The sequence below is a fragment of the Chelonia mydas genome, chromosome 26 (assembly GCF_015237465.2).
Source record: "Chelonia mydas isolate rCheMyd1 chromosome 26, rCheMyd1.pri.v2, whole genome shotgun sequence".
Taxonomy (NCBI): Eukaryota; Metazoa; Chordata; order Testudines; family Cheloniidae; genus Chelonia; species Chelonia mydas.
The window spans coordinates 1,813,724-2,093,426 of NC_057859.1; the positions used below are offsets into that span (position 1 = coordinate 1,813,724).

At 48.4% G+C, this 279,703-nt stretch overlaps 10 protein-coding genes and 1 long non-coding RNA gene across 65 annotated transcripts in view; 5 read left to right on the forward strand and 6 right to left on the reverse strand.

Annotated features, from left to right (window-relative positions):
• Positions 1-25,302: 25,302 nt before the first annotated feature.
• On the reverse strand, positions 25,303-39,361 carry LETM2 (leucine zipper and EF-hand containing transmembrane protein 2). 5 transcript variants are annotated; one of them, XM_037886175.2, is made up of 11 exons: positions 39,136-39,361; positions 36,813-36,887; positions 35,404-35,863; positions 34,621-34,764; positions 32,981-33,118; positions 31,649-31,852; positions 30,523-30,642; positions 29,383-29,493; positions 28,011-28,100; positions 27,054-27,128; positions 25,303-26,558 (listed from the first exon to the last, which is right to left on the reverse strand). In XM_037886175.2, exons 2-11 carry the CDS (start codon positions 36,857-36,859, stop codon positions 26,508-26,510), a joined length of 1,440 nt encoding a protein of 479 aa, XP_037742103.1. In that variant the 5' UTR covers positions 36,860-36,887; positions 39,136-39,361; the 3' UTR covers positions 25,303-26,507. The 5 variants fall into 5 exon arrangements, with proteins under 5 accessions (XP_037742103.1, XP_043392418.1, XP_037742104.1 ...); XM_043536483.1 differs by having other exon boundaries at positions 36,813-36,890; positions 39,139-39,208; XM_037886176.2 differs by having other exon boundaries at positions 39,139-39,206.
• NSD3 (nuclear receptor binding SET domain protein 3) lies at positions 39,331-108,510 on the forward strand. 12 transcript variants are annotated; one of them, XM_037886179.2, is made up of 25 exons: positions 39,331-39,464; positions 40,581-40,720; positions 59,300-60,027; positions 63,990-64,058; positions 64,754-64,913; positions 66,197-66,351; positions 68,306-68,821; positions 70,860-70,986; positions 75,126-75,226; positions 77,731-77,776; positions 78,398-78,528; positions 78,966-79,094; positions 79,981-80,107; positions 80,569-80,766; positions 81,437-81,607; positions 86,259-86,408; positions 88,753-88,909; positions 92,005-92,207; positions 92,653-92,765; positions 93,631-93,900; positions 97,836-97,952; positions 98,636-98,777; positions 99,813-99,919; positions 100,743-100,947; positions 102,643-108,510. In XM_037886179.2, exons 3-25 carry the CDS (start codon positions 59,344-59,346, stop codon positions 102,882-102,884), a joined length of 4,320 nt encoding a protein of 1,439 aa, XP_037742107.1. In that variant the 5' UTR covers positions 39,331-39,464; positions 40,581-40,720; positions 59,300-59,343; the 3' UTR covers positions 102,885-108,510. The 12 variants fall into 12 exon arrangements, 7 of the variants coding, with proteins under 7 accessions (XP_037742107.1, XP_043392406.1, XP_037742108.1 ...); XR_006287596.1 differs by lacking the exons at positions 39,331-39,464; positions 40,581-40,720 and adding an exon at positions 45,296-45,676 and having other exon boundaries at positions 102,643-105,431; positions 105,462-108,510; XM_037886177.2 differs by lacking the exons at positions 39,331-39,464; positions 40,581-40,720 and adding an exon at positions 45,296-45,676.
• LOC119564497 lies at positions 75,222-102,648 on the reverse strand. Of its 2 annotated transcripts, none has more exons than XR_005223425.2 (3): positions 101,765-102,648; positions 85,072-85,661; positions 75,222-78,342 (listed from the first exon to the last, which is right to left on the reverse strand). It is a non-coding gene; the product is annotated as an uncharacterized LOC119564497 (long non-coding RNA). The 2 variants fall into 2 exon arrangements; XR_006287602.1 differs by lacking the exon at positions 75,222-78,342 and adding an exon at positions 84,721-84,880.
• An 835-nt stretch (positions 108,511-109,345) lies between the features above and the next one.
• PLPP5 (phospholipid phosphatase 5) lies at positions 109,346-118,751 on the forward strand. Of its 5 annotated transcripts, XM_043536486.1 has the most exons (8): positions 109,960-110,116; positions 112,161-112,269; positions 114,299-114,389; positions 115,233-115,296; positions 116,088-116,212; positions 116,603-116,773; positions 117,316-117,519; positions 117,718-118,751. In XM_043536486.1, the coding sequence occupies exons 1-7, from the start codon at positions 110,055-110,057 to the stop codon at positions 117,483-117,485; spliced, it is 792 nt and encodes a 263-aa protein (XP_043392421.1). In that variant the 5' UTR covers positions 109,960-110,054; the 3' UTR covers positions 117,486-117,519; positions 117,718-118,751. The 5 variants fall into 5 exon arrangements, with proteins under 5 accessions (XP_027680067.3, XP_043392421.1, XP_037742129.1 ...); XM_027824266.3 differs by lacking the exon at positions 109,960-110,116 and adding an exon at positions 109,346-109,416 and having other exon boundaries at positions 117,316-118,751; XM_037886201.2 differs by having other exon boundaries at positions 117,316-118,751.
• Positions 114,307-143,425, reverse strand: DDHD2 (DDHD domain containing 2). Of its 25 annotated transcripts, XR_006287598.1 has the most exons (22): positions 143,287-143,363; positions 141,946-142,125; positions 140,223-140,376; positions 139,987-140,143; positions 139,002-139,214; positions 136,772-136,962; positions 135,491-135,580; positions 132,197-132,317; positions 130,565-130,654; positions 129,297-129,432; positions 128,299-128,507; positions 127,956-128,026; positions 127,568-127,690; positions 126,914-127,009; positions 125,475-125,627; positions 124,497-124,652; positions 124,094-124,196; positions 123,822-123,980; positions 123,066-123,237; positions 122,719-122,825; positions 121,113-121,374; positions 119,398-120,266 (listed from the first exon to the last, which is right to left on the reverse strand). XR_006287598.1 is itself a non-coding variant. In XM_043536472.1 (20 exons), exons 4-19 carry the CDS (start codon positions 139,204-139,206, stop codon positions 122,744-122,746), a joined length of 2,157 nt encoding a protein of 718 aa, XP_043392407.1. In that variant the 5' UTR covers positions 139,207-139,214; positions 139,987-140,143; positions 140,223-140,376; positions 143,287-143,397; the 3' UTR covers positions 119,398-121,374; positions 122,719-122,743. The 25 variants fall into 25 exon arrangements, 16 of the variants coding, with proteins under 16 accessions (XP_037742123.1, XP_043392407.1, XP_043392413.1 ...); XR_006287599.1 differs by lacking the exon at positions 140,223-140,376 and having other exon boundaries at positions 143,287-143,394; XR_006287600.1 differs by lacking the exons at positions 119,398-120,266; positions 140,223-140,376; positions 141,946-142,125 and adding an exon at positions 114,307-118,941 and having other exon boundaries at positions 143,287-143,425.
• An 8,712-nt stretch (positions 143,426-152,137) lies between these two features.
• On the reverse strand, positions 152,138-170,388 carry BAG4 (BAG cochaperone 4). 2 transcript variants are annotated; one of them, XM_037886215.2, is made up of 5 exons: positions 169,841-170,388; positions 165,472-165,579; positions 156,723-156,980; positions 155,918-156,172; positions 152,138-154,369 (listed from the first exon to the last, which is right to left on the reverse strand). In XM_037886215.2, exons 1-5 carry the CDS (start codon positions 170,024-170,026, stop codon positions 153,872-153,874), a joined length of 1,305 nt encoding a protein of 434 aa, XP_037742143.1. In that variant the 5' UTR covers positions 170,027-170,388; the 3' UTR covers positions 152,138-153,871. The 2 variants fall into 2 exon arrangements, with proteins under 2 accessions (XP_037742143.1, XP_043392443.1); XM_043536508.1 differs by lacking the exon at positions 165,472-165,579.
• Positions 156,987-165,454, reverse strand: LOC122463896. Its single transcript, XM_043536509.1, has one exon. It carries the CDS (start codon positions 162,010-162,012, stop codon positions 161,062-161,064), a length of 951 nt encoding a protein of 316 aa, XP_043392444.1. The 5' UTR covers positions 162,013-165,454; the 3' UTR covers positions 156,987-161,061.
• Positions 170,389-170,570: 182 nt separating the features above from the next.
• Positions 170,571-180,267, forward strand: LSM1 (LSM1 homolog, mRNA degradation associated). The gene is made up of 4 exons (XM_037886216.2): positions 170,571-170,725; positions 172,589-172,657; positions 177,618-177,733; positions 179,737-180,267. The coding sequence occupies exons 1-4, from the start codon at positions 170,680-170,682 to the stop codon at positions 179,905-179,907; spliced, it is 402 nt and encodes a 133-aa protein (XP_037742144.1). The 5' UTR covers positions 170,571-170,679; the 3' UTR covers positions 179,908-180,267.
• Positions 180,268-184,082: 3,815 nt separating this feature from the next.
• LOC102948318 (G protein-coupled receptor kinase 5) lies at positions 184,083-248,809 on the forward strand. 4 transcript variants are annotated; one of them, XM_043536513.1, is made up of 16 exons: positions 184,083-184,830; positions 222,881-223,117; positions 228,271-228,383; positions 236,770-236,847; positions 237,253-237,353; positions 237,483-237,575; positions 237,669-237,732; positions 238,506-238,646; positions 239,051-239,241; positions 239,890-239,927; positions 240,798-240,887; positions 241,121-241,329; positions 242,024-242,161; positions 242,666-242,803; positions 243,526-243,657; positions 244,202-248,809. In XM_043536513.1, exons 1-16 carry the CDS (start codon positions 184,779-184,781, stop codon positions 244,319-244,321), a joined length of 1,935 nt encoding a protein of 644 aa, XP_043392448.1. In that variant the 5' UTR covers positions 184,083-184,778; the 3' UTR covers positions 244,322-248,809. The 4 variants fall into 4 exon arrangements, with proteins under 4 accessions (XP_043392448.1, XP_037742268.1, XP_043392449.1 ...); XM_037886340.2 differs by having other exon boundaries at positions 184,085-184,830; positions 222,881-222,976; XM_043536514.1 differs by lacking the exons at positions 222,881-223,117; positions 228,271-228,383 and having other exon boundaries at positions 184,086-184,830.
• A 2,130-nt stretch (positions 248,810-250,939) lies between these two features.
• STAR (steroidogenic acute regulatory protein) lies at positions 250,940-268,152 on the forward strand. 2 transcript variants are annotated; one of them, XM_007053473.4, is made up of 9 exons: positions 250,940-251,076; positions 258,096-258,192; positions 261,649-261,836; positions 263,165-263,278; positions 263,661-263,788; positions 263,882-264,040; positions 264,788-264,972; positions 266,454-266,547; positions 266,894-268,152. In XM_007053473.4, the coding sequence occupies exons 3-9, from the start codon at positions 261,773-261,775 to the stop codon at positions 266,999-267,001; spliced, it is 852 nt and encodes a 283-aa protein (XP_007053535.2). In that variant the 5' UTR covers positions 250,940-251,076; positions 258,096-258,192; positions 261,649-261,772; the 3' UTR covers positions 267,002-268,152. The 2 variants fall into 2 exon arrangements, with proteins under 2 accessions (XP_007053535.2, XP_037742189.1); XM_037886261.2 differs by lacking the exons at positions 250,940-251,076; positions 258,096-258,192 and adding an exon at positions 260,343-260,472.
• A 590-nt stretch (positions 268,153-268,742) lies between these two features.
• Positions 268,743-279,703, reverse strand: part of ASH2L (ASH2 like, histone lysine methyltransferase complex subunit) — a 49,279-nt gene continuing 38,318 nt past the window's right edge. For 4 of the 6 annotated variants that reach the window (XM_043536510.1, XM_043536511.1, XM_043536512.1 and 1 more), the window contains 13 exons: positions 279,618-279,703; positions 279,066-279,160; positions 278,716-278,811; positions 278,394-278,489; positions 277,164-277,239; positions 274,452-274,545; positions 273,733-273,950; positions 273,381-273,548; positions 272,582-272,775; positions 271,866-271,958; positions 271,284-271,382; positions 270,694-270,753; positions 268,743-269,402 (listed from right to left, as the gene is read on the reverse strand). The exon at positions 279,618-279,703 is cut by the window's right edge and continues 3 nt beyond it. In XM_043536510.1, the coding sequence (XP_043392445.1) occupies positions 269,295-269,402; positions 270,694-270,753; positions 271,284-271,382; positions 271,866-271,958; positions 272,582-272,775; positions 273,381-273,548; positions 273,733-273,950; positions 274,452-274,545; positions 277,164-277,239; positions 278,394-278,489; positions 278,716-278,811; positions 279,066-279,160; positions 279,618-279,703 (1,483 nt within the window). In that variant the 3' untranslated portion in view covers positions 268,743-269,294. Of the gene's footprint in view, positions 269,403-270,693; positions 270,754-271,283; positions 271,383-271,865; positions 271,959-272,581; positions 272,776-273,380; positions 273,549-273,732; positions 273,951-274,451; positions 274,546-276,088; positions 276,107-277,163; positions 277,240-278,393; positions 278,490-278,715; positions 278,812-279,065; positions 279,161-279,617 lie in introns of all 6 variants that reach the window. The other 2 variants (XM_037886256.1, XM_037886258.2) reach the window with 1 other exon arrangement.

Sequence of the window (279,703 nt, forward strand, 5' to 3'; positions counted from 1 at the left end):
CAAGCAAAGTCAGGGAGAGCTTCAGTTGCTCAGCTTCTCTGGAAAGGAGGCCTTAACGTGACCTTTGGACTCACTGGGCACTATTTCTCTGGCCCCTCTCCAAGCAGGACTTAGTCAGTGAGCTAGAATATCCAAGAACTGGTTATCTTGCAATGTCCTTACAGAGGGACTTTGCTTTCTCGACTACGGATAAATCTAGTCTTGACCAGTCCTTATGACTTTGTAACAGAAAGAGCTTAGCTAAGACAATATCAGCGTCCCATCTTTCTAACCTATAGGGCGCATGCCGTTGTTTGAAGGATTTCTGTTCCACTAAAATAACCAGAATGCGGTGCGTGTAACTTGCCTGTGACTCGGAGCCAGGGCGCGCGAACAGCTGACCAAACATGCCCCATTCACAGGCTGAGACATGATCACCAAACTTAGGGCAAACTGCCAGTCACCGGGAAATTCAAAGCAGGATAGGCTGATGGAGAGAGAGGCAGGGTGGCCCAGTGGCTAGGACACAAGACTGGCCCTCCGGAGACCTAGATCCTATTCCCAGTGCTGCTGCTTGGTGGCCTGGGTGTCACTTCCCCTCTTTTGGGCACGGAGCTTCAGCACCCAGCACAAGGTGGACCCAGTCTCAGTTGAGGCCCGTTATGTGCTGTCATCATAATGATCACCAGCCTGACTAGGGGTGGGCTGTTAACTCTGATCTGCAGGGAAGTTTCGTAGTTGTTTATTAGATGCTGTAATCGGTGGGCCAAAAATGAGCTGATTATAATCATCTAGTACCTAGGGACCCCAGTCAGGGTCAGTGCCCCATTGTGCTGGGTGCTGTACAAACAAGCATTGAAGAGCGCAGACTCTAGGATTCTGAGGAGATGCAGCAGTTAGATGAAAGAGACGAGGGAGGGAGGTGATGGAAGGAGCAATAAGCATCATCATCTGGGTGCATTCTCTTCCATTTGGAAGCACAGAGAGCCGCCGATGAGTTGTGGGAGAACTCAAAATCCATTGTGGAGAGACTCCTCCTCCAAGTGTCGTTCCTGCCTTGGTTTAGATTCGTTTGGGTTTTTTGGTCTCCTTTCTTTGTAGCTGTTCTTGGAGTCAGCAGTGGGAGCGGGAGGGGCATATATAAGTCATACCCAAGCCCCAAAATCTTCAGTCTAGTCCAAATGGCACAGACTAGCTCCCAGTCTTTCTATGGGATGGGCTTAAACCTGGGGCCAGACTGTGACTTCATTTGTATCCAGGGCTACTCACTGTGTCATTCGGAGGAAGGTAGTGAAGTCAGGTGCGGAAATAAGTAACAAAGGCTCTCAGTTTCCATGGAAGCCTCCCCAGGACACAGTGTTGAGTGGGGAGGATGAAGATTTCGGAGAACTATCTGGCAGAGAGAACTCTCCCCAGTGGGGCCAGCAGCACTTCAAGAAACAAATTGTTATGCAGAGGAAGTTTCCTCAGAACTCGGGATTTCAGCACGGCCGTGGATCATGCTCTTTGGCAGTGCTGCCAGCTGACGGGGTCTGCGCATCCGGCACAGCTCATCTCAGCATGAGGAGAGAGACCACGGCTGTCAATCCAAGGAGGTTTGGATGCCAGGCGGTGACAGGGAGCTGCCCTGGAGCATGGCCGAGGAGCCTGTTAGTCAGGAATTCACGTACCCTGCAGAGCAGGGAACGTGACACCACGGCAAGCGGGGGGGGGAACATTTTGGAATGTACATCTCTGGCATTTTGAAAGACGCTCCAGCCTGTCTGAGCCAAGGGGACAGCCAAATGCCCGCCTGCCCATGATGCTTGTGGCTCATCCTCCGAGGGGAGCCGACGGCCCAGAACACTCCTTCCCTGGCCTTTTCCCAGCTCATTTAACGCTGAGGGACGAGAACCAGCCCTCTCGCTGCCTGGGACATGGTGGCCGAACGGCGCAGAACCTTGGCAAGTGAAGAGCCACCCACCCCACCTGAGAGACTCTGGGGAAAGTTTTCTTTAGTTTCAAGCCCTTCTGTTGCTATTCAGCCTCCCACCCATTGGGTGGCCTTTGGGATCCCAATGGGGAGTTCCCCCGTGTTTGAGAGGTGGTTACAGGTCAGGCCCATCTCTCCTAGGGATATTTGCCTGGAAACAAGATTGGTCCAGAGTTCCATTCCCCGCTCCACCCCACCCACCTCTGAGGGCAGGGTCCTGTTTGTGGTGTTGCAACTGCTGGCTGAGGAATGTATTGTGCTCGCTTCTGCCCGTAGATGGCAGGCTCTTGAGGATAAAGACTTGTTTGGCATAGATCACCCAGTCTGCAGGGCTGAGCCCCACCCGATGACAATCCCTGCGCCTCCAATCCAGCAAGGTACAGAATCAAGGGTTTAACTTCAAGCACATGAAAATCAATCCCATTAAAATCCCATTGAAATCCCTGGGTCTACCACTGCACATGCGTAAGTGCCCTGCTGGGCCGGGGCCCCAGAGAGGAGCAATGCATAGTGACTTACAGAAGGTAGACACGGCTTTTGGCTGGTGCATGGGCTACATTTGGCTCAGTGATGTCTGCTCCTTTCCTTGGCTGGGAAGGGACTGTTCCCCTGAATGTTCCATAGGTTTGCTGTAGAATGCTCAGCAAATTCTCTTGCATTTTTCCCTGTTCCTCATTCTGTATGTCTTTCCCAATTCTTTTTCTCAGAACTTCTTGGCTACAGAGCCCTCATTCTGGTTTATTTTAAGCTGCTGTAAGCCCCAGTCCCTCTTTCATCATGTCATTATGAATTCATAACAGAAACAAAAGCCTGCTAGGAACGTAATGCTTTATTAATACAAAGAGCTATAAATCCCAGCCTTGTGTGGGCCTCGCTAAATCAGTTCCTTTCTGGCAGAATGCTAATCAATTATAAAAATGCTGATCCTGGGGAGCAAGGAACAAGGATGGGTGATGGATGAAACACATTTTCCTAAATTACCAAAGCTCTAGAAAAACCTGCAGAAACTCTGGGGTGGATGCTCACAGCTGTAATACTCTAGGTGATCACTCCCTTGTAACACAGCCATGCACCACCATGAGGGAAGGGTGGAGAGTGCCAAGGAAAGATGGATAGGAAGAGACAGACATCGCTCTTGCATGGGCTGGAGCTCGAGTGCCGAGGCACTCGTGATATAAAATGTGAACGGCTGGAAAGGGGCAGCTGGAGGGACAGTATGGGCAGGGCTGCTTGGTAAGGTGATATCTGTGCAACTCCCCCCATCTGCCAGGATGTTTATCCATCCCCCTGGGGCTTGTAGTGACCCATGTAAAACCTCACCCACCTTTAAAACATGCTAGATCTCTAACATCCCCCAGTACTGGCACTGCAGGCAAAGGGCCCCCGTCCGGCCTCTACCATTGCTCAGACTGGGCGGCACCTTATTCCCAGTGGCCCAACTGGAACGGTTTGTGGAGTGTGGTACGACTCAGTCGGAGGGAGGGTATCAGAATATGGTATCGGAATGTGGGGAACTATTAGGAAAGGGATGGATAATAAGACAGTAAATATCACAATGCCACAATATAAATATCTGGTACACCGATCCCTTGAATACTGCAGGCAGGTCTCGTCACCCCATCTCAACAAAGATGTATTAGAATTGGAAAAGTTACAGAGAAGGATGACAAAAATGATTCGGATTATGGAACAGCTTCCATATGCAGAGAATAAAAAGACTTGCACTGTTCAGTTTGGAAAAGAGACGACTAAGGGGGGAGAAGTTAGAGGTCTATAAAATCATGGATGGTGTGGAGAAAGGGAGTAAGGTGGTGTTATTTACCTCTTCACATAACACAAGAACCAGGGGACACCCAATGAAATTAGCAGGCAGCAGGTTTAAAACAAATGCAAGGAAGTATTTTTTCACACAACGCACTGCCTGTGGAACGCATTGCCAGGGGATGTTGGGAAGGCCAAACATATAAGTGGGATCAAAAAAGAATGAGAGAAGTTCCTGTAGGATAGGTCCATCCATGGCTGTTAGTCACAATGGTGATATTTACGTTGGTGACACCAGCCCCTTGTCCCCTCCCTCTGTTCTGCCTGCTGCTTCCATGGCTGTGAGCAGGCAGGGCCAGCACAGTGTCACGAACCCAGTTCTCCAGGGCTAGATGCAGTGCACTCATGGGCGCGGGCGAGCGGAAGCAGCTCTAGCAGCCTGGTACCACACAAGCGGATGCATGGTGCACGCACCCTGCATGCTCCCCTGGGGCAGATGTGAGCTGAGGCCCTCATGGGCCATATGCTGCATCTCTCAGGTGAGTGCCAAGGAGTCTGCATGAGCTGATCCCAGCTAGAAGCTGCTCTGACACGGCCATCTACATAATAATAACTAATGAACACACTGGGAATTATGATGAAGTCGCTAAGAGACTGAGTTAATCATGTGCAACCTTGTAGCAAGAACATCAATAAAATCAATCCCCTCCCTGTCCCACCCAGCAGCCCAAACACGTGGGGTAGGACCATTAACACAGGCAAATCATGGCTTTATATAGAGCTGCCAAAGCAGGGCTCACACTGCAAAGGAGCAGCCGGCCATAAATATCCCCACTGCCCATCCAGCGGGGGATGGAGGCTTGAGGCAAACCGATGGGGGTGCCTGATTTAGAGCGAACTTCACCGGCTAACAAACATGCAGCAAATCAATTGCAAATAATGGCCAGTGGTGTAGTAGAGTAGCCCTGTTGCTGGGGATGCAGCTGAGCAAAAGCAGGGCTGCTGTAGTGGAGTGGTACAGGGGGGAGAGTCGTCTAGCCTGAAAGATGAAGCCCCCACATGCATGGTAGGCAATTGCATGTGTCTCTGTAGCTCGTGGCAGCAAGCAAACTAACCCCAAAGGGCTCATGGACCTACAGAGCCACCCACCTTCTTGCATTGCTGTTTGAATTCAGAAACGCTGAAGGGCCCGAATGGCTGCCTGGCTGGAGGACAGAACAGATATGGGACAGGTACAAGCGGCTGCTTCCACTGCGAGGGGCGAGAGGGGAGTTCAGGCTCCATGGCTCGACCCGTGCTGCATCCTCGGCAGAGCCTGCCAGCCGCTGCAAAGTGTGAAGGGAGATGTCAAGGAAGAGGAGTGGGACCCACCCAGCTCATTTCAGCCAAGGGGGCCGAACAGCATCGGACGGTAACTACTTCTGGTCAGTGACCTTGGCTGTATTGTAACCCGTGGCCAAGAAGGAGAGATCCATTATCAACTCCCTGGACCAGCCACTTGTTTGAGACCCCTCTCCTCCCGGGGCTGGCATTTCATTACCCCCACCCTCCAACCCCCTGCCTCCCCGCTCAAACCATCTCCTTCCTTACAGACCAAACCAGAGTAGATTCTTCCTGCCTCCTCCCATCCCAGCTTCTCTCTGACAGCTTTTGCTTTCCCCACACAGCTCCCAGCTAGCTGGGAGGGAAGGAGATGGGGGACGGAGGGGAGGCTAATACAGCTGCTGCAAAAATTCTCTGGTAATCACTGTCTCAGCAGGTTATTGCCCAGTGGCAGCTTCTCAGCACCTTTGTGTGTCAGAGAAATGGGGAATCTCATGTTCCCAAGGGAAGGGCTCGGAGGGCTGGACCCAAATGCAAGACCCACAATAGGCTTCTTAAAGTCACAGTCCATGCCTAGACAAGCCTGTTATCACCAGACAACCACTCCTGCTGCAACCAGCTTCCAGGACTGAATGGTTCATGGTGAGAAACAGCAGCATATAGAAAGGGTGGCTTAGAGTTTGACTGACAAAATACATGCGTAGCCTTCAGAGCCAAACGTAAGGTGTGCACGTGTGCGTGCGTGTGTGTGTGTGCGCGCGTGCTTGTGCGTGTGTGTGTCTGCGCATGCGCAGTATAAACTAGGAAACCAGAGACAAAGTGTGTAGAGGCTGCTTTCCAGAGCGTCAGGGGGCTCTCTGCACGTGCATCTGTCATTCCAGCTTTGCCCTGTCTCTGGCCCAGCATTGAAATGAGGCCGTGTTTAAACACGCTGGGGCCAGCTTCTGGTCTTGGTTGCACTGATGTAAAGGCAGGTAGCTCTTCTGGCTGCAATAGAGTCACTCCAGCTGTACACTGAGGCTTTGTCGTGACGGGGACGAAGGTGTCACGGTTAGATCAGGCTTAGCTAACAGTGCTAGCTAAGCCCCGACTAAACATGACGCTTTTCCTTGTGTAGCTCTAGGAGAACGCCCGAGCTTGATGTTAGCTGGGCATGTTCTAGCCTAGGCAGGAGCAGAACTTGACCACACTTCCTAGCCAAGACAAAGCCTGAGATCAGAATCTGGCTCTGGGATTTGGGGATGAAATCCAGAAGAGGCATTTTACCATGTCCTGATCCTGCAGTATTCTTTCTTTCCATTTATTGGCGCAAAACGATAATATGCCCCCCCCTCCGCCCCCCACCAAGAGCTTAGAAAAGTGGGTCAGAAAGCTGAGTAACAATAGAGATTGGACTATAATGGGGTACCTCTGCCCTCCAAAGCAGAGGTCAGTAAATTTGTTTGAGTTCCTTTAGAAGCCAGCCTGACTTCCCTGCCTGCAGCTTGGATTCACTTGCTTGGGCCCCACTTGCTGCCAATTCTGGTTCCTATTCTCCCCTTCCCTCCCCCTGCACTGAAACGCAAAGAGGAACCAAACAAGAACTGATAACATGAGGAATGTCCCTAGAGAAGGATAACCCTGAGAGGAGCAGGATCTCTGAAAATAAGAGCAGGCCAGAAGGTGTTTGGCACCAGAGTCCACAGGCTGGAAAAGTTATCATGGAGCCAAAGCACACACTGGATTGGCTTTCTGAACAGTTTAATTTGCCATTGCTGCAGAACGAAATCTTATAATTTATGGGGCTCCATTTAGTTAGTTTTCTTCTCTCTCTGGTGGGTCATGTACCCAAAATGCGGACATTCTTTTTTCTTGTGTCTGTCCAATAACGGGATCCCATCAGGCTGCATAAACTCAGTTTGGGCATGAGCCGAGGGAGAAGCCAGTACTGGGCCCAGCACTGAACCTCATGGTCACATCGCACACATGCCTGAATACCTTGCACCTCAGATTCCTAACCTCATCCTGGCTGTTCAGCCTAGTTCCTCTCCTCTGAAGGCTTAGTGCAGGGGTGGCCCACAGCTTGTGTTCTACTTTGTGACACGTAAATAAAGCCAGAAAAGGCTTTGCCCCTCTGAAGGAGGAAGGCTGCATGTTTTGTTGCACTAGAGAGCTAGGTCATGTCTAGCCTGGAAAAGTCTGTGGTGCCTAGAGAACTAGTGAGATGGTGACACCACAAGAGTCCAATTATGACAGGATGGATTTCCAGGCAGGAAACATATAAGTCCCTAGACAGTTCCACCATTTAAGACCCTGTTTTGTTTCTGTTAACTCGTGTTTTACTCCAATGCCTGATGAACACTTGGGAGAAGGATCATTAGCAAAGAAATCCTAGCATTTGTCCACCCTGTCAGCTAAGCTGTCAGGGCTTGCAATATACATTCCTGGGACCTCCCAGAAATGGAAACAGTGCTTTGACTCTTAGCTGGCTGAGCAGGTTATGTGGAAGCAAGAATCTGCCACAGCATCCCTGGGCAAGCTGGAAGGTATGAGACCTTCCCGCCAAGCATCCTCCCAGCCCGTTAGCGGGACCAGCCTGAGAGTTATTTTTCCTACCATCTAGCAACCATGTGCAGGGTGACTGAAGAGCCCATGTGGCAAGCTAGGAGCTAAAAGGGCTGGCCAGGGGTCAGTGGCTGGAGGGGAAACAGCCGCCTCTGCTGGACTGAAACAGCAAGAAAACAGAGAAGAGCCAGACAGGCACAAATGGGGATTTTGGAACTGTCTCCGCAGGAGCATGAATACAACTGAAAAGCCATGACTTTCTCTCTTGGCTAGGGAGAAGGGAGACCGTGTGAAGGAATCCCTGGCTTTCCACAGGCAGCAGCCAAGTGAGAGGGAGGATCAAAGCGGTCCTTAGCAGCGATGGGAGGGAAGTGGAGCTGCTCACTCCCGGTTACTGATGTGCTGTGTCGCACCACGTGCCAATGGTACTCAGCAAAAGGAAAGGAAATTTGTTCAAAGCCAGCAATGATGGGAAGCGCTGGGCCCTCTGCGCCCTCTCCCACCTGAAGGTTTTTGGTGTGGTCTTTTCATGAGAGACACTTCAAAGGCTGAGCGCCCCCATTGCAGGGGAACTGAGCGCGTCTGTAAAATGGGCTATTGATAGCGGCCTCCTGTGTACAGTGCTGTGAGAAGCGCTAGGTAAGAGCTCAGGGTTGTTCTTATTTAACAAACAAACTTGTCCGAATCTATGTGTGTTTCCTTAATGGGGTGGGGTCTTCCAGGGTCACTGGCCGACGAAAACTCCGTTAAAAGCAGGGTTCCTTGCCTGTGTTGCTAGTAACTGAATATTAACCCTGACTGGCTGCCTCAAGCCTCGCGTTTCCTTTTTACCCTTCCCACTCCGGGCTTACCCCCTGCCTGCCAGGCTGGGGGGGGCACAGCCTGTCTGCAGCCTCACACCGGCTTCTCTTTCTGAGCACACAGGAGTTGCCAGGGTGCCGGGTGACAAACCCAGCAGGGGAATGTTCTTTCTTTCTTTAGTTTCCACGGCAACGTTTCTCTTGGTGTTGGGCCTCTACAAAATCCTACATGCTGGGCGTACAGTGTCAATATTACTAACTACAGCTGCCCGCTGCTGTGCCATCTTTTACCCAGGACCACACTATGCTCCTGGTTTCAGAGTAACAGCCGTGTTAGTCTGTATTCGCAAAAAGAAAAGGAGTACTTGTGGCACCTTAGAGACTAACCAATTTATTTGAGCATAAGCTTTCGTGAGCTACAGCTCACTTCATCAGATGCATCCGATGAAGTGAGCTGTAGCTCACGAAAGCTTATGCTCAAATAAATTGGTTAGTCTCTAAGGTGCCACAAGTACTCCTTTTCTTTTCACTATGCTCCTGCTTGGCTTCTTGGCTCCTCCCTCCCTGCCTCCGGCTGTTCTTGTCTCCTCTGCTCTCTCTTCCCACACACACCCCTGCCCAAAACATGACTCATCTAAAAGCCCCTGCGTGGGTTCACACCCACCTTTTGTCTTTTTGGTAGGGGTTTATGCTTGCAGTCATGTTAATTGAAGGGGGTGTTCACACCTATCAATCTCAGCTGGGGCTTTAACTCAATCCATAACAAGCTTGGCTCATAACACTACCTCATCCATTAGCTGTTTACCTATATTCAGATGTGGAGCACTCTGATAACAGGCTCAACGGCTGTGAAAACCAGGCCCCTTATGTGCAGTTGTACTCTGAAGAGTGATTCTACCAAAGTGACAGTGTGGGAGTCTAGAGTTAGTGGCCTTCCATATTCAGAACAAATCTGCTCAATGTAAAAGTAAACCTTTTTTTTTTCTCCTGACTTCCAGCTGTGCAAGCTCCCGCAGGGATCTGAGAGTAAAGCTGGGTACTTTTCTCATGTCTCATGCCAGAACTAGAGGCTCCTCAGGCAATGAAGTTGCACAGGTATCAATGCAGGGCAGAGAGAGCCCAACAGTTTGGAAGTTAGCTAGCAATTCTGCTGGTACACAAGCCAGCTCCCTTTCCCGTAGCTGTGTTGGTTCTGCAAGGCTGACAGGAACAAGGTCTTATTTTGGTCTCTATCACTAGCTAGCGCTCAGAGCTGTTGATTAAATAGATTCCATCACTAGTCACTGTATTTTCAGCTTAGATGAAGCACATTTTAGCACAGCAAAAAATAGGAAATTATTTTACAACTGCCTTCAAAGCCTGTACAGTTCTCTCGGGCTGTTTGGACTCTCTGCCTCCAGAGTGCATTGTCCAATCTGTGCCACATAGCCAGGAACAAGGAAGACATTATTCTGACAGGTTGTAATATTTTAAGAATGTTGACGAGCTTGGAGATCAGTTTCAGATTGTTGGGTGCTTTTCTAGTTTCACTCCAAGAAGTAGGCAGAAAATTACTCCGATAATACCCTTAATTTCCTGCAAATGGATAATGTTCCCTTGAAAGCTGTTCTCACTGATAGTCTATAAATGTATCTTAAGAGAATATCTTATACAGTCTAATATAGGATAATGGGAGAAGGCAGGTTCTCCAGACTAGTTTTTGAGATCTGTGTCTGCTCCAGCTTCTGAACTCAATTCTTTCCTAAGTGCACTTAGTCGTTGGCTATGAAAGTTTAAGGTAATTTGACCAGATAATTGCCCTTTCAGCACTCTCTTTGCTGGCTTAGGTTGGCTGATTTAAACAAGAGGCAGATCTGTCCAGAAAGGTCTAGCAGCACAAGGAACATCCCAAGCCCTGTTTCTCTTTGGATAAGGTGCTGCCCAAATAAGAGTCTGGTGGATTTTTATTTAAGTCAGAGAATTAAAGACTTTTACTAACTACAAGTGTCAATGTGGCAAAAGGACTTCCAGTCCATGGGCTAGTCAAACGCGGTGTCAGATACTGATCTTGGTCCCATAGGTCTTACTCCAGAGGCATGGCCTCCGGCAGGCTGGCCCCAGAGTAACTGAGTTCAGTATCTGTCCCAGATGTTGAGGATAATGCTAAGCAGCATCATGAACACGGCCGGAACTCCCCGAGGGGCTGCTGCTGGGTGCAGAGCTCGCGTCACCTCAACCCTCCAGCTGGAATGTTGGGGTGTTAGAAACACGAGGATTGGCCGGCTAGGCAGGGCGGTGGGGTCCATCTATCCTGGTGCTGCATATCTGCCAGTTTGTTTGCCACTCAGGTTTTCTTAAATAAGGGGCCTGAGCAGAACGCATTTCTTCTATCCATATAACGTGTCCGGTCCAGACTGACTGTCCCCCTGCCACTGCGTTACAGGCAGAGGGATAGCCGTGGCTTCTGAACAGTGTCGGCAGCTTTATTCGTCTCAGCGGCTTTATTGGGTATCGTCGCGACAGCCGTACGTTACCTGCCGTCGGTGCGGAGTGATACGTCTGCAGGATGCTTTGCTGTAGCGAAGCTGAATGCTTCGTCCTGCTTATTGAGGGGGATTTCCTGGCTGCATGCGCCCAAAGTTGGGCGCACCTGCATCAGTCCTGGCAGTGGTCTGCTAGCTGGGCATGACATCCTGCCTTACTGGCGAATCGACCTAACCTAGAACCACACACAGTGCCCTGGTACCCCCATCTCCACAGCGGGAGCCCACTGGGGCCCCGTCCTCGGACGGTCCTTCGGCTCTACCATCATAAACATGGGTGCTAACAATGATGATTCACACGGGAAGCGGCTGTTAGTCTGGGGGGAGGGAGGTTAATTGTGTCAGTGTTGTGCAGCCATTGCAGCTCTCATTGGGGAGCTCAGCTGAGTGCAGCTCGACCCACAGGTAACATCCTGGGGCGTATCAGTCCCCTGAGAGAGAGCGAGCCGGTGACACGTCACCTCACCTCCATCCAAGGCTTCTGGCGTCAGCGTCACTCTATACAGTAGAGCAAGGCCCACCCTGCAATCAGAGACAATTCAGAGAGCAGAGCAAGGGAAGGCCAAGCACAGGCCCAAACCCACCCTTTCATTTCCCTACCCATCACCTCTCTACGCTCCCGGTGTCGACTCGCCGCTCATCTCCGCCCATGGGCCCAGCCTTCATCACCCACTTGTTCACGTTTCCAGCAATCATCTTCCTGCTCTCTCCCATGCTGCCCTGCATGCGTGGGAGGAGCAGCTTGCAAACATCTGCAAAGCTACCTCATCAGCCTTCAAATCCCGCCTTGAACTCTCCTCTCCTGCGATGCTTCGAAAAAACATGACAGTGGGATGTACTGTGACCAATGCTTCTCATGCTTACCACTAGCGTCTCTGTGCGTCCTCCCGCTCTGTCTGCCTGCAGCCACCTAATGTCACTTGTCTTATTCTTAGATCGTAAGATCTTTGGGGCAGGGATCTTTGTTTGTTACAGATTTGTGCAGCGCCTAGCACAACGGAGCTCTGGTCCATGACTGTGGTTTTTGGTGTTATCACAACACAAAGAATAATCATTTCATTTCTGGGGACATCTTGGATTCCAAACAGTCCCACTTATGGCACAGCCTTTCCCTCAATTCGCTCCTCCCACATTTATCAACCGCTTGCCTTCCCCTTTCCTGGGACCGTAGGGACCAACGCATAAGAACCCGAGCAGAACAGAGGGGCCCTTTCCAGTTACAGTCTCTGCTCCCTGCATCTCTGGCTCATTCCAGCAAAAACACCACTCCCGAGTCCCTGCCGGGCCCTTTTGCGGAAGTCTGGGCATTAGGCGTTATGAAAACAGCTTCAGATGGCGCATTGGTCGGGGGGAGGAGTTGAACATCAAAGGGAAGCTCTTAGAAAGGCTGCTCCCCACCCATGCAGCACAAGGGAAGAGAAGGGCTGCCCTGGGTTCTCAATCGTAGGAGCTGTGAGTTCACTGGTGCCCTGGGGGAAGAAAGATGAAATATCTTTTCTTTCTGAAGCATATGTGGAAATGTTTACAGTGGCATGGGCTGTTGCTAATGACCACAGCCAGCTCCATGCAAAATAAGCCCAAATCTATTTAAGGTATTTCCAGGGAACTCATCACTGTGGTGTCTCAGAATAACAAACTGCTGGCCCTTTAAAGGCCACTGAGCACAGGAGAAGATGGGAGAGAATGCTCCTGCCCTGGGAATTCATTCGGCATGTAGCTACAGGCCCGTGGGGAGCAGGACTTGGTGAAATGCTGGGGAGATGGTGTCACTGCAGCATCTCCATTCAAGAGCAAGGCGATCCCCGGGGCTGCCCTTGCCCATCGGTGGGGCTGTGCCAAGGAACAGGACCGAACAGAGAGAAGCAGTGAGTGCAAAGGGGGTTCTATCTATGCAGGACTGGAGGTGCTGAGCCTTGCTTAGCTGTGGTCCTGCTTAATCATTAATCTCTCTCCGGTGAGAAGTGGCTGAGCTCCCTTTACCCACCACTGGGGTGGGGCTGCAGCCACAGGTATCAGATGGGTCTTTCTGGGGACACGGCACGTGGGGCATTATTAAGACTGGCCCAGATGGGATGTTCTCTCCCAGCGTGCCTTTCTGGGGACTGTCCCTTTAAATTTGGCACAGACAAGCAGCTGTAGCCCTAAAATGGCCATTTTACAAACTGCTGCTGTTTGTTGTATCTCCTGATCTTCCAAATGGTGAGTGTATCTTTCCGTCTTTACTTATTCCCTGGGAGAGGGCCCGTTCTCTTGGACAGTGCTCCTCTTCTAACCTCCTAAACGCTGGACCTAAAACTTCCAGCATCTCTTTCCCCCTGGGCTCAGAAATGCCTGCTCTGTTCAGCTCTTGTAACCCCTCTGCACGCCTGAGGAGTGTGTGCTGCGGTTTTCCCTGGCTGACCTGTCTGCAGCCATAGAATGGATGGAAATATTCTGGGATGACAGCTAGCCAGTGCTGCTCTCAGCCACTCTTCAGAAGTGTTGCCAGCTCTGAGTCTTGTGCTTATGGAAGGTTTCCTTAAAGCCCCTGCTCCTGGAGTCATGCTATTACATGAGCATTTCAGATTTTTTGTGTGTGTGTGTGTAAAGTATCTTTCTAGCCCCTATATGGGCATGGAGGAAAGCTTGGCCATGTGAACCGTCGAATCGTGGAAGTCAATGAATGGCTACGCAGGTTGTGTCGGAGAGAAGGCTTTGGATTCTTTGACCATGGGATGGTGTTCCAAGAAGGAGGAGTGCTAGGCAGAGACGGGCTCCACCTAACGAAGAGAGGGAAGAGCATCTTTGCAAGCAGGCTGGCTAACCTAGTGAGGAGGGCTTTAAACTAGGTTTACCGGGGGAAGGAGACCAAAGCCCTGAGGTAAGTGGGGAAGTGGGACACCGGGAGGAAGCACGAGCAGGAGCGTGTGAGAGGGGAGGGCTCCTGCCTCATACTGAGAAAGAGGGGCGATCAGCGGGGCGATCAGCGGGTTATCTGAAGTGCCTGTACACAAATGCACGAAGCCTGGGAAACAAGCAGGGAGAACTGAAAGTCCTGGCAAAGTCAAGGAATTATGATGTGATTGGAATAACAGAGACTTGGTGGGATAACTCGCATGACTGGAGTACTGTCATGGATGGGTATAAACTGTTCAGGAAGAACAGGTGGGGCAGAAAAGGTGGGGGAGTTGCACTGTATGTAAGAGAGCAGTATGACTGCTCACAGCTCAAGTATGAAACTGCAGAAAAACCCGAGAGTCTCTGGATTAAGACAAGGGTGATGTCCAAGGGTGGGAGTCTACTATAGACCACCGGACCAGGGGGATGAGGTAGACGAGGCTTTCTTCAGGCAACTCGCAGAAGTTACTAGATCGCACACCCTGGTTCTCATGGGAGACTTCAATCACCCTGATATCTGCTGGGAGAGCAATACAGCGGTGCACAGACAATCCAGGAAGTTTTTGGAAAATGTAGGGGACAATTTCCTGGTGCAAGTGCTGGAGGAACCAACTAGGGGCAGAGCTCTTCTTGACCTGCTGTTCACAAACTGGGAAGAATTAGTAGGGGAAGCAAAAGTGGATGGGAACCTGGGAGGCAGTGACCATGAGATGGTCGAGTTCAGGATCCTGACACAAGGAAGAAAGGAAAGCAGCAGAATACCGACCCTGGACTTCAGAAAAGCAGACTTTGACTCCCTCAGGGAACTGATGGGCAAGATCCCCAGGGAGAATGACAGGAGGGGGAAAGGAGTCCAGGAGAGCTGGCTGTATTTTAAAGAATCCTTATTGAGGTTACAGGGACAAACCATCCTGATGTGTAGAAAGAATAGAAAATATGGCAGGCAACCAGCTTGGCTTAACAGTGAAATCCTTGCTGATCTTAAATACAAAAAAGAAGCTTACAAGAAGTGGGAGATTGGACAAATGACCAGGGATGAGTATAAAAATATTGCTCGGGCATGCAGGAGTGAAATCAGGAAGGCCAAATCACACCTGGAGTTGCAGCTAGCAAGAGATGTTAAGAGTAACAAGAAGGGTTTCTTCAGGTATGTTAGCAACTAGAAGAAAGTGAAGGAAAGTGTGGGCCCCTTACTGAATGAGGGAGGCAACCTAGTGACAGAGGATGTGGAAAAAGCTAATGTACTCAATGCTTTTTTTGCCTCTGTCTTCACGAACAAGGTCAGCTCCCAGACTGCTGCACTGGGCAGCACAGCATGGGGAGGAGGTGACCAGCCCTCTGTGGAGAAAGAAGTGGTTTGGGACTATTTAGAAAAGCTGGACGTGCACAAGTCCATGGGGCCGGATGCGCTGCATCTGAGAGTGCCAAAGGAGTTGGCGGATGTGATTGCAGAGCCATTGGCCATTATCTTTGAAAACTCATGGCGAAAGGGGGAAGTCCCGGACCACTGGAAAAAGGCTAATGTAGTGCCCATCTTTAAAAAAGGGAAGAAGGAGGATCCTGGGAACTACAGGCCAGTCAGCCTCACCTCAGTCCCTGGAAAAATCATGGAGCAGGTCCTCAAGGAATCCATTCTGAAGCACTTAGAGGAGAGGAAAGTGATCAGGAACAGTCAGCATGGATTCACCAAGGGCAAGTCATGCCTGACGAATCTAATTGCCTTCTATGATGAAATAACTGGCTCTGTGGATGAAGGGAAAGCAGTGGACGTTTTGTTCCTTGACTTTAGCAAAGCTTTTGACATGGTCTCCCGCAGTATTCTTGCCAGTTAAAGAAGTATGGGCTGGATGAATGGACTATAAGGCGGATAGAAAGCTGGCTAGATTGTCGGGCTCAACGGGTAGTGATCAATGGCTCCATGTCTAGTTGGCAGCCGGTATCAAGTGGAGTGCCCCAAGGGTCGGTCCTGGGGCCGGTTTTGTTCAGTATCTTCCTTAATGATCTGGAGGATGGTGTGGATTGCACCCTCAGCAAGTTTGCAGATGACACTAAACTGGGAGGAGAGGTAGATACGCTGGAGGGTAGGGATAGGATACAGAGGGACCTAGACAAATTGGAGGATTGGGCCAAAAGAAATCTGATGAGGTTCAACAAGGACAAGTGCAGAGTCCTGCACTTAGGACGGAAGAATCCCATGCACCGCTATAGACTAGGGACCGAATGGCTCGTCAGCAGTTCTGCAGAAAAGGACCTAGGGGTTACAGTGGACGAGAAGCTGGATATGAGTCAACAGTGTGCCCTTGTTGCCAAGAAGGCCAATGGCATTTTGGGATGTATATGTAGGGGCATTGCCAGCAGATCGAGGGACGTGATCGTTCCCCTCTATTCGACACTGGTGAGGCCTCATCTGGAGTACTGTGACCAGTTTTGGGCCCCACACTACAAGAAGGATGTGGAAAAATTGGAAAACATCCAGCGGAGGGCAACAAAAATGATTAGGAGACTAGAACACATGAGTTATGAGGAGAGGCTGAGGGAACTGGGGATGTTTAGTCTGCGGAAGAGAAGAATGAGGGGGGATTTGATAGCTGCTTTCAACTACCTGAAAGGGGGTTCCAAAGAGGATGGATCTAGACTGTTCTCAGTGGTAGCTGATGACAGAACAAGGAGTAATGGTCTCAAGTTGCAGTGGGGGAGGTTTAGGTTGGATATTAGGAAAAACTTTTTCACTAGGAGGGTGGTGAAGCACTGGAATGCGTTACCTAGGGAGGTGGTGGAATCTCCTTCCTTAGAAGTTTTTAAGGTCAGGCTTGACAAGGCCCTGGCGGGGATGATTTAATTGGGGATCGGTCCTGCTTTGAGCAGGGGGTTGGACTAGATGACCTCCTGAGGTCCCTTCCAACCCTGATATTCTATGATTCTAACCCTGTGGCTCCAAGCCCAAACACAAAGACCCCACATTTATTATGTCCGTAAACTCTCACGGTTTTTAAGCCAGTCACATAATTTTTCGGGGCCCTGACTCATGGGTTTTTAACTCTTTGAGGTTGGCAGAGCTGGAAGCTTGATCGTCCGAGCGCTCCCTGCTGTGGTAGGTTTGTAGCGCGAGCTCGTTAGTCGAACATGAAATCTAGTCTCCCTAACAAACTTGTGTTCGTTTCCTTTCATCCCCTGGTGACCTAGGTTCACACTGGGCCCACAAATGCAATAAGCGCAGGCCCTATGGCCCTCGCATTATGTGCTTGCCCTCTCTCTCTCTTATGAAAGATGCCCAGGGTGGATTGAGCCAAGGAACAAGATTACCTTTGCTCCAGAACAAGCTGATCCTCTCAGGCAGGTATTGGGGAAGAGGCTTTGTGCAAATCGCCTACAAACCAACGGAACAGCCCAGACCTGGCCAGCCACTCTCCCTCCGGACACAGAGTCCAGGGGACAGGCCTGTCAGTTGAGTTTGGAACGTGCTGTGTGTTCTCAGGCCAGCTCTGCTTTACCAACCACTGACCACCAGTCAGGCGATGCTCTCTGGGCCCAGCTGTCAGGAGGAGTTCTGCTCTGGGCTTTATTTTCACATCCTGTAATTCTTTCCAGTCTCCCTAGCGCTCAGCTCTGTCTCCCTTGCAACTCTGGGCAATCTCCGGGCTAATAACATTGGCTCAGAGTGACCCAAGCTGCTTCTTCCCCACTCACTGTGGGCTGCAGATGGGGACCAGCTGGCACCCCCACCCCAGTGCTGGCAGCCAGCTCGTCTCCATTAGCGAGTGGAACTTGTGAAATATTTGTAACATTGCGATGCTGAGTGGTGACCTCTGGGCTAGCAGTGCCACCCCCAGGTGCAGCTGGCTTGCCATAGGGCGGGAGGGGGAACGTTTGCACTAAAAGCTGCTACGTGTTTTTTGTATTGGCTTTTGCTTTTTCTGTCCCTGTGCTCTGGGCCAGGAGAACAGACCCAGACTGCAAAGGCTGGGCTCAGAGGTTTACTGCACCAGCTATGCTTCTGCCCATAGCTAAAAAGCAAAGAAACAGGCTGAAAATGAGCTGGGGCAGTGAAATCATGAAGCTCACGTTTGTTCTGTGCAAGGGCGTGCGTGTCCTGAGGGAGCAGATAAGGGGGGGACAGAAGAACGTGGATTGTGTCTATAAAAGCCTCGCTGGGGATTGTGTAACAGAGGGGTCACCACCTGCTAGAGGTGGCTGCTGGGTAGAGGCTCAGTACGAGGTTGACCAGGAGACAGAATATACAAAAGGGTCATTTGCAGTGCAGCCTAAAAGCCTGTACATTGCAAAGCTGCATGGCTAAGAGAAACCAGGTCTGTTCCGGTTTAATCTACAAAGCATCCTCTCAGCGCACAGGGTACCAGGCTGTAACTCTGAACTCAGTTGGCAGGGGTCCATTTCCAAACTGTCATTGGCTGGGGTCTTGAAGCCTGTGCCTTGGCCCTTGCCCCTTCCAGAGCTGGCAGGGGCTGGTGCGGGACCTTTCCTGGCATATAGCAACGGGGCCTTGGGCCCTTTCCCTTTTTCAAAGGGACTGAAGACCTCCAGAGAGGTAGGATGCGTGGGTGGCTTAGCCGGTTGTTAGGCAGTGTTTTTCTGGAAGATGTGCACGGAGCGCTACCCTCACCCGCCCACAGCTCAGCTGGACGGCACTCAGCCGGGATTGCAAAATGCGGGGTTGAAAGGAGCCAGCCTCAAGAGTTCGGAAGTTCAAGTAATTTTGTTGTTCGTTTCTACTTGGCTGGAACAGGTCTGGATGCAGCACTGGGGCCCGGGCTTTGAAGCTTCAGCTGCTGCTGCCGGTATGGAGCAAACCGAACCCTTTGAAGTCTTGCTGGTTTAGACAACTCTTCATTACGGCACACACTAATGATTGGCTGATTTTGTGAATTTGAATTTCTTAGGGCAGCTTTTTAACCAGGACGACTGCCTTCAAAAGGGCCCTGTCAAGAGAATGTTCATTTCTGGGTAACATTCCCTCTCGCTGGCTTTAATTATCCCTGAAAAATGATGTCTCAACCAAATTCTTCCCCTCCCTGGCACACAAACATGGGTTTGTTATTGTAGGGTTGCTTGCAACAACCAGACTGTGTGTGTGTGCTGGGTTGTTATTGTAGGGTTGCTGCCAGCTCTTTAAAATGAGCAAAGTCCAGCAGTGCGTAGTGTGCATGTGGCTTGTGTCCTGGAGGGAGGCACAGCTGGAACCCTACAAATGCTAAGTCGAATAGTATGGACTGTCTGGCTTTTCTCTCCTCCGTCTGTCTGTCTTGCTGCAAATTGCTCTTGGGCAGCGTCTCTGCGTTTCAACTAGCAACTCCAGTCAGGTGGCCAGGGCTGGGGAAAAGTCCTGACAACCCCTCCAGTGCTTTGGCCAACCCCAGCGCAGCCCCCGAGGCACAGCTATGTCACCGGGGAGCCGTACTGGAGATGTCTTACACTGACGGATGGTGAATGTCGGTAATCCACCCCCCCCGAGCAGCAGGAGCTAGGTCGACAGAAGAATTCTTCTAGCTGTGCCTACACCAGGGTTAGGTCGGTTTAACGAAGGTGCTCAGGGTGTGAATTTTTCACATCCCTTGAGCGATGTAACTGGGTCAATCTAAATGTTCAGTGCAGACCAGGCCTCCATAAAGCCCCTAAGCCAGGAGAGTTCTCATTTGTGTCTTTCTGTAGCCACCACCGTGTTCATGCTAATGACTCTCATCCTTTACACAACATGCACACGCCTCCACCAGCCGTCGTCTTGGAACAACCCGGCGAAAGGAGCTTCCCAAAGCAGATGTTAAGGATGATCATTGCGCTGCTTCTCTAGCACCATACATGGGCCTTGTGCAAGGTCCCTGCCCTGAGGAGCTCACGGCCCAACTTCAGCTCCTTGGCTCGTTCCAATTGCAAATGTCCTGCTTGCGTTGAGCAGAAACTCCCTCGAAAGTGACCATTGTTGGGCTCTGAAGGGATACGGCAAACCAGGCTCGGGAGAGAGAAATGGGAAGTAAAGTAATGAGCTAAAGGGCTGCAGTAATGTCCCAGCACAACCAGCCTCCTAGCTGTGCACAGTGAAACACACACAGACCTTGCAATTCTAGTGACCCAGAAAACCCTTCTACACCCATATTCCTACTGCCCAGGGCTCTCCATTAGCTTCAGCCCTGACATGTTTCTTGTCTTCTCTGACTGCAGTACTAGAGGCATTTGCGGCATTTTTAACATGGACTAGAGATCGAACAGAACCAACCCGCCTGCCCCTGGCATGTGGACTGACTCAAACTTCAGGTGGGGGAGGGGGAATCAAAATCAAACCTGGACCTGGATCTGGCTCCCAATTTCTCACATGGGGGGGCCTAGCAGGGGCAATTTATCATGGGCTTTGCTATACCTCATAAATACAATCAACTCCCCCCACACACACACACATTTCTGGGGGAAGAAGGGGGTAAAACTTGTTTCTGAAGCTTGTGGCCTGAGCCCAGGTATAACATTTACACTCCTTTCTCACTCAGCCTAGAACTGGTGTATTGTGTTGCACACACCTGCATGCATACACACACACGGCAAACCCAGGACATGAGTGCATCACTTACACACCTATAATTTAAAGGCTGTCATAAAGTTATTTTGAAATGCACTGGGCCTTCTGCAACAGGCCAGAGTAAACCCTCTTCTCTCTATGCAGTATCATTGGTGGCTAAAACTGGACAATTGTGGTGAAGGAGAGGCGACATCCATTTTTCTTGCCCATCTTTTGGGTTTGTCCCAGCCCCACATCTCTCTGTAAGTGCGTAAACATTCTGTTGTCAGATTTATCTGCGTGAGAGACTCTCCTTGCCAGAGACTGAGTTGTTCCCGCAAACCCAGATACCTCTTAGGCCATGAAACATCTCAAGTCCAGACTGGACTGTAGCCTGGAGTCTGCAGAGACTTCAGGGGTGGCATTTCTGCAACTCAGAGGGAGCTGAGGCTGTGGAGAGGGAACAAGGCTAGAGGAGTTTTAGGCAAGACGAATGGTCCAGTGGTTCGGGCACTGTTGGGACTCCAGAGTGCTGGGTTCAAGTCCCTCTTCTGCTACAGACTCTATGCGAACTTGGGCAAGCTAGTTAGGCTGAGATCCTCAAAGGGTCCCAACATCCACTGAAATCATCTTTGGAGCTGGGTCTTCGTCTGTCTGCCAAATCGGAGAGAATAGCACCTCGCTGGGGTGGTGTGAGGTCATCAGATACTATGGGCCTGGGAGGGGGAGGGCTGCGTAAGTGCCAGAGAGAGATGGGGTGTGTGTCTGAGATGAGCCTTCCAAAAACAATATGTAAGAAACAATGGGGGAGGAGGAAATTGTACAAAAATTGTGTTTCGCTGCTCCCTGATGGAGGAAAGTGGTAATGGCTGTGAAACTCAGCCATCGAAATGTAGGGGTAGGACTTTCATTGGTGCAGCCTACGTAGGATCTGGCTCCACAGAATCCCCATTCTTCCCCTCCTTGAAGATTTAATGGCACAGACAACACTGTGGTAAGTTGGTGAATAACTGCGACCTCATTAGCACCCTTAGAAAACATGATACCTAATATTTGCTAGTGCACTCTGAATTATTGTGAACTCTTCGTGTCCAAACAAACTCACCAAAGACAACTTTGTAAGAGTCCAGAGTCACCCTTGCTTACTTACTCACTGATGTGCAAGGGCCTTCTCCTTAGAGTGGAAAAATCCATGCTGTCGCTCTTTCTCAGTGCCACAGCAATGTTCGCTTTAGACTGCCTGTGCTTCTGAAGGCTATTTCAGCTGAAGTACAGGGAAGGGGAAGTGTTTGAATCTGCTGAATATGGATTTAAGAGGGGTGTTTAAGCAGCCATGTGCGGCTCACACAAATGGGACTGTGGATGTCATCATGAGTCTTGTCTGGTTTTTGTTTGTCACCCCAAGTTGGGAGCTGGCTCCTGCGGCGTCTGAGATAAATTAATCTGTGTGCTGATTTTCCAGGAATAGGAGAGGCTGTGGTTTCAATGCAGGCTCTTTGAACACTCCTGCTCCCACTAATGGCACTTAACTCGTCTGGATAAAGTTTGTGTGTGTGTGTGAGGCGGGGGGGGGGGGGGGTAGAAGCCTTACACCTCTTGGTCCTCTCGCACCACTGCGTAGAAGAGAAGACAGAGTTCCCTCCCTCCCCCCAGCTCAGGTACACATGCACCACACAGACCCTTGCTGGTGGGTGGTTCGGGAGTCCCAGTCCAGGAACCCGATTAGTCTGTAATCTTCCCCTTTCCCCTGCCCCCCTCCCTACAGTAGCAGCAAGGTTTACATCAGCCCCTAGGAAGCTCTGTGGTAGTAATGAGAAGACTTCCCTCCCAGCCTTGTGTAGGGAATCCTGGCTGGCTTTATTCCAAGAATCTAGGTCCCACCCCAGCTCTTCTGGTCACTGGCCAGGCTACCCCTCAACATGGCAGCAGTCAGAGAGGATGCTACATACATGTGTGTAAGACCCCTTAAAGATTTCTAAATAAACTCCTGCTTCAACTGCCCTGCCCTCCCCTTGAAAGCTTGGCAGATCTCCTTCCTGCCTCATGACCGTTTGTCCTCTGCCCAAAGTCTACTTTGCTGCTGGGAAATAAGCCTTGTTCTCACCACACCCTCCTCTTTCTCCTTAGCTGGAATTTTCACCTTTGCTCCCCTCTGGGCAAATGTTTATTTGGACAAATGCAAGCCGCATGTGGATTGCATAGCGCCTTTCTGGCTCTGTCCTGCAAAGAGCCAAGCTGATCAGTACAGGGTTTGGGTGGAGCTGGGGTGCAGCAGTGTGATGCACCAGGCATTAAAAATAAAGTAGAACTTCAGAATTACAAACACCTTGGGACTGGAGGTTGTTCCTAACGGTGAAACATTTGTAACTTGGACCAAAACATTACGGTTCTTCTTTCAAAACTTTACAACTGAACATAGACTTAATACAGCTTTGAAACTTTCCTATGCAGAAGAAAAATGCTGCCTTTAACTATCTTAAATGAAACAAGCACCAAAACAGTTTCCTTATCGTGTCAATTTTTTTAAACTTTCCCTTTTTTTACTAGTTTGTTTAACACAGTACTGTACAGTTTTGGGGGGTTTGTCTCTGCGGCTGCCTGATTGTGTACTTCCGGTTCCAAATGAGGTGTGTGGTTGACCAATCAGTTCGTAACTCTGATGTTCCCCTGTATGCAAACTATCTCTGCTCCTAGCATTAAGGTTGCAGAGACAATGTAGTATTTTTTCCATTTTGCAAACTATTTGTATTCAAATTAAAAAGCCTCAGATAAACCAACTAATGGTACATACAAGTTATAAGCCTGGTTACCGCTTTAACTTTTGGGTACACGGCTGTAAGGATGGATTAACCAGGTCTGGAAACGTAAGCTGAAAAGTCACCAAACCCCAGCTTTCAAGTTTTTACCCAAACAGTAAATTTTCTCTTGAAGAAAAGGGGGGGGGGGGTCAGGGGGAGGGAGGAGAAGATGAATAATTAATAGCCTCCAGGCAGCCCCTAAATTGTTCTATTTTCTACTCTCACAGAAGCCAACCATTTCCCATATATCCTTTTTTTAATATGAAATCTTCACTTATGCCCAAACCATGAGTAGTGATGAAGAACTGTGGGTTCTTTCAGGGGACACTGGTTCCAAAGACTAATAATGACCATTTAAATATCGAATGTTAACTGTTGCTGCTGATTATTTTAGCTATTATGGGATTGTCAGTAGAGCATGATCACTATGCATCCTGAGCTCTGCCTTTATCAATGACCTTAATGCTTTGTACACTGAGCGACTAAGCAGCACGAAACAGGTTTCCAGGTCTGGTTAACAAAGAAGTCCTCCCATTTATATACTTACCCAGCAGACCAAACTCTTGTTTTTGGGTTGAAAAAGGATGGTCTATTAAAGATTTAAAATAAAACAAAGACTTCTAAGAGGAGGCACATTCCCATTTAATTAATTAGGACGTTAAATTAGTATAGTGCTCACTTTGGTTGAATGTCAGGGATAGTTTCCAGCCTTGAGACTTTGCAGAAACATTGATCATGATTGTTTTCTGCGACTCGTGTATGGCCTAATTACTACATGGCCCCTTCAGCATCACGCTGTAAGGCACATGTTCCTCGGTAATCATAATGTAAGCTATTGATTGTGGGCAAGGGGGGGTTTCAGGCAGCATAGCAGAGCTGGAAGAAATTATCAATAGTAATACAGCTGCTGTGTGTATTCACTACCAGCAGATGGAGCTCAGCTCACTGAAATCATATTAGCATTAGCTAAACTACTCCTCTCACTCTGCTGCTACTGTATAATGCCATTTGTGAGCAGATCTAAGATCTGTAACTTAGGTGACATTACCAAAGGTTCACTAGAGTTCAGCCCATCTCCTCTCCCCCATGAGTACACCCTCCAATAACAGGGAGCAATCATGCAAGTTGATTATCCCCATGTTCTCTGATCTGTGAAAAGTAGCTTCTCCAAGAAAATTGCGTTTCACCAAAACAACCATTATATGCTAAGTTCAGGGCCTAGAGTGCATTGCTGTGCACAGGAGACTCAGCGCTAACTTACTAGAGCAGGGTCTCCCCCACGTCTTGGCAGACCAGTCCTTAACAGGATCCGTCAGATGCCATCATTCCAATGCCTGTCCCCACAACAGACAGCACAAACACCCCCTTGCCTTGCTGCTTATTTAGGGAATCAGCCATTGAGGAGCACAGAGTTGTTTACCTTATTAATTCATTGATTTTTACCCCCCCCACCCTGTAACCATGGTTTTGTCAGGCGAGCTGGTGTGTTTGGAACTGAGATAGCTTCTTCCTGTTGTACCACAAACCTGAATTTGAGAAAGTTGGAAAAAGAACATTCGATCCAACTACCACATTCTGCTCCCACGACAGAAATCACCTGCCCTCTTTCCCTGTTATGTACACCGACTTCAGGATGACCAACACCCCAACTATTTAGTGACTTGAGCCCACCTATGCCTGGGGAGGGATGAGGGGAAGAGAGGAGAAACAGCCAATGGTTTAAGTTTTTGTGGAAGGAGCTTTTTTGCAGATGTAGTCTGGGGTGTCTCCAGTTCAGATGATCCTTGCCAGTTCTCATTATCAAAGACAAAAGCAAGTGGCTAAAGGTTCCTCTGCCCTTGTCTAGCAAAGTGCAGTGATGACCATCAGCCAGATACCCTTACTAAAATAACCAAAGGAGAGGTTGATGCTGGAGCAGCGGGGCATTTATTGGAATTACATTGGTCTGCTGTTATCACTAGCAAGACACCACAGCTGTTCATCTTCATATAACACTTGCATTAGCAAAGCAGAGATTTGTATCACCCAGGTAGATGGAGTTTACTAACCAAGAATACAGTACAATTGTAATATGCCCCCCCCCCAGAGCTGGTTCTGCTTTACAAAAAGGAGCCTGGCGTAATAATTGTAACATGCCGCTAATGCCTAACTGAGCTGATTGTTGCTTTAGCCAGGCGATGGTTCCAATGACTCAGGCTGACTCACAAAAGCAGTCACATTCTACTCAGCATCCATGTCCACTTTTAATTTTACAGTAATCAGAAATATCCAGGTTCAATATATCCATAAAATGAGCAAATTTTAAACATGTACAGGTAGGTATAGGAGGCCAAAATTAAATAATAAAAAACCCACACTTTTCAGTCTCTTCCTATACAAATCTACCAGGAAGATAGTTTCCACTGAAATATACAAGGAACTGTTTAAAAAAAGTATTCCAACAGTACTCATTATCGGGTAGTTTTAAGAATCAGATGATTAGATTTAAAAAGACAAGTCTGATCTCAGACTTTATTTTAAAACAACAAAACATTTTAATTTGAAAGCCCAGGTCACTGCCATTCTGCACGTTCCCTAGCAAGATGTTCCCATGTAAAAGGCATGTTTGCAAGTTTGTGCTAGAGTGGTGTTTGGGACCCTGGCAGATGCCATCCTGCTGCTGCCATCCTGCTGGGCAGAAAGCAGGCACAGCATGCAACGGAGGATGCCCTTTTTAAGCAAGGAAAACAGAGCAGCAAAACCTCTCTCAACTGTTATTCTCTCAATCTCTCCACTGAAGATACTGCAGGCCTTTCTTCTTTTGTCTCTTCCACCGCAGTGTTTATTCTCCTCAGTGAAAACCAGACAGCAACTGATGTTAGTTTAATTGTAACTGTTAAATGAGCTATTCTGATCACAAGATATTAGCTAACAAATGGAGGTTACCATGATAATCAAGGGCTTGTGGTCTATACAAATTGCTCTGGCAGTCTAGCCAAGCCCTGACTGCATGGCAAAGCTCCTGCACAGGGTTCCACAGTGTGGATAAGGGATATTTTTACAGAAGCACCAAACCCAGCCCATGTCTGCTCTCCAGCCCTTCATAAAAATAAAATGCTGCCTTACTAAAGAGCACAAACCCTAACTGTAGGACACACAGCCATGGGATAAGTTACAGCTTAGAGCATTTTAAGAGACGTATTTACATATTTACAATATAACTTAATTTATAGAGGGTATTTTAAATGGGATGTGTCCTTTGTATGTTCTCGCTGCTAATAAAACAATCTGGAATTGATTGATAAGGCCCCCTGGGGACAGCTGAAAGCCTTGGTGTGGGAGGGAGCCTGTGAACACACTGCTCACCCAGTTGTTGGGTTAGACGAGGTTCAGAGGAATGGAGTCTTCCCCTGTCGGTGCCCTTGTTCCATGGTCCTTGCTGGCGCAGGGCTAGACTCCATTGGCACTGGCCTTGCTGCTCTGAGATGCCTCCATTTTGGTCTAGGGTAAGAAAATTATAGACTTAAAACCCCCCAGTAGCAGTCCGAATGTGTTTATTAACATTCAATAAAGACTAAGGTTTTCAAAGCAGTTTAGGGTATTGATACATCTTCCATTAAATGAACCATTATCTATTAGTAATTATTGATGTGGGAAAGAGTGGTTTTGGCAGACAGCTTGTGTTTACCTATTAAAATACCATGTGTTAGAAACAAGACCAGCAGATTTCGCCAGTTAGGCTAAAGAACATTTTTCCTTTAATGAAAAAACTCAGACCAAAATTAACAAACGCGGGTGCCTAAAGTTAGGTTCCTAATCCCATATTCAGACAGCTAGATAGAAGTCAAGGGTGCATGGATTTCCCATTGTAGAAAGAATGGGCAAAGAAGAGGGCAAGCTCTCTGCAGTTGTTCAGATCTTTTAAAAGGCTCAGTCTAGAACTTCCTTAGTTAAACAAACCCACAAAACCTGGCCTAGGTCTGCCTCAGAGCTCACCTCTCCTGGAGGAGGCATGACAGATACTCCTGGAACTGGTAACTTCTCTGATGGCTGTGATATAAATTCTTCTCCCTTCAAGAGAAAAATATAAAAGGTGTTTTAACAATCATGGAATCATATCACAACATGGAAGAGGTCTACTTGGGCCCCAAACAGGCCACTTCCCTGCCAGAACACAGTCGTTCCCTGTGATGCACTTCTAATTTTAATGTCAGATGCTGGGGATTCCATTTCTTCACTTGGGAGACTATTCCACAGCCAATATCTATTAGGAAATCTTTCTAGTTTTTAAACTTAAGCTTTCCATTTCTGAACTTAAACTACTGCTGCTATTTGACCCCCTTGTATCACACACTAAGTCACTCATCCCAACTTTGGTGATCAGACATTCCTGAACTGGCTTGCCTGGCTGAATGCAGTTTCACATGCTAATCTGCCCCCAACTCCTCCAATTCTTGTGGCTAACACCCTCAGGAGAATGTCACCTGGGGAGGAGCTTGTAACATGATTCAGAATTTAACCACCCTCTCACAGGTGAAATGTGAGCACAAGCAGCAGCAGGTGACTGTTAGTTTATGGAAAATGAGTTTGAATAACTAAGGATCTCATGAGTGCTCTCCTGCTGGAAGATGGTGGTGATTTTGTTTTGAACAATCAGCAGTGTTTCCAGCACTAGTGCAAGAAGTGATGCCACTGCAGCTTCCTCTGCCTTTTCAACATCCTCTCCTTCCTTGGCAAAGGAAGCACTGCTGTTGCAACAGTGTGACAAACAGAAAAACGTGCCTATCCCAAGAGTTCTATTTCAGCGCACTACTCGGAGTTAGTGGCTAAGGATGCCAGCCTAAAAGGCCACCTACTTCCATACTTTGCTAAGCTATGTTCACACTCCTACTTCCCAAACCTGCAGCATTTCATATACATCTGGTACGCATTTGTAAAGAGTCATTTTCTAACCTTTCTTCCTTGCACAATGGGTGCAGAATCCAGTAAGGTTTCTTTAGGTTCAAAAACTGATGTTTCTGCAGCAGCGTCACTAACCCGAACCTAAGGAAAAAAATAAACTACTCAAAATTGCTGTTCATATTTTATGCAGACTATGAGGAGACTCCAGGCCAGTAAGTACCTGGGCAAAAGTTTAGTTATTTAGCACCATGTGTCTTGCATTGTTCAGGTTCAATCTCAATCAAAGTCTGCTTTTCAAGAACAATTAGAATATTAATAAGAAAAATGCAAGCAAAAAAATAACTCACCTACGCATTTGACATATCTGTCTGGGCAGAAATCTGTCCAATTTGCATAATGGATATATGCTTCACACCATTATTTATACTGCAGGAGCACTTAAAGCACGCCAGGAACTGTACAGATATAGGAAGACTAAGTCCCTGGAGTTACATGTTAAAGGATGGATTTTCAGTGATGCTAAGTAACCCTCAACTCCACCTGAAGTCAACTGAAGCAGTGAGTGCTCAGCACCTTTGCAAATCAGGCCCCCAAGTCAGTTATTTAGACACTTCAAATACACCATGCAGGTATTTTCACCTCAAAGATCAAAACTCAAGTTTGCCAGCTTGCAAATTATATTAAACCCAAAACCAGGTCTATGAATGGAACATGCCATTGGAGGAAGTACTGGACTACTAAAAACGGCTAGACTGCTGCTGTGCTGAGACCACTGGGACTGAGCCGGCTGACCAATATTGTCTCATTGTTTTCTTGTGCCCCGCCCATCAGCCTGTCTGTATTCATCTGTTGTCTCGTCTTATACTTACCTTGTAATCTCTTTGGGGCAGGACTCTTTGTTGTTCTGGGTTCATAGAACACCTAGCACAAAGGGGTCTGGGTCCATGACTGGGGCTCGTAAGTACTATGGTAAAACAAATACTATTCATACACGCATTTTCTAAAGCGACTGTGCAATTACTGCTGTTTCTAATATCTAAGCTGCTCTCCCACGTCTTTCATTTGGGATGGGAGCCCTAAAAAACATTAGCTGTTTTACCACAATCAGAGTTTGTTCATCTGTTAGCTTCCAGCATGGTGACTAGTTTACTAAGACAGCCATAAAAATTCAGATACATTGTCTCTACAAAAGGCAGCTGGGAAACGTCCCATTTGGCTTGAGGACACCAAGATGGCATCAACTAGCCATTATGGTGAACCTGCTGTTTTAGACGGGTGTCTAGTAGACTGTATGGCAGGACATGCGCTATGTGTGACTGAGGTTTGGCGAGTAACTAAATCCTTTATTTGTGATCCTTATGAAAGATCTTGTTTTGTTAAATGGGACCGTGTCCTCAGGCTAACTGCTGTTCAGCCCACTCACCTCATTCGGTGACACCTGAATGGGTTTCGGCTTCACGTCTATCAAGTACAAGGCACGAGAAAGCAGCAGCAGAGAAGGAGGAACATTCTCCTTTAGATGTAGATCTAGCCACTGTAGAACATGGGGGGAGAGGAGGGTTATTTAGAATCGGTTCAAAAATCAACAGTTTAAACACCAATTCACTGAGGAGAATACTCTAGCACTGTAGAGCACCTTTCATCCTGAAGGACTCCAGAGCACGTGACAGATTTGAACCTCTATTAGCTTAGTCGCCTCCCTCTAGAGGTGAAAGACAACAGCTATTTACCAGCTCACAGTAGCAACAAACAGTTTCAAAGGGCAGTGAAGACTACTGCATCCAGCTGAAGCTGGAGAGAAAGTCTAGAAAGGTAGACTAGTTACTTACACAGAAGTTGACTGCAAGACTGGTGGTTAACATCCCTACTTTTGAAAGATCGCCATAGGAAAATTAAGTGTTCAAGCTTCTACTTTACATTTTATCCAAAATACAGCACCTGCAGCACCGGTGGCCCTGACCCCGTGCAGAATAAGGCTCCAATACGGAGTCCCAGGGATGGGAGGAGGGGAGTGCCACGTGGAAATAGCTGCCACCAATACTGGCAATTTTTAAATCAAGATCAGATATTTTTCTAAGTGATCTGCTCTCGGAATTATTTTGGGGACAGTCTCTGGCTTGTGTTTTGTAGGTCAGATCAGATCACAAATGGTCCCTTCTCACCTTGGAATCTGTGAATCCCTATACAGACACATTACAATGTCTCATCTGCCCCGTTCCAGCACTGCCCTCTTTTAAATATGCCAGGCCTTTGCTGCTCTAGTAGTTTAAGTAATCCCCTGGGTTCCTGCGTCCTGTTCCTGACAGGTATGTGCACTTGGCACTCCTCAGCCACCCTCTTCTTCAACAGGGCCTTAGCATAAGTGGTATGTTTTGTGTTTTACAGTTCAGTTATGCAAATGAGGATCAACAACAAAACAGTGGCATGAATCTTCAGGGCAAGGCCAGCCACCTGTCAAAGCTAGTTTATTTGAAGATGAACACCTGACATGGTCCCTTTAAGTAAAATATAAGCTCTGGGTGCAATTTGCCAAGACTTTAGTAGCAGGCAAGGCCCTACTTGCCTGACTGAGTTGTTCTTTCAGCTGTTCCTCTGTGAGACCCAGTGATCTCATTCCTCTGGCCCTGCACGCACTCTGCAGTTCGGACACACTTAGCCCATTAACACCTTCCTTAGCAATCATCTGAAAGGAAAAGGAACATTCACATCCAGGACTCCAGAAGCCCAAACCCTAGTTTATTCCCTAAGTCTGGTACCGAAGAGATGCCTGCTTGTATTGGAGGGGAGTAGAGAATAAACAAAGGAATAGCTACTGATACCAAGAGGTAAGACAACAACACTGGGATTCAGCAGACAACCCGTTTCTGACTGCCTAGCTGCATGCTGTACACAGTTAAAGGTGAGGAATAACCTTGGGCCTGATCCTCCAAACACTTACACGTGGAGTTACTGCACTCTTGTGGGGGGCCCTACTGAACTGTAATGCAACCACTCACAGGGTAAAGTAACTCACGTGCACAAGGATTTTCAGGATTGGGCCTTTATTTGTAAAAATGGACCTATCATCACATACATGTAAGTCAGAGGTGGGCAGAAGCCACTTAATTAGTTATGTCACAGCATCATTTCTAACAAAAAGCCTCCAGATCCTTCATTCCAGTCTCATGGTAGTGCCAGATTTCCTCATTTACCATGCTCCCAAGCTCGGACAGCGACAGGAAGGAGTCTGGCATCAGTGCACTCTGAATTCACATTGCTAGTTACGTAATAGAAATGGCCCAAAGTTTCTATAGAACCAAGTATGATAAAACTGAAGTAGTATAAGAGACGGGGCTCCACAATCATTCATTGCTACAAGCTACTGAGATCCTAGGAGGCCACCTTCTTAATCCTTAACAGCAAGAGAGTCTCATCTGAGATATGCTCCTTGGTAGAGCTGACAGAAGGCACTGGAGAGCTGAACTGCCAACACTCCACTTCCTTAGAGTCCCATGGGGTAATCCTCCTCTTACTAATAGTAAGATCACCCCTCTCCCCGTTAATGTAGGCAGCAGCATACCGATAACACCAGATAGGCAAACTGCAGACCAGAGAGAGGAAGTGACTTGCAGAATCAGAACTAGAACCCAGGTCTCCAGTACTAACCATCAGATCACATTGCGTCTGTTTTATTTGTTTTAGTCTCTTACTTCATCATCTGCTTTTATAGACCTGAGCTGCATCAAAAGCTGGAAGCGGAGTAGGTTATTGGTGCCAATGGGCTGTAGTTCAAGCAGTTTGCAGAGGGCTACCAGCTGTGGCCGTTCTAAGTGTTCAAGGGTCAGCTCATCCTCAAAGAGCTTGGAGAAGCGCACAATCTCCTGGGTGCTGGGCTGGTGGCCAGCATGACGAACCTGCGCAACAAACCCAAGGCATCAGATAGGAATGTACCTCAAAAGCCAGTGGCAGAGCTGGAAACAGAAACTAGGCATCCTGAATCCAGTCCTCACTCTAACACTCCCCCCAAATCATTTCACTTTAGCGCTTTTTGCTGGTGGCCACTCAACTGCTGTTGTTCAGGCCTAGGGTCTGAAAACAGAAGATATTTCTAATATGCTCTCAGAATGGCCACTTGAAGAACTTCATTATGTAAAGAAAAGGAGGACTTGTGGCACCTTAGAGACTAACAAATGTATTTGAGCATAAGCTTTCGTGAGCTACAGCTCAGTTCATCGGATGTATTCAGTGTATTTTCCGATGAAGTGAGCTGTAGCTCACGAAAGCTTATGCTCATACAAATTTGTTAGTCTCCAAGGTGCCACAAGTCCTCCTTTTCTTTTTGTGAATACAGACTAACACGTCTACTACTCTGAAACCTGTCACTATGTAAAGAGTTTTTCTGCTGGTTAAAATTAGAATTAAGAGAAGACAGTAACTTATCTGGACACAGGTTCCCCAGATAGCTGGGGTCACAAGGCTTCCCCAAGGCACTGGCCACAAAAGGGCAATCACTTTACCAAGATCCCTCAGCATTTATACATGCCTGGTAGCAAGGCTCTGCGAGCTTTCAAGTTTCAACAGTAAGCACAACAGCTGCAGCTTTCTTACAGATAGATGGACAGGAACAACTTTCTTCCTCCATTTAGCATTTGTTTGTTTTAAAACAAACAAACAGACCATCGCCACCCACTGAAACTTGCAATCAAGGAATTGCAGCTTCTCTAATCCTGGGCTTGTCAGATAAGTTTGCCAGTGCAGTTACAGTTCACAGAATGGTTTAACAGCAATATTGTGATTGTTTCTGTACAGGTTACAAAACATTTCACACATGCAGGAAGGTGGGCGAGAATATAATCTGTATATCTAGTTTGCAAGCTTGCTTTGCAGATTGGCTACAGATTTGTGTATCATACAAATCCCATACTTCCTTATCTCCCAGCACAAGACCCTTCAAAGTTGTATCTACCCACCTTGCTGCCCTGCTACACAGGACTGCAGACACCTTTTCTAGCCCCTCCAGCTTATTTTACTACTGGCGGTACCTGTTGCACATAGGAAGAGAACTGCTTGGTGGCCTCTCCCGTATCTGCTTTGTTCCTTCTGGCCATCTCTGTAATAGTCTCCTGCAGGAATTTTGCCAGCTCTAATGTGGCGCTTAGTTTCTTTTTCTGTTTTTCTTCCTTAAGTTAGGAAACAAAAAGTAGTTAGAGGCTCATCTTGAACTCCAGAAGAGAGAAGGTTGAGTTAAGTTTCCTTCCTTTTGTTACTGAAGGCCTTTGGTTAATTACCCCTGTGCCTCTCAAAACCTAACTTACTTTTCATCATTGCTGCTGACTACTCTTGGCACTTGGGCTTGGACAACTAAAGTACATGCATCAGTTTCAATCCCGCTTACTAGAGAGATGCTGTAAATACAAGGTTTTTTTACTGAATATTCTTCTGTGTAGCTCTGCATATGTGAATCCACTTTGAGTAAGAGTGTTTGACCCAGTTGCACAGAGAGGCAAGGCTGAACTGATTTACAGTTGTGGGTGCTAATCAGTTGCCCATGTGGTAACAAAGATGTTTTGATTAGTTAGTATCAGACACTACAGCAAGAAATAATAGCTGAAATCTGGGTCACTTAGCTGCAAAAGAAGTGAGCTAGTAGTGGGCAGAGAATACCCCAGTTGTATGATATTGATGAGGGCCGGGAAGTTGATAGGGCTAATGTGCCACACAGAACGAGCCTTTATGGTTTCAAGTGGTTTTGGTTGAAGAGTAAAGGGCAAATTCTGCCCTTCTAAGTATGGGAAATCCCCATGAAAGTCAATGAAAACTGTCCACACGTGACACTAGCATTTTGGCCCAAGTTAGATCCTCGAGAGAGGAGGAGATTATCAACATTTTGGTTGAGTGAAAACCTAACAGTATTTAACTCCTGCCTTCACACTCTCAGCATGTCTTATCTACTGACTCTGCCTTTGAGTGATAAAGGGCACCTGATTAAAATGATCCTATGCAGACCCTTAATTTTCTGTGGCTATCTAACCAAACATAGTTAAGGGTTCTATTTCAGGGCTGATCATGTAGTCTGAAACATTACTCTGAACTGGAAGGGGAAAAAAATAAATACCTCTAAACTATTAAGGATGGAAGAAAGAGAAATTGGGAGAGGAAACAGGAGAGAAAGTCAACCCACTCTGGGCACAATGCTTGTTAAACCCTACAGTTTTCTTGTACTACTCCTGTCTTCAATCAGTTATCAAGTAACCTTGCTGCAGACCCCTTCTATCTATCCACTTCTCTGACCCTAATCACTATAATATCTGAGTGTCTCAAAATCATTCATGGATTTTATCCTTACAGTAATATCCCCTTAAAAAAAAACAAAAAAAACCACAGGGTAGATTAAGAGACTTGGTCAAGGTCATAGAAGAAGTCTGAGCAAAGAATTGAATGCAGGTCTCCTGAGTGCTCTATCCACTGACTAGACCAATCTTCCTACACTTGCTTAACCTCACTATTCCACGATGAATACTGAAGAACAATTAATCATGGCATGATGTTTAGTCAGCTTCTAGCAGTATGGCTCAGGCTAGTTGATTTCCCAATATACTTCTAGAGTTGCCATCCACAATCCTAGTTAATGGAGTTTGAATTATTGAAGCAGTCTGCTTTCTCAACAGCCCAGTACACAAACCTTTTTTGATTCCGTCTCAAAAGTTGAGGGCAACATTTCAGGAAAGAGTTTCAGAAATACAGGTAACAGGAACTCCATGAATGGCACAATGATGAACACCAAGAAGGGAACCAGCCGGAAGAGATCAGCACACGTCCTCAGTAGCTGCAGAAAGGCATAGCAAGAGTTCTTTTTCATTTGACAGACACAAAAGAAAACCTATTTGGGGCACAATTAATGAAGGCTTTCTACAGGTGATCTTGGTGCAAGTATTACCATTCATTCAGATAACCAAGGTGCTTATCAGCATGGTATCTAAATGTAGGACTTATCACATGGCCTCTGTCTCAAAGGAATTAATAGTGCTTTTAAGACTGCATCTGTGTACTTTGAACAACTACTCTGGCAACTTCTAAAGTACCACAGCAATCATCCCCCTTGTCCAAAGTGTTGCAGAAATTGATGGGCCACAGAGATTGAATGTGCCTCTCATTTCAGAGGAATTCTCCCCAGGATAGGGATGAGGGTCCTTGGCAGAACCCAGGGGGCCTGTGTTGCCATGGCTTGCGCTGTACTAGTTATGGAAAATGCACAGAGGATTTCAGGCTCCTGGGCTGTTGAGCTTTTACCCTTTTAGAGGCATTAAATTCACATGAAAGGTTTAAACAGATGTCCACATTTGACCTCAATTCAAATAAAGTTTGGAAATGGAACAAACCAGTTTCTTTGGTTACCTTGAGATTCTCAACACGTCAGCTTAGCAAATTAGTGCCAACATGTCTGTGCAAGGTAGTTCATACTCACCCTTCGCCTCTCTCTTCTAGTGAGAACCTGACCATGTAGCAGCCTCCATACCATCCTGGCAGCGACCTTCGTGTCAATCCAAAGCAAGTGGAATCCATTGTAATAATGTTTCAGTTCGTCCACAATTCTTTGGCGTAAAGACTTTTTCTCCACACCAGTCTCTATGCTTTGGTCTGACAGAGTTTTAGCACGCTCATTGTCCTGGTTTATTGTACTTTGGTGCAGCTGAGATTCATCTTTGAGCTCTTGATGCCAGTAAGCAGAGGTGTGCAGTGTTCGCACCGCTTTAGTTCGTAGGTGAGGTAGTCCAGGGGCCAGGTGTGTGCAGTACAGTAACTGCTGGTTTTCAGAGTCTTTCATGTAAATTCGGTTTAAATGAGAATCCACTAGCTGAACAAATGCAACTGATGAGGAATATGGAGAACAGCTGGAGTGCACAAGAAGATGAGGGCCTCTGAAACTGAAGAGAAGCTAATTACTTTAATCATGTAATTCTCTGCTGTAGTTAAATTACCAAAATTAACCATTTCATTTGTATTTTTGTTCTTAGCTTCAAATTCATCACATAGAATCTTCTTAAAGACTTGCCCAGTTTGTGGGAGCAGATTTTAGCTGGGGGATGAAACACTTAAAGTTTTTGCATTATTCTAGCTGATGAGCTGTCCTCTCAAAGGAGCAACTCAGTATTTCAGCCCATTTCTTATAAGCCACCATCCTCCTAATGGTTATGACAGAAGAATTTTACCCAATCACAGCCCAAAGGAAAAAAAACAAACCCATATCCCCATCACACCGCCATAGCCAGGCTACTTCCTGAAACGGTCCTCATACTCTCTTATTTATCTGTAGCCCCAATGGGACGCCCCTGGTCTCACAAAGAGGCACAGCATGTTAAAAACACCAGGGAAGGAGGTTTTACAGTATGATTTTTAATCTTATCTTGTATAACAGGAATAAGACTTCTCACATTAGTATGTACTATGACAACTACCAAAGCCTGACTAATCAAATCCCTCCATTTCATTCTGACATTTAACCAAGCACAAAATCAATTCAGGACTTGGACTATAAAGAGACTGAACTCTCTCTCAAACTAAAATTAAACATTTGGTTTCACCCCATGTACCCTCATTTACAACAGCAAGCCTGTTTTGAATGAAAAGTTAATTGCTGCATACACTTCGTACCATGCCCCTAAAACAAAGCATCAGTCACCCGAAGAAATTAACCATTACTATTGCAACAGTTTTATCAGGCCCGTATCAGACAAAAGCTTTACGGGGATGTTTTACACACAAGTGGCTACCATTTTAAATATACTTCAGAGAACTACAAATGCAAAAGTACTAGAACAAACCAAGAATCTTAAACAGTAAAATAAAATTTAAAAATAAGCCTTCATTTCTTACCTTGACCTGGCTATTGCAAGGACTATGTTACAGCTGTAGAACGCCATGTTGCCCTGGAATGATCGGTTGTATGTTCTGATACAAAAGAGCAGATGAACAACAATACTTACAGGGAAAGAGTTAGTTTAACTGTAGAGTCACTCAATTAGAGCAGTGCTAAGACCGATGACAACTGCCTTCTAGTCATGGTTGATATGCCCATACCCTCCCGTTACTCCAAAGGTGTGCAAAAAGTAACAGCGCTCTCTATAAATCTTCAGCGGGCCCTGGACAAGACCAAGCGGATCAGACTTTTCACTGAATTAAACAGACAGCTTCCAGTCCATGCGGTCACAGCAGGGCAAGGGGCTGTGTAGAAGAGTAACCTGACAGCACCCGCCCCACACGCCCACTGCTGGGCGGCTCACGCCTCGCTTTCCCCGAAGCGCAGGAGGGGCGCGGGAGAGAGCCGGCTTCCCCCGGCAGAGGCACAGCGGAGCAGGCATGCCGCACGGCAAACTTCACAGCCCTTCAGCTCTACGCCGTGCCTATCCGGGCAGGGTCCCCAAGCACCAGCACGAGTCCCGCCTTCCGTTCCAAGAAGCGACTTGGTCTAAACTGCCTCATGGACAGAACTAGGGCAAAGAACCCAGGAGTCCTGCTTCTGCTTCCCGCCCTCCCACCCCCCCGGCTGGGAGCTGAACCCAGGAGTCCTGCTTCTGCTCCCCCCCCCCCCCCCCCCCCCCCGCGGCTGGGAGCTGAACCCAGGAGTCCTGCTTCTGCTCCCCCCCCCCCCCCCCCGCGGCTGGGAGCTGAACCCAGGAGTCCTGCTTCTGCTCCCCCCCCCGCGGCTGGGAGCTGAACCCAGGAGTCCTGCTTCTGCTCCCCCCCACCCCCCTGCGGCTGGGAGCTGAACCCAGGAGTCCTGCTTCTGCTCCCCCCCCCCCCCCGCGGCTGGGAGCTGAACCCAGGAGTCCTGCTTCTGCTCCCCCCCCCCCCCCCCCCGCGGCTGGGAGCTGAACCCAGGAGTCCTGCTTCTGATCTCCCCCCCCCCGGCTGGGAGCTGAACCCCGGAGTCCTGCTTCTCCCCCCCCCCCCCGGGCTGGGAGCTGAACCCAGGAGTCCTGCTTCTGCTCCCCCCCCCCCACCGCGGCTGGGAGCTGAACCCAGGAGTCCTGCTTCTGCTCCCCCCCCCGCGGCTGGGAGCTGAACCCAGGAGTCCTGCTTCTGCTCCCCCCCACCCCCCTGCGGCTGGGAGCTGAACCCAGGAGTCCTGCTTCTGCTCCCCCCCCCCCCCGCGGCTGGGAGCTGAACCCAGGAGTCCTGCTTCTGCTCCCCCCCCCCCCACCGCGGCTGGGAGCTGAACCCAGGAGTCCTGCTTCTGATCTCCCCCCCCCCGGCTGGGAGCTGAACCCCGGAGTCCTGCTTCTCCCCCCCCCCCCCCCCGGCTGGGAGCTGAACCCAGGAGTCCTGCTTCTGCCCCCCCCCCCCCCCCCGCGGCTGGGAGCTGAACCCAGGAGTCCTGCTTCTGATCTCCCCCCCCCGGCTGGGAGCTGAACCCAGGAGTCCTGCTTCTGATCTCCCCCCCCCGGCTGGGAGCTGAACCCAGGAGTCCTGCTTCTGATCTCCCCCCCCCGGCTGGGAGCTGAACCCAGGAGTCCTGCTTCTGATCTCTCCCCCGCCCCCCCCCCGGCTGGGAGCTGAACCCAGGAGTCCTGCTTCTGCTCCCCCCCCACCCCCCCGGCTGGGAGCTGAACCCAGGAGTCCTGCTTTTGCTCCCCCCCCACCCCCCCGGCTGGGAGCTGAACCCAGGAGTCCTGCTTCTGCTCCCCCGGCTGGGAGCTGAACCCAGGAGTCCTGCTTCTGCTCCCCCCCCCCCCCCCCCCCGGCTGGGAGCTGAACCCAGGAGTCCTGCTTCTGCTCCCCCCCCCCCCCCCCCGGCTGGGAGCTGAACCCAGGAGTCCTGCTTCTGCTCCCCCCCCCCCCCCGGCTGGGAGCTGAACCCAGGAGTCCTGCTTCTCCCCCCACCCCAACGGCTGGGAGCTGAACCCAGGAGTCCTGCTTCTGCTCCCCCCCCCCCCCCCCCCCCGGCTGGGAGCTGAACCCAGGAGTCCGGCCCCTCCTGTTTTTGTAACCCCGTCCCCATGGCCTGGCCTGGCTCGGCTCGGTTCGGCCCGGCCCGGCAGGCGCAGCGAGGGGCCCGTGCCTGCGGGCCCCCACTTCCGGGGGGTGCCCCTGAGCGGGGGAGGAGGCCCAGCCCCGTGACGGGCTCGGAGCTGACCGCAGGGAGCTAGGGCCGGGGGGGGGGTGGCCGAGGCCCCCCCGTGGTACCGGGCCCACTCACCACCTTCTCGGGGCTCCGCTCCGCCCCCACCTCCAGCTGCCTCAGTCCGCCCAGGCCCTTCCCATCGCCCCCCGCGGCCGGAAGCAGAGGGACGCTCTACTCTCTAGCTCGATGGCAGTCGTGAGCCAGCCAATGGGAGCGGACAGCTCGGAGTGGGGGCGGGGCCTGGCCGGATGTGCCCTCCCCTTCCGCCCACCTGGCCCCCTCCTCCCCTCCATTGACCCTGGGCCTGCCGCTGCTCCTATTGGGCTCCGGGCTCTGCCTTCTCCACGGGGACGGGGGGCTGGGTGATGTCAGGATGACGCCATTGCGTGTTGCCGTGGAGACAGGTGTGACGTCACTCGCCGGGCTATGACCGAGGCAGGGCTGTGGTTTCGCCTCCGACCTCTTGCTCTGGCGGGTGCTGGAGCCCAGTGCGGTGTGCCCCGGCCCGGCCCCCCGCCCCGGCCCCCCTGGCCTGCCCAGGGTTCAGTCCCAGGGCTGTGGCCGGCGAGTCTCGCCCGCGGGCCCCGGGGTCGCCCCGCTGGCGGCCGGGAAGGGCTTTTCACCTTCCTCTGCAGCATGGGGCCCGCCTCACGTGGTGGTTTGAACGAGAGTAAATGGTGGCGTCTCTGTAGCTCGAAGTCTTTAAATCAAGATTCAAGGACTTCAGTCAGAAGTTAGGGGTCTAATACAGGAGTGGGTGGGTGATGCTCTGTGGCCTCCAATGTGCAGAGGTCAGACTAGATGATCGCGATGGTCCCTTCTGGCCTCAAAATCTATGAGTCTAGGCCTGTCTTGAACCCTGCTGGACCTACTCACTGCTGCCCTTCTCCTTGTTGTCAGCCCTACAGGGCCCTGTGCTATCCCAGTCTGTTCCCCCTCCCCCCGCCCCCCACACTCTGTTCCACTCCCTGACCCTCCGCATGTCCCTATGCCACGAAATGAGCACAAGAGTCCCCACCTTTCTTATGATCTAGAAACACAAACTACCTCTCTCCATGAAAGATGAATGAGTCAGAAAGACCTTCCTTCTCTTTCTCCCCATAAAAAACCCCCACCCCCAAATCCTACACATTTGCAAAAGCCCTCAAGAAATGTGCCTAGGCACAATCTCACACCTCTCAGTATTAGTATGTGCAAGTTCCCACTTTTATGTGCTCATGAAAACTCTACAGGCTACACGTAATAGTCATGGTTAGAGTAGGCTGGGAAGTTTCCATCAAAACAAAATTTTGTGAAAAACAGGAAAAAAATGTAGAACTTTTGTTTTCTGCTCAACTTTATTATTTATTACTGTTATTATTTTTGACCATTATGTCTTCAAGGTGCCTTACAAACATCAACTCATTCATTCAGGAGCTTCCTCTGAAAAAGTATCTCCCTCTGCTGAACAAGCATCAATACAGAGGAACTCCTGTGTGTGCATCTCTTTACTTATTGCTATTTTGACTTACTTCACATAGTGCCAAGTGTGTGAGAGAAGAGCTTTACAGACATGTATGAAGAAAAGTTCCTGAGAGGAAGTGATTTTTCTGTTCTATGCTGGCTGTTGATGGATCGTACAAAGTCTTGGCTTAAAGTTTTCAAAATCATTGCTTTAAAGGTGAGAAAAAGCATGTCAAGCAAATTAATGCTGACATTTAAAATGTTTAATTCAGCTAAATGTTAAATTCAGTACAAAATGTTTTTCATTTCTATGACTTGGTCCATGTGCAGGATTTTCAGAGTTGAAAAGGTAATGGGGACCAACAATTTATTTTTTAGTGTTTAACAAAACACCAAAAGCATCATACAGTTTTATTTAATTTTATATAGCAATGTGTTCCCTATATTTGAAGGATCTATGTTTAAATTATTGCACTTGATGTCTACATATAGCACATTATAAATTATATGAAGGAAGGTGTGAGAAGAAAAAATATATATTAAAATAGACATTCTTTTTATTTTACCCCCCAAAATAGCTTTGTGTGGTGTCAGGAATCAAAGGGAATCTCAAGACAAATTTTAAGGGCTCCCCAAATTCTATAAATCAAGAAGGCAGTTGGAAAGAATCTCCTCGTTAGCAGATGACAGAACTAGAGAGGTTACTCTGAATCTATTCTATATTTATAAGGATCACGACGTAAATATTAAAACGTAATCTGAAATGCAAACTGCTATTAATCCACGAGGCAGATTTACCAGCTAGTGTCCAAACAAATGGTTTAAAAACTAGCGGTTGGAAGAAAGTACCTTAGTTTAGCCACTAGAGGTCTCTTTATGTCTGTGTTTATTCTCTCAACTGGTAAAGACATGCCTGTGAAGGCCAGTTCTCCAGACATCTTAGATTAAAAAATATCGATCCATGTTTTACGCCTCTCCCCACAAAAATTCTTGAAGCATTATGTTGGTATAGGCCTTTTAATACTAAAGCTTTACATTAAAACCTTCTCTAGTAGAACAAATCTTGATGGAATAAAGAAGGACGTGACTAAGCATTCTTCCTGTCTCACACAGAGGAAGGTGTTTTTGCTGGGAGAGATTCTCTGCTGAATTAATGTACAATAGTTATTGTACAAAGTACAACAACAATACGAAACTGAGACTGATTGAGCAGGCAAACATAAATAATCCTGCAGTCTAACGTGATCAAGTAGACATCCCTTGTTTGCTACACCATCAGAATAGAGGATTTTAATCTGCTGTACTAGCTCTGAAGCGTCAGAGAAGTGAAAATACCCATCATGCCTTTCATTCTGCAAGGTTTTCAATATGGAGTTGTGGGTGTATATGTGCATGAATTCCTTCCTGATTTCACTACTCCTATCTAGGGACAAAAGTCTGTCCTCAGTCGTGCATCTGTAGCTGAAATCAGTGGAAACTGAGCTTAAAAATCTGAGACCCTGAACCAAAGCCCATTTAAATCAATGTGAATTTTCTCTGTGTGCTAAAATGCAGATATTGTTAGTTACAATTATCAGGTCATTTAAAAAATCTAAATACAGCCTTTGATTGCAGGAGCACTTCTGTCTCAACAAACCCAGCAAGATGGCTTTGCTTGCTTGGTCACCCAGCAGCTGGGCTGTAATTTTTAGATCCTTGCAGTTCTTCATGGGATTGACTGGAAAGGAAAGCCCCTTTCAGTCCAGTATATGGAGCCACCACAAGAATAGAAAAGAATCAGCAATGCTAAGTAAGACTCTTACAGTTGGTTTGATTGTGCCCATTTAAGGACTGACTAGCCCACAAATGTTCTGAGTGTCCAGCCTGTTGTTCAGAGTCCCCATAGCACTGAAACATTCACAGCCCTGGCTGTGTCACTCCTTCCTGTAGGAACTAAAAGGTAACAAGAATCCCATTTGGGACATGGACTGTTACTTGCTCTAAATTTGTACAATGACTAACACAGTGGTGTACCAAACTTGATACCTCTGGCAATACTGTACAAATATTAAATAATCCTTACAATCCATTGTACTTCTATGAAGAATAAAGATGCGATGCTGTAGAACCTTCATCAAGGGAGTTCAAGTATGTTACAATATTAAGTCTGACAGTTTCCCTGTGAGTTAGGCCTATGTTATCTGCATTTTATAGAGAGGCAAAGTGACTTGCCCAAGAGTCAATAGAAAGTCACTGGCAGAGAGAGTTACAGAAACTGGGAATCCTATCTGCTAGTCACCTGTCCTAATCACTAGACAATACTGTCTCACAACACAAACTACTCAATGAACAATCTTGCCTAGGGAGAAAAACAGGTAAATTCCTGTAAGTGTTCTTACTGGGTCTGGATTTCAAGCCAAGCCAGTCCCTTCCTCTGTAAGCATTTTCCTGACCAACAAATGGTGTTAAAGGACTTTTCTGGATTAATGCAAGCATGTCAACAACAATAAAAGATGAATGGGGAAAGAAAACACTGTATAGGAGATACACAGAGGAAAACAAGATTTCCTGTAAGTGTGCTGGTTAGTTGCCTAAAAACCACTTAGTGCTAAAAAAAAACAAAAAAACCAAAGTAAATTAAAGTAAATTCTCATCCTTTTCACTGACTAATTCAGCTGAGTCCATCAACCTAGTGCTGCAGAATTTACAGAAGGGAAGGGGAGGAAGGAAGTCTTTTCTAGGTCAACTCCATTTTTGATGGCTGATTGTATTAGGTAGGAGGAGAATCATTTGTAAACGTGCCTTATTACAGTGTATTTTTTTCCAAAAGCCTAGACTTGAGAAATGTCTTATTTTTGTGGGCTGGAGCCTGCAGCCTTTGGGCAATAGGAAATGCAGTCAATTTTGAGACCATTACTCAGCCTTTGTTCAGTGACTCGTAAAACCCACATTGCTTCAGTTTCCTCTTTCATGTTAGATCATGTGTCTCTTTTTCCAGTTCATTCATCTTGCTTCACTGTCTGATTTTTCTGGTAACAGGCACTGCATTACCTTTCCGTCTTGTTTCTTTCTCATTCTCTCAGATGGTTTTCTTGCTTTACACCCCCCCCCCCACCCCCCCCACCCCTTTTTTTTTCCGCCTGTGAAGTGAAACTTAAATTTGTTAGGTGCAGGATAGAGACTTATTATGAGTAGATAGATCAGTTTTGTGTTTTCTTTGAACTGGAATCACTTTGGATTTGTGGAGGAGGGGAATTAATTGCAAATATTTTAATGCATATATTTTCAGCCAAAATGAGACTAGGAACTACTGAGTATGACAGCATTCTCACGCTCTGTTCATTTAACCCAGATGCCAAACCTCAGCAGCTAAAACTAGATTCCGAGGGAGAGACCCTGTAATCTCTCCAGCAGAATTTTCTTTTTCCCAGGCCTTATGCAGTACATCAGCAATTAAATGCATCCAGCCCATCCAGCACATCCCAGCCAATGCTACGCTGGTTGCATAACAAACATGCAAATGAATTGCACAGCTTGGCCAATCTGAGCACCTAACAGTTGACCCCCCCTCCCCCCACTCCAACAGAGTTGCATGTTCAAGATTGGTAACAAATGCATCCGTACCTATCAGTGTTTGCAGGTATGTGTGCCTTGCATTGAAACTATTTGTATTAAAAATGGCATTCTATTCAGTACCTTGCAGTGAGTGCTATCCTAAATATATAACCGGCATACATTTCCACTGCTCATTCAATATAAGACAGAGCTGGACCATTAGTACCCACCATCTCCTCTGCCCATTGTAGCTTGTGTAGTTTCAGGCCTGATACATTGTATTTAAATCTTGTTGTATTAAAATACACCCAACACATCTCATTGGACATCCATCTAATTAGCTCTTTATACTGCACTCAAAACAATAGTATCAGAGCACCTCATGTTCTCAGACCTATGAATTAAATGTGAATTCCTTCAATTTGCAAAACATTTAATTCCAGTTGGAATAAATGTGTTAGGACATATCAGTGTTTGCATGTCATGAGACCATGTGCATTTAATTTAAATCCATCTTTATATCTGAGGCATTTCTATAATGCCCATTACTGTAGCATGGAAATACTTCTGTAGAATCATGCTTTGATGCACAGATTAACCATGCATCCACCAGCTCCTGGCCTTGCAGTGTTTGCATGCTCCAAGATCCTGTGAATTCCACTTAAATCTCTCAAAAAGAAAAGGAGTACTAGTGGCACCTTAGAGACTAACCAATTTATTTGAGCATAAGCTTTCGTGAGCTACATCTCACTTCATCAGATGCATAAATCTCTGTATCTAACATATATGGCATTAGAACCCTATTAATAGGTCTTCAGTGAAAACCATAGACATCCAATATAACTCAAGATTTGTATGTTCCCAAGACACAGAAAGATTTAAATGCAATGCCTAGTTAGGCATTTTTAAGCACCCATCACTAGAGTATGCAAACATCGTAGTACTAAAAATGCTGATTAAACATGTCCAGCATCCTCTGTGCATGTTTCCCGGCCTTAGGCAGTGTCTCTAAAGCCTAGTGCATTAAGATTGCATCCAGGCCCCTCTGAGATCGTGTTGGGTCCTAGGCTTTGTGCAGTGTATCTCCATCCCTGCCTCCGGCATGCCTGGCCTTCCAAGCCCTGGGCACGAAACGTGCCCCAACAGCGGCTCCTTCGAGCCTGGCGGCCGTTCAGGACTACAGTCCCCAGCATGCCTCGCGCCTGGCGCAGAGCCGGCAGCCAATGGGGGCGCGCCTCTTTTGGCGGTGGCTGCCGCGGCCTGTGGAGCCGAGCTTTGTGTGCGTGGGGAGGAGGGGGAGGGAGCGGGAGAGCGAGCGGGGCCGGCCCGAGACCGGGACACAGCGAGACCCAGCGCCCCCCTCCCCCGCCGCTCCCCCCCCCCGGCGCCTCTCTCTGGGCTCCCCGCGGCGCTGCGGCTCCCCCACCGCCCGGGGCACGGGCGGCTCTCGGGGCGGCGCCCGTGGAACTGGGACCCGGTGGCGCGGAAATCGAGGCCGGGGATCCAGCGCGGCCTGCTGCGGGGTCCTGTTTCTCCCCCCGCTCCGAGCCCGGCCCGGCCCCCCCCGGCCCCTGCTCTTTGTGTCTCTGCTGGGCTCGGTCGGACACGGCGGGGGGAGTTAGAATGGAACAGACTGACGGTGAGAGGGGGCGAGACGGGCCCGGGGGGCAGCGGCGGGTGGGGGGCGAGGGGGTGGGGTTTAGGGGACATGGGGGGGGGCGAGGGTCTAGGGGATCAGTGGCACAGCGGGCTGAAAGGTAAGGTGGCCTGGGGGGGGTGTCTTTCTCCAGGGTGACGGCTGGGCTGGGGGGACGTGTGTGAGAAGCGCCGGGGTTGGGGCTGCTGCACGGGGTTTCGGGTGGTCCTTGAGCAGGGGAGATGGGGGCGATGAATGAGTCTTTAGAGACATACGCTGATTTGTGGTGGGGAAGGGGCTGGCGTTTGGGGGAGGTGTGGGGAATGGTGAGAGGGAACCTATTGTTTCTCTAAAGACTGTGTATCAATTCCAGGCACTAGGACTGGAGCCCGGTTATTGCAGTGAGAGATCCTCTCCTTGTTGGAGAGGGAGCCTGGCTTTATTTTGTGTAGGTGGGAAGTAGGGGCAATAAAGAGAGACCTGGGGATAATTTGATGTTTTGGTGGTGGTAGAGATAGAGGAGGTCCGCTTGGATTTAAAGGGGCAGAGGCAGCCATGTTTGCTGCTCGTCTCTGCAGTGTAAATAAATTCCCCTTCCAAAACCTGCTTTCGATCCCCTTCCTGGTGGCTCAGCCCCCCCATTCCAGGCTTTATACTCTCTTCCTTATCTTCTCTTCTTATCTCCCTGAAATCTACCCTCGCCAGCAAAGCGGCATTTTCCTTCCCTCCTCCTCTCGGTTGCAAACAGGACATGCTGGGGGACTGCGGTGCAGAAATTAACCCTTTTCAACTCAAATCTGCAGAGAAATTACACTGACTGACATTTCCTCTAATGTCCTAGAGAAATTAAAAACAGAAATATGTGGAATGTTGCATTTATCTTATAAATCGCAAATGTAACCGAAATATCTTTTGCAATTTCTTGAACTAAACAAGGAAATTGCATTGGCCATTTTATTTGATCTAGGGCTGTGGGTAGAAGGCATTGTGGAATGCTTTTAAAGGTATTTGATACTGTATCCATTGACTACATTTTAAATCTAGAAAATAGGGTGTATTTTTTGCTGAAAATATGAAAAATTTGGATTGCAAGGGTGTGTTCTTAGACAAATAACTAGGTCTCCCCTTTTTATTCACTTAAAATGTAGATACTTGCTTTTATGTATAGCAGACAACTAATTAGGTTATCCAAATTTGAGTCCAGCGATCAAATGTGTGTGAAGCAGGCATGTTTTGTGTTTGTAATCTTATCGAAGCACCAAATATGAGAAAAGAGACTTTGGGTCACTGTGCTGTAATTAGGGGCTCTATCACAGTAATCTCTTTTAAGTAATCTTATTTTTATCCTTTTAAAAAAACGGTAGGTTGAACCACATACTTGCCAATTTAGTTTAGACAGCAAGAGTTCTTTACAAGGAGTTTCCAGATACTGCACATTAGTAAATAGTTAGCCATTTTATGTAGAATTTATGTATATTTTTTAAAGTAACACATTACAGCGTACCTCTTCTCTCATTCTGTAACTGGCTGTGGATTCAGTGTAACATCAATCTCTTTACTGGTGTTTTTATCAACACATTTGACTGGCGCACAGGTTTAGGATCTTAAATTATGTTGATTAGAATTGTATTATTGTTAGATTTTAAGGGTGAATAATTCCAGTGGACTAAAACTCTCGCACCTTGCATGTTGGACCAAACAATGACATAATAAGTGATATCACTTCCCAGTTATTGTTTACATCTTCAAGTGGCTCATAGTACAGATGTGCAGTAAATGTTTCAACAATTAAATGTGGGTGTCCTTTGGACCACTTCAAAAGGTGATATTGACGCCAGAGGAGAACAGACACCAAATAAAAATATGGACTGAGAAGAGGGGTTGTGCATCTAAATGACAAGGTGCTTTTCATTAATATAGTATGGAATAATTTTGCACTCCTTTGTATGTGGCGTTACTTTTGAGCTCTGCTGCAGTGTGTGTTTTTAAAGTTCAAAGCAGTACTTTGTATAGTTTGTATGCATTAATGTTATCCAAGCATTGCCAACTCTTGCAGGCTTATTGTGAGTCGAATGGTATTTGGTGTTTTTATTAACACCCTAGCTCCTGGATTCATGTGATTATGTAAAAATCCCACTTTAAAAAAAATCAAAGCCAAGAATTTTGCTCATGTGGTTTCAGAGAAAATATGACTCAACGGAACTCTCAAGTTTCCAAAACCAAAGAGCAAATAAAGAGCACTCCAGATTTATTTTTTTAAACTAATCTCTTGACTTTTAAATAACTATCTTGATTTGTGGTGCTTCCCTCATAAGTTTTGAATGCTTGGGATTTTCAGTACTGTTATCCTAGAGATTACTTTCTGTAACAGTGGGAAACCTCTTCCTCCTCGACAAAACAAACAACAAACCTCAGCAGCCCTTGGAAAGGTGCACAGAGACAGTAATCAAACTCACTAGGTATGTTAAAAGGATGAAAAAGAATCAAGTCACTAAGGCCCCAGGCTACATCAGCTTCTTGCTATCACAGACCCTTGCATTTGTACATAGTCCCACTGCAGTCTGTGGGAATCCTCACAGGGACAGAGGTCTGCTAGTGTATTGCAGTGCAGGGTTGAAGACCTTCTATCATTTCATGTATCAAGTGCACCTTTGTTCTGTTTTGATTACTTTGTTTACAATGACAGATTTTGCTGTGAGCCAAAATGACTTGTTTTATATTCTTTTAAAAGATGTTTTATTATGGACGCTGGCTTTATGCTTCCTTTCAAAATGTTAAAATTGCATTGAAAATGTGTTGAAGTTAAATAAATTATTTTTTAGATAAAATTCGGGACATACATATGATATTGACACTTCTGTGAAAACTATCAGTGTTTTTCTATAATGAAAATTGTAGACTATAGAGGTATGTCAGGAACCAGTTGAAAAAATTGTCTGATGGAATTTAGTGTTGTCTTATGGAGTTGAGGCTATCTGCAGTTCAGATACAAACACCATAATTAATTTTTGTTACTGGATTCAGTATTCATATTTAAAACACTCGGCTTTATGTTGTCCTGTTCTGGACATCCCAGCAAACTTTATATAAACATTTATTATTTAAAAAAATTATTACACTGGCAAGTTACTGTTAAATTGTTTTACGTTCATACTGGTATGGCACACCTAAGAGTGTCTTCACACCTATAAAAAGTGCCTGCAGTATAAATACAAAATCTGCACTGCAGTTTCTTTGAGGTTCAAGGATTATTGCATTAATTTCCTATTCACAATACCAAAGGAGTTGTACATTTTCAAACAATAGCAACATAGACTGTTGTTTAGATGCTTCAAGGTTTCTCTGTGTTGCAACAAATTGGCAAAATAGCCTGCCACAGCAGTGCAATCTCTTCGTTTATAAAACATGTACAACAACAAACAAGAATTGAAATTGGCAGCTTCATGGGTTAAACTTTTTGATATGACCAGGACTGCATGAATAAAGTGTCATCATATGTAAGGAAAAACCAGATTGCTCCATGTTTTAGAAACAAATATGCACAAAAGATAAAAGTAAGTAATGAAGTCTTTGTGCATAACTTTGACAGCTTTTTCAGGGTTTAGAAAATAAACAGAACCTTGAATCTCTGTGGGTTAGTGCTGCAGTTCCTGCTTGTGTTAATGGGACCTGCCTAGCTAATGTGCCACCATTATTTTGATGCTATATCTCAGAGCTTGGTTTTCCAGGCAATTGCTAGTCCAGGTCAAAGGAAAGTCCAGGTCAGCCTTGCGTTCACTAAACTGATGTTTAACCATAATGTAAAAAATTGATTCCAGTTTGTTGCTCTCTTTGCCTTTACTGATGAGCCAATAGTAAAGTATCAGTTCTTAAAGTAGTTTCTTTACATCTCTGTGGAATGCCCTACATCCAACAATGTGTGAACTTCCACAAACTGTATAACATACAATTTTAGATATTCCTACAGAACGTTGCAACAGTGGACAGGAAAAATTAACAGTCAATCAAATGTATTATGGAAATTAATTTTAAACTTTTTGCTGCTAACACCTTCCACAGGAGTGGTGGTATTATCAACTCAAGCACTGCATGGTGATGAAGTGTCTGGTGCAAATTAATGGGCTTCTGCTTCATTCTCAGTCAGGAGCTCCTCTGGCTGGTCATTATTGCAGTGGAACTCAATGAGCCTGTGGGTCTCAGTCATTCTTGTTAACATTCTGAATTTGTGTTTGAACAAACATGACGTTTATCATTTTTTTTTGTGAATGTTGGGTTGGCTTCTGCAGTTTGCCTGTGGATAGGTAAACCCAATTTACTCATAATACCTGTAGCTGTGGAATGCTGGTTTTAGCGTATCACGTTGATTAGCCCTTTCTGCTCAGATTTTGGGGACTTTACTTTGTACTCCTGTGATATCGTAAGTGTGTGATGGTGAGGGAAAGAGGAGGGGCACTGTTGACATTGGGAGATCTCATCTAGAAAATGAGATCTTGTCTTCCCTAATGCTGCTGGACCTTTCCTGGCTGCGTGATAACTGCAGTTTTCCTAGGTCATACTTGGAGAGCTGTGAATGCTTGTTTGTATTTGTATATTTTTTTAATAAATATTCTGTTGGCATATTTCTCTATTTCATGCACCAGTCTAGAGAAGCCAATCAAGTTGAATGCAGATTGCTGACTTGGTTGTGGTTTCACTATATTCTATTTTTGTTTAGCTTAGTATTGTCAGAAACCCAGATAGCATTTACAACAATATGGTTTACAATTATACACACTCAGATTAAAATATTGTAAACGCATTTTGTTGTTGTTGTCACTCTAATGTACTAAAAGTGACATTTAAAAAAATCTGATTTACGTTGAATTAGTTGTTAACCATATATTTACCTTGCGTATTTCACTTTCTAAACAATTTCAATTTTGGCTGTCTTATCTCAGCAGGATGCTGGAGTTATATGGGTTGCAGAGGAATGTTGCCCCCCCCCCCCCCCAAGCTAGTTTCAATACAAAATGTGAACATTTAAAGCTACATGTTGGCTTATATTGTTAATTTTTAGCCCTTTGACCACTAGGTCACCTCTTCTAATTCAGCCTGTATCAGTAGTGTTCAAAAGTGAAAGCTTGAATATAACAATAAAAGTCTCTACACTTCAGGGAAACTGTAGTTTACGGTCATCTATCAAAGATATCATTAATGATTTTTAGTATAGTGGAAGTAAGAATAGAATGTAACTTTGTGGTGGTGCTCAGATGCAGGGATTGGCATCTTCATACATTTCTGTAATCAATAATGCTGCTCTTTCTCAAGATATTTCAAAGCATGTTAGAATGTAGTAAGGTACCCTTACTAACCTGATCAGTTCCCAGGTGAATGTTCTTTTGAGACTAACTAATATCCATGGTTTTAGTGAAGCTACATGGGATACTAGTAAAATATAGACCAAGACTGACATTCTCAAAGAAGCCAACAAGGCTCTCCTTTTTGCAAAAGTCTTTCAGTAATTATCAAAGACAAAAAATTGGATCAGCAACATCCACTACTGAGTCTAGTGACATTTCTGTGATCTTAGAGATACAATAATTATGTAGCTCATTATATTGCATGTCACTAGGATCTGAGCACCAAACAGGTATGTCGTAGTCTGAGACTTGTGATGTGGGTCCTAAAAATACCTTAGATAAATGTAATAGTGATTCAGTGAGAAAAGCTTTCTTCCCAGAAGATTCCAAAGCACTTTATAAACTTATCTGTGTATGAATCGCTTCATCTATCGCTGAAATTGCAGCCACTTCTTGCAGCCACAGCAATACTATATAAGAGTTTAGGGCACGAAGTTAAGCATATTTGCCATTAAATTAGGATAACATTTCTCATGAGATCTACTAGCCTAATCCACTTTAGATTATACTGTTTTCCTGGTACATAGTTTTCATTTTCCAAAGGGGGAACACTTATTTAATTTGTTTAAATACTGTTCCTATTTGGACGTTATTGTAGTTTAAGCATTTTGTTTCTAGTTTGTGTCACTGACAAGTTCTGTTTACATGATCTTTGTTCAAACTATTTTTTTTAATAGCGCCAAAAAGTCTTTCCTGTTAAGAAGCCTTAAATAATTTAGCTACATTCTTCTTGATCCTTTGGCTGAGGTCCCGTGTAGTATCAGTTTATTGTTTATTACATCCTCTATCTGGATATTGAATTCTGTACTTGCAGGAGGTGGATTCTGAGTTAATACAACAGCAGTAGTTGGAGATGCAAGAGACCTATCTTGCTTAAAAGAAATACTTATACGCTTCACTCAGACTGCTGAACGTCCTCACTTCCAGCTCTTTTCGAGATTGTTCTTTTACTTGGGTGAGTTACCTCCAACCTCCTTTTTAGCCCTTCAGTGCCACTTCTGTGGCAGCCAGAGGGCTGCTGTGGAGAAATACAGTTCTCTTTGCATCAGGGGTGGAAGATAATCTCTCAAGAGTAATCCTGTTTTAGGGTTAAGATTTGAGATGGAGTCCTCCATTATTCTAGCATTTGACTAGCCCCAGGGGTTATTCTTTCAGTGCAATATAATCCAGATGCTACTTTGTATTACTATATTCATTTTGAAAGCACCCACTAAAGTTTTGCAAAGGAGAGGGGATAGGAAAGTGTGTGGGTATTAGCTATAGTGATGATGAATTCAAAGACTCTGGAGGAGGGAGCTACTGATGTGTAAGCTCTGTGGGAGGAGAACAGTTGTTGGGCATAGAAGTCGGTTGCGTGTAATCTTTCTGTTAAGCAAAAGTCCCTGCTGCTGAACTCTGTACTGGGAGGTAATACACCAGATGAACAGGTTGTCCCAAATAGGCAGAGTGCATGATAAAATCAAGGTCTACTTCATGTAGATGTACCCACAAAAAGGAATTATTTGAAAGCTTTTGAAAAACTTAAGATTTCTACCAGTAACTTCTAAATTAGTAGATGTAATTGTAGGTTAATGTATCCAAACAAAAAAACCCAACACTCCACATCCTGTTATGCTGTCTTTAAAAAACACTTTTTCTTGGAAATTTAATCATTGTGAAATCTGCTCTGTTGGCTGCTCTGGGGGCTGAATCCTGTTTAACCATGGAGCTGATGCAGTAAACCAAGTAGCAATGCAAGGTTCCCCCTGCCAAAGTGTATAAGCTTTGAGCTTAAGGGGCCATGTGTGGGGGTTCAGTATCTGTTGTCCATGCTGTTCTTGGATTCTGCTGAGGGTGGTAACAGGAATCTAATTAATGCCAACTACTCACTAAATGATTTCATTTAAATCACTGAACAGCCATCAGTTTGTAATTTTCAAAAGATGCTAATACTTATATAGGCTGGATTAGAATTGGTGAAAAGGTCAAAAAGAATCTGTTGTGCAATCTAAACATACCATTGGTCTAATGAAATGACTTTAATCAGTTGGACACAATCTGATTGGCATAATCTTCCCATAGATTAAATATTAGTTGGTTTCTCTACTTTGTCGTAGAAAGATTATACTACTAACATACTATGCAGAATACAGATGCATTTAAATCCCAATTTCTAAACATCAAATGTCCTCGTAAGAGAGGAGATGAAAAATTGCCTGCCTCATGTTTTTTATTCATACAAATATGTTGCAGTCTGTAGTGTAAACCTCTCTCCAGTGTTTTACATCCCTATTTCTGCTCTGATTTCCTAGCGTTGAAAGTTAGTATAATGCTTTTTAAGGGAGAAAAGACCTTTTATTCACGTTAAAGTAGTTCTTAGTGACTCCTGAACTGAGCAAGTTGGCTGGTTGTGAATTATATATAGTTGATTAATGATATGTCTTATACACGTTTCAAGCTGATGCTATAGCTTAATTTTGCTGAGATCCTTTGGTAGGATTTAAATGTGGCCAGAATGTCAGTGAGGCTCAAAATTCCGTTTGGATGCTCCAGAGCAGGTATTTTCTTGGATCATTGTCTAGAGAATACTATGGGTAGCCAATCATGTAATTTATAAGACGTGTCATCAAAGAGAGATTTCAATCTCTCTTCCTGACCGAACTCTTAATCCAAAAATTCTTGGTCTTTATTACTCTTAGACGTAATTGAAGGAAAAGTCTTTTAAAAAACTTGCTTATGTTCATCCCTTAATTTTCCTCTAGTGAAGCAAAGGGCATCTTCTAAATATAACTCACCTTTAAATGTGGTCATTGCTGATTTAAAGAGTAGAGATACAAAGCGCTGTTCACACTGGCGCTTTTCATCTGTGAAACTTTTGTCGTCTGTGTGTGTGTGTTTTTTTTAACATCCCTGAAGGACAAAAGTTTTGCCAACGAAGTGCCAGTGTAGACATACTCTAAGAGGAGGTGGTTGAGTCAGTGTCAGTTAAGGAAAAATGTTAATGAGTATGTTTTTAGCTGGTAGTTAATCTTTCTAGAACCCTAACTGGAAGTTACCCCAGAAGGAATTTTTGTGAAAGTGTGTGTGAACATAGGCATGAATGTGGTTTTAGATGTGTTAGGAACACAGGAATTACCGCAGGTCCCAGTTAGTCTAGGAAAATAGAAATTCCTTAGTGGATGGTTAAAGACCTGCCCATAAGGGAAGTTTCTTCCTAATCCTCATCAGTTAGTGATTGGCTCAAGCTTTGAACAAAAAGGGTGTATCGTCTCTTAACTGTTGTAACTGCAACCTTTGTCAACTAAGATTATGCATGTGTACAAATTTAACAGGATAAACTAACAACTCTCTCCACTCACCGCTAGAACATCTTCACAAACCCCAGTGTAGGAATATTTGATTTAACTTTCCATAAAAATGTTAACTGAATTTGTATAGTGAACAGTTTCATAGATTCATAGACTATTCATAGACCTGTATAACACAGGCCATAGAAGTTCTCCCGGTAATTCCAGCATCAAACCTATAATTTCTGGTTGAGCTAGAGCAGTATCTCCAAAGTGTGGGTTGTGACCCCCCAGGGGTTGCAAAAGGGCACCAGGGGCTTGTGAGACATGCGTGATGCACAGTGATGGGTGGCTGTGTGCACCACCCCTGTCAGCCACTGCTGCCTTGACATGCTGCGCAGTGAGAGGCATGTGAGTCATCAGCATGCTCATTCTTACTCCTGAGGGAATTCTGCACCAAAAAATTAAATATTCTGCACACAGTATTTTAAAATGCTGCAAATTTTATTTGTCAAAATAACACAATATAATCACACCATTTTCAATTATTTGCTGATAAGTATTTTGAAATAAATTACCAAATGGTAATTGTGGTGTGATTATATTGTGTTTCTGTGTTATTTTGACCATTAAAATATGCAGAACTTTGCAGAATTTTAAATGTTTTAATTTTTCGCTGCAGAATTCCCAGGGTTCTGGGGGGCGCAGTCTGGGTGTGGGGGGTCTGGGTGCAGGACAGGAATCTGGGTGCACAGGGGCTTGGTGCGGGGTTCTGGGTAAAGGGGGAATTGGACTCTGCAAGGGGGGGGTGAGGTGATGGGGTGAAGTGGGGCTTGGTGGTGTGGAGGGTCAGGGTACAGCTGGTTGGGACTCAGTGGTGTGAGGGGCTCCTGATTCGGAGGGAGCTTGGTGGGGGGGTGTTCCAGGTGCACAGGTGGGGGGAGTCACTGTACAGGGAGCTGCACCCCCTGTCCTCCCAACTCCTGTGCATCCGAACCCCCCTGCACCAACACCCCCCTCCCACTGAGCTCAGCCCTGCCCCCCTCGCACCTGGGAACCACCCTGCTGCCCCCCCCCTCCCCCCACAGTGCAGAGTTTCCTGCAGCCAGGGAATGTTTCTGGAGCTTGATCTGACCCAGCCGCAGCTGCTCCATGCAGGGAAGAGGGAGGGGGAACTCCATCTCTGTCCTCCTCCTCCCCTCTCCCCTCCCTTCCGAAGCTGGGACGACATCCCTGGGTGGCCAGGGCATCCCCAGCCCCCTCTCCCTCCCAGTGATTTACCTCTTCCCCTGGCTGCCTGAAGAGGTGCATCTGAGCTGCGGGGAGGGGTGAGTGAGCGCTGGTGCAGCTTCTCTTTGCTTCCCCACAGAAATCATTTTCTGCAAGGAAATAAAGCGATTCTGCGGGGGGTGTTTTTCTGCTGCACCACAGTTGCACACAGTTTCCCCAGGAGTATCATTCTGCAGCATAATGAGGTGGTGGCGGCTGGCAGGAATGGGACTTGCAGTTGACCCCATGGGCAGGAGGTGGGGGAGCTAACCTGATCCTGAGGGGGTTGATTTGTCTTGAGACCTGAGCCGAACAAGACACTTGTAGTTGGATCCCATCAGACTTCGGTTTTGGTTTCAGGGCTCTATCTCAGGCCCCTGGGTGTCTTGTGAACAGAGATGAGCCCAATGTGGGTTGCAGCATGAAAAAGTTTGGGAACCACTGAGCTACAGCATCTCTTTTAGAAAGACTGCCAAATTTAATGTATGAATATATCTTCCTTTTGCTAATCCTGTCCTGGGAAATATTCAGTGTTCAGTCTTGTGGCTGATGTGCAGTTTACTTGTCTCAAGGAATCACAGTTGTAGGGTCTTAATGATCAGAGAATAATGAATCTTGCTGCATAGCATTCTGGCATTAGGTTGCCCTCTAAGTTGTGTAATTACAGTGGTAACTTTACGCATGACTGATCTCACCATGAAGTAAAACTGAGCATGGGAAGAGTCCGTCTAATCTGTGGATGTGGAGTTGACGGGTACGTTTTTGCTATGTAAGTGGCGAAGTTACTTTTTCTCGTAGCTGCTTTGTCGTTACATCTCTCTACTAGTTCCTGAGGAGGAAGGGTTTTTTTTTTTTAAGTCTGTCATGGAAAATATTGAATAAGTTATCTGGATATGTTGCTTTGGGAGGTTGAGAATGAAACTTGGGCAAGAAAATGGGCAGATCCTTATTGTGAAATGTATGTCATGGTATCTTTAATGTAATTACAGACCAGAAAAAAATCTTGTGTGAAAAGGCATTTGGGATCTCCATCCTCCCAACACAGACCGCACATACTGTGGTACTTCGTTTATTTATCTCGAAATGACTAAAATGACCTTACTGGGTAGCAAACCAGTATTTCAAACATGAGGTTTAACCCATTAAGGCATTCTCTCCAACTAAGCATTAAAATGGTTTAAATTTAAATTTCTTTTCTTAAATAGGAAAGAAGGCTAATCTGTGAGCATGTAATATTTCATTCAACTTTTTTCCCTCTGTGTTTGAAGTGGCTGTAAAACTGTCTCAAGTCTTATGAGGTAAAGATAGTGTTATTACTACTATGTGACGGACCTGGGCATGTCGATGTAGGTACTCCAAGGGAAGCCGAGGGTTGGCTTGTTCTTTCTGAACTTGGCTGAGATGGTTGCTGAATTTCCTTCCTGTATCTTCAGGGGGGAACTTATCCTCTCTGGTTTGTGGTTCCAAAGACTTGGAGGGCAGGAGGCATCTGGGAGAGGAATGTGGCCTACTTTGAGTGGCGCCAAGGTGAACATTTTAATGGCAAGATAACTTATTTTCTGTCTTGGTTTATCCACCTCAGCCCTGAAATCAGTTCTTACCACGTGTTGTTTAAAGTCTAGTGGCATGGAAAAATGCTCCTTCCATTGGTTAGAGCTCTTTGGTTTTCTCACCAGCTGGAGTGGAATAATTAGCATCTATTTGCTATAATTGTGCTACTGTGTATTTTAACAGGTTTCAGAGTAACAGCCATGTTAGTCTGTATTCGCAAAAAGAAAAGGAGGACTTGTGGCACCTTAGAGACTAACCAATTTATTTGAGCATGAGCTTTCGTGAGCTACAGCTCACTTCATCGGATGCATACTGTGGAAATTGCAGAAGACATTATATGGTGTCTGTGTATATAATGTTTTCTGCAATTTCCACAGTATGCATCCGATGAAGTGAGCTGTAGCTCACGAAAGCTCATGCTCAAATAAATTGGTTAGTCTCTAAGGTGCCACAAGTCCTCCTTTTCTTTTTGTGTATTTTAAAAAAGCCAACAGCCAGGGCCTGGTAACTTCCAGGGCATGTATCAGTGCTCATCTTTTTCCCAGGCTTTTCTGGGGAGAGGGAAAGTTTGAATAAGATTTTTAAGGAGAAGGAAGAGAAGAAACATACATTGGTGGATTTGGAATGTCTTTCTATGACCCTTCTAGCTTGTTGAATTTATAGTGGTTTTATGGTACCTGGATCCCTGGATACGCACTTCTGCAAAGGTTAATAAGCATCACAGTTTCAGCCTTCTAATGATTTGTGTTAGCTTTTTCTGATCTGATATTTAGAACGATTATTCTAACACTGAATTTGTTTGGGCCCACAGTTTGACCTGTTTAAAACTCCTGCAGCTGACAATTTCTTCTGTTTCAAATATCTTGAGAAACACATGTAACTCTTGGAAAAAATTAGTCATTCCCTCTGCTGGCTGAAGAGAAGCAGTTAAGTTAAAAAGCCTGTGCACAGAAATGTGTGGACAGTGTCACTGAAACTGGTATACAAAGGACTGTTCTTATTTTAGTTTCACTACAAATGTGTGGTGAGAGATAATTTCCATTTTCAAACTTCTAGGTGGATATTACAAATAACGAGATTAAGTTATTTATTTGTTGTTTTACTGAAAATAGGTGTCTGAGGCTTGTATGCAAAGTAGCTTTTCATCTTTGGAACCCTATCTGGCTATTAGACGAAGGTTCCTAACTATCATAGGAGTGAAGTTCTGGAACAGCCTTCCAAGGGAAGCAGTGGGGGGCAAAAGACATATCTGGCTTCAAGACTAAGCTTGATAAGTTTATGGAGGAGATGATATGATGGGATAGCCTAATTTTGGCAATTAATTGATCTTCGATTATTAGCAGTAGATGTGCACAATGGCCTGTGATGGGATGTTGGATGGCGTGGGATCGGAGTTACTACAGAGAATTCTTTCTTGGGTGTCTGGCTGGTGAGTCTTGCCCACATGCTCAGGGTTTAGCTGATCGCCATCTTTGGGGTCAGGAAGGAATTTTCCTCCAGGGCAGATTGGCAGAGGCCATGGGGGTTTTTCGCCTTCCTCTGCAGCATGGGGCACGGGTAACTAGCTGAAGGATTCTATGCACCTTGAAGTCTTTAAACCACGATTTGAGGACTTCAGTAGCTCAGACATAAGTTAGGGGTAAGGTACATGAGTTGATGGGTGAGATTCTGTGGCCTGCGTTGTGCAGGAGGTCAGACTAGATGATCACAGTGGTCCCTTCTGACCTTAAAATCTATGATTCTATGATTATACATTATTGATCACCCTGATTATCTGTGTGCATGAGTTCTGAATTTTATTACATTTTTGAATGTAAATTAAATTGGGCAAACCCATACAAATCGCTAGTAGATTATTGTTAACATTAGAAAACTACCACATAATTTGGCACACTTTAGTCTTGATTTTTCCATGCAGAGAACAGAAGGATCAGGGTTTCACAGCTGGTGAAGAGTCGGATGCATTGGGGGTACACTGTGTGCAGGGTAATGTTGACTGTATAAGAGGGTATCTAGTGAAACTGGAGGTATGAAAGTTGGTTATATTCTTGGTAGCTCTGTTTCTCCTTAACTGTTTTAATTGTTTAATTCTTTTCCTTTGATTTACACTAATTACTTATTTTTTTTCCCTTTCCTTTTAGGCCCTATGAGAGAAAGGGAAAGCTAAGGATGCTGGAGCAGAACAATGGATTTCTCTTTCTCTTTCATGCAAGGGATCATGGGAAACACAATTCAGCAACCACCTCAGCTCATTGACTCAGCCAACATCCGCCAGGAGGATGCCTTTGATGCCAGCAGTGACATCGCTGAAGATGGTGGTCAGACACCATATGAAACTGCCCTGCAACAAGGCTTTCAGTACCCTACTCCAACGACAGAGGATCTTCCACCGATCACTAATGGCTATCCACCTACAATCAATATGTATGAACCTCAAGCCAAATACCAGACATACAGTCAGTATCCCAATGGTTCAGCTAATGGCTTTGGTGCAGTTAGAAACTTTAGTCCCTCAGAGTATTACCAAATGGAAAACTCTAACGTGAGGCCGCATGAAGTTCTGGAAAAACCTTCCCTTCCACAACCCCCACCGCCACCACCTCCTTCAGTACCACAAACGGTGATTCCAAAGAAGACTGGTTCACCAGAAATCAAATTAAAGATAACCAAAACTATCCAGAATGGCAGGGAGTTGTTCGAGTCCTCTCTGTGTGGGGACCTTTTGAATGAAGTACAGGCAAGTGAGTATGCTAAGATGAAACATGAAGGGAGAAAGGAGAAAAGGAAAAAAAGTAGCAAGCATGACTCTTCCCGATCAGAAGAACGCAAGTCACACAAAATTCCAAAACTAGAACCAGAGGAACAAAATGTAAGTGGAATAACAGTTTCATCTTTTTGTGATTTATTAATAGGGAATTCCTTTTTTGCAGCTTTATATTTCTTATTAGTTGTTTATGTACTTAAAAGGCATTGTGAGGCTGTAGTTCACTGTCTGACACAGTATGCAATGATCAGAATTGTTTAGCAATTGTCTACTATGGCTCAGATGCAAAGCTTATGTATCAGAGAGGAATAGTGGAAAGAATTATGAGTAGTAGTATTTAGATTGCAGTAGTGCTCAGAATTGGGTGCTTTCCAAACATAGAGGAGAACACAGTCCCTGCCCATAAAAGTATATTATCAAAAGATTCTTGAATTCTCTTTTTTCAAAATGTGATTTACTGGGGTTTTGTGGCATTTGAAGTATTCATCGTTAGTGCTCATAGAAACTTAGCGAAATTTTACTTATTTCTAAGAGGCACCTAAAAACATGTTATAACTATCTAAGTATACTGCTTTCTATACAACACTTAAACCACATGCTTTAACTGACAGTTGCTATTGAAATCAATTTTAATAACTATGGTGGATTGTATGATACTAAATAACGAAGAGGTGGCTGTATCTTGTGTACATACCAGCAAAAATTAGTGTACTAGTGTTGCATGCAAATTAGAAATGTCAGTTGACTCAGTCAGCCCACACTGATTGAGAGAATTCTGTATCAGTGTCCATAATGATTTTTGCTAGGTGCAGGAGATGCCAAGATTTCATTTTGCAATATGTATGTGTACACTGTGCAGAAATAATAGTATTGTAAGTTAACCCTTAGTACACTGAGGACAAGTGTGCTGGTTTTCAGTACCTGCAGCCTTTCTCTGCCTCCATGCTCAATAAAATGAGCTTCCCCAAAAACACTTGGACTTCTGCCCCCACCTTAAGAGCACACACTGTGCATGACAACATGACCACTTTCCAGCTAATCGCTCCTGCCAGCCATGTGCTGCTGCTGTCCTTTTCTTATTTTTTCCTGGTTTGAGAGGGACTGTCAAAAGAGAGGTGAGACATGTCAGGAATATGGGAATTGTCAAACTGCAGGGTGGTTGGTGGTGTGTTTTGTTTTTTGTTTTTGGTTTTTTTGCACCTTCCTATGAAGCATCTGGTGCTTGCAGCTGTTGAAGACAGGATACTATGCTATATGGTCAATGCTCTGGTCTAGTATGGCAATTTCCATGTCCTTGACATGTCCCCACCTCTTTCCATCATCGTAAGCAGGCTGGTTTGGCCCCATCATATCACGTTCATTTCTGTGTTTTATAATAGTTTTATATAGCTGCAGGTTGCCTAGGATGAGGACTTCTGAAGAACTGGAGTCAGAGGCAGTCAGGGCCCCAATCAAGAGTCTCACCTAACTGTGCCTCTCAGCAGCCAGAAAGCCTTCCTTTTCAATACCATTCCCCACAAGACTCCAGTCCTCAAGTAACTCCTGTATCTAGTCTAAAGGGCATTGTTTTAACGCTTTTGGTTGTGTTTCAGTATTGCATTTGGCAGTGACTATTTCCGTTGTACAGCAGAAAAGATGGCTTCAGACACTTGAATGTGGGCTTTTCCCTAATACAGATCTCCCATGCAGTGGTTCATAGGCTTAACCATCAATCCACAGCCTTGAGTGTTACTTTGTTTGCACTTTTAGCAAATGAGAACTGCAATAGGTCCATTTTGACTTAAATTTAAAGTCTTATGCATGTTAAATTTTTTTTAGCTGCTGATGTAAACTATATTTCATGCTGCTGTGCCTCAGTTTCCCTTCTTAGAGCAAATGCTGCATAACTGTGTTTCCAATGAAATCAAACCTTCTTTAATCTGGTTTGTTAATATAATTCAGCGAAGTATTCACCCTTGTATCTGGGCTTCTTTTCTTGCCCTTTCCCTAGCATTGACAGTCACCTTTGCATCAGGCCTTAGTCAGTGTTGTATCATAGCTTTGCCATGCTTCCATAGCAGGGCCTCTCTTGAATCTTGCTTCTGTCCCAGTTCTCTCTGTGTTGGGAACTTTGTTGATCCAGACCTGCTGCCTGGCAACCATGAAGAGCATCTTCCCAGGTGTCCCCAGACTGAGCCAAAGTCTTTGCCTTATATAATCTCACAGGCAGTCATAGTTCCCAGTCACTTGATCCTCCTTCAGTCATGTGCTCTATCTGGCAGCTAAAATTCCCAAAACTCTTGGAGTCTGGTTTTAAAGGTGCTATATCCCTATAATGGGTATATGGGGTTGCACCTGCACTCAAAGGATTATTGACCTGCAAGAGATGGTAATTAGTGTAGTATAGCACTTTGTCTATGAGGAACTGGAATTATTTTAAATTTGCCCCCTTTCTATCTTATGCTTGCCTTTCAAGGGACACTGTCAAGCTAAAGTTTTTTAAAACTTAATACCCGTGTTTCAAATAATAGCTCTGAATACTGAAAATTTAAATTAATTTTTAAAAGTTTACATTTTGCTTTTTATTCAATATGGGCAGTGAAACAAGAGTGATTTGTAGTCATTTACTTCTTGCTTCTAATGTAGAAATCCAGTGCCACCCAAACTCTTCCGAGGAATGTTTATATTTAAAATAAAATGAATATGGAATTAAAACTTTATCAAAATTAAAACATTGAACTTTATGCTTTGAATTTTTGTTTGTCAAACAACTGGTTAGAATTTGCTTGTAGGAAACTAAGTGAGAGTATGTAATCTTTTGTTTGGACTATCTTTTGTGTGATTAGCTCAATTGTTTTGGCAGAAATAAAGTTTGTCAGCTCATTGTAGTAGAAACATAGGCAGAAGATGTGGGTATGTTTGCCATTAACAGGTTGGTGTAGCACGGAAGAATTTGTAGACTATGGGTATTTATTTGGTTGAGGTTAGACAACCTGTAGAGAACAACCCTTGTGTGCCACTTTAAAACGAAGTACTAACATTTCTATGTATCTAAAGTAACACATGTTGAGAGCTCTAATTGGCATGTACTAGACAGTGTGTTTTAAGTGAACGTTTTTTAGACGTTTCAGTGTGAAGCATGCATTTATGATTATCATGGGTCTAATGTGTAATTTCAAGGGAACAGATCTTCATTTTAAGTGGACTAATTATAATCTAGCTGAATGGTATATTAGAGTTTCTGACTGAATGCTTTGTCACGCACACCCTTCCCACAAACGTCCACTGCTTTTCCCTTTGAGTGTCTCCATTGACTACCGCTTTTCCACCATGTTAAACACAAGCTTCTGGTCTTTACACTTAAGGCCCTTCACAACCTAGCTATATACTTACCAGCTATTATATCATGTGCCTTATCATATCTACTCCTCTGGCAATGCTAGTTCCTATTGAACCTTTATCTCCTTTTCCCACAAGCACATAATACTTTCCTCCATCCGATTCCTTAAGCATGGAATGCCTGCCCTCCTCATATTAACCTGTAAAGCCACTACCCTGTTCTCTTTCAGATCCTTCCTACAAACCTCTCTATGATATAATGTCTAAAGTGAACTGCCAACTAATGTTCTTCATGTTTCTTGCGGTTTTTTTAAACCAATAAATAGCTCTAACACTGCTGTCTATTTATATAACCAATTTACAGTGTGTAACTGTGTGCTGCTCTGTTTCCTTTCCTCCCTTCCCTATTCCCTCGGAGTTGTATCTCAGTTTAGATTGTAGGCTCTGTGGGACAATGACTTCTTTATTGTAAATTGTACAGCACCTAGCACGAGACCCTGATCTGATTGGGTGCTACTATAATGAAAATATATTAAGTAGTGTGGGAGAGATGAGTATTTTAAAACTGACCGTAGATCAGTCATAAGGAGTTGATCATGTTTTCTGATTTTATGGTGGTGGTTTTTTCTCTCTGCTAATTTATTTTTCTCCTGCTCCTATTCTCTTTGATGTGTTCTTCTGTTCTGCCATCCCCTTATCCTGTTTACTTTTATTTTCCTGTTTTCTCCTTATTGTTACCCTTTTCTTAGAGACCAAATGAGAGGCTTAGTGTGCTATCAGAAAGACCAAGAGAAGATATACTGTTGGAGGAAACCCCGGTTAGTACTCATGTAAATTAACACATCTTGGACTCTTAGTATTATAGACATTGTTTTGCTATCTCATTACAGTATGAACATTTTATACCTTAGTATCAGAGAAATCAATCACTGGTGTTGGAAATGCCTATATAATTATTATTCAGAGTAACAGCCGTGTTAGTCTGTATTCGCAAAAAGAAAAGGAGTACTTGTGGCACCTTAGAGACTAACCAATTTATTTGAGCATAAGCTTTCGTGAGCTACAGCTCACTTCATCGGATGAAAGCTTATGCTCAAATAAATTGGTTAGTCTCTAAGGTGCCACAAGTACTCCTTTTCTTTTTGCATAATTATTATTGTGGCCAGTGCTCACTGTAATTGTATATGATGACAGAATAAAGCAACACCAAAATCACATTTGTAATTGGTTTACTGAGTAGAACCTTTCTGTGGCGATATCTCCCCTTTAAAATGTCTTTATTATCAATCATTGCTTGTCCTCAGTGAACCATGCAATTGGAGTCTGTGTCCCCTGTTGTCATGGTTGCATTTGACCATCAGTGCCAGCTGAAAGAAGAGAGGAAAAACTAAATTGATGAAGAAATAAAAATTAAAAAAATCCAAACCAAAACACGTTATGAATCATTGTGCATTAGTGAGTGGTATTAAATTGTTTTCTTCTGCAGCTGATATGACCGTTATCTTCTTTATAGGTCCAGCAGTTCTCACCTTCTCTTCCAACGCAAGTTACAGCTGCCATCAAATTTCAGGTTGGCGATCTAGTCTGGTCCAAGGTGGGAACTTATCCTTGGTGGCCTTGCATGGTTTCAAGTGATCCACAGCTTGAGGTTCATACCAAAATTAATACAAGAGGTAAAGGAGAACCATTGAGTGGACATGTTAGATACTATATCAGTAATTGCTCCTTAATTAAAAATATTGCTATAAAATACAACTGACAACTTATGCCAGTTGGGAGCAGCCTCCCAGAGTGAAGTTAGCAATGATGAGCCAAAAAACTAACTTTATTTAACTCTCAGCGTGACACAAACGGATCTCTTCTGCTGTTGTTCACCTAGTGCAATTCAGAAATGCAGAATTGTCTTGATTTTCGTTTATAAACACATTCAACTGTTCATTTAAAAAAAAATCAGAGGAAAGTGTGCAACTGAGTAAATGATTGATTTTTGATTTATCTTTTTTTCCTAATATTTGTTTTAGAACAAATATACATGTGCTCATATAAAAACAATAACCAGTGAAGTTATTTTGGAGTGAATTTAGAGAAAAACAAGTTGTCCACGAAGTGGCATTTTTGCGGGGTCATTGACATCTGGATATTTTGAAAATGAAATTTTGAATGATTAAAAAAACCCAAGATTGCCATTGCTACTTCATTGATCTGGCTTAGCTTCCCCTGGTCCCAGCTGGAAGATGTGGCCCTTATGGTCTTCCTAATGGGATTAAGCATTCAGCCTGTTAAATAGGAAAACTTCAGTCGCAGAAAACATTGCATGATTCCTGTGTTAGTAACATGAATAAACAAATGCCTGTATGCGCTCAGACCATGTGTTTACTTAGTTTAGAGAGAGATTCTGCCACTTAACTCTTGTTGAGTTAGTGTCCTTACAAGTAGTCCTGCTGCTATCCGCGATACTGCTCGGTGTGAGGACCAGGTACTGCCACCCTGAGACTGTAACCTGAAGGCAGGGACAATGCCTCTTTACTTTCTAAAGTGTTGTGAAAAGTTGTTACAATACATAAATGTGCAACTTCAATTTCTCACAGAAAATTAGCTTTGTTAAATGTTTCTATTTAATAGAGATGAGTTTCAAGCAAATTCAAAAACTAGATGGCTAGGATGTTAGAGTAGCCGTGTCCCGTCCCCCCCGCCCCATTGACTTAGTAGCTCTAGTTTAGCTTTTAGTCTGACTGCATAATCTTATATAGGCACTTTTATAAAAACCATATCAGATGTATAAGAAATGGAGCTGCATGCATTTTACTTTCTAGCTTCTATAGAGCTAAGGAGAACTTCTGTCTGCAAGAATTGAATGAGTGGAGTGGAGTAAGAATGTTAGGCTAATATATCCAAGTAAACACATGAACTGACTTCTGTTGATAGTACTGCTTACTAGAGTGTGTTTTAATTTCAGGTGCACGTGAATACCACGTTCAGTTTTTTAGCAACCAGCCTGAGAGGGCATGGGTGCATGAGAAGCGGGTTCGAGAGTATAAAGGACATAAACAGTATGAACAATTATTGGCAGAGGCTACTAAGCAAGCCAGCAACCACTCTGAGAAACAGAAGGTATGTTCAGCACTAAATTCAGAGTATGTTATCCACAATGTCTATCAAAGTGAAACCTAAACTTACAAAGGGGACCCATCCTGAAACCTATTGTAGACTGATGCATATTCGAATGTTGGAAAAATAAAGTACTGTGTGCATTCCACCTGTGACTAAGTAATCATACTTTGCAAAGATAGTTAAGTGTTTCCACATGCCATTATGTCCTACTTATGGATAAGCTGTTATCAGAGCTTGTTTTATCCCCAGTGCAAAATTGAGATGCAAGTATTTGTGTCCCCCGTCCCCTTTCAGTAACTTTCTTGGCTGTAGTCCTTTTCTGGACACATAGTTTGCGTGTGTGTGTGTGTATGTATGTAACTTCAGAATAAACATTAGATCACTAATTTTCAGTGTTTCCGTTATTAATATATTCCTTAGAAAGCAGTGTACATTTTAAATAGCAATGTTTACGCTCTCATCACCATCCCATACGTTTCTGATGTTATGTAGATTCTGCTTATTAGCAGTCCCTCAGTTGCCAGCAAAAGTTGCTTTTATCCAATAATTGCTAATAAATGGAAGGCAGGTTTGCAAGGCAGCAGCCAGGGAAGGAAGTGCTAGGAGGTGAACCTGCCTGCAGGGAGAATAGCAGAGTGAAGGTGCAGACCTGATGCTGGAGCTTTCCGCAGGGAGTGGGGGTGTTGGGGCCCACAAAGCTGCACAGTACCTCTCCCTGCACTCTTCCATGCATCTGATGAAGTGAGCTGTAGCTCAGGAAAGCTTATGCTCAAATAAATTGGTTAGTCTCTAAGGTGCCACAAGTCCTCCTTTTCTTTTTGCAAATTCAGACTAACACGGCTGCTACTCTGAAATCTTCCCTGGTTGCATCTCAGAACGTCCCAGTGCAGCCCCCTGGCAGGGATCCTGGAGAAGGCAGGGAGAAGTACTGTGCAGCTCTGGCATCTGGGCTGCAGCCCCCTCCCTGCTATTGCCCTGCCCACAGCCTCTCCTCTCTGTCTGCTGCCCCTTCCTGTGTGGTCCCTGTGTGCATTCAGTTTTTGCTGGGCTGCAGCCCCAGAAGGGAACAGTGGGACATGCTGAGCACTGGCTGCAGGCAGATTTGTGAGGCTGCAATCAGAGGAGGCATGTCCCAGCACTTCCTCTCCTGGCTACAGCCTCACAAATGTGCCTGCAGAGGGTGCTCCACATATCCCAGGGTTTCCTTGTATGGGTGTAGCCTTACAAACATGCCTGCAGATGGTTCCTTTCTTCCAAAAAATGTTGCTAATAAGTGAGCAGCATGTTGTTGCTAATATCCGCATCCTATCAACATTGATATTAATGGGATGGATGGTTCCCAGCCATATGTTGCCATTAACCGGAAGTTGCTAATACCAGAATTGCCCTTAAGCGAAATCTACTGTATTTGTTTAATTGAGAAGGGAACTATTGGCCAGACCACCAGACTTATCAGGCCAGACCACCAGACTTATCACTGTATTTTGGTGGGCTTCTCAAGTAGATATTTAAGTTAACTGGAAGTAGTAATGAATGGGGAATGGGAGGTTTAGAAGAAGAAACAGGATTAAAATAAGTGGGTGAATTGGATTATCTTCTGGCTCATATATCTACAGAATTGTGGATTAAACTTTGCCTGCCACTGTCTTTAGAGGGGTTGCTCAGAGCAGAATCTGATTCACAAATTTCACTGGTGATGGCCCAGTAAGAATCCAGTTTGACTGTTCAATTCCAGTCTGAGTTTGCAGGCCTGGTCCCCAGAAATATCTTGTAAACTGAAAAAACATTCACCTGCAATCTGAGATACATCAGGGTCCTTGGAGTGGCTTACATAGGGTCATTTTGTAGAGCAGGGTCACATTTTAAACTAGTTTATTTTAATTGAACGTTTATTTTAATGTAGCCAGGAAGCTAAATAAAATACATGTAATAGAGTTCTCTTTTTGTCTTAAAGATTCGTAAGCCAAGGCCACAAAGAGAGCGTGCTCAGTGGGATATTGGTATTGCCCACGCTGAGAAAGCATTGAAAATGACTCGAGAAGAAAGGATAGAACAGTATACCTTCATTTATGTAGACAAGGAGCCAGAGGAGGCTTTGTCCAAAGCCAAAAAGACTGCTGCCTCTAAATCAGAGGCTAAAAAGAATCGTCGGCCTAAACCAGCATTGAGCGCTCAGCCAGAACAGACCAATGCAGTATCCGCATCCCCCTCATTATCGAATACTGAGGTGCGAAGGCAAAGTCAAAGGAGGCAGTCAAGTGTGGAAGAAGAGGAGCCACCACCTGTGAAAATAGCATGGAAAACAGCTGCAGCCAGAAAATCCTTACCAGCTTCAATAACCATGCATAAAGGGAGTTTGGATCTTCAAAAATGTAACATGTCTCCAGTTGTTAAAATTGAACAAGTTTTTGCCCTACAGAATGCTGCTGGAGATGGAAAATTCATCGATCAGTTTGTTTACTCTACCAAGGTACACACTTATTTGTTACTAACTCCTTTGTCTGTAAATAACACACACCCACAATATTTAGTATGGGGCTCAAACTTAAGTGTCCACCAACTTTCAAAATGTGATGGTCCATGCAGGATGCTTTTATTAGACACTACATTAAATCTGTCAGGTCCCGCTTTTTATCAGCAGCCCCGATAAATAGAAACATCTTAAAACTTTACTAACTACAAGGGCTAGTACAACCAACAGTCTGTGGATTTTTTTGTTTTCTTTCATTTTTTAAGAAATGGAGGGTGGAGGGTTACTCTTTGGTCTTAGTGACAGAAGTTTTTACAAAACCGTTAAGCTATTGCTGAGAATTTTTGAAATCAATAGCTACAACAAGCCACTTGTTTAATTCTAGTTTCCCACTTTAAATCAGAATTGAGCTGCTCAGCCCTTCTGGGTTAAATTGGATCTACTACTTTGGTGCCTGTTTGCAACAGGTGAGATTACAAGATGGTGCGTAAATAGTGAGTTAAAAGCAAAAAAAAGAACAATCCTGTGTGGTAAAGACGTTTTTTAAAATAGCTTTTACCTCTTAGTCTCATGCAGATCATCAACAACCCCTCAGTCAGTGTAAGTAGCAGTAGTGGGGCTAATTGGCTGCCTTACTTTTCTGCCCTGTCTTCCTTGAGGACACATATGTGCAGTAACTCCTCACATAACGTAGTTATGTTCCTGAAAAGTACGACTTGTAAGTGAAAGGATGTTAAGCGAACCCAATTTCCCCATCAGAATCACTGTAAATAGGTGGGGTTAAGTTCCAGGAAAAAAAATTTTTGCTGTACAGTACAGTACTATAGTTGGGAGGTGGTCCCACCTTCTCCCGCATGGGCACAGCCCACTGGCACTGGAGGCAAGGAGGCAGGCAAGGAGGCTGAAGGTGCTGTAGGCTAGGAGAAGGACGTTGCATAGCTGCAGCTTCCCCTACTCTGCAAGCACCAGGGGCCGGGGGCTCAGCCCTTGGCCTGCCCACTCCACCCCTTCCCCCAAGCCCCTACCCTTGACCCGCCTCTTCTCTTCCCCCCCACCCCCTTACTCCACGCATTGCGTCCTTGCTCCTCCCTCCCCTGCTTCCTGCCCGCAGCAATCAGCTGGCTTGCGCATTCAGGAGGGAGGGGGGAGGAACAAGGACATGGCGCACAGGCTCCCTCTCCCTCCCCTGCCCCCTGAACGCTGATTGCCGCAGGAAGGAGGCAGGGGAGGGAGGGGGGAGGTGCGCCACATCCTCGCTCCTCCCTCCTTCCTCCTGCCCATGGCTGGCAATCAGCTGGCTTGTGGCGTTCAGGGGGCAGGAGGGAGGGGGGAGGAGCGAGGACTCTGCACACAGCCTCCCCGCTCCCACCCCTGCCTCCTGCCCCCAGCAATCAGCTGATTTGAAGAGGCAGGGGAAGGAGGGCGAGCCTGCGTGCCTGAGTTCCCTCTCCTCCTCCTCTCCCTCCTGAACACCGCAAGCCATCTGATTGTTGCGGGCAGGAGGTGGGGAAAGAAGGGGGAAGGTGCTGATCTGGGGGGTGTGCCAGCGGGTGGGAGGTGCTGGGGGGGGCGTAGGGGAGCTGATGGGGGGCTGCCAGCTGTGGACAAAGCAGGCAGCCAAATGTTGTCATAGCGAATTTTAAATGGAGCATGTTCTGTAATTGAGCAGAGATGTAAGATGGAAACAACATTAAGCGAGAGGACATTAAGTGGGGAGTTACTGTATTTTTAAATTTATATACTGGACCCCTTATGTGGATAAGTACATTAGGAATACCTACAGCAACAAAAAACCCACTAGTGCTGTTCAGTGAGAGACTGGTGCATGCAGTATATTTATTTGAGGGGGAAAACTTGGAGTCTGTCTTAGGAGGTTTCCCCTCACTGTTTCTAAATTGCTCTCCCTCGTGGTGGTAATCAACGTTGTAGCTTGAATTCCAAGTTGTAAGTGATTTCCTAGTAGACTTTGTGGTTATTGAATTAATTTGCATGGTAGTCTGATCAGGTAATCACTAACTTTATTTGTGTTCTTTAAAAGGGAGTTGGTAACAAAACTGAAATAAGTGTCAAGGGACAAGACAAGCTTATTTCTACATCAAACCAGAAAAATGAGAGAGCCACTGCACAAAATGCATCCTCACTCGAAACAACTTCTGGGTCAACAGGTAGGCAAAGGTTGGGACTCCTTGACTAAATCTTAACAATGAGCATTTAAACAGGACGCAAAAGTCAGGGTTCCCTCAGGAATTAGAAAATCATTATGAACGTATTTCTCTTTACATAATGATTGCAGCAAGTATGGCATATGTAATCCACAATGGGTGCAGTTACTTGGAGGGGTGATCTTTATGGCTCTAAGAATTTTAAGTGATGGGTGAACTGCCTTAGCTAAGCCAGTTAGAATCCTGGACTTGAAGGAAGGATGCTTGGCAGTCTGAAGCAAGTCAACATGTCTATGGGATGGCTATGATGGTGGAGAAAAGACAGGGAACGATGGGTAGTGTAATAGTTCACTAAGTTGGGAGGCAGTAAAATGGTTCTGTTAGCAAACCATTACAGTGGCTTTTGGCATCAAATTTCAAAAGTAGCAATTAGGACCAAGGCAAATGAGGCAAAAATCAGCATAGTCTTGTAGTTGGAGCCAGACTTCATGAATCAGGAGTAAATTCTATTCCCAACTTTACTGTTTTCTTGTGTGACCTTGTACAAGATAATTAATGGCTCAGTGCTTCAATTAATCCTGTTGATAAAATGGGATAATGCATACCTTTCTGAAGCACTTTGAGCACTCTATTAGGCACTGTGTACGTGTCTTTAAGAGAGAAGAGTGTGAAGCAATCAAGAGTATCTAGAGGCTTAGAATAGGAAAGAGAAAGCCTAAGGCAAATTCTCTGAAGAAATTGAACTTAACACACATGCAGGGAGAGAAGAGTGAGAATTTAAATTGAATGAGTAACTTTTACCTTGGAGCACAAAAACGATTATTGATGCTGTGACTTCAGAAATGGCTATGGGTTTGGCTCTTCTTTCAGTGGGGATGGGCTAATCCCAGCAGAAAGTCTCTGGGAGCAAATTGATAAGACATACTGTAGAAAGAGGTAGGGTGGAAGATGATGGGGGAGAGAAACAACTTCAGTCATTCTCAACTGAACTTCCATTTTCAAGTCCTTCCTCCTGTTGTACTGGTTTTAGTATTTCAGCGAAACGGTCTTTATCTTCGATGTGGAAAACACATCAGAGATATTATGTGTTTGGACATATGATTGTAATCATATTATAGATAGTATAGACTGTGGAGAACACCGAGTTTAATAATGAATATGTGAAAAGTAAGTTTGGGGTGGGATCAGAGTGCATTCATTTGATACTCAACAGCAGGATGAACAGTTATCTTCAGTCTGGAACCAGAAAAGGGGGGTATTTGATTCAGCTTAGGTGCCATAAAACTGACTACTCTTTCTAATAGTTTTTTTTATCTTGTAACATTATTCAGTGTCACCCTTGCTTTAGTTATGTAGCTGTGCAAAGGACCTGGTCCTAGTGTAGTTAGCTCTTTTTTCAAAACAAAAAAAAAAAAACTAAAGACACCAAAACAAAAAACCCTCACACCATTCTGCATATATTGGAACACTCTTCCCCAGCCCACACAGTTCAGCTCCTCGGCATATATAATTCTTGTTATGGAGTGTTACTTTAAATCTGCTATCCCCTGGGTTTTCACAGCAGACTGTGCCTGAGGACTTTCAAATGCAAGATGAGCACTCTGGATTTTTTTGACCCTGGTGTGAGCAAGATGGGGTTTCATCTGCTGTTGATGACAATCATTGTGTCTCCAGCTTATAATTGCTATGGTTCTGGCAGCTTTTTCCAAACTATTGCTACTCTGTTAATTGCCCAACAACAGAGGAGGTGCTCTCTGTTTTGTTTCCGTCCCCTGGAAACGAAGGGCATCACCTCCACAATTCGCAGTGGCTCTTAGGGCATAGGGAGGGTGAGAATTCTGAGCCTCTTTTTTTTCGTTTTCTCAGGTTTTTTGGATACGTAAAACATCACCTGATAACACCCCATACAGTGCATGAGCATTACTTCAGTATACACTCCAAACAGTCACTTTCAAAGCCATTTCCAAAGTCCAGACAATTATTGGTCCCCTCTCATGGAACATAACTGGAAGTCCTTTTTTCAAATTTAAGGTCACCGGAACTTCAGAGTACCTTTACGGTAAAGTATTTTACAGAATGACTCTGGGAGCCCTGATGCATAAGCCACAGTGAGATGTACAGAATTCCATAATACTGGGGAAAATCTGTTTCTGTAACCTGGAATCTGATAAGAGAACTACCTTGAGAATTCTGTTTAAAGGGGAGATTGGAGGTATAAATGGAAACAAAACTGACCCAATGACTTGGTAGCTAGTGAGGTGCACTGCTTTAGCCTAGCTCTTGTTCATAAATTGCACGGAAGTGGGATAAGAGTATTGTGGAGGTGATGCGCTGAACCTTTGGGGAATGGGGAACACAGAATGCATATTGCACTACTTGGGCATACCACTGGCATCCAATACAAAGTGGCATTGGTCTCCAACGGCACTATCTTCTCTGATACAGGTCTTCCATCACAACAGAACTCCTTCTGCTGTGTTGAGCATAGAGAAGAAAGAAGAATACTGATTAGTTGAACTTTCCTAGTAAGATTTGTCCAAAATTAGGGAACCCTTTCCATGGATAGTACAAGGCATGCCAGCTGAACATAGAGGTGACACAGGAGGGGCTGCAGATCAGGTGCCTTGGGCCAATCAGAGCAACTTTAATATACAGTAAAATTTGAGGTATACTCTTCCCTTCTAAATCCCAATATGGGAACACTCTCTAGGACCCAAAAGTGAAATTAATCCAAACCTGAGGGACACTAAGATTCTCCACCAAAACATGTAACATTCTAAAATGTGTCCCTTTAAAAATAAAATCTTTAAAACCATTTGTATTTGCCAGTTGTTCCTATCAACTTCCATTGCACCAATTTAAATGCACAATTTTCTAAATAATGAGAAAGCAAGATTAACACTAGATCATCAAGTGCATAAGGGAAGGGTGAAGTTCCATGCTTCTAGAGTCCTCTGGAATAATTTCCAGCCTTTGGTTACAGCCTACCTCCTTTTCTAGATATATAGCATAATATCAATGGAAGCAGCATAGACACTTATGGCCTCCAATAATGAATCCTCTTAACATAAAACAAAAAATTCCAGATCCACATTTTTTATTCTTCTAAATAATAATCATTTTAAAAAATTATAAAAAATATTTAATTTCTATCCTGTTAGGTCGAAAACACCTGATGCTGAAGAACAAGACTGTAACTCACGATAAAACAGAATTTTCAAACTTTGGACTTTTTCTGTCAGTCTTACACCTTTAATTATGTGCTTGGTTTCAAGAATTGCACATTACACAAATGCTGTGTAGATGTTCTTCAACAGGAGCAGTGTTGTAACACAGAATATTCCTTTGCCCTTGCCATTTTTTTTTTTTTTTTAAAAGTAGCCTGTGTTCTGGTGTCTTCAAGTATCCTAATCACCCTTATTAATCTGAGCTTGCTTTCCAGAGCATAATTTTAACAAACCTGTTCTTTAGTTTTTGTCTGCTAGAATAGCCTCCTGTCCATTGACCACCATTTGTTTTCAATTTTTTTCTCAGCATCCTGAAATCTTTAGATAAAGATGTCAGTTTTTTTATTTATTGCAACTATGGTAGCCTAGCTTTTGACTAAACTTGTACTAATATCTAGAGTTCTGAAATTTGATAAATCAGTTTATTCACCTGACCATAAAGTCAAAGGCCCAGAAAACCATGTTTTGAAGAGTGAAAGTTTGGAATCTAAGTTCTGAATCTTTAGAATACCAAGACATTGTAGGTAATGAGGTTTTTATAGTTATGGATACCTTCCAAAAAAAGCAAAAGGCAAACTAGTTAGTTAGAAAACGATCAGACCGGAGGCTCTGAAAGTGACATGCCATAACAAATTGTCACCCTATTCCAAAAATGTGGATTCCAGCCTTTCCCTTCACCCTTTTATTGGTGTCTTTTCTGAACCCAGGCCTCTCTCCATTAGATGTATTTTCTGCAATCAGGGCTCCAGCTGGCAAAAAAACCCCTTTGAACGGACTGTTTTTAAAAAGTCTGTTAAATATCAAAAGAGCAAAAAAAGTTTTGCTTTCATTACTACAGCCATTGACTTGGTACTGAACATATCACACTAAGCTGAAATAGAAGGAATCGCGTAATAGAATCCTTTCCTTCCTCAGGTTCTGTAGAAAAGAAGCAACAGAGAAGATCGATTCGAACCCGCTCAGAGTCTGAGAAATCCACTGAAGTTGTGCCAAAGAAGAAGATCAAAAAGGAGCAGGTTGGCTTCCTCCATGTAGAGAGTTAAAATATATTTTGTATTCATAAATGTTGTGGCTTATATTGGTGCCTTTTTATTTTTCTCCATTTTGCCCATCGAGTTTCCTTTTTGGACTATCCTTCATGAAATCCCCCTGTCTGTACCATTATTGCTGTGACTCTGCTACTGGCATCTTCACAGTATCAGTTCAGGCTTTGGATAATGGGAACTCAATGATGCAAGACTCCTAATGAACCTGACATGTTAACTTTGAGATTTCTGTTGTGAGCAAAATGATTTTATGTTTTAATAATATCTATTTGATGGAATTGCCACCAGGTTCCTTCCTCTTCTTACTCTTGGTTTAGCTGCTGGTTTGTATTGAGGTTTTGTTTTTCAAAGTTTCTGATTTATTTGATCACTTTTGAAAATGGACTCTAAGAATGATCTATTTTAAAGATGAATAATCTGACTTTTATGTTGGCAGACATAAACAAAAAAACAAATCTTAGATTTTTTTTTTCTCCCCCTTAAGTAGAACATGTACAGGGCACTCTTTTAATCCGAATGCCAGACAGACAAATGTTGTTGCTTTATTTAAAAAAAAAAAATTCTGAGTGGAGATGAGTAGGCAAGTTGAGCAGGTGACATACTTAAATATTTAACTCAATACACTTATTTAACAAGTTTGTCAGAGTTGTTGGTTCTTTTCCTTACTATCAATTTTTCCATATTTAAACCATAAGGGCACCCACCCTTGAAACCTGAAACTTTTGTAGAACAAATGTTTCTTAATACAGTTTTTTCCAATGGGCTTTTTTAAAAAGGGACGCAGGTTAAAGTTTTTTTTTTAAACTTCATTAGAGTAAAATAAATATTTAAAAAAAACCCCTAATTTATTCTTTGCCCATTACACTTTATTTTATTTTATTGCACTTCAATCATCTTAAAGGCTGAAAATAGGCCTTGTCTATTTTTTTTTTTTTTTTTTAAGTTTCATATTTTGGTTCTGATGCACTAGTATGACACTTCCATGTTTGGGTTGCCAAAGTGACAGAAGGAAATTTAACTCTAAAAAAAGTTTGTCACTGAAACCATTTTTTTTAAAAGGCAACCTGTTGGATGTAAAATAGCTGACACGTAGGCCCTTTAACTTCTTGATGTGAGAAGTTGCGATTCCCCTATTTTTAAATAAATCCTTTTGCAGTTGCAAATTCTCCTTAATTTAACAAAGGTATAAGAACCAACAATAGGAACATTGTGGTTCCAGGTTAGCTTTGCTTGCTTATACTATGTAGCTAACTAAGGCAACATAGTACATTAAATTGCTTTTCTCAGGCAAAGTATGTGACTAAAACGTAATAAAATAATCAAAGATGCACTGTAATGCACATAACTTTGAATGTATTAAATTATATTCAAAATAAGTCTTACTAACTTCTTACAATTATGCAACAATATTTGTTACCCAAAGTCAAGTTTTCTTGCAACTGATTCCCAAATTCAGTCTGTGACCACTTGGTTTAAATTTATAACTGGAATGAATACAAATGGGAAAAACAAAATGTTAATGCTACTGTTACAGTGAGAAATAGAGAAATACAAGTGATTGTTTAGATTTTATATTTGTATTACGAACTGTATCCTATACAAATCCTTCTATTGTATGTTTTTACCTATTGTACAACAAAATAAAATATTTTTTAAAAAAATTTAGATTAATCCTTAAATATTTACTAAATGTGTTTCTATATGCTTTGTTAACCACATTGCAAAGAAATAAAAGCCTGCAATTCTTAGCCTAAAACCAGGACCTTAGGAAACAACTTTCTTCCTTTAATTATGCTTTTTATCACCAAATTCTCACATGTATTACATGTATATTGGCAGAAAAATTTCTAATTTCATCCTTCTGATGTAGGACCAAGAACGTGACGTGCTTTTGGAAGATCACAAACTTGTCTACTTAAGTTTGTACTGACATGAGTTTCCAGCTGTATAGAGCTCTGCAATGCTCTATATGGAGTCCTCATCCCCACCTTTATGGGCCTTGCAGCCCTCTATACAGAGAGAAGGTCCATATCCCCAGAAGCTCAAGAGTGCATGCTTGATGGAAGTGCCTTAAAACGGCAATACATTAAGTGTCTCACTAACCTGAGTCAGACCTGTATAAGTACAAGTTTACCTTAACAGGTGTTGGGTTTTACAACAGCATCAGGGTTGGCTACAGGAATGAACCCCTCTCCTGCCTGCTGGACATGGATAAAGTTTTCCTGTTGTCTTCAAGCACAAAGGGAGTGATTGGAAAGGACCTTGCTATTGAACATATGGCTGCCTTATCACCTGGTATTCAGCCTAGGCAGCTAGGATTAAATCCCAGCAGGACAGAAGGCTTACACTGAGAAGGCGACTGCCAGACTACATCTGAGTTCAGATATGCTAATCACTTAAACTTGGATGTTTTTTCTTTTTTATACTAGGGGAAAAAATTCCTCTGTTAACTATAGATTTTCCTGTCCAAACAGGTAGAAATGGTTCCACAGACAGCAGTGAAGACTGGATTACAGAAAGGTGAGTTTGTCTGAATAAAAACAAACATTGTTTGTTTATTAGTACCCCATTTACAGGCCATTCATTGTATTTCACTGATGGCTTTCAGTCTGTGTGAACTGCAAGTAATTCCCAGATGTTTGTGAGTGACTCCATTGTATTGATCTACCTTCGTTCCTCTGAGTTGTAGCCCTCTTTTTGTAATAATAGTTGGGAGAATAGTGTATGCTTGGTCTGCTTTAAAGTTTTCATGACATGATTCTTATAAAAAACCAAATGAGGGTGTCTGAACATAGGCATATTTTAAGATGAATGATGCGGTATTACCTGTTGGGGTTTTATCCCTACCTGAATGGTGATAGTTCAGTAGGTTGTGCCAATACATGAGCCATCCAGCAGTTTGACAAAAGGTTTTGTTTTGTTTAATGCCATTTGAATGCTATTGGCTGAATTACTTTTTACCCTGGAGCACTGAAATGTTTAGTGGCAAAGTTCTGAACTTAAAACGCTTGCCGTAAGTGAGATGCTTGTAAAGTCCTGCCTTGTGGCTTCATCTTTCATGTCTCTGTCATTTTTCTCCATGTGATCTAAAAAGAAAATGAAAACAATATTTTAGGATTAATTTCAGTGTGTTGTGTTAAGGTGCCAGCGAGATTTCAGATTCTTGTAAACCTCTAAAGAAAAGGAGTCGTGCCTCAACTGATGTAGAACTGACTAGTTCAGCATACAGAGACACATCTGACTCTGATTCAAGAGGACTTAATGATCTGCAGGTAAATGTGTGGTATTTGCACACAGATATACATTTCAGTATGTTTGACAGAGAAGTGGCATTATTGATGGCTGCAGTTTTGAATAAGCAAGTAACTCAGTCGTCAGATTCAGATAACTGAATTGTTTTGCTCTTTAAAAAGTCTAATACAATGTTATGGGAATGGTGAGAAAAATATTTCAGTGGTAGGTTGTGGGGGACATAGGCATTTTCCTGTGCTGGTCCAGTGCTGAAAAAGGATCTCTATTAAATGGGCAGTAAATTGTTTGTCACTATATATTGAGGTCCACAGTCTTTCAGATAACTTTCATATGGTCTTTTAATGTATATTAACTGCATTTTTTCTTTTAATCAGTGCTGACTTAATATTTTTCCATGCCATTGTTAGCCTTTTAAAGTAGTTTATTTAAAAATGGTTGTGGATTGATTTCTTTATAGGGTAGTTTTGGAAAGCATTCAGACAGCCCATCAGCTACTGCAGATGCTGATGCTTCTGATGTACAATCAGTAGACTCTAGCTTATCAAGAAGAGGCACTGGAACAAATAAGAAGGATACTGTTTGTCAGGTAGGTGGAAAGTGCGTGGTGGTATTGTAAACAAATATATGCTAAAGATGTGCTGTCTGATTCTGATTTTAATCTGGTCTGGTAGGAAACTCGCTTTTCCAATTATGCTATTGTATTTTGACTAAATCTCATAATTTGACATTGAACATCCTGAAAAATGATGGAATGACCGGGCCTTGTAGGTTTAATGCTCCAGAGGTGTTTGTGGTGGTTCCTTCCCCCCCCGCGCGCCCCCCCCCCCCACTACAAAAAAATGGAAATGGCATTCTGCAGGTTAATAAGCCTGAGTCCATAGAAAATACAATACAACCTATACTGGGTAATATCACCAAGCAAGCAAGTTGCTCTGTTCTGCCCTATTTGAAGATTCCATACGGTCTTTCAGAGTAAGACAAAATGAGTATTACAGTATGCTAGTCTACATAAGACATAGGTCTGGCTAACTGGCAAGGTCTGCATCAAAGGGAAAATGTTGTAATTGTCTTGCCAATTGCTTGAGATTACACACCCACACCCCACACACCATGCTTTCCCCTCCTAGCCTTATATATGGCTAGGAGGGGAAAGCATGTTTGGCAGCCGCTGCTGCATGCATGTGCAGGAGAAGAGAAATCTGAAAGCACCACAAAATAATCCTGCTAAGCTGATGCAAAAAGGATGGGAACACATTCAATGACTGCTGGAGGCTTCCAGTGGCCTTACTGTTGCCAGTTCTGTCAGTGGCTTCAGCCAACTCTCCTGCCTTCTTCAGAAACCAGGAAGCTGTAGTGTCATAGTACGTAGAGGTTTCAGCCGGTTAATTTCCCTTGCTTCAGTTCTGTTAGTCACTTAAATTTAAACATCCATCAACAGCTTTGTTCTCTGACTAGTTATTTGCTTGTTTAAGATCTGTGAAAGCTCTGGTGAGTCTCTGGTGTCATGCGAAGCAGAGTGCTGTAGAGTCTTCCATATGGAATGCCTGGGACTGAAATCAGTACCTGATGGGAAGTTCATCTGCGTGGAGTGTAAAAATGGTAAATGCATTACTGTGTTTTGAGTGGTGGGGAAAAACCTCGGTTTCGGAGCCTGATGGATTACAGTGATTGGAAGAAGCTTCAGTAATCATATGCTGGGCTGAACAAACTTAGGCAGAGATGTTCTATAGTAAATAAAGTTCTGTGCTAACTTCCTTCCCTCTCCACTTAGCAAGTACTTTTAAACGGAAAATTAGTAAACTGTTCAGTGATAGGGCTGTGTCTTCCTGTTTGTTTATCCTGCACCCTGCGCAATGGGGCCCTCATCCTGATTGGGGCCTTAATAAATGTGCAGTAGTAATAATCTGTTGTTTTATAGTGAGGGAGGGATATTCTACTTACACTGGTGGAATTGCATTAACTTCAGAGTTTTTCCTCCTCTGCCAAGTTTGCAAACTTGCCTCTCGGAAAATAACTGATAGCGTTCATGCTGAGGTTTGTTTTATTCCCTTTCTTAAAAGGACAGCACACATGCTTTTCCTGCAAGCTTCCTGGTAAAGATGTGAAGCGCTGTTCAGTCAATGCTTGTGGTAAATTTTATCATGAAGCCTGTGTTCGTAAGTTTGCCACTGCTGTCTTTGAGTCACGAGGATTCCGTTGCCCGCAGCATTGCTGTACTGCCTGCTCAATGGATAAGGATATCCACAAAGCAAGTAAAGGTGAGAGCACAACTGGATTTGGATAGTACTAGGAAACTGCAAAATACCTGACAATGAGACAAGTAGCAGAAAATGAAGATGAATATGATACTTTACACTCATAATGTGATACAGTATAGAGGGATGGGACATCAGTTTATTATGAACGGATTCATTATCAGTTTGGTCATTAATACAGTGGGTTCGCTGTGAAACAGGTCAGTCTTGGTGGGGTAATGTGAAACAGCCAGCATCTTGAGAAGTAGTGCTAAGGACACCTGGAATAGCTTCTGTGTCATTTGGACTTATTTGGCTGTTGGACTTCTGGAGTTTGCTGTAAGTTAAAGGTCAGATGTACAAAGCTGAAGTACCCTTAGACAGATAGCAATGGACTGTATAACAGAAGTTCTGTCCCAAAGAGGTCCTTTCCTTTAGAAGTGAACTAAAATGGTCAAGCAAACCAAGCAGTTTTAGGTTAGTTAGAGCCAAATGGGTCTTGTCTTCACTTAAAGAAGTTCTGCATCCAACATTAGAGTTAACAGAGTGAAACAGCATGTTGCTTTTTTGAAGAAGTTAATGTTTAATATCCTGGTTAGACTAAAACCAAACTTGTATCGCAGTCTGTGAGGTCTTCTACGCTATCCCAATTCCACTGTGACATGGTGCATTTTTCTGCATTTATATTAAACAGGACGCATGGTGAGGTGTTTGAGATGTCCGGTTGCCTATCACTCAGGAGATGGCTGTATTGCTGCAGGAAGCTTGTTTGTGTCATCTCACATTCTCATCTGTAGCAACCATTCCAAAAGGAATCTCTCTTCATCCGCTGTAAATGTAGGCTTTTGTTTCGTTTGTGCAAGAGGTGAGCAGTACTTTTTTCCCCCCTTCAGTTTATATGTCTGGTGTGGTCATTACTACAGTTACATGATAAAGCTGGGGTATTTTACACAATTATTTTTTTCTCTTGGGGCTCTCTGTTCGCTTCAAATCTTCCTCTTTGACTGCTGGGATAGTACACATGATATTAATTTATTTTTCATGCAAGAGTTTTCGCGTACAGTTTTGTTCGGTGTGTTCGGTGTTCAGACACAATTTTGAAGCACTGAGAAGGCATACTGTGTGTGCTGCCATTTGAGAAGAAAGTGAACGTTGAGTCCCCCGTTCCAGCAGTTGCAAGTCAAATCAGTAAACATTGATTCTCTGTCGCTTCAGCAAGAGGGGTTGCTTTCACCCTCTATAAATTGAAAATAATGGAGCATCTTTTAAGTGGGTGGATGGGGTTTGCTCATAAGCGAGAAAATGCCTGTTTTGACATCCGGCTCCCATCTGAGAAATATATTTTTTTTTTTTAGAAAAATGTTACAGGAATTACCACCTAAATCAGTTAAAATCTAATTACAGTAAAAATATCGTTTTCCATATGCTGCAGCTATTTTTTTTTCCCCTGGTGTTTTTTTTGAAGACCCCAGAAGTCTGTCAGTCACTTTATTTATTTTAACTTCTGCCAGAAGGTAGGACTAAATATTCCAGTGCTTTAGTTTACTTTGGTCAGAAATCCCAGTGCAAAAATATCTCTACCATGTTCTTTTTGCTGTGAAATTTAGAAACATGGAGTTTTTGTGTGTAATTTTGTGTGTGTGTGTGTATAATATGTAAAAACACGTGATACGTAACATTGCAAAAAGTTCACACTGAATGCAACATGTCTTTCAGCTGTTTGACAGTCAGTAGTAAAGGAGTGTAAATACATGATGAATCCTGAATCTGCTTGTTTGTATTCAGCTGTGCAATTAGAGGCCTCGTTTGTGTGGTAAAGATGGTTTTGTATGAGCAAGAGCAGATTACTAGATACAGGATCTAGAGAAAGGGAAAAAAAGAGGGGTCCCAGAGTTGGATTTTTTCCTGGTTCTAATTACAGTACAGGAAATGGAGCTGTCACAGAGGTTCCAAGGTAAAAAACAGTTCTTTCCTTTTTACATACATCTAATTTTTTCCAGAGAAATGGCGTCCGGAGGTTCAGAGGGAAACAGTAAGTCTTAGAATGCTGAGCCTGGGAGGGGCTCTCGAAGTGTGTGAAACAGTGTTTGCAACATGGTTCAGTGCTTTTCCTTTTAATGAGCCTGTTTCAGTGCTTTGGGGCATTTCTAAACAGGAAATATGCAAAGTGAATCACGCTGGTGTTGCGTAACCATACGCACATGCAGACAAACTTATGGATGTTGCATGTATCTTTATTCTTTTATTGCTGAGTTGTAAATTTCTGTATAGGTGTTTTGCCCTACTTTAAGTTTTATTTTGATTCTGACTTCATTAGCGTGTGTACAAGTGCACAATCTAAAAACAAAAATTCTGTTTTCAGATCTCTGAATTATAACTAGCAAAGCCCATTTGTATATGTGAACTGAACCAGTCGGTTAGGTACTTTGTTTTAAACATTAGTTTGAACACCTGTGTCAAACAAATCTCACTCATCTCATATTAATATTCTAGTTAACAATTATGTCCAGGTGCCCAGGAAAAAAAAAAATGGGGAAAAAATTGCTTGTCTTCTCTATCTTTTCAGCATAGAATTAGTAAAGCTCTTGAATGGAATCTGCCGTAAGCAGAGCAGAGATATGTAAAACAAAACTGTCCAGAGCTTCAAGATTTATGCTAGTTGTGTGGAAACACTCTGACTTTGGTCTCAGATGCAGGAGCTTATATCCTACTCATGAAGAATCAGCTGAGAATTGGTGACTGAATGATTGTTGGTTGATGAGAGATCAGATTAGAAATCCCTCTTTAAAAGGGCCAGCAGTGGCCTCAGCCTGACACTATAAAGACTTACATGAGGGATTCCATACTCTGGGACACTGCCTCTTCACCTGCTATTGTTGTAGTTGCTTTTTCAATGATGGGGCAGGTCATAGGGCTATATCTGTTGCTTGGAACAAGTTTACTTACATGAGTGAGTTTAGATATTGGCAGTCTCAGTTTATTAAAGGCTGTGGTTGTAATGAGATCTGAGTTTAATTCCATGATAGGCTTCCAGAATGCAGGAACTCTAACATTTCTAGAGCAGCTGTAGTTTGTTTGTAATATTACAATATACCAAACGGCATTTTAAAGTTACAAAACCAGGATAATTAGCTATCCAGTAGCATGCGGTATTTGTTTCTGTGAAGGACCACAAAGTATATGGAACACACTCAGCTTTCAGAAGTCAATTTCTGCTCTTGTGTTCTACACCTCCCCTCCCACCTCTTTATAAAACTATAAAACTTCGTCAGAAATGTATTCTTCTCTGTTTATGAAAATGAAGCTCTCCGGGATTATTTTTTAACATGCTGACCATGTACTCGGCACTATACAAATACAAAATAAAGACAGTCACTGGGTCCATTAGGTAAGTTCCCTACAGGGGGGAAGTTTTGTGCATGCATTTGGCATCAAGAGTCAGTGGGAGACATGCGCAACTGAAACCAGAATTTGGTGCTAGGCTTCCAAATCTGAATATTGGTTGCCTAGTAGCATGAAAAGAGGTTTCTTCTTACTCGTATTGTGATTGCACCAGAAAATGGAGTTGCAGATATGGCACTTCTGCTACTTTCTAAAGTAAGTTATGTAAGTTACAGAAAGTGTTTTTTTTCTGTCACCAGTTTGTTTCGACAGTGATTTATATATGTTTCACATCTAATTTATGTATCTGAATTGAACTACTTACAAGTCCTGTAACTGGAACCTGAACTGTACATAAGGGTGCACCTCCTAATAGTAATAGAAGTAATCTTTCAGCACCATGCAGATGGGAATTAAAATACATTGGCATGCCTGTGTACTCCCTATGTCTATTGAAGTTTAAAAAGATACAAAATAACTGGTCACTAAATGAAACCCCTTTGTATTTTGGTAGGGATATAGCAACTCTTGGAGAATATTTGATATAGATTTGTTTTTGTCCAGGATAGCTGACATTGGGAAGCATTGTGCTCTGCCAGTGGAAAGATTGAGGTGCAAGGTGCACCTTCATCAACCCATTCAGCAGTATTGCTGGCTCACGATGGAGTTCCCTCAAATTACCTTTGATCAGGATGGTGGCATGGAGTGAGGAACTGGTGAAATTCTCTGGGTGGTGGCGGGTGCACTGCGAGAATCCCTTGTAAGGAAGAAATCAGGAATTAAATGTCCTCCAAATGTTCTGTTGTTGCACGTGCAAACAGTGCTACCTATCACTTAACATGCTAAATAGTATTAGGAACAGAGAGTTGTGTATTTAGACCCAATGCAGTCTTAGAAAGTGGTAAAATGTAGGTATCAAAACACTAGCAGAATATATCAAAAACTTACCTAGTAGCTACATGTAGCCAGGGCCTGTTGTACTCTTCAACAGTGGGACCAAATGAGACAGCTGTATTAGTCTGTTTTATCACCATGGAAATACCCTTTATTCCCAATCCCCTCTGCCCCACACAAGCACTTCTATGGCTCATAGTGGAAATACTCAGTAAACTTAAAATTTGTTGATTATTTTTGAGAATGAGGGGTGGTTTTTTGTTGTGTTTTTGTTTTTGTTTTTTTTTGCTATCCTGGTGGCTCCATTCCCCTTGCATCAGCTCCTGCAGTGTTGTCTAGGCAGCCCAGTTCAGAATCTCCTTCCCCGGAAGGGAGGAACTTGTAGCTGGCTTCAGCACTTCATCTTCCTAGGGCCTTAACTGCTGTGCTGTTGGAGAGCAGGGGCAAATGCAGGGAGACAGAAAACAAAACGTCAAGTGATTGACAGTGGCAAAATTCCATAGCCGTGGAAATGCAGAGTCCATGGAGCTTTTCTTGAAATAAGTAGGGCAAGTCACACCTCACAGCTATTGTTTTGGGTGCTCTGCAGACTCACTGTTTGTTGGCTCACGTTTGGCACACATCTTTTGGGGTTTTCTCCACAACTGTAAGGGCAAGAAAGACAATGTAAATTTTTAAAAAAAATTTAAAGGTGAGATCCTGGAGCCCAACTCTGTGGCAAGCGGTGAGTTCCATGGCTGTGGAGTCATGGAACATATGGGGACTTGCATATACCATCTGTATTTCTCCAGTTTATAGCCCTTACTGCCAGTACTGTTTCCGATGCAGTGATATAGTCACGCTATTTTGTAATTTGGCTGGCTGTTTTCTTTGTCGGGGCAGGATGGCTCATAGGGAATTGGCAGCAGGTACTTTTCTGGTGCTTTTTTTTTTTTTTTTTCTTTTTTAAAGTGTGCAAGTTAAAACTACTGCACAAATAAAATTTCATTTAGAAATGGTTTTTATTCACTCTTCAGTTTTCTTTACACTCAGATTCAGTCTGTCTGACACATAACCTCTTCCTTTAGTAGATATAGAAACCTTTTCTGTCACACCTTTTCTTTTTCTTCATATTATCTTTTCTTTCAAACTTATAACATATATATGCATAATAGGTGTTGATTTGATTTATTTTATTTTCTCCGTTATGGAATCATGGGTAGTTTCATTGCAACTCATCTCTTTCTGTTTGTTTCATATAGGGCTGGTAGTGCAGGATCATTCAGACCCCCTGTTCAGTTCATATGCCTATAAGTCCCACTACCTACTGAATGAATCAAATCGTGCTGAGTTGATGAAATTACCTATGATTCCTCCTCCTTCGTCAGCTTCCAAAAAGAAATGTGAGAAAGGTAACCAAATAGTTTCTTTCTCTTCAGTTTACTTTCGCTTTTCCTGTTTTTTCTTTTCTCTTTTTTTTAAATCAAACAAAAAATGTTTGCTTATCAAGCACCACCTGTTGCTTTTAGTAAATTTCACTCATTGATTATTGTGAGTGTGTGTTCATGTTGTTGGCAAAATATTTATTATAATAAAAGGGCTTAAAATAATTAATATCACTAAATTCTCCCTCTCCACAAAAGGTAAAGTCATGTATCTGCCACTAGGTAGTCTCCATAAAATTGGAATAATCTAAATATAACACTAAGGGGTGGTGAATAAAGTTTAGTATTGTTGCAGTTTAGTGCCAGCTCAATGACTTTTAAAACTTCTTAAATTGCTTATCTGAGGAAGTCTGTTTTGGAGCCTGCTTAGAGCCTGCAACAGTCAGAATAGAGAATTTATCCGTTTGAATGTTTGTTGGTATATTGGCATTCCAGAAGAAGACTGAAGACTTAGGAAGGCAGATGGCTTTTTCCCTGTGCATTTTTGTTACAATCCAGGGGCCTTGTATTTCATTTCTGTTAGTGCAGGCCGACTGATGCTCCTTTCTCTCCTCATGTGACTGACTGCTCACTTCCTGGAACAATGCTTCTTATTGGAGTGGCAGAAGATGCTGCGTCTCGAGCAAACAGGGATTCTGCCCTGTCAAGAAAGGCAGGCAGGTGGGCAGTTACAATAGTATTAGGACAGAAGCGTTTTCAGGAATAAAAAATGATTGCTTTACGCCGGTAATGCTATTGCTTTAAAAGGAATTTATGGAAACAGATTCAGCTGTGTGTGTCTGTAAGATTCTATCCCCACAAAAATTTGATTTCCCAAAGGGTGTTCAGAAATTGTGCCCAGTCAGTCATTTTAAAATTAGATCATTGCTAGATGTAGATAGCTTTTATTTTGTGTAACTTCTGACCACAAAAATTATTTTGAGCCCTCTGTATGCTTAGCTTGAGCAATATCTTACTAATGCATCCTAAGAGCAAAGTTTTCTTGCTTAGCTCTGAGAGTTTTGTTTTTGATTTTTGTTTGGTTTTCGCATCTCTTTGGCATTTTACCATGTTGGATATTGTTTCAGTAATTTATGCTGGGTCTGTATTTCCTCTGAAACAACACTTACAAAAATTTGTTAAAAAATGAACACTTGATCATCGGGGGGGTGCTCAGGAAAGTCCAAATGCTTGGATTTTATTACATTTTTAGCAGAGGAAATATAGTAAGTGATTTTGTCACTGATTGTTTAAGGAATGCTTTTTGCAATATATTACAATCAAATCAATGACAGTTTTGAAAGTCTATAGGTGGACAAGATTTTCTGATGAACATTTGAAAATAAAAATTCAAACTTCAGATATGATAATTGCTTAAAATGCTGTTTTAAATCTCTCCCAGTCTTTTTACCCTGGGACTAAAAAGTTCATTACATTTCTATCTAGATTGTAGCAAATGTGTTTATTGTATGAGCTTCTTTGTGTATTGCCAATGGTTTAGATGTGCTGTGAGTGCCCACAATAATAAACACATCTGCTAGAAAACAAGCCAACCAAAAAAGAACCTTTTTTGTCTAAATTTTTTTTAAAAAAGTAATGTTTACCACATTCTGAGATCAGATTCCCTTTGTGTTCAAAGGGAACTCTGGGGGAGGGGGAAATCTTTCTGTAATATCTCATTCTGCATTATATAAATAAATTTATAGTGCTCACACTGGTAAACCTTCATTTTGAAGGGTATGCACAGATTTATAATTACAATTCTAATGTGTTTTTCTCTTGTAACTTTGAAAGCAGAAAAACATTGATCAACCTATAGGCTGATTTTTATGCACACTAACTGATTGCTAAGGGATTTAGTCATGACAATGTTGGTTTAAAAAGTATTCCAAAAAAGTGCAAAATTTGTCTAATTGTCAAGAAAAGGTGTTGGCCACTGCCAGACTGTCTGGATTAAAAAAAAAATACCATACAGTTTTCAAGATGGTTTCTCTTAGGGGGATCTGATGTAATGCCAACTTGCCCAATTTAACCTAATTTTTAAAAATTCATTGGCTTTCTTGTTCCAATTTATGATGCAGTCAGGAATTATGATTTCACATAAAGAGAGGAGACATATATATATATATATATATACACAATACGAAAAATACTTATTTTTAATCCAGCATTGTAACTTTGACTTGATCCCTTCCTTTTGCCATATGTTTGGTGTGAGGCAAATCCAAGTTTAATGCATTTAATTAAATATTTAAAAACAAACAAACAAAAAAAAACCTCTCACAAGCCCCAAACCCCTATTTCTGTAAAATGAGTGAGTTTTTGTTTAAAGGTGGGAAGTTATTGTGCTGCGAGTCCTGTCCAGCTTCCTTCCACCCTGAATGTCTCAACATGGAGATGCCAGAAGGATGTTGGAATTGCAATGACTGTAAAGCTGGCAAGAAACTACGTTACAAGCAGATCGTTTGGGTCAAGCTTGGAAATTACAGGCAAGTTCACTGAATACAACTGGAAACTATTTTAAGTTTTTGTTTTTTTACTATATCCTGCAGCTACGCAGGTAAACAACCAGAGCAGCCCAGCGTTAATAAACAAGAGCCAAAAGTACACACTGTATCTAACATGGTGTCAGATGTTGTATGGCTTTTTAATTAAATTCTACTCATGTATTTTTAGGCATTAAGGTGAATACTTACTCAAGCTCTATCTGTGGGTTCCCTAAATGTGTCCTGCTGATGGAGAAGATCAGGAAATACCCAGGGCATCAAAACTTCCTAGTTTGCATTTATTTTTAGAGATCATTCATAAAAGGCCTCTGCAGGAATGCAGACAGTTGTTGATCCTCTCTCTTGCAAGTCCCTACCTGTGCCTCTGAATAAATGTGATCAGTAAAATGCTGCAAGTCTAATAGACATTGGTGGAGATGATAAAAAGTCCTCTATTTCCCAAGACCAGGAAGGGCAGGGAGATTGCTAGGGGTTTTCATCTCAGATACACTTTTTGCTGCCTCTGTGGCTTTTGGCCTCTTACGTAGATCTGGCTATAGAACACTGACCAGAGAACAAGTACATTAGACAGCCTTTGGCACTGCAGTTTCAAGTTGTCCATGGAGGAATCTTTTAGAATCCCATTTTTTATTGCAAGGGACAATCTTGCTTTTAATTTCTATTTCCAGACTTTCACAAGTACAACAAAACTGCCAGGGAATTGTTACAAGTCAGTGAAATATGTCCAAGACTAACTACTGTACAGTCAGAGGCCTGTCTCTTGCTACAGTTGCTGAGAGCATAGGGCTATCTTTCCAATAATAGCTGAATTTACGAACCCCCTTCCCTATCTGAGATCTTGTGGACATATTGTCATATGACAGATCTCCAGTTCTGGCTCTCCCTAGAATCAACCCCAAATGGGTCCAAGTTCCTCAGAGGTTGAAAATGTTGGAATATCTGCTTCAGGTTGCTGACGTACACATTAAATACCTGGATATAATCATTTATTTTTAAACAGTGTGGACTCTTATCTTGCCTAGTTACCTTTAAGTTCAACACCTTAGTATTTTAGCCTAGGCTGGCTACATATGTTCAGCAGGATAAACTTAAAACTAGAAATGCGTCCATGTAATTGGTTATTTAAATATGATCTTGTAATTAAACCTTGGCTTCAGTGGACAAATAGAGCATAAGAAAATGAGACTAAAAGTAGTTTTTTGAGGTTTTTTTGTTTTTACAGTGTTTATATTTTCTTCCAGGTTGAATTGCTTTGTGAAAATATTCAGAATTGGTCCCACTATTGGCCCATAGCTTCATATTTGGTTTCTAACTCCATTTACTTGAAATTGTCAAATCACATTACAAATAGTATTAGTTAATTGTAGCCTAGGCAGTTCAGTGAACATAGCCAGAGACAACTATCCTTTTATTTGGTTCATGGTGTATATACAAAATATTTGGGTCTAAAGTAGCTGTTACCGCTCCAGAAAGAGATCTTGGAGTCACCATGGATATTCTCTGAAAACATCTGCTCAATGTGCAGCAGCAGTCAAAAACGCAAACGATGTTAGGAACCATTAGGACAGAGGTAGATAACACAGAAAATATCATAATGCCGCTATATCAGTCCATGGTATGTCTATATGTTGAATACAGTGTGTCGCTTTGGTCATTCCATCTCAGAAAATATTTATTAGAATGGAAAAAAGTACAGAGAAGGACAACAAAAATGATCAGGGGTCTGAAACAGATTCTGTATGAGGAGAGAGTAAAAAGCCTGGGACTGTTCAACTTAGAAAAGAGACGAATAAGGAGGGATAGGATGGAGGTTGATAAAATCATGATTGGTGTGGAGAATGTGAATAAGGAAGTGCTATCTACCCCTTCATGTAACACAAGAGCCAGGGGTCACCCAACAAAACTAATAGGCAGCAAGTTAAAAAACAGTCATAAAGAACTACTTCTTCACCTAATGCACAGTCAACCTGTGGAACTCATTGCCGGGGGATGTTGTGAAGGCCAAAAGTATAACTGAGTTAAAAAAAAGAATTAGATAAGTTCATGAAGGATAGGTCCATCAATGGCTATTATCCAAGGTGGTCAGGGATGCAGCCCCCTGCTCTGGGTGTCCCTAAACCTCTAACTGCCAGAAGCTGGGAGTGGATGACGGGATGGGTCACTCGATAATTGCCCTGTTCTGCACGTTCTTTCTGAAGTATCTGGCACTGGCCATCATCAGAAGACAGGACACTGGGCTAGATAGGACACTGGTCTGACCCAGTATGGCCGTTCTTATGTTATGTTCTGGAGTTTTCATGTTGTTTGTCTAATTTTGAGTCTGTGAAAGGGAATGCCTGATATTTAAACAGAATTTTAAAAATACAAATTACTTTTTCATCACTAGTGCTGTTTACTGCTTTCACTCTGCTCACTTGGGCAGTGAAATAATGCTGGCCAGTTTACTTTCTGGTTCTTATGCATTAGCAGAATGCTGCTGGTTGGATTTCCAGTACTGCAAGAGGATTAACTCTCCCCCCCAGCCCCACCCCTTTAAAAAAAAAAAAAAAAAAAAGTTGCCATGGGGAAAAATGAAATGACAATGTTTGTTCTTGACAGGATTTGTAAAACCTCGTTTAAAAAAAAAAAAACTTTAAAAATCTTTCATTAAACAGTGGATCTAAACAAGTTGAATGTTTGGCAAGCATTGAAATTTTGGTTTGATTGTAACTGTTCAAATTATATTTTTAAAATCGCCTTATCAATGATTTGTTTTTTAGTAAAAATATTGTAAAGTACAGCTGGACAGTTGTGTTAAGGATTCTCTCTTCAGATAGCTAGTCCCAAAATTCATATACTACACAAGGCCCAAAGCCGTACCCTGGATTGGGAGCATGAGAACTTTAAAGATGTACATCTTTTTGCGGCGCTTCCCAAGTAAAATCAAAGGCAGTTTTGCTTATGTAAGGAGAATGGGATAGGACGCACTGCAGTCACATATTTTAGGGACAAATGTAGCTTGGAATTCCCAGACTGAGAAGCCGAGCAATTGGCCTTTGTTTCATAGAGTTTAAGGTTTACCCTTTTCTGATTTTCAGGTGGTGGCCAGCTGAGATCTGCAATCCCAGGTCGGTGCCTCTCAACATACAAGGCCTCAAACATGATATCGGGGACTTCCCAGTATTTTTCTTCGGTTCACATGACTACTATTGGGTACACCAGGGCAGAGTTTTCCCTTATGTTGAAGGAGATAAAAGCTTTGCTGAGGGGCAAACTAGTATTAACAAGACCTTCAAGAAAGGTAAAATTCAACAAAGTTTATCGTGGTTTATAACAAAACTTCCACATGTTTGTTTCTACATCGTCACTTAACTTCCATGGGAATTATGTGGCTAGTGTTCTGTGTCTGTGTTAAGCTGCAAACTCTGTATAGTGTCATTAGATAGAGGCTAAATATTATTAGCGTTTAACTTCTTCCCTCTCTGTGCTGTTGGTAGGCAACCCCAATTCTTCCCCACTTACTTAAAGATGTTATGAGGTGGAACCTGGGCTCTGATGTAGAGGGCCACCCCATAGTGTTTAAATATCTACTGAAAACCACTTGGTTTAAAACTCATTCATGCTGTAGTGTAACATTTCATTATTAGCTTGTTCTTTGTAGATTTCTAATTCCTAGCTTTTCAAAAATGTTTCTCAGCAGCAGCAGCCAATACTAATTCCTCCCCATTTTGGACTCCCTTGCACAGCACTTGAAGAAGCTGCAAAACGCTTCCAGGAACTGAAAGCACAAAGAGAAAGCAAAGAAGCACTAGAGATTGAAAGGAATTCAAGAAAACCCCCACCTTACAAACATATTAAAGTGAGTCCTCTCCTTTGTGTGAATGAACTATAGATTTAAACAGGGAAGCAAATTGTGGCTTAGAAGAAAATTCAGATAATCAGTCTGCCATCCTTCAAAGTTCTCTTCTGGCCTGCCTTGTTTAGTACCATAGACCCTTTCATTGTTATAAGGAAGGTGTAAGCATCAGTAAAAAAGGGACTTTGAGTTTAAGGTCAATTTTACTGAAGACAAAGGACTTCGATAATTGCAAGTGGTCCCACCCATCTCAAATGAATCTTGGGGCTTACTTACCATTAAGAAATTATATTAGCATTGAAAAATAACAAACTATTAGTGTGAGAACTTAATTTCGAAATCTGGATACTAAAAAGACGGTCTAGATTTTTTTTTGCCAGCAACCTTGGGGGCACAGTACCCCAGGTTGTGCACTTATCTATTTCATTGTACTTTATAATAGTTTACATTTTTGTATGCCTTAAAAGAGTTGTCATACTAATACACGTACCATAAAGCCTGAAACAGTCCTGTCCCACGTTCTGTGCTACACACCTCATTGCTGGTTTCTCTGAACACCTGATATGCTTGATTGTTAGTGGTGGAGCAGTGCCAGATGCAACCTCTGAAAGTCCTAGATTGCAGAGAAGTATTTTTGCCTTGTTACCTTTTCTGAGTTGACACACTTCCTTTTAGAGAGGAATAGAAAAAATACAACTGTCTCTGATGTTAGTAGCTGTGTGTAATAGCTGTTATTTTTGCCTACATTTTGAAATACCTTGACAGTAGTGGGCCTTGATTTAAGTGGTTCTGATCTAAATTCTGTGTGTATGGCCATAAATCAAAATTTATCCCTTGTGTTTTGTTTTTGTTTTGTTTTGTTCCACAGTCCAACAAGGTAATAGGGAAAGTTCAGATTCAAGTTGCTGATTTGTCAGAAATCCCTCGCTGTAATTGCAAGCCATCTGATGAGAACCCCTGTGGCCTAGAGTCAGAGTGTCTGAACAGGATGCTACAGTATGAGTGTCATCCCCAAGTGTGCCCAGCAGGAGAGCGCTGTCAGAACCAGTGCTTCACCAAAAGACTCTATCCAGATGCTGAAATCATAAAAACCGATCGACGTGGCTGGGGTCTCAGGACAAAAAGGAACATTAAAAAGGTAGAATTTAGGACAAATACTGAGCTAGCCATTAAAGAGTGTGTTTGAGGAGAGTGCTGCTACTCTTTTATTGTTTGTACCTTGAAAGAAAATGTATCTAAAAGTTAATACTTTCAAGTGAATTCATCCTACACACAATTGTTCCTTTAAATTTACAAGGCATGAAACTTCCTCAAGTGGAGGAAATGATAATAAATCCAACTTCATGGAATATGAGACATCTGGCAGAGGTGTTTTTTTTCACAGTTACAATGCTTTCTTATAGAGTAAGGGTCAGATTCAACTTATAATAAATTTCATTGGTGATGGGCAGGAGATGAGGACTATCAGTACTTCTTCTAGAAGGTAGTGATGTACATAAGTTCTCATATTGACTTTCGAGCATGGAGGGAGAGGGGAAAAAATAGTTTTTTAGATGGTTTCAGATGCTCTTTTGACCAAGCCTGGCTATTGAAGTTGCTAAAGTCTTAGAGGGATGGGAATAAAAAATAAAACACACCTCCATTATTTTCTCTTTCCCTCAACCCCAGAGTTAACACAGCAAATGAAATTAATCACACTTCATGATATGAAATAACTCAAAGGATGGGACATGGGGCAACCTAAGGTGGTGAGCCTCTTTCCGAGGGGTTACGTCAAGGTAGCTTTCTGTACTTTCTTTTGCCTTTTCTTTTAAACTCTTACATGATAACATGATCACTCTGCAGTTCCCAGTAGCAGATTGTCTGTATTGGGAGTGGGCGGGGATGCAACATTGCTTTTACAAACGTCTGGTCACCGGGGAGCTGACATAGCCTCCTTGACACTCAACTCTACAGACTGGATTTATTTCAGAAGAACTCGGAGGGGAATAATAAAAGGCTTGTGGTGATCAGGCAACATTGGACAACACGCTTAAGTTCTTGTTTAAAGTTCAAGAAGGCAGAGAAGAATAATGAAGATACAGAGATTTCTGTTGATGGACATGGTGCAGTTGTTATAACTGAAAGCACCAAGAACTGATTAGCTTCAGGAAATACTGAGGACTTAACATAAATGTTAGAATGATTGGAGTCCTTAGAGGAGTGGTAGCAAGTGGGGTAGCACTGATGGGTGGGGTGGGGGATGAAAGTACCTTTCCTGACTATGTGATAAAGATACTGGAAATGGATCATTTTGGTTTTCCTTTACACTGTATCGCTGCACACTGTATTCCTGGGGACACCAGTCTGGGATTATCCACTGGGATTCAGGTGGGATGTGCAACAGTTGATATGGAAAAACAAAATCTTACACTGGATTGCAGTCTTGCTCTACTTCGAGGCAAGCATGAGGATGATGGGCCTGGATTTCACGGCTGCTTTAACTTGCCAGGCAGAGGATTGGATTTGGTGGACAGATGTATGTTTTGCTCTTACTCATGCAGGCTTCGTTGTTTCTGAACAAGGAGGAGGCTGAGCACACCTGAAGAGTGGAAGATCCAGCTCTGGCTGCAGATGGAATGGACAATTAAGACTTCAGGACAAGTTGTTGTTTTTATCATTTGACCTGCATCTTCAGAATTCACTCCAGAGCATTATTTTGCTTTCAGTTGGCTTCATATTTTCTTCACTTTAAATTTGCACACATCTTGCTAAAGAAGGTATCCTAGAACTTCTCATGGCGAAGGCACATTCCATAGTTCTGGTGGACTTAAACTCGATGTAAGGTCTTCACTGCGATTCTCTGTTAAATGAAGCTATCTCCTGTCCAGACTGGGGATTCTGATGTGACGTTTTGGATTGTAGCTGGACGTGATTTGTGCGCTGTTGGATGATGATGTGTTTAGCTCCAAAATGTAATCTCAACAGTTAGACAAAAGCAAAAAGATTCTGAATTGTCCTTAAGTTATATGCTGTTTAAATATTACACGTAGATAGTAGAGGATTATCTACTAGTCTGAAGTGACCCTGCAGTACCCAGGGAAATGGACTTGGGCAAAGGCATAGTAGCAACTTTTAACTGTGAATTCTTTGCTTTTGTCAGTTCTGATTAGAGTATCTACCTTGTTTTTGTTTAGTAACTTAGTTTACTGTACATAGAAATTTGGCATAGAGAAATGTTGTTGTGTGGGGCCTAAATGGATGTGTCATGTATTCACTTGCCTGTGGCAATATCAGAGGTGTTTGAACAAACCAGTTTCAAATGTGAGTTGGTAACCACTGCTTCAGCTGAAACTGTAAATCTTTGATTGAACTTGGGACAGTTCTACTCATGGGAACTTAAATAACTTACTAACAAGTAACTAGAGGAAACCATAGTAAATTGACAGAGAATACATTTTAACTCTCTTCAGTTCCTTTCTGCACCAAGTACATGGTAAATGTTCATAGCATTTTTATGGTGGATTTTCTATGAATTTTCGTCACATACTAAGTATGAAACAATGTATTTGTGTCCTGTAGGAGCTCTACTAAAAATTCTGTCAGTGGCTCCATTAGAAAACCCCTTTTGGGGACTTGATTAAACCATCTGTTCCAAAACACACAGGCTAAACTTAAAGGAATTTGGTGGGGAAAAGAGAGAGAGGCACTTTTGAAAATTTCATCTCAGAGATGACAGATTTCTCCAAGTAATTTAGGAGTCTGTGTCCAGTGGAGTCTAAATCCCATTTTCAGGAATGACTTAAGTGCTTTTGAAAATGTTATCCTGATGATCTCCTCCTGCAGTACAGCCTCTTCCCCTTCAAAGCTCCAAAATGTGACGGACATAATTCTGTTCTCTCTGGAGCCATTCTCACAACCAGCTACAAGAGCTCTTAGCTTTCATAGTCTTTTGTCAGACTGGTGACACCACATAGTCTGTAACATGTTGGTACTATTTTATTTAAAAAACAAAACAAAAAAAACCTTGAAACTGCTCAGATGCTTGTTTGACACTTAAATTTGAGCATCTCAAAGAGCTACTTTTGGAAATGTTTAAGCGTTAGAACTGTTGAGACTGTTACAATAAAATGACCCTCAGTGTGCTAAGTGTTAACTCCCTTGTATCAAGGTATCATCATTTCCTGGCCATTTCAAAGTCCATCATGTGAAAGCTGGGAACACAGTCAGCCTGAAGGCTCACTTTTAACTTGTTTTTAGTGGTTTAATTATTTAAGCCAGTTTTGTAATATCTGTTCTACATTAAAACTTTATCACAAACTTTTCTTGTTTGTTATTGACTGTTAAAAGTCCCATTAAAATGAATTGTTGAAATGCTATGCAGTGAAAATGTTTAGCAGTACAGTAGGTTGTGTTGTCCTGTCAGGTTGATATTCTGTGGGCATCTGTATGTTAGCCTGAAATTTTTTTTAAAAAAGGAAAGCATGTGACTTAAAATACTGCCAGTGAACCTCGTAGGTGTGCTGCTATAACTAGGACCAGGGCATGGAGAAGCAGTCTTAATTCTGGCTTTGCTTTTGCCTTATACTTAATAGTACACAGTGCCTAAGGGATGTTTTCTCATGGGTGTTTGAATATATTGTTATAAATGTGTGCTCATTTTCTATAGCCTGACCATACAGATCCTTTTTTAAAAAGGACAGAAGTACAAGCAGAGCCGTGGACACGCTATATGCAATCGACCAAGAAAGATACAACTCATTAATCAAATGTGTCCTTCAAAACGGGATAACTATTTAATTGCTGGTTTATTAAAAATTCTAGGTGTGATGCTTCCATTTTGAAGGACAGTTCTGTAACTAATCTAAACTTGAGTGCATGTGTATTTTTTCTGCCCTGGTCACTGTTGTGTAGAACTTTATTTTAACCAGTTCTCAATACTTGGATTATCCTAAGGAGCCACCCTACTTAGGCCTTGCAATGGACAAAATTGATCCCTCAGGGCTTCCCATCCCATTTTTCTATGCTTCCTCCCTCTATTTAACTATACAGATCGCAGGCAATAAGCATGGGTTTCTTTGGTTGACTTTGCAGGGTGAATTTGTAAACGAATATGTTGGTGAATTAATTGATGAAGAAGAATGCCGATTGCGGATCAAACGTGCCCATGAGAACAGCATAACCAATTTTTATATGTTAACTGTTACAAAGGTAAAGCACCATATCGCCACGGTGTAAAATATACTGCTGCTTACGGGACTAGGCCTTAAGATCTGGGATCGGAGGATCAGGGTCCATGTTTAAAACACAAGAGTTACTTTTTCTTTCACTTCTAGCTCAAATGTAAGGCATTTCGTGCATGTGGAAGGTCCCAGAGAGTGAAGTCCTCGTTTCATACAGCGGGTACTTCATGGACCATTGTGCCTCAGCCTTGACTTAGTGGGGCTTCTGTGGGGTGTGGGAAAATTAATTCCTATGGTCTGTTCAGTCCATAGTTTGTCTGCTGATACTGTCAACAAGACTGTCAGTCGGAGTGGAATGTGGGCACCTGTCTGATAGAATTGCATTGCAATTCCAGCGTATTTCTGATCGGTCACCAAACAGTTGTATTTGGAGGGTAACTCATTTAGGTCTCTATTGACCAGGATTGGGGTTGAACCAGACATGGAAGGATCCAGAGCTCATTAGCAATACCGTAAGCCATTCATTTCTCCCTGCATAAGCGCTGAGGAGCTTTAGGTAAAAGTTACTTCCAGGAAAAGCCAATATCCATTATAACTCATTTATCAAGTATCTGTGTAAATATATTATCTGCAGTCATAGCTACTTGACTTGTCAAAGGAAGACTTTTGTTTGTCTGATCCTAAATCTGTGTTTTTGTCTCTTTATTGAAGGACCGGATAATAGATGCTGGTCCGAAAGGGAATTATTCTCGTTTTATGAACCACAGTTGTAATCCGAACTGTGAAACACAGAAATGGACAGTGAACGGGGATGTTAGAGTTGGCCTCTTCGCTCTCTGTGATATTCCTGCAGGTATAAAGAAGCCTCCATCCTGCATGTGCCCTCCTCTCCTAAAATGGAAATCAGTTGCCAGCTCACCCACTTTTTACCTTCTGAAGTTATTGGTCTCATTGACATTTACAATTACTTTAAGTTACCCATTGGGACAAAGAAAATGCACAATCAAGAAGTTCTAGCTCTTCATATGCATAGTATCATTAGGAGCAACTTAAGATGAAATGCAGAATATTAAAGATGAAACTTGCTTTATTACAAACAAACTAAAAATATCAAGGGCTTCACCTAACGCTTGAAAACACAGAGAAATTCAATGTTAACTCTTTTTGCCATGTCTGCATAGACCCCCAATTTCAGATCCTTTCCCTAACATCAGATCTGGAACAGCCTCCAGATGCTGAACATTTTGTAACCAATCTACCACTTTAAACAGATTAAAATGATAGAGTAGCCAGTGTTTCTCTATGATCTGTAGAAAAACAGTGTGTAGTGCTCCTGTCTGGTCCAAAGCTATGCTGGCCCTGTATAAACAAAGCAGAGGAAGGACGCTTTGTCCCTTTTCAGAAAAACTAAAGAACAGTAATTAGTGTTTATCCAAATGGGAAAATGGACACAATCAGTATAGGAAAAAAATATTTGGGGCTTCTATGTGAGTGTATTCTACCTAGAAAAGAGTGTTTAAAAAGAAATTATTTCAATGCTATGTTTGTAACCAGGCTCATAAGACTTAAAGTTCTACAACCACAAAATTATTGGTTGTTGAATCATCATTTGGTTTTTAGAACAGAACAAAACTGAGTTGTTGTCCTCAGAACATGGATTCTGGATCGTTTGTTTTGCCTTGCTATTTACAACTTCTCTAGCTGTTGCTTCATGAGTATGTTTCATCTCAATATTTTGGATGAAGTTATAAATATTGTGATCTTGTAACTATGCCCTTTTAAAAATAGTGGTGGTAATATGAAGGGAGAAAATGCTAAAGCTGAATTGCCACTTGTGTGTTTCTCCCCCATGCCTTATGTGTGTGAATAGTTTTTCTTTAAATTTCAGGGATGGAGTTGACATTTAATTATAATTTGGACTGTCTGGGCAATGGTAGGACTGAATGCCATTGTGGAGCAGAAAACTGCAGTGGCTTCCTAGGAGTACGGCCGAAGGTTAGTTGTACAGAAATAAAAATTAAGCTCAGCGCACTTGTATTGAAATTTCTGTTTGTGGGAGGAGAGTGAACAGAGATCTGTTTCATGTCAAATAATATCTGTTTAGTACCCTGAAGTTTCCCCCAAAGGCTTTACAAGTTTGTACTACAGTAAATGTACCCATCTCTAGGATGGAAGAGAGCAGCCAACCAGATGTGGCATGGAACAGGCCCATCATGTTCAGGGTGCCTGACTTCTTTTTTTTTTTTTTTTTTTTTTTCCTTTTTAATAAATCTTGTCACATGTTCTACTTCTGTTTTTGCCGTTCCTATATGGAAAGCATTGTGAAATTCCCCTGCACATTTGAGGATCTGGAAACTTGTTTTGCTGTTGTGCTTCGTTCTGGTCCCAGCCCAGAGTGCTGACCTTAGTCAGCTTCTTATGAAGTATTATCTCTGTAGGGGCAGAGAAGTGACTGAAGTCTCTGCTCACAAAGCTATTATGCATAAGCTCTCTGAGGAAGGGACTGTCTCTCTGTGTGAATACGAATCCTACTGCAATAGGGACCAATCATCCGTGTGCCTTTGGATATTACCATCATATTACAGTATGTAATCTGATCACTAATAGTAATCTGGCAACATTCTAACTTGTTTCAAACCTGTGTGCGGCAGGGGAGATGGAGATGGGAGTCACTGGGTACACTAAACTTCGTTGAGCATGCTTTGCAGAAATAATAACCCACAGTTGACTTTTGGGGGCCATATGGCTTTTTAAAGTGACTCTTACTTATTGACTAAAATTGTTAATGCAGTGACTTTTTTTTGCTTTTGATTGCCAGACGGCGTTTGCAACAGCAAATGAAGAGAAGGCAAAGAATGCCAAGCTAAAGCAGAAGAAACGAAAAATAAAAACAGAGCAGAAGCAGATGCATGAGGACAACTGTTTCCAGTGTGGAGATGGAGGAGAACTAGTCATGTGTGACAAAAAGGACTGCCCCAAAGCATACCACCTCCTATGCCTTAACCTGACTCAACCACCGTTTGGTAAGTGCTTTCCCATGGCCACCAGATGCTTTGCTTGCTTCAAGGATATCATGCTGCATATAAAGTTGTAGCTTAATCCGAACTGAGATGTCCACCTACTGTAAATGACAGGTTTGCTTTTGCAGTGCTCTTCTGTATTGAGAAATCTCCTTAGGTAGCAATATTTCTAAAGAAAGATCTGTGTGGAGACATAGATCACAGCAAACAGTTATAAAGCTGTGACTTCATTGCAGAGCCTTTCTCCTGTTTGGATCACATTTACTTATTTTATTTTGATTGGACTAATTAGTCAGTCTTGGCCTCATATGGCTCCCAAGTTCATATCACGTAGTAATGCTTATGACACAAGCTATGCACAGCACATGCTAGTGCTTAAATTTGTAACAGTCTCTCTAAATCTCTTATCTTCTAATCACGTGGGTTTTCTTTGGGTGTCTCTTTTTATTTTTTGTCTTTTTCCTTATTAATTAAAAAAGGTAGCTCTTTGTAGCCTAGGCTCAAATTATCCAGCGATAACTAGCAACAGCAAATTGTGATTAAAAACAAAACAAAGACACTTTATCCTGGTTTTAAACTATCTGTTTCTAGAGGCCTCGATCAAATTAACTGGAGGCTCACATTAATCCATGACTGAATTAAGTGGAAGATTTTGTGCTATGAATGGAGTTCAGTCTGAGATGTGCCTTTTCAGGACAGCAATATATGGAAGTACAGAAAGCTTCCTTCCAAATTTTCTTTACTACAGACATAAATTATTACATTTGATCAGCAAGAAAACACTGGTGAACGACTTCAAGAAGTAAATTTTGTTTTTTACCTGGCCTGGTGGAAGCAGACACAACCATGCTAGAGATCTGGAGTTCTGGCTTGGTGCTGTTCTTACTCTCTGGACTAAGAGTCTGGGCATGCTGTGGATGCAGCGCGTTATGTCCCGAAGAAGGAGAGTGCTTCCTGTTTTCTCTACAGCAACCCAGTTTAAAGGAATATAGCATGATTTCAGTGTGAGGGAAAGGAGAAGCTGTTAACTTTCCTTTTTGACATGCTCAGTCTAATTTTGCAACCTGACAGTTTGGCATGTGGTTATGCTAATGCATGCCTGCAAGTTTTTGTGGTGGTCTCTGTTGTGCTTAAATATGGCATTGCCCTATCCCATTCTTGCCTGAGCCACCTTCTCATTTATGACTCATAACTCCTCATTTATGACTCATAACTCAGCCATTCTTTGTTTTTCACAATATAGTGCAGTGTGATTCTGTTATAAAGATTGATTTAGGATACCCATTTCAGTGTATCCAAATAATTACTATGTTCAGACCCAGAAAACAGTGAATTTCACAAGTCAGACGTGCATAGATGCCAACTCTCTATCTTGCAACTACACGATGTGTTCTGGTGCCAAGGGAGGTGAATCTGGTTACATTTGGCTCTACAGTGCAGTAATGTTTGCTTACAGTCAACCTGAAGCTCAAAAATATAAATTTGTCAATAACAACTGCTTCCAGTCCAATCCTTGTGAAAGACAGATGCAGGAACTTCAATAAAAGCTGGCTTTTGGGAAGTATCTTTTATGCATAGAGTTGAATGACTCTGTACTACATGGAATGATAAAAATCAATTCCAGTATCTACCCCAGATAAAGACTAACTTCAGCTTCCTGTCTCTTTCCTTTCTCTCCCTCTCTTCTTCCATCTTCAGGAAAGTGGGAATGTCCATGGCACCAGTGTGACATCTGTAGCAATCCTGCAATTTCATTCTGCGAGTTTTGCCCTCGTTCGTTCTGTAAAGATCATGAGAAGGGAGCCTTAGTGGCATCAGCATTGGATGGCCGTCTCTGCTGCTCTGAACATAACCCCAAATCTCCTGTGGCACCAGAGTATTGGAGCAAGATAAAATGCAAATTGCAACCACAGAACCCTGGAGAAGAAGCAAAGGAATAAAGTTGTTCAAAAAAACAAACAAACAACAAATGGCAAATAGATGATGAACTTGAAGAGACTGCTATGACACATTCAGTCTTCATCATCAGTGCTGCCTTGTTGGAACTGGGAAAGGGACCATCTAATCTTGGCAAGCAGAAGCAGTCAGTGGTGTCCGTTTTTTTGCGGGGGGTGGGGTGGAGGGGTGTTTCTGTTCTTGTCCTTTTCTTACCTTACCCTTGAATGTGCTTCAGCAGCTCTTACTGTTGGAAAACAGAAATGTCTTGGCTTTCTTAAGGGGAGAAAAAAAAAATCAAAAAAAGCAAACCTTTTGACGTTGAAAAGAATATTGTGTTAAAATATGTTCTTTGAGTGTAGAAAGAAAAACATAACATATTTATTTATTTAATTTTAAAGGATGTTGAGGATTCTGGTCCTGATCAGTCAGCGTGTCTAAAAAAAATAATTGAGTAGCAAAACCAATCAGTGTATGTCTAGTTATTAAAAAAGGGAGAGTACCAACCCTCTGCAATCTACAAACAGCTTTCACGTAACACCAGGAGGAGTGATGTGGGTTTCAGAGCAGTGGACAGTGAAATGCCTTCATTCCAGCTGCATTCATCTTTAAAGGTCTTTTGAGAAGATGGATTTCATCTCATCATGCTTAACTTATTATGAATAATGTTGTAAAAATTTTCACATAGGAAATTAGGAGTATTATCCACATTTCTTTTTTTTTTTTCTTGAAGTGCTTTTTATTTCACTAGATACTTTTAACAAAAAAGGGGAGGGGAAGGAATTATGGTCCCTCATTGTTAAAATGAGCGGTGTTAGCTGACAAAGGAAGCATAGAAAGAGCTTAACTGTGCAATGGTCACTTTTCTGCCTCGCTTCGTTTGGAGGGCAGTTTTGGGTGGAGAGGATTCATGGACAGCTTATGGACATTGCACTACATTCATCATAGCGAAAGCCCTGATCCTGCTTTTTTTGGAGTCATTGCGAGCTTTGTCATTGACTTCAGTGGGTGCAGGATTGAGCCGTTTTCTATGTATTTATCAGATGTCTAGTCTGTGCTTGTTTCATGGTGATTCTCTTAGAGCCTGATCCTTTGGTACCTTCCTCCCAAACTCCCATTGGTTTCAAAGGGAGTTCTTGAGTGTTAAAGGAATAGGGGATTGACCCCATGTGTGTATTATGTGTTTTTAAAAGAGTTTTGGGGAGCAGGGGTGTTTAGATTTGCAGGGGTGGGGATATATCTCCCAATTGAATTTATCTTCATTGGTTTTTATCCAATAGTGAAAAATCAGTTCTTAAAAGCACTTCCTGAATTAACAGGGTATATATTGGGCCTACACTAAGGCACTCAGTCTTACAAAGTACTGTGTATATCCCAGTATAGTTAGCATAGTCAACTGTAATCCTTTAATTTGTAGGCAATGGCTGGTGTACTGATATTACCAGCTAACTTTACACTAACTTTCCAGAACACCCCCACATGGAAGGAATTAATACAAGGCATGGCTGGCACATGGCAGAGAGAGAATTTTTTTTATTAATTCTGAAGAACATTCAACATTGTCTCTGGGAAAATGTCTGCATAGACCTGCAGGTACATGGTGGCATCTCAGGTCCAGAAAGTGATTAATAAAGGGGTGGAAAATAAAACTATAGGGCTTTGGAATATGGCTCACCTTTGTACCAGGTTTCCTTTTGCATTCTCAAATTATTTCTAATCCAGTGAGGGTGGGGGTCAAATTTGTACTTTTTTTTCTTTTTTGTGCAATTGCAAAATGAACAAAATACACTACAGCCTTTGAAGCACCTGAAATGCCACTTCACTGACCTGGAAACTATTCCTCTTGGAACAATTTACAGATCCCTTTCTAGTAAACTCAGTTTGTGTGGGGTTTTTTGTTTTGTTACCTAGTATAGATCTCTTATGTGATCTTTGAGTTAGTTTATGGTTTAGAGTGCTGATGGAAAATGCAGATCACTTGCCCTGTTGTGGCCAATACTGAAGTGAATGTCTAAAACACTAATCTTGCTTGTAAGCAGTGCTATATTTTGGTATTTTTTACAAAAAAAAAAAAAAAAGAAAAAATTTAAACAAAATAGGATTTTATTTTTCTTAGCTTTTTTGTTTGTGATAAAAAAAAAAAAAAAAAAGCTCTTAATGGAGAGGGTTTTCACCCTTTTCTAAAATTCCAAACACAGCTCTTTCCTTGGTAGTGTCCCTAAGACCTGGTCTGTTTACATTGTACAATAGAATGTTAGGTTTTCTGTTGTTCAGATGATTTTTGGATATAGTAAGCCAGAAAGTGCTGAACTTTGCAAATACTGTATGATGAAGTGTTCCCATGTGCTTTCTTTTATAGTATGTCAGCACTGTCTTGTCATTGATTGGGGAGGAACGGCAATGTCAAAATGCCTTAAGCATTTGAGATGTCAATGAGCTGACAGCTGTTTCAAAATATTAATTGCCATGTGAAATGATCAAAATATATTCTGACATATCAGCATATTGGGCATAACTAAGTATGTCAAGGTACTCTGAAAGTTTAGCAAATCGTATAATGCTGTGAGGGTCATGGAGTTTAGCAAATCATATAATGCTGTGAGGGTCATGGAGTCAGTTGTCACTCCATGTCACTTTATATCTTTAGTTTCAAAGTTTGTGCTGGTTGTCCTCTCTTGTTTAATGCTTTACATAAGAAAACTGTAACTGAAAGCAGCCAACAGCTGGGCTGAGACATGAGTGGTGTGAGGACAAGGATAGCTTTTAAATGTGTATAATTATGAGTATAAAACTTGAATTGGTTTTCTACCTGCTGGACAGAGGGAGAATTTCCAAAGCATCAGGAAGCTTTTTAGTGAAATAAGAGAACATCGGGTTGAAATAAATTGGTGATAACTGGGGATTCTCTTTATTTAGGTGATGATTTTGTATGCAGAACACAGAATATGCTGAAAACAAATTTTAACCATGTTTTTGTAACATTATTTAAAGTGAATGGAAGAATAACTTAACTTTTGTAGTAAAGCAGAAATTTGTTGCTATAAATTTGTTACCGTAAATATTGACATTTTGATTTATCAGTATTTCTGTGTATTTTGGGCTGTTGAATTAAACTTTCAGTGTCTCTAAATTGAACTCTAGGAAAAATGCTAGCGAGGGGTGGTTTTGTTTGTTTGGAAGTTTTAGTCCAGAGTCCTACAATTTGCTGCAAAGAAGAGAATGCTGTGGTGGTTTGTCACTTCCTGGCTGGAAAATAAAGTGCTTTAATTAACAGTATATAATAATCTGGCAGCCCTTTCTTAAGTGAAGGAGGTGCCAATCACATTGTTTTTTCCCCTCTCATTTGGATTTTTTTTGTCTGCTAAATGTTAAAATAGGGTCAGACTTTCAGCAGACTCCTGACTATAGATGATGATGATCTGCTGGCTACACAGTAATGCAATACTTGAGCTGCCCTGCACAGATGTTTCTGGTTTACTTTACTGGAGCCCTTTTATTATAGAGTATGCATCTTAGTTCAGATCAGAGGTTCTGTGGACCATGCCCTAATGGTGTAAGGATTAATTACTGCAGTTTTCCGATAGTCTGTAAAATTGGCTTGTCATCTCATCAGTAGGACGTAAGAGTGGAAGGCATTTGCAGATCAGGACAGCTAATTGTAAGGGCAAGTTTTTCTGGATGAATTATCTTCGCTATGTTTACCACCAGAGGCTTAGAGAGTCTAACATGGAGTGAAAGGGATAGAATGTTTCGTTTGGCCTTTCCACTAAAAACTTGTTATATCTTAGTTTCCAGGTGGAATTGGAAAGACACATTTACTAGACATAATAGAAAGTGAACTTCTAGACGTAAAATATGTATATACTGAAATTAACAAAAAAAAATTATCTGGGTTGGGTTAGGGAGGTGGGGTAGGGGAATGAGAATGTCTGCCGCTGGTACGAAGTAGTCACTTTAACATTGAAACCTCTGCCTCATTGAATTCAGGGTTTAATGTACTTGAAGCTCTGCAGTTCATTATTTTTACAGCTATTTTATTTATACATAGATAACATTTTTTATATACGACATTAAAAGTCTCTTTACCTCCCCTCTTAACTTGAGTTAAAAATGATTTTCCACTCCCAGTGTATTCAAGGCAAAATGGAGAGTTTTTCAAAGCAGATGTCTCAGACTTATGTATGCTCTTAATGAGAAGTGTATTAGTGCATGAGACACCAGCAGCTTTTTGACTTTTTGATGTCCTTTGCTTTATAATATTGTATCCACTCCCTCAACCCCTGCCACTTATTTTTGTATAGCAAAAGACATTTGCACTTACGATACACTCCTGAAATTCTGGATGTATTCAAGATGTCATTCAGAAAAAGAAGCAAAATGCTTGTTTCCTATTATATTCTACTCCTGAGTGGCAAACTCAGGTACTTTTACCCTAGTGAGGGTGGGAGGATTATAAAACTGAAACTGTCTGTACTTCGTATAGGACAATATAAAAACAAAAAGGGAAAATAGATATGAATTTGCCAAAGCCATGCATTCACTGTTTGTCATGTGGTACTGATTGTATTTGTGCACAAGAGTGAGACAGCTGCCATTTTTAATGGTGTCTCTTCTAGCTTGAAAAGCAACTGTGGCTATATGTTTGATCCTCTCCCAAACATTTGTCCCATAGTGTAGCACTGGACGTTTTAAGGAATTCTTGTTCACTTTTGATTTACAAACAGACTGGATGAAATACACTTGCTTCCTGTTCATTAATATTGATCCATATCTCATTTCTAGTGTCATATTTTTTTAATTTATAAGCAAACTAATCATGTTGCCACTGAAAACCAAGACGATAAATAACTATTACAACTGGCTAGTAATAAGATTGTCTTTTTTGTATAAGGGTATGTGCATATTTGGGGTTGCTATTAAAATTTAACTCATTTGTATCTACACAAGTGATATTGCACAACAAACACAGATACCTACAGATTCTGTTTTCATTTCCATGTAATCTTTATCTGTAACAATGACCTTTGTAGAGTCGTTATTTCTGTAGACTTTGTTTATCTGTAACAAACTTTGTAGATTCTGTGAAATGTTATTTTAACTAAATCACTTGAGTCTTTAATAGCAAAGCATCAATATTCACTAAAGTCAATATCTTAGGAGTTTCTAGAACTTGGCTAGAAGCTCTTGACACTAACAAAGTAGTGTTAATTTTCCCTGGGGATGTTCCACTGGGGCATTACTGTATTATGACTTGATGTTGCCGCATAGACTTTGAGATATACAATATTGGGATGGGGGGTTGTTGTTTGGCCTATGTTCTCTTGCATAGTGTGAAACCTGTAAAGCTTGGTTAACCTGTATATAGATAGCTTATTGTCAGCTAGTTATAGTGTATTTAGAATTGCCTGTAATATTTTAGCTTCTTACTGAATGTTGTGATGGTAGGATCATATAATTTTTGTACATTATATTTACTGAGATGTTGCCTTTTTTATTTTACAAATACTTTGGAATTCAGATGTGTTTTTGCTTCTGTGAGGATTAATTTGGAAAGGTTTTTAATGACATTCCACTGATTTAAAATTTTGCTTGAGGTTGACTTCAATAAATTGTTCTGAATGTTCCAATTAAGAATGTGAATTTTTTCATATTGTAACTTTCAGTCTATGGACAGAGAACATAAACAGTCTATGGACAGCAACAAAAACACACCGCAAACAAAGTGACCAATAAACAGATAAAATGTAAAATATTTATTGACACCAGTGTGTGAATTCAACTGAGAATAAAAAAGTTACAAATGTGGTCTTTTAGAAAAGCTCTCTAGAAAGAGCCCCTATGTATTTATAATAAAGCCTCTTTAACATGGATGATCACAGAGCGAAGGCCTGGAAGCTGTGGAAAGCATTCTGCAGTTCTGTTTTACAAAGCACCCCAAAAGGAACTTTGTACAACCAGAAGGAACAGCTCGTATATTTATATTTCAAAGCCTCTAGAGTCAAGAGTCAGTTGCTTTGAAAAATAAGTCAAGGCCTGATTCTTTCATACTGGTTCTCTGGTGCTGTCATCCTAGCTGAACTGGAGCATTAATCTAGCTTCTGTGTCTTAGATCTTTAGTGTATATTTAATGTTTGTGCTTTTCTAAATGTATGTGCAACTGCTTTGTGATCTTACATATTGATTGTCCTTTTATAAAATATTGTCAGTTGACATTTATACTAGTAACTGTGCTTCATATGGGATTGTGAAGTAGAGGTAGACCCAAGACATTAATGCAGTACCACCCTGAATGTTAGTGGTGTTCATTATTTGTAGCTGGTGCTTTTCTGTATGTCTAAAGGAGGGACTGGTTCAGTAGGAAAGGGGTGTTTTTTGGTAATCTTGACAAGTGCAAATTTTTAACTGATATATGGATACTCTGCCAAGTGGCTTAAATGTTTCCTGTTGGTCTTATTTATATAGCACCCAAAGTGTACTGGACATTTTACAGACACCTAAGAGGAGGCAGCTTAATCTCAGAGGTTTCCGCACAAAAAGGTAACATACAGCCCAGAGGCTGAAGTTCAGAATTTGCTTCCTTATTAAATCTTTTATTTTTAAGCCCTTGGTTTACTGCTTGCTCTGTGATCCTTGCCAATTCCCCTTGGGTGTATCTTTAAATCTTGCTTCATTTGTAAAAGGGATTATTTGGTGAATTCCCTCTTCTCCCACCTTTTTAAAAAGTAAAACATGAATTCTCCCCCCCGTGATTTTATTTTTAAAGACATTCTGAAGATCTAGCGCACCAGCAGGAGTAAAAGCTCCTGGGCTAGAAGGGCCACGCTGCGTTCACAGTTCGGGTCTAGCCTCTTTGCTCCCAGGGGCAAGGCACGGGAATTACCTGCATTGCGCCAGGGCGTGTTGTGCTGTGGGTGCGGCTCCCGGAGGGGCTGGCTTTGTGCGGGGTAGGGGGGTGTCTGGAGGGGTTGTGCTGCTCTGTGAGGGGGTTTGTGTAACGTGTGGCCGGGGCGGGTTTTCCCTTAGCGGGGCCGGGCGGGGCCGCAGCAGCAGCAGCCGCCGGCGGCGCTCGGCAGAGGGGGCGGGCGCGGGCTGCAGCCACGTCGGCGGGCCCGGCCGGGGAGGAGCCGCCGGGCCCGGCTGCAGGGAGCGGCCGCGCCGCGCCGCCCGCCCGGAGCATGGAGGGGCCGCGGCTGGGGGCCGAAGTGGGCGCGCGGGGCCTGCTCTTCGGGGCCTTCCTGTGAGTGGGGCCCGGCCGGGAGACACGTGGCGCGGGCGGGGGGGTCCCCCCGGGAACCCCCCCGTTCGGGATACGCCCGGGGAACCCCCCATATAGCGCAGATGGGGATCCCCTCGGAAACCCCCCCCGTTAGGGGCAGGGCTAGGTTTGGGGAACCCCCCACCTTCGCGCACAGGGGGATCTCCGGGGCAGGCCCCCCCCCATAGCACAGTTGGGGATCCCCCTGGGAAACACCCCACCGATCAGGGACAGGGCGGGGGAACCCCCCACCTTAGCGCACACGGGGATCCCCGGGGCAGGCCCCCCCCCAATAGCACAGATGGGGATCCCCCTGGGAAACACCCCACCGATCAGGGACAGGGCGGGGGAACCCCCCACCTTAGCGCACACGGGGATCCCCCCCAGGACAGCTCCCACCCTCTTGGGTGCTGTTGATGTGATCCTTCTGTGCCAGCTGGACACTGGACTGAGCGCCAACCCGCTCATGGCACTTGGGCCACCCACTGCCAAACAGTAACTGTTCCCGGTAGCCTGGGCTGCACTGTGACTTAATGATGGGAGGCTCCGGAGTCAGACCCCCTTGGTATCTGTGACACCCCAGAACCAGGGGACAGGCTGGATGGCAGCTACAGAGAACCTGCTTTTAATTTTTGGAGATTAGGTTAAACCTGTCCTGGTGTGGAATGCCTCATTTTCTCCCCAGTGTAGCCAGCCTGCAGGGATTCAGGACGGGGTATGTGGCTGACTTGGCTTGATGTTTCCTCTTTCGGGTCACTTTCAAAACAGAGGAGGTTCCCTCCATTGAGAGAGAGGCCTTGACTATATAGGAAAGCTGCCTGTTTAACTTAAACTGGTTCTTAAATTGATATAGTTAAACTGGTACATGACACTTCAGTTTAAACCTGTTGAGTAAAGTAGAGATTGGAAGGTAACAGATGTTGTGGCTATATTTAAGAATGGCTCTGGATCCCGGCAATTACAGACCAGTATGCCTTACATCTATACCTGCTAAATGGACTGAAATGATAATTGAGCTGTGGGACTCATTGCCACAGGATGTCACTGAGACTAAAACTTCGCAAGAGTCAAAAAGGGACTGGATATTTATATGGATAAAAAGAATATCCAGAGTAGTAACTAATGTTAAACAGGGATATTAAACCTTGTGCTTCAGGGTTTAAGCCAATCTCTAACTATGAGAGATCAGAAGGAGCCCTAATGCTGACCATGGATTATCCCACATTTACCTACTGCAGAGTTCTTGGACCTTCCTCTGAGGCATCTGGTGCTGGCCACTGTCACAGATACGGTACAGGACTAGAGGGACCTCGCCCTTGGGTCTGATCCAGTCTGGCAATTCCTGTGAGATAAGCCACTCTGAAATCAGAATCTGTGTCCTCATAGCTTTTTGCAGTGGTTTAACTATATTGGTTTAAATTTACACCTTAAACCAGTGTAGTTTTCTCATGTAGACAAGCCCAAGATGCAACCTGCCTACTCATTAGGCAGTTAGGAAGATAGGATTGGACATATCTGAGAATACCAATGACCCATCTATTTCAGTACCTAGCCTCTGACTGTATCCTGTAATTGATGCTTCATGGTCAATCATCCAATAACCTGCTAATTGGGAAAGTTTTCTCCTAGCCCCAAGCAGTCAGTGGTTGGTGTGTGCCCTGAAGCATATGGTTTTATCTCATATATTTTTATCATAGCTAGTATATATGAGAATGGAATTCATATTAGTCATGTAAATACCTAGTGCCTTTTTAAATTCAACTGACCTCTTGGATCCTCTGGTAATGAAACAGAATCACTGTGCTGGCTGGGTGATTTGAGTGTTTCTAACAATGCCTTGTGGCAATAGGTGCTTGCGAAGTGTTTCATCAGTTTCAACCATTGTTGCCTTTTAATTTCATACGTGTCTCCTTGTTCTTGTATTGTGTGAGAGAGTAAGTAGAAGTCACTCAGCTGACCACCTCCTTAGAACTACCCAAATCCCGGCACTAGCATGCACCTTTCCAAAGTGTTGTTTTTTCTCTAGGATCATGGAACTTCTGCCTCCATTTGAACGTGTCATACAGCCTGAAGAGATGTGGCTTTATAAAAACCCATACATAGAAGCGGACCATGTACCCACCAAGCTCATGTTTGTAAGTATTCACCCAGTTCACTACACTCTCGTCTTAGGTTTTTTCTTTAAATCATAGTTTTCCTTTAAAATAATAGCTATCAGCTAAAAAATCATGGAAACAAACACTCTTCTTAATTTACATTACTAATGATATTTTAGATTATTAGAAATGAAAGAATGTTTAAAATCTGATGGACCTCTCTTTACTGGTGCTCTGAGATTACTTTTTGCATTTCAGCTTGGACACTGAAAATCCGTTTCATGTTTGTTCACAGTCAGTTTTACTGTCAGGTTCTCAGTGCTGCAGAGCTTCGCATTTCACACACTGCTAGGGAATATTGTTTAAAATCAACTGTGAAATTGTTTCTGTTGGGCGAAGTTTTATAAGCAATTGTTTTTAACAAAACCTTACCTTTTGGGCCAAATTTTTGGTGATTTAAAAGTTTGTATTGGATGTGAGGTAGGAGATATAACTATACAACCAAGCCAAAGAAGAGGGAATGTAGATCCCTAGAGAAAGAGGAGGCAGGGGAAAGATGAGATGGGAAGAGAGGGAGAAGTGATGATCGATTGGATGAGTGGTTACTGGGTGTCAGTGAACTGCTGATCCAACAAAGCACTTTAGCTTGTGATTAGAGTTAAGCACATGCTTAAGTGCTGTGATGACTGAGAACCTGAATGAAGCTCAAGAAGAATGGAAATGTGACAGAGGGTTATAGGGACACCCTCAGAAAAAAACAGGCTTCTCTCTGAAGACTGTTTACCTACTATAGCTGCAGGTAGCACTTAAGACCATTATAACTGGAAGAGAGAATTTTAATTCTGTATCAGGTCCTATAGTGAAGCCGACTGCATGTACTGTGCTGCCCGGACGCAACTTCCCCTGCTGTTTGTGTGGGGTTTCACATAGCAACGGGGGAGAAAAAGCATTTAAAATAGGAAAATGTGATTATAAAACCGCAAAAACTGAACTCCAGTTCAGGGGTAGGATGGGAGATTAAAAAAATGTGTTAACAGTAAACTAACCAGCTTTCAGGTAGACAGTGTTTTGTTGATGGGCTCTGTCCCTTGATTTGGGGAAGTGGCATTCCTGGCGAGATGCTGCAGTTCTTGGATTGGTCAGTGGCTTTGGGGGCAAAGAACTACGGTTCCTTTTCGTTGAAGAGGCAGGTACAGCATGTAGGAAATGCTAAAGGAGAAAACTCTTGCATGGCATTTGGATTTGGTGAGTTGACCTTTAGGTCCCATGTTAAACTCCCAAAGTGACAGCAAAGACGACAAGAGCGTTCCCTGGAGCACTGGGTATTGTGACACAATCCCCAAGAGTCCGTTGTCCCTGAGATATCAGCAATAACAACTGCTGTCTCCTGACAGCTGCTCTTGTTTTTCTCCCTAGCAAACAATTTCGATGCTACAGCTGATGGATTAATTAGTTAATATTTGCAAAGCGCCTAGAAAGTGAAACATGCTCAGGGGCCGTAGTGTTCTCAGGAAGCAACTTCTGAATGAACAGCAGCGGGGGAGCGCCACAGTGGAAGTGATGTAGGAAGACAGGCCGAGGCTGCAGCATGATTATTTATACGGCTCCTACAATGTGCTTGGCATTCTATAGAGGTATATGAACATAACCCCCTTAAGAGCTCCCCTAAACAGAAGCAGCAGCAGCAGGGCAAGGATATCACACGGACTGGAGCTTTTTAACAGGCAGAATTTTTGGCTGCTGTTCTTCTTTATCTTTGCTGTCCTTGTATCTGGAGAGCTCCCTACTGATGGCCTTTGCACCCTGCAGGTTAGGGCATTAGTGAGAGCTGGATGGCAGACAGCAGAGAGGAAGCCGTGCTACTGGTACCTACGCTTATTCAGTATTCGCTACCGATGCTAATAGCTGGGATCAGCTTTCGCTTTGTAAAGAGCGAAGGGGGGGAGCACTGTTTGGTTTAGGGGTGAAGGTTTTTAGCCTCCTTTAATAGCTCATGCATTGATTTTTGGTTGGGAAGCCGCGGAACAAACGTGCACTGTTGTGACTGTGCTGTCTTGTGTGGTTGCAGTTAATTTCGTTTCTGTTTCCCCTGACGTTCATCCTCCTGGCAAAATTCCTCATGAAAGTCGACCGCAGAGATACGCAGGAGGCCTTTTTGGGTGAGCTCCCCCCAGCAATCCTGACAGTCGCACCAACAACATTGCGCTGAACTGAGGGCATCCCTGGGGCAAACAAGCTCTTCCTCCTGGCAGCAGTAACACCCAGTGGGTAAATCAGGGTGGATCAGTCCCCAGCACGTGGGACACAGAGAGCATCATTGTACTCATGCAGTGGTTTAGAGCTGTGGCTAATGTCACAGCCTAGGGTGGGGGCATCTCCTTGTTACGGCTCAGGAACCTCTGTGTGATGGAGAATGGGCCTGAGGGGAGGAGGGGTCTCTTGAATCCATTGCTGGTCTCACACAGCATGTTGGCCAGGGTGCATTAGGGAATTGGGAACTTCCTCCTGCTTGGGGTCTGTTTGCTGGACTGTCTCCCACTATGTGCCTTTCACTTACTGGGCAACACCTGGCTCCACTGAAGTCAGTGGCAAAACAGTGGCTTCTATGGAACCAGGATTTCACCCATTTTTCTTAAAAAAAACAAAAAACAAAAAAACTCTGTGGGCTGGAACATGTGTGCTTAGCCCTTCCCAGACCATCGTCCACTCTTGTCTGACCCAGAGTTCAGCCCTTCCCTAAGGCAAACACCTGCAGGGAATGCTCAGTGTTGCGGGGCAAGGCACGGTCTTCCCCACTGCCCGTGTGCCGCCTCTCAAGTCAACTCAGACTCGCAGACCAATGCAGCACCAGGACCAGCTGAAGCATCCCTCTGATAGAGGCTACTGATTAGGGGAACTCCACCAACTCCACCTGCAAAGTTTCTCCTGCCCCTGCTGCGGGTGTGGGCTGGTTAAATATTAACATGCGTTTGGTGCTGAGCCGGCTCTTCACTCTCTTCCAGCTGCCAGCCTTGCTCTTGCCCTGAACGGGGTCTTCACAAATGCTGTGAAGCTAGTCGTGGGGAGGTAAGAAGGTCCATTAATCGCCAGCGCCCACAGACCCAGGCAGTCAGCAGTGCACTGCCTGACTGGCTGAATTTTCCCAGACCCTTTTGGGGGGAAGTGCGGGGACAGGCTGGGGGCACTCTCTTAACCACAGAGCAGGGGCTGTTTTAAACACCCACCCTCAGTGAATTTAGTGTTGGGACAGGCCCGATGGCCCTGGGGAATGACCCTTTGTGTCTCCCCACAGAGCAGCAGTGGCAAGGTGAGCTTTCCCTGCATGCTCTCACCACTGCACTAGGCTGTTCTTGGAGGGTCTCTACCAGGCTCTGAGGGGCATTGAGTCATTGTAGCACATTCGCTCCTCTGCCAGTTGAGGTGTGGCTACTGGTCAGCCACAGTGCCTGGGACTGGGACCCCCCCACCCCAACCCAGGCTGCTGAGCAGCTTTTGGGGGGCAACGACTCTCTGTTCTAGTCAGGCTCTCTCACTTCCAGAGCTGCCAGCCACTTGGAGGTGAAGGACTCCATACCCCGTTCTCTACCCCATGGCCCTTCCTTCCCCAGGACGCTTTTCAGAACCCTGTGTGGTTCCTGGAATGGACCCGTGGGTTTGGGTACTGTGTGGACAGCGTGGGTGTTCTGAAGGCTCCTCGAGGGCTCTGCTGGGGGGATTCCAGAGCAGGCGGGCAAGGATGTCCTCTGGTGCTTTAGCCGGAGCAGGGGAGCATCCAGTCAAACCATGCCAGCTGCTAAGGGTCTCCTCCTCTGCATGGTGCAGGGTCACATGCTGTGCTTTGCTTCTCTGCCCATTAGGCCACGGCCGGATTTCTTCTACCGCTGCTTTCCGGATGGACGGGCAAACTCCAAGCTGGTGTGCACCGGTGATGTGGACGTGGTGACTGAGGGACGCAAGAGCTTCCCGAGTGGGCATTCCTCTTGTAAGCGTTTGTTTCCTCTTTGTAGTGCAGCATGGGAGAACCAAACAAGGGTGAGCAGGTGCCTGGGAGGCAGGATCAACTTTGCCCCTGCCTTGCCACATGGCCTGGGGCATGTTCATTGACTTCTTGCCAGGCCTCACTTTTCCCTCTGTAAAACGGTGGTGCACAAGGCTCACTGCTGTTTGCAGACTCACTCGCTCTCGAGTGCCAGGTATCAGTACTACCTCCCCAGCCCAGGCTCCATGGCCCTGCTTTTTGCCTAGTGTCCTTTCAGGACAAGCTCAGAGGGGTCCTTTATACTCTTAAATCACTCCTGGTAATGGATGGCCCCTGAGCTGGGCTCTCTGAGCATGGGTTCCTCAGTGATGTGAATTTCCCCCTTTTGTCCAGTTGCCTTTGCTGGTCTTGCCTTCTCTGCCTTGTACCTGGCAGGAAAACTGCACTGCTTTGCCCCTGGCGGGCGTGGAAAATCCTGGCGGCTCTGTGCTTTCTTATCACCACTGCTCTGCGCGCTCCTCATCGCTCTGTCCCGCACCTGTGATTACAAGCACCACTGGCAAGGTGAGCATGCCGGCCCGGGGAGAGGATAGCAGGGGCGGTGTGTTGTCCTGTGGGAACAGTGTTCAGTGACCGTGGTGATGGGCACCCCAGAAGACCCTGGATAGATAGCATGGGGCACTGATGGTCAGGGCTCTAAGTGGGATGAGGGAATGTTGGTGAAGGAAAAAGTCCTTTCCGGGGTCGTGATCTCTCTGGGAAATGTGTGTTCTGCTCAGTGCTAGAGCTGAAGCTTAAGTGGCAGCTCTAACTGGAGCACCGTGAGCAGGGCAGGCATCGTCCTCACTGGGGCTTTCAGTTCCACTGTGTGTCAGGCCTGTAGCTGTGCCATGGGACGGGTACTTATGAACGGGGAAGCGTATTTGGGGATCGCTGCCTGGAAGAGACCTTTGCTGTCCCAGTCACTGCATGGTCCCCCTTGGAGCTCTGAACAGCGGTGGGTTGCCACGGCCCCACGTTGCCTGGTGTCATGGTGTTGGAGCACAGCTCCTGGGGGTTCAGTGAGACGGTGTTGTGTGTGAATCACCCTCGTTTCCCCCCCACAGATGTGCTGGCTGGCTCAGCGATTGGCTTCACATTTGCATACCTGTGCTACAGGCAGCATTACCCTTCCCTGACGGACTCGGAGTGCCACAAACCGTTGCAGTGTAAAGCCCAGCTGTCTCCGGCACAGGAGCAAAAGCTGGCCAGCTCCAGCTTCCGCCTGGAAATATAACGCTGGGATCCACTTTGCTGGCACCGGCCCCTGGGTAATCATGCCTTCCACTCTTCAGCCCACAGGGTGGGGAAGGGGTACAGGCTTTGGGAGCATCACTCACTGCCTACCCCAAAGGAGGACACAGCTGATAGCTGAATAAGAATTGCTCCCCTGCAAATGCGGTAAGTGGTCCTGCTCAGCAGGCCTGTGCTCATGTTGTTCTTGTTTGAGAGACACTCCCCTCTTTCAGGCCCGCCCTGGAGGAAGCTGTGTAAGTGACTGTACTCCAGCTTGCAGGAGGGAGGGGAGCAGTCTGGCTACGACAACATCTAAAGCAAGAACTGGCTGTCTGTGAGAGGAGGCTTGGTGGAAATCCTGAAGTTGCACAGGGCCATGTAGTAATGAATGGAGAAGTCAGCCCTCTCCGCTGGAGGAGGTCATTTTATGAAAGGACAGCATGCACATCAGAAGAGGCCGTCAGTGCTGTGTTGTGGGTACACAGCATTTACTGTGTGCATTTAGAACTAGCACCTGCTTGGCCCCCCCCCCGCAGCCTGGGCACACTAGGTATGGTTTTGTTAAAGAAGCTGTGTCCTACAGCGGGTCCAACCAAGCAGATGCTGGGCTGATTTCCTGGCGTGGCACCCTGGCTGGCTTTGGAATTTCTCCATGCCATATTGTTGGACTCTGCACAGAGCTCTCCAGCCCATTTGTAAATACATTTGCTTCCAGAATCCTGCCCCAAGTCACAGAGGATAGCTGGACCTCATCACGTCCTCCCAAGCAAAGGCCAAGGTCAGCACTGTAGAGCCATCTGATGGGCATGACTGCCTAATACCATAAGGGGCAGTCACTCGTGGTCCCACTGCTAAGAATTACGACTAATCTGGGGGGAAAGAGATGCTGTGGGGTTTTATATTTGATTCCAACCTAGAAGCAGCAGGGCAGTGAGATGGTGTCTCTGTACAGCACTGTCCAGGGGCTCACTGCGTTGTAGGGAGGATGTGTTGCTCCATCCGCAACCCTTAAAGGTGAAAGGATGCAGCATCTTCCCTTGTAGGATGTTTCCCTGTGGACCAACTGTATGATTTGCATTCTTGTGTTAATTTCAAACGTACTGTACACCTGTGGTGAGAAAAACAGTAAGTACTGGAACTGTTGACTGTGCCAAGCTAAGGCCTGTAAAAGTACATCCTGTTAATCAAACCTAAAAGAGTTCAGAGAACTCACGAGCTCAGCCTTACTGGGTTTTTTAATGTCAAATAAAAAGGTGGTTTTAATTCAGTGAAATGAGTTCTGTTCCTTCTTGGCACTAGAGAACATCGTCCGTCTTTGTTTAGCTGGCTCGTTTTATGTGAAGTAGGTCAGTTTTCTGTCCATTGCTTCCTCCTTCCACCGCTTCAGTGTACACTAATCATGAGATGACAGTCAGTAGCAAATGACCTTTGGCTCCACAGCTGTCTGAAATCTAACCCTAAAAGAAAGTAGCAGTAATTTCTTTAAGATATAACCTTCAAAAGCACCTGTTTTGCTGGCTGGAGGCTGTTTCCTACATAACTGAAGGATAGTAACAAGGTGAGCTACGCCACTTTCAGAATTGGCTCTCCTTTGTTTCATGTTCTCTGCTCCCAAGGACAGAAGCAAGATGAGAACAAGAAGCTGAATCATGGGTTTTGCTGAAAAAAACTCTTCTCCTTACAGCAAATGCACTCCTTTTATAAGCCGCTTTCCCTGCCCACGAACAAGGAGGTGCTTGTAGTTGGTGTTACTTCTAAATTCTGTTTTCTCCTGTAATGCCTGTCCACTGCAGTGGCCTTTTGTAAAACGCCAAGGGCTCCTCTTATGACAACAGCTTTACTTTGCCATGAAGTTAAATCCCAAAGTAATAGGTTCTGTTCTCCCTCATACACAAATACAACCACTGCAACCATAGATTTACTTTTGTATTGACTGGAAAAAGACATTAAATAATTTTAAATGCATTTAAATTTTTTACACAAAGTGCATAACTTGAAGAGCTGGTCATGACTGTGTGTCCTGTTATAAACAGTTCCTTACATACCTCCAGGAGCTTAGCTGTGCAAAACATCACTGCCCACAGTCAAGTGTGAGTACAGCTTCTCTTAGTTCTTTTGGAGGGGGCAGGGTTGGGGAATACAAAATGCATTTAAATAGTGCAAATAATACACAGAAGAAAACAAACAAGCTCATTGCACTGGGAAAAAGCTCATTGCACTGTACAGAGCAAAGTCGGGGGGGGAGGACACATGGTAGTAGCCACTTCCAGACCCCAGCCCAGAGACACTATCACACCCTCCAGCGTTTTGCTCAAGGGAATCCACAGGCTAAGGGGTTAGTTTAGTCCACTGTTTACCCTGTACATCTTTGGTTACAAGGGATTTATCATCTCTGCCCCATAAGTTACCTTTACAGTACTTCTAACAGCAATCATTCTGCAGCTCCTGGTTACTACAGCATAAGCCATGGCTGTGTACAAAAGGTTGCTATGGTTTCACCAGCAGGGTGGTAGCCACTTTGAACTCGGCGCTGTGGAATGGGTGTGGTGAAGGAGAGCGTCTGGCTCATGAATCGCCCTGAAAGCCTCTACCACCACTGCTATTCATCCACGCTCAAGTGCGGCTATGCTTTCGCCTAATGAGGTCTTGACTGAATCCGGATTGAATGCTTTGCTAAGGAACTGGACATGCAGTTGGTCTGTCCTCAGCCCCCTACTACAGTTAGAGGGCTTAAGCTCCTCTTCCTTGGACAGATCCCACTCCTATTGCAGAGGGGTTTGGCCTGTGAAAGGAGAATGGAATTAGAGCCAGAATCCAGGGTGGTTCAGGCTTCATCCCTTCATTGATATGCCAGCCTCAAGTAGCCTAGGGCTCTGGGTCTGTTAGAAACATCCGGCAGTGGGCTAGGCAGCCTGAACTCTGCCGTGAAGCCATACTTGGGTTTATTCCTAAGCCTTGGGCTAGTTCTGTTAATAGTAAATAAGCAGCAACCAGACATCTTCATGATCTGGTGCAAACATCTGTCAAGACTTCAGCTGCTGTAAAGCAAGGAGCTTAGGAGACCAGTTCCCACCTGCTGCAGGTGGACACCCAAAAGAAACATGCAAGCCTTATGAAGGAGTCCTATTTGGCCGCCCACTGCAACATAATTCAGCTCGGGTGTCCTAGGGGAGCTGGCCACTTAAAGCAAAGCTGTAGCTTACCATACCTGGGCAGAGGAGGCTGTCACACTATTACTAACAGGCAGAGGAGCAGACTGGAGGAGGTATACTTAACATGCTACCCACCCTGGGCATGCAGAATAGAGACAGACAGTCATGCGAGAAGGTGTGTAAGAAAACCAAACGCTTAACAGCTGTCTGCACTTCCACAAAGGGTTGGACTGCTGTGCCCTCTAGAGCTCACAGCATCTCAGAAGGCCCCGAGCCAGCAGACCTCATTCCCCGCTTTGCTCACTCGGCCAAGCTACTGTAGCATGGCATGTGCCCAGGGCATTAAAGGCATTTTTCACAAGCAACACATTTACTCACTAACCAGGAGTCAATATGAGGCCCTGAAATCTCCAGCACCAGATCCCAACCACCTCTCTTCTGTATTTATACTTGGAACAGCTTGCATTGCAACTTACGAGGCAGTCAGATTAGGCGGATGAATGGTGTTGGAGTGAACGATCCCGTGGGTGTCACAGTGGGCACAGGGGCAAGTCCAGAGTGAGTATTTTAGGAGAAGAGTGTTTTGCCTTGATTTTTTCCCCACAAAATGAGAAATTTCCCAGTGCATCAGGCAGCAGCAGGCTCGTGGGAAGCAGCATGCAGAATACAGTAGCAGCAGAGGATAGGAAGGCAGAGGAAAATCCGGGCTTTCCAGGCGAGTAGTCACTTGGTGTGTATCTAGGGAAGCAACAGGAAAGGGCACACAGCTTACAAGGGAGCAGGGTTTATGCAGCATTAAAGCCTGAACGGATGAGGGGATTTCCCATGTCGGTGAGACCACTCCCACATAAGCCAGTAGCACATCTCAGGCCATTTCCTAATGCACACGAATCACATCACAAAGTTGCCACCACCCCAAATGCCATTAGCTGTGCCAGATTTCGGCACTTTAGTCAAGGTTCTAACACAGGCCTATAAGCAGGGGACTGCTTGTTTCATAGCAACACAGGATTTCTGTCTCCAATAATGTTCATCCAGTACTAAGTTCACTTAATCACCTTCCTGAGTAAATAATGAAGTTCTAGAGGCTGAGAAAAGAGTGAGCGATTGGGCAGAGAGACTCCAGATTCCTTCTCTTAACACCAGGGGGTGTATTCCTCGGGAGATGATTTTCTCTGCATGGCACTGATGAGTCCAGCACTGGATATTCTTTCTAGACGCAGTGTCCATGCTTTAAAAAAGGATGCTGAAAAATGGGGAGTGTTCAGACAAAGCTATTGGAATGATTCAATGACTGGAAACCATCTTGCAATGAGAGCAGTCAATAGAGTTTAATCAAATAAAAGGTTAAGAGGCAGACTGCGATCAAGTCACAAGTACCTTCCCAGGGAGGAGTCAGGGGATACCAGAGGGCTCTTTCAGCCAGCAGACTAAAGCACAAGATCCATTGGCTGGGAGTAAAAGCTAGACACATTCAAAACAGAGGCCCTTGTGTTTAGTTTTTAAACAGTGAGGGTGCATGGACTGGAACAGCTTCCCCAAGGTGATAGAGCCTCCCTCACTTGGACTCTTTCACCCAAGTGTGGATCTTTTTATTGAGACATCCTCTAGCTCAACCACCAGCTCTGGGTCTTGCTGCAGGAATCACTGAATGAAATGCTCTGAGCAGGGGTTTGGAGGTGGTCAGACCATCTGGCTTTAACTTATGAAATTGACACTGACCAGACCCAGTAGGATTGAACATGTGGGAGAGTCCCTGGGGGTCTCCGCTGAACGGCTCCATTACAGGCCAAGTTACTCCGCTTCCTCGCTGCCCAAGCACAGTGAAGAGCATGAAGGCCTCGGAATTAGGTTTTAAAAGTGCCTTCGGTTTTAGTTACAGCCCTTGGGAACATTCCTAACGTGACAGATGGTAGCACTGGCCTTGTCTAAGGCACCGTGCTGTAGAATAGAATGGTCCTAGATGAGACAGCTACATCCTTAACACCCATTCCCAAATAAAGCAAGAAGTTATTTCACAGTAAGCATGTCAACGGCTGTCAGTTTCACCGTGAGGGGTCTCAGAAAGACAAGGTAACTTACATCAAGTGCAGCTGGTCATCTGACCTCATTGTAGAGGCTGATCTAACGTAACGCCCTGCGTTTGGTAGATCTCTTTCAGAATCAAGAGAACGGTATCTTCTGACTCCCTGGAAGAGAGGACTGTTAGAACTACACAGACACCCACATGGTATTTAACATTCTTACAGAGAACACATGGCAACCCCTTCATTGCTGAGACATGGCTACTATAGGCAAGAATCATACATAACCTGTTTGCCTTTTAAGTGACCGGAATCTACTTGCTTTCAAGGTGCACATTACAAGAGTGTGAAGATGCCAGGGACCAGATGGAGAGTTTGAAAAGAGTAGGCTAAGGAGATCCTCACCAGTAGCAGAGATGGCCTTGTAGTGCAAATAAATATTCATTAAAACTCTCTATAGGCTTCTCTTGCAGCACGTAGTCAATCCGGTGCCCTCCATTTAGCATTCCCACATTAATAGGGGCGGCGTCTTCCTTCAGGGTAGCAGCAGGCTCTTCGGGCTTCATATCTGAATGGACTTAACCCAAACAACGTGGTTCAGCACCAGCACTGCTCCGCACCCTTAGCGGCAAGAGCACGCCAAGCCTGTCCCGCACTAGCAGCAGGAAGGGAACTCCCACAGGCCCAGGCCTGCGCTCTGCCTTAAGGATGGGGGAAAGGGGCTTGGGTTTAAGGCAGTTGCTGTGAGAAGCAAACCCCACAGTGGCACGGGCTTGAGTTAGCGGGGACTGCACTTGGTCTCCCTCCCTGCTGTGTATAACCAAAGCAGCAGGTGGCAGAATGACACTACAGGGAGAAGGTGTTTGGCATTAAGATTCACACGCTGGGATTCTGCGCCCCAAGCACCAGGCCTCTCCCACTCAGGCAGTAGAAGGGAGTGCAAGCTCCTGGGGTAGAGGTCGTCTCTCATGAGGCACAGTGTGGGGTTGTTAGGCAGTGAGAATGGGAAGATCACGGCAATAAGGAGACCCCGGGAGTAGGTGTCCAGGTTGCTCTGGGACAATTCATTCGCATCCTCGTTTTCTTCACGCACCAGGAGAACTAGCAGCACTGAGCTGTGGCTTTGTTCTGAAACCAATTCCTCCCTTCTCATTTTTTCACCTGTCTGTTTCTCCAAACTAGTTTCAGCTTCGTTTTCAGTGGCTGCTGCCTCCACGGCCAGCAGTGGGGATCTGGTGAAAGACTGCCAGGCTATCCTCAGTGACCCCAGGAGGTTGTTCTTGAGATCCATACCCATGCGGGTCAGGCCCTCTTTCAGTTCTGAAACACACAGGTGCCTGAGGTGAGGCGTTTGAGCAGAAACATGCATTGCATAAAGCAACAGCGTTACAGACCTGCGCCGAGCCGTGAGGAAGGCCTGCTCTGCGCTTTACCTAAATGCATTCTCTTCCTGCCCTTGTGGTGGGGGAGCAGCATGGGCTCGAACTCCAGGTCTGGAACGATCATGGGCTCAATCCTGTATGCCACCGGGTCAAACTGCACAGAAGGAGAACAGCGGCACTGACTTTGGCTCTACACCCACCTAATCCCTGCCCCGGGTGGGAAACCAGGTGCCCCCAACATGAGACCGAAATGGAAGCTACACAATTAAAGCAGATAGTTCCAATGCAGACTGCAGGAGCGCTCGTTCCCTAGCAGCTAAGTCATTGTTAATTGCTATTCCACAGTACAGGATAGCAGAGAGGCCAGGGGATTGCTGCTCAGAGGGCGAAGGTTTAAGAGCCTGTTAGCTACATCAGATCTCGCATGCAAGCACTAGAGATTGATCATACATACAGGATGGAAGATATTGAAGAAGCCTTTGCAGGTAGGAAGGCTGTAGTTTGGATCAATCCTTTTCACACCTCGGACAGTGAGAAACATCCCAATGGGAGACCCAAAAGCAAAGAAGATTTCGGGTTTGTAGATTAGCTGAGGGTAATTTGCTGAGACCTAACAGAGTTAAGACACAACAGAAGTGTTTAGACTCCATCCTGGCACCGTCAGACAATACCATAGATGGCCATGCGGGAACTTCCCCCAGAGGATATTGCTTGTATCAAAGTAGCACCTAAGGCTTCCACCAGAGATTGGAGCCCCACTGTGCTGGCCACACCCTGAAGAGTCAGGGCACCAGGAGGGGCAGGGACTTGCCCAAGCTCACACAACAGAGCCAGGCTCTTCTGAGGCCTGGTCACTGCATCGAAGGCACATATCCTGGCCAACGTGTTATTCCATCCTGCTGAGCAAAAGGGTTAAAGAGGTCACACGAGACTGGAACGAGCTGGGGAGTCTCGGTTGCATCTTTAGGCAAATACATACAGAGAGGTGTGAATGTGGCAAGACTCTAAACTAGGGCAAGGAGAGATCTGCACCTCAGGAGGAGCCTGCTCCAGGCGCAGGGCCAGCGCGAGGCCTATAAGCCACTTAAACAGGACTTCAGAGGCACCTGGTAATGGCACCCTACGTGGGGTGCATCTCAGCCTGGCTTCAGCATTGAGCTACTTACAAGAGTCTCCAACTGAGATAGTCTACAAGCAGCTGAGGCCAATGCATTACCTGTAAGGCTGGGGAAGAGAAGGGGAGAGTGGGCTGGGGCCTGGCGACCACCATGACAGTAGCTCTGCCCTCAGAACTAGAGACTGTCAGAAGCATGGTGAAGTGACCCTCAATTAGCAGCCATCGCCCCCAGAGCTCTGTTGACATTAAGTCTGAGTTCTGCATATTACACATTCACTGGCTTTACCAGGCCACATCAACAAACGGAGTTGTTACCTGTCCTAGCCCGACATCCAAATATTGACACTTCCCCCCATCGTTCATGCTCCTCCTAGAGTCCAGCTGCGGGGATGACCCTGACTCAGGCTTGGGAGCATCTTCACTCTCGTCGTCATTCCCAGCAGGGACATGGGCCTGCTGCTGAGCATGCTGCACCAACAAAAATGGGAGAGTGCGCAAGGGTTGTCCCCTGTGAGCTTCCACACAGCCGCTACGGGCATTACCCAGAATCATAGAATATCAGGGTTGGAAGGGACCTCAGGAGGTCATCTAGTCCAACCCCCTGCTCAAAGCAGGGCCGATCCCCAACTAAATCATCCCAGCCACGGCTTTGCCAAGCCTGACCTTAAAAACTTCTAGGGAAGGAGATTCCACCACCTCCCTAGGTAACGCATTCCAGCGTTTCACCACCCTCACAGTGAAAAAGTTTTTCCTAATATCCAACCTAAACCTCCCCCACTGCAACTTGAGACCAGTACTCCTTGTTCTGTCATCAGCTACCACTGAGAACAGTCTAGAGCCATCCTCTTTGGAACCCCCTCTCAGGTAGTTGAAAGCAGCTATCAAATCCCCCCTCATTCTTCTCTTCTGCAGACTAAACAATCCCAGTTCCCTCAGCCTCTCCTCATAAGTCAAGCAGCAGTTAGCTCACACGGGCCCATGTGCATGGGTGAGCCAAAGGGACATCACCTGAGGTAGTGCATGGACTGGCTCCCCAGTTCCCAGTGGGGACATGCTGAGGTCACTGACAGTTTATTGGGAATGGCTCCGTTCATACAGCACAAGAGGGTGGGAGGTTCTAGGCTCTAGTGTTCTGGACATGTCCACTCCGCCCAGCTGCAAAGCCTTGAACAGCTGCCAGAGAGAGACCAGCATGGCTCCAGATGTGGAAGAGCTCTGCTCTTGCCTCTGCCCCAGCAGGAGCTACCGCAGACCACTCCATGCCTAAACCCCTCGACATAAGCCAAACCCCAAGTAACAGCCGTCCAGCAGCTCCCCTTTCCCAGAGTTCCCACAGCAGCAATTCTCAGAGCCCAGATCTGGAGATTTGGGCTCTCACAATGGCCAAAACCAGCTGTGTAGACCTTTGGGCCTGGGCTGGAGCGCCGGCTCTGAAGCCGAGGGAGGAGCCTGAGGGTCTACGCAGCTATTTTCTGCACTGTTGTGCAAGCCCCACAAGACTCAGGTTTTAGGCCTGGGCTCTGAGACTCGCAGCGGCCACAATACAACCGACACCGCAGCGGTGTTTAGAAAACGCTAGCCTTCTCTTAGGTATGACCCCAAATGGCCAGAGCAACAATGCGTCTGCCGCGCCTTGGGCCAGTGCAACATACGTAAGAAGCTGCTCTGGCAACCATGGTCAGACAACTGCTTCCCACTGACACCAACAAGCATCCACTTGGGACTGGACCATTCGCCCCTAGAAAAACCCATACCTGTTTCTCCTCTTTGGTTCTGACATAATGAAGGATCTTCATTCTTGGTCCCAAGGGAATTCCCATGTCTTTAAGATCCTTCTCTGTACACAGAGCCTGGACAGTAAGTTACAGCCCATTACTACTACAGTACAGGAAACCGTGCACTCAAAGGGATAGTCCATTCTCAGCATTACAGAGGCCAGGGATCCTAGGAGCTAACTGCTCTGATTTCAGTGTGCCCCTCTGGAAGGGAGGGAGCACGGATAGCATGGGAATCACTCTGCTCTGGAGAGAGAGGCAGCCATCTCTGAACTCAGCCTCAAGTGCAGAAATGCCTCCCACTCACACGCTTCTCATTTTCAGACTCCAGTCCAGCACGCCGCCAGCCTAACCGCCACACACAGAAAACCAGGGCTGCTGCTAGCACGGGCAGAATCAAAAGCCTGCAAAGGTACTAGTCACTTAGCCTTACCATCAAAAACCAGGGTACATTAGGCCAGGTGGGCTTTACTCTAACCAGAGGGCATGACATAGGCAAGAAATACCTGTGTGAACGTGCCCCAATACCAGGGTGATGGGCACAGAGAACAAAAACGTGAACTCTAATAGATCTGCAGGCAAGCGGTGAAACATACAAGAACAGTAGCCACTCTGCTGGGAGTGCTGTTTTACCAGTGCTTGCGTGTCCAGTCTCTCCTTCTCAAAGACACTGCAGTACTCAGACAGCTCAAGCTTCTTCAGGATTTCTTTCACGCCCCCAACATCTCCCTGTTCATAGGCACCCATCTGGGACCCCTGCAAGGACAGCAACGTGGGTCATGTTTACAGAGCTAGTCTCCTTCTTCCTTTACCTTCTGGCTACAATATTGGTAGTAGGAGTGGGATTGTTCTCTTTTGTTTAGATCTACACCTGGCAGGATGGCACTGAGAATTCAAAGCTATTCTGCTACAGAAGCAGGAGAACGCAGCAGTTATGGAAAAGCTGGAGGGTGGCTGTAGCCTACAGATTTCATCCTGAATCAATGAGATGCTTAACATGCACAAGCTGTGGGGAATTTACCTCTTTATTGCCGTCTTCATCCTCAGAGGAATCCTTCTGATTTGTTAGGAGATCAAACAATATCAGCGACCCTAAAAAATAGCCACATACACAGTCTCTGAGCAGACCGTCAGATCTTATGCTGGAATAAACATACTTATGTGCCCATATCCCTCTGTTGGGTAAAAAAAAAAGGGGCGGGGGGGCTTCCCTCCTCCTCTCCCACTCTCAAGTGTCCCATGGTATGGAAATGGTACTTCAGCACTAAACTGCAGTCCAGGGTACTGTGTCATGTGCATACAGACATGCTATAGATTCTAAATTATTACACACAACCCTGGATACCCAGGACTAAACCCTTTACCTAAGCTATGGCCTGCAATGGAAACACCGCCTTTAAAGTCAGGGTTCCTCTGCAGGAAGAGCCGATACAAGCGGTTCATTTCTGAAGCAACAGTGTCTACGATGGTCTGGCAGTAGGTGGGGCTGTTGTAGAAGAAAACATCCAGTATGGTGTCGTTTATGAAGTGACGCAGGCGGTTGATGCTCGGCAAGGTAATTCGCTCCAAATCGCTGAACATGGAACAGAAAGGGATTGTTAGGAGGGACAGGGATTTCACCCACAGCTCCTGTAGCTATTTCCTAGTAAGTGAAATCCTGGATCTCTTGAAGTCCATGGCAGTTATGCCTTTGAGGATTTCACCTGAATTCCTAATTCATGTTAACAGAACATCGTAACAGAAAGGAGCTACAAATCCACCTTTCCTCAGAAACAGAACAGGGTTCTCCAAGGTGTGGATGCAAAGAGCCAACCTTCCCTGCTGCTCCAGGAGCATTTAAAATCTCTCCCCACTTATGCAGCTGACATGCTGTTCCCCTGCGCACCGCGGTGTTTCAGAGGGGTAGCTCAATAAAGGCTCTCGGGAGCCTTAAAAATCTCCTTCAGGAAGGAATTAGGTATCAACTCTCACGGACTCCCAAATCCCCTGCGCTGTGTTCTTACAATAAGTGGAAACACCAGTCTGAACTTCTGGTGTTACATGCCAGTAGACTACTTAGGATGCAATTTCAACTGGACATCATCAGTCTGGCTTCATGAGAAAACTGGGCAGCAGGGCTGGGATCCTCATAGTAGGTGAGGATGAGGTGAGGAACAAACTGTTCCCGGTTCCCTTCTTCATGTTCACCTGTGTGTTTCCTGAGGTAAAGTAGCAGCAGCAGAGACTGTGCCGAATGCTCCTCTGTCATCTTTCACCCACCGCAGCAAAGGCGAGGCACTTTACAAAAGAGCAAGACGCTCCTGGATTTCACTCACTCAGTCACTGCAGTAGATTTACCTCTAAGGTGCTAGAATTTACTTACACGTCCACCCCCGTGGAATGCAAAGGGCTGTGCCAGTTCACAGGCAAGAACTCTACCCGGCCAATTTGTTGCTGCTCCTGGGCTTTCTTGAAGTGTGCTTGCAGCATGCTCAAGGAAACGTTACGGAAGTCGTTTACTGGAAAGAGAATTGAGCTCTGTATCAAGGCCTAGAAAAAAACAGTTTGCTAGGAGAAGCCTAGTGTGTTTACTATGCTGAACAAGCTGAGTTGAAGGAACACAGTCAGCTTAAGACAAAACAGCCCACCTCAGTCTGAAGTTTTTTAACCGACTGTTGGTACAAGTAACACCGCAGATCAATAATTGAGGGATCAGACAAAAACACTCTACTTCTCAGCTGAAGCATAAACTGGATTTCACCATTTGCTCTGTAGCAAGTCCGTTTCCCCTGGTTACTGGAGCTTTCACACAGCAACCGAGGAGAGAAAAACTTTTTAAAGAGCTGTGAAACCTACTGTAAAAGTCTCACACACCAGTAGGGAGACTTAGAGGCAGGGGCTGGATTTTAAACTACTTCTCACTGATTTTAGTTCACTGACTTATTTCAAGTTGACAGTAACCTTCTTAAACGTAGCCCCATTAGGTGCAAACTGTAAGATAGACTGCAGTATCAAAAGGCTTGCCTGCATGAAAACAAGAGAGACACTTTACCAGAATTAAAGACATTTGACCCCACAAATTGTTGAAGTTTGCAACAGCTTTGGTTTTATTATAGAAATTTACCTCATCTTAACTTTCCTGTTTATGGTACACACAGCTTATCAACAGATCTCCTCTCCAAGACTCAGGCAGTTACAATGACAATGTAAGCACTCTCTGAAATTGTCACATTCTAAAGACTCTTGGATGGGACATTAACTTGTGTTAGACTTTACTGGACAAGATTACCACCTAGCAATAGACTGAGTAGAGGACTAGTGTCACAGATTTATTCAGTTACTTGAAGAATCGGTATCTGATTTGGGAAGCTCACTATTTGAAGGATTAGGACACAGTGATCATTCCGATAAAAATGATTGTCAGAATCTGTCCAACTCTATCCAGATAACCAGCTTTCACTGCTCTTGTATTTCAAACAATGCATCTTCATTGCAGTCAGCAAGTTCTGTCTTACAGTTTGCCAAGATTACTGTCAAGTTCTTTAAATGTGTGATGACAGCACTCGTGTGTTTTCCCATCAGACCTGTGTTTATTTGCGCTCTCTGAGGGGTGATGCATGTGAAGCGGCATCCTCTCCTGTGCACACCTACCGCACTGGACGATGGACCGGAACCGGATATCACATGCTGGCCCAATTCCATGAACTACAAAAACCAAGTGATCTATTTGCAGAGGCTCCCCTAAGAGGAGGAAAGAGAGAACCATTTACACAGCAGCTAACCGTTTACCTAACGGACGCAATATTCCTTGGAGATCTCAGCCTCTGAGGCAGATGTGTGAAACCCTAGATGGGTCAGATAAGGGATAATGCAAAGACAGTCCCAGGTGCGAGATTATAATAAAGTTCGGTCCCTGGTTTGTGTGTCAAGAGCAATCGTAGCACTCAGTATAGCACTTCACACTTAAAGTGCTACCTACAAATCGGATAATTTCCACACACACCCCCCCACCAACATACACGCACGCGGCGGCTGGGAAGTGGCCTTATCCCCATTTTACAGCTGAGTGAAAGAGAGGAAGGTGAAGCGATTTGGGCCTGTGACTGGGAGTAGAACTCCCAATGCTGCACTGGTTCCTCCACACCAGGCTGCCCTGTGAAACGTCACTGAGCTGCTATGCAGGTGAGGTGAAGCTTCTGCAGTCAAACCCAAAGCCTAGACATTCTCCCCTCCCAGTTGCCACGACCATTTCAGTGAGGCAGGTTGGGTGTCGAGGATCATGTACTTCTGAGTTATAAAAAAATCACCCTCAGCTTCTTAGAGACGTATTCATGTGGCTGGGCAGAGGTAGAGACTTCAACACGTTATTGTACTTAGGTGTATTGTAGCCCTTGCCAATTAGATTAAGAGACTCTCTCAATATCATCAAGGTAGGAAGACATGTTCCGATCACGCCACGTTGCCCCACTGGGCCACCAATGAGGTATGTCTTTAATTAAAGATTTATGGCTCAGCAGCTTGGAGGAGCAGGCCTTTCCGCAGAGGCCTCTCTGACTAAAGCAGGCATCAGGCTATGTTTGATTTTCATTCTCTTCTCTCCCACCTCTTTTAGTTTACATAAGATCTTTTAGAAGAGCCTGTAGGTGGATAATGAAGGGTTTTGACAGACAGAAGCAAAAGCTAGTCCTGGCAAGTGGCTGGCTTGGTGGCAAAGCTCAATTGCTATTGAAAAGCGTCAAATTTGGCCCACAGTTATAATTTACATTCTGTAAAGTGTACAGGAGAGACAGCATGGATGTCTGTGTGATATATACATAAGCACATACCAGGACGTGAGTCTGGTTATGTTTTTAATAACAAAACTACATCAGCCACGATTTTCAGAAGTGACTAGTGATTTGAAGGGTTCAACTGACTATGCCTGATTGTCAGAGGGCAGGTGCTCAGCACGTCCTCTTCCCTCTTTCCTGTTTGTTCAGGCTATGAGCGCTTTGGGGCAGGGACTCTCTCTCACTAGGTTTGTGCAGCGCCCAGCACAGTGGGGCCCTGGTCTCAGTTGCAGGCTGTAGAAACTACTGTAATATTAGAATTAGCACATAAGGACATTTGTCAACGAGAGGAGATGACCCAGCCATAAGCTGCATATTTAAGTCTCAAGCAAAAAAAGTTTTTTAAATTCTCTGAAGCCATATCACAACAAACAAGGCAGATAGGATCTGAGAAAACGAGCTGAGAAAGGTTTTCCTCAACTTCAGTGGATGTGAATAAAGAACATTAACTTACCACAGGGGATGTCAACTGAGATGTTCTCCACTCCTCTCTTAACGGTTCTTGGTCGACCTTGTTCCGTAGGGGTTGAGCCCCAGTCATCAGAGGTTGTCACTGGATGGTAGTGCACCATCAGCTTCAAAACAGGAAGAGAAGGTGTGTTAGAACTCTGTGGTGCATGCAACACAGTTAAGCATCTCCTATAAAGGGGGATAAGCAACTCATCATACATCTGTGAGGAACTGATGGAGCACACCCATCCCATTGCAAGGAGCAAAGAGCCAACCTGGCTAGACACTACATTAGATTCATAGATACTAAGGTCAAAAGGGACCATTATGATCATCTAGTCCGACCTCCTGCACAACGCAGGCCACAGAATCTCACCCACCCACTCCTGCGATAAACCTCTCACCTATGTGAGCTGTTGAAGTCCTCAAATTGTGGTTTAAAGACTTCAAGGAGCAGAGAATCCTCCAGCAAGTGACCCGTGCCCCATGCTACAGAGGAAGGCGAAAAACCTCCAGGGCCTCTTCCAATCTGCCCTGGAGGAAAATTCCTTCCCGATCCCAAATATGGCGATCAGCTAAACCCTGAGCACATGGGCAAGATTCACCAGGCAGATACCCAGGAAAGAATTCTCTGTAGTAACTCAGATCCCACCCCATCTAACATCCCATCACAGGCCATTGGGCCTATTTACCATGAACATTTAAAGATCAATTAATTACCAAAATCATGTTATCCCATCATACCATCTCCTCCATAAACCGATCGAGTTTAATCTTGAAGCCAGAGGACACAGATGGACACTGACACTGGATAGACGGAGTTCATTGTACTCTTTAAAATGTACTTGTATCTCAGCACTTGAGCTACTTTATACACAGTTCTATGCATAATCCTGCACTGCATTTTCCTTGTTATAACAAATAACACCTAGGAAAGACAGGTGTACATATTCCACACCACGCTGTCCCTGGGTGCCAGTATTCCACTTTGCATCCGTCAGAAAACAGACTGGAATGATGGCTTTAGCCACTAAGCCAATCTAACCATTTGGTTAGCAGCATGATTTTATACCTGAGGAAAGATGGGTCAGTGGTTAGGGAGCTAGCCTGGGAAACGCACCTTAAATTCCCTGCTTCATCACAGACTGGCTTGTATGACCTTGGGCAAGTCACTCAGAAACAATGCTAATGGCAGAACAGAAGTACCTACGTTAGAGTCTGATATAGGTCAAGGGGCACAACCCTCTGGCCTGGATGCAGTGACATCAGTACAAAGGTGCCTTACACCACAATTCCTTATTCCCATAAATGTAGCTCCATAAGGACCTTTATACAGGCAGAACTGCATCCACACGACGAGAGTACAATTTACAAACTACAATCCATCGGTGATCTTCCTGAAAACGCCATCCTGGCCACTATGGATGTAGAAGCCCTCTACACCAACACCCCACACAAAGATGGACTACAAGCCGTCAGGAACAGTATCCCCGATAATGTCACGGCAAACCTGGTGGCTGAATTTTGTGACTTTGTCCTTACCCATAACTATTTTACATTTGGGGACAGTGTATACCTTCAAATCAGCGGCACTGCTATGGGTACCCGCATGGCCCCACAGTATGCCAACATTTTTATGGCTGACTTAGAACAACGCTTCCTCAGCTTCGTCCCCTAATGGCCCTACTCTACTTGCGCTACATTGATGACATCTTCATCATCTGGCCCCATGGAAAAGAAGCCCTTGAGGAATTCCACCATGTTTTCAACAATTTCCATCCCACCATCAACCTCAGCCTGGGCCAGTCCACACAAGAGATCCACTTTCCTGGACGCTACGGTGCTAATAAGCGATGGTCACATAAACACCACCCGATACCGGAAACCTACTGACCGCTATTCTTACCTACATACCTCCAGCTTTCATCCAGACCACATGATCCATTGTCTACAGCCAAGCTCTACGACACAACCCCATTTGCTCCAACCCCTCAGACAGAGATAAACACCTACAAGATCTCTATCAAGCATTCTTACAACTACAATACCCACCTGCTGAAGTGAAGAAACAGATTGACAGAGCTAGAAGTCACCTACTACAGGACAGGCCCAACAAAGAAAAATAACAGAACGCCACTAGTCATCACCTTCAGCCCCCAACTAAAACCTCTCCAATGTATCATCAAGGATCTACAACCTATCCTGAAGGACGACCCATCACTCTCACAGATCTTGGGAGACAGACCAGTCCTTGCCTACAGACAGCCCCCCCAACCTGAAGCAAATACTCACCAGCAACCACACACCACACAACAGAACCACTAACCCAGGAACCTATCCTTGCAACAAAGCCCGTTGCCAATTGTGTCCACATATCTATTCAGGGGACACCATCATACGGCCTAATCACATCAGCCACACTATCAAAGGCTCGTTCACCTGCACATCTACCAATGTGATCTATGCCATCATGTGCCAGCAATGCCCCTCTGCCATGTACATTGGCCAAACTGGACAGTCTCTACATAAAAGAATAAACGGACACAAATCAGACATCAAGAATGATAACATTCAAAAACCAGTCGGAGAACACTTCAATCTCTTTGGTCACTCGATTACAGACCTAAAAGTGGCAATTCTTCAACAAAAAAACTTCAAAAATAGACTCCAGCGAGAGACTGCTGAATTGGAATTAATTTGCAAACTGGATACAATTAACTTAGGCTTGAATAGAGACTGGGAGTGGATGTGTCATTACACAAAGTAAAACTATTTCCCCATGTTTATTCCCTCCCCCCCCTCCCCCACTGTTCCTCAGACCTTCTTGTCAACTGCTGGAAATGGCCCGCCTTGATTATCACTACAAAAGGTTCCCCCTCCTCCCCCCGCTCTCCTGCTGGTAATAGCTCACCTTACCTGATCACTGTCCTTACAGTGTGTATGGTAACACCCATTGTTTCCTGTTCTCTGTGTATATAAAATCTCCCCACTGTATTTTCAACTGCATGCATCCGATGAAGTGAGCTGTAGCTCACCAAAGCTTATGCTCAAATAAATTTGTTAGTCTCTAAAGTGCCACAAGTCTTCCTTTTCTTTTTGCGGATACAGACTAACTCGGCAGCTACTCTGAAACTTGTCACTACGAGAGCGTACCACTAAGTATATTGGTTTCCAAAAGACATGATTGAAGCAATACAAAAACCGAGTGTAGACCAGCACTGAAAGCAGAACTAAAGGGGAAAACACAAGTCTATCGGGCTCTGTCTGTGCTACAAACAGTAAACCATCAGGTTTTTACCTTTGGGTTATGCAGTATAATTATTTCTCTAGTAGGGGACTCAAGTTTCTTTTTCCACTCGTCCAGCGTTATGGCAATCATGTACGTTTCCTGGGGAGAAGAGAAACCTCTGCAAGTCAAACCAACATTTCCACAGGAACTCCACCAGTTGGGGGGTTTGCCCCCTCCCCTTATTGTAGGGTAGCTCTTAAAAATATTGTTGATTAAAAGGAGGTAAATCAGACACGAGTCTGGATCAGTGACAGTCTTATCCCTGGGTTAAATGTTGTCTTACAAAGTGCTTGTTGGGGGCACCCCTTAGGCTACCAGTTTTAACAGAGGCGACAGCTTCCACTTTAGACTCGATTGAAGTAATATCAGATTAAAGTTTTATGGAAAACCATTGTCCATAAGACGAGTTGCTGGCCATTAATATTAAATGTTTATAGGAAATCACAAATATGCCTGGCACCTTTTAGGTCACATAGCAGCTCTTTCTGTAGTCTACCACCTATCACACACACGAGTAATTTTAGTCACATAGGTATTCCATTGGCTTCAGGGGCACTATCTATTTGCACTAGTGAAGTTACTCTCAAGTGAGAGCATTTGTGAGATCAGGGCCTAGATTAGAGAAATATGGACATTACAGCAGACAAGGACAGGGAAAAGTAAGTGTGTCTGCAGCTTGAAAGAACCGACTAGTGCCTATGAAACTAATATCAGGCAGAAGAGCTGCGGGTAGCACTGAAGCAGAGATTGGTTGTGGGAAGCAAGCCACAAGAAGTGGGCTTTAAGGAGGGACTTAAGGACAGAGAGGAAGTATGCTTTATGAAGAGGGAGACAGAGGATGGCCCAGGCATGGAAGCAGCAAACAAAAAGATAGGAGGAGAGAGGGAGTGAGTAGCAAGGCAAGGAGATCTGGCAGAATGTAGGTCACACGCAGTGAAGCAGAGAGCCAGGGCTGGGACTGCAGGCAGTGGGCTGATAATGAGGACAGGCAGTTTAATTGTATAGCAGGAGCCAGGAAGGAGGCAGAGCTGGGATACGAGTATGGGCAGATTGCATTAGCTGCAGCATGTTGGTGAGAGGGACAATGGGTGAGGCTGCAGAGAAGAGAGGTGCAGTATTTCCAGTGGTGCTGATCAAACATGAAGTGTCACCCAAACATTCCCCTCGAGTTCATGTCCTTGGACACAACTCAGTGCCAATACCCCTCATGGAATTCGGGATGTTGCAGAAGCTAGTAGGGCTCAAGAGCAGACTGGACGGGCTGAGCGTTATTCGGCGAGACATCTGTACCTCCAACTCTTCACTGAAGCTCTCCGAGTAGGGAATGTACTTGTTGTCCTTGTCTCCCTTATAAAACCAGGTGCAGCGTCTCACTTCAGACACCTCTTCCTCCCAATACATGGCACAGCACAACCTCTTCTTCAAATGCACGTCATACCTGCCCCCTTCCGTTGGAACTACCAGCTGTTCATCGTCTTTCCCTGTGGAACACAAGGACTGCGATGAAGTGTAAACAGACCAGAAGGGGACATTACCAAGAGGTTTTAGACTATGCAGATCATGGGGGTATCAGCCGCTTCTGCATGGAGCTTACCTAGAAAATCCATACATGCCAAGAGCAAAGCCAATGATCTGTGTAAACAAACACAGTCGCCATTTAAAAAAGCCTCCTAGGATAATCATGCCTGAAAGTCAAAGCTTCCACACTGGGATGGAGTGGAGAAATCTGAAAGGCCCCAGGCTACAGACAATTGTTAGTTTATTATTGTCTGTAGTGTGGTAGCCCCCACTCTGTGAGGCGCTATACAGACACACAACAAAAGAGAGAGTCCCCTGCCCCAAAGAGCTTACGATATCAGTAAGCTAAGTGGTTTACATCTAACCCGCTATGACTGAGAGCAGCAAGATCTTAAATGTTTATATTCATTTGTATTTCCCCAGCCCCTTTAAGACCAGATGATCCCAAAGCTCGTAAAACTGTATACAGACAGTACCACTGAGCTGCAGCTCCCTTTGGGAAAGGAAATGGCAGCCAATCAGCGCACAGCATGCCCCACAACAGCAAAGAGAAAGAGTACTGGACAGGGGCCCCAGGCCACACCTCTGCTCTTCAAAGAGATGCTGTGGGATCTTTAACTTCCAGGCAGAGCAGGCAAGACATCCGATTTTCAGTCTCATTCATGTACTTGCATACTGTAAGCTCCCTGGAACTTGAGCTCCCTACACTGGAATGGTCAAGGCCTGAGTCTGAACTCATGGCACCAGGAAATCTTAGCATTTCCAAGTGGAGGCAAAGGCCTCTAAGCAATCCCCTCCAGCACAGACTGAGAACTTCCAAGAGATTTTGCCGCTTATTCAGAGCAAAAATGTCACCTAAATGCCCTGGCTCTACTGTCTAGAGGGTCTGATCTTATTAGCTGGATTACAGGGACATTGAGTTAGGCAGCACCTGTTACCTGCATGAGCTGCCGAAACATGACACCTTGAATCAGGATCACCCACTTCAGTCTAACCACCAGAACAGAGGTGGGGTTAGATGACAAAAGACTCACAAAGCCTTATTCCTCTCCCCCACCCTTTGCTGCTTCTCTTCTGGGGCTCTGCACCGATGCAGATCTGACTGCAGAAAGAGAGTCTTAGATGGTCTGCTCTTCAGGGCAAGGGGTGTCACTTTATATGTATGGACAGCAACTATCACACTGTGGGCACTATTATAATATAAATAAGTGTCTGTGCCATGCCAGACCTGGGAGCTCCACCCACACTCCGATCTGCACCGCTACCCTTTTCATATTAATAAATCCACGGAACAGTAAGATCCGCAGGAAAGTCTCGCAGTGGTGGAATTTAGCCAGCGTTGCTTCCTAACCAATTCCTACTTGCTGTACATGAATGCTGTCTCATGCAAATAAAAAAAAATATCTAGAGTACTCAGTGTATGTGTCAAATTAATGAGGCCTGAACATTAAAGCCTTTTTGGATGCAATTTTTTTTTTTTAAGCAACATGAATAGGCCCCCTTCTAGGGAAGAGGTATTTCCGCAGAAACGTGGATACATTTAAAATTCCAGAGAGGGAAGACACTTTCAAATCCCATAGAAAAAACTGCACAAGATGTTTAGAACACTTCCCTTAGTCATAGCTTCTAGCCCCAAGACAACATCAGTACAAAGCATCTCAAATTCTTAGCCTACCCAGTGCTCTTGCAGAGTTCCCTGTCTTGCAAAACGCAAGATTCACTCTTGTTAATTCACCTCACCTCAGTAAATTTTAAGGTTAGATATATTACCACATTTAAAATCAAGGGTTATTTAAACTAGAGAATTAGAGATGTTGGAGTTGGAACAGTCCCATGAGGTCATCTAGTCTAGTGCAGGGTAGTTCAAGACCGTGTTTGCTACCACTTCATCCACTCTAATCTAGAGGTGTGGGGATTCTGCCAGCTTCCTTCTGAACCTATCCCGCAACCTAATGTACCTTACCCCTAAGAAGCTTCTGACAAAAAGGTATTTTCAACTTACTTGAGTTGTGGGCCTCTTCTAACTTCTCCGAGTCTTGTCGGCTGAAAGGGAACCACCTCTCTCTAGAATCTACTACCTTGCAGTAAAACCAGTGAGGAACAACTGCCTCATACTTATTTGCAGTATCTGCCTCCACTACCTCAAAGGAATTGGATGAATTGGATGATGGAGAAGGTTCTGCCTGCTGCTGTTCCACAGCTGACATTGCACCACCTAAATGAACAAACAAACAGAGACAGAACAAACACAGAGTTTTTATTTTTAAAATGTCTTCAGTTATGTCATTGCCAGCAGATCGAGGGACGTGATCGTTCCCCTCTATTCGACACTGGTGAGGCCTCATCTGGAGTACTGTGTCCAGTTTTGGGCCCCACACTACAAGAAGGATGTGGAAAAATTGGAAAGTGTCCAGCGGAGGGCAACAAAAATGATTCGGGGACTGGAACACATGAGTTATGAGGAGAGGCTGAGGGAACTGGGATTGTTTAGTCTGCAGAAGAGAAGAATGAGGGGAGATTTGATAGCTGCTTTCAACTACCTGAGAGGTGGTTCCAGAGAGGATGGTTCTAGACTATTCTCAGTGGTAGAAGAGGACAGGACAAGGAGTAATGGTCTCAAGTTGCAGTGGGGGAGGTTTAGGTTAGATATTAGGAAAAACTTTTTCACTAGGAGGGTGGTGAAACACTGGAATGCGTTACCTAGGGAGGTGGTGGAATCTCCTTCCTTAGAAGCTTTTAAGGTCAGGCTTGACAAAGCCCTGGCTGGGATGATTTAATTGGGGATCGGTCCTGCTTTGAGCAGGGGGTTGGACTAGATGACCCCCTGAGGTCCCTTCCAACCCTGATATTCTATGATTTACTAACACTGGAAGAAGAAATACTGGTAAGCGTGGCCCTCCCAAAAACTGCATATTTCTGTGACAATAAGGCAGACTGAATGGCAAACTGCTACAAATGAGAGACTGCCAGCTGCAGAGATAACTTACTTGTTACAAGCTTATTATTGTCTTAATCCAAAATGTATCCGTCAGACAGAGACGACAAGCCCCAGAACAGATAAGTCTGATACAGTTTTGGCTCAACTGACTCCACCACAGAAAGTCTGAAAGATGAGGATTCCACAGTGGCTTTACAATAAAATACCTACAGAAACAATAAGAGAACCTGTTAGAAAATAGCAAATGCAATCAAGAGTCTGATGAAAAACAACCAGGCAGCATACCTAGAACAGCACTCAGGAGTCATGCCCAGAGAATAGGGTGACCAGATGTCCTGACTTTATAGGGACAGTCCCGATTTTCGGGTTTTTTTCTTATATAGGCTCCTATTACCTTTTCCACCCCGTCCCGATTTTTCACACTTGCTGTCTGGTCACCCTACCAGAGAAAGATATTTTACAATGAGCTGGAGTTAATGCTTTAGGATTTGACACTACGGTTCAACTGTGCTTCACACATCCCTGATTTCTGATACTTGTGCTGAGTTTTCTATTTTAGAAAGAGAGTGAGTTTTTCTCCACTAAACATTTTGGGATTTGACAGCATGTGAAATCCAAAGGGGGAAAACTTGCCTGCTGCTATAGCAAAGTCTCACATACCTGAAAATCCAACTATCCTTCCCAATTTTATTCTACTTGCACTTCCAAATACACTGAAACACCTATTTTGACTTCACAAAAAGCATGACTACAAAAGTGGTAATTGAAGTGGAAAGAAATTAGTCAGGAAACTTATGTAACATTGGAGCACAGGATACATAAGGATATTGATAAGTGATAGGAATGGGGCACAGAACAAATGTCTGACTGTACCCCAGAATTAACTGTTCTTATCTGATTGTTCATTTTCTTACTTCCAAAGTGTATTTCCTTTCACTTTCTATAACCTCTTCCACTTGAGAATCTCAAAGGCATTTACAAACAGTTAGCTTGTTCTTACAGCACCCCAGCAGGTAATTAAATGCTAGACACATTTTAAAGATGTGAAAACAGAGAGACAGAGGTTAAATGACGTGTCCAAAACTACACAGCAAGTCAGTGACAGAGTTGGGGTTAGGATCCTGGTCTCCTGATTCCCAGACCTATGCTTCAAAACTCTCTTTCCTTATCACAGAAAAAATCTCTATTCTTATTCTTTTAATTTGAAAAGACACTTTGAGGTTCAATTTGGATCAAAATTCACTCACTTCATTGGATGCATTAAGCCAAACAGATTTTCAAAATCCCCTCTCAAATCCGACCTCCCATTTAAATTTTAACCAAACAAACCCTTCTAAAAAAGGTTCCAGTGGAAACAGCTGTTTTTGAACAGGCACACTCCCCTGCAGTTTGGGAACCCCAAACCTGCTGCAGTGAAACTGACTACATGATAAGGAAACCAACATCATGGATTTCAGTGTCCAGGCTAAGAGAGACCCACAGGTGAACACAGAGCATCAGCAGCGACAGGTGAATTACACTGGCAGAAATTATTTCCCTTATATATTCTAAGAAGCGATTCATGACATCCCTAGGAACAAGTGATTTTAAAGGAGGAGTTGCAACATCACAGCACCCCTTTAAATATAGGATGTTCTCATAGACCTTAAGGCCAAAAGGGACCATTCATATCACCTCCTACACATTGCAGGCCACAGAACCTCACCCACCCACTCCTGCAATAGGCCCATAACCTCTGCCTGAATTACTGAAGTCCTTGAATTGTGATTTAAAGACTTCAGGTTACAGAGAATCCACCATTTACTCTAGTTCAAACCAGAAGTGACCCCTGCCCCACGCTGCAGAGGCAGGCATAGTCCCTTTTCCCCCCTGCCCCAAGTCTCTGCCAATCTGACCCCAGGGCAAAACTCCTCCCTGACCCAAAATATGGCAATCAGTTAGACCCTGCACATGCGGGCAAGACCCACCAGCCAAACTCCCCAGGGCCTAAGGCAACCACCTCACTCACCCCAACCTTGACCATCAGACCGCAAGTCCCATACAAATTAGTTTCCCAAATTTCGACAACTCCAATGGTGCCCAGCAGAAAAGAGGGTCCATGTGAAAGGTCCCCGCTTCCTTCCCACACAGGTGTGCGTATGGGGGGAGGAGGGTGTAGAGGGAAACACCACACTCATACAAAGCAAACCTGTACAAAAACGGAGAGCTGGCACCCAGAGCTGGGCAGGGATGGTGTCCCTAGCCTCTGATTGCCTGCCAGAAGCTGGGAATGGGCGACAGGGGATGGATCACATGATAATTCCCTGCTCTGTTCATTCCCTCGGGGGCACCTGGCACTGGCCACTGTCGGAAGACAGGACACTGGGCTAGATGGACATTGGGTCTGGCCCAGCAGGGCCGTTCTTACGTTCTTCTTAAACTCCTCAGGCACCCGGGGAACTGCTGCCCCCACCCCCCCCGGGCCCATCACCCCCCTCTCCCCCAAGGCCCCCCTCCAGCCCCCACTCCCCCCCCCGGGGCCCATCACCCCCCTCTCCCCCGAGGCCCCCCTCCAGCCCCCACTCCCCCCCCCGGGGCCCATCACCCCCCTCTCCCCTGAGGCCCCCCTCCAGCCCCCACTCCCCCCACCCGAGGCCCTTCACCCCCCTCTCCCCCAAGGCTCCCCTCCAGCCCCCACTCCCCGGGGCCCATCACCCCCCTCTCCCCCAAGGCCCCCCTCCAGCCCCCACTCCCCCCCCCGGGGCCCATCACCCCCCTCTCCCCCAAGGCCCCCCTCCAGCCCCCACTCCCCCCCCCGGGGCCCATCACCCCCCTCTCCCCCAAGGCCCCCCTCCAGCCCCCACTCCCCCCCCCGGGGCCCATCACCCCCCTCTCCCCCAAGGCCCCCCTCCAGCCCCCACTCCCCCCCCCCGGGGCCCATCACCCCCCTCTCCCCCAAGGCCCCCGGGGCCCATCACCCCCCTCTCCCCCAAGGCCCCCCTCCAGCCCCCACTCCCCCCCCGGGGCCCATCACCCCCCTCTCCTCCAAAGCCCCCCTCCAGCCCCCACTCCCCCCACCCGAGGCCCATCACCCCCCTCTCCCCCAAGGCCCCCCTCCAGCCCCCGGGGCCCATCACCCCCCTCTCCCCCGAGGCCCCCCTCCAGCCCCCACTCCCCCCGGGGCCCATCACCCCCCTCTCCCCCGAGGCCCCCCTCCAGCCCCCACTCCCCCCGGGGCCCATCACCCCCCTCTCCCCCCAGCCCCCACTCCCCCCCCCCGGGGCCCATCACCCCCCTCTCCCCCGAGGCCGCCCTCCAGCCCCCTCTCCCCCAAGGCCCCGCTCCTCCCAGGGCCCCTCCCCGCACTGACCCCGCGGCCGCAGCGTCTCGCGCTCCGGCCGGGCGGCTCCGCCTGTCGGTGCGCGGCTGGCCCGGCCCGGGCCCTGGACCCCCGGCGCTGCGGAGGCGGCGTGAGCCCGCCCCCCTGGGCGGGGCCGGCCTGGCTCCTCCTCGGGCGCGGCGCGGCGCGGGGGACGAGGCCCGGGGGGGACAGGCGGGACGGGGGAGACGAGGCCCGGGCGGGGGACGAGGCCGGGCGGGCGGCTGCGGGGGGAGGGACGAGGCCGGGGGGGGCAGGCGGGGGGAGGGACGAGGCCCGGGGGGCTGCGGGGGGAGGGACGAGGCCCGGGCAGGGGGCTGCGGGGCTGGCCTCCAAAGAGAAGAGGGGTTTGGACGGGCCCAAGGCGGGGCGGGGGGCAAAGGGCCGGGGGGCTTCTGGCCCTGCTCCTCCGCGGTGCCCCCCACACCGCCCTGGGGCCTGGCCCTGTCTCGGCCCTTCGGCCGCGCTCGGCTTGGCCCCAAGGGGGGTCGCCCCTCTAGGAGCCCGCCCTGCCCTGCCCTGCCCTGCCCTGCGCGCCCGGGGGGGGACGGGACCGCCCGGGAGAGGGGTGGGGGGCTGGAGGGGTCCGGGATGGGGAGACGGGACCGCCCGGGAGAGGGGTGGGGGGCTGGAGGGGTCCGGGGTGGGGAGACGGGACCGCCCGGGAGAGGGGTGGGGGGCTGGAGGGGTCCGGGGTGGGGAGACGGGACCGCCCGGGAGAGGGGTGGGGGGCTGGAGGGGTCCGGGGTGGGGAGACGGGACCGCCCGGGAGAGGGGTGGGGGGCTGGAGGGGTCCGGGGTGGGGAGACGGGACCGCCCGGGAGAGGGGTGGGGGGCTGGAGGGGTCCGGGGTGGGGAGACGGGACCGCCCGGGAGAGGGGTGGGCGGGTGGGGGCTGGAGGGGTCCGGGGTGGGGAGACGGGACCTCCCGGGAGAGGGGTGGGTGGGCGGGTGGGGGCTGGAGGGGTCCGGGGTGGGGAGACGGGACCGCCCGGGAGAGGGGTGGGGGGCTGGAGGGTCCGGGGTGGGGAGACGGGACCGCCCGGGAGAGGGGTGTGGGCTGGAGGGTCCGGAGTGGGGAGACGGGACCGCCCGGGAGAGGGGTGGGTGGGTGGGGGCTGGAGGGGTCCGGGGTGGGGAGACAGGACCGCCCGGGAGAGGGGTGGGTGGGTGGGGGCTGGAGGGGTCCGGGGTGGGGAGACGGGACCGCCCGGGAGAGGGGTGGGGGGCTGGAGGGGTCAAGGGTGGGGAGACGGGAGAAGCAGCGGGTACAGAGGAGGGACATGCTGAGTCTAGGCTGCTGTCTAATCGACTGCTTTGAGAGCATCAGGGTGCTGTTTCCAAGCGCGCCTGGAGGAGGGTCCGTGGAAAGCTTGAGGATGAGGAGGAAGGGTCCTGGTCCCCAGCGGGATTTCATGTAAGTGTCACTCATGGTGAAACACAGAGACATACAGACAGGAGGGTGTGCATACATGTGTACGTGCGCGCACAGGCAAGTGAGCACACAGCACTGCTGGATCAAACAGAGAAAGTCAATACATCGGATGTCGCGGGGATGGTAGAGGTACTAGGAATACCTTGATTTAACTAGGTAAAATATGTATTTCATTTATTCATATTTATAAACATTTTAAGTGCCTTTCCCATGCTTTGTGCACTCATCCTATAAATTAAAATATACAATACAAGATAAAATATAAAGGACTGCATACATAAATAGATATCTACTCCACCAACTCTTGCCCAGCATCCCTCTCAAAAAAGCTGGGGGAAAAGAGAGTAAAATACACATTGCAGAATTTCTGGCCTGTGTATAGAAGAACATTATAAAAAATTATAACATAGATGTATTTCCCAGCTGTTCCATTTCGTATCCGCTGGCGTGAAACATATCTCAGCTATCCAATAGTTTAAACATAGTTGTGGGGAAAAAAGACTTTCTTGGGGCTGAGGTGGGAGAGCTTGTATATCTTCAATGTTACATACTGTAAAGCTGCCCTAGTTTTATTTGTAAATGCTAATGATTAAACTGCTATGGCTAGTACATAGCAACAAAACACACTGTTACTAAATGAGTACTTGTGGCAGGTTTCAGAGTAGCAGCCGTGTTAGTCTGTATTCGCAAAAAGAAAAGGAGGACTTGTGGCACCTTAGAGACTAACCAATTTATTTGAGCATAAGCTTTCGTGAGCTACAGCTCATGCTCAGATAAATTGGTTAGTCTCTAAGGTGCCACAAGTACTCCTTTTCTTTTGGTGAATACAGACTAACACGGCTGCTACTCTGAAACCTGTTACTAAATGCAAATTCTAAACTAACAGCCAAACAGCACGACATTCAAATACTGTGGTAATTTGTCCCTCTCTTCCACCACACATATCTAGTTAGAGCAGTGGTTCCAAACTGGGGTTCGTGAAATGTTACAGGGGGTTCTCAGGAAAAAAATCCCTAATGGTGGACAGAGCTGTCCCTAGGGACCCCAGGCAGCACAGATCCAGCAGCCCAGAGTCCCTGGACTTCCAAGAGCTAAGCAGATCAAAGCAAGCATATCTACTGAATCACAGTGAGGAGATTTAAACTTCAAGACTCCTTATAAGAAATGGAAAGGGACGGGGATATTTTTTGAATAGGCAGCTGGTATTGTTTTAAAAATTATTATGAAAAACAAGTTTAAGCTTTGTTCTAATGTGCATTGTTTGCCTGGACTGCTCAAGACCTGAATGCTTATGTAGGAGAAACTCTTTGAGTTGGCTTCTTAAATACCTTGATGCTGTTTCACATCTGACACTCCTTGATGAAACATAGGAGCCTTGTCTTATAACAGGCTTAGTCCAAGTGATACAAGCTACGAAAGTGAGATCTTGGAAAAGTGTTGCCGTTTTCATAATGTAATAAAAATACTGTAATGATAAATAATTAATAATAAATAGTGTGTAATAAGCGTGTCATAAAAACAAATTTTATATTTCCAAGATCACTGCTTTTATCATTTATACTCAGGTAAAGGAGAAAATCCCTGGAAATACTCATTTTTAGGAGGGGGTTCGCGAGACTTGGCATTTTAGTGAAAGGGGTTCACAGGTTGTTAAAGTTTGGGAACCACTGAGTTAGAGGGAGAGGGCCAATCTGAGAATACAAAAAGGTTGTTTACACGTTGCCTGGCTGTAAGCGCAACCTAGTGATCACATATTCAAATCAAGACACTCAAGGCCCTGAATAATGGACCCCAATGGGACACAATGCAAAGGAAAACAATTTTGTCTTGGAGGCTGCCAATTTATTATAAAATGAAGCTCTGGCTGCTGCAGTTGAGCCAGAACAGTTAATCATTCTTGCATCAGACAGTACTGTACCTTCAGCTGCTGATTCTGCTGGCTTGCTCAGCTGATTGTATTTCTCATTCCACCAGTCCCTTTTCAGGAGGAAACACTGTGCTCTTTCTGGTTTCGTGCTGGGTCCCCTGTCCCCATCTCCTGCTTCTTTGTCTGTATTCACTCACTAACAATAGGAGAAAAGAGAAGCCATTCACTGCATACAGCTGCTGTGTTGGAGAGTAGCTGTTACACAGAGGGCCACATGAAAGGGTTGTAGTCCTGTGTGCAATATAGATCAGTGGGACGTTAGGCACTCACCAGGACCACGTGTGGCCCAGAGATGTGCTGTGGACAGACTGGCTTTATAGCGTCCTGCTTTTTAAATTTGTGAGGAATCTCTGTGCTCATGAAAGTCAGTGATGAATAGCACTGGTTAGAGTCACGCATAGCGCAGGAAGGTGCAGTGTAAGGTTCTACCACACAGCTTGGCCAGTGCATATTAATCCTGATCCTAAGCACCTCCGTCTGTTCCAGTCTGGGGATCCGCACACGTGCACACCGCGCTAGTGGGTACGTGTACCAGGTGCCATGAATTAATTGAAACGGTGGCTGCCAGCCCAAGCTTTTGAAGCCAAAGCAATTTAGAAGTCATAGCAAATCTTGATTTCAGGGTTTCAGCTAGTCACTTTGCTCATGGCATGGATTCTTTGTGTTCATAAAACAAAAGTGCATGGCACCCTCACAGGGTACCATGCTCTATGTGCCAACTGCCTGCCACCCCCAAAGCAAATGAGCACTTCAGAGAGTGATCTCTAATCAATGCCATAAGACATTTCTTTAACTTTTATTTTTCAAAGTCTCTTGCACACACTGTGTCTTATCGATACAACCTAGTGCCTTAACATGAATAGGATTGTGCATATTTCTAAACGGTGCTTTTTGAAACAAAGTAAATTGGAAGGGTTTTGTCTTTGTAGAAAGACTGAAAGTGCTTTTTACTTGAGCTTCTGTTTCCAGGAGTGGACAGGGTTGTTGTATGGGTGGCAAAGGCCCCATCCCTGTAGAGATTCATGTAGATTGGTAGCCCATTCTGGCCTCGCCGGCTGTGGTTGTAACAGCAGCACTTGACCGAGTGTTCCACTGTTTGAATTCCTTGTGATAACGATTGTACATTTCCGTACTGTCTTTCATGTAGAAGGATCACAAAGTGCCTTACAAACACATACGCAGAGATCACGTAACTTACCTCTCTAGTGCAACATGACAGAGTGCACTCTGATAGTTTTAAGGCAAGAAGTGAAGAATACAGTCCGGTTGAACTGAAGAGGAATTTAAGACGGCAGAATATAATGACCAGAGTAGGACAAGGACACTGGGGATAATTCTTCTGAAAAGTGCTACGGAAGGATCAGTTTTACGTTTTGTCTGAAAGACAGATCGCTACCTCCAATAGCCACTCATTCAATAGCCAGAAGCACCTTCTGTTTACCATCATTGCCAATTTGGTGTGTTCCTTACAGGACTCCCCTCCAAGTGCTGACCCAGTTTGACCCCACTTAGTTTGTGAGAGTTGTGGAGGCTAGAAACTGCAGTAGGGACTTGGGCAAGCAGAATGTCATATCAATTGGAATTTTTTACAGGCCAGAAAACGGAAGGGTGTGCTTTAATCTGCACCAGAGCTACCAGTTGTCCATCTTCCACTATAACAAATGAAAGCTGCCATCTGCCTGATGGATAAAGGCATGCTGCTATTTGGCTAAGAGTATAATCTACCAATAACGCCTCTCCACAGAGCTGTTAAGTAACTAAGCTTGCTGAAAGGATAAACTAACATTTCAGCCCTCTTTTTAAACAGGACATTTTCATTCCCGTTACCTCTGTTTCATTACACTCTCCTCCTCCAAACCTTCCCACAGAATTTTGTAGTCACACACGGTGGGTTACAAATCCTAGAAGAGGGCATCATCTTCTAAAAGGCTAGCCAATATCTATTCAGCCACAGTCACACAGGCAATTACAACCAATAGAGGTTTGTAGGCCACATTATCATTTTTGTTGGAGGTTCAGCTTTTTAATTTAAAAAAGAAAAAGCCCCATCTCCTCCTGACTTTGTCTGACTCCCAAATACCATGGATATTCTTGGACTGTTCCCTCGGAATGTATCGACTGATGTCATTCTTGCCCAGTTGTCAGCCGTAGTAAACCTTTGTCCCAGTCCATAGAGCACTGTGGATTATAAAGCAGTTGAATGTGCATGTTGTTCTTCTGTGCTGGCTCACCACATTGTTATGTTATCTGTTAGCTGGTGAGGTAGTCCAGGATTGCTCTATGATCCTCTGTGTTCTCAGAAATCGTCGGCTAAAGCTGACAGTTGCATAGCAAGTGAGAGAATTCTGGAAATCACTATTAAAGACATTGGACTGTAGGAGGTACAGCAATTTTGTTCTTAATTTGGCTTTTAATAAAAGGAAACCAGAAGCTAAAGAGTAAGTTCAGTGAATCTCAAATTCTTATTGAATCTAATCACTGCTTCGTCTCCTCACTTACCTGTAAATAAGTGACTGCTATAGAGCTTACACTTAGAATACAATATCCTCGGAGAAAAGCAGCACAAAGGCTAAGATGCAGCTACAATTCTAAAACCATTTTAAAAAAACCTCTATGCCTATTCTTGAGAAACAACCCTGTCTTATTTCCATAACTGTGTATGCATTTCAGAGCTATAACTTCATGCACCAACTGCTTTCACTTGGATTCAGATGAATAACGATGGCCCTCTATTTGGCAAAGCAAGTCATCATATGCTGCAGTTCCATTGACTTTAATGAGACTTAAGCAGATGGTTTAAGCATGTGTTTAAGTCAGTCCCTATTCAGTAAAGCAGAAACATCTGTTTAAGTACTTGGGGCTTAATAAAAACTGAGCTTGGAGGATACACAAGACTCGGAAATAGCGAAGCTTCCTCTCCCATCACGAAGTTTAACTACATTTAAAATGATCATAACACATAAGAAATCCTCTGTCCATTTCTTGTTCACTCAGCTCTTTGTTCAAATCATTCTGAAAAAAAGATAAGTGTTCTCCCCTCCTGATATGGCTACCCATTCTGTATCACACCTCTTTCAGGCACTGTTCATAAAGTGAGTCTTTTTGCAGCACAAGTACAAGGGTACAGAGTGGCAGGAGATGAGACTGAAAACAGAGACTTCGCAAGTCTCTTGGATTTGCACTCTGACTTCTTGATGAGCTTAGTGTCCTGTTCCATGTTATCATTATGATGTCATCACTTTGAAAAGCAGTTTCAAGGTGTTCGCTAGCACTAAGTAACTTAATGGGCACTTTTGTTTTCGAGCTAGTCATAAGCCAGAATGTTTTAAAGTCCAGCTTGTCTTCACAGTGCTTCTGCACTTGAGAAACTAGGAGACTAATATCTTTTCCCCAATTAAAAAAACCTAAATAACGCATGAAAAGGGAGTGGTTAGAGCACAGCACTGGGGGGCGGGATTCTTTGGAATCCATTCAAATTGTAGCCCATCTTCCTCTGCAAGCTTAAATAATGATAATATTCACCTTCCTCACATGGGGCACCTGTGACGATTAATTTTGGTAAGACACAAATGCCACACATTGTTAGTCTAAGCTGCATAACTCAATGAAGCAGGTAGCCTTCTGTCCAATAGGGACTTTTATTTTGAAAATCATTTTTAGGGGACACGTCAGCAGGCATGCATAACCCTTTTTGGAAGGTAGTAAGGTGGGTGTTAGCACACAGGACAGGGAGGGGTTCACTGCAAAGAAAACTATGTTGCACTGAACAGCCCACATGGCGTAACTCCACAGCGCAGATGGCAGGTGCTCAGGAGAACGTGGTCAAGCCCACAGTTAGATTAACAAAGTCAGAATGGTGCAAGATGCAGAGGCAAAAGCCCAGACCTAAGAAGTAGTATAATGCCACCATCTTAAATCCTTATTAGTCACAAGGAGTTTGAGCTCAATCTTAACTCTTCATTGCTTTTTTTGAGTGGTTGATATAATTAGTGTTTAATTAGCTGATGGAAGAGAGCTTTTAAAGCCCATAGTCAGAGGGAACAAAAGTTCTCATTGGTGATCATCTCTGAGAACTCATGGAGGACAGATGACGTCCCAGGGGGTTGAAGGGCAAACATAGTACTGTCTTTAAAAAAGGGAACAAAAGAGGCCCTGGGGAATTCCAGTCCAGTCAGCTTAACTTTGATACCTGGAAAGATACTGGAACAAATTATTAAACAACCAATTTATAAGCACCTACAGGATAACAGTCAGCATGGATATGCCAAGCAAAATCATGCTACTCCCACCTAATTTCTTTCTTTAACAGGCTTACTGGCCTAATGGATAGGCAGTGTAGGTGATAGCTTGATTTTAGTAAAGCTGTTGACAGAGTCACCCATGACATTCTCATAATGAAACTAGGGAAATGTGGTCTAGGTGAAATTACCATACGGTGGGTATATAACTGGTTGAAAGTCCATACTCAAAGAGTAGTTATCAGAGATTAAATACTGGAATAGGCTTCCAAGGGACATTGTGGAATCCGCCCTCACTGGAGATTTTTAAGTACAGGTTAGGCAAACACCTCTCGGGGATGGTCTAGGTCTACTTGGTCCTGCCTCAGCACAGGGGCTGGACTTGATAACCTCTTGAGGTTCCTTCCAGCCCTACATTTCTATGAAAAGTTGCTCGGCAAAGTTATGTAAATTAATGTAAGTCACTCGCCTGTTTTGACCATTTTACTTCTAGTGAGGAGGCTGCAGGTTCCTCAGCCTGCACAATGACAGCGCTACCCTAGGTCACCAGAGAATTTGAAGAAGAGAAGCTAAGCTGTGCCGTTAATTCTGTAAGTTTACAGCAAATGGAGTATTTTTCTGGTACAATTTTTGTCTAGCTAACTTCATCTCAGCAAAGAAGCCTTTTCCCTTTCTTGTTCCCTTTCAAAAACAAAGTTTCTGCTAAATCTTAGATCTCTTCTGTGAGCCCGAAGCAGTAATTTCTGGGAAAATTTTAAGCATATTACAGAGACACAGCTAGGGTCCCACAGCAATTGCACTAAGGATTTCACATTCCTAGCACCAGGGTATTTAAACTGTGCACTAAATTAAAGGAGTACAAATGCCCACAACAAATAGGTGTTTCTCTCTCTGCTCCTCCAGGGAAAATAACTAACTGCGACAGCAAGGGTAGTTACATGGCAAACTTCTCACACATTATATAAATAAATATTCTGCCATGAAGTGTGCAGGTGAGAGGAAGTGCTAGTGTAACCCACAGGCCTTCTGGGTGTGGTGTTCTGTCCTATCTAGTGGCACCGAGACCGCTTAGAGAGAGAGAAAATGAGTCTGCTCTACAGCCTTAGCTAACAGCCAGTTGGCTTTTAGCTCACGTGGTAGAGGCTCCTGCACTAAGCTCCAAAAGTCCCAGATTTGATCCCGCCTGCTGACCGGGGTCTGTCGCTGTTACACTAGGATAACATTAATTCTCAGAAGCACTGGTAGCATCAACCATTGTTTAATTCATTAATGGTGTACCATTACTTCCTGCAGACGTTCAGTCCTTGGAACCAGATCTCCCCCCTTATATTAGCATAGAACTGGAGGCTGTTTACAATATAGTGGCGAGCTAGAACATAGCTTCTGCTCTTTGGAATCAGATTCAACTTTATATCCCAAACAGCGTTAGCTAGGCCTGGTTGGTCTCTGCCATTGCTATTAAACACGGTCCTCCAATCCAAAACTTTTATTGGCCCAGACGGATTACTCTGCTCTTCTGGATTAGCCCAGAGTATATTTTCTAGACTGCCAACCACATGCATGACCATGAGGATGGATCTGAACAGTTGGAGAGGTCAGTACTATGCAGCAGAGTTCAGGTGCGCTAAGGATGTAGAATCTGCAAACATACATCTTCTACTGCATTGACTAGCAGCATACAGAATGCCAGGCTGGATGGCTTCAGGAAAATGTGGTCATTGTTTCAGGAGCAAAAGGCTAAAGCGTTCACAGAACTAGTCTGCTCCAAGCTGTCACAAAAGTAGCACCAACCCCCTTTCAACATCATGAATGTCACTATTTCCATGCCACTTGCTGCCTTGTCTTATGAGGATCTGCTGCAAGGACAGAATTCCAGGTGCTTTGGGTACAATAGGTTCCATTTATAGTTTCACACAAACTTTAAAGAAAGTCATTTCTGACTTATCAGTACAAAATTATTTTTAAAACTTGCCAGAGTTTATTTTCTTATCATACACAGTAATGACTACTTAATTTCAGATGTGGTAGCCCCCCGGTTAAAGGCAGATGTTTTTCCTCTCCCCTCCACAGTGCACTGTACAGAACCACCAGTTATGCAGATTATAATGGATTACAAACTGCATTATGTGAAAGGACATTACAATTAAAAAGTGGATTTTTACCCCAATTTGCCCTGAAAAATCATTTCCAAACGTTTTACTTCCCTAGGATCATGCCGCCATCTCTCATTTGTACCACTGCCTTTTCAGAGGCAGAATTCAAAAGCTCCCAGTTGTGTTCCTTATTACCTCTCCCCCACATAAAACATCACTGAATAGTTCTCACTATATAGAAGAAAACAGTGTGAAGTTGCCATATTTACTGGTTGCTAATATGGTCTCTTCCACCAGCACTTCAAGACAGTACTACAGCGTGCACCAAAAAGACACAGAACAATACACATCAGTCTCAATGACTAGAGTGATGAAGCTGTAAATACTACACAAGAGTAGTGGTCCAAGAGCATGAAGTCTTCTTGGTCTTGCTGTGTGTTGCAATGCCTTTGTAACTTACAAAACTTGACAAATATTCCAGCTATTTAAGAAGCCATGGGGCAGCAGGTGGCATCTACAGACACACATTTGGCCTAGTATAGAAAAGTCTGTTCCATACAACAGTTTCCTCTCCTGCCGATGAAAAGCATGTAGACACCCACAGAGGCAAAAGCACTTTGTTTGGCAGTGTCAAAATTCCACAGTTGTCTGTACATTCGTTGGCCTGGACCAACAAACTGAAAATTCAGGACTGATGTTTCAGTCCTCCCTTCATTCGTCCACAGCCAATTTATTATTTGTTGGGTTTAAAAAAAAAATTAAAGTATCATCAGACTTTATTGCTTTTCGTGGTCAACAGAAGTTAGAAGCGGGCCGAGAATTAAGCCTAACCAGAGAGCTTTGGGATGTCCATAGCAGGCCTTGAGTTGTTACCATCTGTCTTTTACAATCCCTTTTTTTCCAGTTTTTCCAGTATGGCCTGGATTCTATGAACAGCCTCCTTCCTAGCCTGTCGAACATTGTCCTGGCCACAAGTCTCTATGGAATCCAGTTCCAACAGCTCCTTGGTCAGCATTTCCTCCAGGAGCCGGTATGCTTTGTCTGTCTTTTTCCCTACAAATTCATCCACCTCTTGCTCCAACTGCTCAACTTCCTCCATAACTTGCATAACTCTTTGAATCCCTGGCTGCATTCCCAGGGAGTTTGACAAAGGCTGGTCGCTGGGTTTAAAACCTGCATCCTGGTTCAAAGGTGGTTTCCTAGGTACATTATCATACATGTGGGGCTGTGCGCTGTATTGCACTTTGGGATTGAAATGGGATGGTTTGGTGTTTAGTTGAGTTGATTTGTGATCATTCATAGTCCCAGAGGGCTGATGATTGACTTCTGGAAAGTAGTTGTTGTGGTTTGCTCCTTGGTCTGGTTTGTCATAAGAAGTATCCTAAATCAGAAACAAGCAGAGGTTTTAAAATTTGTTTCCTTCAACACCAGTTTTCTTATCCCACATCCTGCATCAAAGAGGGAATGCAAGCAGATCTCTGAGCAACAGGGCCAGTCTGCCTCCCTGCTCATTTGGAAGATGTGCATGCCCAGGATGGCAGCGCAAAAAGGGTTCGGGTAATGGAAGTTACTAAGGATGAGGCCTGCACTTTGAGACTGTCATCCACCGTGATGTCATAATATTCTGTGACCTAATAACGTGAAACTTACACAACTTTCTTCAATAAGCATTGCTGCCCATAAACAAGCCCAAAAAGGAATGCTCAGAGACAGCTAGTGATCAAGTCTTTGACCTATTTAAGAACAAACTAGTTAGAGGAACCACATCTGGTTCACAAAACTCTGTGTCTGCGGAATGACAATGCGACAGCTGTGAAATAGCCCATAGCAAGGTCAGGATTATACTTGCTACAGCTGTGTTTAACCATGATATTTGCTAGCAGGATTCTAGCACAATTCCTCTGGTATGTGTGGATGTATTTGAGTGGATCATGAGAGAGAGACTTTTTCCAGGGAGTGTATTACACAATTTTATAACTATTCCCAGATGACAAATTCATGGCCATGCTATTCAAAAAAATCCACATTAGAATCCTGCTAGCAAGTACTTTGTCAACACAGTTGTACCTTCCAGAGATCTGATCCTGGTGTGGCCAGGGCCTCTAACTGTAAAGAGGAGAATGGTGAGACTAAGAAGGAACAGAATCCGTTATTCCCACTAATTTTTAGCGACGTCTAGTAAAGGATTCCTGTGCCCAGGAGTTCACTTGGCCGGGAACACAACAATTGTGTGTGGATCAGGACAGGCCCTTCTAGCCCAGTGTCCTGGCTCCCAGTGACCAGCACCAGATGCTTCAGACAAAGATGCAAGAAACCCTGCAGCAGGCAGATATGGGATAATCTGCCCCCCATAAAGGTCTCACCCTAATCCCTACTAATGAGAGACTGTTTTAAGACCTGGAGCATGAGATCTGATATTCCCTCCAATACTTCCCTTTAGTTTTTTGCATTAAGTATAACTCTGTATATTCTTTATGAATATCCAAGTTAATGGATCTAAAAGACCATTATGAGAATTCCTAGTTTTAATTAGTTTGGTTCTATGTAGTATGAACCCATTACTTTAACAGAGGGGGGAAAGGTGGAAGCACTTCAAAGAAATGAAAAGTACATGTGTTTTTCAGGGAAGCAGTGTAGTCTAGTGGTCTGATCACAGACCTGCAGTCAGAGAGCTCATCCTGACTGACAGATTCACTCTACAATTATTTAGCATTGTACAGCGTTCTGAAGTTGTAAAAGCAGTATGTAAATACCAAACAGTATTGGATTTCCAAGCAAGATCTCTTCTTCCCTGCGCCAGCGGGAGCTAGAAACACTGTAAAAGCAGCATACTTAGCTTCTGGGGAAGGGGTTTTTGCACTGCTGTGCAGTGACCCATACGGCCGAGTTAATATAGGCACCAGTAAGTGTCAAAAAATTAAATCTTTACCTTTGTATCATGAGCTGGAGGATGAGGAGAAGGAGCTCCATTGCCAGGCCAGGATGGAGATGATTCTGAAACAAATGGACTTCCTTGGGGTGTTGAAGCAGCAGGCCAGGCATAACGTGGCTGCATCCCATAGATGCCAGAGGAAGCCCAAGATTCATCCTGGGGTCTTGGTTGTGGTGGTGGAGGCCCCTGCTGTGGAATGCCAGGGTTGGTATCTCCTCCATATGGATAGTGTGGGACAGGCATACCTGGGGTCTGCAGGAAGAGGGAAATGAAGGTAGTACTTTCAAAGACATGTTCACTCAGCCATTGGAAATACATTTGGACATGCTTCTCCACTCCTACTAAACCCTCCTTGTTAAGAGCCACAAAGTCAGACCAGCTACCTTGGCTCTGACATGTCAGCCTATTAATTCTGAGTCCTAGGCCAAGGGAGTGGTTACACATCTTCATAAGAGTGGGCATGGCTGGTTCTCTTGGCAATTTATGTAGTTTAGCTGCAGTCTAAGTCAGCACAGTGTCAGTCAAAACACTGGGCTGTGTTGGAGAGATGAGAGACCTGGGGCATGAGATGGAGCTCGGGATAAACATTTCCCGTGCTGGAGCCAAGAACAGCAGCTAAGTAGTGCGCTTCTAGGGCTCAGACCTGAATGGCTGGTAGCTGGAAGGGCAGACTGCCCTTAGGCAAGCGCATGCCAACCTTTGCTTCAGAAGGGCTATATCCAATACTGAGCTGGGTTGTACTCACACCAGCCCCAAGCATATTCCCAAAGGAAGCATGTATTCCTTGTACTAGCTTCCTTACCGATGGTGGGGAGTATCCTGGGGCCTGCCTCCTGAGAGAGGGGCCTTCCGGGGGGCAGTCTGGTGGGGGATAATTCCAGTGCGAGGCTGGCGATGGCGGTCGGTACATGCTCGGAGACTCTGCTGGGTAGGCGGCCCGAGGGTGCCCAGAAGAATAGTAAGTGTTTGACTGTGGCAGATTAGCATAGTGTGGAGCAGCCCCAGGGGCTGAGGGGTAAGGGGCGCCATAGGCTCCATTTGTGTAGGGAGACTCCAGTCCCTGAAAAACAAGCAGAGAACATATTTGAGAGATGGACACAGATTGAATGTGGACAACACCAACCTGGGGGGGGCTACGAGCACTTTGGAGGACAGGAATGAATGCCAATTTGAAAACTAGTCTGAAATAAGTAAGATAAAATCCAATGTAGAGAAGTGCAAAGGACTGCACCTAGGAAGGAAAAAATCAAATGCAGAAATACAAGATGGGGAAATAACTGAGTAGGCTGCAATCCTGCTGAAAAGGATCTGGGGGTTACAGTGGGTCACAAATAGAATATGAGTCAACAATGTGATGCTGTTGTGAACAAGGCAAATGTCATTTTGGGATGTATTAACAGAAATGTTGTATGTAAGACATGGGAGGGAATTGTTCTGCTCAACACTGGTCAGGCCTCAGCTGGAAAACTGTGTCCAGTTGTGGACACCACACTTTAGGAAAGATGTGAACAAACTGGTGCAGTCCAGAGGGCAGCAATAAAAATGATAAAAGGTTTAGAAAATCTGATCTCTGAGGAAAGGTTGAAATAATTGGGCATATTTAGTTTTGAGAAGGCTGAGGGAGGATATGCTAAGTCTTCAGATATTGTTACGAAGAGGACAACACGCAATTGTTCTCCATGTCCATCAAGGGAAGGACAAGAAGTAATCGGCTTAATTTGCAGCAAGGGAGATGTAGGTTGGATATTAGGAAAAAATTTCTAACCAAGTATTACGTACTAGAATAGGTTACCAAGGGAGGTTGTGGAATCTCCATCATTGTCTAACCTGTCCTTAAACTCCCAAACCCCTGTCTAGGTACACTTAAATCCTGCCCCAGAAAGACAGGAGGTTGCGGGGGATGGATTAGACAACTTCCTGAGGTCCTTTCCAGCCCTCCATTTCTGTGATTCTATGAGTGGCCAAAGGCTCTAGGATCTGGAATAGGAGCAGCAACATAGCTGTGTAGGAGAAGAGTGGAATAGGTTTTAGACAACTGTAAAATAGGGATTTTAGTCTCAAATCAGGAAATTCAGAGTTACCAGGTTTCCATAGCAACTGTGCACACACCAGCAAGGAATATTAATCTTGTTGCTGTGGGAACCATAACTCTTTCTCACTGGAGTGATTAAAGTTTTACCATTGAAGTAGGATAGAGGTTTTGCATTTGAAAATTTGTGGGTTGGGGAAAAAAATATAGGGTAGAAATTTAATTGTCTTCCTCCTGCCATGTCTTATTATCAAGCATTACAGAGATTCCAATGAGAGGCTGACAAGAATGCTTTACAAACTTTAAGCCTCTCCACCACCCCTGTAAGGCAGGTCAACATTATTTCACTGTCAGGTGCTGCTCAGCACACTGCTTGTGATCCCTACCTTGTGCCCGGGTATACTGATTAGTACCGATTAGCCCTCTACAGGCTTATCCACATAACTGTTTCTGGTACTCCATGGCCCTAGAATCCCTGGAAAAGGTTGATTTCTATCACCCTGACAACCAAAGAGGTCAATCTCCTTTCCATTTCAACAGACCCTCATGATAGAATACCCCTCAGCCCCAACAGCCGTCTTCCCTCCGCAACCCCCTCTCTAGTTCTCACGATCCCTGCCTTTATACAACACTTACAGTCAGTGAAGGATTTGCAAATACTACTCCACATCCTGATTCCCCAAACAACCCCCACTTCTCCACATATATATCAGTTTCACAAGCCTTTCCAGTTCTTGCTTCCACTTCCTGATTGAGCTGGCCATCAGCACTGATTGTCTATCTCAGAAGCACACACTTGTTTGTCATATTGTATTGTCATGTCAATCACAGAAGCACCATGATTACTGACCCCCTATATTTGACACTGATATTGGATTTGGAAAAGTAAGGAGATTCACATAAGAACCAAGCTAAAGTTATACAATGTCATTGTGATACCCACAAGGTTATATTCTTCAGAAACTTGGCAAAAGGAAACTTAACGCATTACATAGGAGATGCTTACAGAGAGTACTTGGTGTCCACTGGTGGGATAAAGTAACTAATGCTGATGTGTTACAAAGGACTGACCAACAGACTGTAGGGACAATGATTTGAGAAATAAGGATGAAGGTGTTTGGGTATGTTGTACAGATATGAAAAGACTACGGCTGTCAAGTGATGAAAAAAATTAAATGCGTGATTAAAAAATTAATCATGATTAATCGCACTGTTAAACAATAGAATACCATTTATTTAAATATTTTTGGATGTTTTCTACATTTTCAAAGATATTGATTTCAATTACAACACAGAATACGAAGTGTACAGTGCTCACTTTATATTTATTTTTGATTACAAGTGTTTGCACTGTAAAAAATAAATAGTATTTTTCAATTTACCTAATACAAGCACTGTAGTGCAATCTGTTTATCATGAAATTTGAACTTACAAAGGAAGAACTATGTACAAAAAACTGCATTCAAAAATAAAACAATGTAAAATTTTAGAGCCTGCAAGTCTACTCAGTCCTACTTCTTGTTCAGCCAATCGCGCAAACAAGTTTGTTTACATCTGCAGGAGATAATGCTGCCTGCTTCTTGTTTACAATGTCACCTGAAAGTGAGAACAGGCATTCGCATGGCACTGTTGTAGGCAGCGTTGCAAGACATTTACGTGCCAGATGCGCTAAAAGATTCACATGTCCCTTCATGCTTCAACCACCATTCTGGGGGACATGCATCCATGCTGATGACGGGTTCTGCTCGATAACAATCCAAAGCAGTGCGGACCGACGCGTGTTCATTTTCATTATCTTATTCAGATGCCACCAGCAGAAGGTTGATTTTCTTTTTTGGTGGTTCAGGTTCTGTAGTTTCTGTATCGGAGTGCTGATCTTTTAAGACTTCTGAAAGCATGCTCCACACCTCATACCGCTCAGATTTTGGACAGCACTTCAGATTATTAAACCTTGGGTTGCGTGCTGTAGCTATCTTTAGAAATCTCACATTGGTACCTTCTTTGCGTTCTGACAAATCTGCTGTGAAAGTGTTCTTAAAATGAACAACATGTGGTGGGTCATCATCCGTGACTGCTATAACATGAAATATGTGGCAGAATGTGGGTAGAACAGAGCAGGGCACATACAATTCTCCCACAAGGAGTTCAGTCAAAATTTAATTAATGAATTACTTTTTTAACGAGGATCATCAGCATGGAAGCATGTCCTCTGGAATGATGGCCAAAGCATGAAGGGGCATATGAATGTTTAGCCTATCTGGCACATAAATACCTTGCAGCGCCAGCTACAACAGTGCCATGCGAATGCCAGTTCTCACTTTCAGGTGACATTGTAAAAAAGAAGCAGGCAGCATTATCTCCTGTAAATGTAAACAAATGTGTTAGTCTTAGCAATTGGCTGAATGAGAAGTAGGACTGAGTGGACTTGTAGGCTCTGAAGTTTTACATTGTTTTATTTTTTGAGTGCAGTTATGTAACAAACAAAAAAAATCTACCTTTGTAAGTTGCACTTTCACGATAAAGAGATTGCACTATAGTAACAGTATGAGGTGAATTGAAAAATACTATTTCTTTTATGATTTTTACTGTGCAAATATTTGTAATAAAAAATAAACAGTTTGATTTCAGTTACAACACAGAATACAATATATGAAAATGTAGAAAAACATCCAAAATATTTAATAAATATCAATTGGTATTCTATTGTTTAACAGTGCAATTAAAACTGCAATTAATCTTTTTAATCAAGATTAATTTTTTGAGTGACTCGCATGAGTTAACTGTGATTAATTGACAGCCCTAGAAAAAACGCATTCCTAGATAAGCCCTTGACTGGACACCACTTGGTGGAAGATGGAAAAGAGGAGGACAGCAGATGACATATAAGAAAACTATTGACAATGATGTTGCTGATGTTCCAAAGATGGAACAGACTACAATGGAGTAAGAAATGTGGCAACCCTGGGTTGCCTCATGTGTCATAGGGATGAGAGCATCTGCTTTGAGCAGGGAGTTGGACTAGATGACCTCCTGAGGTCCCTTCCAACCCTGATATTCTATGATTCTATGATTCTAATCCAGTCCCCACCCCTCCACCCACAGTGCAGCACTCTCAGGGTCGCGGTAAGCTATGTGACCATGTGTGCAAGCTTCCCAGTTTCTCATCAGGAAGCGCATTTGTGGTCCTTGAAGTCATAATCCCACCCCCTGCTTTTCCAGCCCTACATTTCTCCCTCACGGGACATTCTGGAGGCCTTACCAGTGTTGAGCACTGACCATGCTCCTTTATGGCCAGGATGTACTCTGCTAAGGACACAGCCCTACTCCCAGTGTCTGGCCTGTTCCTCCTAACCCATGCCTGAACATCATGTGGGAGGATCTCCAGGAACTGCTCTGTGATTAGCATGTCAGCAATCCGTGCTGCACTCGTGCTTTTGGGCTGGATCCACTTGTGGCACAGCTCGGATAAGTGAGCGTAAGCCTCCTGGGGTCCCTCTGCCTCCTGGAATCTGTACTCCCTAAATCTGTACCGACACATTTCTGCATAGTCGTCAGCCTCCCTTACATCACTGCAATGAGTCTCTTGGACTTGCCTTGGGAGACACAGACTCATACGTAGGGACCATTGGTCTTTCAGCCACCGATAGGCCCTCTGAATGTGTATCCAGAATGAGCGTGACGGCCGTATGTGGTCTGGAGAAGCTAGGGGAGGAGGGAGTGCTTCTCCAGGTCTGACCTGGGAGCTCAGAGCCAACCTGTTCGCTCTCTTTCCTAGCTCCAGGAGAAATTGCTGAAATTTTGTTTCTGCCTCCTCCCACCTTTTCTCTGCCTCCTTGCGCCTCCTCTCCCCTTCCAGAAGCTGGAGGAAGAGCCACTTCACCAGATCATCTCTTTCCAGAGAGCCTATATCCTGTTTTGACTGTGGGCAAGCAGCTGCAACACCCTGGATCAGACTGTCTCCTCCAACATCCCCATCTAAACGCAGTGGAGAGGATTCAGAACCTTTCAGTGAGTCTTCTCCTTCCATCACCTCCTCCTCTTCTGGCTGCAGAGCTGTGGCCATGTCCCTCTCCAGTGGATGATCTTATTCCATCATTACTACTTCCCCCTGTAGTGGACAGTCTCCCTGCTTTACCTCTTCCAGGGGCAGCAGGTGCTGTGCTGTAGCACCTTCCAACTTGCCTTTGCTCTTCAGCCCTGCATCCTCAAGCACATCTGTCTCAGCTGGCTTTTGGGGGGGCACTTTCCCCTCAATCTAGCATTTTTCCTCTAGTAATTGTGTATTTTCTTTTGCCCAGAGAAATGAGATAGTACACTCTGCCTTCAGCTGTTATACGTAAGTTTCCTTCAGCCCCCAAAATGGGCTGTCTTGGGGCTTCAGGTTTCTCTGACCCAAATTGGAGTTTTGGCAACTTGTAGCTGTCTTTGGACTGCCCACAGTGGGTGGTCACAGGGGCCTGTAAAATCACGATGGCTCCCACCAGCCTTGAAATCTCTCCTTGGTCTTACTACATACATCTTGGTCATATGCAACATGTATATGTAATAATGGTGGTCAGTGACACACACCAAGGCTCTTAGCAACGCAGCATAGGAAGCAATGAGAGGGAATGGAATGCAGTGACATCCACAAGACAGTTGGAGAAGGTCAGTTTTGTTCTGACCAGGTAAGCTGGTAGAAGAGTCTGGTGTAGGACTGAGACGTGGGAGGCTGAAGTTACTGTCTGTGGGAAAGCTGTGTTTATAGCCTAACCCCTCTCTGTCTCTGTGCCTAAATCTGCTACACTGAGAAGGGCATTTGTTAGTTCTGTCTCATCCTCACAGTACACTTTGTCTTTAGAGGGCCACAGCGGTCACAGCAATAGAAGAGTCAGAACTAAGAAGGTGCTGACTTTATAATGGTTACATTCTCAAGAGTAATACTTGAATAAATTAGATAATTTTGGAGGGGAGAATAAACTGACAGCCTTAACTGCGCATTGGCAAAATTTTGTTTGGAAACATCCAAGCAACTTAGATACGAAATATCTTGGAGCATGTGATCTGGTGAATTAATATTTACTGATGTGGCTATAACACAATGGGATCCTGGTCTGTGACTCAGACTCCTTGGCACTACTTACTACAATACCAATAATAAATAATACTAACAGCCAAGAAGAGTGAGTCATGGGACCAGAGAGTAGAGAGAAAGTATTCTGTCAGTTCCCTTTCTTCTGCAGGCAAGCGGAAGTACAATGCCCTCTACTGAGGATTAGACTATTCTTTTTTATTATTTAAAGTGTCAGCCATTCTTACAGATTATCAGGCATTTCACTACCTACACAGCTGGGGCCTTTTATTTTGTTAATCTCTTTAAAAACGAGGAAAGTCATAGGAGTCGTTCTCAAGCACTAAATTCCCATCCTCTTCCCCTCCATTGGAGGATGCATTGAGTTCCTAGATTACTTTGGCTGTAATGCAACGAGCAGTTGGGACCAGACTCTTTCCCTACATGCACATCACATGTGTATTTCCAATCGTGAGGTTTGCTAAACAGTTTCCATATGCTCATGCCTGATGCGAGTCCTGTCATTTATAATGACAACAGCTGGCTGACATTTTTCAAACAATTTATTCCAATTAAAAAAATGGCCTATTTGAAGAGGGAATTTTTTGCAAAAAATTCTCTTATTTGGAAAAAATTGGAAGAAAAATTTAACTACTTTTCATTTTGTTTTTCCTATCCCCACCTTTTTCAATTTTGCCAATGAATAAGACAGGGAGGAAACTGCTTTCCATTTTTTGTGTAAAATGTTGAATAAATTAAGTTGCTCCTTTTCAAAAGCTGGGAATTAAAATGATGCATTTTCTGCAAAAAGTGTTTGTCGTCTTTTACTAGTGCTAATACTGACTTTGCCTATGAGTAAGTGTTATTATTCCAATATTCCTCATAAGAAATACGTATTTTTTGTAGTGCATTAGCATCACAGGGCCCATTGTGCGAGGCACTACACACCCACACTTGCCATTGCATTTATACTATTTCCAAATAGCAACCGTTTGACCTGTGCATATCCAATGGCTCAAGTTGCTTTTCCTACATGGCTTGTATTTTTACAGATTTTACTGTACATCCAAGTTCATTCAAGGAGCATGAAACACACCTTATCCATAGTCACCAGAGTGAGGGCGTTAGTGTTCCCAAAACAGAAAAAGCTCTTTCCTTTTTAACCAAATAAAAAACGCACTAACACTGTCAGGTAAGAAACACGGTCACACTGGTTCTCAAAAAAAAGAAGTGTAAAGTCCTTAGAGAATGACTGCTCCAACCACAATCACGATGAGAAAGCAAATTCATCTTGTAACACAAACCCTAGCGCATCTCATGCTATAGGAGCATAAGATGAGATTTTACTGTTACACTTTAAGCAGATGAGATGCAAGTATGAAACCCTAAAGCAACACGTGCTTTGTAATTAGCTAAATAACGTTTTCCAATGAGAGGAGTGTTCAAACAGAACATACCAGATTGCTATTGTATAGAGTAGGGCTTTATAAACAGGGTCACCAGCCATACCAATGTTGTATCTGCTTTAGTGGCAAGATAAGAGCGAATTTCTTCAGCTGGCAGGATAAAGAAACCAGAAGAATTTGCCCAGTACCAGGGTGCAAGAATTCCAAACACACATCAAGGATGGGCAGGGAGAGAAGGGCAAGGAAGAGTCTACTCTGCCCGCAGCTTTCAGGGATTGGGCAGAATGGGTATGTCTTTCAGCATTTTCAGTCTATACTATAGGATTAATTTTGGCTGCAATGTTAAATTACACAGGCATTTTCTTGCTTTCCAGAGCTCTAGTCTCAGATTGTAGCTTCTAGGGTGATCTAATGGTAGGGCAGAGAAGTGGGTTCTATTCCCACTTCCACCACTGACTCACTGCGTGACTGCAGGCAAGTCACTTTTTCTGTCTGTTCCTCAGTTTCCCTATTTATAAAACAGAATAAAAACCTGCCTAACACATGACTGTTTTAAGAGTCTGTAAAGCATTTTGGCATCTTTGACTGAAAGACACTAGAAGAGTCATTTGGGATTCTTCATTTAGTTGGACCACTGATAAAAAAATAATTACCCAAATTACTCTCAGTTTGCTGGCAACAAGACACAGTGCATTTCGTATCAAGCAGCTGGAAGTCACCAACACTGACAGCAAAGGAGATTAATACATTTGCACTGAGCTTCAACAATTAGCTAAAGAGTTTCAGGCATGGATGCTAAAGTAGTTTAAAGTTTCAGTGTCCAGTTCAAACCCAATTTAATATTTTCACATCAGTGTGTGGGATTTCCTGATGCTAATGCAGTCAGGAGAAATGGGCAAAGGAACCAAGTGCTTAGGAACATCGCCTGTGGGGGATTCTTGGGTCCTTTCTTTTCAAGGGAAACCAGCCATTTAGTATTGGGGTATGGCTTTAACCTCACCCCAACAAGACAAACCTTTCAGATTCAAAAGAAACAAGAGGTGAAAGAGTTGCCCTTCTACTATACCTGGCTTTGTAACTCAGGTCCAGCGGGGTACGGACTTGGGTAGGGAACTCTAGGCTGCACTGCAGAGTTCCAGTAGTTGGAACCATAGCCAGGATAAGGAGGCTGCTCCTAAGAAGGAAAATAAAAACTCATTTGCAGATAGCAATGGTCACAGTCCAAGGGCAACTGCACGTTTATTCCTCCTCCATGGTCCAACAAGTGCACCTACTCTCAGATTTCTGGCTCCCCAGCCATCACCTCTCTTGAGCAGAGACACATCTCTCCCCCATTACTGGAGTACTTCCAGGCTACACAGATCCCTGCCTACACTGTGATTTCCCCAGCTGTCAGACTGCCTAAACAGGCCTGCTTCACTTTTCTCCTCAGAGGCTATAAACAGTGTAATTGCCCACAATAAAGTTACCACACAGCTCTAAGCAAGCAGATTTTATTCTTAAAGTAAAAATCATTACAGAGAAAAAATATAAAAACAATAAAAGAACCTACACGCATGCTAATAAGCTTACCAGAGATGTCCCCCTAACTCCAACAAGGCTTCTGGCCGATGAACAGTCCTTCAAACCCCACACAGGAGTTTTTCTGTGGCCACAAGTTCATAACAGCTTTTGCTCAGAACAAGCGCAACCCCCTCCCCGCCCGCAAATCTGAGAGTCAGTCTTGTATCCAGTTTGGGCTTCTGAGCTTGTCCTCGTGTAACAGGCAATCAGCAAACAATGCACTTTCCTCAGGGCGCGGCTGCTAAAAATTGGGTGAGAAGGCACCTTCCCCTCCTCCCAAGTATTTCCTAGCAAGCCCACTTAATTTGGTTTGTCTAACACACAGTTTCAGAGTCCTCTGAAGCTCACAGCACTTCCCAGGGTTTACATTAGTCCTGTAATGTAATGTAAACCCCCCATTAAAGAAGCTGCATATAATCCCACAATAATACATAAACATTAGCATTTTTATACAATCAACTCCTAAGATACTTAAACTTCATTCAAGTGAGGTTTGCCCAGGACATTGCCATGTCAGTCACAGTAATGAACAGAAGTCTCCGCATTCGGGAAAGAAAGGGGAAGAGTTCATTCCATGCATAACGAGGAACAGCAGCCCAAGCTCATTAAAGATACAGCAGCCACGAAGAGCTACAAGAACTCATGCTGCCCATTTGCTATTAGCAATACACAGATGCAGTTAACTCCTCATGAAAAAGGCTCTTGGACTGTGCTCACTGACATTCATGCTAGGTACTGCTGCAAACAACACTTTTACAGACACACCTCTCCCCTGCCGTCCTTGCCTTTGCTATATTCAAGCTTACTAGGTGCCTTTCACTGTGAGAGCTGGCAGCCAGGATCAGCCTGATGTCAGGAACTGATATGGAACACTGGCAAGCCTTGCTCTGAGCTGTACAGGTAGCAACACAGCCCCTGCTGCAATCTTCATTTCCAGGAACCTGTCTGTGCTTAGGGTGAATCAGACTGTTACCATCTTACTATGACAACAGAGCTAGGAAACCATTCTTATCTGACACCCTTTTCAGCACTGCACTGTAATCCACAGCCCTTCTCTAGCACCTTCCATCAGGGGATCTTAAATTGCTTTACTAAACAAATGAGCCTCACAGTTCCCATGGGAAGAAGTTACTCCTCTAATTGTACAGGATTCAATGAGATCGCCAACCTGCTTTGTTCCTCTGAGCACATATTGTGGGGGTCTGTACAGAGAAAGGAACTGAAAGAGACACAACCCCTTTCTAAAAGCATGTTTTAACACATCTTCAAGCTAGCTCTGCTCTCAGCATACTTCTCACAGCTTACAGGAGGACAAGCTCCCAAGCTTGTGATCCCCAACTCTCAGACCAGGGCAGGGTGCTGACAGCACCAAAGAAGTTGGATGCTCTGGGTAATTTCACTTTTGACCATGAATAAAACCCTGAATGTTCTAGACTCTAAAGTAGATGAATTAAGCTTTGGAATCCAACAAGCAGTGTTAACTCTAGAAACCACCGTTTGATCCACTAGTTCTCTGCTGCTTAGGATAGGAAAATTCAGACCTCATTCTGTTTTTCTGATGTCTCTTTTCCTTCTCCAGTTCTTCCCAAGTCACATAAAGAGTGAGTTACCAGATCCCACTACCCACTCACCAGCCACACTTCATCACCCCTTAGCCTGCCTGAAGAATTGTGCCTGTGGATTCTGAGATGATACTTGGCTACCACCACAGTGATGTCTAGACCCACATGCCTTAGGAGAGAGATTCCCTTTAGCCTCGTGACCCACCTGCTAAAAGGACCAAATTAAAATACAACCACAGTGTATTACCTCTTTGCCTTGAACTGTATGAAAAATGGGTTGTTTGGGGGAGGAGGTTAACGAGGGGACGGGGGGGGGATGAGTGCAGACTTAGGAAAGAACACATGATCTGCATTCATGTATACCCACTGCCCCAGAGGGGTGAAAAGTGATAGCACTAGAACTAGCAGAAGATTAGACAATGTCTAATCAAAAACATGCAAAGAGAATCCATAATAAGATATGTTGCAGTGCTGTGAATCCTAGAATACCAGGGTTGGAAGGGACCTCAGGAGGTCATCTAGTCCAACCCCCTGCTCAAAGCACGACCAATCCCCAACTAAATCAGGGAAAGAAGAGCTTGCCTGAACAGTCTGCTGTATGTGACTTAACACATTCTATAAGGGCCTGAAAGCATGTTAAGGTGTCAGCTATTTTCAAATCGTCACACACAATGTAATTACAAGCCTTTCCAGGCTTCTTGCCTCTCCAGGCTAGCTGCCAAAACCAGAATTCCTCCCTCTCCGGGCTTTGAGGTGGCATTGCACAGAGGCACTTTCCAGTAGCTGTAGGCTCAAGCCTCTAAGATAGTGCACCAGTGTGACTGTGGCAAGCTTAAGGGCGAGCTGATGCAGAGTCGGCTTGAGTACAGAAACAGCAAGAGAAATGTGTAATCAATTAAGCAGAGGAGTGCAAAGGATTCAGGAACACAGCAACAATTTAGCTTAATTGCATCTCAGGGCAGTCATCTTTTCCACACCAGGCTAGTGACACACCACTACACCTGGGGCATCTGCACCCTGGAACCCCAGGAGCCTTCCCCAGCTCCCTTCAGGAGTGCTCATAAAAGACACCCACACCCCCGGTCTCTAGGGCAGGACCATGCCCGGGGACGCCCCCAGCCATGCTCCCCTCCCAGCCCCTAGAGGCCCCCCACAGAGCTCGCTCCGGCCCCGGGATCGCGCCGCCCCCCCCCCCCGAGCTCGCTCCGACCCCGGGATCGCGCCGCCCCCCCCCCCCGAGCTCGCTCCGACCCCGGGATCGCCCCCCCCCCCCCGAGCTCGCTCCGACCCCGGGATCGATCGCCCCCCCCCCCCGAGCTCGCTCCGACCCCGGGATCGATCGCCCCCCCCCCCGAGCTCGCTCCGACCCCGGGATCGATCGCCCCCCCCCCCCCGAGCTCGCTCCGACCCCGGGATCGCCCCCCCCCCCCCCCGAGCTCGCTCCGACCCCGGGATCGCCCCCCCCCCCCGAGCTCGCTCCGACCCCGGGATCGCCCCCCCCCCCCCGAGCTCGCTCCGACCCCGGGATCGCCCCCCCCCCCCGAGCTCGCTCCGACCCCGGGATCGCCCCCCCCCCCCCGAGCTCGCTCCGACCCCGGGATCGCCCCCCCCCCCCCCCGAGCTCGCTCCGACCCCGGGATCGCCCCCCCCCCCCCCCGAGCTCGCTCCGACCCCGGGATCGCCCCCCCCCCCCCTAGCTCGCTCCGACCCCGGGATCGCCCCCCCCCCCGAGCTCGCTCCGACCCCGGGATCGCCCCCCCCCCCCCGAGCTCGCTCCGACCCCGGGATCGCCCCCCCCCCCCCCGAGCTCGCTCCGACCCCGGGATCGCCCCCCCCCCCCCCGAGCTCGCTCCGACCCCGGGATCGCCCCCCCCCCCCCCGAGCTCGCTCCGACCCCGGGATCGCCCCCCCCCCCCCGAGCTCGCTCCGACCCCGGGATCGCCCCCCCCCCCCCGAGCTCGCTCCGACCCCGGGATCGCCCCCCCCCCCCGAGCTCGCTCCGACCCCGGGATCGCCCCCCCCCCCCCGAGCTCGCTCCGACCCCGGGATCGCCCCCCCCCCCCCGAGCTCGCTCCGACCCCGGGATCGCCCCCCCCCCCCGAGCTCGCTCCGACCCCGGGATCGCCCCCCCCCCCCGAGCTCGCTCCGACCCCGGGATCGCCCCCCCCCCCCCGAGCTCGCTCCGACCCCGGGATCGCCCCCCCCCCCGAGCTCGCTCCGACCCCGGGATCGCCCCCCCCCCCGAGCTCGCTCCGACCCCGGATCGCGACCCACGGAGCTCGCTCCAGCCCCCCAGGGGGTCCCAGTTACCTGGGGGCCGCCGCCCCGGCCGGGCCTGTCCCAGTAGCTGCCCCCGGGCCAGGCCGGCCCCATCCCGGCCCCGCGGTGCTGCGGGCACGCCCGGGGCTCCATGCCCCAGGGGCCCGGGGGCGGCTCCGGCTCCGGCCGAGCCCGCTCCGCCTCCGGCCCGTACAGCAGCCGCCGCAGGGCAGACATTACCAGCGCCGCTGCCGGCTCGCTGCCACGCTACCGCGCCTGCGCGAAGCCCGCCCGCTGCAGCCAATCCCCATCAGGGATACAACCTCCACCCGCAGCGTAACCAGGTCAGCCAATGGCCCTGACGGTGCCATCTCAACTCTACAGCTCCTACAGCCTTAGCCAATCACTGAGATGGTACCGCCCACGCCGTGCATATCAGCCAATCAGCCCTAGCGTTCCGCATCTAAAGACTCAAACAAAAATTTAGCCAATCAGCGTCAACTTTCCGTCCGTCCCAGCCCGATCCACCAATCAGTGGAAACCGGGCTGTGCACAAGGCACCCGTTTCTTAAAGAGACAGGCACACAACACCCTCGCCGAGTCCCCCGCCTTTACTCAGCACAGCCCCGCCCGAGCCCTACCCGGGGAGCGCTGGGCGAGGCTGTGGGTCGGGGGGTGCCGCAGCCCCACCCCCGTCACCCCGCGCTCGAGCGGCGGGAGCCCCAAGGGGCCCCGCCCGGCCCCTCACGCAGCCGCGGGCCCGCGCCCCGGGGGGCGGTGATCCCGCGGGGCGGGGCGGGGCGGGTCCATCCGGGGGCAGATGGCGGCGCTTCCGCTGCGTGTGGTGGGCGGCGGGAGCGGGGCGGGACCCGCCGGGCTGGGGCCGCAGGATGAACTACATGCCGGGCACCGCCAGCCTCATCCAGGACATCGACAGTGAGTGGCGCCCGCTGGGGGGGGGGGCCGCCCCCTGGGCCCCGGACCGGCCCCGCTGCAACCCCCCGAGCCCCACCCCCGCCCCGGGCCCCCCGGGCCCCGCTCCCGCTGCAACCCCCCGGGCCCCACCCCCGCCCCGGGCCCCCCGGACCGGCCCCGCTGCAACCCCCCGGGCCCCGCCCCGGGCCCCGCTCCCGCTGCAACCCCCCGGGCCCCCCGGCCCGGCCCGGGCCCCGCTCCCGCTGCAACCCCCCCGGCCCCCCGGCCCGGCCCGGGCCCCGCGCCCGCTGCAACCCCCCGGGCCCCCCGGCCCGGCCCGGGCCCCGCTCCCGCTGCAACCCCCCGGGCCCCCCGGCCCGGCCCGGGCCCCGCTCCCGCTGCAACCCCCCGGGCCCCCCGGCCCGGCCCGGGCCCCGCTCCCGCTGCAACCCCCCGGGCCCCCCGGCCCGGCCCCAACTCCCTCCTTCCCCTCCCCCGGTCGGGCCCCGCTCCAATCCCATGGGCCCCAGCCCCGCCCCCGGCCGGGCCCCAGCCCCGCTGCAACCCCCCGGGCCTCCCACCGGGCCCCGCTGCAACCCCCCGCGCCCCAGCCTCCCCCGGCCGGGGCCCACTGCAACCCCCCGGGCCTCCCGCCCGGCCCCGCTCCCGCTCCAACCCCCCGGGCCCCACCCCCGCCCCGGGCCCCCCGGACCGGACCCGCTCCCGCTGCAACCCCCCGGGCCCCCCTGCCCCGCCCCAATCCCCTCCTTCCCCTCCCCCGGTCGGGCCCCGCCCCCGGCCGGGCCCCAGCCCCCCCACCCCCCGGCCCCGCTGCAACCCCCCGGGCCTCCCACCGGGCCCCGCTGCAACCCCCCGCGCCCCAGCCTCCCCCGGCCGGGGCCCACTGCAACCCCCCGGGCCTCCCGCCGGGCCCCGCTCCCGCTCCAACCCCCCGGGCCCCAGCCCCTGCCCCAGACCTGGTCCCGCTCCAATCCCCTGGGCCCCGGCCGGGCCCCGCTGCACCCTCCTGGACTCCGGGCCCCGTTGCCGCCCCCGGGCTCTGTAGCTTCACGTTTTTTCTCGAAAGGCTCCAGGTCTCAGCTCTTGAGCCTGAGGGAGACCCCCGGACTCCCCCCGGAGTGCTCGGCGCTGTGCAGGTGGTCCGGGTTCCCCCTGTCTCCCTCAGGGCTGGGCTCCTCTCCCCGGGCGCTCTGCCTAGAACCGTGTTCTCCCGTCGGCCCAGCTCTCCTCTCCGTTCAGCTTAATAACGATCATCTCGGCGCTCACTGAGCCGGCTGGGTCTCCCTTTCCTTTGGGAAGTCCCGTATTTCCTCCTCCCTCCCCTGCCAGGCTCCCTCTCACCTTGGCTGCCTTTCCCTGGTGCTGTGTGTAGTTTGTGAAGGGCTCCAGCATCCTCCAGGGTGCCCGGTGCTTCCCAAGTGTACATTTTCAATCCTCTTCTGGGGTGGCTGTTTCCAAATTTCCAGTGCTGTAACTTTCTAGCGTCTCAGTATCCTCATTTCAAATCTGGGTGGCACTTACAAACTAATGGCCTGGTCTTTCAGCAGTGTGTCACCTGCAGCAGCTCCCCTTGATTTCAGTGGCAGCTACATATGCTCAGATAATCCGGCTAAAAAACTATTGTAAAATCTTCAGAGCAGAGCCCTTCTTGTTATCTGTCTGCACAGCACCCAGCACAATGGGGCACGGGTCCATGACCAAGGCTCCGAAGCACTGCCACAATACGACTAATGCCATTTAATGCTGATTAAAACCTTCTTGTTCAGCATTTTAGTTGCTCTTTTGAATTTGGTCTATGCATTAATTGTAACCATTGCTTGATATTTTCTATAACCACTAATACTGATTTAACATCTCTTCCAGAAAAACACTTGGTCCTCCTTCGAGATGGTAGAACACTGATAGGATATTTACGAAGCATCGATCAGTTTGGTATGTGATCACATGGCCTCGCTTTTCCTCTGAGCCCTCTCTGCCTCATGCAGCAGGTTTTCCTTCCCCTTATGTATGTCTTTGATGATGATATTTTAAAAATATCTACTTTACCATAAATCCACTGTTCAGAAGTCTCCAGTAGACAGCGCTGAAAGCTAGTATTCCATGTGTGATGCATGTGCGTCCCAAGCCTTTGACCTGTGCCAAACCCAGTCCATGAGGTGTGGAGGGAGGTGAGGAATGCTCATTGTTAGTAAACAGCATTGGTTTCTATGGTGCTGCTGCTTGGAGAAGCTTGCTGACAGATTTTAAAATGGCTGTTATTCTGAGTGCTGTAGAGAGAAAAGGGAGGAAATTTCACTGTGCGTGTTTGACTTTTAATTCTTCCTGTGTGCTCAGACATTTTTCAGCACTGTTTTGATATGTGGCCACCCCTTCTTGATTGCAAAGATCTGCATCTTGCTTCAGAACTTAGCTCTGAAAATGCTTCTAGTTTCAAAGTTGTCCGTTAAAATGTTTTTTTGTAGTGATGATCAAGGTGGGCCATTTCCAGCACTTTACAAGAACAGTAGGAGGGGAAATAAACATGGGGAAATAGTTTTACTTTGTGTAATGATCCATCCGCTCCCAGTCTTTATTCAAGCCTAAGTTAATTGTATCCAGTTTGCAAATTAATTCCAATTCAGCAGTCTCTCCTTGGAGTCTGTTTTTGAAGTTTTTTTTGTTGAAAAAAGAATAAATGGACACAAATCAGACGTCAAGAATGATAACACTCAAAAACCAGTCGGAGAACACTTCAATCTCTCTGGTCACTCACCTTTCCTGATCACTCTTGTTACAGTCTATATGGTAACACCCATTGTTTCATGTTCTCTGTGTATATAAAATCTCCCCACTGTATTTTCCACTGTATGCATCCGATGAAGTGAGCTGTAGCTCACGAAAGCTTCTACTCAAATAAATGTTAGTCTCTAAGGTGCCACAAGTACTTTTTACGGATACAGACTAACACGGCTGCTACTCTGAAACTTATCATTTAAAGACTTTCTTAGCTCACCACTGGGGGGAGCCAGACACCTCCCAAAAAGTGCTTTAAGAATGGAGAGGAGCCAAGTGGCGCACAGTTTTCACCAGCATCATAAATATTTATCTACTTGATGACTGTTGGCAGGGAGGAGGGAATGCCTTGGATGGGGCTCTTCATGCACATTTTGGGGGGAAGAGGGCTTATAAAGATAGTAACTTGATAAGGATCAGGAATAATCCTGGTTCCAGCATTGTGTAAATGTGTAGAAGATACAGCAATTGTGAGTCTGGGCTGTTATGTCCAGCTGATGTCAGAAATTTAGCTGTGCTGCGGCCTCTTTGGATATGTCTACACTGCAATTTAAGTCCAGGGTTAGTGGGACTCGAGCCAGCTGACCTCTGTTAGGGAGCCCTGGGTTTGTGTCTACATTGTATTTTAACCCCATGTTAAGACTTGTCTAACCCGTGCTCTGGCAGACCTGAGTCAAAGTAACGATGTCCCAGAGTCCCTAGTGCCCCTCTTCCCCTCCCCCCGAAATGTAGCTGCTCTAGCCCTAGGACCGTGGTACACTGTGAGAAAAGTTTACTGCCCCCCTGCACAGTACCAGGAAGGCACTCGCTTGCAAAAGGCTTGATGGGTTCGCTCTCCGTTGCAGGCCCCGGAGGCGCTCTGACAGCGTGCTTGTAGGTCAGAAGAGACTGGGTTAACTCCGAGTCCTGAGCTGCTAGCATTTGCAAAGCATCGGGGCTTTCCTTTTTCAGTAGAGTGGATTGCAGATTGTTGGGAGAGGGATGACTAAGGAAGTTGTCCCGTGGAATTGTGGGATACTTCCAGCTGACTCCTGGGACCCACGTCAAGCGGTGCTGCATCTACACTGCAAAGCAATAGGGCTCGGACCCTTGTGCTTTAAGCAAGGTAACTTCTGTGGTACTTGAGCTTTCCAGTAATAGGAGCAGTATAACAGGATCTATGCTACCTTGCCCATGTTTAGACAAAGCTGTATGACATAGCTGTGGCAGATTTTAATCCGTGTAAAGACTGGAAAATATAGGTTGTAGCCATCTCTTAACTCAGGGAGATTCCTAGGCTAACATATGGTTCTCTAGTACTATAACAGGCTCTTCGGTCACATAGGCAAGGGAAAAGATATGGTATAAAACGGCTCTGCCCCAACTCTCCCCACACCTGGTTATTTCTGCAGTGTGGACAGGGCCAGTGAGTGCCACAGCATGGGACATGAGGTGACTCCCTGGGGCGGGGGGGTGCACACTGCTGAGATGACATCTCACACTGTGCCCATTCCTGCTTTGCCCGGCTTGTGAGTCAAGAGCTCTTCACCTTTTCAGGGTGTTGCTCCTCATCTTTAAAGCCCTGCAGGACCTAGGTCCATGCTGTCCCAGATGCTGCCCCTCCCTCCACATCCAGCCCTGGCAGAGATAATTGACAGGTGTGCTGCAGCTGGAGTGGCTCCCGAGGTGAAACTTTTTGGGGTACGGGGCCGGGCAGTCTCTGGGTAAGGCTACGGAGTTTCCTGCCAGTGGAGATCAAGATGAGTCACTACTTTGAGTGTGCAGTGCAAGATCTGTAGGTCTGCCCAGCAGTGGCAAAGCACTGTGCAGACACTACCGCACTGTGAAGGTTCGCTGGTGAGGATCTTTATCCGCACTTCAGTGAAACACACAGGGGACGGGACTCACCCAAGGGCCCTGCCAGAGCCAGGACCTCTTGACTCCCACCCCGTGTTGCTCTCCAAGCTGGGCTGCTACAGATGGGACATGGAAGGCAACTGGCCAAGTTGACCCTGCTTGTGTGTTTGGCTGAAATGAGGGACAGTGGAGAGTTTGGGTTAAATTTTGGACAGAATTCAGTGCCAGGCTTGGTTACGTGTGCAGAGCCTGATCCTTCTGTTGACTTAAATGGGGCATGATCACCTGAATGGTGCTTAAATACTGTGGTGGCTGTTAATGATACATAGCAATCCATAGTCTTAAGGGTGGGCAGATCGAGGGATTAGGAATGGATAGGCTGAGACGGTGCTGAAATTTTATCACAAAGAGCAACCAGGAGACCATTTTTCTGCAAGATCTCTGAGCAAAAGCAGTGAAACAGAAAATCTCCACTGAGGTTAAAGACATAGTGACTTTGTAAACAGCAAGTTTGGATCTGATGAGTTTCCTGTTTCATTTCTTTCCTGTGTGATCTTGAGTGCAATAGCTGCATAATCTAGAATAGCAGCGCTGATTTCTTGTCATGTGCCTATCATAAACAGTATTGCACATTTCCTCAACTCCAGTCAATCAAGGCTTAAAAGCACTGATGTGTATAATAAAGTGGTGTGACTTGAAATCTGAATTTAAACCTTGTTTGTGTTTTTAAATAAGTGTGTGTACTCTTTATGGTTCAGAGCTGGCATTATAAGCATTCTTATCTGCATAATCTTTCCCCTTGAATTTATGCGCATGTTGATGTCTGGTTTTCTTCAAGATAAGCTAGTTTAAGATTTAGCTTACCAGATACTGGGTTTTATATATGCAGGCATTTGGTTGGTAATAAAAAACCAAAAAACAACCCTTTAAGAACATCTTGACATGTTCTTTTAACATAACCATAGTTTATTACTTTCTATGGTTTGTTAAAGCCTCTTTTAAAAGCTGGCTAATATATCGTCCCTTACTAGTTTTTTTTTTTTTTTTCCCCTGCTTTTAATTGGCAAATGCTGACCTCTTTTCTCTTTCTGTGGATGTTGACTGAACAATTTTATTGAGTCTAGGACAACTGCAATTTAAATAGCCACTTAAGATGAAACATCTTGGTCTTTACCCCAAAATCAACAATTGAGTCCGTACAGCTCCAGGGACCGTGTGACATTTAATTGCTGCTGCAGATGGAGCACAGTGTTCGTTTTCATACGGCTTGTACAAACACCGGTGTCTTCAACTTCACAGCGATCCATAGAGATACAAATTAAAATATCGAGACTTTGCCACTTTTTTCCCTTTCGGATTCTGACAGACTTCAGTCACATCTGACCCTGAAAATGTGGAGCGTTACGTTCAGTGTTTCAGGAAAAGGAGGATTAGGATGGGAAACCTCCAACCTAGACACATGTCATAGCTTCAGGAAGTGGTGCCAGTGACTAGCTTCTGTCGTGACTAGTGCCCCGTGTGGTGCCGTACTGCTTGTAGTGCAGTGCTCTTGGGCGGGACTTTGGTCCGTGAGACTTGTGCTCATTGAGGAGCTGTGGTGCTGCTTGTAAGAGTAGGTGTTGAGCCCAGAGCCCTGGACGCCTTGTTCAGTTCCCTTGTAGTGGGGTCTGGTGCCTAACGCCAGGGACTGGATGTCAGGTGACCTGCGTTCTGTTCCTGATTCTGACACTTCCCCTCCCTGTGCCCTTCACTCCTCCCAGCCCTTGTCTTGTCTATCAAGGTCTCATGCACACATGAAAGTAAATTCAGATTATGGTAGGGTGTGAATTTAAAGCAGATTAACTATTCCTGATTAACTCCATAAAAGGACACACTACTCTCACTCCAGAATAAGAGTGTCTACACAGAGTTAATCAAGAAGAACTCCCCTTGTAGATGAGACTTAGTCTGTAAGCTTTTCAGGTCAGGGACAGCCTCCTGTTCTGTCTGGAGAGTGCCTAGCCCAACAGAGTTCTAATCTCAGGTGGGGCCTCTTGGTGCTAAGCAATACTGCAAATTCAAATACTGCAAATGGATACGGTATTGTGCATTGAAGTGGTGGGTGAAATTCAACTGCCCTTTGCTAAAATGCTCGGAAATACTGGATGCTACCAAAGCATGAGCATTAGGGTGGCTTTGCAGTGCATGTGCAGCCCCTCTGCTTTGGGTTGGGACCACGACACTGTAGCCTCATTCAGACAGAGTCACAAAGGAGTCTGTTTTCTTCCTCCCTTGAAAACTGCAGCAAACTTGGTGTTACACCAGACGGTGGAGCGCATTCACGTGGGCAAAAAATATGGTGACATCCCTCGAGGCATCTTTGTCGTGCGAGGCGAGAACGTTGTCCTGCTGGGGGAAATAGTAAGTAACCCTCTCGTCTGTCGCTGTGCTGGACCGCGGGCTCCCTTGTTGCCCGGGATTGTAGTCTGTTACTCTGAGCAGCATTGCCAACAAACCTGACACTAGAGCCAGGCCTCGTCAACACCTGGCAGCATGCGGGTCCCTTCCGTGTCAGTGATGATATGTGTCTGCTGTGAAATGGTCACGCAGTGCCAGAGAAACAAGCATAGCGGGAATTATGTAACCCTTTACCCTGGCTCATGGAATGTGCCGTTACGTAGGCAAAAGGGCCGACCCTGCAATCGAGGGTCCTGAGCTTTTATTGTCCCTTCAGTACTGTAAGGAGAAACCTGGTGCCTTCCTCTGGCTGCTCCTGGGGGTGGGGCAATGCAAAGAGTTTGGTGCAGGTTAGTTCATCAGAGCCAAGTGGGAAAGTGGGCGCCCGCAGAAGCTTTGAGACATTTCCCACCAGCTCCAAGGGTAAAGTGACCTTGAAGCACAGGGTGTGCGTGCGGAGGAATCTGCCGTGGTCCCAGTCTGAATGCAGTACTCCAGGTGCAGCATGGTCAGTGCTAGACAGAACAGCTGTCCTCTCCTTCCTCCCCCGGCCTTGCCTTTTTCTAGGTCAGATTTCCTCTTGATTTCAGGCTGGGGTCTTCAAGGAAACTTAAGGAGTAGGTGCCCAAATCCCATTGTAATTCATATGTACTCGTGACACTTCGTGGCTTTCTCAAGTGAAATCTGGGCATTTAAGAATCCGCATCCCAGAGCTGGGATAAAACAAGGGAGATGGTTCCCTTCCGCCCTCGTCGTGGGGGGAGTTGGACGTATCCTGGGAGACAGATCCTGCCATGGCTCAGCTTCTCTGATCAAGCAGGCCAATGAACTGATCGGTGGGCAATGCTAGGTGGTCACAGCCAGAAATACCCAGCAGGTCCTCAGGGGTCTGTGAGCACAAAGCCCTCTCCAGAGTCCATAGCATATGCCCAGGCATCTCTAAAGTGCAAGTGTGTAAGATTTCTGTTAGTACTCTTATGACTCTGATTGCAGACACGCCTTCCCTAAAACCTCTCTGGTGTGGGTCTGCCCTGACCATTCAGAGCATCAACAAATCATACATTGAATCCTTCACAGCTGCCACTGGCTGGGAACAGTGTTGCTCCAACAATTTGCAGTCTGCAAAGGTGGAGCATGGATTGATTTTCCCCCTTTCCTGTGCTCCATTCTAAGGAGACAGTGTCAGCTGCAGCATTTCCCCCTCCTTGGGAAATGTTAACCCCAGTACTAGGCACACAGTGGGTCCTGCATCAAATGACTCGAATTGAGAGGAGGAGATGGGTGAGTACTTGACATCCAGCAGGCCCAGTGGGATTCTTGGAGTGTGAGCAGATCCCGAGAGCTGTGATCTCAGCTATGACACATTCCTGATTTTGTTATGAGAGCAGAACATAATAGATTAATTGTGAAGCTGCTAAGGACCAATTCAAGTGAAACCTCTGTGATGTACCACTGGGTTCATGCCCTCCAGCACAGCGTTTGTACTGAGTGAAAGTAGAGAGCTCCTGCTCCTCATACACTGAATCCCTCCATCCCTTTTGGGATCACGTCTCCTCTCTCACCTGGGGTGACTGTGTAAGCTAGGGAGCTTGGGCCACAGGGACTTGCTGGCCGCTGCTTCCCACATCTCCGTGCCGTGCCTGCGGACGGTCAACGTAAACAAAATGTCTCGTGGCCTGCCAGCGGATTACCCTGATGGGCCGCATGCCGAAGGTTGCCAACCCCTGCTCTAGGGCAGTGCTGGAAATCCTGGGACTCTTATCCTGTCCCCTGCATCTGCATTGCAAAATGGTGGAGCTGCCTGGGGACACATGGATTCTCGGCCAGGGTTGTTAATGTGCTGCTTGTGGTCCAGGCCGTGCTGTGTTAAGCGCTTTCTATAATGTCACCGGTGGTCAGAGCAAGCAGAGCCTCAGATCTCACTGCTAGCTCCTTCCCGGCAACCCTGAATGGTGCTTCTTTTGCAGGACCTGGAAAAGGAGAGTGACACGCCTTTGCAGCAGGTGTCGATCGAGGAGATCCTGGAGGAACAGCGCGTGGAACAGCAAGCCAAGCAGGAATCGGAGAAGCTGAAAGTGCAGGCACTTAAGGAACGGGGCCTTTCAATCCCGCGAGCAGACACTCTAGATGAGTATTAGGTGTTCTGCCCATCGGACAATTCGCTCTGTCCGAGCAAGCAGAGCACTTTGTGTTTAGACCACACTTGGCCAGAGGGTGTGTAGGTCTGTTTGGAAAGGCTGTTTTTTGTTTTTAATTTTGGGCTTATCTGTTTTCCATGGCACAGATACACTATTAAAATCATGTCATTGTTTTCACAAAATCATTGTTTATGAAGAATGAAGGTGTCTGAATAGCCTTGAACATACCCACATGCAATGGCGCAGTTAGCGCATGTGTGCATGGAGAGAAATCTATTTTTTTTTTTTCCCCTCTTGATTTTGGGGAAAACTGCTCTTCAACATGTAAATAAAACCTGGATCCTGACAATGTAATCAACAGTCACCTGTACTGGAATCTGCTTTGTTTTCTGGGTTGTATCTATATGGAACAAACAGAACATGGTACTGATCACAAATGGGATCTTACGCCCCCACTGCTTCCTTCCAACCTAGAGGGTTTCTCATATCACAGTCCAGGGGGCTGAGGAACCAATGCACATTGGAGCACTCTTCTTTCTAGCTTAGTGGAGGGGGTGGGAGTGGGGCACTTCCTGGTTATCGGCAGAAAGCTGGAGCCTGTTGCTGTCTGTATTTCTAGAGGGAAGAGCAGGAGTCTGCTTTCACTGTAGTCAGGTGAATGGCTGGTGGTAGCATAAATGTGTCTGATCCTACAGTATTAGTGGACAAGTGACTCCAGTGGCTGTCCAGCTAACCCTCCTTGTCACTGACTGTGCCCTTGCAAGTATGAACCATCCTTTTGTCATTAAATCAGATTCTGTAACAGACAAGACAAGGAATCCACTAACTCTCTCCATTAGCTCCCTCTAACCTGGCTCTGCAGGGTCCACCATACTTTTTTCCGCTTAACAAGAAACTGAACTAGGTTTTGCTACTCATGATACACACCTGCTGCTCCTGTGCTGAACTGCCCGGGTGTGCCCAGAGCAGGCACTAGAATGGGCTCACAGTGGCAGAAAGGACACCTGTCTTGATGCTGAATTGGCCAGGATGCTCTTAGATATCTTGGGCTGTATCACTCAGCATGTCTGTGATGTTACAAGGCCTCATCCACCCTGCAGCAAATGGTAACTTGACAGCAAGAGTAAGGTTTTGCTGGGGGCAGCATGTAAGGCTCTTCACTGTGATCTCCACAAAGGTAAAACCGGCTTCTGGTGCAGTGAAACGAGCAGTTCTTGCCTCCCGCTTGAGCTGCTTCTCAGAGGCTTATGTGCTCTTCCTCTGGAGGGACATTAGAACTCGGAGACTTATTTTATTCATGGAGGTAAATGTGTGATGCAAACTGATTCTCATCCCCTTCACTGGGAACTGTGTAGGCACTGTGCACAGAGATTCCTGTGAGAGGACTTCATGGTGTCGTGTTAAAATCAGATTGGCCGTGAGAGTTACAGTAGTTGCCACTCTGTGCCCCTCTCCCAGTGCTCATGCTAGAACAATCCAGCAGCATCAGGTGTTCAGCCTTATCAACCTGTATAGATTACACCTGAACCACTCTCCATGGCTACTGTCCAACCTGTGCAAATGCTCTAGGAAAAACAGTAGGTATGGGAGAGGCTGGTGACATTAAAGGTACAAATTACTTAAGCAAATGCAATTCCTTTTAAAAAAATAAACATTTTCTTTATCTACAGCTCAGAGCTTGGGCAGCACGACTGGGGCCGCCCTGTACCATAAGCTATGAACCATACACAAACTGAACAGGGACTGCATCAATTATAAACCATGCTTAACCAGTGGGAAACAGTTCTTCCAGTTCTGGAGACTTTCAGTGAGTTCTACAGCCTAATCGGTTGGCAGCCTGTGACGTTCCTGTAACTGGAAACAATTCTACAAAGAGGAAGTAGCCTTTTTTCCTCCAGCAGGGTCTAACCATTGCTTTCCTTGGGCATAACACAGCTCCTGCTTTGCAGAGTGCTAAGGGCCATTTTCCTCCTGTTTTGTAGATGCTCAGTTATTCGGTGGCACTCCAGGCCTTTGTGCACTGAGGAGGAAGAAAATGTAAGAAAGGATGAGGCAAATTCTGGCATTTGATACACTTCTTTACTTGTGTTACTAATCCACCTGGATGGTGAACAGTGAGAATTCAAAAAAATCATGTGGTTGTCACACCCACTGAGGGTTATTTTATTGCAATTCTGTCATCTTGGCCAAGGAAAAATCCATGAAGTAGGTTTTGTTTGCATGTTCTATAGTCCTGCTGGGGTTAGGTCTCAAATACTGCAGGGAAATGTTTTCAAATAAATAGCTCTTTTGTTTGGAATACATTGTGGAAACATTTCTGTGGATTTATGCTTCAACTATGTGGATTATACTGGTATAACTCCCCACTAGATGCTCTTATTCTGGTTGAAGAGTGGTTTTTCTGTATAGATTAAACCTCTTCCCAAGCAAGGTGAAAAGAGGCACTCTTATTTCAAAATTAGGAGTGTCCAGACTGGTACAACTATATTGGTTTAGATTCATACCTGATGTTATACCCAAAACACTTTCTCAAATGCACAAGGCTTTAGATTATGTAATATCTTTTTAAGTTGCAAGTGTCCTTTCCAGTTCCATGGGAACAGATTAACAGTGTGCTTAAATTAAATTTGGTTCTCATTGCATTCACTTTACATATAATTTGTTTGTCAGATATCACCTATAAGGAGGCTCTAGAATTCAGATGCACTTTGGGAATAAAAATAGCTCTGTAACTGTGGCTAACACCATCCTTCTTAGGTCCAAAGAGTTGCTATTACAATTTGACCCAGAAGCCAGGATTTAACACCTAAAGTCCTGTGAAAAATGCCCTGGGCTCTTTAATAGGCAGGTTTTGAAATGAGCTCTTATGAGCATATCAAACCCCTTTCTGCCAAATCTTGTGTGTGAGATTCCTGGGCTCATAGGCAATGAAGGTGGAGAAGCCCAAGTAAATCCTCTATCCCAGGCACCTATGCCTCACACTGCTGCCTCTGTTTCTTCATGGCACTCTATATATTTCACCAGTACGAAACCTTCCTATTTAGCATTAATTCTCTTCCCTTCCCCCTGTCAGCCCTGTTTACATCCTCTTGGGCCACCCTAAGCAAGCCTGGCTCAGTGGGCCTGGTTTGGCTTTTGTGGTGCTAGAGGACAAGCGAAGACCATAAAGCTGCCTGTGGAGGTGAACAGCATGTCCCTGGTAGTGTGTGCAGCCTTTTCCATGCTGCCTAAAATCCCCCACTTACGATGAGCCAGTTTGAGAAGCATAGGCAGCACCAGCTGGGTTAGGCTGAGAGCTAGGGAACGTGGCAAAGCCGCTAGGCCTGTCTGTGTGTCCAGCTGCCTTCATTAAAACAAACAGAAACTTCCCCATAGTAGTATAAGAACATAAGAATGGCCATACGGGTTCAGACCAACGGTCCATCCAGCCCACCATCCTGTCTGCCGACAGTGGCCAATGCCAGATGCCCCATTAGGGAGTGAACCTAATGATCAAATGATCTCTGTCCTGCCATCCATCTCCACCCTCTGACAAACAGAGGGTAGGAACACCATTCCTTACCCATTCTGGCTAATAGCCATTAATGGACTTAACCTCTATTAATTACAGGGAAGTGCTGTCCATTCTCTTGCTGTGAGGGCGCATGCCACACTCTGGCCTTGTTGGTACAAATGGGAGTGCCCGGCACTGCACAGCACCCAGCCTAAAGCACCCTTTCAAAATGGTCTGCCTTAGACGTGAGGAACTGATCTGGCAAGGCTGGGTGAGAAGATTGTGGGCCTACCCAAGTATGTTGTCAGGTGGCATGGTATGGTGTGCACAACCAGCCCCTAGCCACACTCCAGTACTGTGTCCAGTACAGCTGGGACCTCACCTCACCCGCCATACTGGGATAGCCAGTCCTGGCTGGCATGGGGTCATCCTTCCTGTATGCAAACCACAGATAAATGTAGCAGAGGGGAAAAGCCATTCCCAGCCTGGGGTGGTTAGCAAGCTGTGTGTGGGGGAGAGATTGCTGTCTTATCCCCATCATAAATCACAGCACTAGGGATGCAAAAGTGCAGATAAGGGCAGGTGGTGGTTGAACTACGTTACCCAGGGTGCATTTGTGATTCCAGGCTTTATTTTTCTTGGGGGGGAATGGGGGAGTTACATAAATCCTAGTGCGTTGACCATCTGGTCCCGCCCTATGGAACGTCAGCTGCGCTAAGCCCCGCCCACATGGAACGTTTTGTAGCCAGTCAGTTTCAGATTGCTATAGTCTGTTCTATTCCATGCTATTTCCTGCTGCTGCTGGGGGATAGAGGATACCAGTCTTCTCCTTCCCCTTCGTGGGGCGCTGGATTTACACTGGGGGTGGGGGGGATCCTGAGCCCCTAACCTGCCCTGGACTCAAGGGTCTGAACCCAGCATCCTCCCCTGGGTATGGTGTGGGGGGGTGGGAGGTGTTTTTCCCCCCAGCGTTAATGACCCCAGTGCCCCCAAACTCCGTGCAAGGGGCTGTTCTCACGAGCCGGAGATCTAGTTCCTGGGGTGCGCGGGGTGGGGGGGGCTGGGGAGGAGGCGGAGGGGAAGGAGCCGCGGGGAGTCCTGTATCCTGGATTGCAGTCGTTCTAGGAAGGATCCTTTCCTCCTTTTGGGTTTGTGCTGCTGACTCTACCACCAAAGACTCCGGATCCTGGCCTCTGCGACTTCGAGTGACTCTTCTAGAAGAAGACGGGAGGGTTTTGATTTTGTTTGGGGTGATTGCTACATTCAGATTTTGGGGGTTTAGCCACCTCGTAGACTGTTCTCGAGGACACAGCTACTCCTTCCTTTTTCCATCTCTTTCCTCTTCTTCCTCCGGCAACATATCCAAATCTGGATCACTATGGAGCTGGAGAATATTGTGGCCAACACAGTCCTGCTGAAAGCCAGAGAAGGTAAGAGAATAACTTGGGTCATTTTGGGTGTATGATCTGAGTGTCTCTGAACATGCCTTGACACCGTGACTAACAGAAGGAAATTGGGAACAGGGAGTGAAGCATCTGCTGCTTTGTTGCCGCTCGCTTGATTTTACTGAGTGAAAGCAAACTGCCCGCGGGGGTGAGAACAGGATATTTTGTAACCTGAAATGCAGCTGTAGGAAACAGACCTGGAAACTGGGATTTAGTGGGTTTCCTCAGTAGTTCCACAAGATGCTTTATAATAGCAATATTTAGCGTTTATAGCTTCGTTTACAAAACATCCCCTGGTGTTTTCACCTACCATATACAGAGCAAACGTTTGAAAACCAGGCTTTTGGTTTTTGTGTAAAGTTTTCTCTGCAATGACTATGGCCTGGGGATGGAAATTTTGCATTTCCCCTGCACCTCTGAACTGCAATGTGATTTTCATGTGTGAGCTAAGCATTGGACTCTGGCTCTGTCTTTGAACAGGAAGCATGAAATGCATGTTTGCTGCTCTGTCTGGATGCAAAACTCTGACAAGCAGATAAGGAAAAATATAGAAAGCATGTTGTGACTTTTGTTTACCACAGAAAGCTAAAGCTGTGTTGCAAGAGAATCCCAAGACTGTGTGTTATACCTGACCTTTCATTGATATTCTACAGATGGTCTGTTTCATGAGATTTGATCTAATTTATTATGCTAGGGAATAGTGGTCATGCTGCTGACCTGGTGTAGTGTGGTATATTTTGTGTGACTGTGCTGTAGACATCACAGCAGAAATTCTGGTTGTGGTACATTTTAACCAGGCGTGGTGTAGTGGGAGATAGCTTCTCTTTATTTTCACCCATTGCACCACAAAAATGGTTTGACCTTCCTTATCTTTAAACCCTTAATGTAAAGTGGCTGCTGATTGTTCGAGTGTGGTAAATATGCGGGAAATGCAGAGGGATACTGTTGGAGGTGAAATTTTCAAAGGCATCAAAGTCCCATTTCCAGAAGGGAAACAGGGAGTTAGCAGCCAGTTCTCTTGCCTTTCATTGAGACTTCGGCCGGTTCTACACTTGGAAGGCTTTGCTGGTGTAGCTACCTAGGCTATACTGGCAAAGTGCTGCTAGTGAGGACACAGTTTATACCAGGGTTGTTTCGCACTTTGCCAGCATAGCTTATTCCAGACTTCTTGAGCGAAATATCCTGTTCTAGCAAAAGCACAGTTTTGCTGATGTAACTACATCTGTGCTGGAAAATGCACCTAGTTCAGATATGCCAGTCACAAATTGCACTGCATCACGCCCCGAACCAGGGTAGCTATGCCAGCAACCGTCTGTCCTGCAGACCTGGCCTCAGGCTCCTAAGTGCCTACATCACTTTTAAAAATGGGACTTATGTTCCTAAATCACTTGAAAATTTTACTCTATGTTCCTAAGCTTTCATAACTGAAAAACAAACAGGAGCTTAGAGTGACTTGAAATAATGAAAAGGAGGACTAGTGGCACCTTAGAGACTAACCAATTTATTTGAGCATAAGCTTTTGTGAGCTACAGCCCACTTCATCGGATGCATGCACTCCTTTTCTTTTTGAGAATACAGACTAACACGGCTGCTACTCTGACACCTGTGAAATAATGAAATCCCTTAAAGTGACTGGGGGAAATATCTTGCTTTCAGGATGATCCCACAGCAAGCTAGTATTTGTTGGAAGGCACACTCTTCTGAAGGGAACTCTTATCAGTGAATGCAGTGTGGGAGAACAGTGGGAGAACTGCTTGCCACACACTCCTATATTTGTATTCACCAACTGGCTGGGATGCTTGCTTGCTTGCTAATTGTGCCTCAGCCTGGAGCTTGGGAGAACCATCTCTACAGAAGACAGTTCAGACTCTGTGGCTCATTTAGCCCTTTGCCTTCCAGCCAAGACCCGCATTCATAGGCGTGTGTGCTTTGTGAGCTGCCTAGCTACTCGTACGGGCACCTGTCTACTGAACTAAGCTCCTCGGCTCTTTTCACTTAAGCCATCGGATGTCCGATGAAAGCTCCTTTTGGCCCATGCTAACTCAAGTCAAAGTTGAGCTGGTGTGAGTTGGCTTCACCAGAGCACTGGAGCTCAGATTCTCTGCTTATTTCTTTCCTCCGAGGAAGCTCATTGTTAGGCAGGTGAAACACCAGGCAGGAATGCGTAGCTTGTAAATTACTAGTATCAGAAACAGAGACCGTTTTAATGGGAGGCAGAGCAACTATAAAAGCTCAGACAGAAATAGTGTGTTAATTTCAGCCCAAGATGACAACAAGCTGTTCTCTGATGGAGGCAGGAAAGTAACTCAGCTGCCGGTCCTGCTATTCAAGTGCAGTGAGGCGATTTCCTTTCAGGCTTGATAACGGTTACTTTCCCTGACTTTTCATCCTGGGGGAGGTGGGTGGGGGGTCCCCTCATGCATTCTGACCTTGGACATCTCCAGAGTCTACTTTTTCCAATTCCCAGTCTTCCAAGGCTGGAAACCTGAGCTACTGGAATCCTTCAGGAATGATTTGCACGAATGAGCTGCTGCTGCTGCACATCAAAGCAGCGAACAGTTCGTGCCACTAAGGAGCAGCACCAGTGTACAGTAGAAAGAACAGGAGGACTTGTGGCACCTTAGAGACGAACCAATTTATTTGAGCATGAGCTTTCGTGAGCTACAGCTCACTTCATCGGATGCATTCAGGACAGTACTGTAGCTAGCTCATGGCAAAAGTGTCTCAAGTGCCAAGCAGATCTGGGCCATTGTAATGTTCAAATCCCCTGCACACCCTAGGTCATGATCTATTCCAATGGGCTTATTGTGGATAAAAGTATCTGGACTGGGTCTTTCAAAGATGCTTAGGGGATTCAGATTCCAAGATCCCATTTAATTGAAACAGGTGCTGGGGGTCCAAATGCAGCTTTGAAAGCCTTCAGAGGTGGATCCGAGCTCAAGTCTGGCTTCCGAGGCATGAAAAGGGTCACGGGAGGGATTTATTTTTCTTAGGCATTGTTCTACTGCGACCATCAAATGAAGCGATGATTCTAGTCGTTGTTCCTTGGGCAGCTGGATTGTCTCTTCTCTGGCCACTAGGGTACATCCTTTTGTGTGTTGGGTCGTGAAGTGGGGTGTCTGAAATGCTACTGGAGAGGGTGGGCTGTCTCAACACACAACGTAACCCGAATACCTGCTTGTGACTCCTGTATATTTGAGGTTGGGGTGAGCCTAGGGGTGAATAACTGGTCCTACAGCTTCGGGCTAGAGCACGCGTGGCAGAGATGGTTTAGGTCTCTGACTTTGCCTGTCCCTTCTGCATGCCAGCCAGCATGACACCTGGAAATACTTGATCCAAATGTCATTGCAGAAATATCCCTGCTGCCATAAAATGCACTGGAGTTTAACCCTGTACTGAAATACGTGCCTGTGTTTCTGGAATCCTGAGTCTCCTTTAAGTGCTGGGACTTGGTCAATATCCCATGGAAAAGGCCTGGTAGCGTGTTTAGCAAGGTGTTGTGTGCTCTCTTTGCAGGGCTTTTTTCCATTGTGTATTTGCTACGGGCTCAGATGGAGTCCTGGCTCCAGGCTGAGCTGCTGGTTCCAGGACTATAAAGCAGCAGCTAGTGTCTTCACAGCGAACACAGTAAAATGGCAACTGTGCGAAAACCCCTCTGCCTCAGTGGCCATTGACTGCCCCAAGGGCAGCATTGGGGGAGCCTCGTCTCAGGGCCAGAAAAACACTTCTGTATGCGCTGCGGGGGGACTGAAACATGGGTGCGAGGCAGAGTCAAGGCCCTGCCTGCGTGCAGCCATTAGAGATCGTGCGGAGGTGGTAACTCACGGGGAGTTAACCCTGGAGCCCTGGCCAATTAGACAAGGATATTCTGCCTCCCTATACGTCCCCACTCCTGCTCTTCCAGCCGGCGGTAGGAGTCTGGAGCTGCTGTGCTGGGCGCTAGGAGAGAAAACAGCTGCTGCCTTCTGCCCCAGTGTTGGTCAAAGGGATTCTGCTCTGTGGACACACGGTGCCTGATCCTGTTTCTGTTTAAGCTTCTTGCCGTGGTGGGATGACTAGGCCCGTTACCTGTAAAAGCCAGGTTAGTCCCTTGGGCTCCTTCTGGGGAGCTGGCTACATGTTGGTCGCTGTGAGTGGCCTGTCAAAGAGGGCATCACTGGGGGTGAATCCGCAGTGACCGGACTGCCCCTGCCAATTCTGGCATGCAGGGCCTCTGGTCTAGCTCGTGCACTCCTCCCCATGGGGACCATGGCACTTGGAGGTGTGTGGCCTGGCCAGAGTCTGTGGGCAAGGCCTCATCCTGGCCCAGGGCAGATAGAGCTCTGTGTATGTCAAGCTGGTTGGAGTGCAGCTGGAACGGACGTCTCGGTCTGCCAAATGGTTACGGATCAACAGTGACCTGTGCTAAAGGAGAGGCTGCAAACTCCGGAGGGTTTAGGGATCTGGGACTGCTTTCCTGGTGCCATCGATGTTCCGGGTGGAGTCTTTAGAGGCCGTGTGATTGAGGAGCCAGAATTTCCTGACTCCCCTCCCCAAAGCCAGTGCCCTCCGCCACCTTCAGTGAATCCGGTTGGGCGGGATCCTCATACGCTAGGGCCCCTTTACACCACTCTCACAGGCTGCTGGGGCTTCACTGCACTTTCAGGGCCCTTTGCGCTGTCAGCGGTATTCCCAACCTCAAGTGTTCACAAACCATGAGCCCGGCCCTTCTTAAAATCCTGAGATTGCACTGGGCATCTGTCCATATTCCAACCACTGCTGTAGCTACCCTGGTGCGCGCCTCTGCTGGGAGCTGGGGTCAGCGGTGCCAGGAATTGCAGGATAGCAGCGCTTTGCCTGTCTGCACTAGCGGCTGAAATCTGGGCGAATCCCAGTGTGGGCAAGGTCTGTGTCTTTGCGCCTTCAACTGGCCCCTAAATGAGGGATGGCTTAGAAGACTGTGTGCCATGAAGAAGTATGGAGCGTGAGTGACGTAATAGACTATGAATCTATGTACTTGCCATGAGCTTGAGTTGCAAATTGATGCTCATAGGGGTGTACCTGCAGCATTTAAACAGTGGGAACATCTGGCCCAGGGTCACTAGATGGGCCAGTTCAGATGTGAAGCAGTGCAGCGTGGGATAGCAGTGGGAGGACTCAATGACGCGGTGTGGGCAAATAGGCATGAGGATGCATCCACGCAAACCTTCCACCAATAGGACACCTACTGAAACAGCGAAGCTGCTTCTAAAGAGGTTTAACAATTATGGTATGAGGCACAAGATAAACCACAAACAAGACAATTTGTGGGTGGGCTCGGGGCAGCTTCTGCTGGAAAAAGCTAAGTTACACCATGTACCTCCCATGTAGACATGGCCTGAAGTCTCCCCCCTAGTGTTAGTCACAGCCAGGTTCGCGCATGCTTAAGTACGCTGGCTTTAGCTTGACTAGAGTGTTAGAAGCTGTTAATTAGATACGCAAAAGCCATTGTTACAAAACAACAGTTCACAGGTGATTTCTCTGGCATAACTCAAGCTTTCACATCTAGGGGGGGCGGACGACAACTTTGTCCGCAGTTTGCTGAATCCACATGGGCAGTCCTGGGAACCTGTGTGCAGAGAGGGCCTGTTGGCTAACTCCCTCCCCCCAAATCTTCCAGCTTTACAGCTAGCTTCTCTCTCTCTCCCCTGCAGCTTAACGGACATTACTGCTGGGGGTGAATAGCTGAAGTGGTGACAGGTAGGTCAGGTGACAAGGAAGTTGCTAATTTTACACTTTGTAAAATGAACAAAAATAGACAAACATGGTAAGCAGTTGCTGAGTTAATGATTTCTCTCTGGCCGTGTGTGTGTGTGTGTGTATATGTGTGTGTTCTAAAGTGAAAGGTAATTTCCCTGACGTGTGTGGTTTGTAGGGGGTTGGGAAATGAATTAAGGTCCCACTGCCCCCAACAGATTGTGGTGCATAACAGGAGGGTGAGAGATTTGTAGCGAGCTGGTGCTGAAGGGGAAATGTGGTCATTTTAGGCCCTTTTTAAAGACGTTACAAACTAGGGATTTAAAAATGGGCTTTGTGTCTTTTTTTAGCTGCTTTATGGTGGAGAAGGAAGGCTGGAAGATGGGTTTGGTTTTTTGCTTTGCGTGCGTGGTTTTGTTTTTGTTTTTTTTTTACATTAGAAATTCAGGTCCCATCTAGATGGGAAGACTGTGGTGGTGAGACTTAGTGAAAGGAGACCATTGCAAGAGCCAAGCATGGAAATTGAGCAATGGGGAGAGGAAAGGATTTGTTGGCTTGCTTCAGACGTATTTTAGTGCATGTTTAACTTCAATGACTTATCAACACATTGGAGAAAGGAACTCTTTGCTAAGATTTAACACTGCTGGCCTTCAGTTAGTGTGAGAGCTCATAACATAAGTCCTCTGAAACCCACAACAAATCCCTCCAGTGAGCCAAGCAGTATGGCCTAATAAATAGAGCCCTGAACTGTGACTCAGGAGACTTGGGTGCCTCTGCCACTGGCCTGCTGGGTAACCCATGTCACTTCACTCTCTCTTTCCCCATCTGTAAAATGGGGATAATGAAACTGATCTCCTTTTGTAAACTCCTTTGAGATCTACTGACTAAATGTGCTGTCAGAGCTAGGTGGTGGTGTTTTCTTTCTCTCTCCTGATATTTTAAAGGTTAAAAACCAAACAGGAAAAGAAAAACACTTTAAAGCCAGGTTTCATAGTAGCAGCCGTGTTAGTCTGTATTCGCAAAAGGAAAAGGAGGACTTGTGGCACCTTAGAGACTACCAAATTTATTTGAGCATAAGCTTTTGTGAGCTCCAGCTCCAATGAAGTGAGTTGTAGCTCACGAAAGCTTATGCTCAAATAAATTTGTTAGTCTCTAAGGTGCCACAAGTACTCCTTTACTTTAAAGCCAATCACTCTTTCAGACTTCCTTTCTCCCACATAAAGAGGGAAAAAAGGTACAAGCCCAATTTAAAAGAAGGGGGGAAAAATCCTTGCCAGACTCTTGTCAGAGTGATGCTATCTGGGCTGAAAGGTGGCCATGGACTAGCAGCGTGGTTTGCTGGCAACTGGGGCAGGGAAGAGGGTAATAATTGCTGCAAACAGCTTCTCAGTAGGGACCTACACCTCGTTTAAGTGAGCAAAGAGCATTTCAGGGAACAGACTTGTATTTAACAAAGAGGGTATTACTCTGCTTGATTCAAAGGGAGCTATTGTAACTAACAGTGATGCTCTTTCTGGGTCTAAGAAAGTGGTTGAAGAAGCAACTGCAAGCCTGTGTGAAGCCAAGCGAAGCCAATATTTGTGAGAGTGTTTTAGAGTGACTGGGGCTGTGTATTTTACCTAGATGGTCACTCAGTGTCACACTGGGATCAGGCTTGGAGCCTAGTTTTGGTAGCCCCATGAATAACTAGGTGATTCTTTTTTTCTTTCTGTCTGACATCCTGGAGATGAAGGGAGTAACACCTGCTCACCACAGGCAAATGTTACAAGGGTAAGGGCTAGATTCTGATCACTGCTGCCCAGGAGGAACTTCACCGACTTCTGTGAAGTTACTCTGGATTTACAACAGTGTGACAGATCTGGATCTGTCTGGCTCCAGGCCTCTGCCCATCCTGTAATTATGTGGGATTGGAACTACCAGGAAAAGTTAACATACAATCGCCATACACTAGAACTCCTCTGCGACTGTTCATTGTTGGAGTTTTGAGAGCCAGGCTGCATGCAAAGCAGAAATTAAGGGAGTCTTAGGATGGGAAGAGAAGCTCTGATTGGACATCAGATACTAGGATGATCTTGGATCAGTTACCAGCTCAGTCCCGTACAGTTTTGTGGCATTCTCAATCATCTCCAAATTATTGTTTTCTTCTAACACTTTGTACTATGGCAGTGCCAGGTGACCCCAGGGGAGACCAGGGTCCCATTGCGCCAGGTGCTGATGCAAACCCAGAGTAAGAGTCCCTGCCCTGAAGAGCTTAGGGTGGGAGAGAAGACAGAGGCCCAGAGAGGGGAAGTGTCTCACCCAAGCAGCTCAGTGGCAGAGCTGGAGCGAGAACCCAGCTCCCCTGTGTCCCAGTCCATGCCTGGCCCACTGCACAAGAGGCCTGCTGGGCTCAGATGGGCCTAGTCGGGAGTCACGGCTGGCATCCAGGCAGTTAGAAGGGGTGAGGTTTCCAAGTGGGTGTGCACTCTGGCTGTTTGAAAAGCTCCAGGTGAGTAGCGCTTCTCAACTGGAATCAGCTGCTGTGCATCTGCCGACCTAAATTCCAACTGCAGTTGGACTCCCTGTGGTATTCCTGGGTTTGGTATTTTTTTCCAGGGGAGAGGTTGGAGCCAGGACTCCTGGGTTCTATTCCTGGCTCTGCCCCTGACTCACTTGGGTCGGTCATTTAACTTCCCTACTGTGGGGATAATGATCCTTCCTTACCCAGCTTTGGAAGGGGCTTATAGATCCCTGCATGGCATGAGGGGTCGTTACTGCTAGTTGTCGGTGTTGGTAAGCAGAAGCTGCATTTCGCTCCACAGGGGGCTCCGTTTCAGCCGTGGGTGGGCGGTCACTGGGGAGAGCACAAGTTCGTGGAGGGTTTTGTGTGAGATGAAAAGGTTTCGTGGAGGGTTTCCTGTGACATGAAAAGCACCATTTCAACATGTGCACTACTTCGCTCTGTGACTTTTACACCTCATCTGAAAATAAGGGCTTTTCAGTTGCATTTGGTGCCTAATTCCCTTGGACTCCTGTTGGAAATCAGTCTAAAACAGCTGGCATTACTGGAGAGGGAAGAGGTGGGGGGGTGGGTCTGTCTCTGAAAAGCTTCCTGGCTTGTGGCCCTGTGAAAAGTCTGAGAGCAGACGTTGGAGTGGCAGCTCCCTGCATGCAGCGCTGCGACAGCGCAGGGTAACACAGATGGGGGGGCAGGGGGTTTATCTCTGAACAGGTTTATTGCCGTAACAGATACCCAAATGCTTATGTCTTGCCATTTGGTACGTGGGCTTCTTTCCTAGGAGAACAGTTTTATTTTACATTCAACAACTTTTCTGATTTCACGGGTCTGATTGGCAGGGGATCGGATGGGTTTCTGGTTTGGGGGAATTTCTTAGACCCTTTAAATGAAGTAATTTCTTTTTAATACATTAAATCTAGGGCCAGCTCCTGGGCTGCTGGAAGCCAACAGCGCTTCTCTGCTCTATGCCAACCATGGGTCTGCCCTAGCTCCTTCGGGTCCTGTGGCTGCCAGCTTTGAGTGTGTTTGAGTAGGACTGCCTAGCAGCTGCCATTGAATAAGGGGTTATCAGATGTTGCTTGCACAGTCCCCGCATGTTCCAATTAGAGAGCGAACATAGACTCCGTGCGCCGCAGTCAAGAGTGTGCCACCTCCCTGCTCCCATCTGCTCTGTGGGTACACTCAGTCCTATCCGCGGCTGCATCCACGCAAACACGGTCTGGCCACCTTAGCCCTGCAGAAGTCACTCATGCTTTGGGAGTGGGCAGTGAATTGGATTCTCTTCTGTGTCGTGAGTCACCGACTTGTCAGCTCATTTCCAACGGCAGGCGCTTGATCCCTGGTGTGGTAAGAAGCAGAAGGAGCGCTGCTTTAATATTCCCATCCAAGGGCGGGGTCTGACTTGTGTGTTGAGCTGGTCTGGCGTGGGCTTGCCAGGAAAGAGCAAATGGGGGCTGCATGGGTTTGGTTGGTTTGTTGGCTCATTTTCAGTGAGTCGTGCCCTTTCGAACTGTGTGATCGCTGCTGTACTGCTTTCAGAAGAGCCCAGTGCCCTGGGATTACCCGAAAGGAAAACATCATCGTTAGGGAGCAGTAAATTTTCTGGCTGTTTTGCTGCCATTTGCTACAACAAACCGCGGCCCCGCTGCCTCCTCTGACCAGCCCCTCTCCCCTCAGCTGGCTTTAGTGGACACCCATCCATGAGAATTTTCCTTGGAGAACGTTCCCTTCATGTTTTGTAGCTTGGTCCTTGGCTTGGTCGTACTGGAGCCGTTGAAAGAAAGGATCCCTTCTCCTCTTGTAGGACGATCTGATCTAAAGATGCGCCGGGTCTGTGCCACATAACAGATCACTCCTAGTTGGGATGCCCTAAGATTTCAAAGGCTTTGCGAGGTGTCTGCCCTTTTTTTTTCTCCTACAGAGCCTGGATCCAACGTTACATGGTCCCATGCTGCGTGTCAGATAGCTGGGGAGAGTGCTACCATGTTAATGCACTTCCCTTCTTTATGGTCCTTCTGGGTTTAGCTTAGAGTGCTGGCCTGACCTGAGCTACGAAAGAAAAGCTGCCGGTTTGTAGCCATTAACACTTGGCTTGGTTATGGGTTTTTTGTGGGAGGGCTACTGATTGCAGAAAGCCAAGTCCGGCGGCTGCAAAGAATGGGGGCGACACTGACATAAGACGCTCTGCTAGCATGTAGCCAGGCTGCCGTTTGGGAAGGAATTATTTCTACCTTTTAGGAGAAGGGGAGAGTCCTCCTGTGCTGGGCATTCTCAGGCCAGCCGGGTGCTGGAACGGCCCTCGACATTGGAGTGACTGACTCAGTGGCTGTGGTGTTATTTACATTACAGTATTGCATACAAGCTCCACCCCTGGCCGGCCCCCATTGTGCCAGGTGCTGCAGTCCCAGGCTTCCTGCTCCCTTTCTCTGTCTCTCTGCCGTACACACAAGAGAGGGGCAGAATGAAATGCCTTACTGAAGCCAAGCAGAGCTTTTGCTCTGACTCAAGTTGCCGGCTGGCTCCTGGCTGGTGTCTCGGATGAGAGTGATAGTGGAGCAGCCCTACTTCCATGTGACCTCAGAGCTTTCCGAGTCCCTCCCTGCGTAGCCAGCAGCCTGAGTGAGGGCAGACTCATGCTAAATATGAGAAGGCGTTTGCTGGGGGCCTGCATCAGAGGAAATGTTGCCACACTTCTTGAGCCATTGGGCACTGCCGAGAGCAAGAGGAGCCCAGTTTCGGGTTTTGATTGGATGCTGGCACCTGGTTTGAGACCTTTAAACAAACTGCGTAGGTCGCAAGTCACTCAGTGCACGCTCCCTCTTTGTGCTGAATTCTGTGGGTTGCATGACACCAGAAATGGGGGACCAGTTCTGGTTTCTGTTGCCGTTCACTGCTAGGCAGCTGGCTCAGAACTGGGCCAGGTGGGCAGAGGCTAAAAGCTGCTGGTGTCTCTGCCATGTGTGTGGTGTGAAATGCATGCCACGGGTCCCTGCCTGCTGCTCAGGGGACAGGTGTCCATGTTACAAAAAATTCACAGCTGGCCTCTGGTTGGCTGACTCAGCAAAGAGACCAGGACTTGACTGGAAGGAAGAGTGAGGAACCCTGTTCTCTCTCCCTGCCACGCAGGTGGAGGGTGGCCCGTAGGGGTGGGGTTGAGACATGTTCACCAGCGTGGGGAAAGCTCACTCTGCCACTAGCTGCTGCGTCGGCCCTGCAGACTCTAGTCTGTTACACACGCGCGTGCACACTGCTATCTGCCAAAGGCAGGTCAAAGAAATGAGCCTGCTGCTTGGTGCCGAAGGGGGGAGGTTTGGGATACTCGTTAGTTCCACAGTCTCAGGCCTGCCCTGGAGCAAGTTGTCTCCTGCCCAGGCGAGCGTCAGTGCTGTTGTGCCAGAGTAGTGGAGTCGGCGACCACAGTCCTCACCTTGCAGCTAAACAAGGACTTCAACCTCCCAGCTCTTTCTCTAGCCCTGAATTCAGATCAGCCCTGAGAGCCGATTAATGTGCCCCTGTCTCCCCTTTGTCCCAACCCCTGCTTTCTCGCCAAGGATGTTCCCTGTTCCCATGGATTCTGTACTGGGCAGTGCTCTAGCCAGGCCTGTCTCCTACGGTCAGCCTTTCAGAGGGCTTCAGGCCAAGTTAGGGGGAAGAGGGGGACATTCAAAGCCTCTCATGCTGCAGGCCAGGGCATAGGAAGCCCCAAACATAGAGTGGTAAGAATAGGCTGCTCTCTGAGTGCTGCACTGAAGTTAACACAGCCTCATGAGCGTAGGGTGAATTGTTCCCATTGTACAGATGGGGAGCCTGGCTCAGCTTGGGTCGGTACAAGGAGCCCCCCCAAATCCATATTGATTTCAACTGGAGCTAAGGGTTTCCCCATCTGGAAACCTGCCCACTTGCTGCGGAGCCTCGATATGGGGTTAGGTGTCGAGCTACATCTGTCTGAAACGTGAGGCCCCAAGTGATTTGCCCATGCTCACTCACCGCGCCAGTCAGGGACAGAACTAGACTAGAACCCAGGAGTCCTGACGCCCAGTCCTGTGTTCTAACGGTCAGAGTTTAAGGGCAGACGGGACCACAAGATCCTGAGGTCTGACCTCCTGGACATTGCAGGCCACCAGCCCCCTGTGCTAAACCCAACAGCCAGAATGACTCCGCAGCATTACAGCCCCCAGGAGAAGGGACGACAGCGTGCCACAAGGATGTTACTGACGGCAGAGGGGGAAGTTCCCTGCGAGGGGGAAGGGAAACGCCCCAGGAGTTGTGCGGGCGATAGCCCTCCCAAGCACAGGAGTCCATGTGCTATCAGACAGCTGCTTTGAGATTACAAGGTACCCAGGCCCTTGGCTCGGGGGCAGTGGCTGCCAGCATTGGGTTGGGCTTGATTAAAAACTAGGGCCTGCAACGAGAGGAGGCTAAAAGCTTTCGTGAATCTGGGCCCAATGCAACCAGCAGCCTGCAGTGTAGGTGGCCACAAGGGCTGCTTGTGCCAACTCCATGCTAGAGATCTTGCCTGTGTTCCCACTGCTCACTCACTTGCCGAATGTTATCAGTCACAGCAGCCTAGATGTCTGACATCGAAGTGTACTGTATCCTGGAGCATGCCAGCTGTTGCAGCCCTGGCTCCCAGCTGCAGTCCACTCCAGTTTCGAATAATGCTCCACGCATGCTCTCTGGGAGGCTCTCATTCCAAGGAGGAAACATGCCGCTTTCTCCCACCCACCCCCAAATGCCTGATGCAGCAGAGGTACCAAAGGATGCAGCCACCCTGCAAGGACAATGGCTCTTGTTACCTTTTCACCGCCCTGGTGCAAGCTCACACGTGGTCTTTGGAGAGAATGAACAACAAGCTTAATGAAGGCCAAGGAATTTTAGCTTAAGGGCTCTTAAAAAAATCATTAAAAATATATACTCTAGAAGGCAAATAAAAGCCCCCTTTGCCCCTGCACTGTGGTTTCCGGCACACATTGAACTTCCTGGTGCTGGATTTCATTATAGCTGCAAGAAGGGAAAATAAAGAGAGCCAGCTGTCCCGCACTCTGCTTCGTGTCTGCGTGGCGGGATCACCGTGTGCTGCGTGCCAGGAACATTCTTATGGACGTCGCGGGACTGAATGGGCTTCCTGTTGGAGAAGTCGCCCAGGCAGGGAGGAGCTAGGAGCGAGTTGTGTTTGGTCAGGTTGTGTAGTGACCTCTGCGGCGAGAAGGGGCTGCTGGGGCGGATGTGCATGCACCCTGGATTACTCCAGTGTCGCGGGGGACAGGGAGCGATTGTGGGAACTCTCAGCGACATTCATGGTGGCTGTGGGCTGGGATCCTGTTTCGGGAGAGCAGGGAGTTCCGAGGGACGGAGGGTTTGCATAAGTGAGCTGGAGCTGTGTGTGTGATGCTGCCAGGGCTTTTAACTGGGTCACTCTGGGGCCGGGCGTCCCACCGCAGGTGTTACAAAGGGGTGTTGGGGAACACAACCCTCCCGACCTTCCTCTATTGCTCAAAGCAAGGAGCTCCTGGCTAGATGCGGCAGCAAATGTTCAGGAGTTAGGCCCCCAAAATCATGGGATTTTAAATATGAATCAATTTTCTGGTCCATTTTGGGGGCTTTTTTGAGACTTTAGGTCACGCTTGGGTTGTGGGGTTTTTTTTTTCCAACTTTTCAAGCCAAAAACAAGACCCTTACTTTTCTTCTCTGCAGTGAAAGCTGAAATAGTCACATGAGCACTGGGCTTTAAGAAAACTTCCCCTGTTGCACCATCCCCCAGTAGGACAATGAGTTGGCAGTGGTGGGGGGTGGGGATGGCTCAGCTTGGACAGGAGCGAGACCCAGTGCCCAGGAAGACTTGCTGTGTGGCAGGAAGCTGAAACCTGCGCTGTGCGTCCAAACGGCTGGCGAGAGCCTACGTGAATGGTGCTGTCTGTCCCTGCTTGTGCCCGCAACATGATAGATGTTGCACAGGCCTCAGGGGAGGCCTAGGCTGCAAGCTCTCCCCATCAGGAAGAGACCACACAGGGACTCCTGAGGAGTCCAGGCAGGGAGAGGTGGTGAAGATGATGTAAATTATGGGGGGAGGGATAGCTCAGTGGTTTGAGCATTGGCCTGCTAAACCCAGGGTTGTGAGTTCAATCCTTGAGGGGGCCATTTAGGGATCTGGGGCAAAAACTGGGGATTGGCCCTGCTTTGAGCAGGGGGTTGGACTAGGTGACCTCCTGAGCTCCCTTCCAACCCAGATTCTATGCCAGAGAATTGGCCTCCGTTTGATGCCAGAACATGTTTGTAAGTGTTCCCAGCTTCCTCTCACCATTGTGAAGTGGCCTGTCACAAGTAGGTCTTGGGGAGGAATTTCAGTGCTGACTGGGGAGTTGCCTCGTTGCCCAGCCCCGGAGGGTGCCCTGTGTGTGGGGAGTGGGCAGGTTGGGAAGCAGGTGCAGAGGCAGTTATGGGAGATGGGGACAGGCTGGCATCGTTGGCTGGGCCGGGTGGATTCGCTAATGAAAGGCCCCAGTCTGGCTCCAAATCTGCCCCAAGTTCTGGAGCATTTGTACGGTCTCCAGGAGCCCGGCCCATTCTCTGCCGATCTAGCTGCCTAGGCCAGGCATGCTCTGAGTGTCGTACGAGTGTCCTGTGGCCGAACCCTCTGGGCTCAGGGTCCAGGCTCAGCCCCAAGGACCTTGGCTGCTCTGGGCTGGTGCTGCTGCGCCAGAGTATTCCCTCCACCAGGACATGCCTTATTTACTCTTTGCTAGGCAATTACAAACGGCTGTTTCAGCAGCTCCCCTCTCCTCGGGCGCCAGAGCATTGCCTGGCCCTCTCTAACTGAGGTGTGTGCTCTGCTCGGGCAGGAGGTCTGGCTGCAGCAACGTTGTTCAAAATTCCATTTGATTTAAGCTCATCTCCCTTTCTCGGCTGGCTCCGAGCCCCAGCCTCGTCCCTTGCCGTGGGAGGCTCCATCTGGGCCAGATCCAGCATAGGCCTTTCAGCGAGGGGCTCCGTTCCCTTGTCCTGGTCCCTGGGGGGGTGGAAGAGAGCTGGCGCTGGCTGGAAGTGGAGTCGGAGAGAAGCTCAGCAAGTGCGTCAGGCCCCTAAACCTGCCTTGGGAAAACATCCGAAAGGCAAACACTGCTGATGGGCCAGCTGGGCAGAGGCACCTGCGGTTGTTTACCTTCCCGTTGGGGGAGCGGCGTTGCTGGGCATAACCTGCCCAGCTCTTCTGTCTTTCCCATACAGGAGAGGGGCTGGAAACCCACTGGGAGCGGGGAGAGGCCAGTACTGGAGTGAGGGCCAGGGGGCTGGGGGAGGAATGCAGGGCTGAGGTGTGCAGGAATCAGGGGGCTGGAATCACTGAGCCCATCCGAGATATCGGGTCCTATAGAGACTAACCATGCACAGCATGCTCGCTGTGGTGTCCCGGGAGGGATGGCATCTTTCCAGGACCCTGGGGGATGCGTGGGATGCCCTTACACAGCTACCCTAAACTTTGTTATGGGCTGGGGCCCCACAGACTGCAGGTCCCAGCGTGCAGTGCAGCGGGGCCCATCAAAGCATGGTGTATGCCAGGGCCTGTAGTTGCCATGGGCTGCCCTCTCTCCTTTGAGGGCAGCTGCAGGTCCTGTCTGGCAGTGCACTGCCAGCTTGTTAGCACCTCTGCGCAGCTGTGCTGGTCATAGGTGAGACCCATCTCCTGCTGTGGGCTGCATGGCCCCTCCCCAGCTGGCTGTCAGGTGGATTTTAGGGGTTGGGAATGCTGCTCCCTCTTTAGCTACTCTCATCCGAGGGTTTTGGAGCACTTGGGTTAATCCTTGCCAGCTCCCTGGGGGCCTGGTGGGGTGTCTCCCCATTTTGCAGAGGTAGAAATGAGACCTTGTCCAATGACTTGCCCAATGGCACCCTGCGAGTCTGGAGCTGGGCTGGGAATGATAGCTGACCCCGCAGGTCTATGCTCTAGCCACTAGGCTCCACAGCCTGACTCGGGAGCTCTCTTCTCCGTTCAGAATGCGTAGCTCAATCCTCCCGCCACCAGACTGGCTCCCTGCCGTCACAGGCTCCTGATGCGACTCAAATGCTACTTGCTCCAGGTCAGAGGAATGTTGGGGGCTGGCAGCTGAATCCTGCCCCAAGGGCTTGCAAGCAGAGCATTGGATCCTCCTTTGCAAATGCGCAGAACTGTCAGGAATCCCTTGGCCTTGCCCCTGGTGTTGTGCAAACACTCTAAAGGTTTGATGGCAGTGTTTACACTGACCTGTTTAACAAGGCTCCTCGCCTTGTTTTGAGATGTCATTTGAGCCAATCCTTGACAGCACAGAAGCGGACGTTGCCCTAGGCCAGAAAACACAAGGACAGTCGGTGTGCCACGCAGCAAGGCCTGAATGTTCTTTATAGTGCAGCACCACTGTCCCACTGTGACTTCCAGCCTCTTCTGGGGCCGCTGGTCCTTCTTCACTTCCTAAGGACACAGCTTGGCCTAGTGCACTGGGCAGGCAGCACCAAGAGCTCCCGAGTTCTAATCCCAGCGCTGCCACTGTGGGCCTTGGGCAGGTCACTTAACCTCTGTGTAAAACAGGGAGGGGATGAGCCCACCCCCGCCCATGGGGCGTTTGCTCTGTGTAAGTCGTTCTCCTAGGAGACGCCGAGACGGGGAGCTTTGTGGGACTGGAAGGAAGAGAGACCTGCAGTAACTTACAACCCTTTGCTGATGACAATTGCTGGTGTCAGTATCTAATAATACTGCAGCCCTTCCATAGCCCCTCTCCTGTCCAAAGGATCCCAAAGCATTTTACACACCGCTTAGCTGAAATGCAGCTAGCTCTGTGTGTGTGCGCGCCCAAGGAGATATTACATCTGCACACAGACTTCCCCCCTCCCCAGCTTTCTTGTTGGAGGCAGGGACTGTCTCCTGTTTGTGTTTGTGCAGCGCCCAGTGCAGCGGGCCGCTGATCCTGGCTGGGGCTACTGATGCTCCTACAATACTGGTTTTTTGTGGTACCTTTAATGTCCATGCAGAACAGACGGGGACTCTTTTGATTTTTAGCGGGCGGAACAACAAAGTGACGCCCGCTGCCCTCTGGAGACACGTGGCTGGGGCAGTGCGCCGCACGAGGGCATGTGCTGCGGAGCACGGAGAGTCACGTGGGGTCCTCCTCTCTATTTTACGCTGCTGGGTCTGAGGCCGGCCAGGAGCGCTCCGCAGTGTCCTTTCTGAGACCAGACCGCGTGCGCTCAGAGCTGGGTAATGCACATCAGTCACCCAGGCCCTTGCAGGCTCCTGGTGGGCGGCTGGGAGCTCAGAATGGAGGCAACGTCCTGAAGTCACCTCTGCGGGCCAGTTGCACAGCAGATGCCACTGTGGCAGGGAGTCACAACGAGTGGGGGGGTGTTACCAGGCTGCAGCACAGACAGGCCAAAGGGGCGAGCTGGCTGAACTCGCACCTCTGTTTAACCAGCGCCCTCAGTGAGATCTTAGCGTGGGGTTCCTGACAAACGGGAGGATGCCGCCCGGCCAGCAGGCGTGCATGCACAAGTGACCCCTCTTGGCAGTGCTCGTGGTAACACCCGGCCTGGCGTGCGAGCAGCATTGTGTGGCGGATTCGCACGTGCCATGTGGGGATTCCTCCCTCCCCCTGCCTGGTGTGAATAGAGGAACGCTTTCTCCAGCCCTCTGGAGCCGGCTTCAGCCAAGTGCTACAGCGGTTTCTAGTGAAGGGGAGCCTTTGTGGTCAGCTGCTTCAGGTGACGGCGTGTCAGACTGAGCAGCCCTCTGCGGCTGGGAACTGCTGCACCTGCCCAGGTAAAGCAGCAGCCTAGCCTCAGAACAGCCTAAAGGAAAATGCCAGGCGCTAACCGCTCTAGCAGAGCGCACGCCTCGCTGTAGCGTACGATGTCAAAGCAGCGAAGTCACTCACTGGGTTTGCAGCGGCTGAAGGGAATGTGCTCCGTGCTGCTACCCAGCTCTCACCAGACTGTGACTGATGACAGGCTTCCCCGTGCTTGAGAACAGACCTTCCCTAGCCACCTGCAGACCTGCGCTGGGAGGGCTCGGCTTATCTGCAGCCCCTCGTACTGCGGACAGGACCTTTCTTTCCCACTGCACCCTGGGCACCAGACTGCCTCTGGTGGGACCCAAATGATCTTTCCCCTCTGGTCTTGCGCACAGAGTGGTACTGGGATCGGGCTGCCACAGCTCCGGCTTCCTTGGCCCCGGGGGTATTGCCTTGGCACAGCTGGACTTAGTCTTGGCTGGGAAAGCTAATTCCAAGCTCTGAATGTGCATAATTTCCTCTGGGCCATTACTCTGCCCTCCTCCTCCAAGATTCTGTCATAACCACGTCCTTCCCCTAACAGGAAAGAAATAAAACTTCATGTAAGGAACATTTATTTACGTGTGGGGCTGGCTCCCTCCCCCAGCCCCACCATTTTTTCCCCCCGGTAGATCCCATCATTGCCTTCTGGGCTGCGTTTTGTTTGTGCCTGCGAGGTGCGTACTAGCTAGCGGAGGGCTCTCGCGTGCCTGGCAGTGTTTACAGAGCACAGAGGAGCTGAGCCAGCTGCTAGCATGCAGGGAAATGGGTCTCTCTCTTCCATCCTAGCTTAGATGTTTCCACCAAGATGTATATCTCCTGGCTGCAGTTCTCCTTGGGCCTTAATGGCTGATCCCTCCTCCCCCCATTTCCCCAGTATTGTGCTTCGCTGCCCTGAGTAGATCCTACCAGCAAAGGCAGCCGTCTCTGGAGCCCTCCTGGCACTTGGTGGTTGCTCCAGACCCTCCGGGCATAACTGGTGTCAGATGGGCCACATAGAGGGGAGGGGAGTTTGCAAAGAGGAGAGACAGTGTGGTACAGGCTGTAGGGATCTGGCCTCTGGGTGAGGAGCCCTGGGTTCCATTCCAGCTTTGCACTGGCCTATTGGGTGATTCTGGGCAAGTCTCTGTGCCTCAGTTTCCCCACCTGCACTTCTCTAACTCAGGGGGTTGTGAGGATAAATACACAAAAGATTGTGAAGCATGTTTTTCTGTACTGATGGAAAGCTATATAGGAGCTAAGTATTATTGTTATGCGGGAAAGGTTTTCCTGAGAGGAAGGCCTTGCAATATTTCCTAAAGATGGTTAGACTCTGGCTTCACCTGATCTCTTCTCGAAGATTGTTCCATAGCCAGACCCGCTATGTCAGTGTCCAACTCTCTCTCTCTAATCCTACTGAGCTCTTGGCTTCAGTGTCTTGTGGCAATGAATTCCACAGGCTAAGGGTGCAGTGTTTTTGCTTTTTTCAGTCCTGAATGAATGCACGGCCTTTCAGTGTCCTAGATTACAAGCCCTTTCCCCTGGGGCACTGGCCCTCCTCTGCCCTAGGACAGGAAATGGCACATGCACAGTGTGATGTTGTCTGAGGGCTCGGTCTGCTGCTAGCCGCGCACGGTGACTGGGCAAAGGTTCTGGGGGAAGGAATCTTTGAGGAGGGACAGTTGATGTCCTTCCCCGGGCAGTCTCCTGCCTGCAGGGTTCCAGAGATGCACCTGCCCTTCATGGGTAGGGAACAAAGAGGCCGGACCATACTCGGTCCAGCTCCCTGTTTGGAGGGGAGATGCCATGCCGAGACGTTCCCCTCTCGGATGGAGAAGAAGCAGCACGAGCGGTTCTGTCAGAGGCAGGGTAGATGTCAGGGCTGCAGGTTGCCAGCCCTTGGCTCTGATTCTGGGGTTCAGTGCGTCCCTGGCTTTCTCTCAGGCTTGCTCAATTCCACGTGGAGGCTCACTGGGGACAGACCCTTTCCAAAGCACGGGGCTGCTGAAAGCCCGAATTGAGCTACAAACTAATGCTTTAGAAACTGGACAACAGTGGCACAAACCTAATGGGTGGCCCCACGAAAGCAGCTGCAGGGGGGGGCGGCTAGCCTGAGCAGCGGGGAAAGCCCCAACGTGTCTGGCCATCTCTCTGCTCTAGTCTCCCGCTGCCTGCCCCAAAATGAAACCAAGCTGAAGCTCAGGTCGCTCTGTGTCTCCTGGCTACATGTAGCTAGGGTGGGTGTGGGTCGGGGAATGCAATTCCTTTTTAAGGCAAGGAAAACCAGGGCCGACCCTGAGGCTGAACTCTGTCTTCTGGCCCCTCATGCCCTGTAGCCAAGGGATAGGCAGGATGGGCTAGTGGTTATTGCACTCGACAGAGAGCGGGGTTCTATTTCCGGCTCTGCTGTGTGACCCTTGCTGTGTGACCCTTAATCTCTCCTGTGACTCAGCTCCTTATCTGGAAAAGTGATGATAACCCTTCCCTGCCTCCCGGGGCTGGGAGCCTCAGCTGCCGGAATGAGTGTGAGATACTCAGTGACTACAGCGATAAGGGCTGTAAAAGCGTCCAGGGAGATCCCAGGCCGGGGAATGGCAAGTGTCCCAGGATTTGCTCTAGATTAGGGATTAAAGTGCCAGTGCAAACCCAGCTCCTGCCCGCTGTAGTGCTCTGGTAGTGCGGGAGCCTCTGGCTTTGGGGTGTCTGCTGCAGTCCAGTGCCCCCGGGGAAGCGGAGAGAGGCAGCTGCATGTAGCTCTCTCCACTGCCAGGCAGCCTATAAAGTGCGTTGGGGTTTGAAGGTGCCGGAGAAACGTGTGGTTATGTTCCTACACAGAAGATGGAGAACAACCTTGTGGATCAGGACTCCTGGGTTCAATTCCTGTGTCTGTTTCTGATCTGTTGTATTACCTGGGGTGAGGGGAGTGAGCCCTCGGCAGTTTCTCTATGGCCAAGTGAAACCTGGGCTCCTCTGTAACTGTATTTAGCTGTGCTAGTGACCTGTCCAGAGGTTGGTTGTTTGTTTGTTTGTTTTTCCACAGTATGCATCCGATGAAGTGAGCTGTAGCTCACGAAAGCTTATGCTCAAATAAATTGGTTAGTCTCTAAGGTGCCACAAGTCCTCCTTTTCTTTTTGCGAATACAGACTAACACGGCTGCTACTCTGAAACCTGTCCAGAGATTGGCATGAATCTGCTCCCCTACTCCCCATCCCTCCAGTCTGTCTGATATTAGAGCATCGCTCCAAATTCCACCCCCTGCCTGTAGGCAGCACAGCGAGGCCCCTTCCTCAGAGGATTGTAGTTCTCTCTCCAACGCTTTTAATCAAAGCTTCACCCCACCCGCAAGCGACAGTGCTGCGGCTGGGCCTGACCACCTTTGCTGCCCCCCAGCGTAGTCAAGCCTGGGCGCCGCAGGTCCCCAGCGTGCCAGAGGGAAAGCAGTCTGCTTTGCCAACCCAGGTGCTCCAGATTTGTGGGTTTTCACAACCAGGAGGGTGGGAAACTCACATGCCTCAGTGACAGCTGAGATTCTGGCCGCCTCCCATGACTCTGGGAGCAGGGGCTTCAAGAGAAACCGGAAATATTGCGAGATAGGTGGTAGGCTGGTCGCGCCAGGCATCAGCTGTGGTGCCCCAGGAGCTCGCTCTGGCTAGGCTGGATAGATTCTCCCTTTGGGCCATGTCTGGGGTTTGTAGCGGAGCTGGTGGAAACCCCAAATGCAGGCGTATTCAGCTGCCTCGCAAGGGGCTGTGCATGAGGGAGCTGCACTGGGGGGTTACGAGGAGGGCTGGGCATGGGGGTTGCAAAGCCAGAGCGTCATAGGGGCTCACGTGTTTAAGGAGGGCTCCAGAAGGATTTGGGAGCCACGCTGGGGTGGACTGATTTATTACAGTCTCTTGTACGGCACCCACCATAGTAGCTGGGCCTGTTCTGCCTACATTGAGACACAAACAGTCCCCACGCGTGACCCCCCTTGGCTCTGCAGTTCTACGTGGGGGATGTGGCCAGCAGCAGGGGAGATGCTCCAGGAGCAGGCGTGCATTTTAGTAGGCCGGGTTCGGTTCAGGTCAAATAATTTGGCCTGGGGAGGTTCTGCTCATCGCCCTGGGCTCTTTGTCTGCACCACCCAGTGTGCTGGCTCTGCTGGGACGCACAGCAGGGCTGCCCTAGGACTTCTGACCTGATTTAAGCCAGGCTGCATGTTGGGAATCTCGCCAGAGACCCTGCTCTCATTGGGCTCCCGAGCAGGACACATCTGGCCAGCGGCCGGGGGGTGAGGTTCCCAGCTATCTGTGTCGGGAGCGTGTCAGGCAGCCCTGAACCTGGTTGCTGTCCGCATGCTGGGTGCTCTGAGGGTGTCCTCCTCGGGAGAGGAGAATGGGGATCCCAGCTGACACAGGGCAGCCTAGGGAAACGTGTGAGAAAGTGACTGGGCTTGTCCTGTTCTGTGGCAAGCCAATTAGCCGACATGGACTTGTTAATGGGTTACAGACTCTGCCGGCTGGAGGGTTGACTCACTTGAGAAGCTTGTCAGAGCTGTTCAGGCACAGGCTGTGGCCAGGGTGCGGGTTGATTCCTTCTTCTAGCTCTTGCTGCTGTAACCCGGAGTCCCCCTTCCAGCACAGGCCTTCTAAGGAGATGTTGGCTTCCCTCGGGCTAACAGCTAGGGGCCGGGGTGGGAGACGATGAGTAATGTGGCTTTGTGGCCTGCACTCCCTAAACTTCGCTGCCTTCTCTCATGCACACGCATGGGGGGTTCTCGCTCTGCAGCGGGACACGGGCCCAGTGCAGATGCGGAGCAGCCTGAATGAAAAAGCGAGTGAGTCTTTCTCCCCTGGGAGCGCTGAGGGGGCGGGAGAGACATGGTAAGGGCAGATGTGGAACTCGGGGTGGGTGGGGAGATCTCGCTGCGATCTGGAAGGCGGTTGGGACGAATGGAAAGTGTGAGATCATTGCTTGAAGGACTCTGGAACGCAATTCAACCCAGTCCCCAAACTCTGCCACCCTCTGACTGTGTCCCGGCCGGCTTGGCGCGTGGCCTATCGAGGCCAGCGCTGTGTTCGGTAGGTGATAGTGCATTTCTGTTTGTAAATACACGCCCCACCCGCAGGTGCTAAAAATAATGCACAGGAGCATAGTGCAATGCAGTGTCTGCCAGTCGGGGGGCCAGCCGTGGCACAGAACCCGCTCCGTGTGGGTCAGGAGGGTCTGCTCCGGGGCTGCAGACACAAGGCCGGGTGCCAGCGTGTAGGTTGGGTGGGGGGTCTGATGCCAAGGGGTTTGGTGAAGGCTGTCCCAGTGACTGGGGCGTGGGTGGGATCTAGACCAGTACCATGATGGGAGTGGTGCTCGGGGCCGTGTGTGTGTGTGAGGGGAGCATGTTGGGGGGAGGGTGTCTCTGCCTGATGCCATGGCTTGCATGTGGGCTCATCTGGGTGGGGGACTCAGCCGGGTGCTGTGGGGTGTGTGCACGGAGGGAGGATGCAGGCTGGTGCTGTGGGAGCGGGGTATTTGTTGGGGAGCCGGGGAGACATGACTTGGTGCCCTGGCTCAGTGTCCATTTGCCATGACCACAGCACATTAGCCATGCTGTGCAGGGCGGGCTCTCCCGGGCCTGACCCACCCTGGCTCTCCCGCGGTTGGTATCCAGGAGCACGGAGCCACCTCTGGGGCTGACAACATGAGAGGCCTTATCCTGGCTTATGGAGCTGCTGGCCCAGGAGCTGAGCAAACCTGCCTGCTGGGTCTGACTGGGGTGTGCTGGCCCAATCAATTCCTTGAGCCTCTCCCTCCGAGGCGTTAGTTTGCCCCTCATGTCTGAGCTGGGGGTAAGTGAAAGGGGTCGCCTTGGGTACGTGACTACCGGTTTCCGCAGGCTGTGATTCAGGGCAGGCTAGTGCTCTGGGAGTGGAGCTGTATTTCCAGAAGGCGTGTGTTTAGAGCAGGCAGGGCGCATGACCCCATCTGGGCGTCACTCTGATTGCTGCAGGTAGGGATGGGTTAACAACCTGTGTCGATTGTATGCTGGCACGTCAAGCTGAGTTTACGATGTTTCCCTTCCACGGGCCAAAGGACCCAGCAAGAATCCTGGCTGCCTTTCAGCTGATAGAGCCCGGTTACCGGCCGGCACTGTCCTCACTAGCCCAGCCTGCCACGCATGGGGCATGGATGACCCTTATGTGCGGGCTGAGCCATGGAGAGCCAGCCCTCAGGCAGTGAAATACGGGGTGCCCAGACAGAGCCCCTGAGGACTGCAGGGTGGGCTGGGAGCACAGGCGCTCTGAGGTGTGTCTGGATTTGGTTCGCTTGCCCTCCCCCGCATGGCTTGCGTCAGGTTCCCTGCCTTTTCAGGCAATCCTGGAGTTTGGGGTGTGACTGGGCTGGGCCTGGAGTTGGGGGTGTCAGACCTCAGGGAGGGACTGGCATGCATTCCCCATTGCTGTGTGTTTTACATCCAGAAATCGGCTTCCAAATATTTTCCTGGAACAGCCCCCTCTATGTGGCTGAGTGCGGGTTCTCCTGCAAAGGGGCTGGGCTGGGCAAGGGGCTCCTCGCTGGCCGGCAGTGGCAGAGAGCGGCTCTGTGCTTCCCTCAAAGGTTCCAGGGGGTTGAGTTTTCAGGCTCAGCGTGCGAGGGACCTGTGAAGTGCTGAGACTAGTCACTTGGGAAGAGGGGTGCATGTGTTCACGCTGCGTAGGCTCTAAGGCCAGAAGGGAGCGTTGGGATCGTCCCGGCTGCCCTCCTGCGGCGCACGAGCCAGAGAGTTTCACTCAGTGATTCCTGCCTAGCAGCCAGCGCGTGTCTCTGAGAAAGGTGCCTCTGCTCACTCCTACCCAGAGAGGTGAGCGGGAGTAGAGTGCGGGGAGAAATGCCAGGGTTAAAGCAAGAGGGGGGTTATTGGCTTACATCCATTTGCTAATGCTTATGTAAATATTTCGAGGGAACTGGAATGAGCAGTGCAGGGGGATGGGGAGGCTGCTTTTAACTTTTGGCAAGGCAGCAGCAAGCTCCATTCTGCTTTGAGATGGCCCAGAGTGCCTTGTTCAAGCGTTTCCTAGTGCTTTGCAGGTGTAACCAAGCTGCCTGGCCCCTCTGTGCAGGAGGGGGGAGAGAGATGTCATTGCTTCCCATGCCCCACTGCTTTGCTCACCAGGGAAATGCAGCCTTCTATAGCGTGGGACTGAAGCTGGAGGGGACTCCCTCCAGGGGCTCCCTAGCAGCTTTCCAGGGCCCCCATCATCCCCCATCTCTAGCTGAGTGGGGTACTTGCTCCCCTGCACTGCCCCTCCTCCATAGCTGGTCGGGGGGGATGGTGTCTCGCTCTTAGACAAACTTTCCAGTCCTCTCTGTGGCTCGCTTCTGTGCCTTTGTATTGGAATCAAGCAGAGGGACTGCCCCTCCACTTGCTTCCAAGGTGAGAGGATGGCCAGGTGGCCAACACACTGGGCTGGGGCTTAGGAGAACTCGGCTCAAGCTCTGCCTCTGCCACAGACACCTTGTTTGACGTTGGGCAAGTCACTTAATGTCTCTGTGCCTCATTCCCATCTGTAATAGGTGGTAGTAATAACCCTCCCCCAGCCTGTGTCTGCCCTGTCTGTTTAGGTTGTGAGCTTTTTGGGCCAGGGACTGTCTCTGACTGTGCAGGGCCCAGCAAAACAGGGCCCTGATCTCCAGGCTGCTTCGGTGTGACCCTTGCTGGCCCCAGTGATCGGACGCTCTTGAATGGAGTCTTGTTTTGGTCCAGTGTAGTGGCCCTGGCAGTTTCCTGCGGCAGTTTCCACCTAGAGAGAGAACGGTAGGGCCCTGCAACTGCGGTTCTGCGGGGAGAGAGGCCAGCGGGAGCCAGGCAGGGGCCTCGGGATCCGCCCGAAGGGAGCAGTTGGAAGGGGGTTAGTGAAGAAGAAGGCGGAAAGAGTTGGCGCTGTGGTGAAGAGAGGATTTGCTGAGGGAGCTGGACCTTGAAGGGAGCCCGGCTGCGCAGGAGACAGAGCGTACGGCTGGTGAGGTTGACCTTTGGGACATGGGGGGCTGGGGGTGCGGGTGCTGTGTGGGCACCTGGGGTACGGGGGTGGTGCTCCAGGCGAGGAGCTGTCATTCATGGGTGGGCTTCTTGGAAAGAGGGGTGGCCAGTGCAGCAGCGAAGGGAAGGAGCATCCCTGCTGCACAGCAGGGATGAAGCTAGACTTTGCAGCTGGAGAGAAGAGGGGTTCATTCCCTCGTAGCCGTGGCACAGCCTGTCGTTGACAAATTTCTCTTATTGTGATGGTAATTTTACAGTTTATTATTCTCCTAAACGAGTATTTGATGTTACTTCATATTATTTATGTTCTTGCCAAATTTCTGGGTTTTCCTTTATAAAGTTTAAAAATGGAAGGTTCTCCATTATCTTGGTTTGCCTCTGCCTCTCGCACAGCCAGCCTGGGTCACTGCCCAGCTCTATCAAAACGTCCTCTTGGTAAGAGGAGAGGATGAGACTATCCCCTCTGGCTGGCGGTTTGAACCTCGCCTGAAGCAGCAGTGGCCAAGAGATTGCACGTGGGGTGTTTGGTTTTTAAGTAGCTGATAAGCTGCTCGGTGGACCCCTGGTGAAAATGTGAGGAGTGTCCATCCGTTTCCTCGTAGCGCTAAGTGGGGCCTCGGTCTGAGGCCAGGTCTTTCCTGGTATAAAAAAAAAAAAAAAGTGTCTTTGACATCGGGGAGCTAACTAGTGTACACACTGTCCCGAAGTAGGAACACAGGGAAGACAAGGCGCTTTGGTTTTACTGAGAGGCAAACGAGGCGAGGCCCACCCCAGGTGAGGAGATAGCGCTGACTTCGCCTCGTTTCACTGTCGCCAGTAAAAACACTCTTCTTTAGCAGCAACGACAAGGCCTTGGAGGTGGCTGAGAGCTGAACAGGCCAGAGAGGAAGGTCAACCTGGCACCTTTCAACAACCACGCAAAATTCAAACTCGAATAAAAGTGAAGGGAAAGAGGAGGAAACAGCGACATCTTGGCAAAGCCTGGCACTTGCCACCCTTTCCATTTAAAATCAATTTAAAACACATGGAAGAATGTAATTTTATTATAACTCCAGACGTCTACATTCTTATCGTGGCTTAGTGCTGACGACAGAAATGAAGTATGACTAGCACTTAATAAGATTGTTATCAAGCTTGATTAAAACGTAGGGGAGGAACGGCCTGGAGGTTTCAATTCCTGTGTGGAGTGAAAGAGGGAGAGATCTGTCCAAGAACCAGCAAATGCAAAGCTCTTTGCTGTCTCGAATCAAAGAAAAGCCACCCCCGCACCCAGCGGGTAGATAACCAGAGCTGAAAGCCACAGGCCAGAATTCACTGGCATGGTGCTTCTTGTTAATATTGCCCTGTGTGATGGGAGCTATTCTTGACTTGCCGAACTTTGGAGCCTCTCTGCTTCAGACTGAGTCCTGCTCCATAAAAGCCACTTGGAGCTCAAGAGCCGATGAACTGACAATAATTCCACTCCCAGCCTCTTTGCTGGGCGCCCACCTCTGGACGTCAAACTAGCTACTGGCCGATTCTGCCGTTAGCTTGGGGCTGTTCCCATCCTGTTGGCTAAAGCCAGCAGAGAGACCAGTTAGGGGTCTCAAGTGCAAGCTCTTTCCCATCATTAATGAATTTCAGACACAAATGCTTTAGCGATCATTTTCCTCTCCTGATTATTGCCCGAATCGGAAACCTCTTGTCTGAGCAATCACTCTGCTTTACATCTGCTCTGCACTTAGAAATTAGATGGACCTAGCTACGTCGCTCAGGGCTGTGAAGACGTGTGCACCATGTGTGATGTAGTTAAGCCAACCGAAGCTGCAGTGCAGCACAGCACGGTCAATGGATGTGGTCTTCCATCCACCTCGCTACTGCCTCTGGGAGAGGTGGATTAACTGCGGAGATGGAAACCCCCCTTCAGTGGATGGAGGAATGTTGATGCTACAGCTGAGCCGCTCTAGTGCAGCCCTACCCTGGGACTAAAATTCTGAATCTCTGTACGAGGCTGAAAGAGAGATTGGTTCAATATCGGCAACCCTGACCATTTAAAAAATCATAGTTCCGGGCCCCAATATTATGAGATTTTAATAAATGTGGTGGGGGGTTCTTAGTTCTCTCCCGCCAAGTCTCCCTTCTGTAGGCATGCCCTGGTCGCGGCTCAGGTTTGGAGTTCTGGGCTGCCTGTGTTCCCTCTGGCAGGGGGTGATTCACTCTGCCTCCCCGTCTGAGGTGACCCAAGCCTGCAGGGAGCCTGGGCCTGGGACCAGTGATCCCATTCGTATCCACAGTGTCCCATGGCCCTGAAAAATTCAGTCCATGGAGAGCCTTCACTGAGGAGCAGTGGCAGAGCTAGAAGCCCGCATGACTCCAGGCGAGTTGGGGTCTCCACTTAGCACCTCCGTCCAGAGCTGCTGGGTAAAGCTAAGTGCAGTAAAGAAACAGACTCATGGGCCAATAGGTATTGGAGCCGAAGTGGGTACCTAGGAGGCTGGTTCCTCCATCTCCGGCCTCTGTGGCCCCGTGATGATGAAGGGACTAGAGACCGCATCCTTGCTGTGCAGATTTCCTGTGCTCTGAGGCCATGAGGGACTGTTAGTTTTGCTTTTCATCTATTTCAGCGAGTGGGGAGCCGCTGCCTCCTGCCAGGGCTGCCCCTTAGCTGCAGAAGGAGGGAGCTGGGAGGGGAGGGACGTGAAGGAGGAAATGGAAGCTCTGGTGAGTAACTTGCAGGGGCCCGGGGCCGGGATGCTCCCCCACCCCCACACCCCCCCATCCGGCATGTTACACTAGTTGTGGATTATTCATGCTGAGTGGGAGGCTGCACACAGAGCTAGCGCTACCAGGCTGTGCAGGGGGAGAAGGGGTGGAGCTGAGGAGGAGGGGAGCTGCGGAGACCTTGCCTATGGAGTGAAAGGGTCCTGGTGGGCTAAGGGATGGGCGTGAGCGCGTGGCGACAGGCTGGTTGCTCTGGGGAGGGGAGCCTCCGTCCCACAGGCTGCATCCACACCTCCCTGCCAGAGATCCCTCCGGGGCGGAGAGTGTCCCCATGGGCCGTTGGCTCCTCGGTGTTTCTGCTGAGCCTGCAGCGATGCGAGATCAGCACGATGGGCTTGTCTGTGAGATGCGGTGCCCTTGACGTTAGGAACTGGACTGAGATCCCGCAGGACACCGCACAGCGTTGTGCATCCCCAGGCTCAGGAGTTGGGGAGCTCCGTGCCAGCGTGTGAGCCGTGCCCATGCTGTGTGCTAGAAGAGAGATCAGGAGAGCTGCCCTGGGGACACGCCTTGCAATGGGCTGCCGCTGTATGGGGGAGTGGGAGCGGGCTCCTGTTCATAAGGGGGGCAGAGAAGGGCCATGTCCCTTGGGCCTCTTCCTCTAACACCTCGCCTGGTGTGAGGGTGTCCAGCGGAACAGAGGCTCAGGGCCACCTTCTCAAGCCGCGAGGCTGAAGTGTGTGTTTGCACACATGCAGTCTTTGGGGGCAGTTACCCACGTCCCCGAGAGCTTGGGACCCCAGCTTTGGCCACAGCTTCAGACAAGGAGGCTGGGGTCCCAAGCCCTCGGGGATGTGGGTAACTGCCCCCACAGAATGCAGGGAAACTGAGGCGGGCGTCCGTGCTGCCTGAGCAGTGCCCGCCAGCTCTTGGTTCTGCTTGGCACCCCCTCAGCCGCTTGCGTTTGTGCGGGGGCACAGCGTGAATATGAGGGGAGGGTGAGCTTGTGAGGGAACAAACACTGTGCAGGACTTTGAGCCACGCTCAGCCATTCTCAGCAGAAATTCCAGCAAGGGGTCACCGCCAGAGGGGGGGTTGCCTGTGGTGTTTAGAGCCAGTTCAGCTAATAGCACAAGCTTTCTCGCTGCGAACCCGAACATCTGCAGGGTGCAGTGGAACCTCGTGGGGAGAGGTGCGGGGCAGAGTCCTCGTGGGGAGCCAGGTGCGGGGCAGGTGGGGAGCGTGGCCTCTGGCAGGACAGGGATCCATTGCTCTTCTTAGTCGGCGAGGGCAGAACAAGGCGTCAGAGGCTGCCCTGGCAGCAGGGAAGTTCAGGATTGGGGATGGGGCAGCCCTCTGGCTCTAGGAGCTGCTCCGTGATGGATGGGACAAGCTGCTGGGTTCCGGTTTCCTGGGCTGCCTCCATCAGGGAATTTAGGGACACTGGGAATCGTCCCTGCTTGGGTTGAGGGGGTGAAGTGACGTGGCATGTTGGGGAAGGGGTGGCCCTCTCTCCATGCTAATGACCCAGTGTTTGGGTGGCTTTGCTGGGCCCTTGGACCCTGCTCACTTGGCTAGGGCAGGCAGCAGCAGTGGGTTTGCTTGGCAGCTGTTCTGCATAGCCCCCAAGCCCTCTGCCACGCCAGAAAGCCCATGGTATCCCGTCCTGGAGGTGCTTGACTGTGCACACAAGGCTGGCCCAGGCACCATCCAGGCACGTCCGTGCAGCTCTGAGCATGGCAGGCTCCCCTGGGGGTTAGCCTGGAGATCAGAAGCCAGCATCCGTGACCCGCGGGGCCCAGGCTCTTTCTCTTACTAGCTGGAGGAGTCTTCCTAGCAAGCAGCTCTACGTCTTCCTTTGGTGCCAGGGAGCAGAGTCTGAAAGGCCCGTGTCTGCCGCTGCCACTCTTTGGATAGGAGCTGGAACAGCATTTGTCCCACTCTCTGATGTGATGGTGTGGGGTTTGCTGGCTTCGTGATCCAGGGAGGGGAAAGGGGCTTCAGTCCTCATCGGCACCAGCAGCCTGCTTCCCTGGTTTATTGTTATATGGCGTTTGCCAGCAGCCTCCAGGAGTCCCAGGCTCCTTCTAGCAGCGAGCACCTTTCAGCTGCCGCCTCCTAGGCAAACAGTGGCCATGGAGCTTCACAACCTGGCCTGTGCCTGCCCTGGTCTGTAATGCAGTGGAGCAGCCTACAAGTCCCAGCTTGCAATGCTTCGGCTGGGAAGTGGCATTGAAGGCTGTGACTTTTGCATTGGGCTCCTTTGTGCTAATTAAAGGTGGTCCTCAGGCTGCCAACATGACCTCTTGGCTGGACAAAATTTGGTCCCACTGGCCTAGAAACTGGGAGCAAACAGCCAGTGCTTTGAGTTATTGACCTGTAACTCCTTAAGGGTTAGGAGTAAGGGGGGAGTATTTGGGGTTGATGCCCTTTCCGCCGAAGGGCACTGCCTCGTCCCTCATGGGATTCCTGCTGCTCAGCACAGAGTTCTTGTTTAGCTCCTAGGCTCTTCTTAAGGTTGTGCTGGAGGGTTGTGCTTGGTTGTCATGTACCTGCTGTTCTTAAGTCTCCTTGCCATCTATGTTGCTTCACCTGGCCTGGTCATGGGAATAGCTTCTTTGTTCTTTGGACACGCGGTCGTATAGTAAACAACGTGCTCTATTTGTGTTATCTCTGTCCGGTTTCCTCTTGACTGCTGACACATCACCAGAAAGCTGTTCGGAGCAAAATCCTGCTGATGTAACACATCTCGGTGCACTCACCACACCTGCACTGCTGTGTTTCCAGTGACTTATAATAACCTGAAACTACCAGCAAATTTCTTCTGCTTCTCTCACAATGTGTCCATAGAGCACCTAGCACAATGGGGCCCCGATCGCAGCTGGGGCTGTTAGGCGCGACCATAATGCTAATGAATAAGAGAGTGCATGGTCTCGTCTGGAGGGGAACCCCGGCCCGTTCCTGCTGAGTATGAGTTTCTGAGGCGGCCTGGCTAGAGAATTATTAGCTCACAGAAGTCTATAAAAGAAGATAAAGAAATAAATCCACACGGGAAAGTAGGCAGTTAGCCCGGGTTATCCAAGGCCTCTTCACTTTAATAATCCATATTAAACTGCTTCTTCAGCGGCGGCATGCCAGCCGCGGAGGGGCTGGGCAGGAAAATTCCCCTTCGGTTTCGGGCAGGTATGCTGCATCTCTCCTCTGCTCGGTGCATCAGTGGCACTGCGGCATTGTGGGGAGGTGCAGCCTTGCTGTTAGCGGAGGGCAATGGAGGAGCGGCCTGGGCCCAGGTGAGGAGCAGGCATGTCTCCCATTGGCTCCCAGGGGAGTTCTGGGTGCTTGGGGCTTTGGAAAACCCCGGCTGGTAAGGTGCGGCCTGGCATGTCTCTGGGCTGCACCTCTGGGTCTGTCCCCACCTGGCTGCACAGCGTTACGCAAACCTGTGTGGCCCCCAGGCTCCCCGCCTTGGCTGGGCAGAGTTCAGACATCCAGGCTGCTGCGGAAATCCGTTGTGGCCTCAGGCGCTCTGGAGGCCAGTGGTTAGTGCTATATGGAGAGCAGGAAGCCAGTTGCTGGGTCACATGGGCTGCGTGATCAAGGGATTCCACATTAAGGAGCACTAATTGCCATGCAACCACTTGACAGCTAATCAGCTGCTCTTCGCCGCGGCAACCGTCGTGTACACAGCAACATTGGAGCAGTGGCATTTGCAGGCCCTTGGAATTCCACCCTGGGTCTCGTCAGGCCCCAGAAGGGAGGGTATCCATGGTGCCGCCCATGTCCGTGACAGACAGGGCTGGGGTCCCAGCACTGGCCGACGGGGTCCCTGGCCCTGGGAAGCTCTCGCCAGCTGGCTGAGACCTTGGCTCTAAGGAGCAGGCTGAAAGTAGCAAGTTAGCCTAGCATAGCGTGGTCTTCTCCTTAGCCAGATGTCCGCAGGGTGGCAGAGAGGGGCAGAGGGAGCAGGAGCCCCCTGGCCCCAAGGAGGTTTCTAAGAACCCTGCAGGGGTAAAGCAGATGGTGACTTCTCTCTTCCTTGGGTCTGTGGCCTGGACAGCTGAACCCTCCTCCGTCTGAGTTTTAGCAGCAGCCTAATAATTGGTGGTGCTGGCAAAGGCTAGCACAGGGCCATTGCTAACTGTGTCCTGTGCCCTAACCCTAACCCCCCCCCAAGGCTTTGCACAGCATGGCAGCAATTCCAAGAGCTGATGGCTGGGTGTAGGATCCAGCTCCTTGGACTGCGGAGGGGCAGCTGTCTGGACCAGCTGGGGGCAGAGCACGTGACTGCTCCTGCAAAAAGCCCCCGTGTTCCCTGTCGTGCTCTCTCCATGTTCAGGACTTACTAGGCCTTCCCCCGGGAGGCTGGTGCCAACAGCAAGTCCCCGCGGGAAGCTCCTCTTTGCCGAAAGGAGGCGGCTGGCCAAGCACTGAGTGACGCTGTCCTTTTAAGCAGGACTGAGGGGAGATGCAGCCGTCCTGCTGCTGCAAGTGAAATCTGTGTCCCAGGTGGCTGGCCGGCAGCATGAACTGAGGGGTGAAGTCTCTTCCCTGGCACTAGGCTCCCAGCTGCACTTGCAGAGCCCGTCTCCCCGGGCCAGAATGCTCTGCCTGGAATCCACCGGGCAGCTGGCCTGGCTGCGTGTCTGCTGCAGCAGGGAGGAGACCCACCCAGCATCATGCCGCTCCTTGGAGCACACTGATGTGGCGCTCTCAGAAGGGCTCCTCGGGGAAGCCCTCGATCAAGCCAGCAAGGATGTTACTGATCTGAAAGCGGCTTGGGAGAGTTCCGGCCCAGCTATTCACAGTTGTCCTTGGAACACAGCTGCCTGGGAATCTGTCTCCAGCTGACACCTCCACCCCCAGTGCTAAACACTCAGCAGAAGCCACCTGCAGGCTCCTTGCCCCTTCCAAATTAGAGACCATCGTCCTGGCAGCCAGCGCCCAACCGCCGATCCCAGAAGCAGAGTGTGAGTGGGCGTCTCCAGACAGCAAGTGGGGCCTTGTCCCTCCTCTCCATCCCCAACCCTCGGTGCCCAGGATGGGACCAGGACTCCTGCAAGCCGTTTGTATCCTGCATGCTGCTCACCAGCTGTTGCAGAGTGTGGTGCGCTGCCCTGGTCTGGGGTCAGCTCCAAGGGAGCAGCTGGGATCACTTTTCCGGAGGCTGTAGAAAGAGGCTTTAGAAATAATGGGCCGGATGACTGCCCAGGAAAGGCTGGGGGCATTTTTTGTTAGTTCTGGTTTGGTTGGTTCAGCAAAGCTACTTTGTTCCTGTCCCTGTTTGGTGCCACAGCAAAGTCCTGCTCCAGTGTCCCCCTCTGGCACTCTGAGCTATCCCTGTTGCCCTGGTTTGCTGCCTGGCTGTCCCTTGGCTTACCTCAGCTAATAACCAAGCTGCTGTGCGTGTCCGCGAGGTGAATAATGTCCCGATACTCTGCATTAAAAGCTGAGTGAGATAATACTGCCCCTAGCAGCTGCCCTGCACTTCCCATCACAGATGGCTTTTCTCCTTTGGATTTCCCTCTTTGGTGGAAAACAGATGAGTTCCCTCAATATCGCAGGGCTCAAGGATGAACTCTTCAGCACACCGCAAATGCTAATCGGGAAGCTGTGGTGTCCACTGTTTTCCCCAGCTCCTGAAACCACATTAAAGCAGAGAGATGGGGACTCTTTTTCCAGACAGTGTGTCTACCAGGCACAGCCCCGTTGGCTGGGAATGGAGGGAGGCGAATTAGCGTAGCGGCAGAAGCTGGTGTAATTCCTGCATGGTATTTACTGCCAGGCCTGGGACTGCGCCGCTGCCCAGTTCCAGCTCTCTGACGTTTGGCCTATTCATGCATGAGGAAGTGAATTAATTACGGCAGGAAGTTCTGCTGGACCAACTCCCAAGAGGACTTGGTGAAACATGGGCCCTCTGGGGCCTTTGGCCAGAAGTCTGCAGACAAGACCCCGGGATTCTGTCAAGCAGCATTGTAGCGGGGTCCTGGCTTCCTGTTGGCTCAGCTTGACGTAACTGGACCTTTAGATGGCAGCTGGTCAACGGTGGAGATTGTTATTGGCTGACAACCAGCCCTGAGCAGCCGGAATGAATGCTGATGTCAGATCCCCACTGGGATTACTTCATAAGTGCAGGGCATGTGTGCGTGCCTATGGAAAGAAAGAGTCCATAGAAACCCTTCAGTGATCCTGAAGGCTCCCCAAAGCTCATTCCCTTTCCCCGCTTCAAGGAATTTGCCTTGTTTCTGCACGCAGTTGTAACCACGAACTGGCTTGTGAGCAGAGTGGGGGCGGGAGATCTTTTGCAAAATTTCTGGAAAACTTACAGGGGTCTCCTGGGGCGGGCAGGGCAGGGGTTGGCTGAGAGCTCCCAGCTGTGCGGGGCCCAGGTGTGAAGTGAGCATGGCGGGATGGGTTCTTGGTCTAGTCCTTCCTGTTGATGTCACAGCTGGCATTGACCCTCCCCTGGTTTGCAGATGCAGTGGAAAGGCCAAGGACTGACTGGGCCGTGGTGTTTGAGCCCCCTTGGGGCTGTCGAGGGCAGGATGAGGCCTGCTGGTGGGGCAGGGCCATGCCGTACCTGTACAAAGGCCAACCCCCTCCCAAAGGCCACATGCCAGCCGGTGCTCTACGCATCGGATGTGCCAGCCCCGTGCAGCACCCTGCAGGGCAGAGTGGGGGAGCAAGGCCTGGTGCCTTTCTGGGTAGTGTATGCAATGCCGATCGGGTTGCCAGTCCCTGATGCTCTCAGGCTCCTAGGGCAAGTTCCAAGGTAGTTGCTCTGTGTCTGCAGCCAGGAGTTGGGCCCAGGAGCTGTCGGGCGATAGCATTGGAGTCTCGGAGGTGCAGCTCTGCGGGTGGCTGCTCTGTCTGGGGCAGGTGTCTCAGGCCAGGGTCCGGCAAGGAGCACCGCAGGAAGGGAACTCCAACAGCTCTCTTCGCTCGCTCTCCCTGGGGGCCGGGGCAAGGCTGGGCTCGGCTGCCCTCCTGAGAGGGAATAGCCAGCAGGCCCATCCTATTGCCGTAGCTTTGGGAACCGTAAAGGCACCCGTGACAGGATGGGACTGGGCCACTGCCCATGGCACGCCGTCCAGTAACTCCATAGTGAGCAAGTCCCAAATGCTGCTGTTTGAAAACTTCTCCCTGCCAAGGAGGGCCCCATGGTGAATGTGGGCGCGCTCCGTCGGGCTGGGCACATCTCTTAGGGCTGTCTCTCCCCCCTTGGGGCGTTGTCAGTGGGGTGATCCCGCAGCGTTCCCTGCCGTCCCCCCACATTCCCCCTCCCCCCCCCTTCTGTTGTTTTAAATGCCAGGAATTCCCAACAACCGATGGTGCAGCGCCACTGCCTTGACACTGTAGGAAGGGATCTTGCAGCACTTTACCCTTCCTGCGTGGGTCATTTGTGTCTCCCTCCCTGGCAAGTTGAGAGCTCTGCTCTGGATCTTGAGGACTTACTATTTATTTGCACCAGGGAGACCCTGTGCTAGGGGCTGTACATTCGTAGAGTAAAAAGACCACGCCTCCCCACTGAATACACTCCCAGGGTCCCGGTACTCTTCTCCAGAGCTCCTGCTTGACCTGCAGAACTGGGACAGAGAGGGGATGCCAGTGGGGCGAGGAACACATGGCTTGTGGCGGACAGGTAGCTGCCAGGGAGGCTGAGCATGTTGTCTTTCCCCTGGGGAAGCATGCCAGGCCATGAGCTCATTCCTCCAGAGTCAGGCCTGCATCCTCTGCACGCAGATGAGGGCAGATAGCAGCCAGCAAGTCCTGGCCGGGCAGGGAATGGCGTGTGGAACAATAAACCAGCCCAAGAGATAAGGAAACCAGATGGTTATTAGCAAGCTAGCGCGGAGGACGGGGCATTGTTCTTGGAGGAAGCGCAAACCCTCTCTGGCTTCTAGGCTCAGCTCCTATGAAGAAAACCCACGTTGCGTCAGAGCTGGAAGCGGGGCTGCTCCTCTGCTGCCCGGACCTGCAGTCAGGGTACGGTTTGCACTGTGATCTGAGTGCTGCTGGATGGGGAAGAGCCAAACGTGTGTATTCCTGTGCTGCCGCTGGCTGCCGGGGGAAGCCAGTCGCTGGCTGGTGCGTTCAGACGCAGCAGAGCTGAGGGGGCAGCGCAGTCCGTCGCGGGAGGCCAGGCTGTGCGGCGCTCGGCAGGCTGGAGGACTTGGTTCCTCTGCAACTGCAGCCAGAAGCAGCACCATGCGGCTGCTGCGCGCTTGGAAACCAGGGCTCTTTCCTGCCGAATCCTGCAAGGTGCCTAGCCCCTGGGAGAGGTGCTGCGCTCCCCACGATGCTCAGCAGCTCCTGGGTGCACTCAGGACCATGCACAATTGGACCCGGCAGGATTGGTGTCTTTGGGTCAGGCAGGTGGACCAGGCACAGGGCTGGGAGTGCAACCGCTCGTGCGTTAACACACAGAAGTGTGGCCCTTTCCCTTCCAGCCACAGCAGGGCTGTGACTTCTTGGGCTGAATCCTCCTCTGCCCCACCTGTAGCACGGGGTGACAGTAGCTGCCTGCCTGTGTGGGGCAGGGAATAACCCGTTAACAGCTTGCGAAGCACCCTGAGGCCAGGCCATGCACAGGAGTGGGCGCCTCCTGTTGACGGGCATGGGGCCTGGGATCTGCTCTTTGTGGGGTCCGTCAGGCTCTCCCCTGTGCTTGGGAGCAAGAAGCTCCACTCCATGTCGAGGGCCTGCTCCAAGCCCCATAGAAGTCAAGGGGAGTCTCTTTCCCTTTGGCTTTGGATCAGCCCCGTTCTGCAGCGTGAAAAGGAGGCCGTGTGCTCCCTGATTCTGCGTCACCCCCGCCTTGCCCTGGGTGCCCAGTGTGAGTTGGGGCCTTTTGGAGTAAAGTTGATCCCGTCCTCCCAAATTCTGATGCTCCAGCGATGGCAGGGAGCAAGGGGGGCAGGGGAGGTGAGGAGGGAAACCTGCAGATCTAACTTGGCGGGGGAGTCCTGTAGAAACTGCTGACAAGGGGCATCACCTGCACTCTCTCTCCTTCTCCCACAGTGTCTGAAGCTGGGTTCAGGGCCAAGGTGAGGCTCAGAACTGGGCCAAGCCCCTTCCCCTCTCTGCACCTCAGTTTCCCCTGTGGAGGAGTCTTCTCCCCCATATCTCCAGGGGGGTTGTGAGGCCTGGGTTAAGGATGCGTTGAGGCCCGTGGCTGGTGGGTGAAGCATCGCTGTCCTGATGCCATGAGTGCTGTTCCTCCTGCATGAGCACTCAGGGCTGGTCCCTCCCTTCGGTGTCCAGGCTCTAATGACAATGGTCAGTGTTTCCGGATTAATTTCTCCTTCCCCTGCCCCCTTCTCTGTCCCTTGCAGGAGGTGGAGGGAAGCGGAAAGGGAGGAGTAAGAAATGGAAAGAGATCCTCAGATTCCCACACATCAGCCAGTGTGACGACCTCCGGAAAGGCCTGGGTAAGCGACGAGCCCCAGCCTGGCTGCTCCCCGGAGCCGGCCAGCGAGATGAGCCTCGTGCAGGGGCATGCGGGGATTGTGTTGCAAGAACTGGCAAAACCTGCTTCCCGCAGAGCCTGGGTGCCTGCTGCGAACGAGCAGGTACAAGCCAGTGGGGAAGGAGGGGAGCGTGTGGGGAGAGCAGGCTAGCAGACCGAGCTGCACTGTGCCCCGCGGCCTCCTGGTCAGCAGAGAGGCCAAGAGCACCAGTGTGGCGCTGTAATGGGTACAGAGAGAGCAATGGGAAATGCCAGGGGCCCATGGGGAGCTCCATGCTACAGCTCTTGCGCTTGACAACAAAGACTGTGATCATTTCCTGCCAACGCAGAGAAGAGATGCTTATCAGGAGCCCGAGGAGGGTGGGGCAGGGAGTCAGGAAAAGGGTCAAGGCTGGGGCTGGTAACTGCTGCTGGAGAGAGGGTGTGCTCCCTGCATGCAGCTGGGGACACCTGCGCCGCCTGTGAGAAGCCAGGCACTACCCCCATACGCACGCCCGCGTCCCGTGTAAGTGGGGAATGGGGTGTGTGTGGCAGAAGTGCAGGTGGGAGGAAAGCAGCACCTCCCGCGGGGCAGGCCCAGACACAGCTGCAGCGCTCCCTGACTCTGCGTCACCCCCACCTTGCCCTGTGCCGGTCCCAGACCCAGCTCTCCACTCCAGCATCCTGGTGCACAAATGTCCCTGACCAGTGTCAGTGACTAACCTGGCCTTTCCCTGGCAGGGGTTGGGGCGATACATGTGGGTTTAGGGGGAGCTGCACTTGGGCACAGGGAATGAACTCCCTGGGTACAGCCAGCCTCAGCGGGGTGCAACCTCTTTGGAGCTTCCTTCCTGCGTCCGCAGCGGGGATTGGGCCTTTCCCTCGGGTCTCCTGCTGGCCTCAGGGTTCCGCGTGACTCCAGGTATCGAGGAGCCATTAGCTGCACCGTGCTCACCCAGCCACCGGCAGTAGCAGGCGGGCAGGTGGGTGTCAGTGTAACGGCGTACAGTTCCGTATACTAGGGCACCATATCTGCCCAGAGAGACACGTCTCCTGCACCAAGCAGCTGGCACTTCCGGGGCACCTGAGAGACCTGAGCAGGGCAGCTCAGGAGGGGCAGGGGTGTGGCTCTTGCTGTGGAGGGGGAATGGTTGGTGCGAGAGGGGGCACGTGGGGAGGGGGCCGTTCTGGGAAGGGGGCCGTGCTCCAGGACCAGGGCGACAGAAGCTTCACGGCCATGAAAAACGTGTCCCGGACCGTGAAAACTGGTCTTTTGTGTGCTTTTATACAGATTTCACGGGGAGCCCAGTGTTTCTCAAATTGGGGGTCCTGACCCAAAAGGGAGTTGCGGGGGGGGGGGGTCACCAGGTTATTTAAGGGGGGGTTGCGGTATTGCCACCCTGACTTCTGCACGGCCTTCAGAGCTGGGCTGCCGGAGCGTGGTGGCTGTTGGCCAGGCGCCCAGCTCTGAAGGCAGCGCCCCAGTGCCAGCAGCAGGGCAGAAGTAAGGGTAGCAGTTCTGCGACACCCCCCCCCCCCCCCCCCCCCCCCACACACAATAGCCTTGTGACCTTTTTGGGTCAGGACCCCTACAATTACAACACCATGAAATATCAGATTTAAATAATTGATATAATGAAATTAACGATTTTTAAATTCCTATGACTGTGAAATTGACCAAAATGGACCATGAATTTGGTAGGGCCCTAAGCGGGAGGGAGCAGGGCAGCGAGGGCAGGACAGCCGTACGCAGGACCTCGGGAGGGACAATGCGCTGCGGGTGTTCAGGTCTGGGGATGACGGAGTCCCAGAGGCTCGATGCCCATAGCCGGGCTGCAGCTTTCTCGGGAGAGTCGGCACAGCGCATGCCAAGAGCTGCCCGGAGCCTGGCCCTCGATGCTCTGCTGGGAGCCGGGAGGGTAGAGCGCAGGAGGGGGCAGGGGAGGACATGCAGGTTGGAGCTGGGAAGCAGAAGCGTATCCTGTGTTTGCTGCAGAAGAAGTCATTCTCCCCTGCTGTTTTCTGCAAAAGTGCAGTCCTGCGTTCCCGGCATCGGCCCCCCTGCACACTCCCCTTCTGTCACATGGCCCCTGTGTGCTGGCGTCGCCCGCCCTGCATGCTCCCCTGCCATCGAACGGCTCTGCATTCCCAGCATCGCCCCTTACCCCCCCACACACTCCCCTGCCGTCACATGGCCTTGTGTGCCAACGTCTCCCCCCCTGCATGGCCCACTGCTATCGCACGGCCCTGCGTTCCCGGCATCGGCCCCCCCTGCACGCTCCCCTGCTATCACGCTGCCCTGTGTGTCTGGCATCATCCACTCTCCCCCCGCACACGCCCCTGCCATCGCATGCCCCCACCCCCGCTCTCCTACCATCGCACAGCCGTGTGTGTCCGGCATCGTCCTCCCGCCACGCTCTCCTGCCATCTCACAGCCGTGTGTGTCCGGCATCGTCCTCCCGCCACGCTCTCCTGCCATCTCACAGCCGTGTGTGTCCGGCATCGTCCTCCCGCCACGCTCTCCTGCCATCTCACAGCCGTGTGTGTCCGGCATCGTCCTCCCGCCACGCTCTCCTGCCATCTCACAGCCGTGTGTGTCCGGCATCGTCCTCCCGCCACGCTCTCCTGCCATCTCACAGCCGTGTGTGTCCGGCATCGTCCTCCCGCCACGCTCTCCTGCCATCTCACAGCCGTGTGTGTCCGGCATCGTCCTCCCGCCACGCTCTCCTGCCATCTCACAGCCGTGTGTGTCCGGCATTGCTCCCCCCCCACATGCTCTCCTGCCATTGCACAGCCCTGTGTGTCTGGCACCGTCCCCTCCCATGCTCTCCTGCCATCTCACAGCCGTGTGTGTCCAGCATTGCTCCTCCCGCCCCCCCACCCCACATGCTCTCCTGCCATCGCACAGCCCTGGGTTCAGACCTGTTGGTAGTCCAAAGGGGCAGCTGGGCGATAAGCCCTTGGTGGAAGGGCTGTGTCTCTTTTTCTCTGGGAGGTGCCTGTCCCAGCTGCCGGCTCTGAGTCAGCTCCACTCTGGAGCCATTTGCTCCAGGGAACATGCATCCTTAGTGAATCTTCCCTTCCTGGCCCGCCCCTCAAGTGCAAGCCTAGCCTTGTGAGTAGTGCCCTGGGAAGTGGGTGCTGGGATGCCTGAGGTCTGTCCCCAGCGGTGGAAGAGGAGCTGGGTCTAATGGTTAGAACAGGGAGGTGAGGCGTTTCTCTCACTCCATTAGTAACCTCTGGGTCCCCAGTGAAACCTCATGGTCAGCAGTATCCAAGGCAGCCGATGGGATGTAATAGTCGGGGCAGACCTGGTCCTCGTCCCTGGCTGGGACGATCCGTGCATGGCACCATTTCTACTCCTAGCCTTTGTCTGAATCATGACTGGGCAGGGCTCAGGAAGCCTGGCCCCAGCTCCCCTGGGACCTTCCCCCAAAGCAGAAAGAGTGACTTGAGAAGGTAGATGGTGAGTGTCCGCATCGAGGGCACTTTCCCTTCATAGAATCATAGAATATCAGGGTTGGAAGGGACCTCAGGAGGTCATCCAGTCCAAACCCCTGCTCAAAGCAAAACCAATCCCCAATTTTTGCCCCAGATCCCAAATGGCCCCCTCAAGGATTGTGAGTTCAATCCTGGGTTTAGCAGACCAATGCTCAAACCACTGAGCTATCCCTCCCCTCCTCAGGGCTCAGGCCAGACCCTCTATTAATGGGGATTTGATGGGGGGGGTTACATCAGCAGTCCCCATTCGGAGCAGATCTGGTACTTCCCCACTCGGAGAGTCCCTGGCTCCCCCAGAAGCTGGACTGAGCCGAAGAGGAGAAAACTAGCCCCGGCCCCCTCCAGCCTCTGGAAGGCACTTTACATCTCACAGAGCTGGTGAAACCCTGGGCAGATCTGCTACCGCCTCTTTGAGGGTGAGCGTAGGAGCCATTGTCCCCTGAGCACCCAGTGGAGTTTGGTGGAACTAAGGTTCTTGGGAAGCCCGCGTTGGGGCAGGCACGCTCAGAATCCAAGATAAGTGTGTCCTTCTCCCATGCTCCCTCGGAGATGTCAGTGACTCTTCCCGTAATGCATGCTTGGCTGCTCCTTCCCCTGGGACTCAGGATGCAACACCAAGGAGCGGGTGTTTTTATATGGCCTGGGAATGTGGTTAGGCAGAGGCCGGGGCGCGGTTTCCAGCTCAGAGAAAGGAGAGGAGCAGCGGGAAAGACATTTGCAATGTTTTAGTCTTGCTAGAACACACAACTTGCAGCTGCTGGGGGCTTTGGCCTGGAATTCATTGTGTGCAGCTGGGCCCAGCACGGAGCTGGGCCCCTGTCACGCTACGCAGGGGAGATGCATGAGAACCCTCTGCCCTGGGGAGTCTCATGCATTCTCTGGAGAGAGAGCTGCAGCAAGGCCTGACCTAGCGTCCAGACGCACTCGAGCCTCTGGGAGGTCAGAGGCCACAATCGTGGGCCACAGAGGTGTTTGGGGCAAAAGGGGCTGTGGAGGGGGCTGCCTGAGGGGGGCACACACTGTCTCGAGGAGCTGGTCCCCTAGAAATCCCGGCCATGCTGTGCAGTGTCAGCTCCAGTGACTTCAGCGAAGGCGACAGGAGCAGTTTGTGGAAGCTGGCGTTTAACTCTTGCCTGCCTGTTCCTTGAACCAAGGCAGTGACATGCAGGTGCTCTGAGCCCTGCTGGCTGGGGGAGCAGCTTCCTGCCTTGGGGGCTGCTTTCAGAGCCTTCGCAGCGGGAGGCTGCGCAGTGGCCAACAGACGACGACGTTCATGAGGCAAGTCCGGTGACTCGGTGCGTGGATCCTCGGGCCAGGGAAGAGCCCCATGGACGTCCCTATGGCTCTGCGTCAGCGCAGGGGCTTACCTGCAGAGTTACCTGCTGGATCTGGGCTGAAATCACTGCTGGTCTGCATGACTCACCAGCCGCAGCAATGCTCCCTGTCTCCCGCTCCACCGCCCAGTCTCCACCAGCTCAAAAGGCAATCCAGGTGTGCGCAGGAAAGTGGCCAGTGGCTCTCATCCCACAGCCTGGTTGCGCTGTTGCCTGATGCAGCAGTGCTCTGAAGAAGCGCTTCTCTCCAGAGCTGCATGCCTCCTTCGTCAGTGAGCCGCAGAACCCAGTCGTGTGGGAACAGAGCTGTGGAGGGTTACAGGCTGGGAGGGCTCACCTGTCCGCGAGATGATCTCTGGGGCACAGCGTCTGCGGAATGGGCCGGTACGGACCATCGTGCGCCATGCTTCTGTCCCATCTCCTCCTTCATTTTCTTTTCCAGAAAGGGACTACAGCAGCCTGTGTGACAAGCAGCCCATCGGCAGGCTGCTCTTCCGCCAGTTCTGTGAGAGGCGGCCGGAGCTGCAGCGCTGCATCCACTTCCTGGATGCTGTGGTAAGAGCCCCGCTAGTCGCCAGCAGCCCGGGGACTTTGGTGCTCCTGGGGTCGGTGCAGTTTGAAGCCAGGGCACCCTGCTGGTGTTCTGGCCTAGGTTAGGTTTTGGGAGGATCGCGGCAGGAGGGATGTCTGTCTTGTATGGATTGCAGGGGGGATGACACTGTAATATATGGAGTGTAGGGAGTCCTGGGTTTGCTCTGTCGGTGGACGAGACAGGATGCAGCAAATGGAAAGCAATGGGATTCCAAAGGGAAGGGGAAAGTGGACGTAGGGGTGTGCTAGATGGGGGGTGTGGTGCGGGCCCCGGAGCTGTGGGAATTCCCATGTAGCATTGGCTCTGCCAATAACGGATCTGTCTGGGGGCTGGAAGTCTCTCGGGAACATGTGCAGTGAAACCAAAAACCCACCCTGCACTGCGCACATAGCTCCTGATTGGAACAGTCCTCTGGAAACGTCCCACACTGCTTCCCGGGGACTGGCAGTTGCTCTTAAAGCCTCCGAGGGATGTAAGATCGAACAAGGATCTTTTGCACCATCCTACTGAATTCTGCAGCAGAGCTGTGAGGGCCCAGTGGGGCAGGACTTTGGGACGACGCATGTGCTTCAGTTAGACACGTATGGTTGAACTGGGGCCATAGAGAATATCTCTGCCATTGAATTCTGTAGGAGGGTTCAAAGCTTCTCTCTGGCTCTTCAAATGGCTTTGTAAATACCAGCCTACAGAGGTGTGATTTCCTATGGCATTCACTAGGATGTTTCCATGAGGGAGAAAAGGTCACTCGCCTTCCGTCTACGTTCTTTCCCCGTTGTTGACTTGTTAGGTGGTCGTGATAGACAGGTGGCTTCTTAGATGCCGGAGAAAATGAAATTGCTAAAGTGCACCCCTAGCACCAGTGCTGTGCGGGCAGTACATTTCACAGCCCTTTCTAAGGCAACCGTGCAAAAATTCCATCCTGATAACGTGTAACTTCAGTCAGGCCTTCTAGTGAAATAATATCTTTGTGTTCTCAAGGGCTTTTTGGTTTTCCCCTTGAAGGTTTCCTGGTTCTGGAAGCATGGTCTGTCCAGTAGGGCTTGGTTTCACTCTGGGTCACACCAGAGGATTTGGGCTTTTTTCACTAGCTAACTTGAAGTTCTGATCTGAAATCCGTGTGCATCTGCTGTTACTCTCCTGATGCCAGGAGGCAATTTTAGATGCTGTTTAATAGAAAACGTAAGCCTCCTAGAATGATCTGTGTTTCCCATTACCAAATTGTTTATGTAACTGAGGGAGCTTTTGCCCTTCAGACTGAGAGGAGCTTGCTGAGTCCCATTTGGTTTGGGTCAGGGGAAAATCTCGCTCTGTGTTGAAGGAAGCAGCCAGTCCTGCCAGCAATTCAAGCTGGTGTACGAAAACTTAAGCATTTTTCTTTTTTTGCATAGTCTTGATGCATCTGAGCGGCAGAAAGGCCGATCCAGTCATATGGGTGTTTAATGGGAAACACATGCCTGAAAAACAACCCTGGGTTTGTGTGAGGTTCTTTGAGCTTATGGAAGATTTAATAATTTAAAAAAAAAAATAATAAAAAAAAATTTCTTGCCCATCTGAGTCAATTAAATAGAACTCTTCCAACCAAAGTTGGTCTGGTGGTTGCTGTAAGTGCAGGTATGTAACAAAGCCACAGGCTGTCTGTACCTTCTGGGACTCTTCCATGTCTCCAGATACAAACCCTTTTGTCTCCAGCTAGTAAAATTCTGCAGGATGTTCCAGCTCCTCCTTCCACCACTGTCCTTCCCTTTAATCCCCTCCTGCCTCTCTTGTGGGCTGAAAGAGCAACGCTGCACTTCCTCCTGACCAGCCTCACGCGTATGTGCACCGCCTTCCACAGCTAGCGTCTGCCCTAGCCCCTCATTCGTTGCGATTCAAGGTGTTGATTTCGATTTTGCAACGTGAAGCATGTAGCTTCTGATGTTTCAATAAAATTTCCCATCCAAATTTCACCCGGAAAAATGGGGAGAACGTTTTTACTGAAGCCTTGGTGAAATTTGTCCCTGTTCTTGACTCAGCTGTGATGTCAGTCTCTAAAGCTCCAGACTGTTTGAGTCTGGGCTGCTTTAGAAGCAGTCTCTCCTCTTTCACACCGCGAGCAGTCCCTGCATTCCCACACCAGCAGCTGACAACGGTTAAGCATCACTGTGCACCAGGGCGATCGCCACGTTATCAGACCGTTCTCTTGCATACCTGGAGAGGAAAAATGTCCCTGCGCTATCATGCTGGAGAACTAGGTCTCTAGGCTAAGGCACAAGCCTCTGCCTTGGTTCTAATGCACACTGTAACCACTTAGCTATGGACAGGGAAGGGCCCTCTGCTTGGGGAGTCCATCTCCCACACAGCTGATAGAATGGGGGTCTTGTAGGGCACTGTAGGCAGGTCATATATTGCTTTACGCTGTTATCTGAGCTGGCAGAGTGGGGAACGCTTGGCTCAGTTAGCAGGTAGCGTCCCTTTGAGGCTCATGTGAGATCACTCTGAGTCTGGGCGCACTGTAGAAACTGAACTGGAGAAGTTTCACAGTCTCTGGCCTGCCCTGTCCATTCTCTGTGGATTGGGAGAGACAGTCCCTGGAATAACTCCAGGCTGGTTCAGGATTCCAATCCTGGCTCTGGAATCTCCTCCTGAACTTGGGAGCTCTGCCTTGGAATGGCTGCATCCGGATACCCCTGGTCTCTGGCTCTCTGACCCTGATCTGGCGGGCGTTGGTGGGTGGGCTACAGTTCTCTGACGTCAGGTGGGTTCTGAGTCCTGTGTGCTCTCTCCCAGCTGCTGTTTGGTGCAATCATGAGGTCAGATTCGGTTTGGCACGGCCCAGGGGGAAGGCAGCTTTGAGCACAGCATCACAGAGATGCCCCCTATGCTTCTGCACTTGGGAAAATTCTCTTCTGGCCTCTTCCTGGGCCTGGTGTGCTGCCAGAGCAGTGTCTAAGGCCGGGTTGGGGCAGAGCGTCTCCATTGGCCTGAGCGTCTGCGCATACGCTGGTCTCATTTCGCTTGGAAATGTCCCTGCCTGGCCCTGGCAGCAATTTGCAAAGGGCGTGTGGCTTCCTGGCTGGGATTACGGGCACCCCAGCCCTTTGCAGTGTGCATGTCATTGTTCAGGCCGCGCTCAAGGCCCTCCGGGCATGTTGGAAATTACAGAGAAGCTAATGACCGCGGCAACTGCTAACAGCTCCGTAAAGCCTCCCCAATGCCCTTCTTGTCTGTGAGAAGCCTGCGAACAGGGGCTAACCCCTCCGCACAGCTGTGGGTTTTCTCTTCCTGGCAGGGCTCCAGGTCTGTGCTGCTGTTGCATACCTCCCAAGCCAGGCAGCCTGGCATCATACCAGGGGCGGTGTGGCTCTGCGTGCATGGAGTTCTGTCGTGAGTCCCGGGAGGGTACTCAGCCCGCCGTCTCCGTGCTGACGGTCTCAGTAAAGAAACCAGTTTCCAGTCTCGAGTAGTGTTTGTGATGCGGTGGGGCCCCGTTGTGCCGGGGAGCGGCGAACACAGGCAGTTCCTGCCCTACAGCGCCTACAATCTAACCAGGTGACGAGGGACCACGGGGGGAGCCCGAGGTGACACGGAGGTGGGTGCTGTCGGTGTCACGGGCAGCAGATCCAGCTCAGCAGTTGCCTAGCCATTGTCGAGTGTGGTGTAGGCCTCATGGCTGTAAGGAGGGATTGGGCCAGCAGTGATTACTCCAGAGAAGCCAGGTGAGCAAGGCAGTGCGTTAAAGACACTGGTTAGGCTGTCCCCCACTCACACCTACCTGCCTTTTGGTTTCTCCTTCCAGTCGTTCAAGAACAAATTTTTTTTTTTTTTTTTTTAAGTCCTTGCTGGTGGGTTTCAAGTGACCCCCATGACGGTCGGGGGTGGTGTAAAGTCCCGCCTGGCTTACAAGGTCTCCGTCAAGTTGGAAGAGAGTAACTCTGCCAGTGCGTTGCACCCATTGGGTGGAAGAGACAGGTGGGCGGAAAAATTGCAACCCCAAGTCCCAGCCCAGCACGGAGGCGGTGGGGATGTGGGGCAGCGCCGGGGGGGTTTTAATGCCCGGTGTGTGTAGTTTGCTTCCTCTACTGGTGGACTCACAATTGTGGGGGCTCTGTTAAAACGTGCATGGTGCACTGGGGTAAACTCAGGTCCACTTAAAAGCCAGTTTAGTGAAACCTGGGCGAGCCCCAGTGTAGACACACTGATATTCACTTAAAACTGGGTATTTCAGTTTAGCTTGTGCCTGGAAATTTACCACTTCAGGCTAACTTGTTGAAAGCAGGATTAAATTAACATTTTGGTCCACACAGGGTTTGGCACCGGATTCCCTTGCTCGGCTTGCAGCCGTTCTGTGAGGTAACCCTGAGCAGCTGTGTGTGTCGCCCAGGCCTGGGTTGGGTTTCTGAGCCCCTCTTCCTGGCCCCAAGGTAGAGGCTGGACTCTCCCGCAGCAGCATTCGAGCTAGTGCAGTCGGTTTAGTTGCTGAGGAAAGTTTCACGTGAGGCTATTCTCCAAAATGTGCTTCGGAGCCCTGATGAAATGGGTTTGGTCTAGCCACGAAACTGCTCTTCCAGCTGTCTGTCCACATGCTCCCCTCTCGGCACTGACAGTCCGGCTGGAATACAGGCTCTGCAGCCCGATTCTGCCCCTGTGGGGCCTGTGCAGCCCCATTGTCTTTGCTCTGGTCAAAGACCAGGCACCCCTGGTTTTCAAACTGGTCAGGATCCACAGCAGTTGCCGAGGGCCTGACCTAGCCTGGCCGGCAGAGCCTCTGTTGCTGGTGGTGTTGAGTGGGGTGGAAGGAGCCTGTCAGATCCCCAGGGATGTGGGGATCAGGGAAGCGTTTTCACTCCCAGCTCGCTCCTTGCACAGGTAGAGGGGTGAGGTTTCACCTGCCTTGGAAGGCAACAGGGATTGGGCACTACGGGATGCTCCAGTGATCTAGCTTGACGTATTGCAAAGGGGAAAAGACGTGCCATGTGTAACACTGCAGTGTGCATGAGGCTGTCCTGTGGAAATGCTGCAGGACAGGGCCTGCGCCTGCCCGGTGCTGCATGCGGGGTCCTGGTCCCAGGGGCGTGCCTCTCTTCTTTCTGAAGGAAAGAGAAACTGCAGTGCTTTGGTCTCCTCCAGTCCCTCCAGCGTGCTGCCATCCGGCTCCAATTGTGAGCGACCCCCACAGCCCCTTTGCACGGCGGGCTGGTGGCACTCACGCTGGCAGAGCTGGCTTGTCGTGTTGTGACATCTCCCCGTGACATCCACCCTGCAGGGCGGGCCCCTGGGACTTGCTCCGGGATTACTAGCAGTCTCTGCGCACATCCTTGCCGGGTGCCAATGGGCTGGTGCCTCTTCACGGAGTGTGTTTTTCTTGGCACGTTGGCTCACGGAGGCTGCATGCCTGGGGGCCCTTGCAGGCTGTGCTGGCTTGTTGCTGGTGCTGGGGTTTGTTGCCTCTTTAGGAGGCTGGCTGCACGTAGGGAGGGGAGGGAAATCGCCTGGGGCCATGAGGAGGCCCACGAGGAGTGCCACGCCTGCAGTGCACCGGGTCACATGTGGCACTGATGCCAGAGAGTTGCTGAACTTGCTTTCTGTCCACAGATGAATCGCTGACCTTGCGGGTTGTCCTCCCCCGGGGGGTGGAGGGGTCCTAGTGGATTAAAGCAGTGGAGGCTGGGAGTCAGGACTCCTGGGTTCTGTCCCTAGCTCTGGGAAGGGAATGGAGTCTAGTGGGTTAGAGCGGAGAGGAAGGGGGCTGGATGCTGTCCCCAGCTGTAGGAGCAGACATGGGGTCTAGCAGGTTAGAGCAGGAGGCGGGGAGTCCAGACTCTTGGGTTCTATTTCCTGCTCTGGGAGGAAATGTGGCCCTGTGGCTAGTGCAAGTGTGAAGCCACTGGGTTTTATTTTAGACTCTGCCGCTCACTGAGTGATCTTGGGTCCTGTCACTTAACCAATCAGTGTCTCAGTTCCCCATCTGTAAAGTGGGGCTATGGACAGCACCTTGGGTCGTGGGGGCTCTAACTGCCAACTGCTCTTGCTGTATCCTGTTTCGGCAAAGTGGACTGGTAACAGCTTGGTCCCTTTACAGCCCCCTCCCTTTCCCTAGCTTCTCGGGGCCTCAGTGGTCCTGCCGGAGCTGCCCTGCAAGGAGACCCCCCAGCCAGCGCTGTAGTTCAGGGCTGGCTCGGAGAGGCTTACTCAGCTCCTCATGGGACATTCCAGCCTGTTTGTTTCTCATGGCTGTCATCCAGTGGTCTTTTTATTAAGGAAAACACAGATGTCACTTGAGCCTTGAGAATGAGGGCGACCCGTGAGCCATCCCCGCTATGCTGGCCCTCCAGAGCCTATTTCCGTCCTTCCTGTTTAAGGCGGCCGAAGCCTGGGACAGTTTTGAGAGCACCTGCTCCGTTTTATTCCCCTGGTTGGCTCTCTTCCCAGCCCCCCTTTATTAGGGGACCGGGTGCTTAGCCAGCTTCACACCTGACTCTGCTGCACTATGGGAGAGGTGAGTTCTGACCGAACCCTTCGCCCGCGGCTCATCCCTGCCTCTGGGGGTCATTCCTGTGTCCTCCGTCTCCTAGCGCCCGGCCGAGTTCCCAAAACACTGGCCGAGGGAGCAGCAGGTCAGATTTTAATAGCCGCAGAGCGTGGCTCTTGGAGGAAGGCAAACCGCCAACACCCAATGGGGAGGCGTGGGTGGGGAGGTGGAAATCAGGGAGGAATGCCAGGAGGGGCTTGCAGGGGCCCCATGCCGACAAGAGCAAAGTGGGAAGGAGACACCAGGGAGGTTGTCCGGGCGCTTGGCCCAGGGTAGGTTTTTCCTGGTGCGGTTGGCTTTTTAATGAGGGTTTGGCCAAAAGTCCTGGCTGCTCCTGTGTCTGGGAGCTCATCCCCTGCTCTCTGGCGGTTCAGGCCCTGCAGGCCCGTTAGTGTTGGCGTTAGCGCCAGGTGGGCCACCGGAAGAACGAGCGGCTCTCGGGCGGAGTTGGCAGAGTCCGTTGCTGCCTAACAAGCACCGTCGTGGGGGTGACCGGGTTGTTTGAGCCCTGGGGGGGTCCATGCCCGCTTGCCGGGGGGAGCCGAGCAAAGCCAGGTCTCCCCTGCTCCTCTGCTTGGAGCTGTGTCTAGGAGGCCTAGCAGCAAGTGCTTAGCAGAGCCCTGGGGTCCCCGAACATGGGTGAATCCCCCCGAGCAATGTGTCATGTTAGCTCTCCCCAAGGCAGTGTGCGAATCCAGGCTGTTCCGGCCGGTGGCTCCCCCGCCTTCGCAGTTGCTTGTTGTTTGGTTATAAATGGCTCCCACTGTCCGCACAGCTGTTCCTTTTGTTGGGCTGGTGGGTGGGAACATTTGGCTGTACACCCCCCGCCACGCTGGCTTCCTGCCTATCCCGGGAGCCGTACTGCAGGGAGGGGATGGTTAGCCCAGTGCCGGTCACCCTGAGCGTGGAGCAGAAACCCACGAGCATCTACACTCGCCGACAATAATGTCACGCAGGTAAATGCAGTCAGGCCCTGTAGGGGTGCCCAGGTCGCCTGGGAGCCGTCCGGGGCACCAGCCATGATGCCATGGCAAGCAAATAGGTGCTGATCCCATGAGCTGCAGCCTGAGCCCCAGTGGTGCCCAGCACAGGGGCTGGGTCTGTACCTGGGGAGTGTGAGCGCCGCACAGAGCCTGTCCCAAGACCATGGCAGGCAGGCCTGAGCTGGCAAGGGGTATCGTGGCCAGACAAGGGGGAGAGCGTCTCGGCAGAGCTCCAGCACAAAGGGCGAGAAAGGTCAGGTCAGGCCAGGCCTGGTGCTGAAATCCCTTCGCAGCCCGGTTCTGTAATGCTGCCGGCCACTTCAGCCATGGAGCCCGTGCCTGGTACCAGTGCCCCCTGAATCCAGGGCAGCGTGTGGCCCACAGGGTGGAGAGAGGCGAGGGCTGGCGCTGCGGGGTTTGGGAGGAGTCCCAGGCCATCCAGTCTGGTCTCCAAGGCCAGGTCCTGATGTAAGGGCTGGAGGGGGAACCGTGGCGCCTCCAAGCACTTGGCAGCGTTCCCTCTGTCAGGAGGCTCCCTGGCAGTGCCAGGCAGTGGGAGGCAGAGCTGTGGAACCAACCCGGTGTCTGCCTTGGTGGCACCCTCGCCCTTTGGTGTTGGTGCCATGGTGAAATGGCAGAGCCCTGCCTTGCCCATTGCTGGGGGGTGGGCCCTTGGGGCCGGCTTCACAGCTCTGGGCTGTGCCTGTTTGGGTCTGGGGTTTTGGTTTGAGCCAGGCAAACCCTGGTGTGGTTCCAGCCAAGGCTGGAGCGGTGCTGAAATGTACCAGGCCTTGCAGAACAATGACCGCTGGACCGTCCAGCCCGGCTCAGTCTGATGCCTCTTTCTGCCCCGCCCAGATCGATTACGAGCTCTCTCCGGATGAGCGGCGCAAGGAGATGGGCGACGAGATCATCCGAAGGTTCTTTAAAAGGGAGGTGAGTGTGTGCCCGGTCCCCCCGCCCCCCAGGGTGAGCACAAGGGGAAGGAGGCAGGCAGAGGCTGGCCAGAGGGAAGTGTGTCTCTGCCGAGCATCATGCGCTCTCTGTGAGGGGAGGGTGCCCCTTGCTGGCAGCATGGAGAAGATGCAGGTCTGCGTCCCTGCTGGAGAGTGGGGTCTCAGCTGCACTTTCTCTCACGCTGCCCTTGCTGGGCTAGACAAGGTGTGAGGAGCCTCGCTGTAAGGCCCTGGGCTGCCTGGGGCTGGGCAAGGCAGCTTGGTGTCTCCCATGATTCCTACCCAAGAATCAATCAGGTAGGTGGAAAATACCCAGGTGGGGAGCTGGCTGGGCTTGGGGACTTCAGCCAGGACTCAGACCTGCCGTGCTCTCCTTTTGCCTCAGTCTTCAGACTACATGCCGGAAATCAGCCAGGCCCTCATGAAGCAGTGCATGGAGAACCTGGAGAAAAGTGCCTGTAAAGACCTCTTCAGCAGCTGTCTGGCGTGAGTACTGGGCCTGGCCTTGAGCGGTGCTGTGCATGATATAGCGTGGCCATGATCCGCGGGGCTGGAGAGGGGTCCTCCAACGGGGCAGCCGGGAGAGCAGAGCTAACGTCCCCTTCTCTCCCCTAGGCCCATGCACGGGTACCTGAGCGGAGCGCCCTTCGCCGACTATCGGGAGAGCATGTACTTCGACCGGTTCCTGCAGTGGAAGTACTTGGAGAGGTGCGTGAGGGCTGCTGTCTCCGGGCTGCATTCGACTGAGCTGAGCTGGGATCTTACGGGCCTTAAACACGCCTCGCGGCTTTGTCGTTTCAGGCAGTCGGTGACCAAGGACACCTTCCGGCAGTACCGGATTCTGGGCAAGGGGGGCTTTGGAGAGGTAAGGCTGTGTCGCCGGAGAGGGGGGCTCAGGGGCTGGGCAAAGGCTGGTTTCCCTGAGGCGTGGCACAGGCTCTCTAGCCTTTGTGGAAAATAATCCCCTTTGATGGCAGCACCGGCCCGGCGGGCACTGGTGCCTGGGAGATGCTGCCAGCTGGTGAGGCCCTGGCCTCCAAGCACTGCTAGCCCCAGGAGCACTGGGCAGGGGCCTGTCTGCCAGGCTGAGGGGGCCTAGCCCAGAAACGAGGTGATTCAAGCTCTGAGAGGCCAGTATGTGGGCACAGCCCTGTGGTGAGGGGGATGGGCACAAGGGCGTTGTCTGTCCCTGTCCACCCCGGGGGAGTCTGGGGCTAGCCGATGGAAACGTGCAGCTGGGCCCTGCTGGCTGGCCCTTGGGCTGGCTTTGTGTGGCCAGGGGGCTGCTTGGGGCTGGCTGAGTTGAGTGGCCTGCACTTGGCGCATTGCCCCAGACGCAGAGGAACTTTGTAAAGACAATTGGAGCAGATAAGTCAGTTTACTGCCGGCCAGGAAACCCCACGATCCCCTGGGGGAAGGCCTCTTGCCTTTCGCCCAGATGGGATCAGGAAGCTGAGTTGTTGCCCGAGAATCTGTTCTCCTGGTGGCTCTGGACAGAGACGTGGCTTTGGTCGGGCCTGGAAGGATAATGCCAGGCCCTTGGCCCAGGGGTCTCCTTCAGCTAGTCCAGTCCCATCTCCCAAGCAGCAGGCACTGCCCTTCCCGGCCTCCTCACGCTGCGCTGTGTCTGTGCTCCAGGTCTGCGCCTGCCAGGTACGAGCAACAGGCAAGATGTACGCCTGCAAGAAGCTGGAGAAGAAGCGGATCAAGAAGCGGAAAGGGGAGGCCATGGCCCTGAACGAGAAGCAGATCCTGGAGAAAGTGAACAGCAGGTTTGTGGTGAGTGTCGCTCTCCCGAGAGCTGGGCTCCCAGCCCCTCCTGGTGCTGCTGCTTCCTGCCTCCTCTGGCTCCGGGACGGTTCGGGAGCCCTCCTCCCTGGAGCTGGCCATCAGGGGGACCCCGCTGGGTGTCAGTGGGATGGAGACGCCCCCACTCTTCGTCACGTGGGTTGGGACTGGCGGTGTTTGTAAAGGGGTGGCTGGGTTTGAAGTGAAGCACACAGAAGGGGGGTGCCATGGGGACCCAGCTGGCATGCACTCTGTGCCCTCCGGTCCATACAACCCAGCGACTGCCCCCACCCGTAACCCCGATGCTGCCATGGTGACAGGCAGCTGTTGGAGCCCTGCCTGTGGCAAGGGTGCCAGCTCTGACGCTGCCCGGCGGGGGCGGGGCGTTCTCGCAGGTCAGCCTGGCCTACGCCTACGAGACGAAGGACGCGCTCTGCCTGGTGCTGACCATCATGAACGGGGGTGACCTCAAGTTCCACATCTACAACATGGGCAACCCCGGCTTTGAGGACGAACGCGTCGTCTTCTACGCGGCCGAGATCTGCTGCGGGCTGCAGCACCTGCACCAGGAGGGCATTGTCTACAGGTGAGCGGGCCTGGGGCAGGGGGCCTGACTCGGGCCGGCCATGGCTCCCCGCGAGAGCTGCTGGGAAAGAGCTATGCAGCGGCAGTGCCCGTCTCCAGGCAGCAGACTGGCAGTGCCCAGGCTGTGGGGTCAGGAGCATGCCCTGTCCCGCTACTGAGCACTTGCTCCGCCAGGGAGGAGATGGTCCCCGAGTCAGTCCCTCTCTCTCTCCCTGTGCCAGGGGCTGGGCAGGATCTCTCCCTGCAGGGCCCCTCCTGATCAGCTGGGCACTCACGGAGTTCTGCGTGCTGGCCCCGGGCCTCCCCTTCCCTGCGCTGCTCTGTGCCTGTCCTTTCAGGCTCTGCCCGCTGTCAGGTCACAGCTTTCCCCAGGCCTTGGGGCTGTGCTCCTGGCACGAGATGCTGGGCCATGCCCTCCCTCTTCTCTGACTAGGATCTAGCCCATCCGCACAGCCTGGGACGTGAGACCCAGCTCCCACGAGTTAGTGGCACCAAGCTGGCCAGCAGCGTCCGAGTGGCTCTCTGGGTCCCCCAGTGTTCTCAGCTGAGCCAACGAGCCCCAGCTGGCATGCACTGCACGTGCGAATGGAGCCGTGCCTGGGCTGCCCCGGTTGTCTCGTTCTGAGCTGGGCCTGTCTCTCCTCCCCAGGGATCTGAAGCCAGAGAACATCCTGCTGGATGATGATGGTGAGTGGGGAACGTCTGGGGGGAGCTGCCAGGGTTTACACGGCCCCTTCCCAGGCTGGTGGGAGCGTGAGCCCAGCTGGCCCCTCCTGGCCGTTCCTTGGCTCTGGCTCTCTTCACTGCGTCGGCTTGCACTGCGTATTCCACCCCGGCTGGCCCGCAGCCCTGAGCCGCCTCCGGGGCGGGGGACGGGCTCCCTCCTGCCCCGGCTGGTACGGCTCACCCCACAAGCTGGGAGTGGCAGTGCTGGCGTGGGCTCAGCAGAGCACTAGCTGGAGGCGGCCCCAGAGACAGCAGCCCCCGATCCACATTCATGTCAGAGTGAAGGGGGCAGACGGGCCTGCTGGGGGGAGCGGCTTCAGGCTCTAGGCGTCAGGCCTGAGATGCCCCCCTGGGAGCAGTGTCTGGGCCCACGTGGGGCGGGGGCAGTGACTCCCAGGTCAGACTAAAAGTGGAGGCTCTGTCTGCTCCGCACTAGGGGGTGCGGAGCTGGAATTCCCCACCCAGCCCCGTGCTGCTGCGCTCACCCATTTGCTGCATTTCGCTGTTGCTGGGGGTAGAGGTGGTGCCATGCTCTGGGATGGGAGGGGACGATCGTCGTGTTTAATCAAGCTGGCATCAAGCGCTCTGCCCCCTTCGGGAGAGACATCGCATGCATTGCTTTGCTCCTGAGGTCAGTGGCTCCCTCTGTTCCCCTCTGGGACTATCTTCCCGAAACCCATCTCCTTAGAATAGCCCAAGGAGCTGATGCCTCAGTCCCCGAAGGGCTGCCTGCTGAAGGGAGGCAGCAGGCCATGGAGCTGGGAACCCCGGATGGCGTGGGAGTGGTGGGCAGTCCCACCGCTGAGCCTTCTGATTTCCCTCCCGCGGCAGGACACATCCGGATCTCGGACCTGGGGCTGGCCATTAAGATTCCGGAGGGTGAGATGATCCGCGGCCGCGTCGGGACCGTCGGCTACATGGGTAGGTGTTGGAGCTGCCCGCGCCAGGGGTAGAGCGGGGGGTGACGGCTGGAAGCCAGAGCTCTGGGCCAGGTGCTGGTGTCAAGGGGGAAGCCACTAGGCAGGACGGCTGTGCTCTGTGACAGGGCCCTTCTCCCACCTGTGGGCAGCCTGGCCTCGGGGCCTGGCTGGGAGCCGGCGAGTGATTCCGAATGGGGTTTGTTTGAGGGCTGTCCCCTGCTCTCGCCCCGCCAGCTCCAGAGGTGATTAACAACGAGCGCTACACCTTTGGCCCGGACTGGTGGGGGCTGGGCTGCCTGATCTACGAGATGATCGAGGGGCAGTCGCCATTCCGCGCCCGCAAGGAGAGGGTGAAGCGGGAAGAGGTGGAGAAGCGGGTGCAGGAGGAGCAGGAGCTGTACTCCGACAAGTTCACCGAGAACACCCAGGCCATCTGCAAGATGGTGAGTTGGCAGCTGGAGCCGCCGTGCCCTGTGCCCCTCCCTCAAGGCCTGTCTGTCCGCAGCGGGGGCCGGCGCCCTGCAGCAGGGGTGTCCAGGCCTGCTCTGCTGGGGGCCCTGCCGGCAGGGCCAGATTTGTGAGTATGTGGCTCCTCCCTGACCCCAGGCGCCCGCTGTCTAGAGCCTGCTGCTGCTCTCAGCCGCAGACACTGCCCAGCTTCCAGCTCTGGTGAAGAGGGGAAGCGCTGAGAGGAAATCCCACGCCCCGAGACATGGCTCTGCTGACCCACCCCCCGGGGTAAACAGCGTTGGGTCGAATTCTTCCCTCGACCGGGCGGCCGCCTCTCGGGGAGGTGGGTTAGCTCCAGCTGCGGGAGGACGTCGCTGCCGCGTTCGATGTGTGGACACCGCCCCAGCCCCTCTGTGAATGGCGGGTGATGAGACTCTTGTCGGTGCAGCGTGAGCTCACCAGGCAGGGACTGTCTCACTGGGGCTCTGGGCTCATTGGGGCCTGGAGGTGCCACTGTCCGTACACAGGCTCCTCCCCAGCCCCCTGCCAGGCCGGGTGCCACCCCCAGTGCTCTCCTGTGCGCCAGGCTGTGGGGGCAGCCCCGGCCCGCTCTGTCTAGCCCGCTGCGCTGCGTTCAGTCCGCATCACCCCCCCGTGTGACCACGGGGCCTCGGTCCGTCTCCCCAGCTCCTGACCAAGGACCCGAAGCAGCGACTGGGCTGCGGGGAGGACGGGGCCGCCCAGGTGACCCAGCATCCATTCTTCAGGACCATCAACTTCAAGCGGCTGGAGGCCGGGGTCATAAAGCCATCGTTTGTGCCAGATGTAAGAGCCCAGGAGGGCCAGGGTGGGGGCAGAAGGGCGGGCAACATGGCACAGGCCAGGCATCGGCGGGGAGGGCCACGAGTCAGTGCTGGGCCAGTGGTGATGGGCTGATCCTCCTGTGGGTGCTCGTTGAGTCTGAGGGGGCTGCCTCCCCAGCCCAGGGGCCTCTAGCACCAGGGGAGTGGGCCCTGGAGCATGCTGGGGGCGGTCAGTCCCATGCCCCATGCTGAGCCCTCTCTGTGGGTCGTTCAGCTCTGGGGTATGGGCCCTGGGGCGGTCAGTCCCCTGACCCACGCTGAGCACTCTCCGTGGGCCCGGCACTTCCCTGGGGCGGTCAGTCCCCTGCCCTACGCTGAGCGCTCTCTCTGGGTCGTGCAGCACTGGGGTATGGGCCCTGGGGCGGTCAGTCCCCTGCCCCACGCTGAGCGCTCTCTGAGGGCCTGGCAGTGGCCTGGGACGGTCAGTCCCCTGCCCTACGCTGAGCACTCTCCATGGGCCCTGCAGCCTCGGGCCGTGTACTGCAAGGACGTGCTGGACATCGAGCAGTTCTCCACCGTCAAGGGCGTCAACCTGGACCAAACGGACAGTGACTTCTATGCCAAATTCGCCACGGGCAGCGTCTCCATCCCCTGGCAGAATGAGGTATGGGGGCGGGGGGAGGGATTCAGCCATAACGACCGAACTCCCCCCTCACCCCACTATGTGTCCCTGCAGACAGTGCCCCCATGGCTCTCTCTGGCACAGCAGCTGGCAAGGAGGGAGGCTGAGTCCATATTGCTGGCCAGGGGGCTCTGGCCTGTCTGCTTTCCCCATAAGAAGATTGGTGCCCTGATTCCCGAGCCCTCTGCCTCCGTGCCAGGGCTGTGGGGCGCGCCAGGGTGTGCAAACTCCTCTCAGGCAGGATGGGTGGTGGGCTTCCCTCTTGGGCAGCTGGTTCCCACGGCAGGGTCTGGGAGGAAACCATGCTGGGGCAGAGCCTGGGGGAGCTGGGATCCAGGCCTCTGCCCTGCAGCTGCAAGCCCTGAGGAGGGCAGGTGGGAATGGAGGCTGGGTGACCCAGCAGGAAGGAGCTGCCCTGGGAGGAGGGGCAGGAGCCCCATGGCTTAAACTGAGGAATACAAAGAGCCTGATCCTGCCCTAGCCCCATGGGGCTGTCCCTCCTCTTGCTGGCTCCCAGGGATGGTAGCCCTAGTGTGCTGTCACCCCAGTGCATCCAGCTTGGCCAGCCCCCTGCTCCCAGACACACAGGGAGACTGCCCTCCCCAGGGAGCCTGCCTCTGATCGCCGGGGGGACGGTCCCATCTCTGGGCTGCCTGTGGCCCCGGCGCCTCCCGCTGAGCTTTCCCCTGTGCGCCTCTCCCCAGATGATCGAGACCGAGTGCTTTAAAGACCTGAATGTGTTTGGACCAAATGGGTTGCGGTCTCCGGATCTGGACTGGAAGCAGCTCCCCGAGCCCCCCAAGCGCAGCCTGCTTCAGCGGCTCTTCCGGCGGCACGTAAGGCCCGTTGTGTGTCCTGCCCGCGGTCCCTGAGGTGTTTGCCCCGGCCTGGGACCCTGGCCTTGCTGGGGTTCCCTCATGCACTGCAGCAGGTGCTGGAGACTGCCCCGCTCCACGCCTGCCTTCAGCCAGCACCTACAGCCAAGGCTGGCTCGACGCTGACCCGCTCCGGCCCAGGGGAAGCCAACGCCCCTTCAGACCAGCAGAAGGCATCTCACTGAGACTGGCCTGGTAACCCCCCGTCGGCTGTGTGGACGCCTTTGGCCCACGCCAGCCCTGGCTGGTTTCTGTGCCGTTGGTATGAAGGGCTCGGGCGCGTAGCCAGCCCTGACACTTCCCTCCCTGGGTGGGTATCTCTGCCCAGCTGGGCTGATGCCCTTGCAGACGTCCTGGCACTGAGGGAAGGTTCCTGGGGTCTCTCTAGTAGCCCCTCCCCTGTCCCTTGCCTTCCTGGCCAGGCTTATCATGGGGGAGCCCGTGGCTCGCAGGCGGGAGTGGCTGAGCTCCTATCTGACGCTCTCTGTCCCTGTCTCCCCCGCAGCCGGCGGACTACACCATCAGCACCAACACACACTCCAACCTCACAGCGGGCGTGAACTCGCATCCTCCCATGGCCAACTCCGCCGGCCAAGGCCGGGCCATGGCGCAGGCGCCTTCCTGACCCCCCTGCTCCCATGGAGACCCTGCTCCGTTAGAGCCAGCATGGGCAGGCCCGGAGCCCGCCCGTGGAGCTGCCGTCCTTGCCGTCTCAGGGTTACCGTGGATGTGAAGCTGAGGCTCTTGGAGCCAGAGCTGGGGTGAGGGGCTGTTCCGTCACCCTGCCCTGCTGGGCTGAGTCACTCCTGGAGGCCGGGTGGGAAGATGCAGCCCCCGCCCAGGACTGCGTGCCAGATACTCTCGCTGCACCTCACCCCATCCGCCTCGCCTCTGGGTAACCGGAGCCCGCTCAGCCCTGCTCCCGGGGGCCCGTCGCGCTGGCAGGACCTGGCACGGCCGCATGCCAGACACAGACTGCTCAAGGGAGCCTGGATCGATCTGTGTGTTCACGCGGGAGGGTGGAGTCGGTGTTTGTTGTTGCCAATAGCTTCCTTGCCGCGATCACTGGGGTGGCCTCTCCCAGCTGCTCCCGCCGTGTCCCCCCAACGCGGTTCCTGCGGCAAACCCTGCCCTGGGAGGGACTGTCGGCGCTGTGCCCACCCTGCATCTGTCGGGGAGAGGGGGGCTCCCCCGGTGTCACACCCCTGCCTGTGGGGTCTGGGTGAGAGGAGGGGCGGGGCTCACAGCCCAGGTGGGAGCCCCTCGCTGCTCAGGCTGAATAGGGGCTGGCCATAGCCAGCTGGCTGCAGAGACCCGGGGACAGGTGTGCAGTGTGTATTGTCACTGCTCGGCTCCTCTCAGTCCCGGCTGCGGGTCGGGATTGAGGGGCACCAGCAGGTTGGGGAAGCCCAGGCCGGGGTAGCAAGGAGGCTGTTTGAGTGGAGTAGGACCCAGGGGCCCTTGAATTTGGGGTCACGAAGGCCATCAGTCAGTTGCACCCACGCTCCCTTGCTGGAGAGAATTGGTGAAGGGAGCGAAGACCAAACCCCTTCTCCTCTCACCCTCCCCGCAAACCCAGCTCCTCCGGCTTCCTGCACCGCTTCTGTTCTCTAAGCAAGTGTCCCAAAGAGTCAGTCAGTCCCCCTCCGACTCCTGCCCCTGCCCTCGGCCCAGCGGGAGGTCGCTCCTGGTTCCCTCGGCTGCCACCTACCCAGGGTCTAGCAGCCTATGACGATAGCTCATAGCCTGGCCCAAAGGGTGGGACTAAGACCCCCTGACCCTGCATGGGAGAGTCTTGTCATGGGACTGGCCACGGGCCCCTGGGCTGCCACTTGCCTAGGAGCAAGCCATGGCAGGGAAGTCGTCTTGGCTTCGGGCTGGAACGCAGGCGGCTGGGAGGTGCTGTGGGCTCAGGTGGGACCTGAGCGCTGTTGCTGAGTGGGGATGGAGGGGGGGAGCAATCTGTTTTCATAGCACCTGAGCCCCAGAGCTGCTTGTTGTCTCATGGCGAGCATTTGTGTGCCGTTAGGGGCCTGGCAGCGTGCAGGGAGCCCGGCACTGGGCCAGACATGGGCTGTGTTTTTATCTTTAGGGTCTGTGCTGGCCTTGTGCCTGGGAATCTGTCACTCTTAACATATTTGGTGCTAAAGCAAGAGCTGCTCTCAGCGGAAGAAACTCGGGCTGTAAGCAGGGGAGTGAAGAGTTTTCCATGGAACCACCCCCTAGCATGAACTGCTGAATGCGCACCCAGCATTCGCTCAGACTTCAGCGTGACTCGGATGTCTTCATACAGCCCTGGATGCCTCTTTGCTCCCCTGCTGAGGCCAGAGTAAAGACCCTCTCTCTTGTCCCACTGGCTGGTGTCCCCACCCCCTAGGGCTGGGTAGGGAAGGAAGCCCCCAGTTCTGCCTGGTGCTAGTGACATTATGAGCTGTGACAAGGGAAACGCTTTTCAGTTCCTCTTTGTGTGAAACAATTCCTTCCTCTCCACCCCCCAGGTCAAAAAGTAGTTGCCAAAAGAGCTGCTTTGCAAAGGCTTCTCTCTCGAGATTGGCCCGTGAGGCTTTGTTGTCCCAGGAGCCGGGGCTGGCAATAACAGACTCCTGAGCCGTGCCAGATCTGCCAGGCCGAGAGTGGCAGACTCGTTGCACTTTGTGGCTTTGCCCTGATTCCAAGTCCAATGCACAATCCCCCTTTTGTTCTCCGGCCTCACCGCTCCTTGGGGAGCTCGATGGCGGGAGTGGGCCACAAGGTCCAGAGGGGCACGTAGCCCGGCTCTTCCAGCCCCAGCCGCTGGCTGTTGAGGGAGCTGCACGTTCTGCCCGGCTGCTTGGCTCATCGGAATCCAAACAAGACGATCCATGCGGACAATCTGCCCCATGGGACTCGTGTCCCAAGGGAGGGGCTCTCTGATGTGGGGACCAAGGTTAAAGGCAGGCTGTGCCGTGCAGTCCCACTCGAGCTCTCCCTCTCATCATGCCTAGAGCAGCCGGTAAAGCTGGCCACCCAGCTGACCCCTGCCATGGTCCTCTAGGCCTGACCAGAGCGCACCTTGAGAGCCGTGCCCCAAAGATTAGCCATTTCTGTCTGACTGACACCTGCCCCCTGTGGTAAGAAAGGGTATTACAGCCTTATGCTCCTCCCCTTTCTCAGCTGGAGCGTGAGCCATGCCTGTGGTGACCTCAGCAGGTCCCGCATTCGAATTACTTCCAGCCTGAGCATGTCTCCTCTGGGGAGGGGGAATCTCTGGGAGCATAGCAGGGTGATGGGGTTCCAGGCCTGGCTGGACTCCTGATTACTTGGTGGTTGTGCGGGAGGAATCTTCACCTCTCCAGTCTGGTTTGCACTGGTGGAACTGGGAGCTGAGTCCCTGCTGGTGGCAGCTGTAGGCGGGCTGGGGCCCGTCTCTCACCCAGCTTTGAACCCGGCCCGCACGACAGCTCTCGCCAGTGGGGCTGTGGCGCTGGTGACTTGTGGGTCCCATCTTTGCCAGTGCAGATAGAGCTGTCGTTGCTGGTGAAATGTACGGTGATGGCACGTGGGTAAGGCTGCTCCCAGGGAGCATTGCTGGAGCTAAGCAGTTGGGGTCTGGGTTTGGTCTCTGGAAGTGTCTGTGTCCCAGGCATTGGCTTGGCTGGACTGGCGTGGATCTCGCTTTGCCCTGGTCTTGGCAACCTGCTTGGCTAGAAGTGCAAACAGATCGGGGGAAAACAGTGCAATGTTGCAGGAGATTTAGATGCATCAATGGAAGATGTGTCTAAATCCTCTAGACTGTTGAACAGCCTCAACCCAAATTAAAAAAACACTGATCCCTCTGCACTCAAGTTACCAACAGGAACCGAAATAGAAAATGGTTGCAAAAAGTTGTATTCTTGTTTCCTTCATGCATTTCGCTCAGCTTGGAGGCAGAAATTAGGTAGGTTGGTGTCAGTGGGTTTCACTTCCTAGTTCTCCAGAACCAGCCCCAAGATTGCAGAGTGTGGGTTGCAAATGCTGCAGGAGGAGGTGTAAAACCAGACTAGGTGTAGTTCATTGACACTTTCAGGCTGCTCCAAACAATTGTTAAATTCTGTGAAACACTTCATTTAGGAAAAAGTAACTCTTGGGCCTAGATGACATGACTGTCCCTCTGAAAAATACAGACTGATGGCTTTGGTGTAAATGAACTGGGAAAGATTGTTTCAGATGCCATGTCTCTTATCCCTGGAGCCTCAGCAGACATCCTGAAATAATCCGTGCTTGGTTTTTTGAATTCTGTTTTGGGGGCTGGGCAGAGAAAGTTTCTTGAACATGATTGTATCCTGCTCCATCTCGTCAGAGAGGAAAGTGTGTTCTGATACCATTGAAAACAGGGTGTGTGAGAGAGAAAATGGGTGTATTTGTTTAACAGACTGAGAACTGCCTTTTGCTGAAAAGATGCTCCGTGACCCACGGACCTTGTCCAGAGAGAGACTGTGCGCCACATGGATAGTGTCTGTTTCTATGCAAGGACAGCCTGCTGGTCTCATGCCAGTTTCTCCAGCGGGCAGCCCTGGGGATTCCAAACAAGACTGAATTTCCCCCTTGCAAAAGGACACCTGTATTTTTGTATTTTCCTTTCTCTCAGCATCCATGGGCTTTGGATTGGTTTTTTACACTGTAAATTCCTGGTTCTGGTGTATTCAGTTTGGTTTTTGTACATTTGTAAACATTTGTAAATACTTATATGGTGAGTGCCTGGATGTACATTTTAAAGCTAAAAGCAGCAAACCAAGCCATGTGATGACTTGTACACTTCCATGTTTCAGGGATATTTTTATAGGGAATTTAAAACAAAACAAACCCAACCTCTCAGAGGAAAAAGGGGATGTCGCTTCACCCCAGTCGAGGTGAAGCCCTCTTACTCCGCTGTATTTTTGTAGTAAGCTTTTACAACTTTCTAATTTGTAATTTAATTACAGGACTATATTTTAGGTTGGTTTTCTTTTTTTCCGCTTCCATTTTGTAAAGCACTGAAATTACATGCATGGTCATTTTTATTTTTTGGATTGTGCCCTTGTAACTTTCGGATATACAGGTATTTTTGGTTTTCCTGCCCCCCACCAGTAACAATATACACACCTTCCCCTAGAAACATGAGCGCTGTCTGTGTATGTGATACTTTCCATTTCACTGATCAGCCACGCAAGTTTGTCAAAGCCATTCAGTAGGGAGTGCAAAGAAAAGGCTGGGTCCTGCAACCAGATCTGTGCAGCTGGAATCTTTGGGCTTCATGTGGGTGCTGGGGCCAGCCCAGGCAGGTACGATCACAGGATTGAGGCCATAACCTGCAGCAGCTGCACCTGTCCGACTGGCTGTCCAGTGCTGCTCCATGGAGTGTAATCTGCAGGCTTCCGGCCTAGCCGAGTTAACTTCAACACACAAGAATCTTCTGAATAATGAGGGGAGAGAGCTCCTTCCGAGGGACGTTTTCCTGCAGCGATAACACTCCTTAGCTCCTCAGCCATGGCTCCCAAAGCATTTAACAGAGGTAGGTGCCATCATCTATCTCACAGATATGGGGAAACTGAGGCACAGAGCGGGAATGTTCCTTAAGGTGTCTTGGGGACATGGTGACCGCATCCGCTGCTGTGCTCTCAGCACTGGCCCATGCTGCCGCTCTAGAAACAGAGGCTGTTGGTTCTCTGCCAGGCCCCCATGTGCCCTAGCAACCCGTCACTGGTGCTAGGGGTACATGGCGACTGCATAGCTAGGACTCTGCTGATCTCCCCACCAAATAAGATGAGTCCCATAAGCCCTGAGCCCCTTCATCCTCCGTGCGATTCCTGAGTGCTTCCCCTCTAGCCCATTAGAGGGGTAAAATGGTCTTTGAAATAACCCACCCGGCTTTACATGTCCTTTTTTCAATGAATTGTCACAGACCCCTGAGCTGCAGGGAGCTCTCTTGGCCACTGGGTGGCCCCAGCGGGAAGCAGTGCAGGGCTGTCAGATTTTCAGCTCCGCACCCAACGTGGGGGGTGCGCCCCATGAGCTGGGCTCTCCTCAGAGTCTGGCCCGAGGCCCTGCAAGCAGGCCAGGAGAGGCTGAGCAGAGGGTGAATGCCAGTGCAAGCGGGCAAGGAGAGGCCTAGCGGAGGGGAATGCCAGTGCAAGCGGGGACCCTGGCAGGGAGACGGGCTCTGGTGGACTTGGCCCTTGCTAGGGGACACAGCTGTCTGCAATGCACACAGGCTGCTGCTGTAACCCAACTGTGTCTGCAGGAAACGGGACACCAGGCCCAGCTTCTGCTCTGGCCCTTTTACCCCCTCTTGCGCTGCAGATGCCCGAGAGCCTGCTGCCCTCTGCAGAACTCCATGAGCCGCCCCTCCGGGAGCTACTGCCCCCAGCTCCCTGGGCCCCCAAAGTGACCACGCTGAAGACCAGTCCCCTCTCTACTGGACAGGAGCAGCAGCAGGGCAAGCGTCCCCCTGCTGCATCTCACAAGGGGGTAGCAGGGCCCCCTTGGTAGCAGCCCGCAGTGGGGCGGTTGGGGCGCTCCTGGAGTGCGGTGCCATTTCCCCCATTGTTGGCCAGCGCAGGCAGGGGGTTACTCTTCTCGCCGCTTGCCCAGGCAGGGAAAGGAAAGCGCCCCGTAGTGCAGACCCCTCGCCCACTCCCCCCTGGGGCCAGTCCTGCAGCCTGCGGTGGTGAGGGTAGCGCCCTGAGGGAGCGTTTCCACCCCTGCCGTGGGGGCAGGCCGACGGGGTGCTGGCTGGGGTGGCAGGCTCTGTGGTGGGGAGGGGGAGCTGACAAAGGGGCCCAGCTGCCTGGAGGGGTGGGGAAGCTGGATTCTAGCATCTCCACACCCCTCCCTAGCTGCAGGGCCATTGGCAGCTGCCCGCCTTGTGCCGCAGCGTAGGCTGGTGGCAGGTCCTTGCTGCCCCGCCCTTGGGAGCGGTCTGTGCTCCCTCCAGGCGCTCTCGCCCTCTGCACTGTTACCACGTGGCTCCATGCAGCGCTGTGTGGGGAGGAAAACCAAATGGCAGTGCCCGAGCCCCTGCCCACCCTTGGTGAGTGGGTGGGGCAGGCCTGCGGAGAGCTAGTCCATGCATCAACCTGTATCGGAGCCTGGCACAGGTTTCAGACCGAAGCCAAAGCCCTGTCTGCTAAAGCCCCTCACACACCTGCAAGCTGCTGCCTTCCCCCTAACGATCAATTAGCACCAGCCTCCTCCCACAGGTGCCAGCAATGGGGCCCTGGTGCAGAGAGGGCTGAGCTTCTGCTTGTTCCTGTGGGAAGGGGAAGCTCCCAGGCCTACTTGCAAGGGGGATTTTTCCTGCAGGCTGTCTGCCTTTGCCCTCTGGCTAAAAGCCCCCGTCTGGAGCCCGGGAGAAGACTCGATCCCCAGCTCCTGGAGAACAAGGTAAACCACTGTAGTGACTGCAACTTAAAAAGCTTCCAGTACCCGCAGCTGGGTCTGGGACGGAGGCTACTGCAGGGAGCGGGTGTGCAGGGTTTGGATCCTGGAGGCTGTTTCGTGGCACTCAAGGCCCCTTGGTGCTATACGTAGCAAGGATGGTCCCTGCCCAAGAGAGCTCACAGCCTGACTAGCCAAGCCGGACCAAGGGAGGTCCTTATCCCCATCGACTGCTGCGGTGGCCCAGAGTAACCGAGGCAGCATGTGGCAGAGCTGGGACTTGACCCTGTGTCTCCCGCGTCCCCACCCAGTGCCCCGTGCACAAACCCGTCCTGCTCACCACGTGTGCTGTGTTCATGGAGGGGAGCGTTGTGCATTCGGGCTCCCCGGGAGAAGGCCTGACGCCAGCCCCACGAGCCGGGTCCTGCACCATGCCCACGGGCTAAGCAGCACTCGTTCCCCCAAGGTTGCAGGGTGGCTTTCCCCTTGGATTTCAGGCTGCCTGCTCCACCCTATGCTGTCTGGGGGGTGGCACCGCATTTGCGCTGCCTCCCATGGCGAGGGGCCCCCAGCAGTACCAGGTGCAGGAAGGGGGGCAGGCATGGGCACGGGCAGGTGGAACAGTCTCCCCCACTAGGACTGGTCGAGCTGGTGAACGAGCTTGGCCCTTTGTCCCACGCTGAGACCCTGCTGGGCCTGGGGAGAGCTCCCTCGGGGCTGGCCTGCCTGGGGCTGCCAGCCATGGGTGTCCAGGACTGTGCTGCAGTCCCCTAGCAAAGACACAGTAGGCTGCTAGAAGCCACGATTTAGCCCCCTTTGTGTCACACTGGTGCAAACAGTGGCTGGGCCCTTAAACCATGTCCTCCAACTGGTGAACCACTTGGGCCGGATCCCTAGTGGATGCAAATCAGCTTTGCTCCATTGAAATCAGCAGCTTCCCTGACTTACATCAGCCGCGGTGCTGGCGTCGGCGGTGTCTTGGCTTCATCCTCTTGCTGCTCTCGGGAGGGGTTGGCCCTGGCTGGCGTATCAGTGGCGGAGGGGGACGGCTGGAAGGTGGCGATCTCGTTCTCCTCGTAGACACCGGGGCTGGCAAGGCGGGGGGCTGGCCTGGAGTGGCCCTGGATCTGGAAGCAGATGGTGTACAGGAAGGCAGATAAATGCAGCAAGCACACGCAGCAGAAGATAGCCACCGCAATGATGGTGTGAGACTCCCACGGGGACGGCTCCGGGGCCAATGGAGACCATGTTGTGTTCTCGTTGAGCTGGGGACCGCTCCCCAGCCCCTCCGTGCGGTTCATGGTAACCCGGGCCTTTCCTAAGGGAACACACATTCTGGCATCTTCTCAGCACTGTCTGGTTGGTAGCCTGGTCTCATGGGCAGGGATTTCCAGGCACCTGCAAAGAGAGAATACAGCAGCTCTGGGCTCCCCATGACTAGCCCGCCCCACCCCACCTTCCGAGTCGGAGAGAATGGGCTGGTTGCACCATGCCAGGCTGAGCTGAGAGGAGCCAGCCCAGCTGGGGATCCCGTTCTCTCAATGTATGTCCTGCGAGAGCCCTCTAGGCATGCAGCCAGTGCGGGGCTGGCTGCCAGATGTCCAGAGCGCACGCTGCACAGTGGGCTGGGGAGAGGACGGCTTGGCCAAGGATCCTGGGGAGCCCTGACTCAGGAAGTGACCTGCGATCCTTGGTGTCTGTGGAGCAGGCAGGACCTTGGGATTCGAGGGCTGCGCGCATGGCAAAAGGCCCTGGCTGCTTGATGTATCCGCCTTGGAGGGAGACGGGGCTGGGATCCCTCCATCACCATCCCAGCCTGGGGTGCGGGGATTACAGGACTGTCAGGCCTGAGTTGCCTTCCTTCCCTGGGAAGCTCAGAGGGGTCAGGCCTGGTTCGCAGGCTCACTACAGCCCCTGCACACCGCTCTGGCAGGGGGGAGGGGTTTTAATATGGGAGCAGGTTATCTTCCCCCCTCCCCTTGCCAGGGTGAGGTGGGAATCAGGCCCATTGTTTCCAAATTCCTTCCTGCACCCTGCATTGGGGAGCCTGTGTTTGCAGCCCCCCTGGCTGGATTCCTCCAGCTGGGGGCTAGAATCAACCCCCTCTGCCCCTGCTGGGCCCCCCGTTCCTGGGGAAGGGTGCCCTGTATCTCCCTGAGATGGCTGCTTGCCAGCTGAGCCCCAGGAGCAACATGGGTTGTGGCAGAGCTCTGCCGTGGGGTACCTTGGCTGACAGGCTCTTGTTTGGGTGCCAGACCTCTTTCCCTGCTGGCCCATTGCTGGCGGCTGAGCCGTGAGACGAGCGAGGTGAGTCACAGAAGCCCGAAGTACAATGAGGATTGTGTGCCGTGGGTGTAGATTGCAGTGACACCGGGCTCACTTGGGAACCGAAGTACAGAGCCCTTAAATCAGGGCTGCCCATGGGCTGCAGACCCCCATGGGCAGCTCCACGGCATGTCTTTCTTTAGGAGAAGGGCCTAATTCTTTGCTGGTGGTGTCATGTCTGGGCAGCAGGGGGTGCTGTTTATGATCTGTGTTTAATACATGGCTGAGGCCACAGAACGCACGATTTCCATCCGTTTGCCAGGAGCCTGAGGCCTGTGTCCACAAGGCAAGAGTCTAAATGCAGCTGGTTGAAAACATTGCATCCAAACCGTTTTTGGCCAGAAAATGCAGTTTCAACTAAACCAATTGTTTTTGCAAAACGGTATCGACGTGGATAAAATCTCCCACGAAAACAAACGTTTTGAAAGATTTCTTTTGTTTGTTTTGGACAGAAAAAGTAGGAAATTTCATTTTGAAAAATTTCCAAGGCAAAATTGTCCAAACCCAAGGATTTGAAGTGTCCCATGAAAGGCAAGTGTCCTTCCGGCTGGAACAAACCCCCTAACTTCTGCATGTCGCCATTTCCACCCTGTTTGGAGCAGCCCGAACTGTGAGCGCTTCGGGGCAGGGACTCTTTGTTCTGTTTGAGCAGCACTTCGCACAAGGCTCCTACGTACTGTGTACAGAGCACACACAAGACTTTGCCCTGTGGAGACTACAGGGCCCAGCGTGCAATGCTCCAGCTTGATCCCACTGCCTGCCGGGGCCCTATTGTCCATCACTGTGTCGAGGACGGAGGGTGAGCTGCATTGTAAAATGCTGGGGAGGGAGGCTGCCTTTTGAAACGGCCAGAGTGCTAGTGACCAGCTCTGGGGGCCCCGGCGGGGGCCCAGAATGGGCCCCTCCAAAAGCCACCTGTTCTTATTCCTGCGCGTGCCCCTGCTCCGGGGGTGTCTGGGAAAGGCAACGTCAGCCAGGCTAACGAGAGACTTGTCAATGTCTCTCGTAGGAAAAGGGCCTTTTCTCAACCCCAGCAGCCGGTTGAGCTCCCTGCTCCCTGCTGCAGGAGAGAAGGCGAGGACCCTCCGGGATGTTGCTGCTGCAGTTTTATCTCTCTATGCAGTAGCACGTAGAGGTGACCAGGCTGGGCGCCATCACGCTGGCCGGGGGCAGATATGGGGTAACGACTGGCCTGGCCCCAAAGAGCTCAGAGCCTGCAAGCAAAGTTATGCTGAAGGCTACGGCCGGATGGGAGATGGGAAACAGTCTGTTCCAGACAGTCCTTTCTGGGCCTTTCGTGCTGGGAGCCTGGGGCCCGACTAGCACATCCCACCTTCCATGCCAGCCTCTGCTAGATGATCCCGGTAATGAAAATGACAGCCTCCCCACCCTGCATAACCAGCCAGCCTGGGTGTCCAACTGCCCGTCCCCGAGCGAGTCCCTAGCAAACCAGCTGCATCCCCTAGCCAGGAGAGCATTAGCCCCAGCGGCGGTGTGACAGCTCTAGGCATCGGCACCTACCTCTCCCTCTCTGGTCAGCAGTTGAGCATCTGGTGCTTCCAGCCACGAGTACCTTCTGTCCAGGCAGCCCTGCCTCCCACGTCTGTCTCTCCACCGTCCAGCTGCTTGGAGGCTCCCTGCAAACCGTGAGGAGAGCAGGGGAAATCGCCTCCGTTCCTGTTGCTCTGGAAACTGAACGAGCCAAAGAGCCCTCGGCTCTCTGTGAAGGTGGGCTCGGGCTGGGCTCGCGGCATCCCCCTGCAGCTGTGAGCCGAGCATGTGAGCCCCTGCTCTGCTCCATGGGGCCGGGGCTGGATCCTCAGCACTTTGCCACTTCACATCCCAGCTTCCAGGCTTTACCCTGTTCTCCAGCAGCAGTGTGTCTGCTGTCTTGAGCTGATTGAAACCCCTGTTTACTTCAGTACCTTAGCAGCTCGGCTCAGTTTTAGGGGAACCCGCTCTCCCCTCTTGGCCCCAGTGGCTAATAGAAGGGGTAGGTGATTGCTGCCACCTACGGTAACCCTGGTCTATTGGCCCTTCTCTGCCACAGGTTTCCTGTGTGACCCTGGGCGAGTCATTGAGCTCTCTGTACACAAGGGATCATAGCACTGCCATCCCTCCCAGGGGGGTGAGGAGAAAACGGTGTCAGAGCCAGGCATTGTTAGGACAGTGAGTGAATAACCTGTCTTGGGTCACTCCTCTTTCCCTGCCCAGGAGCATGTAGGCCTCGAACATCAGGGCCCCCAGGCTCCCCCGATTCAGAGCCTGACGTCCTGGCTCCAGACAAACCTGGCAGCTCGACGCTGTGCTGTGGGCAGCCTGTTCCATCCTGGCTCTGAATTGGTCTCTAGGGTGGCATTTCTCCCTGCGCATGCCAGCTGGGCTGTGGCACTTCACCCCGGCATCTAGAGCCAATCTGCCTTTGTGTGAGGAGCCAGCCAGCGCACACAACCCCTCCAGTTGCAATTGCCCCAGTCCCGGGAGAGTCTTGGGTGAAACAAAGGACCTTGCTGAGCAGGTCATGCTGCAGCAAAGGCCTCCAGGGCCCCATGGTGGGATTGTTTGCGTCGTGGCTGCTTTTTGTAAAATGGACCCTGTCACTACGTTCTGAGCGCTGAACGCCCACATGCTCGCTTCCCGGGACTCGACTGCTCGACTCAGAAGGTCTGGCTGGAGCTGAGGGCTCCGGGAATCCGAACCCTGCCGCTCTGAGACCCAGACTCACGCCGCTTTGGGAGGCGAGAACATTGATTTGAAATCGGTGGTTGTTGGTGCTGCGCGCAGTGAGCTGGCCTGTCCACATTCAGACAGCGCTCCTGTCTTAGCAATCCCTCTGCTGCCGGCCCCCGTGCATGGCGCTCTCCGTCACGTGTCACACGGGGCCAGCCCACCATCCCTTCTGGTCTTACAACTGACACTAGCGTCTGGGACCAGGAACTGCAGAGGTGGCTCTGTCCTGAGCTCTTGGGGGTGGTTTTGGTTTTGGATACTTTTCAAAACAAAAAGAACAGGAGGACTTGTGGCACCTTAGAGACTAACCAATTTATTGGAGCATAAGCTTTTGTGAGCTACAGCTCACTTCATTCAGTAGATGCATCCGATGAAGTGAGCTGTAGCTCATGAAAGCTTATGCTCCAATAAATTGGTTAGTCTCTAAGGTGCCACAAGTCCTCCTTTTCTTTTTGCGGATACCGACTAACACGGCTGCTACTCTGAAACTTTTCAAAACAAAACCATGTCCTTGGACAGAGGCCTTGCCTTCGGGAGCGACTGCTTTGTGTGGATAAGTGCAGCCTGCACAACCGCAGGGGCTCTTGGCTACCTCGTCTGACCAGCACCTCTGGGGAAGATGAAACCTGAGGGGTTCAGGGTACCCCTGTCTGGGATGGTTTCCCCGTTACCCCCTGTCACAGCGGTCTGCTCCCTGTGCCTATGCACATGGAGACTCTCTCCCCTGCAAACACTGCCGTTCCCCGGCCATGCCTAGAATCTCTGTCCCTCTGTTGCTGTTTATCTGCAGCTCTGCGTCCTGGGGATGTGGTTCCTGTGAAAGACGCAATGCAAACAATTTCATTTAGACTCTTTATCCGCCAGCCGCAATGCGGGTGTCCAGCTGGCTGTCCCACTGAAGCAGAAGCTGCAAAACAAGCCCTGTTACCAACCAAGTAAGCCACAGACCAGCCATGCTAAGAGAGCCACAGTCTTGGGGTGAGGGGTGTGTGTTCTCTACTTGCATCTATTTCCCGGGGCAGCCCCATGTCTGGAGGCATGCTCTCACACACTGGCTTTCCCCAGTACAGCTGGGGCTGGGTGTTGGATGGTTTTTGCAAGAGTTAAAGTAACTGAATATGATCTGTCTGCTCTGGGAGAAGGTGAGGCAGGGTCAGTAGCAGATTGGCCACCTGCAAGCTAACTGTGGAGAGGGGGCGCTGCTGCCAGTGCTGGTCAGCATGCAGAGCTGCACTCAGAGGTCTGGCTCAGCTTCTCTCTCAGGCTAGACTAGCCTCTGCTGTGGCCACCACCAGGGAGGGGCCTTGAACTGGGATCCCCGACTGGAACGTTCTGAGCTGTGCGCCCCCGTAGGGAAAGCTGGGCTGAGCCGAGTGCCCATCTCTAGGGCAGCTTAGGGGTAGAGTGTGCCAGGGGCTGCCAGGCTGAACTCAGGGCTGTTTGGGAGGTGTCGGGCATGGTGATGGGAGCCATAAAGTCAGCCAGATAGATGCCTGGCCTGGGCCTTATAATTCTGGTTCTCTTGGAAAATCTTTCAAACTCCTGCGAACGGCAGGGTACATAAGAACGGCCACACTGCATCAGACGAAAGGTCCATCTAGCCCAGGATCCTGTCTTCTGACAGTGGCAGGTGCCAGATGTATCAGAGGGACTGAACAGAACAGGGCAATTTATCGAGGGATCCATCCCGTCATTCCAGCTTTTGCTCCCATGCCTGTGTTGTCAGCTGAGCTGCAAATTCCAGCAAAGAGCTGGCTGGGAACTTTTCTTCTTTTTTTTATTTAAAAAAATTCTTAATTTTCACCCAAAAATGGCACTTTTCCCCCTGCATGTTTCTACCCGCTCTAAACAAAACAAAAAGAACCAGCCAAGCAATACGTCTGAGGTGAGTCTTCGATATTTGGGATAGGAGGGGAAAAAATCTTCGTGAGTGAAATGTGACCTTCTGATATACTGGTTTTTCCTTCTAGGGACTGTTGCTGACTTTATCTGGCCTCTGTACGTGTAGATCTGCGTCCCTCTCAGGCCCCACATCTTCTTTCTGCTCGGTGGCTGCATCGCAAAATGGTGAGTCCTTTCTGTGCAAATACTTTGAAAGGGAAAAAGACCCTTTTCTCTGTATGCAGGGGAGGGGGAGTGGAAAACGGACCGAAATATCCCTATTGTTTGAAAAGCCACTTCCCCCCCCAGACCTTTTTGCTCAGAGATGTTCGATTGGAGCGGAGCGTGGCAGGGGCTGGAATTGACCCACCTTGTGAGGAAAGCCGGCTCCAGGTCTGCTTCAGTTGCTTGTTGTGTAATTTTCAGCCAGGACTGATAGTTTATCTGTCTGTGTTAAAACACTTTATCCAAACCCTACCAGGCAGCTCTAGCAAATTGATTTTATTACTCACTTAAATGCTAGATATCTCTTATCTAGCATGACCGAAGAGGCTGTTTGTTTGTTTCTATGCAGTGTCCTTCAGGCACACAATCACTGCATGATTTAGAGGGGGAAGCGCATGCTAGCCGGGGGAGGATGGGGGCGGAGGTAAACTAGCTTGTTATACACCCTGCTGGGAGGGGTGGCGGGTGAATTGGTGATAGGATAGCCCCATGGTTGTGTCAGAAATTCACCTGCCCGCTTGTCCGTCTTCCCTGAGCCCGTTCCACGGCCTGAGCAGCATCCCCCAGCAGCTCCTTGGTTTTTAAATTGATCTGCCAGAGAGAAACGTTTCCCTCGTGTGGAACTGGCACTGAGTTTACCCTTGCCCGAGGCCTATGCTCACGCCTGGGCCAGCTGCAGGCTTCCAAGCTGTGATGCTGCCCTGGGTGGAACCTGTTACGGCCTGGCAGCTCGAGCTGTGCCGGGCTGAGGAACTGGGGGCTGCTGGCAGGGGAGGTGCATGTTCTTGCTCTCGGTAGCAGCAGTTGTTTGTATTATGGTAGCACGTAGAGGCTGGAACCCCATGCTGGGTGCTGCAAGGATCATAACTGGAGACAGTCCCTGCCTCAAAGAGCTCGCAAGACGAAGGGTCGGAGGGAAAATGGGGGAAGTCACTTGGCTGGGGTTGCTCGGTAGGTCTGGGGAACAAAGCCCAGCTTTCCTGAGTCCCAGCCTGGTGCCCTGGCCATGGGCCCCCCAGCCCCATATGCTGGCTTTGAGACCGGACTGTGGGGTTAATGGCGCAGAGGGGGCTGGCCTCATCCATTCTTGCAACATCAAGTGCGAAGGTCAGGCTCCCCGCACAAGGGTACGAACACTGACGTCAAAGGAAGCAGCTGGTGATTCACTAGCTCCTCTGGTCCTTTGTCTCTCTGGCTGTAACTCATCTGGGAAATGTCATACCATCCTTGAGTATTATCGTTCCACTGTCAGTTTGCCCACCCTGCTGGGAGATAATCCAGCCTCTGAAGGAGATATTGGCCCTGCCAATACAGGCTTTTTGAAAACCGCAGTGTAGGGGGACTTCCCCTTCCCTTGGATGACTGCATCTGTACTGCACTGCAGAGCAGTGCCTATGGGGAGACCTGGGCTTTGTCCCCTGGTCTATTCAGATTCCCAGGCCAGAAGGGAATCTTGGGGGGGAGGGATAGCTCAGTGGTTTGAGCATTGGCCTGCTAAGCCCAGGGTTGTGAGTTCAATCCTGGGGGGGGCATTTAGGGATCTGGGGCAAAAACTGGGGATTGGCCCTGCTCTGAGCAGGGGGTTGGACTAGGTGACCTCCTGAGCTCCCTTCCAACCCTGATATTCCATGATTCTATGACCGCTGTGATCAGCGAGTCAGGCCTCCAGTGTAACAGAGGCTGGAGACCCTCCCGAAAATCATCCTTAGAGCAGATCTCTGTGGTCAGTGATGGAGAATCCACCACGCCCCTCGGCAAATTGTTCCCGTGGTTAATCACCCTCAGTGATTCATCTCCCAGCCATTGGATTGTTGAGCATGTCCCCCTGTGTGCCTCAGTTTCCCCCACTGTAAAATGGAATGATGGTACTGACCTCTTCGAGCTCTATGGATGGAGGGGCATATAAAAGCCAAGTGCTACTGCTGTTCATTAAGGTTGCTTCGGTTAGTACATGCAGTCCTGCTTTGAGCAGGGGGTTGGACTAGATGACCTCCTGAGGTCCCTTCCAACCCTGATCTTCTAGGGTTCTATGATTCTATGTCCTGCAGGGTTCGAATCCTGCACCGTGCCCTGGGGAGTGGATGAGCCAGGAGCCAGTCAGCCTTCTCTGTCTCGAGGGGCAGATGTGCCGGGAGAATGCCCAAAGCCAATGGTTCTATTCATTCCCAGGAGACTCTGGGGGCAGCTGAGTTCAGAAGCCCACTCAAGGCACTGGGGGGTGTGGGGCTTCTGAGGGTGCAGGTATAAACATAATGGGTCGGCCCCGTGCTCAGAGATGCCAGTGTAGCACCACCCCATGGTTCCAGCCTACTTTCCCCCATCCTCGCTCAAACAGGGTGGGACTGCTGCCACCCCCTCCCCCCGCAGCGGCGTCTTTCCTCAGCCAGGTCTGCTCCCGTCACTGGGAGGCTCTGCTAACTCTCCAGGGGCTGGATCCTCTCACGCCCAGCCTCCAAACTGAATCCGCAGGGAGCTGCGCTGACAGACCAGCCCTCATCATGGGATATGCCCCTTGTAAGGGGTGCACGCGGCTGGCCCGGGTACGAGCAGCACACAGGGTCTCTGTTTTGCTAATGCTCTGCCCAAGGCCAGTGACTCCACTGGCTTTCTGAGGCTGCTTCTCCCCCCCGCACCTTCTTTAAAAATCATGTTTTCGAAGTTAAAGGACACGTCCACCAGCCCTGCCTGTTACAACTAGATCTGTGTTTGCAAATCCATGCAGCTCGTTCCTTAGGGCACCGGTGCTCCATTCAGTTACCCTGGCCTGGCACTCCCGGGCCCCTCTACAATAGCCAGCCAGTGCCTGTGAGCTACTCGCCAAACGGTGAGCTACTCTTCACCTGTCCTAGATGAAGGCAGGTTCCATTGCCAACCCCCTGAGCCATCCAGTGCCCTTCCCTGTGACCCCCCCCCACACACACTGATCCAGGGCTACGGAGCAGCTCACGCCATGTCTGACAGTCTCTGGGTCCTAGCTGGCCAATCATGGGGGAGAAAAACAACCCTGCTTGGGGCGAACTGCAGTGTCTAAGTCGTGGTGACCATGTCTAACTATCACTGCGCTGTTCGATCCCTCCCTGGGAGACGGCCGCTCTCCCGGCGTGCTGGACACCTGCATTCGGGTGGCGCCAGGCTATCAGTACTCACAGTTCAGCAAGAACTCCAAGCACTGGCCTGCTGGCGGCCTTTGCTTTGGGACTAGGTCCGGCTAACTGTGCTCAGCCGTCGCTCTGGAGAGAGGACGTCTGGGTGGCTGCAGAGAGTTAACGTAGCCAAGGGAGGATATGCCTGTTCCCTTAATCAGCTTTGCCTCTTGTAACGCTGCCCACATGACAGATGCATGAGAAGGGTTTGGCCTTGGCCCCCCGCAGGCCTGGGTAAGTGATGTCTTTTCTTATCTCTCTGCTGACTAACCAGCATCCTTCAGCGGGAGTATTTAAGGCTGCGAGTGAGGAGAGCTGCAGCAGAGAAGCGCTAGTCCAGCAGAGGCAGCCCCGGAGACACTGACGCTGGAAGCCTGAGCTGCAACCAGAAAAGAAAAATGCTGCCAGCAACTTTCAAACTGTGTGCCGGGATCTCCTACAGACATCTGCGCAACATGACCGGTGAGGGGGCGCGCAGCTGTCACTGGGGCAGCAGCTGCCTTAGGAGCTGGGCTGGGGGCGGCTGGCTTGAAGGCCCCATTGCTGTGGATTCGACTGTCAGATTCAAAGTGCCTCGTTTCTTGCTCCTTAGTAGTGATGTTTATTTCTATTACGGTTACTCTGTCTGCGACCCCGATTGCCCCAAGCACTAGGCAGCAAGAGGCACCCCTGCTCCGTGCCCTGCTCTCCACCCAGGAAGCCAGCAGGGATCACTGGGGGAATTCTCTGCTGTGTGTTACGCAGCTCAGACCCTCAGCTGGTGTAAACTGTCATAGTTCCCTTGGAGTTAAAGGTCTGTCCCATGTCCCCAGTGGTTCCAGCTGGCCTTAAAATCTATTCACCTCTCCCCTTTTTGCTGCCAGGAGACTCTTTCCAGCTCTACGGGGGAAGGGTATGTCTGTTTCTGAATGCAGAACAGTCCTCTGTTTCCAGGGAGGCTGTTATTTATAGTGCCATAAATGTACCTATGTACAGATAAAACATTCTCCCTGCCTTGAAGAGCTCACATGGAAAGGACTTAGATTATCCACTCCAATGGCTAGCCATTGGCTCTCTTTTCCAAACTGCTGGAGAGAGAGAGAGAAACTTCCAACAGACTCTTGGCTTCTGGATGTCTCGGTTTCTGCTGGACCTAGGGATCAGTTTGAGGTCTAGATTACACATCGCACCATGTTTATGCCAAAGACCATTTCTTTGGCAAAGTCATTCTGCAGGCTTGGAAGAAGTCTGCCTCCCTTCTGCTTGGTGTGGTGTTGCACGCAGCTCTCCAATCCCAGCATGTTGTATAGGCAGCGTTTCTAAAACAGCTTCTAGTCTCAGTGTAAAGTGAATTTTCTGCTATGGTGAACTGCTGGATTCTAGAGCCCCCCCCGCCCTCCCCCCCCAAGGGTGTGACTAGTCCCCATTCCCCATGTTTTGCACGTCCTAGGCTCCACATATGGTCCCCAAATACAATTGTGACTCTGTTGGGGAAGGGCCTACATTGATTTTCTTTTAAAAGACCACCACTCTTGCAGAAATCCAAAGCAAACCAAATGTAGCTGCTGTATACACAGGCTGCTGCTGCAGCGTGTGTGGATGATGATAAACCCTGTTTCTGTAGATGTACTGACCCAGCCGGTGATGATGGAAGGTAAATAAAACTAAAAGAAGGATCAGCGTGGGCCTGATGGGAGGAAATTGGCCAGGAACAGCTTTATCTTCAGGCAGGGTCACAAACAGTGAAGCATGAAAAGTAAACTGTGAAGTTCGTAGCTCTTTTCACTTCTATCTTACCCTCTCATTTCAAGGCTTGAGGAGGCAGGCTGCTGCTGCCATCAGCCAGGAACTGAATAAACTCACCCTTGCTGGCCCTGGTCCCAGTAAATGGATCAACCAAGTTCGCAGGAGGAGTTCCTTACTTAGTAAGTACCATAGTCTTACCATAGTCAAATGTACAGTGACAAGCAAAGGGGGTGATCCAAGCCTGATAGACTTGCACCTGGCTCCAGTGGGAGCAGGATTGAGGCCCAAGTCCTTTAAGAGGCTGCCGCTGTGGTATAGACTCAGACCTGCTGATGCATATAGAAATGCACAGCCTATGCTGCAAAATCTAAATACAGAAAGACAGCAGGAAACTAGCATCACTCCTAAGCCCCCCAGCACTGGTGCTGAACTGGAAAGGTTACTTAGTTCAGCTAAGTTATTCGGTCCTGTGTAATGCAGTGGTGATTTGGTGAGAGGACAGAGCTGCAACCAGCACTGTATAAATGCCCAAGTAAAACCCTCTACTCCAACCCCTTTCAGGCTCCAGGTTGGAGGAGAAGCCCTTCAGTGAAGTGGAGATGTCCTACATTAAACAGGGAGAGGAAGCCCTTCAGAAATCGCTCAGCATCCTCGGGGAACAGGATGGCTGGAAAACTGAGACCATAGCGGTACGATTTCTGCCTTGCGGTGATTTCTGCCTTGTCCTTTTTCAACTGCACCTACTGGGAATACTAACTCTTTGGGGCTTTGACTTCCTGTAGGGGAATGGGGACAAAGTGCTGAGCAAGATGCTCCCAGACGTTGGGAAGGTATTCCGGCTAGAGGTGGTTGTGGACCAGCCCTTGAACTCTGTGTATGATGAGTTGGTGGAAAGAATGGAGCAGATGGGAGACTGGAATCCAAGCATCAAGGAAATCAAGGTGAGAGACTCAACTGCATGCGTTCTCCGAAGAGGGAGGAATGCTTGCTTTGACCCCGATGCAGCCAAGGACTTAAGCACATGCTTTGCTGAAGAGGGGCCTTTATGATTAAGCAGTAAAATAAAGGGTTTTTCTACTATATATTTTAAAGAGAGAAACGTCTAATGTGCCCAAAGGGGTAAATACAGCTGGCCCCAAGGGTGTTCCAGCCTTTAAATGCCAGCTCCAAGCTTAAGCCGTTATCTTGGCTCCACTGTGCAGCTGATATGGAGCATGTTTGGCAATAGCTACAAGGTGTCAGCAAAGGGGAGAAGTCCAGTTCTTTATCTCAGCAACCTGTTTCCAGCTGGAGGTTATGGAATCTTATTGCAAGGGGGTGGGTGTCCTTTATCTACTGAAGTGGTAACAGTGGTGGCCTGCCGCCTGACTGACGGCCACATCTCACACTAGGTGAAACGTTCTCCCACACAGCACAGCTTGCTCCTAGAGCGCTGAATACCGAAATCCATTTTCCCTCCTCAGCATTGCAGGACTACAGAGCCAATGAGGTAGACGTAGCAGGCTGGGGCTGGGGGAGGAGGGAGGCACAGAACTTTATTAAAGGCATTGCACGATTCCTAGTACAGGGAGCCCGAGAGAGAAATGTGGCACAGACACAGTAACCGAGACATACACCACGACCCATGGGCTATTAAACAGCCCCGTTACGCTGGCTCTGCCTAATGTTGTGTAACTGTCACCCTCCAGATTCTCCAGAAGATTGGGAAAGACACCGTGATAACCCATGAGACTGCTGCGGCCACGCCTGGCAATGTGGTGGGACCACGGGACTTCGTCAGCGTGCGGTGTTCTAGAAGACGTGGCTCAACGTGTGTCCTGGCAGGGATGGCCACAAACTATGGAGCGATGCCAGAACAGAAGGGATTTATAAGGTAGGGAACCCTCCAGCTGTTGTCTTGCTTTACAAACCTGGAGCCAAAGCTACAGTAGTTGGACAGCCAGGAAAGGGCACATCTGCACAGCGTGGGGGAGGCGCCTTCCCAGCTCGGGTGCACACAGCAGTGTGGCCGCAGCTGCCCGAGTACAGTGTCGGGGGGTGGCTAACCCAAGGGCCATGGCCTTGCTGCTCTTCGGAAGTAACAGCTTGAGCAGAGCTAGCACAGGTATGTCTGCCAGTCTGGGAGCTGCTGATGTGCCAAAGTACAGAGGCTCCTGCTACCAGCCTGGGGGGGGAGGAGGGCTGTAAAAGAGGCCAGTATGTTAGTTTGGAGTCCTGCCTATTTTATACATTTCAAGCTTGCTTGAGCTGTTATCTTGTCCCATTAGCAAGTCCCTGCTATCACTGGGGCCTCAGGCAGTGGTCAAACCTCAAGTTCTCCCCAAGGACTGAAATCCTGTAGTCTGTAGCATGCCGTTTCCCCAGTCCTCCCTTAACTGGCTCTTGGCATTCACCAAACAACCAGGACTCAAGGGCTAGAAGCTGGCAATCTCTCCTGTGGCTACTAGGCCACACTGCTTTTCCCATTCTCTGGTTTATCCCACTTAGGCCAGCTAACCCGGGTTCTACTGTACAGGTATCTAGGTGATGCTCTAGCCTGCCCTTCTATGTACCTCAAACCATCTCCTGGGGCCTCCTGGCCTTACATGCCACAAAACAGGAGGCTCTTCACAGCCAGAAGAGACTATTAAATCATCTAGTCTGACCTCTTGCATAGTACATGCTATTAAATTTCACCTAATGTCCCTTTACTAAGCTCAAAGCCCCTACAGCATTTCACTCTTCAGTGGCAGAGAATTGATCTGGTATCTCATCCCCATTACCAACAAAGATTCAAATGTGTAAAATAGGCAGGACTCTAAGGTCCCCCAGCCCCTGCCCCTTTTTGACTGGTACTGTCTCTCCCTCCTCTCCCATCAGATATCTAGTAAATGCACCCTTATTTCTCAACACTCATTCTAGGCTGTAGGAAACTATAGCTAGGCAACTTTTAAATTTAACTCCAGGAAGGAGCATGGGCTGCACCCCCACGAGTGAAGAGCATGGGGGTAGCCGCCAGGCTTGGCACAGGCACTCATTACACACCTCCATTAAGCACATATAGTCTTCAAAGTCCTTTATTTAACCTGAATTTTAAAAAAAATTGGCAGTCAAGGGCTAGAGAGACTTAAATCAGCAGAAAGACTCGTGGCCACGTCCTGCTACCTGGATAGCAGTGACTTGTGCCATGGGAAATTTCTGGCTGCTGGGAGCACGCTGAAGCATCTTCTAGGGCTCTGTAGCAAACTCCAGCCTGAGCGGTGAGGTATTGCCACCCTCCTGCCTTTAAAACTGACTCTAGAGAAGACACACACAGTTGGATGGTAAATCATTGTCCCTGGTTTCCTAATGTAATGTTTTCCTGCCCTTCTCTAGAGCTGAGAACGGTCCCACCTGTATGGTTCTCCATCCACTGCCTGAAAATCCTTCGCAGACCAAGTTAACTTGGCTACTCAGCATTGACCTAAAGGTAAGTGCTCACATGGAACCTCCATTCAAACAGTATAAATGAGTCCTCTCAAGAAGGAGTCTCCTAACCTTAGACAACCACCCCCTTCCGAGGCAAATTAGGAGCAGCTGTTTAACTTCTTGAAATGGAATTCTCCTGATTGAAGTCATTCCTAGTGTGGGTCAGGTGAAAACTATTTCATAGTTCCAGCTCTTTCCAACCAGAAAGAAGTGGTTCATGTTTCATTCCAACCCACTTGTCAATCTCATTGCAACTTAAGGTGCAAGGTTGGCTCCCTCCAACCCCCTACTCCTTAGGCCCAGTAAATACCTCTGCTTTAACACATGCCTGCTCTCTTCTTTTTCAGGGCTGGCTGCCTAAGACGATAATCAACCAAGTCCTTTCCCAGACCCAGGTAGACTTTGCCAACCACCTGCGCAAGCGCTTGGCTACCCCAATTGCTGTCAGCTGCTGAACCCTCAAGAACTATTAACCTTCAGCAACAGCCAGAAGCCTACCTGATGTTTAGATTTCGCCTCAGAGGTGATTATCCTGTGTAGTGTTATCTGAGACATGCTTTGGGTAAATGAATGGGTTCAGGTTTCTAATGCTGCATTGAGTTCGCTGGGCTCCCTTCTTAGCTGAACATATCAGACTTGTTGGTGCAGGCAGCCACTTCAAAATCCCCCAGAAGGTCTGTCTGACTGAAAAGGCTTCTGCTCTGTGCTCTGCAACAGCTTCTGATCAAACAGGGGATTGATGTCAAGGCACAGAGTAGAACACTCAGCGAGAGCTCCAGGTTAACCCTCACAGGTACTTACAGTACTTTGCTGTACAGGAACACACTCTTTAGCTTTAAGATCAGAAGTGAGTTATAGGTTTAATATATAGCTCAAGGCATCTTGCAATACCCAAAAAATCAATCCCTGTGCAGATCCTATTATTGAATTGTTAGCGCAAAGGGAGATTTGCCAATTTATATCAAGCTAGCTTTCTGTTTAATTTAAATGTGCCAATGTAAGTTACTTTGCTGCTCTTTTCTGTCAGTGAACTCTAAGCAGCCCTGGTCTGTTGAGTACAAATTTAGCATGTACTTACACAGCCCCCTCTGAAAGTGGGCAGGAATAACTTGTCTTAGTTTTGAATAGGCTGGATAGTGTCTGACTTGATTTCTCATAAGACATTTTATACAGTTAGCATAGTAGGACAGTGCATCTTTGTAAGCTTACACTTTTACCTAAGAACCCAATACACCAGCATTAGTTTTGCACTCAGTGGAATTCAGCTGTAGGAAGTTAATTTATAAAGCCAGTTTGCAGGTATTTATTTTTCATGTATAGACATGCATAATGGACTATTTAATATTTATTCTCAGTGACCATGGAGCTCTAAGCAAGTTTATTTTAGGGGGTGGGGGTTCCTTATCCAGTAGGGAAATTTTAAGCAATGCTTGACTTCCCTAGAACCAACCAGTTCCTGTACCCTGCTGAGATAAGACTGTTGCTATGCAGAACTCTGCAAATATTTCAATGTAATTCTGTAGTAGCCTAATGTACTGACTCAGTTTAAATAATCCACTTTGATGTAATATGTATAGATACTTTTAAAATACATAGCTGAAAAAGATTAAAATTCTTGCCTGGCTCTCTTTATCCAGACCACAGAGTGCAACTGTAACAACTTCATACAAAGCCTTACTCTCCATTATTAGTAGTGTTAGCTGTGAGTGGGAAGAAGAGACTTGGCACCAAGACAAACCCCTGTGATTAGAGACACGCTCCTCCAGGACAAGGTAGTGTTTTACAGGCACTGGATAACTAACTTATCTAAATGTGCTTGAAAGCCTGGGCCCTGGAATTTAATCTTAACTTGCTCTCTCTACCCACAACAAAATAAACCTTTAGATGGTTTGTTAGTGCCATAAGGCCTGAAAAGTAGCTTACAGCTGCTGTTGGTCTCTGCAAGTCAAACCTTAACTTACATCAGGTGAGCACAGTTCTAGTGAATAGCCCCTGCAGTATGCATTTAAACTCAGCTGCCCAGTTCTTGGGACTAAGTGGAAGTGCACTCTGACTCACTCCTACACAGGATAAGGCTGGTGCACTGTTTCCTACAATGCCTGGAGAAAGGGGAGTCAAGCTAAGAGCACATCACATCCTTGATCTGGCACGGGAGGTTTGTTAAGTCTTTAGCCATAAAACAGACAAAAGCTGTAATAAGCTTGGGGAAAAGGTTTATTTTAAACTGGTTGCCAGTTAATATAAAAATCACAATCTCTCCCCCATAACTTTAGTTTTGGTACAACAAGATCCCTTTGTATGGAAGCTGTTTACAGTTTTAAAAATCCTTAACACAGTTTAGTATAAGCATCTGTGTTGAAGGTATTTGGCTACAACTGCTCAATTGAAATGTATGATGAAGCAGGGCTGTATGGCTATTGCCCACTCCTGGTGCAGTGACTAATCTGGATATTAAATGCAGTTGTGATACAATCAAATACTCACTCCAGTAACTTGTTAAAAATACAGTTAGCTGAAAACTCCAGAAGACACCACTGAGTAGCACAATACATGTAACGTGGAGGAGGTTGGGTTTTCAAAATATAGCGTACACCTACCACCACCAATAACCCAAGCCCTCTATAAATACCTGCCAGTTAGGTAGCAGCTGAGCCTGGTTCATCCTTTACAAAGTAGTGATGTTGCAATTCTCTAGAAATAAACCATGTCTGTCCAGTGTTTAAGAAATCTGTGTATACAGCATCTCCTCTAGGGCTCCCACGGTGGGCTTCGTCTTCCATCAACTTCGGTCTCCACATGATACAGGACATCTGCCAATGTGTGCTCTACAACAGCACCCCAGCCCATGTCGCTCAGCTGTCAGGAAGGGGAAGAGACAAGATTACAGCAGCCCTGCTTTAATTACTTGGGGTGCAGGGCACAGCTTAGCACTGTGCTGTTTTCTATCACTTCTCTGATGGGAAATGGGTTAACTTCAGTATAAAGACACCTTACTTCTGTCTCACAATTTTGTGTATATAGCAATGGGCATAACTGCCTTCAAGAAACGTTTTCTGCTAAATATACCCTATGGAAAAGGCAATAATCCTTAAACTACCAGTGTCTTACACTAAGCAATGAAATCCACATCCAGGGCTTTCACCCACTCTAATCTAGCTCATCCCTCTATTTTAATACCTGTTAAGAGTTCTGTAGTCCAATTCCTTAAGATTTATTGGGAAAAGCACTTAAATCCCCCACCACACAATAAGGTTGGCAAGCGTACGCTCTTTTCAAAGTAGAGAGCTGGTGGACAAAGGAAAGTTCAAGGAATACCTGATGCAATACCTTCCATTTGTGACCGGGGTCATACTTTCACCGATGGAACACTGGCGTTGACATGCTCTCTGAAGCATCGCCTTAGACTGATCTAGAGGCAAAATGCTGCTTTCTACCTTCCCCAATATTTTTAGATGCAACCGTAACATTTGAAGACATTGGTCTGATCCAGTCTGGCAATTCCTAGGGCAGTTTAGTCTAGATGCTTCAATATAAGGGACTGGAGGCAGATGTGGGATAATGTGACCATGTTTTTTGAAAGATATACTCCAGTTCAAAAAGGAAGTAATTCATGTTAACCAAGTAAATGTCCAATCCCTCTTTGGATTTTTCTAACTTGCTCTCAACAGAGTCAGAAGTAGGAGTCTGCAATACAGGGTAATGGGAAAAATTTTAGATTTTTTTCCCCTAATTTTTACTTCCAGTAAATATATTGGAGGTGAAGAGTGCCTTGTTTTAGGAACTGCACTTCGAGCACATAGTCTAAGGTTGCACATGTAAACTACAGGGAAATAATTAGCAGGATCCATCAAGTACCTCAAACTAAGATGGTGCTTTTGGACTTTTAAAACCCAGTGTATTTTTCCCCTCAACAAAATGTTGCTCAAATACACACCTTGGTAATGTAGCTGTCCTAATGAAGTTAGCAGAAAGTTACCATTAACGCCTCCTTGCCACCCTCCAAAAGAGAGCCAGGTGACAACTGAGTGGTCCACTCATAATCTTGAGCTCTCTTGCTGACAGAATGGAGGTACAAAAGTTGAATTTAAACCCTATACCATGTTAACAGCACAAGAAAAAGCAGATGTAGTTATGAATTAGTACTTACGGGACGGTAAGTGATATCTCTTGGAGGGTATTTGAAGTATGGTCCAAAGTTTACTGAAACCTGTGACAGGGAGATAGATCTATTTAGCATCAGATGGATGTGCACAACAGGAAGCAAAGTAATACTAAAAAACAGGTAGCCAGGGAAATTGCTCACTCAGCATTTAACAGGCTGGGCGGTTTTAGGTGACATGGAAAGCTAGGATCTCACTCACCACAGGTAAATGCTTTGCCTCAGCTTTATGGAGATTAGTGATGCAACAGAACTAAAGTTAAGAGCAGCTTCAAGTGGCGTCTCTTTATACATCTACTTGCAGCCCACAGTAGGCAGATGAGCTATTGCAAGAGTGCTCTGAAAGCACTAGGCCCACATCACTGGAATAATCTTAGTTCTGTTTGACTCCTCCCCGAATGCACGTTCAGATGGTACACTGGTATAGGTGGGGACCCTTTTTGTTGTGTTTGCACATTGCCTAGTTCAATGCGGTTCTGCTCCACAACTGGACTTCCTACGTACTACTTCAACACAAATAATACACTTTCTGCCCCCCGAGCACCACAAGCTGTACCTTTGCCTCAGTATGTACCTACCGTGCAGCCCTTATACAAAGAAATGGCCGGGAAATAAACACCTTCAAAAATCTCTTTAAAGGCAACTCCTTGGCTGACACCATTTTTATAGAAGATTATCTGCAAAACGGAAACAGTAACGGAATCAAGAGGTGTTCATGCTTTACTGACTAGCCCTACATTATTTGTAGCCACCCTCCCCCAATTTGTTGTCTTATGCATTAAGGCTTTATGCTCTGTTAGCAACTCTCTCTTTGTTTCATTTTGCAAGATGCCTTGTCCATTTGTGACTGAAAAATAAGTCAGTCTAAAGTCTTGCATTCCACGAAACATAACTAGCTGCAGTGTTATTACAGGTCAAAGAAGGTGTAACCCAAGCTGCATTGCTTGCTTATTCAAGTCTGTGTAAGCCTAACAGAGACCATCCAACTTGACATCTTTGTAAAACTGTGTGATAAGATTCAAATAAATGAACACCAAGAATCTTAAGTGAAAATCTGCCAAGGACTGTACAGTGAACCTGTTCAAGAGATTGGTGGTGCTCTATGGATTTCTAAAGTGTCTGGGCTCAAGTTTCCACCCCACTCCAGACATCCAACTTACTTGGCTTCCAGGAGTTTGCTTTAGGCTCTTCTCTGCTTTATCCACAAAGTCCTTCTCTTCAAAATACAAGTAACTTTTGAACTTGATCAAAGCCTAAAAAAGGTAAGCAACAGATCCAGGTCTGCAAGACATTCACACTATTACTTTTAGTAATATTCTAGTTAATGGTAGACAGATGCGATAGGATTGGTTTAGTACACAAGCCCCTGGCAACTGGAGACCCAGATATAACAAATGTCAGGTCACCAATGACAAATGAGGCTCCATTAAGTATGGAATAAGAATTCTGAACTAGTCCCCTTGGCAGCATTTCTGTAGATTGGCACATTCATGGAACCAAGACATTTATGTGCCTTACTGAATAACTGGGAGGTAGTCAAGCTCATCTGACCCTCGCTTGTAGCATCTGGAATTGAGGTAAGGACTGTTGTAAAGCATTTGGGGCTTTTAAGACTAGTCCTCTAGACCTTCACACCACGCTACTTCCTTAGTCAGTGGTAAGAGTTAACACGTCATTATTTGCCTCCCACTCAGTTAGAGGGATGCTGGTTCATCATAGAGCCTGGGCAACTGCAAGACTGAGGTTCGGACAAGCCCCATTTTCCACTGTGGGTTACTGCATATTCAAGTGTCGGGCCCCGTTTAGCATAGCCAAGGTCTGGTATAGTTAAACAAATTGAGACCAGCTAGGCATAGCCTAGAGGAATCCAGCTTACCTTATCTTTATAGGTATCAGGCAGTGACTTTGCGGTCTCTGTGTCTTCAGGAAGACTGATATAAAAACCCAGTACATCTCCTTGCCCATAGCCAGCTGAATAGTGTTTGCCTATGGACTGATGAAACTTTGTTCCCTTCTTGCTGCGCCAGGAGTAACTGAACTTGTCATAGCCTAGGGGAGCCTGAAGGTTCCCTGTAGAAAACCAGAGGTCAGCCCTGGAAGCACCAGACCCTTTTCTTCAGGACCATGCATGAAAGTAACTGTTTCTACAAGCAGCTCGGGTTACCAGGCACTAACATCTAATCGTACGAGACATTTTTTCCCATCCAGGCTACATATTTCTATGGGTTTCAGTGCAAAGTTTTCCACTTAATACTGAAAATATTTACTTCATAAATATTCATGACACACATGCTGTTGGCTCTTAAAACTATGGCACGGACTGTTGAACTGGGCTAGAAGGAGTTAATAAATCCTAAATGATTAGTGAGGCCCAGCAAGCAACAGTGAAACGAAGAATCTGCAGGACTAATCTGTACTCAAGCAGAAAACTAGGTGCTCGGGCACTATGACTCACTACACAATATTGCAAAGGGTTTGCAGCAGCCCTGCTCCAATCACATTCTCAGAAAAATACACTTAAGGGTTCTAGCACTTCCGTAACCAATCAACATATATTTCCTCTCTCATTAGTACTTGGGCTTATTGTTCAGGGGTCTGAGCTACTCAAAATGCAGGAAATGAAAACAGGAGCAGGACGCTTTGCTTTGTTAAGGGGTCTTCAGCAATTACTTTACCTAGTGGCTGCGACCAGCCAAGTCTGGCAGCTGTGTCTGGAGGCATCTCATCCACAGATATCTCAAAGTACCAGTCTCCCTTCCGCACCCCATGCGAGGCTCGTACCATAGAGTATCCTTTCTCTCCAATAACGGTCAGTCTGTCATCGGAGATCTTTAGCTGAGGTGCTACAGTAGTTAGAAAGACAGATGCGATTTGTGATTAACAAGCGGGTGAGCGAACCGATCAAAGGTTGCGAAGCTCAGTTTAACATCCATGTCTGTTTCCCAGCACAATTATGTCTTGAAGCTTTACTAAACAGACAGTGAGGTTACAGAGAAGATCTGTAGGGGAGCTGGCTATCTAGCTTACCTCGATCATGCAATGCTAGGAGGACTCGTTCATATAGGCATGCTCTGTAGAGATCTCCAGGAATAGGTTTTCCTGCCCAGCAGTCTAGCTCCAGTTTCTCTGGATCAGGCGCATGGGGGTCAGGCTCAGCCAGAATGTAACGATATCCATCTTTATTAAAGGGGTGCTCCAGAGGGTAACCGTGAGGTGGCAGGCGCTGAGCAGAAAACAAGGGGTCACTGGAAGAAGCACAAGGAAAAATGTTAGCATTGACTTCAGCATAATTGCCAGGAACCACACACCCACACGAACAACATTCTAACAATTTCCTTAAGCAAAGCCACCCTTCAAATACTTTCCCCTTCACTGTCTTTTACAGACATGCAGATGACTACAGCATCCCACTGGTGATGAGCTTAAGTGGTGCTCAAAGTGACAGTTTCTAAACCAGGTGGGCATATATTCACGTACAGGAAGTTTATATTATATGATGGTCTATATCTTAGTGTGAGGACAGATTATATCAAAATGTTAGTTTGAATGGTGGGAGATTAAAGTTTATAACAAGGTTGCACCCTCTTCATTTCCAAATAGCATGTGCAGAACTGCGTCAAAGATGGGAGGCACTTATTCCGTCATTAAGACAGACCATCCTCACAACTCTGGCCGATACAAGAGTGTTCCCTGTATTTTCCTGTACTTTGTCCGTTATTTCACTTAGCCTGTGTCTTTCTATTCACCTTCTGGTTTTCTTGGCTGTTCCTGTGGTCCCTCCGTCTTGCTGTTTGCGTTTTGCTCCTCTTCCTTTCCCACTACCTCCTGCTGGAATGCCCCCTTTGGAGAGAAATCACCACAAATCCACATCAGCTAGTGCTTTATATGCAACGGCTGGTGATAGAAGGAATCTGTGAGTGCAGAAACTCCATGTGTGTCACTATCAAATGGCTTCATTAAACAAAAAACATTCAACTTCTATATAGAAGTTTGACACCATTCAGAGAAAACTAATCTAGCAAAAGAAAATTTATCTTCAGTCTCTAATCAGTTTTAAGAGAAACATGTGGATAATAAAGTCAGTTTATCAAAACGCATTTAACAGGAGGAAACTCAACAATTTTATTACGTGAATTACAAATCTTTACTTGCCCATAGTTTTCTTTTCAAATGGTATCATTTGTATATTTAGTTTGAGAGCAAATGTTGACACACTTTCATGGAAGTTCCAAACACACAAGGACAACAACGGATTTAATTTGTTTTTGCAGAAATAACCGCGCTCCCAAAGTTGACTTTTTTCCCATTTTAAGCAGACTGTCAGTTGTCTCAATGATTTACAATATGCCTGCAATACACTTTGACACACAATATCTGCTTCAGCAGTAAGCACTTAACGTTAAGTTCAATATAGAAAATGAAATACACCAAAATGGGGAAAATAAAAAGCAATAAAAGGTGTTTCTCTGCAGTGTTTCCAAAATTGTTATTGTTTGCAATGTAAATATTAAGAGCAAGGCATTTCATGTTAATATTAATGTCTTCAACACTAGTTTCATCAAACTGCAGGGTAAGACAAAACATTGAACATCTAACACCAGAATCATGCCAAATAGTGTCTAACTCCTTTAATGTATTTGATAAACCAAATTACTTTGAACCTGTATTGAATATTATTATTATTTAAGTAATAAAATAAATCACATCCTCTGAGGAAAAATATAGCTTACTTACATTACTGACCTAAAAATGAAAGAATACACAATTTTGCTCTACTGCAGTGAAACACGTTTAACAACTGCGTAGTGTACTGTAAAAAGTAGCAAGCTTTTAAATTATCAGCATACCTGTTGCAGTGTAAGGGATTGAGATCTTTGAGGGATATCATATTCTGCACAAACATGAACTGATCTAAACTGCACTTGTTTGCAGCTATACTGCAGATTACTAACACCTTAGTTTGTCATAGTAGGTTTATAAATCGCAAAACTAAAGCTACTCCAGCATGTCTGAATTTTACCTGACCAATAGCACAGTGTAAATTTTGTGCTTGTGTTTAATACACCAATTCTTCAGAAGCCAGTTATTACATTCTGAACTTGAGTTTGGTATCAAATCGAAATTGAATCCTATACGAGAGAACAAATTAAAGTGAAAGAGACACTTTATATCAGTCATGTGAGGCAGAATATGACAATTTAAAAGCTTCTAACTGCTAAACATTAAAAACTGGAATTACAGTTTCATATTAAATATTACTGCAATCATTTTTAGGACACGCTTTAGATTTTTAATTCACTTTAGCTTCTAAGACAATTGAGCAAAAAGCTTTTCCAAACCACAACAATACTTAAGTTTTAGAAGCTGAAAGGTAAATATTCACCTCCCAAAGAGGCTCCACCTGTAGGGACAGAAGTGGCACCATGTATTTCTCAAATTTTAATAACTAAGGTAAAACATCACCAGTGCATGAAATGGAGACAATATACACTTTAGAGATCTGCAGTGATGGACAGGTGCACAATTTCTTTTTTTTTTGGTGTAAAAAGAGAACCACCTCAGGCTGGGCACTAGATAACGCACGTAGGGTTACTGAGAAAGGGTTTAACACCGTGCACAACCAGCAGGTTTTTGGTGGCTAGTTTATATTAGGCAACAGTAAAAAGTTTGCCTCACACACGAACGCTATGTCTACACTTTGAGCTAGGGGAGTGACTCCCAGCTTGCACAGACATTCTCACGCCAGCTGGAGGAGAGCTAGCGTGGGTATAAATAGTTGTGTAGCCGTGGCAACACGGGATGCAGCGGTGGAATACAGATCCACCTGAGCCATGCTGCCACAGGCACGAGTACATGTTGGCAAGCAGGCGATCACTCCTCTAGCTCATAGTATGGACAGAACCGAAGAGATTACTCCATCGGAGTGGTCATTCCACTAAGAGGGAGAACACTAAGCTGCAAGTGACCATTACATGGAAATGTACAATGGAATAAAGCTTCCCAAGTGCTCCTGAAATCTCAGAATGAGGAAAATGGGAAGTTTGTGGGATAATGTTCTGTCACAATTAAACACCAACATTTTGGGGTTGGACAGGGAAAGAGGAAGGCACACTTTGTTTTCAGTGGTGATATCAGGTTTTAAAACAGCTGTCTTACAAGCACATGTGTACTACTATGGTATGACCAGCTGTCTAAAAGCGTGATCATCTTACACATCTGTGATCGGGTAAAGACTAATTGATATCACAACAGAAAAACAAGACAGATTTAACTTGGCTCAATAAATTCTGGAAATAGCAGTTACAAGACTATTTACATACAGGCTAGTAGGTGTTTAATTTTTATTAAGCTGTAAACGTTAAATATAATCAAGGGTGTGTTCAGCTGTAGGACTTTAAGAAATGTGAAATATTCCCAAATATTCAGCACATTTTCTTTTGTAAAATTAAAGAACTTGCCATTTAAGCTTCCACTAGCAGATACAGCATTGCTCTGCTTCTGGTTATCGTATGCTGGACCAATATTAGCAAGGTCCTGAAAAAGAAAAACTCAGTTTAACAATATTACAGATTTATGGGCAGGTTGGTACTTACCACTCGTTCTGAGAGCGTGTGTCTGGTTCAAATTCTGAGCAAGAAGTTTTTGCTCTTCAGGATTTCCGAGAACTGAAGTGCTACTGAAACTTTAGCAGCATGGCATAAAACAAGTTCAGAGCAGAAGTCTTGCATCTTATACCTTGGGATGATTATGTTTTTTCTAGTTTTATAAAAAGGACCCAAACTACACAGCCACAGCCCCCTGTGGGTCAAGCTCTTGCCATTTTTATTTGTGCTAAGAAACTGTCACATAGCATCAGTAAGTTACCAGTCTCTGGGATTGTGTACCACATATCTCATATAAACAGCTAGGCATAAGTTAGTAGAGATTTTAAGCCTTCCTATATCCTAGACACATGCTGGCTGAAGGACAAGCCTTTTAAAAACAGAGGCAAGATTCCTGCATGCATTTTGAATGAATCACAACAAAAAGAATGAGGAAAACAACAGGACAGTCTCCATTGCTAAAGGCAGGAGATTACATCATAATGTTACCAGAACGGCATTAAGAAAGGGTATTTTTGATGCCATCAGAGAGTTCAACAAGGGCCATAAAAACAGAGATACCTTTTAAAAGCCCTTGCACGCACTAGAAAATAAAGCATTAGCACCCAACAATAGTAGACTATCACGCATCCTTTTCGGAATTATTGCCAAATCATGTCATTGAGCCTGGCCAGGCAGCTGGTGGGTGGAACTCCCAACATTCCCATATTCTTTCCACTTGAATGTTCCTCCAGCAGAGTTGGAACAGCAGCACAGCACAACTGCACAGAATGTGCTAAAGAGGACAAACAATTGGAATTTGTATCAGAAAAGTTAACTAGGTCCCTGGGATTAAATTCCTGGTGGGACTCCAGTTTCTTATTGTAAATACATTCTCAAACAGCAGGCAACATGTATACATTCCAAATGTGTGTACTTAAATGTGCCTTTTTACATTTATAAACACACCTTTCATTCAATGCACATTCATGTACCACAATCTTTGGCAATGCAATACGAAGTCCTAATGCTCAAATGCTCTTAATATTAGTTACAAGAGAACCATGGTGCAGAAGGGAGAACTTTCTCCCTGCCTCAATCACGTACCTGATCTAGTAGCCCAAACTTTGGATAATCGTCCTCTGGATCTTTACTACCTGGGTCTGGATGCTCTTTCACCAAGAACACATCCCTTTCTTTACACTGAAATGTGGGAGTTAAAAACACCTTCAGAAGACCAAGTCATGCCCAAGAATAACTGTGTAAAATTTACAGTAGATACACACCACAAAGTAAGAAGTCACAGGGACAGTATTAATGTTTGGACTATTTTTCTAGTTCAATTCTAATTATCATCAAATAAGACTATCAGAAAGCAGCTCAATCATTAATAAAGATCCTCTGCAAATTGAAACTTTTAGTTACTTACCATTGTTTTTACAATGTTATTTGGCCAAGTCATTTTTCCAGGTCTCTGTCTAGTTGTCATACACTCCCAGTACTTGTCAATAAATGGTATAATATCCTATTTAAAAAAAAAAAAAAAAAAAAGGTAATAAAATGAGGCCTTAAAACAGTTATATGATAAGAGTTAAAATTACTTTATTAAGCCAACATATCTTTCAACTCCAGATCATACACATTATAATTGACCTATCAGAGCTGGTGAAACTGACAGCTCATACTGTCAATTTTTGTCTGAACTTGTGGATCTAGGCAATTCCCTTTTTGTCAAGTCATAACTCACGTTCAGGTGTAACTGTCTAATTATATCTGTACCTTGTCTTTTGAGAACATAGTTTTTGGGTGCTCATCTTGTGTCCTTGACTGCCACGTCAAGTTGGCCAGAGCACTAAGGCACATTTCCTTCAGATCTTAAAAACAAAACAAAAATATACCAAAACCACAGTTACATTCTTGATGAAGGTCAAGTGTATTTATATATAACCATAAGGTTGGTAAATACTAAGAACACAGCAGATCTAATCTTAGATGAACTTCCATTAGTTGGCCTCATATCTACAATATCCTGAGTTTTGGAAATGTGGGTGCTAGAGCAAGTTATGTGCTCATAAACAAAAGGAACCTGGGCTGAAGGCAAGAATTCTACCAGCCTAAGAAATTCATTTGCACAATGGCATCCTCCAGGTCTAGAGAAGTCAGCTCTCCAGCAGAATGTGTTGCAATCAGCACCGCAAATCCTCACCAGACCCACAGACAGACTTTAATCAGCTACAGGACAAAGGTCACGCAGGACCATTCCATCCCCAACAAAGATTCAAAGAGGGGAAGAAAATCAAGCTTTTGCAGTAAGTGTTTGTTTTTACTTACTTGCTTGTTTTCTTAGAAAGTATGTGTTCCCACTGTGATGGCAGACATTGCAATGGAAACTGTAGTTGGTCATGAAAGGCAGACAT

Coding starts and splice junctions, on each gene's coding strand:
- LETM2 (XM_037886175.2), bottom strand. CDS start 36,859: ATGGCGTTCTACAGCTGTAACATAGTCCTTGCAATAGCCAGGTCAAG. Junction 30,643..31,648: donor CTATAAAAGCAGATGATGAA/GTAAGAGACTAA, acceptor TTTTCCTTTCAG/ATGATTGCTAAGGAAGGTGT. Junction 29,494..30,522: donor TGAAAGAACAACTCAGTCAG/GCAAGTAGGGCC, acceptor CATGTTCTACAG/TGGCTAGATCTACATCTAAA.
- NSD3 (XM_037886179.2), top strand. CDS start 59,344: ATGGATTTCTCTTTCTCTTTCATGCAAGGGATCATGGGAAACACAATT. Junction 78,529..78,965: donor GAGGACTTAATGATCTGCAG/GTAAATGTGTGG, acceptor ATTTCTTTATAG/GGTAGTTTTGGAAAGCATTC. Junction 80,108..80,568: donor CTGCGTGGAGTGTAAAAATG/GTAAATGCATTA, acceptor CTTTCTTAAAAG/GACAGCACACATGCTTTTCC.
- PLPP5 (XM_037886201.2), top strand. CDS start 110,055: ATGGAGGGGCCGCGGCTGGGGGCCGAAGTGGGCGCGCGGGGCCTGCTC. Junction 110,117..112,160: donor CTGCTCTTCGGGGCCTTCCT/GTGAGTGGGGCC, acceptor TTTTTTCTCTAG/GATCATGGAACTTCTGCCTC. Junction 112,270..114,298: donor TACCCACCAAGCTCATGTTT/GTAAGTATTCAC, acceptor GTGTGGTTGCAG/TTAATTTCGTTTCTGTTTCC.
- DDHD2 (XM_037886195.2), bottom strand. CDS start 139,206: ATGTCAGCTGTGGAACAGCAGCAGGCAGAACCTTCTCCATCATCCAAT. Junction 136,963..139,001: donor AGAAGAGGCCCACAACTCAA/GTAAGTTGAAAA, acceptor TGTGTTCCACAG/GGAAAGACGATGAACAGCTG. Junction 125,628..126,913: donor GAACCAAAGAGGAGAAACAG/GTATGGGTTTTT, acceptor TTGTTGGTGCAG/CATGCTCAGCAGCAGGCCCA.
- LOC122463896 (XM_043536509.1), bottom strand. CDS start 162,012: ATGGCCACAGCTCTGCAGCCAGAAGAGGAGGAGGTGATGGAAGGAGAA.
- BAG4 (XM_037886215.2), bottom strand. CDS start 170,026: ATGTCTGCCCTGCGGCGGCTGCTGTACGGGCCGGAGGCGGAGCGGGCT. Junction 156,981..165,471: donor GACCTGAGTTACAAAGCCAG/GTATAGTAGAAG, acceptor CTTGTTTTTCAG/GGACTGGAGTCTCCCTACAC. Junction 156,173..156,722: donor CAGGATACTCCCCACCATCG/GTAAGGAAGCTA, acceptor CTCTTCCTGCAG/ACCCCAGGTATGCCTGTCCC.
- LSM1 (XM_037886216.2), top strand. CDS start 170,680: ATGAACTACATGCCGGGCACCGCCAGCCTCATCCAGGACATCGACA. Junction 170,726..172,588: donor CCTCATCCAGGACATCGACA/GTGAGTGGCGCC, acceptor CATCTCTTCCAG/AAAAACACTTGGTCCTCCTT. Junction 172,658..177,617: donor ACGAAGCATCGATCAGTTTG/GTATGTGATCAC, acceptor TGAAAACTGCAG/CAAACTTGGTGTTACACCAG.
- LOC102948318 (XM_043536513.1), top strand. CDS start 184,779: ATGGAGCTGGAGAATATTGTGGCCAACACAGTCCTGCTGAAAGCCAGA. Junction 238,647..239,050: donor AAGTGAACAGCAGGTTTGTG/GTGAGTGTCGCT, acceptor GCGTTCTCGCAG/GTCAGCCTGGCCTACGCCTA. Junction 239,242..239,889: donor CAGGAGGGCATTGTCTACAG/GTGAGCGGGCCT, acceptor TCTCCTCCCCAG/GGATCTGAAGCCAGAGAACA.
- STAR (XM_007053473.4), top strand. CDS start 261,773: ATGCTGCCAGCAACTTTCAAACTGTGTGCCGGGATCTCCTACAGACAT. Junction 263,279..263,660: donor CAGGAGGAGTTCCTTACTTA/GTAAGTACCATA, acceptor AACCCCTTTCAG/GCTCCAGGTTGGAGGAGAAG. Junction 264,973..266,453: donor GAACAGAAGGGATTTATAAG/GTAGGGAACCCT, acceptor GCCCTTCTCTAG/AGCTGAGAACGGTCCCACCT.